Raw genomic sequence first — 227,916 nt, forward strand, 5'->3', positions numbered from 1 at the left:
AGTTGCATCCAGTCATTACTAGCTGCAGTTGGAAAACAGGTGTTTCTAATACAGAGAGATGTCTCCACGGTCTTCTACACCGTTTACTTTCTGATGATGATTCAGATATGATATTTCATGGCTGGAACTGAGCACATGATGGGATGTGATCGGAGAAAGAAGAAAAATAAAGAGGAACAGAGAGAAAGAGAAAATTTTTTACTCACTTCTGAAGACATCCATGTAATGGATGCTGATTGTGCTTTTAAATCAATGAAGTCTGTGCCGGGATAATGAGGACCAAAGCCCAGACATGAGAGAAGTGATCATAAATACTGTAAACGTATTTAAGATCAGACATATTAAAACCAGATATGTAAAAATTACCCACATCCAGCGTCTTAACATATTCCTCTCTTCCCACTCCCTCTTGCCCCAATTCAATCTCTTTAAACAGGTGGCATATTTATATGCATCACCACAGTGAAAAGGATGAATTTGAGCCACATGGTCTTCTCTTTCTTCTTTATATCAAAGAGAACAGCAGGATCAATCCTTTTGTTTTTACACATTTATTTTTTACATGTATTGACTTTCAAATAATTATTTTCAGTTTCTCTTTATCTCAAAGCTCATGATTATAATAAAGGGGAAAATAAAGAGGGCATGAGATAGATTTGCATTTGATTAGTAAAAACTTTTTTTGTAGGACTAGTAATAGTTTTCAGATTGTGAGGATTAGAATCCTCTTGCTTTCTGTATGAAAATACATGTATGGATTAACACATTTTTAATTTATTAAACTATTGAAAATATAGGCTACATAAATATTCACTTTTGTAGGTCCATATTTTGATCTGTGATGATTTCTGATTTCTGATCCATATACTGCATGATATCATTTCAAAACCACAACCAAAAGCAACAAAACATGCTTGATTTTTTTTTTTTTTTTAAGAAACATAAAGAGGACTTATAATGTTTATTTAATGAGCTTTATGTGCTTGGCACTTCTATTTACAGCCTTAAAAGCCTAAAACAACATTTGTTTATTCCTCCCACACTGGTTTTAATTCAACATACACTGGCCATATAATTGCTTAGCATTTAAATATATTCATTTACAAACACTCCAAAGCATATACCTTAATTACCTTGTCTTCCTATGGTTTTTATCCACACAACAATTTAAAACCTATGTGCTTTACGTGCATTCACTATTGTTTATATGTTTATGTTCCACTCAGGATATGGTTAAGCCATTTCCAAACCAATAGGCAAAGGTTCAGCATTTCAGTAACAGATTGTCAGAAACACACAGAGACCCTGTTATTACAGGAGGATTTAACTTTGCCATCCTGAGAGAGTCAGTCAGTTTCCAACATTGTATCGCAACCTCTATGACAAGCATTGTATATTATCAACAACAAAAACGTCATACTGACAACATTTATTCGTCACAGTTTTGAGGATATGTTCAGTTCTGGCTGATGTCTCTGTTAATGTTGAACAGTTATGGGGCCATTATTGCTGTTATTATTGCACCAAATATGAATCCTCACCAGAATCCATCTTCTAAAAATCGGACCTCATTTGACTTAGTTCAGTTTTGCACATCGTTGAGGTCGGCGGGTCAGCAACAACAACAGTCGAGTTTGAGGAGTCATTTTTAGCTTGTATATCCATTTGCTTTTGACGCCATATTATGTAAGAGATGAACACAGGTAACACTTTAACTCCATTTTAGTCTGATGAGTTATATGGCAATGAGATGACAATAAGTCCACATTGAACGGCTGGTGTCTCCAATGTCACAATGGTGAAATGCTCATGCCAATATATCAGACATTTTGAGTAATACAACTCTGAAAACCCTGTAACGCTGAGCAAAAAACTGCAGCAGCTGTTAGTGTTTTTATCTGTTTTTGGTTTATTTGACTTTTTCAAGCACTTCAAACCATGTGCATGGACATCTGTGAAGAGGAGCCATACTGGCGGCCGTCACAGCTGCCGGCCCCCTGTTGGCTGCCCGCGGGGTTGCCGATCATGTGCATACTGTCCATGCCGCTGTTGGACAGGTATTGGCGTTCGGCAAATGCTCCGGCAGAGGAGGAAGAGCACAGTAAGCCACCCTGAGGTTTCTCTGGGCTGGCAGCCAAGCGCGGTGATGCCGGGAAGTTGTATCCGTACAGGTTGTAGGGATTGTGAAGGGAAAAAGCGTTGTATGTGCTCTGCTGCACGTGATGATGGCTCCCAGAGAACATATGCGCGGAGGACGGGGATGAGCTGGATGAAGCTGATGACCCAGAGGCGGAGCTCGCCCCTGCCTGCATGACGTACTGTAGCTGGGATGCGGGAAAAGAGGCCAGCTGACTTCCATACGCATCCATCTTACCCCCGCCGCTGCAACCGCTGCTGTTACCAGCAGCCAATGAGGCGTGAGCCCCTCCCTGCATTCCTGCAGCGATGAGAGAGGAAGTCCTCTGAGGCAAGAAGGAATCGGAGGCCTGGGCGGAGGTTACAGTGCCTCCTGTGGTCTGGAGGCGGCCGTAGGAGCCGTCGGCCAGTCCTCCGTAGCCCTGCAGGGCAGCCATGTTGCTTCTGGCACATGCGGGGTACTCGGACAAGCCCAGGTTACACAGCTGGCTCTCTCTGCAGCCCACATTGAAGGTGTTGGGTGCCAGATGGAAAGTAGGAGGGGAACAGGACGGGGAGAGAAGGTGTGTCGCACCGGAGGGAGATGGAGTGCCAGTGCTGGAGGTAGTGGGAGAGGTGCCAGTGCTCCCTCCTGAAAAACACAGTCAGCAAACATTCAGAAACATTCAGAAACATCCAAACCCCAAAGACACACTGTGGATACACGTTCCTATGCATGAAGAATAAGTGCACACTCAAGAGGAGAACGGTGAGACAGAGCCAGCTCTGAAAACAAACGCACTGTCCAACAATCACACAGAGCGTATCTCTTATTTCATCCCATGGATCACAAGCAGTCACTGTGGCTCCTTAGGGAGAGCATTTCATCTGGTTACAAGAGAGGCCTGTTCAAACCTGGCAACAAGTGCCACAAATTAACCCATAATGGAACGCATCTCCACAGTGCTATTCTACATAACAAAAATCTTCATTCTTTAAAATTTTCTGAGATTTTTTAAAAGGGATACTGTATGACTTTATTCTGTGGAACACAAAAGAAGATATTGTGAAATGTTTTTTGTCCATACAATGAAAGCCAGTGGGGTGTTTTGGACACATTCATTGTATGGACAGAAACAGTTCTTTAAAATATATTTTTTAGAGTTCCACAGAGTGGAAAGTCATACAGGTTTGGAACAACATGAGGGTGAGTAAATAATGACAAAATGAAGAATTTTCATTTTTAGGTGAACAATCTCTTTTCAGATTTGTTATTTATTATTAGCGTATTTTTTATTGTTAAAACTGTAAACCCCAGATCATTCTAAAAACTGAACGAACCCGAACCAACTTTCTTCTTCGCAGACTTACGTTGTCAGAATGATTGATTGGACGAACACAGTATGCAGCCTGTTTAAAAAATGGCTTGCCTCGCTCTTGCACATCAGTTGGGCTCAAATATGCCTGATTGTGCCATTCAGTTTGACCTCAATAAACTTAAGACCATGAGTATAACAATAAAACACTTCTTCACTCCAACAAACACATTTTCTGTCATTGACATTTTGATTTCCCCTTAAACATCGAAACAAAATACAGTGTGTAAAAGTTTATCTGACTATACAATATGACACAATATTTAATGAGGCAAGTGCTGCATTGTACAGCATTGTTTCACACTGTATGCATCTGGCACCAAAATTCACACACTTTGTGAAAAGTTGGGGTTAAAAGCAGGGTTTAAAGAGGCGATAACCAGAGGTTAAGCACAGTATGAAAATCCCATTACATGTCTTGTCAGCTAAAACCATCTTAGGGATACTGTGACAAATGTTGAATTCAAATTTGGCTTGAGTTTGAAAATATGCATGTCTGGTCAACAGAACTCTGGCCTTTTTCTCTCAGTTTGACATGCAGCATTTGGGCATATGTTCATAGAGGGAAAAAAATTCACTGGCACATTTTAACAGTGAATAAGTCAAACACATGGAGCTGAATGATAGCGGTGGGATATCTACCACATATTTCTTTATTAATGAGAAACTGGCCAGCGCTCAGTTTGTTGTTTTGAAAATGTAGTCTGGTCTATGGCTCGGAACGGGAAAGAAACTAAATAATTCAGAACTCTCTTGGCTGAGGCTTGGGCCAGCTCCATATGCGTTCGATAATACAGCTGAGTCGAGTTCTGGTTCACTCAACGTGGTTCTGTTCTGTTGGCTAAGAGAAAGAAGACCTCGTGGTGATGTCATGTTTTTCCCCTGTTGTCAGGCTGGGGTGAGAGAGGCTTCAGCAGTGCTTCGAGAACAACTAATTACTCCAATAGATCTACATATACTTCTTGAGGGCAATCGGTTTGGGCTGCGGGGGTGGGGGTGGAGGAACCGTGCGAGAACTTTAATTAACATTTAATCTGTTTCGAGAAGTTTGTGATGACAAACAGATGTCTACTCAGACAAAATACCATGCTCACATTACTCTGACCTTATGACGAGAGAAAAACATAGTTACATCAGCATTTGATCATCTGGGCAATAACTAGCTATGTGTAAGAGACTGAGCTAAAGAGATGATTTTAGCAATCAGACATCCGTCACAGCAAAATTCGCAGGAGGACTTTTACTTTTGAATAATTAAATCCGTCATCATTAATTCGCTCTCATGACATATCAAGCTTCAAAATAAACACAAAAATACCTTAAAAGTGTTTTAAAAGTGGTCGAAACACCTTGTGTGCTATATGTCAAGTCTTCTGAAGTCATACAATAGCTCTGTGTGAGAAACAGGCTGAAATTGATGATGTTATTCACTGGTAATTTATAAATGGTACTGGATACTACTGAATCAATAGCCACTTTTCCACCGTGCAGGCCAGTATGGATATGGTTTCATTTTCCACTGTGTGAGGCTGATAATAAACCTCTTTGGAATGTAATACAAATGCGTCAGTCATTACATTGGTAACGCAACAGTTTACAGACGATATGAGATGTAAATAGCGACTGCGTTATGGAGGACGATCAGATATTTCTTTTAATTTTATTGTTCATTTGTGTTTACATCGCTCAAATAGTGCGCTTAGCCAGTTTCTTGAGTTGAACTGGAGAACTGGATCAGTTCGATTAGTGAGCAGATTGAAAAAGATCCGACTGAATTATTTTATTTTTAAATCACTACTACTGACTTTTAGTAATGAATGTTACATTTTGAATATTGAAATATATATGATTTTTTTTTTTTTATAATGAATGCATTTTGGCCTCTTTTTCCATATAAAGCTATAATATGGTTTTAGGGTGAACTGTTCTTTTAAGGGACTGAGGAAGTGAAATAACATTTGATCTGTCAAACAGATGTATAGACAACCTCACTTGGACACAAAAACCCAACTTTGTCCAACTCGTCCCACCCAGTGCAGAGCTCCCTACAAACTTAGAGTCATTCATAAATCCTCTGTGGTATGTGATTATTGTGGCCACACAGTAACTTTAAAAATGATTTATGAAGCAATATTTTGAAATGCAAAGCCTCTGTTATTCAAGAAGGCATGTTATAAACATCTCCAGTCACAGGGACCATGCACATACCTTGCTGTTTCTGCATGTTCGTGAAGTCCTCGAACGTCAGCGTCCTCACTGGAGGTCTCCAGAAAGCATACGTCTCCATTATTGCCTCCAACCCAGTCCTGCACAAGAGATAGTGACAGAGAAAGCCGGAAGAAGAGACGTGAAATGGCAGAGAAAACAGGTGAGACGGTCAGATTATGCACATGAGAAAAAAGGGAGAAAAAGAGAAGGGGAGTTTGAGGAAACTGGAGCCCATAAAAAGAGCAGGTTTTTACTGTGCACATAAATCTTGGTTATGTTTCATCTCTGCTCTGTACATGGGTCCCCTTCCTGTGTGATTTACTCCTCTTTGCAGCGCTCCCTGCATCAGCCCTCGCCGTGCAGCTTAACAGGCAGTAATTCTCTACTCCTTTCTGCTTGTTAGTGAGACGCTCTAATGACTCGAGCACTGGCCGAGACTGAATCCAAATACTGCTCACCAAATGACAGATTTTTCCCATTAATATCACAACTAAAATATTGATTTATATCTGGGTTAAGCATAACTGATTCCACCGATCATCAAAAGCTGACATTACAACTTAATCTGCGGTTTGCAAACCAGGATGAGAAGGATTCAGTGCATAAATGAAACTGTGATTACTTTGTGACAGACCAACTGTTTTGTTGTATACCAAATTTTTACCATTTTTATTGAGAGGGCAAGAGCGTTTTCTGTATATATATATTATCTTACTCCTGAATAATCTTTTCATCTCTATTTTTCTGCAATGAAAATCTAACGCTAGTTCATAAATCAGGCGGTCTATTGTTTGAAAAATGAAAAAAGATGTCTCAAATATCTGTGGCGATAATACTCTCCAGATGGAAGTGCGCTTTCATGTGCTGAGGGTCTGTCTCAGACTTTCTCGCAGTATTCTGACTCGCATCTTATATAGACGGAGCAGGGAAGTGCATGGAAATACAGCGAGAGGGAAAGAAAGGCGAGTGAAAGGGTGGGCGAGATTGAGGGAAGGGAGTTGAAAAAGCGAGAAAAGGAAAGAGAGGCATTTTTCTTTCCGTTGCCCTCAATCAGAACGCTTTATCACAGATCGACCAGGTTTTCTTGGCAGCTGAATGAGGGAGTGATTTTAATGTAGCAGGACGTGGAATTAGGAGGGATCTCCTGGGGTTCATATCCATATGAAAGGACACTGCCGAGATATGTGTGTATTTGCACACACAGCATGGACAATACAGAGCAAGGGTAAGATTTCCTGAAAATCTACCTGTTTCTCCCAGAGTCCCGGAATCCTTTGGCAAATGGGTTGCGGTCGATCTTTAGACGGGTAATCTGTTATAAGAGAAGAAGTCCAAAACAGACTCATTTAATAATATTTTGACATCCAGACACTTCAAACACATATTCATCATAGCAATTTAATACTAAACATAACAAAACGTCTTTTTTCAATGTTTTCCTTTTGAAACTTATGCATAATGTGGTTTTATTTTGGGATGCACAAAATATTAGCACTATATTGTTTACTGGTCAAAATAGAGATTGTTATTTATTTATTGGTGTGTGAATATTATTGGAATATTTATATATATTAACACTCACTTAAGGTTAATCTTTTTTAACAAATTAATAATTTAATACTAACATTGCGTCACCTTCCTAAAATAATTGCCAGTCATTTTTTGACAAAAATGATTTTTTTTTGCACAAGTCATCTCATGATGCAATTCTACCCCTGTAGTATAATGGCCTATGTCAAGAGTGTGACTTAGGCCGTTTTATTTTGCCTAAGTCAAAAGACAATGAGACTTTGGCAATTTTACAAGCTTTGCAAGATGGCAGCTGAAGAACGAAAATCTACTCAACCTCAATTATTGGTTCAGTTTTTTGTGTTTTCTGAGAAAGCTGAAAAAATTACTTGGGCAATTATTTTAGGAAGACAACGATTGTTAAATGTAATCTTCAGCAAATCTAAAAATTGATTTCCATTTATCACACTGAAAATCATAATGTTGTGCTGCCTAAATTCACTTGTATAATATAAAACAACTGATTTTAGTGTTTGTTTTAGTGATATTATAATTTTGATATTGAACATATTGTTGGCTATCATTTTTAATTTTAACACATCTCTAGTTGTTAAGTTGTATTATGCCTATTAAGACCTGAACTATGCATTTCATAGTCACAGTGGTGCTGTACACTGACAGTCAGTAATGGACCTGTTGGTTCTGGTAGGCTGTGACCGTAGTGAAGACGGTCTCTGGGAAGCTGAACGTCTTTACTCCTTCCCCTGTAGGAACAGGTTTGGTTGGAGAAAGCTCGCTGCTGAAGTCTTTTCGGATCACGTGGACACGGGGCTGATACTTGTGCATCGAGTGCAGGATAATCTAGAAATAAAGAGAGTTATATCATCAACTACTCTGCCACAACCACAAGAGCGCACTTACACAGCTGTACGGATTAAATGTCAGTGGCATAATGAGGCTGTGAATATCAAAGCTGCTTGGACCAATATGAGAACATGCTGTATCACAATGTGTACACATGTTGATGAGATATGAATCAGGCCAGCTCGAGGGTGAGTATCTCACACCGATGTGTTGGCGTCAGAGCATGGAGGCTGCAGCCTTCCCTCCGGCCCTTAGTCTGTTTCTAATTACTCCCAGTGTCAGCGTGCGTCTCCTGGGTCCACCGCAACCAAGGAGGTCAGGCAAGAGAAGAGAGGCCTTTGCAAAATGGCTTGATGACAGTAAATTTAATATTCCAGCTCCCCCTTCTATCCAATCAAAATGCACAGCACAGGAGAGCCCAATGCTGCCCAAGGCCAGACAACACCAGCTCAATGAAGACCGACTACATAGAGGAAGTGTTCAAAGCCACACTGCTGTAATTTCACAGATCGGAGATATTCAGGATTGAGAACATTGTCTGGGACCAAAAAGGAATTTTTCAAGGTGATATCGGAGCACAAAAATGAAACATTAGGAGTTGATAAAGTTAAACTTTGCTGATCCAAACAACAAATGACAACAAAAGTTTCAAAAGTTGTGTATGTACATACATATATACACCCACACACACACACTTATTTTATACAATGCAATTCTATAATTCTAATATTGTGTATATACTGTGTGTGTGTGTGTGTGTGTGTGTGTGTGCGCGTGTGTGCATGTATATATATATATATATATATATATATATATATACACACATACATACACACACATATTATATAAATATATATATATATAAATGTAAAAAAAGTTGCTGCCTTAAATTTAAGTACAATCAACTTTGATGTTTAAGTCATTTAAACTAAAATTACATTAAACTGACTTTATCTTCAATAACTTATAAAAAAAGTTGAAAATTGCTTAACTTATTTTAATGAGATAAAGCAATGTAAAAACGTCATAACTTATCAATCATATATATATATATATATATATATATATATATATATATATATATATATATACACACACACAACACACACACACACACATATTTATTCTAATATATATATATATATATATATATATATATACACATTTATTCTAATATTGAAGTAGAAGCAGCCCCTTATTCTACACCAATAATTTTAAATCGTCTTTGCGATGAAACTGGAATCGAAATTATTTTTGTTCAGGAGGAGGAACGTGAGGTTCATATATTCCACGGCGGCGAGGTCCCACATAGGACGTTCCAGGGTTAACTTCAGTTCCGGCCCTCGCTCGCCCTCCAGGCGAACAAAAAATAAAGTCTCTCTTTACGAGGTTGTGGTATAAGAAAAGTCCCCTCTCCTCTTCCTGAAAAAACACCAGCCTGCTGCAGTTGTAACACCCATATGTTATTACATTTGTCAGAATCCTCGAGTGATAGCATCAGTGACTCGAGTCAAAACAGCCCCATATGCAGAGGAGATGCCAGTAGAGCAGCGAACTTTGCAGACGTGGACTAAAGCAACTATTTTACCCCAACCCTGCATCTAAAATACAGATACACTGTATGTTTTGGTAAGGAATACGCAGCATGTCACGTGCAATTATTCTATACTTCCTCTCTCTGCTGACTTTACAGCACCATTCTACTGGTCATGGGCAGATGCATTAAAAGTGGATGATCACATTAGTCAAAACAACATTATCTTGTTCAAGAAAATTAATAATAGATATAAATAGATAAAATATTGACAAAATCATTGCTTTATGTTGAGAAAATTTGCTATTGATTATACAGACAAGTATGAATGCGACATTCACATTTTAATTGTTTGCATGCAATGAAATTAAGTTTACTTAATTAAAAATCAAGAATTGTTACATAAGCTTACAGACCCCAAGCAAAACATAATCACATTTGAGTGAATGTCGACCGTATGGTAAAACAGGGATTCAGCATGAATAATATCTGCCAGCTGGGTTTTGATTAAGAGAGTTAAAATAATCCAACTGGACAATAATAGCTCTTTTCAAAATTACTAATATTGTTTTTATATTTATACACAGGGTTATGGGACCCCAAACACTGAGAACAAAAAGGGGAATCTCAAAACATGAGGAAACATTAAAACAAAACATGAGGGCTAAGCCTTTTTTAAACCATTCTGAGCAAATTAAGCACATTTATCTTGTGGGTCTCATTTATCTGGATAGAGTCGGATGTATCACCTCATTTCTCAAAGTCACTATCACTACGATGATACATATCCAAAACGTGCTCGGGATGAGAGTGTCATCTGATGGTCTGATAATAAAACCATCCCTGTGCACTCACTCCTTCAGCACAATGCCGCAAACCAGAGCCAGGCACAACAGTCACACTCGAACAGCGAGAAAAGATGCACTGGACACAAAAACCAAAGATCCGGAGGACATACTTGAAAACAATTCATATATGTTGAGGAAAAAAAAATAAAAAAAATTCCAAACAATAACATGCACTTACATTGCGCTGTATTCAGCTGTTGTTCAGCACAGACGCATAGGGGAATATCAGTCAAGTACATTCAAATTATTATTTTTCCATTTTTGCCAGTGCTTCAGAGAATACACTGAATAATGGTTTTCTTGCTGGAGAGAATATACAGATGTCTTTGGGGGAAATGGGGGTTGTTATTCATCAACTAGTGTATGTTATGAATACAGACATGTGGATAAGCAGGTGTATGCAAAGTCTTCTAACTCAAACGCAGACATTTAATGTGCAGATATTGCATTTGTTGATGTGTTGGTGGCTTTATCTTTTTTATTAGTCATCATATGCATGGGTCAGTAAGATTTAAGTATATATCAAGGCTACATTCATTTGATCAAATGTTGTGAATTACAGTTTTCTTTTTGAATGTATTTTAAAATATAATTTATTCCTGTGATGCAAAGCTGATTTCAGCATCATTACCTCCAGTCTTTAGTGTCACATGATCCTTCAGAAATCATTTTAATATGCTGATTTGCTGCTCAAAAAAACATTTCTTGTTATTATCAATGTTGAAAACTGCTTAATATTTTTGTGGAACCCATTTTTTTCAAGATTCTTTGATAAATAGAAAGTTCAAAAGAACAGCATTTTTTAAAAATAGATGTCTAAATAAATGTCTTTACTGTCACATTTGATCAATTTAATTCCACCTTGTTGATGAGAAGAATTAATTTCTTTAAAATATATATCTGACTGACCCCAAACTTTTAAACGGTAGCATGTATGTAATATATAAATACTGACATCATCCATTGTAATCAAATGTGCACTCACATGGCCTTGATCATCCAGCTCATTGTTGGTGAGTTTGAGTTTGTCAAAGCTGACCACTTGTCTCATCCAGGTGTCTCCTGAAGCCAGTGAATCCGGGTGGATATAGACCCTGGGCGGCACTGGGGAATCTGCGTTTCCAGCCACCATCCACTTTGAGCTGTGATACACATACCTGCAAATATATGGGCATGACTTTCATGATACTCTGTTAAAGTGGCCCATGAGTGTTATTATTTCCATAAAATTACTCATGTGCTCTCACATCCAAATTTTGGATGTCTGTCACATCCAAACAGACCGTACAAATTCAAGTTGTGCATAATTGTTTTGGACTGCAAATAATAATAAATGGTATGTAAAAGTATGTTAACATTAACATAATTAATGTTAAGCATTAAGAACATTCTGATACATGGGTTTTTAGGCATTCCTAAAGTGTTGTTTGCAGGGCATTCCCTCAGCTGGCTGAGACACAGCTGGATGCCTTTAGTTCAGGCCATGCACACACTTGAAAGTGCTTAACTGCGTCGCCTCTGCCAAATTCATCGCCCAGCTCTCAAATATGGACAAAACTCTCATTTGGCCCCTTTTTGTTATTGCTTGGCAGCATTAAATATCCTCTGTGTCTGTCTTATTCTCTCCCAGAGCACCCCACTACCGCGGACATGAAAACATGTGCACATTCACAGGTATTAATCTGTTGGATCTAAAGTTTATTTATAAAGCCAAGGGCATATCTGTACAAAAACGTGTGCTTTAACACAAACACACGTTGTCTGTCCCTTGCACACATACACATATAGTGCCAGGCGTTTTTGTAATTTCCTGTTTGGAGTGCTGTTTAGGGTTATGCTCTATGTAGCAGGGAAAGTGTTAAAGAAAAGGGAAACCTAAGACCAAAAAGGACTGGAAATTTGATTAGCCCTCTTTCATCTTTCATAAATCTGCCATCTGGCACTAGCACAATCAATAAAGATCCAACTTTATGTGACACCTTTTTGGACAGATGGTGGAGCGACTGCCCATTAGAGTCCAGCAATATTTAACACATGCAGAAGTATTTACATACATTTAATTCGGTCAAGTACAGAAGCAAAATAACAAGGTTAAAAACGAATCTGCACATGCCAATTTTCCTAGTAGTTCGTTACAGATATGCTTGTGCTTTCTCATACACGCAACACAGCAGCAAATAGACCAAGTCATTTATCGGGTTACTTTACTGACAGAGTAAGACCAGACCAGAGTCAGCTCAAGTTGAGTCTGCACCATGTGCTTTTATTGTGTGTATTATGTGCATATATGAAATAAGAGAAGTAGACAGCTGGGGGGAAAAGGGGGGAAAAAACAAATAAGAGACAACAGGCCAACACCTAGATAAAGAAACACAAAGGCAGCCAGCGCACGTAGGATATTTGTGAATTTAGCTATAGAGAGAGCTTCCAACAAGGATCCAAAAATCTGGGCCGCACCGCATTTTCCTACTTCTTCTCTCAAATATAAGCCATACCGAATGCCCACATTAAAGAGTACAGTAATTCAAGTAACACGTAAAGAAAGGTTTAACAAGTCTAGTACAAACTCTATGTCCCTTAAAAAGGGCAGTGCGCCTAAGTAAAGTGAGTAAATTCCAATAAAGCCTGCGTTTCCAGACCCGAGCCCTCGAGACACATGAGGCATTCCAGTGACAGCTCTTTGCTCCGCTAGCAAAGCCTTGTGGTAAATTCCCCAGCCAGGAAGAAAATCCTATTTAATTTTACAAGATCTTTTGGCTTCTAAAATCGTCCATGATATTTGGGGGCTCTAAATGGCTGTCTTCAGGGCCAGTCCTCGAATGGCTGTGGTTTTATTTTCAGTAAATGATTACATTAATCTAAGTTTAAATGAAATGGAAGATTAACGTGTTGTCCCCTTAAGTGTCACAAGGTAATTAACATAGTAACATCCACAGTGTTTTGTATTTTTTTTTTTTTTATCATTACCTTTCTAAAGTATAAAATATAGAAATATGAGAAAATATTGGGTTTTGCTGTATTGTAGCAGAAAATTATTGAAAAACAGAAACACATTTTATCTAACTTATCTATCCTCTTTTGCCTCTAATCCACTTATTCAGTCCATTTATCCATTATCCATTTCAGTCGTTTCCAGTTCTGTTTTCAATGGGACTAAAGCATAAACACAACTCAAATAGTTTCACTGAATATAAACAGAAATCAGATGCGTTTATTGATGCCATTTTAGGAAGAAACAAGGAGAGCTAGCCTATTGTATGTTGAATAAAAATCAACTTAATTTGGGAAGACTTAACAAACTTGTAATGACACATGGCACATGTAATTATGGAAAGGACAAGTGCACGACAGCAAGCCGTACATGCATGCAGGCTTTAGTTGTATTCAAGTAAAGCTTTTCTGTAAGCATGTGTGATGGAAAGTTGTCATGGTGAGAGCATAATCACAGGGATACATTACACCACCTTCAAGGCTGATACGGCAACTCTGTCAGGATTGCCGTCAGTGTTGAGTATTCATGCAAATCTCCCACCCCATTTCAAGAGGGTTCAGTTTTCCAGTTTATAGACAAATGTCCAGTCAAATTAGTTATTTTCCTCTTTACTCACTGCATGCCAACAGAGCTTCACTCTCTGTGCTTACCTGTATCTCTTGTTGTCCACTGGTACAATGTCCATAGCAATGTAATACTGCTGATGTGGATCCAGTCCGACGATTTTAACTCTCATAGCAGGGAACATTCTCCTGAAACAGAAAATAATTTAAATTATTGCATGTGTTCATTGAACAAGTCCAATTGCATAAACAGTGATGCCATTGACAATTAAATTTTTTTTAAAGAGAATAAAAATATTGATACAAAAAGCAAAGTTAATGTAAATAAGACAGCAAATTAATTAAATGTGTAAAAAAGATAGCATGTGTTACAGTGATGTCTATTATATTGAAATATACCAGTCTGACACCAACAAAAGCATAAACATTATAAAACAGAATAAAATAATTATTGTAATTATTATTTTTTGAAAGTATCACTACTTGCTGACCATTAGCAAGTAATAGCAGGATTTAGATACATTTTGGTAAATTAAAAAGGATGTATAAAAGAAAGAATAGCAGACAAATCAAAGAACTCAGAAATGTCTATAAAAAGTTCAAACAGGCTAAACTGAACAAAGGGGCCATGTCTAAAAAAAGACATTTTGGGCTAATTCCTCATTTTACACTTCAAAAGCAACTTCTTTGTCTTTTCATTTTAACGTCATAAATCTCTTTGTTCATAATGAGAGAAAAGTGTCTGGTCGCTCACTTCCACCCCCCTACACCTCTAAATTTATAGGGTTATTATTAGCAGGGCATAAAATACACGGGGCTATTCATGAAGTTGTGTTACACGCGTTCAAATCAGAGGAATTATTATTTCAGGCTCCATTTTTGATTAAACATATACATAGGAGGAGCCTATAGTAGGCTATAAAATGTTAAATAGTTTGGACACAAGTAACTTTGTTTGATAAAGGGCTCTGGTGCAAAAAAAATAAAAATAAAAAATTGTTTACTGCTCCAAAGAAAAATTGCTATACTTACAGCAGTGCGAAAAATCAGAAGAAAGGATCTATTGATGATGAAAACAGGCCCAAGCAATATATCAAATGTTATTGAGTGAGAAATATCTATAGGCTAATGCTAGTTTTAGAATTTAGATCCACATTTTTTCCTAGAAATATTTTTTTACTGTTTTTCTTTTTATGTCTACTAAAGCACATTTTAAATGCTTTATTCTCCGTAAATTGGGGAAATAATTAACGAAATGTTTGCATAATAATGTAAAAAATCTATTTAAATAAGATGTCTAAGAATTTGTCAATGGCATCATGGGCTCCTTTAACGAGGTCCATTTTTTTTATTTTTTTTTATTTTTTTAGCTATAAGCCAAAACAGAGTTCTATTAATAAGCTCTACTTTACAGCCTCCCAGGCCAGTGCAGTCAGGAAGTATAAGTACACGTTTACCCTGTGTTTTAAAACAAGGAATTACGCCAATAAATGGGGACATATTATCATGTTGGTTTGATCGTAAAGTGTAAAAATGGCACGGAAATACCTGGCAATCCCCCTGAGAAGAAAAAAAGGGGGCGAAAGGTCTTACTGTGAACTGTGCAGGTTAAGTTATATGCTCGGTTTGGGCTGTAATTGACGCCCAAAAGAGCAAGAAAACGAAAAATATATTTCAAATATATTAATTAGAAACAGTTGTTGTTGTTATGCCGTTTCGCCCACCGTTATAAGGTTGAGTAATGTAGTGGAAGAGCCATATCGTAGTTTAGCCTACTATATAGGTTGTGGTTTGTGATTTGTGACCGCTGCCCCCATGTGTAACACATTAGCGCCCCAAAACAGTGTGTTTTCAGTCCCCGCGCGTAGTCACATCCCTTTGCCAAACAATGTTATGTTACCTCGAGTTTATTTGCGCGTGCGTGTGTCAAAAAGAAGAGGGGGAAAAAGCGAGTGGTGCTTGTAGGCCTATTGGTCAATGACAAAAGTTCGAATTTTAATACCGGTAAATAAAATGACTAGAATTGAAATGTAATAGCTGTTTTAATACATTTTTAATTAAAAATGTCAAGTTGATGTTTATGTTTAAATGAAAATAATAAATAATAAATGTCAAGTTGTGTAGGCCTAACCATCAAGTAAAAATATTTAAATACGTTCCTTGTACGTTGAAACCACGCGAGTATACAACCTACTATTTTCACAACCTAAGTCTTCAATCTTATCAAGATGTAAAAACCTTTGCTTTTGAAGTGTAAAATGAGGAATTAGCCAAAAATATCATTAATTTTGAAAAACACAATGAAATCTCTAACTCATAAAATAGAAAAACCATATAGCCTAATTAAATATAACTAATAATAATAATGACCTTTTTGTTTAATGGTTTTCTTTTGGCTCGTGGCAAAAAAGAAAAATGGCTTGATGCATGTTGGTTACACAACACTGATTTATTCATTAGGTCTATTTTTTAAGTGATTAAAACATTTTTTAAGTGATTTTCTATTTTTAAGTGATTAACTGCTTATTTTTAAAACAAATACTAATAAAATATTATGCAAAACTATTTTGCCAATTATGCCAAGATGTAAAAAAGGGGTTATCTTTGTTTAAATTTGGTTACATATGAATAAAATAAATGCTGCTAGCCTACTGTCTGACTTTACATATCATAAAAGGTTTACCTTCCTGCCTTTGTGATGATCATTTCTGTGCCAATGTCGTGGAATCGTTTCCACAAGTCAGCGCACTGCAGCTCCACCTGGATATCCTCCATAGAGGCTGAGGGTGAAGGGTCGCAGGCGGCAGGGGTCAGGTCCGCCGGGGAGCCGAACGAGCAGGACGTCCTCTCCGCCAGACCCTCGCCGTCAGAGCCCGGGCTGGCCTCCGAATCTACACCGGGCAAATCAAATCATTATAAACGCCAGCAGCAGGAAGGAGCCCTCGGGAGGCCCGTTGACAATATTGAGCGGCAGAACCAGATCACCTGCAGCCGTAAAGGATAACGTCCTGGATTCACTCATACCATCATAGGCCTTTGAATGTTAAATGAAAAAAAAAAATATATATATATATATATAGCAAAATAAAATAATGTGGAAACTCTGATTCAGCACATTGGCTGCCGAATATTTATTTTGGTTTTCTGAAAATTCATCTTATGATGTTTTTGGACACGCGTGTAGCAGCAGACTAATTATTTTTTCCCAACGACAAACCTAGGCCTATTGTAATTATAATAATCACAGAACGAATAGAAGATTGTTGGTTAAAAATTAGATTTATGAAAATGAAAAAAAAAAAGTTATATCGTTGCGTTTTTTGATCGCAAGATATTATGCCCTTTTTGTTTGCTGTTGCGCAGGATCTAAATTTGCTATTTGTAGTCTGACTTAAGCATTTAGAGCGGTTTACAACGAAATTGTTTCTATTAGAACTACCATAACAAAAAGCATGCACTTAAAAAAAAAAAAAAAAAAAAAAAAAATCCCTTTTAAATTGCCAAGTGTGTGCGCACGTTAGCCTACGATAGGGATCAGACAATCGTAAAAGTAGAGATATTTCAGGCCTTGCCAATGATGCAAAACATGGTGAGTGTGAATAAGTTAAACAGAAAACTCACAAGAAATCGATTTAGGCTATTATTTACAGATTTTATTATTCAGGTGATCACGCATCCTTCACGGGCTCATTGAAATGATGTGGAATGTTTTGGCTGTACATGTCATGCAAATGAGGCTGTGCAAGCGTATAAGCTGCAGAGAGATTGAACAGCAGCCCAGGACAAACCGCCATCACCCCGTGCACAGAACCCTCTGAGGCCACGGGGCCCCAGAGCCCGAGTCAGAGAGAGTCAGACTTTTCATCAACCTCATGAGAGATTCAATCAGCCAAATTACAGTAATGAGCCCCATCGTCTCTTTCATGCGATCTCTCAGGCATGTCCTCAACTCCTTCCAAACCCGTCAGTGTGCTGTCGTTCCTGAGCTGCTGTCAATGAGACATTCCACAAGACTAATGCCCTCTGCCAGAATTACAACACAACAAGAATACCAGCTACCAGCGTCAGCTGCACACACAACAAGTTTCAAAATAAGACAGATAACAAAACTTCACCTTTACCCTGGACATTATGACACTGCTGACAAATAAGTCAACTTTCCCGGAGGAATAACTTATGACTATAGTCAATGCATATAAAAATGGAATGGAAACGGCACAAGTTAACGCAATGAAGCAAATAGGCTACAAAAACATAATTTAGTGTTGTAGCATACTAATAATAGCAGATTAATATTTTCGTCTGCCCGTTAATACCGCAGCACAACACTTTAACATAAACAAATTCATTTTTGTCTTCTGTTGATAAATTACCTTTTTTTTTTCTTTTTTCTTTTTTTATGGGACGGAGGCGAACTAAGCATGAAATTGCAGAGTAACCCAATCCAGCAGGAACAGAACCACCTGTTTCTGCTGGACTTCATTCAGTCGCATGTAAGAGGGAGGTAATAAAAATAAAGATTAAAGATTAAGACTCCCTTTAAACGTACACATCTGTCGTCTTTCATTTTGACTTTGTCTCTCTGGGAATTATGCAAGCGAAGGGTAAAAATTTGGTTTGATTGACATCGAACGTCATTTAGAAAAAACTACAAAAATCTAACAAGGACAGACTTTAGCAATATTCAGTATACTATTTATTGAAGCATTTCAATATTTATTTTAAAGTATTGAATAAAAACAGAATGCAAATAATCCGAGATTTTGACATCAAAACCATATGGTCCAATTTGAAAATATTCATTCAATTTTATATAGGCTACTTCTTACTATAGTTGATGTCACACAGAAAATCCTGTCTTTGTTTTACCTAAAGTATGATTCATGAAAGGAAACATCGCATTATTTTATTTGTTAATTTATTTATTTATTGCAAACGTTGTCTTAGGTTGTGAAAAGCACAATAAGCAATAAAATCCCAATTTTTCAAGGTGACCAAGATGGAAACAGCACGTAGGGTGATGTAAGGTGCCAGAATTGATTGGTTAATTATTTATTACAAATGATTTAATTTAAAACGAATTATTAAAAACATAAAAGCGTCTTGTTGATTCGCGCCTTGGCAACCTGCTCCACTAATGAGACTTCACTCCAATATCTAAAAAGATTTTGAAATGCGTTAAAAAAAATAGTCCCTTTTCCCTCTGTAATTTAATCAAGATGGGATCTTCTTGGAACTATAAATGTAGTTTCTCAAAGACGTAGAAATGTTTCCATTAGTGTTCACTGAGTCGGAAGAACAATCTGACTCAAATCCAGAATCATGTCATCCGTGTCTGTTTAGGACATCAGCCTCGAACAGATGAGCAATTCATCTGTATGCGCTTGGCGTAGGCAAGATAATATCATGATCATTGTATTTAGATGAACTGAAATTATTGATTAACTTAATAATAATATTTTTTTTTTAGTTATTATTATAATCCGCTTTGTATCACCAAATAGGCCTCCATTATATCGACAAAGATGTTCTGTTCTATTATATTCATGAACCCTCGTTTGGTTAAATAAGAACATGAAGCCGTTAAGTTAGAGAGAAAACGCTTTAAATATGTTAATTGAAATCTTTTGAATCTGAATCAAAGCATGCAACCTGTACATAACATAATATGGGTCCACGTTTAAAGGTAGGCTATAAGAAAAAAAAATTTGGGGGGATTTCTGTGTAATTTACATCAATGGTTTACAATTCGACATGAAATAAATGATGTTTAATTCTTTTTGCTTTAATTGACAACATTTTCTTTGAATACAGCCTGCAATCCGTTATGGACACAATCAGGCCTTCTGTGACCTGTTAACCTGTAACACCAACGCATTCTCAATTCAGATTTTGTTAATTTGCCAATAAAAGCAGCCTACTAAAAAGCTGTCTGACAGTTTAATAAAATGAAAATTACTCACCTGTTGCAATTGTTTTCCAACTCTCCAAATAAAGCTGCTCTTTTGTTTCAGTATAGCCTGACTAACTTTTGTCTGTGCTCACCATTATTTTTAAAAAGTGGTGAACAATCATATTTATCCGGCGTCAATATCAGAATGATCAGTCAGCAGCCTGATGTTGTGTGGAACTTAATGGTCTGCCTAATGGCAAATGTTCCTGAAGCGAGACTAATGAAGTGATGACTAACGTTGCAACAGTTGAACTACAGCTATGAAACCGAGAATACATACACACACACACACACACACACACAGTAACAGTAGGCTATGTGCTTGAGCGCCTGTTCGCGTGAACTCACAAGAGCGCTTATCTTTTGTCTTTTATCTGGAGAGGAATTAGCATGTATAAACTGACATCTGTTTTAAACTCTATGTTTCCAATTAATTCGTATAATATATACTCTTTTGTTGACCTAATAAAACATAAGACCACGATTTAACAATTGTTAGGCCTTCACATCGAGGCTGTTAGTCGATAGGCTATTTATGCATCACCAAATTTTCATTCACTTGCATCTTAGTCTGAATTAAACAAAAACCTTTCTAAGTTAGAAAAATTCTATACGGTTGTTGTATTCATTTGTCTAGTATGAATTTCTAGTATTTTTATTATTTTTATTATTTCCCTGACATAAAAAAAGTCATATTTAACTAGTTTGTGCAAAGTAATTTAAAAATAAAAAACACAGTTTGCTGTTTCATAGGCTATTAAAAAAATATTGCTTTATAGAATCAAAGTGATGTTTGGCCCAACTGCATAAACCAGCAATTGTCTATGAAACATTTTAGTCCAGTGCAAAACGTTAGTTTGTAAATGCGGTCAAAAGTTATAGTTATGGGATGTTTACTGAGTGCATGGTAATTCAGTTTGCCATGTCATCATTCACTAACCCGGATCGATATCCAGACAATTAGCTGGATCCTCGCCGTCTCCCAACTGTTCGTTGCTCGCGAGGCTCTCCATAGACAGCTCCAGTTCTTTTTCTTCCCACCCCCGGAGCTTCCGCTTCTTGTTTGTCCCGATCAGGGCTTCTACCGAAAAGGCGTGCGCTCGTGAACTCAGCGCGGCAGCGGATCGTCTCCTGTCACTCATCTCTCCCACTGCAAATCCAACGGAGGACAAATAGAAACTCCGTCCGGGCGGCAGGCGCAGGAATGCCGCACGCGCAAAATGTTTATATCGGGTGGATTTAGGTCTCCGGTGACGACGGTAATCCAAACCCAAATCTAATGTATGCCCTTTAAAGGCTTAAAAATAAAAGAACCCATTCCCAACGATGAGACTTTAGCTGAATACCTTTTTCCGAGAAGTTAGTTTGTTAATCTCGATGTTTTGCGTCTCCGTCCAACTTCTCTACGTCTCTTTTTCTGTCGTTGAGTTCTCTCTGATTGATATTCACTTCTGGAAAACTTTTTTCGAAGCGTTAAGGGCAACCCTCTTACTGTTTGTCAAACCCAGAGCGACCAATGGGAAACGCAGGAAGGGAAAGAACCAAAATATGTTGTCCAATGGAACAGGAGGGAAATAATGGTGGAGAAACTGTGAGCTGGAATTTGGAGATGGCCATTTTACAGTGAATTAACCTCATTCGATTTAACAAGCAGATAAATGGCTATCTGTTCTGAAATCATTTGTTTTGTTCCATTAGCGGGGGAAAAAAATCATTACTTTTTTGTAGTAACTAATTAGGTTAAGTCCGCGATAAATAAAGTTTTTGTCTAAAGTTTTTATCATTCGTCCGGGTGGGTCAGCGTAAAATGTGTGGTTGATTAAGTAACATATTTTACCTTTAAAATGTTTGGTTGCGTATTATTAAAATTTAGTAAGCATGCAATTTATTAAGCTTGATTGCATGTTGATGCACTTTATTATCAGTTCGATTATTCACTGAGATTAATATTAAACTTGATGGAAGACTGGTCTAAGAATTATAAGTGTCCCATAGATTCCCTTTGAAGTTTAGGCCTTAGACTCCGCAAAACATTCATTTTTTATAAATACAGATTTCCTCTCCTACTCTATCACCATGCGTGCGTATAGCCTATGTTATAGCCTTTGTGTTCACAAAGCACAAACACCTTCAACATGAGGTTTTACCTTCGTCAAATACAAAAGGCGATCATTAGGCTATAGCCTATGACACGTTAAAGTGATTTATTATTATTATTATTATTATTAGAAAAAACATTGTTGGCTACAATGCTGATTGTTTTATGCTTTTCATTGTTCTTATGTTTCATGTTTTCATCAAGATTGTTTAAAACAATTAATAACAGAAGGCTACTATATTAATATGAAATATTACTTTTACTGTTGTGTTCAAAGAATAACAATAGATACGTGCATTAACGTGTAGCTTATTTATGTTTTGCTTACTAAGTAGACAAAAAACCCAAATAATTATTTTAAGCTTTACAGCCGGCAAGTAGCCAAATACTAAAATATAATAGGCTAAACTAGAAATTAGTAATTACCTATAAAGTAGTTGGATTAATAAACTAGAACAAATCTGATGAACAGCTTAATTAAATTACATTTCAAATTAAATTAAAACGGGTTTAGGGGAAATATATTTAGAAATGCTAAATAAACTTACAAAAAAAACTTTCAAAGTTTCCTTACCGCTAGTAAATGATGCAGATAACTTTCTACTACATAATATATATTTAACTGCGAATTAGTTGAAGCACACAGACCGCGCTGCACCCAATTATCTCATTTACACCGCATCTTACTTACTGAGTTTAACCCGAGTTTAAAGATCAACATCTAGCCTGTGCGATTTTATTTCGAAACATTCTAAATCGTTTCAACTGTTTCATTTTCAACAATAGCAATTAGGCTGATGAACTTTGATAGGGTTCTAATTGCATGGCGTTGATAAATGGTTATCTCCGTGCGTTATTCTGAATAGCCTACTAAACCAATACCCTTTTTCATATCTGCTCAAATTAATTGTTCACTGATTTATTAGTGCATGATGCGATGATCTTCATTAAATAAAGTGTGGATTAAATATGGCTAGTTTAATTGCACGCAGTTTTGAATATCACACCAAAAATTATCATTATTAGGTTAGCTGTTTATTATTTACTAGTAGGCCTATTTAAATAGGAATTAAATATTAATTATTATTAGGCTGTACTGTTATAAAGAAATGGAAAGACGATTTGTTTTGGAGAAAGAGAGAGAGGAAGCGCTAAGTCTCACTATGGGACTCTGCTTTATTCTCGCTGGATGAAACGTTTCCAAAATACACGGACTACTTTTTTTTTTTTTTTTTGAAAATACTAATAATCAGGTTTGACAGCAGAATTACATTGTTTCGTCAATGAATGCAGTAGGCCTATATTTTAATGATTGTTAACGCTTAATTAGAGAAAAAGGCTGACCCCTGACTTTCATAAACAGAGCTCAAGGGCTCTCGGCATGCACATCACATAAGCCATTAACTAACTCAACACACACTTGACCGCGCATCGCTTGGTATCATGAGCGCTGCATTCGATTAGCACACTGTCCATGGATTATGATAAAACACCTACTAAATGTTGGACACGTTTTGTTGTCATTTTATTTGTCACGATTTGTTGTCAATCCAATATTGGCAAGTGAGCATGCTTGCATGTTGCGTATTATTTCTATTTAGCTGCTCATAAGGAGTCTATACCAACGTTACAACGCTGGCAGCCTGGCACATAACTCACCAGCTAAAAATAGCGTATTTGAACAAGGCGAAAATGAATGACACTTTCAAAGCAAAGAGAAAAAACTGTCAAATAACAAGCGTCTTTTCTTCGCCATTCCGTCAGCGGCTATAGAGAACGAAAAAAAAACATCTCTAAACAAAGAATCATTTTTGCTGGACTGATCATTAATTGCCCTGTGGAACGAATAAACTCCCCATCTAATCCTCCCATATATCCTTGAATTCAGAACGCAGCTTGGAGAATAATGCATGTCTGTGCAGTGTGACGATGAAAACGTTTCCAATCGCAATTTAAAAGAATCATAGAAAATGAGTGTACAGTTAATAATGTTTTCATGATTTATGATGACTTCTTTTAGGATTATTTCATCGAAAAGTAGGCAGAATCGGCTGAAGTCATTATAAACCGGAATTTAAGTAGCCTATATGAAAAAGACCTCGGATTTAAAATCGTCCCCAATTTAAAATGACAAGCATAACTCATTTGAAAGAACACTCATTTATAACAACAAATCCATTCTTGGGTTATGAATTTGAATATCAGCCTGTGCATCTTTCAAATTTTAGTTACATATAAAGTTTACACAGTAGGCTATGTATGTATATATATATATTTATTTATTTTTTGGAGATTTTTTCCTAATACACTTCTGGCAACATTACACTCCTGGCTATTAAATTCATGTATTTGTAACAAACTTTTCAGGGATAAATGGGTATAAAATCTTGTATGATAAAGGTTCATCTTAGACTAAGTTTATCAAGACATTAAAACATGAACCATTTCTAATTTGATCAATTGCCTTGCCTTAAAACATATAATTTTGCTTTGGACAGACAATCTTGAAACCTCTTCACAGGTACATTCCTATAGAAGAAAAAAAAAATCAGTGCAAAAGGCTATTAAATTATTATTCTTACACATGTGTGAGGTCAACTGAGCAGACTTTGCCAAGAGTTTTCCACAACTCCAGATCTGGCAGGTTCTCCTGCTCAACAGTTGTGTGTTGAGGCACGGGTGAGATTGAAAAGGATTTTGAACGCAAGTTAATCATCTACCAATTAATTCATAAAAAGAAGATTGTTTATTGTTGTTTAAATAAATAGAAAAAGGTCAAAAGTAGGCAACAGGATGTAATTAAACAAAACTGAGCATTTGAACGGATGTGGGCAATATATGGTGACAGTGGTGTAACTTTACTTACCAAGTTTTTTTCACCAGTAAGCTAAAAGAATCAAGACAGACAAAGAAGAGTTTGTTGCATCTCAGAGTTTATCAATTGCCATAATAAAAGCCCACTAGTTTCCTGACTTCCGTCATCACAGGAACCGCCAGGCTGCGAGCCTTCTCTGCTCCTTTGGCTAACAGACTCTCAAGATGGCCTCTGTCGGCCCTCAGTCTTTGGATCTCCAGACGAATGGGTTGCAGCTTCTCTACAACAGCCTCAGCGACCACATTCTTGTATTGTCCAGTGTCCATACCTTTAGCCAGCCGAACCACCTCCTCCACGCTCTGTCCAGACACAGCCGCGTGCATGGAGACTAGGTTTGATACACCTGGCCGGCTCTCAGGCTCATAGGTCACTTCAGAAGTCAAGTCAGTCACAGCTCTGCGAATCTTAAGGGCAATGTCATCAGGTGTATCGTTCAGGAAGACTGTAGATAACTTTTGGGGGTCTGACTTGGACATCTTAGAAGATGGATCCCTGAGAGATTTCACCTTTCGAGTGACACCTGAGAGTTAAAAGGCAGGAAAAGTTAAACATTTCATCTGCATTCTCAGAAAAAAAAGGCACAAAAGCGGTCACTGGCAGTACCCTTTCAAAAGGTACACCTTTGTACCAAAAGTGTACATATTATTAGTAACTAAACCCTTTAAAGTGTACCGTACCAGTTCTCAGAGTGTAGTCTTTCCTAATCACTATTGTTCATAAGTTTGGGGTCTATTTTTTATATTTGAGCATTTTAAATCATTCTTTTATTAAACAAGGACACATTAAGGGTCAATGATTTTCATTGATCAGAATGTGACAGTAAAGACATTTATAATGTTACTGAAGATTTCTATTTCATATAAACCCTGTTCTTGGCAACCTGGAGAAAAAAAAAAACGCGGTTCCCACAAAAATATTAAGCAGCACAAATGTTTTCATCATTGATAATAATAAGAATAATAGAATAATAAATAATAACAGAATGATTTCTGAAGGATCATGTGATACTTAAGACTGCCGAAAATTCAGCTTTCCCATCACAAGAATAAATGTGACCCTGGACCACAAAATCAGTCACATGGGTCAATTTTTTTAAATTGAGATGTATACATCATATGAAAGCTGAATAAATAAGCTTTCCATTGGTGTATGGTTTGTTAGGATATGATAATATTTGGCCGAGATACAACTATTCGAAGATCTGGAATCTGAGGGTGCAAAAAAATATAAACATTGAGAAAATCGCCTTTAAAGTTGTCCATTTATGTTCGCGATTGTGCTGCATTCACTTACAAAAATAAACGTTTTATATATTTATGGTAAGAAATGTACAAAATATCTTCATGGAACATGATCTTTACTTAATATCCTAATGATTTTTGGCATAAAAGAAAATTCGATAATTTTGACCCATACAATGTATTGTTGGCTATTGCCACAAATATACCCGCGCGACATGTGACTGGTTTTGTGATCCAGGGTCACAAATTATATTTAAAATATATTAAAATAGAAAACAGTTGATTTAAATTGCAATATTACTACTTTTTACTGTATTTCTGATCAAATAAATGCAGACTTGGTGAGCACAAAAGACTCCTTTCAAAAACTATTTAATATAGCATTTCACTTAATAAAAGAAAGTCACTGACAAAATGTGTGTCAGATGTTGAATTCAGAAACCGCTAAGATAGATTTAGTTCAGTAAGGGATTCGCCTTATTGAAACTTTTAACTACTTTATTTAACTATTCATTAAATGAACTGGCTCATTGGTTCATGTAATAGGTGATTGAATCATGGTGCAGGAAACATGCTAGTTAATACAGATTTCTCTGAAATGCTCCTTTTACAATACTGCCTAATCATTTCAATACAAAGGTAATCACAGAATGCAATTTTCCACTTTTTATAAAATCAATTTCAGTAAATTAGCATTAAACAGTGACCACACTCAAACACTCCTCAGATTGAAATTAATATCTCAGGAAAGCAACGCGGTTGTGTAAATATTATTTCTTTGTGAGATCACAACACAGATGGGCTCTAATGGTCGGATCTTTGATTTGGTTTCAGTGCAACAGATATTGTTTGGCTTCTTCTTCTTCTGGAGCTTTGGCTCCAAAATGCAGGCACAGTCTTCCTACACATGTAAGAAGAGCGAAGCGAACCAGTCCTTTGTGAAGTCACTATAGGGAAACCCCCCAAATCCATTATCACCCCATCACTCAGATAGAGGAGGAAGAGAACATTCCTTTAATCACAGCTCCATTGCACACATGACTGGCTTCATATTGTGTTTTTATGATGGCGATAATTATAGAGAATGAAAGACTGTAGCTCAAACCGATGGTCCAACATGCCTGCCATGTGTGCGCACGACTTATTACGAGAGTGTATGCAGTTGTGCGAACGTGTAACACACAGAGAGGAAAGCAGGGAGCTCGAGCAGACACTTGAGAGCACTGACTCATTTGTGTGTTCGCTGAACGACACTGAGTAATTGGTCGTACTTTTCCACTTAATAGAGTTTGTGTGCAGGTGAACCTTTATGAGAAAAACAGACTGATTAAAATGGGATGTTAATGTCATGAGATAAACACAAGAACTTCCAAACGTACTGAGCAGGGCACGAGGCTCGGGGAAGAACTCTCCATACTGGTTGTTAAAGATGCGGGCCAAGTCCTGGGCGAGCTCCAAGTGCTGGATCTGGTCCTCCCCTACTGGCACATGTGTGGATCTGCACAACAATAACATCAGTCTCTCTCAAACAAAAAGCTGGGAATATAACCGCACTAAGAACAAAACACATCAAGAGCAGAGCCGGGCATACTTGTAGAGCAGAATATCCGCTGCTTGTAACACTGGGTACGTATAAAGCCCCACACTGCCTTCATTCTTCTCCATGCTCTTCATCTGCAAGGACAAGAAATGGAGGATTTACCACTGGAAGGACAGAGAGGAAAGTTTGAAATAAATCTAAAGCACCTTTCATTACATTTGGCTGCAACTGTCTGTTTTCTTATTACAATGAGGTCTAACATCAAGCGCGGTCTCAGTGTCCCACATCGGGCTGAATGAAGGAGTTTTGCCACATTAACGCACACAGGCAGCATCCAAAGGCCACTTTCCACCACGTTTCACATGCACTCAGCTGTTGAGTAAACAGCTAGGTGTTTTCCCTGCAGCGGCGGGAGGCTTCTGGCCGAGAGCTCCGTCAGCAGCAATATAAAAGGGTTGTCCTCTCTGGGTGAATCACAGTCATTATCAAGCCCTGTCTCTCCCTGCCAGGTCCGCCAACCCTCACGACCGGCACAGGAAAACCCGGTCGCCGTGCCACATAGACAACAAACAGAGGGAGGCTTGAACATTTAAATTGGCAAGCTACCATCTTCGAGAGGGCTCTAATAAATCATGCGTCTTTTTATTTAACACGATCACGAGCAGATGAAAATAAAACGTTTTTCAACTGAAAAATGCAGCAAAAAGTGCTGTAATTACCTTCCATTGAGGCAGGTGCCGTAAACGTGGCATGCTGGTAAGGCAACCTAGGATCCATGCGAGCTCAGCATGTTCAGCGACCTGCATAGATCAATTGTATAATAATTAGATTTTCACAACAAAAATTACATGACATGCATTTCTTTGTACGATCAATTTATTTATTAAGAAATAAAGTGCAATTCATTCATGCAATGCTTTGAACACACGTTTTCTATGATAATAGAAAGTAAGTAAGTTTTTACATTTCTGTACATTTCATTTTATTCATTTTAGTGAACAGTCCTGATATTAGAGCAATTCTGAATGAACTGAGAATCACGATTTTCTTGTTTCAAACAGAGAACATGATTCTCCCACGATTCTGAACTGACACAAAATAACATTACATTTACTAGAGGTTCTGACAAAATGTTAAGTGCTGCAGTCTATTCAATTTGAATGAATTGTTTTTGTTTTTTAACGGTTTGAATGAATGATTCAATGACTCGCTCATAAATACTTCACTTGTTTCATTACTGGAAGAATCATTTTTTGAACAAATCTCTTGAATAACTGATTCAATGACAAATGCACCTGCAGCTCTACCTGATATCACGATGAAGAAAAAGCCTCATTAAAAGAATGAATTTCTTCATTTCGGAGTTAGAAAACCAAACAGGAAAGGCTATCATATAGAGAGTGTGTCGAGGACAATAAGTCTTTTAAAATATCAGATAATTTGATGTTCTCAGGACATGGCAAGGTTAGTTAAGGTTGCAAAATTTAGTGCAACTCCACAAAAACTTAATGATATTTATTAATTAATAATTCATGATATTATATATAATAAATTACTATAATTATATATAATTATTATATATTATAATATATATATATATATATTACTCTTGATATGTACAGTAACAGTACATTACGCATAAACTAGGCATCTTCGTAGCGCCCCTGTGTGGTAGTGAAGAGAACAAGATGTACCCACCTCCCAACAGGTGCACAGTAGCACAGTAAGGATGCCTCTCTGCATCCAAACTCAAACTAGCCTTTCTCTCATTACAAAATCACGAAAGAGCTTATTTGACTGCTATTGTGAAAATCTGCACAGTTCCCAGAAGAGTTCCCAAAAGAGTTCCCAGAAGCATGCACACACACACAGATTCGAAAGAAAAACACTACTCAACATCATTCTGCTTCAGAGAATTGAACTTTATGGGTGCTGGCGACACGGCCGCCATCTCTCAAATACTCTCACAAAAGGATTCTCGAGGCATCTGATGTAAACCCAGAGAGGAATGAACATAAAATGTGACATTTATTACAGTTAGCTAATCTATGTGTGAGGGTGAGACAGCAGATACAAATATGACTGAGGGATCATGGCAGAAAATTTGATATAGAGGTGGTGGATATCTCAGATGACTTCATTTGTCAGATTTGTGCAATCAAATGAGACACAGAAAGTGTAAGTGAAACAATACAGCCCTAAATATAAACTGTTTATTCCTCAGACACATCAGTGAAAACAAATTTAGAGTGAAAAAAGGATCTAATTTACACACAGACTTCAATTACGCAAGTCTTCCAGAAACGTACACATAAATCTCTCTGTTGTGTACACATATAGCTATAGCACAAAGCCCTGTACTTAAGATCCGATTGATTTTAGCTTGTCACCATTTTTTCAATGAAGCCAAGTGTTTTCCTTGGGCCAGGGTATTATTTTCACATGTGGAACAGTCTTGTGCTCGTATGTTCGATGGGAGGTCTTCAGTCCTGCCAAGATATGTGGCATGAAGTTAAAACGGAATAAAATCAGGGGGAGTGCGAGTGTGTGTGTGTGTGTGTGTGTGTGTTTTCACATGCTTGCTGCAAAGTTCCAGTGAGAAAACACACAAAACCCTGACACACTTTTACTCTGCTGCACAACACACACAAACACACACAGTTGAAAGCATATCAGGTGGCTGAGAGGAAGAACGTGTCCACACTTATTATAGTTACCCTTCAAAAGTTGCTCAATTCGAGAGAAAAAGTGCTGGACAGCTAGCGAGTTGCTGTGTACAGTAAAATCTATTATTATCCTCCTCTTTCTGCTTCATGTGGTCACTTTGAAGTGAACCGTGAAAACAAATCTGTGTGTTTTCCCCATCCCGAGAATTTGTAGAGATAGGAATCGGTTTGGTAGAATAAGCATTTAAACCTAGACTCCATTATATAAATATTTGGCGATGGAAAATATGTTTTAGCTGACTGCCAGTAAGCTCAGCCCAATAAAACGACTGGACGCCTTTTTAGAATGAGACTTCTGAAGTTATTTGAAAGGTGCCTTTGACGTTATTTTACATTGTTTAGGCAGCAGGGATGAACAAAGATCTGCACAGTTGAAAAATATTATACTAGTAGCAGTTATGCATGGTTTAAAGGGATAGTTGAAAATTCTGTCATCAATTACCCTCATGTCATCCCAAACCTACATTACGTTCTGTCTTCTGTGGAATGCTTTGGACTCCATTGACTTTCATTGAGTGGATAAAAACAGTTCATCAAAATATCTTTATTTTGTGTTCATCAGAATAAAGTAAGTCATACAGGTTCGGAACAACATGAAAGTGAGTAAATGACGACAGAATATTCATGTCTGGATGAATGATCCCTTTAATGTGATTAAATACATGGAAGCAAGTCTTCAGAGCAGGACTCACTTGAGACTGCTGAAAGAGGATGGAGCGAGTCGGGTCAATGCCACAGGCCAACAGACTAGCGGCCATGTCCAGGATGTTGTCTCGCAGTATCTGAGGGTCCTGAGGCTGGGTGATGGAATGAAGGTCTACGATGCTGTACATGACTGTGCTGTACTCGTCCTGCAGGGCCACCCAGTTCTCTAGAGCTCCCAGATAGTTCCCCAAGTGAGGAACACCTGTGGGCTGGATTCCTGAAAAAACCTGCCCTTTAGGGAGGCTCTGTAGGTAAAAAGAAAAGAATGAGACAAAATCGGTTTAAAAGGAAGACAAATAGTTGTAGGAGAAACAAAAGAAGGCATAAAAGTGAATGTAACGAAAGTTGGTGGTACACCTACATGAAGAAAGGGGACGCCTTACACAGTTTTATGAATGTTATCAAAGCGATAAATCCAAAGTATGTCTCACACTAACAGAGCACCCTACCGGGTGAGAAAGTGCTAGAGCGGAACAGCTCCACAGCCAATGAAAACACTCCACAGTTCACAGCCAGCCAATAGCAGCTCTTAAGAGTGACATAGTTGTGGAATAACAATCACAGTAGTGGTCCTACCCGAAACAGCAATAGAAGAAAGCAGTGTGATGTTGTAAACCCATAAAGTTTATTAAAGATTGGGAAGAATAAAACAAAGAGCTGATTTTAAAATGCTTGGCAGAGAAGGAAGCCCCTACACTTTAGTCTTTATGGAGGGAAAAAAGAGAGAGATTCTTGCCTACAGACCTCTGGACAAATATTGTGTTACTAGAAGGCCTAGATGAGACATGTTTCTGACAGTGGTTGGTGGCAGTCAGCTCAGGCGTTGTTGATGCTCTGAAAAAAACTAAATCCAAACTCTAACTTTTAAAACTTCAACTTTCAAAAAATAATCTAGTCTTTAAGAAAAGATTACCGCTACAACATAAGAATATTTAAACACGGAAAGCACACTTGCATGAAAATAGTCGTTAACACCTGCATCACATGAGGTAACTTCTTTCGGGGCCCATTTACAATCTAAGATCTATGGCTGATCTAAAATCAGTTTGGCTTGAGGGAAGCCTATAGCCAAGGGAATACAATCACTGATCCAGTGTCATTAGCTAGTTAGCCTATATATAAGGAAAGAGTAGGATATTTATGTCATTACTGGGTGAGTAATTGCAGTGCAGTGGCCTGAATGCACAGGGCCTCTCTGAGGTGTCAGAAGTGATTTGGGGCAGAACGGAGCCTGGTTCATGTGTTCTCTCACCTTGCGCTGCTCCCCTCTTCCCCTCCGGCCGATCATTAACCATCCAGACATGGTAATGGTGTCATTTGAGACAATCACACATAAGCTGAAACAACACTAGTCCCAAATACCGAAGGAATAATCAGCATATCGTACCTCCCATCTACCGATAAGAAGGAATGTCTTAAAAATCAAAATTTTTTGGCAGCTGGTGTGATGATGGGGGAATTTTATTCAACAGGTACATTACATAGTAACCCGAAAAATGCCTGTTTTCAATGTCATTCTTCATTATTTATTAAGGAAGGTTGTAACAATGATAGGGACATCAGTTAAACAACACAGAAATTCCTAATTATGCAATCTTTATTTATATGTGTTGATGCCATAAATAAATAAATTAAAAAAATACTACAGCATTTTTAAAATTTCCTTGTTTAGTCTAAAGTCAATTGAAAAAGCTTATTTATTTTATATATTGTACATCAAACTATGTATTAATGCAATTTGACTTCATAGTGAAACGAAGTCTTGAGGCTCTAAATTGTAATTTGTAAATGCGTCAGGAATAAATAATGCTTAAGTCAAACACAGATGTTAGACAGCATCCCTGTTAATTTAAAGTCTAATGTGAAATAAAATACTTTTAATTTTACAAATAAATCATGACACGCAATACTATTCCCATTCTCACCTACAGTAATTTCACCCATTTACTCAAATTTACTGGACTTGCTCTCTCTCCTCAGCTGTCCCACCAGCACAAACCCATTCTTGATGACACCTGGCAGGAGCAGTAACTTCTCTCCTAATGTTTTACACTGACAAACGCAACACTGTTGTACCACAGTGCAGCAAAGTAGCAAAAACATTCCTACAGGTCTACCATATGGAGTACACATTAAACCGTACGAGTGTGTGCACAAGCTGATAGGGTTACATGGTACACCTACGATCCCTGCTCTTACACTCATGTAGGCACTTTGTAGAAGTATTTAATTGTAAGAGTGTCTGTGTGTGTTCCAGTAGATGCAGGATAGAGAGAGCTAGTTTAGAAAAAACTAGATAGAGTATATGAATAATACTGGCTATTCACTCAACTGCCAGTGAGTGGAGGTCCAGAGTATTTTGGGTGATTCCATCTCAAGTGGCTCAAAAATGTTAAAGTTCTGCATAAAAAAATAAATAAAAAAATGGTGGTTTTGCAATACCAACAGACACACACACGCACACAAAAAAAGGTCAAGAACCTCCATTTGACCACTTGACATGGACTGACCCTTTTCTATAAACATAGTGAATGTATTGCAGGACAGTTAGAGCGATGGAATAACTGTAAAATTAGGCTCCAAAGTCACCATTAGAATAAACAGAATAACAACTACTAACACTTAAATCTTCATTGCAAACAGATAAGGTTAGCTGTAAAAACAATCTAATATTTTGCAATTATACTAAAGGTTTTCATGCTCAGAAAGGACTTATGTTATAACCCAGTGGTTTTCAAATAGAGGGGAAAAAAACACTTTTCATTTCATTTGTTGACGTCAAAGGCCAATCAAAATCTAAAACCCTATAAAATAACAAATACATAAAAATTATAGAATCATTTCATTGTTTGATTTATAGAGACCTTTTATTTACTGTTTTATTTAGGCAAAGCACTGGGTCTCCACTATAGATGTCCAAGTTAAAATTGGACATGGACTGACACAATGAGCTTGTAATTAACAACTGGCCACTGCTATGCACACACTGCGAAAAAAATCCACCTAATAAAAAAAAACTCCCTCTGAATAAAAAAATTAAGTTCAGCTGCTGCCTTAAATTAAGTACAATAAAGGGCAACAGTCATTTCAACTAATTAAAAAAAAAAATCTTGTCTAGTTGTATCTCTTACAACTTAAAAATAAAGTTGAAATTAGTTCAATTATTTTGATTAATTTAAAGTCATGGAAAAACATTTATTGCCATGACTTACGGATCATAATTTTTACAGTGAGGAGACATTCACCAAGAAACGATAAGAACCCTAAAGAGCCATCAAGACCTTGACGAAACAGACAGCCTAAGCTGGGCTCTGACATCTCGGCAGAGACGGCCATCTTTGCATGCCAATTCCAACACTACCTTTCACCACCCTTTATGGTTCTGCAGGAAAGCATCAGCAGCTCAGTAAATGTGGAGAAGCTCTCCACAGGAGCTGATATCAGAGAGGGAGCGTGAGGCCGGTTCTGAACGGCACCTCTGACCCTCCCGCCCCAGTCCATTTGTCCCCCACTAAGCTTCAGACACACAGAACCTACTGTTACAGTGTCTATCAGCATCGCCTCACTCACCCTATTAAAACAGACATCACGCTGAACAGCAGAAACACATGCCTTAATCCTGCCACTCTCCGCTGGGCTACCCAACAAAGCCCCGCTTTGGTGAAGTAAAGAGCAGAAAATCATTTTTATGCACCTTCCCGTGCCCGAAACGGTGGGGAATGTGTGTTTTTGCCGTACTGAAACACACTCAGCTTGAAGCGAAGTGCGAATGACTGAAAATAAAACAGGAACGATACCCGTTTTGAGGGGAAAACACATTAGAGAATATGAGTGACAAAGCCAAAAAAGCAGAGAAAGAATGAGCAGGAGACAGAGGTATTTTGTGGGGAGGAGGGTGGTGTACAAGAGGTGGCAGGGGGGCAGGAGACGGAGCGTTTGATTAAATCTGCGGTTGACGTTTCGGACAGGTGAGATTGATGAGGTTCCTCTACGCTTCACACTGTGCGGAGAGCGCAGGGAGAGGAACAGAAACTCGCAGTGTGGAGAGCCAGGGCTGGGGGCCCTCTCACACCGTGGGGTCCCCGGGCTGATTAATGGGGCTGGAGTCCCTTCAAAAACAGCGCTCCCAGCAGAAAGGGCCGCACCGCGCTCCAAAAATAACCAGGACGGGACAGACGCTCCACTACGGACCGCGGCTCGGAGGCCAAACCCTGAACCGTTTAGGACCAATCGCTTTTGTTTCAATACAATCCTCCCTATGCTGATCGCATTACATATAAAAAGACAGGTTACGCTTAGTCTGACATGAAATATAATTATTTGCAAGCTACACAGAAACGGTTGCCGAAATCTTAAACCAAAACCCAACGCCTGGCATGGAGTAGGATAAATGTCTTGCATGGATTATATTGTGATATTTGGACACCCTTTATAAACTACACTAAGCAAATAAAGGACTGTGGAAGAAATTGTATCTTTAAGATGTGTGTGACCATCATATGACAGTAAAAGAGCACACGCAAACCTTATTCTAATATGGAATTGTATTGGAATGGTAAAGAGTGTGGGTACGTGACAGGAGGGCCTCCACTCAAGGATAAAATATGATGAACCAGTCTAAGAATGTTCCACGTATGCTTGAAAATACCATCACTGGCCTAGAAAGATAACATTCTGAGAGTCAAAATTATAAAAGAGGAAAGATGCCCTGCCACTCTGTGTGACTGCATGACTGCTGGCCTTCTCTTGCAAGTAAATAAACCTCATCAAAGACTATTGGAAATGTTTGTCTCTTATTCAGTGATAGAATTTTGTTTGCCACCCCAATTTGGCGTTGTCGGCAGGATTCCTTGGATGTGCCTCTTGGACCCGAGAGCGGACGTTGTTTGGCCACCTGGACTGAGCAGTTCCAGCCCTACCTCGTAAACTTGAGAGACGAGGGGCTGACCGGCAGGGTCCAGGAGAGACACCACTGGAATCACAAAAACAACTGAAGTGATGTAAGCTGAGACTGGTAAGAGACAAAGTCTAAATTATAAAAGGTACCAGAGGGGGATTGACTCATGATGGTCAAAGGAACACTGTGGTGACTAGTACGGGGATACTAGTCTAGATTAGCACGGAGATACTAGTCTGGTGGTTTAGTTAATCCACGGTACTGTAGTGGGGGAAACCCAGAGGGTCTGGCTGATCAAAACTGTGAGCAAGTGCTCTCCTTTTTCAATTGAGGTGAAAATTGATCTCTCTAGAGACGTCTACAGTTATATTGGTGCGCCAGGGAAAAAACAAACACAGAAAATACTGACCATCTTGGGGAAATCTTTTGTTTGCCACCACAGGACAAATCCACTTCGACCTTTTTTCCCTTTTGAGCCTCGACAGGAAAATGCAGCGGCGCTAGCCTACTAATGACAAATTAAACGCATAAAAGTCACAACGAAGCAGAAATAACCTGCACACACCTCATAAATTTATCAATGTGTAATTATGGTAACACTCAGGAACTCATGAGCCAGAGCCTAATTTCCTGCAGAGCTGACTGTTGGTTTGAGCACAACCCAGAAGCTTGATACCAGATAGTGGGGGTGCAATTCAATTAACTACGTCAGATTTTCTGTTACCATAAGTCTAAAGGCCAGAGTATGGCACAAAACTGCAGGTTTACTCGACAGGAATTTAGAGCCAAAATACACTAAATTATCAAAAATATTATGAGCGCTAGAGGGGTCTGGAGGGGTTATTCAGCATATATTGCGGTCATCCTTCAGAATGATGAACTGAATTACACAGCGGAGTGTGAAATAAAGTGCTTAGCTGACATGTAAAAACAAATCGTGTAATTAATAAATATAATCAGGCCCAGCTCATGTGCGCCTCCTTTCCTACGGTTTCCTCTCCGGGCGGCTCTGGGAGTAGGTTTAATGGTTTTAGCTGACATGAGAGTTAGAGCATTTAGACCTGAAGAAGAATTAAGAGCCGTTTCCTTTTTGTGCAACACAAGGCTGAGATGACTGATATCAGCCATTAAGACCACAGGCGATTAAGGGCCGGATAGGGAGCGTCATGTTTTATAACACAGCTTGGAGCGAAGGCCCACTGCATCCTGCTGCCTCATGCTGCAACGTATGGAAGGATAATCAGGGAAGTTTCAGGATGTGATTGGAACAAAAGCTTAAAACTGACATGAGTTTTATTGTCTAAATAACTGCATAAAACACTTACACAACAGGGGTATTTCAGCAGCTCCAGAAACAAAACAAGAGTTTTCAACACAGAGTGAAAGGTTAATGCTGAATTTAATTAGCATTTGTTAGTCGAAACTTGCTGATTTTGGTGGTAAGAAAATTCAAGTGACTAATCCCCTTATTGAAGTGCTGCTTTTATTTGCTTGCCAAGTGGACTGATTTGAGACCCTTTTTGACATTTTATATACAAGATTTATTTATAAGCATATATTTCATTAGGTTAAATTCCCCTCTCACTTATTCTTGGTGAGAAATCTATTTGAACTATTCAAATCTGTACTCATCTCTGGGTTTTCACACCATGATTAAATTACTTTCCATAACCCTTCCTTTGCCAGGAATACACTCCATGTTTTGACGCACATCACACCTAGCAGCATTGTGAACATCCGCACTAGCACGCAGTCCCCCCGACATTTGGAGAGAATTAAAACAAATGAAAACCAACACCTCATTTCAAATGTTGTTGCTGGTAATAAAGGACTGTTGGGATGGTTTTGACGTCTTTCTGTAACCTCACTCCCACAGTCGCAGCACTCTGCACTTTAGCGTCCCAAACGACACACTGCCTGTAGTTAACAAAACAGAGACTGGCTGCCAGCGGTGGACGCACATTCCTACACGGCAAGTGTGCTGAAGCCATCAAATAAAACTGGTTGTCAATCAAGTCAAGGCAGTGGGGGCTTCACATGCTCAGTAAAAGGCACACCAGTTATAATTTACTGTGCTTAGGTCCAGTTAGAATTACATACACTTAGGGAATTGCATTGTTAATTAACAGTTCCTTAAAGGAGCATTTCACCCGTGGGAACATTAATCTTTATTGAAAGTGGGTCATATATGTAGTCAAAATGTAACATAAATTTCGAATTTGGTGCCTTCTTGACCGAGGAAAGACAGAAAGTAACTTTAGGGCGCATTTGTATGGAAGACAACAACTCCCACAATGCACCACATTGCACAGCTATTAGTGCATGGTTAATAGCTGTTATTGCACAGCTATATTGCGGCACGTAAAGGGAGCCACGGACATCTGATTCGAGCATCAGACTTTCGAAATCCTCTTCTTCCATATCATATTGAGTACCTTCCGCCATTGTCGTAACTTCACATCTGGCTCCACAGCGCCTGTTTAGCTTAGCTTCCAAACAAGATGGCGGATATTGCTTTTAGTTTCTGCAAGTGAAGTCCAACCCACTGATCTGTAATAGGTCTGTAGCGCGAGTTGAAAATGAGGAACGAGTGTTTGTAGTCTCAACCCCTCTACAAAGATATGGGACTTCCTGCTTAGAATGACGCAAAATTACAATTTTTACATCATAAGCAGGAACTGCAACACTGAATGTTACGGTTACGGAAAAAACTGATGTTTTTTTTAATGGAATATTGCAGTTTTATTATAAATGAATTATCCATGCACATCATTATTTTTAAATTAATGTGCCTTTGTAATCTTTAATCAAAATAACTTCCCCTCCATCTTGCAGCGACATCTCTTCTCTACTGGCACGAGGGCGGGACAACCTGTCACTCATATGACATCACAGCAATAGCAAACCACAACCATCCAAACAATTCCTATTGGACAAAATCAAGTCCCGCCCAAAGTTGTTTCTTGTTCAAGAAGTCTTCACTCTTTTTCTTCAATTGGATACACATCACAATAGACCTTAGTCTGGTTAGACACCATATTGAATTTAACACAGAAGAAAACAAGGCTGTGAGGGATAGACTTACAGTCTTTACAATGGCAAGCACTGTTTAAAGGTCTAGATCAGGCGTGTACAAAGTCAAACTCGGTCCTGGAGGGCCACTGTCTTGCAGAGTTTAGCTGCAGCTTGCCTCAACACAAATGCCTGGAAGTTTCTAGAATGCATAGTAGGACCTTGATTAGCTAGCTAGCTAAGGTGTTTGGGGTTGAAGCTAAACTTTGCAGGACAGTGGCCCTCCAGGAGCAGGATTGGACACCCCTGGTCTAGATCAAGTCATTTTCAGAACTCACAACTTTCAAAACTGTTTTAAGGAGTTGTTCTCAACAAGTTTGTTTGTTTTTCCGGAAAGACTTATCATGTAGCCTATGTTGTTAATAAACTGTATAATCCATTGAGTGCACTGTACTTCAATCCCTCACAGCCTCATTTTCATTCCTGTCAAAATTTACATATGGCACTAGCCGCACTACCATAATTAAGGTCTACAAGGAATTCTATAGCTATCACAACTTTCATTTCATGCCGATTTGAAAATATTCCAAGAAAGTTTCTGTGCTTTGGCGTAAATCTATACAATAAAATTCAAATACCTAAATGCTTAAACAGTATTGTAATAAAAAATGAGAGAATTTGTTGTGCACTAATCATACAAGGTAAAAATATATTTCATGATTTCACAGAAATCATGAAAGACATTCAACAGAGAAAAACATAAGATTCGCCACAACTAATTTGCCAAGCCACAGTACTCTACGATTTTTTGGGGGGAAAAAAAAACTTTTTAAAACTCTTTTCTTTCACTATTTTCATGATTTAAAAACAACTAAATTCAGCACAAGGGAATAGACAAAGTCTTTGGAATAAGGGATGTCATGAACAACACAACAAAACATTTCCCAATCTATGTTTGAAATAAAATGGAATTCACAATATGATGCTGTTTTTCCAAACTCTGCTGCAAAAAGTGTAATATTTTATAGAATCATGAGATAATTTTTATGTTGTTATTGTGATCACACAAAAAGTGAAAGTTTCTTGGACATGATAGGGAAAAAGTGTTTTTTGAAGGCTCTTATGTTCACCAAGGCTGCATTTATTTGATTCAAAATACAGTATAAACAGTTATATTATGATATATCCATTAGTCCAGTCTTCAGTGTCACATGATCCTAAAGAAATCCTTGTAATATTCTAATAAAAAAAAAAATCTTAATAATGTCTGATAGTGTAAATGGGTGCTTTGTGTTTGTGCATAGCTACATTTCTGCAGCACCACAGACCCTAATTTACTCACTGCAGTTAACAATCATGTCAAGATGCCAACTGCATGTTACATGTAATCCTGGCTAAATAAATGTTACTGCCACTAATATCAAACTATTCTAGACATTTAAAAGCTTTAGCAACAAGGCACCTACAACTAACAATAGCAAACAAAATAAATAAAAACTAACAATAGCAAAGCGATTTTTAAACAATGCAGTTTTCACACATTAGTCTATATTTGAAAAGACTATATAGGCTACTGCTATGTGTTTAGATTGACAATTACACTTGTCGGATACTTTCAATGCATTACAGAACAGAGGTTTCCAGTGAAGGTGAACATATAACAGATCCTCCGTCAAGCTGTCAAACTGGCAAATAAAACAATAGTAAAAAGAAAAGACCTTCTTACCATTGTTCCCGTCGCTTTCCCAGCTTTAAATAATCTTCGATGGGAATTACTTGTGTGAATAAAACGAAACAGAGATTTCATGTTACACTTCACGGAGAGCGCCATCTTGAATTAATCATAAACACACAAGTACGGTGTCCAATAAGGGACATTGGGCAAAACAGATCGGCAACTCACTCATATTTCAGAAGGAACTGCTCATGAAAATCCCACCTCGGCGACAATATTGGGCGACGGCGAATTCCAATCAATGTGAACATCTATATAGGAATTCGTCTAATATGTTAATGCCTATATATTTTTTATGCCATACTCACTCCGAAGGGCAGAGAACTTGAAGGAAGCTGGGCACTTGTGTCTCACTCACAATGAAGACATTTACTTCAGTGTTCCTGTGAGGATCAATTTGAACTTGAAACGGACAAAACTAACAAGTAAGCCTGTATATATTAATTTACACCATGTTTGTTTCCCTTGTAAAAGAGATTAATTTTGTAGCTTTAATATCGGGTCATCCCAGAGTGTATAACTAGCATCTATCCAATAACTTAAATTAGGAAATCAGTCTGTTTTCAGTTGATGTGTGAACAAAACTTCACAAAACAAAACATTATAACGTTGACATCCAAAAACCACAATAAGCTTTGCTACTTTTAATGTGAAAGAATAGCCGCTTTAAAATTCTGTTTAAAATTCAAACAATGTGTTTTGGCGCTCAGTTCAAGCGACACGTGTCACACCTATCATATCTTCTTTACTAGTTATAGCACGAAATAAACATGAATAAACATCAGAAGGTAGGCTATATGTTGAAAGATACAGTACAAATACTGAAATGTATCATCTCATGTAATTGCTCAATCAGTGGTCCAAGCTGAAAAACGTCAATAAAACAGCTAGTAATTTAACAATATCACTTAATGTCACATTTCTACCTCAGGAACGCTATTCAATGACCATAACCCATTGGTTAACTAGAAAAAAAATAACTTAAGAGAGGAGCATTTTGATAAATATATACACGAGATTACAAATTCATTATAAGGCTATACGGCCGTTGTTTAAATGTTGATATTTCACCAATAAAAATAGAGTAAAAATATAATTCTATTATTAAAAAGTTGATATAAAAACTGCCATAGGTGTCGTTTAAATGTTTGTACAACTCAGTATTATTTGAGAGTTAATTATTGAATAAATGTAATTAATGAATTGATTATTAGCCTACATATTTATTTTTAAATAAACTATTTTCATTTCCGGTTTCGGTTTTTGCCGAGTGCATCCTGAATTTTTATTTCGGTGCATCAGTAGTATAAATGTATTTGCACAGGTATTACAATCCCATGAAAAAACTGAGTTTTTTCTAAGGTTCATTCCTTAATGTGCTATATGTAAGAACATCTAAATCAACAGGTTTAATGCAAGTCAAAAATGCAATTTAATCTGCATATCAGCCTGACAAATTGCTTCAAAGAATTTAATTTAATTTTGTGGGTTAGATAAAGTAGATATGAATTTTCCAGTGATACATTTTAGTGTGCCACCCTATGATTTTTACTGTCCCCCACTGGCCACCCGTTTAAATTTTTTCCTGTGACATAAAAAACATTAAAAAAATAATAATGAATAGGCCTATCTATATGTATACACACATGACCATAAAATTACTTCCTTGCACTAGTCAGTGGCAATTAGTAGGCCTATACTTCGCTATAGAGAGATTCAGGTGTTCACTTTTGTTTGGAACATGCCTACAAATGGCGTCCCCTTCTTGAAGGTCACAAAAACGCTTTACCACAACAAAATCTCATAAATGATTGTTGTATACACCCAAAAAATTTAAATTCTGTCATTATTTACTCACATTCATGTTGTTCCAAACCTGTATGACTTTATTTCTTCTGCTGAACACGAAAGAAGATATTTTGAAGAATGACAGTAACCAAACAGTTGATGGGCCCCATTGATTTCCATAGTATTTTCTCTATTATTTGAGACTGTCATATTCTACAACAAAAGAAAGTGAAGATAAATGATGATATCATTTTAACTTCCGAGTTAACTATTCCATTAAAACCACCCTTCAAGTTAATCCTTCCTTCACATTGTAAATGTTTATTATAGGCACACTCTATATGTCACTTACAGTAACAATTTTAAAATACAGCAAGTATTAAAGTCCAACTCCAGCATTTCATTTGATGTAATTATCGACCCGCTGGTTTCTGTGATGGGACAAACTGTTCTGTGTTTTGCAGTATTTCTGCATTCCCTTCAACCACATCTGCTGCTGATTCTCTCACCTTTGCATCTGGTTGTATTCACACACACATTCTATATTCAAGACCGTCTCCTGCGGCACTGTGCGCTGTAACACATAGGCCGTGATCAAGCAGCGTGTCTATACCGAAACCTCACTTTGTGTTTGCATCATGCTCTGTGATTCCCGCTCTCTCTGTTGGCTGTTAGTGCCTATGGCATCTATTTCCTGGCCACCCAGTTGCATTGCCTTGTTCAGCGCATTTCTGAAGTGGAATTTCTCATATGATAGCCTAATGATGATGATATTTCTCTTTCTGTTCCCCGAAAAGGTGGTTTTACTACAATATCTTGTTATAGCCCCCCACTTCATTTCTTTTTTTTTTTTTTTTTTTGATGAGCTGCAGCAAAATAAAATGTTTGTGGTGCTTTGAAAAACCACTTATGCTTACGGTTGATATTTTGTGTGTGTTTGAGCATGTGTGACAGAAAGAAAGGGGCGGAGAGACAGAAAGAAAGAGGGTGGATGCAGAGACAGAACTGGCAGCACCCTACTGTGATAGACTTTAGGAAAATAATATGTGGCTAATCTCTGTGTTTGAGTGTGTGTGTGGTCCATGAATAACATCTCCAACTTTACTGAGGTTCCTTTGTTTTACAGAAAGAATATTAGTTTATTTATATGTTTAAGCAAATGAAAATCCAAATAAATGTAACTTCAATAGAGTGTGGTTAAAAATAGAAACTAATGTGCTCAATATGGATGTATTTTTGGTTAATTCAAAAATGATCTTTTGATGCATTTATTTAAATAATGGTACAAAACTGATTTTTTGTGTGACAGTTTAGCTTTCAACCAGAGTTCAGAACTTGCCTTTTTTTTTAAATTGGTAAATAATTTGGATGTATTGGCTATGCCAAACAAGAAGTTGAACTGGAATCACAGGAAGAGATTTAACTTGCAATTCAACACAGCTATATAATACATTCTTGGAAATTAAGTTCTCCACCTTGGTCCAAAAAGTTACTGTATTAAAGGAGAACTCCGGTCAATTTTAACATTGAGCTAATAGTCGATTGTCGAGTTCACGCGCGTGATCATAGGTAACTAAACCTATGCGCGTGAACTCGACAATCGATTACTATGGACTTCGACCGAAAACAGGATGTAAATACAGGTATGTGCACTGGCTGAAATAACATCATTTTTATTCATATCTTTCACATCTACTGCAGTCAGATTGACCCGTGTTCACGCTGAAGGAATCACTCACATTGGCTGTGCACTTGTAATGACACATCAAGGATGTTAAGAGGCTAAAAGCAGGTTTAAAACTTGCCCCATTGAAGTCAACAGGGTGCAAATTTTAAAAAGAGGATAACATGGTGTAGGCAACACCGATTTTTGTCGTTGTTCTCTGTACTGACAGCACTCCAAATTTACAAAAAAAATTAGCTCAATGTTAAAATTGACCGGAGTTCTCCTTTAATGTTGTGATGTAATGGAAGAAGCTTCAGATCTTTTGGTGAGACATCCAAGTGAAGCTGATTATCAAAAGAAAAACTTGACTTGGACTTGATTTTATCCATCGGTTTTTGATGGAGGCATATCTTAATGCAAGCCTGCAGACGATTGTTAGTAAGAGATTTAGAAGAAGAGGGTCATGTGGACTAAATGATTGGGTAAGACCGACATGCATCAACAGAGGGAAGTCTGTGGTTTTACCAGAGGATTGAGTTATGACATTTTAATGAAAAATGACGAGCTCAGAAACAAAATCATGTATGAAACGCATACATGGATTTGTTCACAATAAGATCAATAACATGCATTTAGAAAATAGATAGGGGGAATTTTCATTTAATGCCAACTTAAAAAAAAAAAAAAGAAATATTTATTGCCATAAGGCCCATAAACCTTTCAAATCTTCAAAATACTTTTTTACAATTCAAATCAAGGATTTCTCATGCCAACGTTCAAAGTTGGCTTTTGCTTTTCTTGTCAATTTCGTAGAATTTCAACCTATTGTAATTGTGCTTTCTTATGTCCAAATTCAAATTGCAATTCTGCCTCATGTTGGCTTCCTCAATTCAAATTCAGGAATTTAAAATCGAATTCTATTCTGAATGACGCATTAACCCTTCTATCAGCTGCTTGCTGAAAGGCTGCCCGTCTGCTGCGTGAATGTCGACCTCTTTCATCGCCCTCCCCGATCACTAATTGTTCATCTCCTCACCGCAGACCTATCTGCCCAACCACCCTCATGGATCTGTTCTAAAAATCCTGGCCAAGTTTCAAGTAATAGAACCAGGGCCTATTGACCGCCCCTGATGTGCTGTGGAGAGAATGGGCAGGGTGGCTGTAACCAACAGCCCACCTGTGATAATATATAGAGGCAGGGGGCCATGGCCCACCACGGGGCAGGGCTAGGAGGGCACAGGCCTGGGGAGCGCAGGGACCTCAGCCTGCATCAACAGCTCCCTGACTCTCCAGCATCCTGACACTGACAGACAGGCCTTCCCCTCTGACACTGCAGCCCACGGGGCGCCTGCCACCCAAGTCGATAGATGGATTGATGAGAAGATGGATAGCTAGATGGATGACTTGGCTACTTGAATGAACAGTTCCATTTAATTTAAAAGTTCTAAAGAGCGCCTTTGGAAATTTCCACATATTTTAATTATTTTTTCCCCTCCTACTTCGGTCCGTTAAGGAAAATAAACAGCTGGTGAAAAGTATTTTGTGTAAAGCAATGTTTGCTCCTGAGAGGAGAGTCTGGTTTCCATTACAGCTGGGTCTGACTAGCCTGCAGCACCGAAAGACACAGTAGTCCAAGCAGACGGGGCCGGGCTTTGTGTGGGCTATAGCGGAGTTATCTCTTTCAGTGTTCTTGCTTCAGAACGGCACACTTCTGCTCCGTTCGCTGAGACCCGAGGCTTCGCGGCGAGCTCAGGCCACCAGACGTCCCTCTCGGCTGTGGGGAACATGTGCTGTGGTCCTCCTGCCTGTCAGAGGCGAATGCGTGACTGTTTTCAAGCAGCCAGCCGTGTGTGTCTGTGTGGTGCTGAGGTGGGAGGGGGTCGTCCCTCAGGAGGGATGTGTTTCAGCACCTTGTCTCCTTCTCTGTTTTGGCGCTGACAGAACAGGAGGGAAGGAGTGACAGGGGTGGAGAAAGGGTCTCTGCTCTCTCACTCCCATCTGCTGTCTTCACTCTCCCGCTATCATACAGTAGAGCACGAGTGGGGTTAAAGATCATGTTTAAGGTCATGTGCTCGGAGAAGCGAAACTACATATAATTCAGGAGCGTTTTGATCTCGCACACACAACTGAACATCTTACACTATACTGTTCAAAGATTTGGGGTCTGTAAGATTTTTATTGTTTTTGAATGAAGTCTCTTATGCTCACCAAGGCTGCAAATATTTGATCAAAAATACAGTACAAATAGTAATATTGTGAAATATTATTAAAATAGTTTTATATTTTAATATATTTGAAAAATGTAATGTAATTTATTATTATTTTCAGTGTCAAGTGGTCCTTTAGAAATAATTCTAATTTGCTGATTTGGTGCTCAAGAAATATTTCTTATTATTATCAATGTTAAAAACAGTCATGCTGCTTAATATTTTTTCAAAAACTGATACACTTTTTGCAGGATTCTGATTATAAATGTCTTTAATGTCTTATTGATAAATTTAATGCATCCTTTCATTAAGTATTAATTTCTTTAAAAAAATCTTTCTGACCCCAAACATTTGAATGTTAGTGTACATTTGACATTTTTATTTATACTTCTAAGTGTATTAAGGTAATGAAAAAGACTTTTAAACTTCAGAAGATATCAGGTGGCTGCCGTGACGGAGATCGCAAAGAAAGAAAATTGCACGCTTTTGATTAGATGTCACAGTCAATAAATTGACAAGCTGCATTTTTCATTTTCTTTTATTCTTTTTACTTTCATACTTCTTTTACATTATTTTTTAGGTTTGATGATTGCATGTTAATTATTGGAATAATGATTTCCAGGTCTCTGAATCCATAATGATGTGTAGAGCGCTGATACCGGAAAAATTAGACTTTTCCTAATTTGACCACAGAAAACACTGGTTATAAGTGGATGGACATTATTATCATGGTCTCCTTTTGATGTGAAAAAAAAAAAAATAATAATAATTTAAATGGAAATTTCACTCTAGCATATCCAAAATTACCCTCTTATTTCAAAACCATGTTTTTTCAGATTTTTTCCTTCTCCATGATAGATTCAGGATGTAGGAAAACAATTGCTTTAGACAGTGATTCTTTCTTTCTTTCTTTCTTTCTTTCTTTCATTCTTTCTTTCATTCTTTCTTTCTTTCTTTCTTTCTTTCTTTCTTTCTTTCTTTCACATAATCTGATGGGATAACTAGTTATTGCTCTTCCTGACTCAGCAGCATGAACTGGTGGCAGATTCTGGAAAGACCAGCGAGATTTGGTTTATTTTGGCCGTGCATGCAGCTCTTTGATGATTAAATCATTTATTGGTTCAGGCATCATTACATTAGGCATTGCTAATAGCCCCATCACACTTCACGCATACCAAACCGATGACTGATAGACTACCACTGCTCAGTTACACATCAAAATCCAGCAAAAGTTGGGTTTCCTTCTTTTGTGAGGAATCCAATTATAGCTATATGTACAGTCATGAAGTCAAATACAATATCATACAATCATGCCGTTGTCTGAACTTCAGAATATTCAGTATCACCAACACTATCTCACGACCAATTCGTATGAATTCGTACGAATGATAAAAAGATGGCTAATTCGTACGAATTCGTACGACCTCAACGATTTGTCTAAACCCACGTGATGGGTAGGTTTAGGGGCGGGGTCAGGGGTAGGTCATTCGTATGAATTCATACGAATTGGGCAATTCGTAAAATATGTAAGATTTTGCAAAAATCGTACTAATTTGTACGAGTGAGGTTGTATGAATTCGTACGAATTAGCCACCTCGTAGAATTTGTACGTTTTCCCGTGAGATCGGGTTGGTATCACAGCACTTGTTTCATGCATGTTGTATTGTTTTTGTTCATTACATATCACATACTTTCTCATGTATGTTGCATAGCTGCACAATTCACTGTGGATATAAAAGATGATATTCTATTCTAAAAGTAAGGAAAACGAGGAAAAAATGCAAATGCGCTATTTCATATGATGATAAAATGTATGTTTAAAGTCACTATGAAATGAAAATGGCTATTTCTTGTTTTCTATGGAATATTGCAGTATTTATTGTGATTTATCCATGCACATCACTGTTTTTTATTATTATTATTATTATTATTATTATTAATGTGCCCTTATAACCTTAAATCAAAATAACTTCCCCTCCTTTTTGCAATGACTGGCGTGAGGGCGAGACAACTTGTCACTCGCATGACATCAAATCAATAACAACTACAACTATCCATTGATCCAATCAATTCCCAATGGACAAAATCAAGTCCCGTCCTACATTATTTCTTGTTCGAGAAGCTGTTCCACTCAGATATACTTCACAATAGGGAAGAAAAGGCTTGCAGATTCCATTTCATGCCGACTTTAAAAGGAAAGGAGCAACAGCTGTCATTATAGGTGTTATTGCTGTGGAATAAGAGAAAGAAGGGAGGAGAAAGACAGACAGAGGAAAGGAGGCACTGTAACATTGGAACAGGACTCTGATTATATCCAGATAGCCTGGTTTCACCACAGTGCATCATTACAAATGTGCCCCCTCTTCTGAATCTACTTTCTCTCTCTCACACACACACACACACACACACACACACACACTGCTCTAGCAGTACATTATAAAGCATGCATCCATGTGTGTGTGTGTGTGTGTGCCCTTTTTAGGCCCTGCTGCTGTCAGCAGGCTACTCTTCAGAGTATGTAAAGGGTATCACTTTACAGTGAAGTCACAGGCCTGGAACCACCTCTATGCAGCAAACCCTGTAATTTCTATTTGCATCTTATTTCAGCGTAATCTCTTTACATTCTTCACGGGAAACACAAAGCTGCTGTTGTTGTTAAGTGGGGGGAGACCTTGGCATCTTATAGAAGAAGGTACAGAGATAGTTAAATGGTACAGTATGTCTCAGTTTAAGGAGGATTTACATTGTACAGCCCATGTGTGAACAAAATCAAGGAAACAGATACACAGTAGCTGCCATCCACCTTGTGGTGACAACTGTACATTGGCTACTGAAATTCAGTGAAGACATTGTCCACATTATAATTTGCTGCTGTACTGTCATAATTCCAAATGTACAGGAAATGCCATGACTGTAGGCGACACAAAATCACTAAGCCCAAAATAGAAGCAGTCTAATTAGGTTCATGACTCTTGACTCTCAAGAAAATTAGCTGGTTCAATGACACACAAGGCGACGACAAAAACCTCTTTTAGCGTTTGCATGTAATTAGAAACATAATTAAAATGCACAATAAGTGGCTCTGAGAAAAAGCAGGATCTGCTGGCTGGTTTACTGCTGTTTTCCTGAACAATTAAGTGGGGAGAAAGCCAGCCGTACCTACCACAGCTGGAATCTTTTTTCATATCCTAAAGACGGCTGTCCAAAGATTAACACTAATTTAATAGAACCCATAAACATCTCAGATGGATAAGTAAATAGTCATTTGACAAGCAGTGACAAATATAACAGCACCAATCATTTTCTAGTATAGCTTCTATACGTGTTCATTTTTACATAAAGTTTCCATAAACAAGATTAATAATAATATTTTTGAAAAACAAATATAGAAGAGAGACATTATCCCATTCATACCTGAGAAAGACTTGCAGTGTGCTAGTCAACAAGCTTTCTATGCTGCAATTATTACTGCAAAATGTAAATCTTAAAGCATAAAAACTGAATTTACATTTCCAAACAATTTTGTATGACCTGCACATTTTTACAGCTGGTTTTTAATTTTGTTTAAAGATCATGTGAGCTTGTGCCCAGAACCTGCTGGTTACGATAGCTCAGACCATTAACTGAAAATATGAGGCCAACATTTCCGTGCCAATCTGAATATGTATATTTTTCCCCATTAATGAAATCACTATGTGTATTCAACTTTTAAACATTTCTAGCTGCTTGTCCAAGTCCTGCATTTTACATGAAGGTTAAATAGGTGTGAGTGTTAAAAAATAAAGGCGTGAGCTACTGTGGTCTTAAGAACAAACTTTCAAAGTGTCAAAATATCTGACACATTTGTAGTTTCTTTCTTGGACACTAATTCTTCCCAGCATTAGGAAGCATGCTGAGTAGTAATAGGCAAGGTAATATAAATAAAAAATGCCTTGGAACATTCAGATCGGTTGAGAGAACATAAGCGGTAACAGCACCAGCATACATGATCACCATCCTGAGGAAAAATATAAAGGATTTACAGGACAAAATATTTTTTAAATAAAAAAACTTAGATTGTACACGTGGTTTATAATGTGATTTGTATCAAATTATAGACCATATCATGTAAATGACCAGATGGGGACTGTTCTAACACTATATTGTGTAAAAAATGGCACAGTGTACAGATTTACTCTTGACACAAATGTGAAACTAAGGTAATGTGATTTTAAATTAAATAGAGATTAAAACCGAAACATTATTTTTTAATAATGAAAAATAGTGTAATTAATCAAAACAAACAAACAAAAACAAAAAAAATGCACAATTATAATCCACTAAGTATCTTTGAACATTCATGTATGAAGTTAAGCTCCACAGGTCTGTTGTCTGTTCTTCAAGAAGATATAGACTTACAAAGCAAAAGCAACACAAATATAGCCAATGGGTTTTGTAAATGTTTTTGAGCAGAGATAGCACTGTGTAAAGCCTAATAGCCTACATTATGAACTTTAATTCACAGCCCATACCAGTGTTTTTTTTTTTTTATTCTTAACCACCTTACAACCAATAGTAAGCAAACACTTCCTCACAGCTCAGAGGTCGTGGGTCAGTTGCGTGATCATAGGTCACCATCTAGTGGAGAGAGACTGCAATCAGTCATTCAATACAGAACAAACACAGAGGATCTTGCTCCAAGTTAATTAGCCGTAAGAGCACTGGTATAATGAAGCTCATCTAGACCGCATTGCACGGGTGAATGAGCCGACAGCGCACTGCGCTAATGGAAATGATAGACATGATTAGCCTGTAATGTGCGCTGAATGAGGGTATCAGATATCATAGGAAATGCAAAGACAGCACGGAGAAGGTGCATTTATGGGCCACTACATCTGTGCATCAGCATCCTAATGAAAACGATCTTCATTCCTGAGCAATCAGGACCCGCAAGGCAGAAAACAGGCCGCGCATTGCGGAGGCGCGCGCGAGAGTGGCCAGCGTTGCCTTGGAAACCGAATACTCAGCATGTAAATAATGTGATCTATCGATGCCATCTGGAAAAGATTGGGCCTTGGTGCCGTAACTGCCTCTCTACCGATATGTGAGGGGATCCATTACCATATTTATTTGTGCTGCTAAACTTAGTCCGTGAATGGGATTATGTAGTGGCGGATTGAGAGTATATCCTAAACAAACAAGTATATTAAATCAGGATTTGGAGTATAGCCTGAACAATAATGGATTTACAAGACAAGAGTGTTTCGCCCCCTTTTTCACAAGCTCTCCATTTTTCAAAAATTGAATCCAGACTTTTTGGGGGTGAGTCTTTTTGCAATGAGAGCGCAGTGAGGGGGTGGGATCTGGCCACGGTATTTATCATATTTGAAAAATCTAGTTTGATGGGGGAGGGGGACGAAGAGCAAAGAGACGCTACTCCATCAAACTCGCAGTCTTGGACAGAGAATCGTTCACTAGTTGCTTGAGGCACAAACATGAGGTCCCGCTCCAGCTCTGTGAAAATGGTAACTGGTGTCATCGAGCTTATTTTTCGACGAATGCAATACTCTTCCTTTGCACTTCCAGTCATATCCTGATGAAGCAGCAGTCCATGTGTTCAAAGTAAGGACTGGTGAAGTGGTCTGGCCCACAGACTGACAGCAGCCATGAAAGTGAGTTTACAGTGAGCTCACTTTATCTACTGTTCAAACTGCTTTTCCCATTTAGATTCCCTCCGGAAATCCTCGTCTCCTTTCAGTGTCACAAAATAACAGATTCTCCATCCCTTGACCTCTGTTCCTCTCTGTGCAGATAAACGTACTCATTATGAAGTCAAGAGTGATGAGTGGTCACACAACAGAGACGGAGGCGAACAAATGTCCTCTCTGAAACACTTCTCAAATTATAACGTTCAAATTTGGCTCGAGCCTACACATGGAACACAATACTTTGTATTTGGGATCAATCCTTTTTTCTCTTTATGAGGTTAAAGCTACAATATGTAAGATCTTTGTAATAAAATAGCCAAAAATCACTTGCACAGTGTGATATATTTCCTGCAGTTGTGTATTTACAATATCCCAAAAGTTCCCAAAGATTTTTAAATTCAGAGAAATTCCTATTTTAAATAATGGCTCGTCCCTGTCGCCCTGTCTCACTTGTCGCCTGTCAATGACGTAATATCCGCGTAATACCTGGTTTCCGCTTGTACTGCCATAGTAACCATGGCAACAGACGTGGACAACTGCGTTACATCTAGCGGCACGCTCACGATGTTGTTGTTTCGTTCAAACGTTATGGACCATGGCAAGCAGACAAGCAGACAAAAGGAGAACTAAAACAAGGATCAATTTCAGCATGGCGTTTTCGAGATGCCGAGAGCTCCACGTCCGTGACAAACTTCGACTTGACAGAGACGCGCAAATGTACATAAAACTAATCAATGTTATATAGCTCAAAATGATGAAATGTTAGAATATGATCAGTATGTTATTCTAATGTTGATCTAGCTTACTGCTAGTCTCATACAGCCAACAAACTAACACATAGAATAACATTATAACTTTCAACACACTCAAATGCAGTTTAGTGTGATAGTGTAGACCAAGTGAAACAGCGCTGCGTTACCTCACAAGTTTCATTCGTCTAATAAACTGACCTGTGTGAGTATTATTCAGTGCACTTGCGGGTAAGTTAGTTCGGTAGAATGAAATATCCTTATTCCTTTATATCTGCGGGACTCGCGTGTGGCGCTGATATCTCTCTCATTAGCAATCGTGCCCTGCTTCATTCCACAGTCATGTTAAAAACATCAATGTATTCACTCATCCATAAACATTATTTGATCCTTGGGCAAGTTAGCACATTAGAGTGATCTGAAGGATCATGTGACACTGAGACTGGAGTAATGATGCTGAAAATTCAGCTTTGCCATCACAAGAATGATTACATTTTAAAATAGGTGATAATAGAAAAAGCCACCGCTCATCCGTCAAAAAAGTCTTGTAGTGAGGTGCTGCTAAACTAAATCATCATTGAACATTGTAAAAATACAGCAGCCGCACACTCAAACACTGTGCAAAATCAATAATGCAAAAAAATAGGTGATAATAAAATAGAAAACGCTTATTTTATATGGTACTGATATTTCACAATTTTACAGTTTTACTGTATTTTAAATCAAGTAAATAGTCTTGGTGACCATAAGAGACGCCTTTCAAAAACAAAAAATTGCTCACCCCTAACTTTTGAACAGTAGGCTATATATAGTTTTTTTTTTTATCAGAATACACATCATTTTGAATTTGTCTCAATAGAAAAGGATGCCTATAGTGATGACCTTTAGCTGCTTAGGAGTGTCTGTGACATTAGTCACTTTCTGTTGAGTAAAATTTATTCATCTGCTGTGCATTTTCAGTGCTTTGGCTAGTAATTAAGGCAGTACTTCCTTATCTTGGCATGCTTGTTATTCACAGACATCTGTCTAGTAAGTCCCTACATATTGTATATCTAAGCCAATTAGGACCAGGTGATGGGAAAACCAGAGAGGATCCAGAGATCCTGCAGACATGCATGCTGACACAAAACAGAGATTGCTGAGGAGAGATAAGAAAATGATGGATGGTAGTAGACAAACACCTGCTCCTGTCATCATTAAAACAAACATCTTCCTTTGAGGGGGAGGGGGAGGGGTATTTCATAGTCTGTCATATCCTCTTTCACATAATTTCTTCTCTCTTGTTCTTTGTATTTCCCTCCCTCTTTCTCATCATCTGGTATTGATATTTCTTTCTCTGTCCTCAACTTACCTATCAGATGTGAGTAGTGAGGATTGTAGAGCAGATTTTTAAACCCATTTATCTATAAATGGAGTATTTGAGTATTTAATTATCAAATTAAATATTTGAGAGGATGGAGCATATAAAACAGCAAAAAAAGTAGTTTTTAAATGGAGAAGTAGTGATAATGGAGAAGAGCAGTATGTTCTGAATGGGAAAAGTGGCGCTAGGGCCTCTTGTGGGCCAAGAGGAAGTGGGGCTGCCAGGTCTCCTTTCCCCTGCGATCCTTCACCCTGAAATGGCTGGTCGGGACCGCCCCAGGCCACCTCCCCTGGAGCTCGATGCCAAGTCCAATCTCTGACCTGTCCTAGGGGACACTAGAGAAGATAGGGGTGTCATGCTGCTGTTTCTTCTGTCTTAAATTACATGCAAACCTGTTCATTTGGCATCCTTTTGAGCCATAAGGTAGGATGGGGAAATTATTTTGTTATTGTCAAATGACATATAAAAGATATGTAAAGGCATCTGGGGGTTGCAACCATATATGGTAACCGCAAAGGTAAAAAATACGTACAACACACATTGTACTTAATCCTGAACCTAATAATATTAAACTTAATCTCTTAATTCTCCTGGCCCAGTTGAATATGCAACTGTGAGAAAGCCAGGTATTTGTAGACATAGATGAATTCTAGCCATACAAAAAAATCAGGATTACCCTCGATTTCCAGTTTTACTTCCGTAGAAACCATGGAAAAACCAAAAACGCTTTAATAAATTATACGTTTTATTAGGTAAGCAACTGTTTGGATACTTTTATCGATAGAAAATGAATAATTGTTATATAGCTCAACATGGTTAGTCTTATTGTTTGAATCTCTTGTTTTCTTGATTTACCGTGAGTAACGTGTGTACCATGCCTCAGAGACAACACTAGCCTAATCATAACAAGCTTTATTTGTGGTAACAGTAATACAGCATTTTCTCCACCATACAATGGCCTGGTTTCACAGACAGGGCTTAGATTAAGCCAGGATTAGGCCTTAGTTCAATTAGGACATTTTAGTAGATTTTATAAACGTGCCTTAGAAAAGAAAAACATTACTGGTGTGCACTGAAATATTTGAAGATATGTCAGTGCAAGTTGCTTTCAGTTAAAACAGCTCAAACGTGCATTTTAGTCTGGGACTAGACTTAAGCCTTGTCTGTGAAACAGGCGTTGATTGTTTTGACCAAGTAAACCACATACCCCACAATTTTAATTAATCAAATAAAGTGACCTGTGAGTAGTAATTTGCAGCATTTACGGCTGTTTTATTAGAATGAAATAAAATAATGTGAATGTAAGTGATCAAACGCAACTGTAACAAAGTTCAAGTTCAGGGAAGGAGGCAAACGGTAAGCGTAACTTTAATCGTATATGCATAAACTACAAAACGAAAGGAGCAGCAGCGGCCGACTGCGGCAGAAGCATAATAAAACCAGCAACGTAAAATGTCCTAGGCTCTCAGCCCTTTCTGGCTCCATACCACAGTAATAATACCTATCAGATTGCTTTCCATCGGCTATCATGGTGTCATCAAGCTATGCCTTGGTTATTGTGCAACCTCTAGCGGCGAAACTTACATACTGTGCCTTTAAACCACACTTGAGGAAAAATTACAGACTCCAAGTAGCCTCAGACAAAAGCTATTTGTTAAGCCAATTTATGTATAACTGTGACTGTGGGTGTTAGTGGATGGTCACTCAAGGTTTCTCTTTACTGGACCCCAAAAGATGCGTTCATGCCATGTCGTAATTATTGCAATTACGTGATTTCAACTTGTAAAAAGCGTTCACGTCCTCGTAGAGCTCGTAATTACAGCTAGTAAAATGGAAATTAGGTGCGTTCGACTTTGGCTGTGTATTTTATTTTGATAAACATGACACAATATAACATCGTGACTACATGAAAATTGCTTTTACTCACAAATAAAGATTTGTGAGCATTAGTGGAACTGAAGGTGTCAGAATAAACACGAAACACACGTGATCGTTGTCATGCGGTAATTACGTGACGTGAATGCAGCAAACCAAAGACAGGTTAGCGCACAGTACATTGATGATGTTCAGAGCTATGAGCTCAGAAATTACACTTGACATCAGTCTTTCTGCTAGACATAAAATCATATATGGAAAGGAAAATTGAGTTCAATATGCCTTTTATTGTTGGGCAAAGCAATTGTAATTTGATCACAAAGCCTGCAGTGCACACATGCTGGACAGACTGCTGTCCATCTACTTCACAGCACCTTTTTGCTCTGCCCAATCTGCCACACAGATGTGGAGCTGAGCCACAGTTGCTGCTCATTTCTTTATTTAGAGAGCTTAAAACAGATAAAAGGAGCAGTATGATTTTACTGTCCAGGCAGGGTGATGGGTTTGCGAGGTTTACCATAAAGCGATCAGTTGGCCACGGATGATGAGACACATGGAGCGATGCAGTTATCACCTCTGAGGCCTGCTGGTCTTTCTAAACTTAAGCTGTCTGTCTAGTGAGAATAAACTTCGTGGGAAAGCAGAGCTGACTGTAAACAGGCTATGATTATTGCGTATTTGTCTTCATCCATCATATATTATTTTGTAAGGGAGAATTCTGTTAAAAAGGTAGCTCCATTATGCTGTACTCATCCTTAAGAGATCAGGGTATTACTGTCTCATATGTAGCTGTTTGGAGAACCCTACAAAGCCATGCCGTACGTAACTGCTGATATATTTTGAATCAGAATATTATTTATGCCGATAACAGCAGCAAAATGTATATAGCTAAAATATTGTCCTATAGTCTTCTGTCTCTCCTTAGGACAAAAATGAAAATATGCATATTTAGAACTTTTTCTTTGAAACCATAATTATTTTGGTTGCATGAAAGCAACCTAGCATTTTAAAATGACAGCTAAGGTCATAAATAACTATATGCCAGCCAAATCCTGCAGTGCCCTTCATGTGCATAAAAATGGCATTTGGAATTTGAGCTCAGTGTACAAATTTATCTCTTATCTCTGCTCCTCTTTCGCTATTTCTGTTTGAATCTCTCATGCTCAAAGTATCAAATAAATAGTGTGCATTGATTATGAGCCCTTGAGTTTCTCCTGTTTCTGTTCTAACAGGAAAGCCAGAAGAATAGCAGCAGTCCTGAGCTACAACACCAGACTCTCATCAGCATTGGTACCAGACTCAACAATTCTGGCACGTGCACAGATCAGTAAGTCAGTTGATCTTTTTCCTAAATACATGCACACCTATTATTACCCAATCTCTCTATCACATTTCACACAATATGGAGTGAATGGGAAAAGGCTGGACACTAGAGATATGCAGATACTGGCTGGGAGCAAAGGAGAGTGTAGGTGTAATGAAGCACCGGATCCATTTGCAGCTTTTATTAGAACAGTCGGACAGGCAGGGTAATCAACAGCAGACAGGGCAATGGAGGAAACGCAGAGAAGATCAGAGTCACAGGCAGAGTCCAAGGTCAGAAATACAAAGCAAACACGGCAAATAACGCTCAGAAATGATGGCCAGGGCAAATCAAAACTTCACAGAGAAGTGGTGTGTGGAAGTGGCTTTTATGTGTGTGTGTAAATGAGGTGCAGGTGTGTTGCACAATCAGTCCCAGGTGAGAGGCATGATGGGAATTTGAGTTCGGTAGGAAATGGTTAATATTCTGGAGACGGATCCCTCCGGTGGTGCGGAGGAGGCGGTACGGGAGCCTCCTCTGTAACAGTAGGGTTCCAGGAACACGAGTATATGTGGTAGAGCGGAGCAGAGAAGAGTTTCTCTATCAAAGACCTTTTCCTTCCTCTCATAAATACCACATCGATGAATAATAGCCCTCCCTCTGCACCATGGGCACTGACTCCAGCTCACAGATCTGGACAGCATATGAAATCAGTAGTACGCACCGGGCTGCAGCTGAAATCTCCTCGCCTTTCACTCATCAAGCAGTTCATCTGATGTGTAGCAGTCACACTGAGAGGTAGTGCGTACCAGCATATGCATGAGGCGTAACCATCTGTGGGTGATCTCACACGCACAACACACACAAACAGGAACTGCTATATCATTCTTGCCATTGAACATGTGCGGGTCAAGAAATTATTGAATGATTCACACAGCTTTGGAATCATTAAAAGTTGTGCTATTCTTAAAGAGATTGTTCATTTCAAACTAAAAATTCTGTCATTATTTACTCAACCACATATGGAAGCCCATTTCTGCCCATTTCTCAGAGTTAAAAGTGTAACTGTGAGATAAAGTTTAAAAAAAGAAATAAACTCACAAGTACAGGGGAAATAGAGATATAAAGAAATATGATGAGATATAGTCAAAATAATGAGAAACAAAAGTTGTTATTATGAGAGAGTCGCAATTATGAAAAATAAGGTTGCAGTTGTCAGAAATTAAGTTGCACATATGAGAAATTGTGAGATATACAGTCAAAATTATGAGAAATACATTTATAATTGTGACAAGAAATCGTCATTGAAATTTAAAAAAAATTGAAAATTTGAGCGCTACAAAAAAGTAATTTTCAGTGATTTGTGGTAAAGGCCCCAATATACTCACAGCGAAGTTCTTTTTTGTTTTTCGCTTAGGGGTAAAACGAAGTTTGAAATATACATGACAAGCGATATACTGTTGGCGAACATCTGACACCGCTTACACTGCTGAGAGCGGCGTTTAGATGAATATGTAAATGTGCTGCATGCTTTCTTCTCAATATTAAAATAAACACACAACAAAATTGAGAAAACAGCAAGCATTTTTTTTTATATAAAGCATAAGAAAAGCATCTGATCATATGTTTGCATGCGCTCTGCAATCTAGTAAACACTTTTATTTACATAGCACTTTATACTATAGATAATTTCAAACAATACTATTGCTTAAAATCAACTTTACCGTATTAAACATGAAAAACAGTATCAGTGTCTCATTTCATCAGAAGTACAACTTCATTTTCTACTGTAAAGCAGCTCTCCAGTGTTTCCATGTTTTCACTCACAGACGTCTGACCTCTACAGACTGAACAGGAGAAATGAACCTGAAAAGATTTCCATGTAAAAGAAGGCGAAGCCTCCGCGCACACCTACCTATTACGTAATCGCCACGGACCAATGGTAGTACGAAGGTGTTTACCAGCCGTAGCAAACTTTTCCGGAAAGTTCGCTTTGGCAAGCTGTTTCAAACTCCCAAACCGAGCTCCTGATTTTTTTCGAAATGACGTCTCATCAGTTTGTTCTTCATTTTGCTTGAAGTATATTGGGGCCTTAATGAGGGTGAGCAACCCTGGTGAAAAAAAAAAACATGCTAAGTATACTTGCAGCCAGACTAATTATCAGTATACTTCAATTGTGTTAATGATTAGTTAACTTGAAGTGTAATTTTGTACTAAGTATATTTTAGTTGTAATTAAATTGTAGTAAAGGATAACTTTTAAGTGTATTTAGTGTACTAAATTGGACCAACTTCAAGTATACTTAGTATATTTTAAGATGCCTGTGTAGGGACTAATTACATGCTTGATTAGTGATATTAAAGTGTATTTTATTTGTGTCTTCAATACCAAATTTACATTATTAGACAAATAAAACTTAGCTATACTTTGTACAAAATACTATTGTTTACTATAGTGTATTTTGAAAGTATACTTTCAATGCATTGTTACAATTATCATTTCCAGCACAGTTAAAATATACCTAAAATATATTTGTGCAAATAAATACACTTTTAAAAAAATAAACAGAATTTTCACTTCAAGTATATTTTTCTAAAATATATTTTTAAGTACAATTATTTTAAAGTGTGTTAAAAGTTGTATTGTGAAAATAGGTAAAAGCATGATGCTAATATACATTTAATATATTTAAAGATTCAAAAAATGTTGTTAGTATATTTGCAATGTATATACTATTGAAAAAGGGAATATATTTCAAATACAATAAAGTATACTTTTTTTCACTAGGGAAATAATCACGGAATGTTCATATTTGGGTGAAATATCTATTTAATGCTACAGTGAAACAGTAAATGTTTCTTATGTGAAGAGTGCAGGTTTCCATGCTGATTGCATAACTTCAGAGTTTAGCCAGACAGAAGCTGAGGTCTGTCTGTCTCATTATCCAGGAGGACCCAATGTATCTCAGTGCCGCCTAAGAAGAATTCTTAAAAAATCTTTTCATCCAGACATCCCTGACCATAAACAGCTCATCAGAGGATAAAGAGCTTTGTAGACAAGTGTGGTATGCGTGTGCGTGTCTTTGTGCTGTAGTTTTTATGTCTCTATCAGCTCCCCCTAAGAAGCAGAACTGTAGGAGTGAGACGGAACGAGGGAGAGAAGTTGTGGGAAGTTGGAGAATGAGCTGAGCTTTGAAAGTGAAACATAAGAGTGGCAGATCATAAGAGCCAGGAAAACTGATATTCTCCTCGTTAAGGATCTTGCTAGCTTCAATCTCTGTAGTGGAGACTTCAACTTTTAACAGGAAACAGGTCTGAAGGAACCTGTTTGTAACAGACGAGCAACAACTGTGCATTTACATAGACGCAACCGTGATGTGTGTTATATCCTGCTTCACTTTCATTCTTAAATAATCAGATCGTCCGATACTGCCGGCGTATTCTGCCACATTATGGTGTGAGTTGTGAGGATAAGATCCCTTTAAGGCTGTCACTTTGCAAATTTGGACATATGAAAGTATGGTGGCGATTTTTTTTATCTGCTCTGGTTACAGTAATAACTGCCACGTTACTGCTGAATCTTCATTGGCTAAGCAGAGCGCTAGTAAGCTCAAAGCATATTTGCTATCTTTTGCTCTTATAGGATGCCTCAGGAGGTCCGTATAAAGACGTCATTTCCCCCCTTCTACGTGGCATATTCTTCTTCCTCTCCTCCTTTCTTTCTACCGCTTTCTTGTTTTTCTTTGTCATCCAAGTTCCTGCCTTCTTTAAAAATCCTCATAAATCATGAATAACATTAAGCTTTTATTTTGCATCATTAAAATCAGTGTTAGAGAGTAAACATAATATCTAGCTCCATTTTTAGTAGCTATTTTTTAAAACTCGGATAGCTTTAAGCAAAAAACAAAGGGTTTTTGAGTAAATGAAATCCTTTACTTTAAAAATTGATCAACACGTAGCTTGGAAAGCAAAAGTTTCAAAGTAACTTCCCCAACGCTGGTGTGTGTGCTTGACTAAAGATCTTCTGCAGTGGCTTGCAATGTAAAAAAAAATAAAAAATACATTCACTCACACAGATGCAAAACTGGTGTCTTCAAGCAGGTTTGCTCCTTTGAGCCCTGCCAAGGCGTTTGTTTTTCATTTGTCATATGATAGTGCTGATTTTTGGATGATTTCATGCTTTGTTTAATAAAACAAAACTTGTGTAAAGCTAATGTGGCGCCACTTTTCATTCGCGCAAATATGCTTTTGTCTCTGTCACCCTGAGACTGTTTTTCTAATGTCAGTGCAGTGTGTGCAGAGACATCTGTCTTGGCGAGCAAGTCTGGTGTGTGGAGCTGAACGGACAAAATTTTTTTAGCATTGAAGCTAATCGGGTGATTGACATTCTGGGTGGCATGAGCTAATGAGCAATGGTTTGGACATGCACAGCCATAGAGATGCTCAAACACACCTTGATCTTTAATCGTATTTAACATTCCACTGAATCCTCAGAGCCAATAAAAAGCATGCTTTACTCGTCTGTTACTGCAATGTATTTGCCAATAATTTGGCCAACGTTCCAGTGCACTGCAGTGGTCACTCTCTGATGGACAGCTTTACATCTCTCTGTGAAGTTTTTTTTCTTTTTCTTCCTCTCTAAAATGAACACACTCACATGCAAACATCTGCTCTGTATCATTAAAAATAAAACCCAGTGAAAACATTCACATGCCTCTGCTCTGTAGTGCATTTATATAGACTTCTAGAGACTCTAGAGTGATTGGTGTCCTGAAAAATGGTCTTTCTCTCTCTTTTTGTACAGCTGTAACAAATTGAATGTCTGACTCTCATCATCAGCTTTTCCCGCAGTCCTGTGATGAATTAATGTCACGCAGCATCCCCGTACGAGCATGGTGAATGCAAGGGATGTGGCCTTCGTGACTTGCCTTTACTGTTCTCTATACAGAGAAAAAAACAAAAGACAAACATCAAAACAAACAGCACAAACTTGACATCATGTGGGAGCGTATGATATATGATATCTTTATTGTGTTTAATTGTGGAGACTAGGCATCTAATGCAACAGTTTACAGAAAAATTATTTCTAAGCTTATGAGTTTGCGTTATAATGATTTAGATTAGATTGTTGATTAGATGTGGACAGAAGAGGAGAGTCCCAACAAGAGAAGTCAATCTGACATCATTCTCATTTTTACTGCTCTGTAACTGGAAACCAACAATAGTTTAAGGATCCTTTCCAAATTACTCGGGATAGCAGCTGAATCTAAATGAGCACTCAATTCTTTTCTTAGTGTATTACTTAGTAGGGAAAATGAGCGCATCAGTTAGAACAAATATCCATGATTTAGTTTAACGTAATCAAGGTGCTTGAACTCATTTAGCTTTTTGGGTGATTGGTACTTACCTGGGCCATAACAATTCTGCCAGTGAGGAGAAACATCTATATGAAATTGATCCAAAGTTATGAGGGAGATTTGGATTGGTCAAATGGTGCTCTCATATGAATTAGCTTTAGATGCAGTTTGTTAGAATGTTGGTGTGGTATTTATACAACTTCACAAAGTACAACTAGACAGCTCATTTAAGAGTTCAGATGCAAATATTTCCACTTGTAAAATTAAAGTACGGAGACCCTGCAGACCGCAGCTTCAGATACCATTTTACAGAACTGCTAAAGACATTATTAAAAATAAAGTGATACATTTTCTTCGTTTAAATTATTATTAATTTGATGAAAGCGCTACATTGGTTAGTGAGGAGGTTCGAGGGAGTGTTAAATCCAGATTAAGTTCTGAGCTATCCAGCTATCCTGAGCTATCCAGAGTGCTGAACCACCACAATTAACATTAATACTTTCTAAACAGCAGAGACTTAGGCTCAATCCCAATTCACCCCTTGCCCCTACCCCTTGGCCCTACCCCTCCATTTTGCGCGTTCCCTTGAAGGGGTAGGGTTGTCTCGATTCTCTTTTGGTTGGAGGGGTAGGGGTAGGGGTAGGGGTAGGGGGAAGGGCCAGATAGCCCTTGAAACAAAGATTTTTCGGGACCACACTTCAAACGAAGGGGTATGAGAAATGTACCTGCATACACCAGCTACAGAGGCAACATGACTGCCAATAATAATTTTCTTTGTGTCACATTCAATCTTGTGTTCATATTTACGGTCATGTTCTTCAAAGAAACCTTTGCAAAAAAATCGCTGAAGTTCGTTAACGATAGTCCCACAACATATTTTCATGTCTGATAACTGGTGAATGTAATTGCGGCAGGGAATTGGCTTATCTTTTACCGTACGTCTGCTATGAACGCATTGTTTTCTTGTGGTTATATGTGAACACGATATAAACGAACAGTGCTTACACAGTTTCGTCAACCAGTCTTGGATGTTCTTTATCAAACAGGGACACCTGAGGAAACCCGGAGGCTCATTCGTTTTCGCGCTTACAATGAGCAACGTTTCCTGAAGTCCAAAAATACTTAGGTGTCGAATATATCGTCATCTCCTTTGTTTTCTGCGAACTTCAGAAGAAAAATGCAAAAAAATAGCTGTAACCCACACAATTGAGATGACTACAGCTGACGACGGCATCTTGGAAGTTTGTGATAAACATTGGCGCATCTCCTGTGACGTAGGCGCTAGCGACGATGTATAATGACGTGTAACGGTGTAGTAGTGGTGTCCCATTTCTTAGAGGAATATTTTCACCCCTACGCCTTGCCACTCTGTTTCAAGGGGCATGGGTAAGGGGTAGTCGAAGGGGTATAAAATAGAATTAGGATTGGGCCTTACAGTACAGTAATTAAACATGTCAATGTCTTGTACACGTTTTAAACATTTTAAAGTAAGTTGAGACTGTAGGTTATTTAGCACGTGTTTATGAATGTGTCATATATTTATGACCAAGCAGAATACAGTATAACAGAGTCTGAAATAATTTTTTTACAATTTTGAATGGGTATTTTCTAAGCATATAAACCATAATACTCTTCTGTGTGTGTCAAATACTTCATATGAAAAAAAATATTAGGGTTAGAATAAATTCTTAGTCTGAACAAATTTATGGCTGCTAATTGTAAAATCAAATGACCATCAGTAATAAAAGTGGTTTTGCACAATATATATAAGGCATAAACACTGCTAGAATACATGAACTGTCACTATTTTAGATGTTATACCTTTCTACTGTCTACTGCAACTGTATATTCTGTTGTTTGGAGTAGCAGGGAGTGTTTTCTTCACATGCAAGTGTCTTGATGTTAGCTATTAGTTCAACAACACTCCCCATTCAGACAGTGAATTCACAAAATGTAACTAGGCCCGTAGGATATAGACAGGGCTTGAATTAAGCCAGGATTAGTCCTAAGTTTAGCTTTTATAAACGTGCCTTAAACATTACTGGTGTGCATCTTGAGACAAAACAATGACACTGTCATATTTAGAGATATCAGAGCAAGTTGCTTTCAGTTAAAATGGCTCAGACATGCATTTTAGTCTGGGACTAGGCTTAAGCCTTGTCTGTGAAAACGGGCGCAAATGTTATACTGCAAGCAGGATCGTCACAACTGAAGCCATCAAAGTATCATTTTTGGTGGTGGTTTCCCTTGATTTCCATGCCTGTAATCCATTTATCTTCCAAATAAAATGGAATAAGTAATGCCTCGGGGTAAATCATCAATGTAAAATGTGCTGAGTGTGCACTTTCCCTTGCGTTTCTGTATCCTCTCACATGCAAAAACACCAGACAATTATATATCCATCAATCAATCTGAACTCCAGATTTATGAGCTGTCTCAGGCCTACAAAGAAAGAGAAAGAAAGATCCAGAGAAATAACGACATTAGGGTGACGGAGATTGACATTGACAAATTAAGAAGAATAGGAGGGGTTTTATTAGTGAGTTTGGTCCCACATCCTCTGAATTCTCAGACAGTGAAGTGACAGAGGCAAGAGACCCCAGACGCCACAGTTAGCACATCGTATTATTAAGTGTTATCCAATGTAGCGTGTTAATATGAAGGATTTTTTGTATTGATTTTCCACGTGTTTTACCTGTATTTTGAATTACGCATTGCATTGTGTTGAAGGAAATGCCCATAAACTTAACTGAAAAGATACTTTTCTGCCATTACATTATCCGTTTTTCTACAGATTTAAGTTCTGAAAAAGAGCGTCTGACCATTTGACCTCGGTCTCTCTTTCATACATGCATAAACACAGTCATACATTCAATAATGTGTGGTGAAGATCCATGTGTGATGAACTCAAACTGTGTTTGACAGACAGAGGAGGGTGGTTTTGATCTGGAGGCTGTATTGTGACGAGCAGTAGGCGCTGTTTTGATTCACAAAGATGTGAAACGAAAGGAAAGAGAAGAAAAAACCATTAACTCTTCAAACTGAACTCAACCACTAGACCTAGAGAGAGATGGAAGGAGAGATTGAGAAAGCGAGCGTTGAGGTAAAGACAAAAGTTTGTGACCAGGGCAGGAGAACTCTCTGCTCAATCTAACACATATGTTGTGGGCTAACGGTGTAGTAGCCCAGGGGCGCAGACAGCAGCAGCAGCATGTGAAAAAGGTTTTCCACCCAGACCTCACTTCAAATTTAAGAGAGAGGGAGGAAGAAAGAAAGAGAGAAGGGTTGAACTGAGATGACTGAGAGGTTGGGTGTTTGAAGCAGAGTAGAGAAACCAAGAAGAAAGAGATGGAAAGATATGATTAACATCAGAGCCATCTGTGGATTAACACAATTAACACCTCAGTAAAACCCTTCTGCTTTCAAAGAGCCTGGCCCTCAAAACTCTCTCTGCTAAGCCAAAATAAAAAGGCACACTCACAGAAATACTGTGTGTCAATATTGTAATTTGATCTAAATTCAGTAAGTGGAATATAGAGGTAATGAAATAGAGGGAGAATCTGATTTTAGTTTTAGCACATGCATGGCATGAATGGCGTTAAGTGGAGTTTTGTTTCGTTCATGGTGAGTTCAGACACTGATACTTTCCTCTAACATGGGGACTTTCAACCTTTATAGTCTCTATATAAAGCTTTCTTTGTAACACTTTATAATACATTGTATTCAAACATTTACAGAAAATAATACTTTTATTCACCACGGATGCATTCAATTAATCAAAAGTGACAGTAAAGATTTCTATTTCAAATAAATGCTGTTCCTTTAAACTTTATATTCATCGAAGAATCCTTACTATCACTGAAATAAAAAGCAACACAACTGTTTTTAACATTGATAATTATAAGAAATTATTCTTGAGCAGCAAATCAGCACATTAGAATGATTTCTGAAGGATCATGTGACACTGAAGACTGGAGTAATGATGCTGAAAATTCAATCACAGGAATACATTGCATTATATACATGTACAGACCCCAAACATTTTAACCCTAGTGTATCTTCTCCATTATTATTTAATTATTAAATAAATGTATCTATTATTTGTCTCTTTCTTTTTTCTCTCTCTCTTTAAAGTTACTGAATCAAGTGGTGGCATAAAATCCTCATTGTTGTCAAACTGTACTCACAATAACTAAAATAGTATATTGTCCAAAATATTTACATCCAAAGTTACTTACAAATGAGGAACATGGAAAGCAATTCGTCACAGAGCCAACAATATAGTATTTATTCGTAGGCTAGATTCAGAAAAATATTCAGAAAGAAAGTCAGAACACACAAAAGCACATTGATGAAATGCCAGTGACCCTCACTCCAAGCATTCAATTGAAACAAAAAGTTGTTTCTGGTCTTTTTCACCCCTGTACAATACGAGGACTGGGCTAATGCTGACTGTAGGGCTTAGTGACTCTTAGTCTGTGTGTGTGTGTGTGTGTGTCTCTGTGTGTGTGTGTCTCTGTGTGTGTGTGTCTCTGTGTGTGTGTGTCTCTGTGTGTGTGTGTCTCTGTGTGTGTGTGTGTGTGTGTGTGTCTCTGTGTGTGTGTGTCTCTGTGTGTGTGTGTCTCTGTGTGTGTGTGTCTCTGTTTGTGTGTGTGTGTGTGTGTGTGTGTGTGTGTGTGTGTGTGTGTGTCTCTGTTTGTGTGTGTGTGTGTGTCTCTGTGTGTGTGTGTGTGTGTGTGTGTCTCTGTTTGTGTGTGTGTGTGTGTCTCTGTGTGTGTGTGTGTGTGTGTGTGTGTGTGTGTGTGTGTCTCTGTTTGTGTGTGTGTGTGTGTGTGTGTGTGTGTGTGTGTGTGTGTGTGTGTGTGTGTGTGTGTGTGTGTGTGTGTGTGTGTGTGTGTGTGTGCGTGCGTGGGCAGCAGCCCGGAGGCAGAGCGTTGAGCCACTGTTGTACAATCCTACCTGAACACATGAGCCAGGGAAACACAGTACACATCTCAGGAGCAAATCAAGAGCTTCAGTGACAAGGTAAGACATACAGCAACTACACACCCACACAGGAAGGGTACAAATGACTTCACACAAGTTAAAAAAAGGTTCCAAAAGGGGATTTTCACAGCAATGCCACAGAAGAACCATTTTCGATTCCCCAAAGGACCTTTCAGTGATCATTTCTTAAAAGAACATTTTACCACTATAAAGAACCTCTGGTGAAATGAAGATTACATGAATGTTAAAGGTTCATCATGGAATCTAGATGGCAATTTTTAAAAGTGTAGCTAAAAGTAATTAACTTGGATATAATTATTTTTTTTTTAAGTCATATAAAACAAGCTTTTAAAATAATATAGGCTTTGATATGGATTCCTCCAGTGAGATACATTTGGTAAATAATATAAGATCTCAAAAACAGCCCCACTTTTACGATTGGTCCTCGAAATGCTTTAAAACATGAGTGACAGCAGCTAAATTGTGTGAGATGAGAGCTGTCACATGAATAAAAGCACATCACTACAGCCGATCTTAGGCTTTTTACTGCAAAACTAATACTTTTAGTTTATCTCATGTAAATTTTTTCCTGAACATTGCTTTTATGAGGTTATCATCATAGAGGAAAAATTGTTATTAAGATTTTACCAGACTTTGGTTGGAGCTTGTAGTCCCTGAAGAAACGTTGATAAGTAGGGTTGTGTGCATCAACATTTTGAGTATGTGCTCAAAATCTTTCTAAAAATGTCTTTATTTGCTTACTATCGCCACCTAGTGTTCATCTGTTCTGTTTCAGAGGCCTGTGTTGTCTGACATATGACAACATATGGACCAAAAGATGAAGGCTCATAAAAGAAAAAGAATTAGACAAAAAAAAAATGAATCTTGTGTTGTTAAATGCTTTTTCCTAGACTGTGAACGTCATACACATGCAGAACTGGAGTGCCATAACAATATGAACATTTTGGGCGTTAATAGGTAAGTGACTAGCAGTTTGCTAACACACAACATGAGAGACATTATTATACATTATGCCGAAAACAAAGGCTTTATGTAGAACAAACCAATTATAGGAAGATGGTTATTTAAGAGAGAAAGGAACAATAGGCCATGTGTCAGTAAACCATGTGGTATGTGAGTAAACCATGTGGTATAGTTTGATTTGAACAGGATCAGTGAGACAAGTTAATTGCTGCTGTATTAGTTGATGCTGTACAATAGCATAATTCTTTCTAATGACAGACTCTGCCAACAAAAGACTAATAAATAAAGCATTTCATTTGAAAAAACAATGTCCAAAAGTTAAATCTTTCTGGATGGACACAAAAAAGTTGCATTAGCAGGTTGTTGCAAATGGAATCTGATGTTTGTTTGAATAGCATGTTTGTTAGTCATTACTCAGTATAGTGGCTACTGTCAGTCTGCCTCAAGAACATATATACGTGTGACAATTTCTGACATAAGTATTTATAATCTGAGCAATAATAGGAATGGAGTTTAAGCTCTTGCTTAAATGACTATCAGAATGCTTGTGATGTGAAATAAAACACTGTAAGCGGTGACATGAGGTAAATTTATAAATAACTGAGTAACTTGGCAGTCTTGAGTGTCAAAGGGCAAAATGGGCAGAATTAGTTAATTTTTTATATGATTAAAATGGCACAGTATGTACTTTTTAGCAGAATAGTAAAGTTTTCATACTTCTTTTTTCATAAATATCTAATCTAACCTTTTTAGATATTTTATGTGTGTGTCTGTGTGTGTAAACTAAGGGATTAACACACTGCTGTTCAAAAGATTTGTTTGTTTTTCAAAGAATTCTAATGCTATAATTCTCACCAAGGCTGCATTTATTTGATCAGAAATAGAATAAAAACACTGATATTGTGAAATGTTATTACAATTCAAAATAACTGGTTTCTATTTTACTATATTTTAAAATCCCATTTATTCCTGTGATGCTGAAAATTCAGCATCATTACTCCAGTCTTCAGTGTCGCATGATCTTTCCGAAATCATTCCAATGTGTTGATTTGCTGCTCAAGAAACATTTCTTATTATTGTCAATGTTAAAAACAGTTGTGCTGCTCAATCATATTTTTTCAGGATTCTTATAAAGTTAAAAAAAAAACTGCATTTGTTTGAAATAGAAATCTTTTGTAAAATTCTAAAAATATATAAGTATTTAAAAAATCTTACTGACCCCTTACTTTTGTATGTTAGCATTACAAGTTAATCATTTTGAATGTGTAGCTATATTTACTATTATTAGTCTCGCTTTTTTTTTAACATGTCTAAAAAAAGTTTGAAAAAAAGAATGAGATGCCTTGTGTATTCTGAAGAAATAATGTAACATGGTATAAATGTATATACAAATATATCAGTTTTGGCCATCTCTCAGAATTTTATTTGACTATTTGACATGTTGTCACTCAGACTTTGCTATCTCACTGGTCAGTTGGACAGAGCAGGTTGCATCACATGTAGAGAAGTGTGAGGGAGGCTACACTTGCGTGCACATGCGTTTATTCTATGGTCAGCACATTTCCAGCCACTGCAAACACAATAAACATCAGGGGTTTGTCCCAGGCCCCATTTGCTAGCAAAACTACATTGCACACAGGCTGGTTGCATATAAGTCCATTATAGCCAGAGATTTGGGTTGGAGTTAGAATGCTGATAATTTATTCCAGTATTTGTAGCATATGGTTGTTTTGGGCTCTTTCAGAGTTACGTGAACTGATAGATGAGTACTGATAGTACACCGGGTTGCTTCAGTCCTTTAAAAGCAGTACTTGATTAAGTCCATAGGTCAAGAGTTTCTGAGGACTACAAGATCTGGTGTCCTGCTTTAATTATTAACTTTCAGTGGCAGTGCATAAAAATGAAGTTTATTGACTAATTGAAACACTGATTTTCTAACAAATATTAGTGTGAAAATACCTTCCAGTTCACTATGTAATCATAAAGTCTGAGTACGGGAATGCAGGGTTTTGTAAAAGCCAAGTTCTGGCTCATAGCTAGAGTTCCAAAGTTAATCCCAACCCACTTGTGTTTCCACCCTGGTTCAGTCTTTAATGTTAATCAGTGTTTTGACTGCCAAAGGTAGTTGGCTAAAAGCACCGGATCAGTCCACTGTGCTGTGACCTAAATTTGTCTAAACCAACATAAAAAGGTAAAACAGGCCTCTTGTTTGTGTTTTCAAGGTAGAGTTGTTGCATATGATACCATTTAACTGTAATATTCAACCTGAAGTTGAAAAATAAGATGCATACACCTTTAGATATTCTGATTCTTTGTCCGAATGCAGGTCGAACAGAATCTGTTCAGTGGTTTTGAGTAGTACTAATCTGTTATGTGTTCAAATGTTTATGTAGCACATTTGAAATGTGTTTAAATCATTTACTAGTGTAAAATTGTTCTTGGAAAAGTATCACATGAAAAATATGAAACTCATTTTGTTGATATATCTTTTCATTGACCTTGGAAAAGTAAATAATCTAAATGGTAATCTAATATTGATGTTCATACTTCTCTTTATATATTGATTCTAGAATGTAAACCCTGCATCAGTGATAATGTGATATTAATACTGAAATTATGTTGTGTACAGCTGTGTACATACTGATGATGTCACGACTGTTTTGTTTTTTGTTTTTTTTTAAGCGAGGAAGGCGCTTGTGCAGAAATGACTATGGTCTGTTTGACTGATTTTGAGGAATATGCGAAGCAGCACCTCTCGAAGGCAACATGGGACTACTATGAAGCCGGATCTGATGAATGTACAACCAGAGATGACAACCTGCTGGCTTATAAGCGGTACCATTCTGCTTTTAAATGCACATATACTCTATTAGGCAACTCTATGCTCCAAACTTGTAACTAATCTCACACAATATGAAAATATCTCTTTCAGGATCCGCCTCAGGCCACGGATCTTACGGGATGTGTCGATCAATGACACTCAGACCACTGTGCTGGGAACGGAAATAAGCTTCCCTGTGGGAATTGCGCCCACAGCCTTCCACTGCCTTGCATGGCATGAGGGAGAACTGGCCACTGCTAGAGGTGAGAGGAGGACGACTGAGTGCGATGAAGGGATTTAGTTGCACTAATTCCTGTGTTATGCAACACTTTAGCCACTAGATGGACACTGAAGCTGAATCTGAAGCTATAGCTTTACTCTTTTCCATCTTATCTCTCCGTTCTGCTCTTCTTTCAATTCCCAGCCACTGAGGCGGTGAACACCTGTTACATAACCAGCACATACTCCACATGTTCAGTGGAGGAGATCGCAGAAGCAGCACCTAACGGGTACCGTTGGTTCCAGCTGTACTTGTACCGGGACCGTAAGCTCTCGGAACAGATTATACGCAGAGTGGAGGCACTTGGCTACAAAGCTCTGGTGTTTACAGTGGACGTGCCCTACACTGGCAAACGCCGCAATGACATACGCAACAAGTTTAAGCTCCCACCTCACCTGAAGGTCAAGAACTTTGATGGGATGTTTCAGGTAGGGGAACAAATTATTTATGTTAGTGCTGTCAAACAATAAAAAAATCAAAAAAAATTTTTAAATATATTTTATCATTTAATAATTTCACAGCTAAGGCCCTTGCACACTGAGTCCGAAATTCGCATCCAAAATTTTCGCACATTAAAAAATAAATACGACCTCATGTTTTGTCAATCACGCTTGCACACTGCCTCCGAAACTTTCGTCCGTCATAAAAACATTCGGATCAGTTTAGATTTTCTGCATTTTCGCATCCGTAGCAAGCATTTTGAATAGTGTTTTGACAATTGAGAGCCACCGAATCATGAATACGAAAAAACGCATGCGAAAATTTCGGACTCAGTGTGCAAGGACCTTTAATCTCCAAATTAATGTAAAAACAACATAAAGACCGTATATTTTAAATATTTGTTTAATGGCATCTTTTTTTGAAGGAAGGCCAGTATCACAAATACTAATACAGCTAATGATGTCTCGATGAATTATTATTATTTTTTAAACATTAATTATAGCCATTCAACATTACAGTGTAATTGAAAGCTATCTTTTTTTCTTTCTTTTTTTTTCATTTATTAGGCTTAAAAAAATAACAACTTTTAATTTAAGTGAACTTAAAACAATACTCACATAAACCCATAATAAATGTAATATTTACCTGTGCCCTTCCTACCTGTCTAACAGTTAGGAAATATTTAAACAGTCTGCACTGAATAAATGATGAATTAAATCTAGATTTTAGCATATGCGGATTGTACGCACAACACTTTTTCTCACAACTCTTTACGTTCATTTAAGACTTTATTTAACTCATATAAAACTGCTCTTAAGAGGACACTCGACAAAATGGGCATTTTGGCATAATTGTGTATGTTATTATTCGTTCAAGTGAGAAAGAGAACTCTATTCTAGCGCGCTGTCTTTGCGCACGATACTGGCCTGCGTCTTTCTGTGTGTCGTGTGTGTGTTACATAGGACATTCACAGACAGTGTGCTCTCTTTGTCTTTTCGCGCTTGAATGGTTTAAAAGCATTTGCATGAATAAAAGATCATATAATGTAACGCTAGCCAAAGGATGACAGAAAAACGGATGCTGCGTTAATTGCGTTAAATATCTTTAACGCGTTAAATTGGAAGGAATTTATCGCATGTGTTAACGTGGACAGCACTAATTTGTTTGTTTATTTATTGTTTAATTTTTTTACTTTTCTCATTTATAATACTGTAGTAGAGCAGTGAAATAATGGGGAGAAGTAATGGGAAATATTGCGAGCTGGATTCAAATTTGCGCTCCCTGTATGAGCACTGTGTGTTTGAGCATGCCTTGTTATGCACTGTATGTTTGTATGAATCCCTCTGGATCTCTGTACAGGACCAGGCAGAATCCCAGGAGAAGTACGGGACCCCAGCTAATACCCTGGACCCGTCGATCAGCTGGAAGGATGTGGGCTGGCTCCAGTCTATAACACAGCTGCCTATAATCATCAAGGGCATTCTTACTAAAGAGGATGCAGAGCTGGCTGTACAGCATGGCGTCCAGGGAATAATTGTGTCTAATCATGGGGGCCGACAACTGGATGGAGGTCCCGCAACAGTAAGGAACTCTATCAATGTGTCTGTAGTTAAAATATGATTCCCATCATACAGATGCTTACATCTTGACCTTACATGTCACATAGATAGATTGCCTGCCTGAGATTGTGGATACAGTGCAGGGCCGTGTCGAGGTCTACATGGACGGAGGGATCCGCACTGGCAATGACGTGCTGAAGGCCATAGCCTTGGGAGCCAAATGTGTGTTTATTGGCAGACCAGCAATCTGGGGTCTCGCTTACAAGGTAACTGTGTGGAAATCAGTGTTTTTTTGTGTGTTTTTGATGCTTGAAAATTTGCACCAGTCGGCTTAAGCCTGTTCTAAAGTTAGCTTTAACAAATTTTGGGATACTTGCATGTAATTGGTGCAGATAAGATGTTCATATAAGGTATGTTTTGAACAGGGGGCGGACGGAGTGAGAGAGATCTTGCAGATACTACAGGATGAGCTTCGCTTATCCATGGCGCTGTCAGGTCAGTCTACTGTGTAACATGCAATGTGCCGCGTGTCTCATAACAAAAAATGGGTCACGTTTTGCTGTCTGACATTTGTCTTCACCTCAAATCGCCTCTTATTCTTCTAGGTTGCAGAAATGTTGCTGAGATCAACAGGAACCTCATTCAGTTCTCCAGACTTTGAACAGCAAAAAGGACTCTAGTCATTTCTACTTTAGCACAGAGAGCAGAGCACTGCAAAGGTCCACTTTATCCACTATTAATACTAAATGTATTCAGGAAACTACTGTTGCTTTAAGTCACAAGAATGACATTAAAGCAAATGTTCACTTTGTCTGCATTGTTTTAATACAGTTTTTGTTTATTATGAACTGCACTACATAAATTCCACACTATTTTGACTGATAGTGAATTATTTTAGTACCTGATGAATCTCCACTCAGTAATAAAGTAAAGGTCTCATTTATTTATGTAGCATTTTTTAAAATACAAAAGACAAAACATCATCTGTTTCAGGATATAATCTTTTCGGTTATAATTACAACTTTTATTTCAACTATAAAGCAGCTCTACAGAAGATAATAGTCTGGTAAATGAGCTCCACTGTATGTATTTCACTAAGGAAGAGAGCGATTTGCTTGACTAAGTCAGTAATGCACAAAGATAACAAAGGTGTCTTCATGATTGTGGTTTTCAAGATGTCCTCTGTAGCTGGCAACAAACTAATGTGCAATGTTTCTGATTTTGTAACAAATTGAGACTATGATTAGTATTGAATGGATGATATTGAACATTAAGTTACTATTTGGTTAAAATATACAGTGTGGTAAAACTAAACGATATGAGATTCTTGAAAGTAATAATGGTGTGAGTTTTTGTATGAGGTAAACTAGATTTTTCACTCTGAAAAAAAAAAACTAATTCAATGGCTGTACAGCTTTTAAAGGGCCACCATGCATTTTTCTGTAGTTTAATTGGTAATTGGTTCTTTCCTTGGATCTTTAACATGAAGCTTTTTTGTTTGCCATTTTTACAGTCACTATACAGTAAATAAACTGCTAAAGCAGCACATAAAAGAAATGCAAATCAGTCTTCCTCTTTTACAGCAGCTATGGGTTCAACTCATGAGTATCAAACACAACATCACAGTGCAGATGCAGCAGAAGAAAGAGCTAAAGCATGAACTGAAGCCTATAATAAGTAACATGTCAAAATGAGGAAGAGAGAACGTTTTGAAATAACATGCAAGGGTGTGTGTGTTTAAAAGAGAAAGAGAGAGAAGTGACACAGGAAGTCAATGAGGTTGTGGTAAACAGACTCTACATACCCAGTTGTGTCGACTGAATGTGATCACAGCATGATGCTTTGTGTTATAATGAGAAGACACATTTGAAACCCCCAGAGAAAGCACCACGTCTCGGTAAGCTCCTTTCATTTCATGTAGTCCATCTTTCCTGAATTTCCCCCCTCTTATAAACTTTACTTTTGTGTGTCAGTGCATTGAAGAGGATGGGTAAGAGTAGTACTGTTACTTAGAAGTATGTATTTAGCTTAAGTTTATCTGCCAATTATCTTTGTGATCTTAACTAAAGAAACTCCCTCATTCCACACACGCATATAGAGATGAGGCCGTGTCTGTGTAATCGGCATCTTTTTTGTGCTCGTTGCACATAGATGGCAGCGCTAACTTCCCCTTTCTGAACTTGCTGTTGAAACTTAGACACTTTGATCCAAATATTTTTCCTGCAGATCTGGTGAAACACTGAACCATTTGTTCTAATTTTTCTTCCAGAAATCCTTTGTGGACAGCAAATAAGCAGACACAAAAAACATGGGGTAAGTTCTGATTGCTTTAAGATATTGCATCATGGGCCTTTCATTAAAGGACAGGTGGATTCATGTTGTATATATTAACTTTGCACTTTCATACATCATTTCTTCATTGTTGTATTGTATCCCTTAAAATAGATTTTAAGTTTAGTTTAGTTTTTTGTTTGTTTTTTTGTTTTTTAAAAAACACGTTTTCTTGTTGAGGCCGCGTCTCAGGATACAGAAATCAGAAAAGGGTGAAAATAAAGTACATAAAATTATGCAGTTGGTTAGTGAACTGTATGAATTGAATAAAAATGGTCAACTAAATATTTATATTATTATAAAATAATATACAATAAGAGGAAATGAGGAATGTGGGTCTTTCATGTGAACAATCGCATGTAGGACCTCTCACACCTTTGCGAGCCCTCTGACTGTAGAAGTTTTAAAAATGATTTTCTTTCAGAAACAGTGGGGAGGAAGGAAAACTGCATCGCAGACTTTCACGAATAGGAAGCAGATCGCAGAGGGAGCCGCCACGACCCCCTCCTCAAACAGACAAACCCCCAACGGTGGTTCCTCCAAGACCACCTGAGACCACTCCAAAACCTCCAGAACCTGCACCAAAACCAGTTGTAATCCCCTCAAAACCGCCAGTGTCTCAAAAGCCCAGTGCCCCTCCGAGGCCACAAATACAAGTGTTCAACAGCACGGAGCATGGCACTGCCATACTCAAGGTAAGACAAAGGACATATAAGAAAACAGGCTGTTACTGGTGTAGTTGACTGCCTAAAACAGAGAAATACAGTGTACTTACACCAAAGACTGGTGTATTTCACTGCAAATAGTATATATTAATGGCAGATTTTGCCCTGTCGCAGGGGTTGGATAATTTTCGTGGTGATGAGACACTTTGCGATGTGACTCTGGTACCTGGTGACAGCAGTGAAACTTTCCCAGTTCACAGGGTCATCATGGCTTCAGCCAGTGACTACTTCAAAGCCATGTTCACGGGTGAGTCTCGCCAAACAAGAGGAGAATATTCTCTTATCAAAGCTTATTACAGTTGTTGTTTTGTTTTTATATGTTGTTTAATATAACTGCTGTTTATCAGTTTGTGTGATTCTGGCTAAATCTGGCTCTATTTATCCCTCCCCAAAAAATTGGTACCATATTGATTATCAGTCAATAATAGAGATGTTTTATTTAATTTATCGATACTGATTGATGTTGGATAGTTCCTTGGTCATGCTCATTTCCCCTATGTTTAGATTTGCATTACCTTTGCCGTCATCTAACACTCACTTACAAATAATCTTTAAAAACACTTATAATTTTGAACACTGTTAAATTACATTTTTAGTAAATATATGTATACTCCCTCCTAATGCTGTACATTATAACATTGTGATGCCTAAATTTTTATTTATTTACAATGTAAATAAAAGTTGCTGCCTTTAATTTTGCAAGTACAATCAACTTGGATGTTTAAGTCATTTCGACTTAAAGGAGTAGTTCACTTTAAAATTAAAATTAGCCCATGATTTACTCACCCTCAAGCCATAGGTGTGTATGACTTTCTTCTTTCAGATGAATACAGTCTGAGTTATATTAATAAACACCCTGAAGCTTCCGAGCTTTATAATGGCAGTGGATTCCAACCATTGCAACCATCAGATAGAAGCTCAAAAAAGTGCATCCATCCATTATAAAAGAACTCCACACAGCTCTGGGGGGTTAATAAAGGCCTTCTGAAGCAAAGCGATGAGTTTGTGTAAGAAAAAAATATTAAAGGTCCCGTTCTTCGTGATCCCATGTTTCAAACTTTAGTTAGTGTGTAATGTTGCTGTTATAGCATAAATAATATCTGTAAAATTATAAAGCTCAAAGTTCAATGCCAAGCGAGATATTTTATTTAACAGAAGTCGCCTACAGCGAACGGCCCGTTTGGACTACATCCCTCTACTTCCTTCTTTAATGACGTCACTAGAACCGTTTTTTGACTAACCTCCGCCCACAGGAATGCTCCCTCAACTCTACCGAAATTCATACTTGCGCACTTCTTATAACTTACTGTGTTTACTCAGCTCTTACGGTGATTTTCTGAAGTAAAACTGACGCTTCATCTTTTGTGTGATGTACAATAAACTTTATTAAACTCATCAGTATATGTTTGATCATCATTCAGACAGCAGACTTGTAGGCTATTAATAAATAATGGATACATACAAGCAGATGACAAATACGTTATAATAACCGTAATTAAACTACTAAACTATACCTGTTTCATCTCTATACAGCACTCTGACTCTGTAGGCATTATTGTCCGACTTGAAATGAACACCCTTACTGAGAGTGTCTGATATTATCATCATTCCGTGAGATGAAATTTTCCTTAGACTGAGCGCAAGCTCATGAAGCTCCGCCCCCTGGGTCGTCCAGCAGCAGCTTATTTGCATTTAAAGGGCACACACTAAGACAGCGCGTTTTTCTGAGTCCCAAAAAATGACAATTTAAACATGCTGTAAAAATGATCTGTTGGGTATTTTGAGCTGAAACTTCACATACACACTCTGGGGACATCAGAGACTTATTTTACATCTTGTGAAAAGTGGCATAATACGGGACCTTTAATACTTAACACGCCACAAAGTAAAATTCTAGCTTCCGGCCAAACGGCCATACACAGTCTACTTGCATATAAAGCGCAACTTACGCAACTTGTGCATCATGGCGTAGCGTAAATATCAGTAGTATGTTGCATTACTCGCATAAGTTGCGCTTTACACTTAAGTCGAATCCGTATGTTCGTTTGGCCGGAAGCTAGTTATTTACTTTATAAAGTTTTAAATATGGATTTTTGTCTTACACAAACTCATCACTTTGCTTCAGAAGGCCTTTATTAACCCCCCGGAGCCGTTTGGGGTTTGTTTATGATGGATGGATGCACTTTTTTGAGCTTCAATCTGATGGTTGCAATGGTTGCAATCCACTGCCATTATAAAGCTCGGAAGCTTCAGGGTGTTTATTAATATAACTCCAATTGTATTCGTCTGAAAGTCATATACACCTAGGATGGCTTGACGGTGAGTAAATCATGGGCTAATTTTCATTTGAAATAATGAACTAGACCTTTAAATTACATTAAACTTATGTAAAAATAAGTTGAAAATTGCTTAACTTATTTTGATGAGTTAAAGCAATGTAAAATTTATGTTGTCATAACTTATTGCTCATATAATTTTTTACAGTGTATAGACAAAAATATTATATTGGTGATCAGCCATAACATCAAAATAATTATTACACTGTAAAAAAAAAAAAAAAAAGAACTAATCATCTTCTGATTTACAGTGAAAAGCCATTAACTGACATTCACAGAATTCACTGTTTATGTGTAACTTATCAAGTATCCACCAAAATGTTAATATTTGTAGTATTTTGTCCAAACGTGTCTATTTATTTTTTCTACATTGTAGTTTATAATTAGGCTACCAAGGAAAAGCATTTTCTCTTTGCGCTCCACTTCACACTGATCCACACTGATCAAATCAATTCCCTCTCTCTTTTGGTTTGTCAGGAGGCATGAGAGAGCAGGAGCTGAAGGAGATTAAGCTCCATGGCGTGAGCACGACCGGCCTGAAGAACATCATCGAGTTCATCTACACATCTCGTCTGAGCCTGAGTCTCGGCACCCTTCAGGACACACTAGAGGCGGCGAGCTTCCTCCAGGTGCTTCCCGTTCTCAGCTTCTGCAACCAGCTTCTTAGCAGTGAGGTACAAACACTTAAGATGTGGTGTTCATGTTTCCTTTGCATTAATTATTCATCTGCGCATGACGCCAGTTTTCAAATAAGCCACGTTTTTTACATGACAGATCACTATCGAAAACTGTGTGGAAGTGGAGCGCATTGCCAGAGATCTTCTTCTGGAAGACGTCCAAAGGCACGTCCACATGTTTGTGTGCGAGAACTTCTCCGCGCTGATGCAGAGCGGCCGCCTCCTGCAGTTGTCCGAGGCGAGCATGACGTACGCCCTCTCCAGCGACTCTCTGAGGGGTTTCACTGAGATGGAGCTGTACCGCATCGCCCGTGCCTGGCTGTCCCATAAACAAAGCGAGCGTCGTTCTGCTTCCTACTCCCTGATGCGCCACATCCGCTTCCCTCTGATGTCCCCAGCTGAGCTCCTCCAGATCTCTCAGGAGGACCAGATGGAAGAAGGAGCGGCAAGCGTGGCAAAGGAGGAAGTGGTGCCGTTCATGCGATCGGACACGGCCTGTGTCAACCTCCTCCTGGAGGCCAGCAACTATCAGATGCTTCCCTTCCTCCAGCCAGCGCTGCAGACGGAACGGACCCGGATTCGATCCGATTGCACTCACCTGGTGGTTCTGGGTGGTGTGATGAGGCAGCAACTCGTGGTCAGCAAAGAGCTCAAGCTGTACGATGAGGAAGACGGAGGCACCTGGAGGGCCCTCCAACCTATGGAGGTCCCTCGTTACCAGCACGGAGTGGCTCTTCTAGGGGGTTTTCTTTACATTGTAGGAGGTCAGAGCACTTATGACACCAAGGGTAAGACAGCTGTTGACAGCGCGTACAGGTACGATCCTCGCTTTGACCGCTGGTTGCAGGTGGCCTCTCTGAATGAGAAGAGGACGTTCTTCCATCTGAGCGCTCTGAAGGGGAAGCTCTATGCTGTTGGAGGGAGAAATGCCACAGGGGAGATTGGTAAGGACATGTTTTAGCAGTTACACTGTACAGAATGTTCTGTTCCGCCTTCAAATACTGTGGAAAAACAGAAAACTGTCTGTCATTTAGATTCGGTGGAGTGCTACAACTTGAACAAGAACGAGTGGACTTTTGTTGCACCGATGCATGAACCTCATTATGGACACGCTGGCACGGTACATGGAGGTCTGATGTATGTGTCAGGTGAGTATCCACACTGGGAGCTCAAAAATGTGAGATGAATGCGAAAAGGACAACTATATTGTGCATTAATGTGGTAACATCTGCCCTGCATAATGAGGGGAGATTTTGTAAAGTAATTAAATCTGGCTCACAAAGCATGTGGCCTTAATTCACCACAGTCCTCAGCATGAGTCTAATGAATGCACTGCACAAGAATTCTTTTATTACTCTTTTTTTTTTTTAGTACTGTTTAGAGGTCTCTTAGCAACTTTGCAATCTTCACCTAATGGCGAAGTTCCCGGAACAAGACTCAAAAGCAACATGAAACAGATAACCAGGAAACAGAGCTGCTTCAAGCTGAACTGGGTCACTCATATGAGGTTATAGACCGCAGTCAAAAAAGGGGATGGCAGGCCTGTTGTGAAACCATGAGAATGTTCCTGCTTGAAAAATTGCAAAGCATTCAAACATAATAAAAAATAATGACATTTGAAGAAAAAATAGTAATTGAGTTATGGAACAATAACCCAAATAAGGTAACACTTTAGAGTATTAGTAGACTGTCTACCTAATATCTGCTAACTCTTTATTTTGATGTTCCCCAACAGACATTCTACTGACTACAAGTAACTTTGCAACTACATGTCAACTTATTCTAACCCTAACCCTACCAGTCTATTCATACTCTACTAACACTATAATGAGAGTTAATAGACATGTAGTTGCAACGTTACTTAAAGTCAACAGAATGTGTTAAAGGGACCATCAAAATAAAGTGAAACCAAAAAGAATAATACAGAGGCACTTTTGTGTCATTTCCACCACCACACAAAGTTTTTCATAAGTTTGTGTACTTATTTACCAAAGTAAAAATCCAGGTTGAGCTGAAATCATATTTGTGAATATATAATTATATTAATTTAAAATAGTAAATAAAATAAATTAAAAGTCTATTTAATTTAATTATGAATTTAAATGTATTATTTTTACATTAAATGCTAACTATAAAATTAGACCTATCAAGACTGCTGAGAGTCAGTCATTTAAACTCCAAAAAGGTTAAAAAAAATCTTCAAGTCATTTTCAACACAGAATGCTATATAAAACGCAAAACATCATTTGTGTTGTAGTAGAAACGACACTGGTGTGAAATTTTATGACTTTTTCAATGATGTATATACACTGTTGGACATTGGTGGTGGATTGAGTTTTGTGCAAGTGGTGGTCTGGTCTCAGTAGAAGACTTGAAGTTAACGGTCCTATTCTTCATCCTCTTAACCACATCCTTCCTGCTGATTTGTGTTTCTGCACAGATAAATAAGCTTCCTCTAAAAAGGTAAATGAACATCCATTTGTTAATTAAGTTGCATTCATCTTTTATACCATCAGGTGGGATCACGAGAGATGCTTTCCAGAAAGAGCTGCTGTGTTATGAGCCTGATAGAGACTTGTGGAGCAGACGAGCAGACATGATGGAGCTTCGTGGTCTCCACTGCATGTGCACCGTGGGCGACCGTCTCTACGTCATGGGTGGAAACCACTTCCGGGGGACTAATGACTACGATGATGTGCTAAGCTGTGAGTTCTACAGCCCTGCATCTGACCAGTGGACAGTGGTGGCTCCGATGCCCAGGGGTCAGAGCGATGTTGGGGTGGCCGTCTTTAAGGAGCGCATCTACGTGGTGGGTGGTTACTCCTGGAACAGCAGGTGTATGGTGGATATCGTGCAGTGTTATGACCCTGAGAAGGATGAGTGGGAGAAGGTCTTCAATGTCCTCGAGCCTCTCGGAGGAATACGGGCCTGCACTATGACAGTTCATTGTCCAAAAGGTTCAACGGATGAGGCTGAAATACAAGAGTGTCCTCTTTCAACATCCAAAGGCTGAACAGATGTTCTGATATCACTATTGGCCTTTGCATGTGAGATACTGAAATTAGCTTCACATTGCTAGTGATGTGTTTTGCAAAAACAGATTTAATGGTTTGATTATTGAACATGCCACTTTGGGGCAAGGGAAAATCATTTGCTTGTAAAAAAGCTCTTAGTGTACCGTACTGTACTGTGTTTTTGAATGTGCTTGACTGAATCTCTTTCAGTGACTGATGCCACATATGAGGGCCACAGTGCTTAATGTTGCATCTCTAAATTATTCTGTTTTATTTTTGCTTCAAATACTTTTATATGCTTTGCAAAAAATAAACTTTTTTTCAATCAGTTAATTTGTGTTTGGTACCTTTTTGTATACATTTCTCTTAACAGAACAAAATCCTGCATTATAATGTTTAATTATATGCTATTCAGGTCTTTTTGACCCCAAATGATGTTTGCTGAAATAAAAAAAAGTAAAAAAATCCTCCATCTAAATGGCATGAGACTTTAGCTCTACAAACAAACAAAAATAAATAAATTGGAATGATATCAGGTTGTATGTTAGCGTAAAAAAAAAAAAAAAACATTTAAAAAAAAAAACATTTTAAAAATACCTTAAATCCCCCAAACATGGCACAAATGAAGATAAAACATTAATAAATTGAGTGATATTACCTTTTTTTCTGGGGTTTTTTATTACATTATTATGTTACAAAATCACATTTTACTGTCTGGGGTCTCTGAGCCTGAGTGTACATTCACGAATAGTGCATATGGGTTAATTACTTATTTTTGATTTTTAGTAATGGCTGGAGAATATACACTATAGTATAGTTTAGAAAAAAAAATATATATATATATATATATATATATATATATATATAGTTTGGGGTCAGTAAGGTTTTTCTTTTCTTTTTTTTTTAAATTAATACTTATATTCAGAAAGGATGCATTAAATTGATCAAAAGTGACAGTAAAGATATTTATAATGTTACAAAAGATTTCTGTTTCAAATAAATGCTGTTCTGTTTATATTTTTCGAAGAATCCTTTAAAAAAAGTATCACATTTTCCACAAAAATATTGAGCAACACAACTGTTTTCAACATTATATAACGATTTCATGTTTTGAAAAGGTCATTAGACAGACCGTCTGAAGCCAAAGAACAACTATCCCAAAGTCTGTAGATAACTTGAGTAAATGTGAAAGACTACAGTCAAAACTGAATGAAGAATGTTCCCTCTCTCATATCTGCATAAAGGCAGTCTAAGTATATATATATATATATATATATATATATATATATATATATATATTAGTAAAATAGCCGTTTCCTAAAGAATGCTAAAAATACAAATAAGGCCAAATGAGGAGAAAAAATTTTACTTGTAAAATTGTTATTAAATCCCTAAGATCCCTGTATGTATCTCTCATTTGACAACATGTAAAGCCTTGCATAAAGAAAACCTATTCAGTTGATTCATTGTCATTCAGTTGACTGATTGCCAACAGTGTCTTTGTAAAAACAGGAATCTTAAAAATAAGCAGACTGCTGACTTGCACCTTGACATTGTTTCTCAAATCCTCTCCCCAGCCTGTGGCATTGAGGCTGTCCTTGGCAGATAGTACGGCTTAAAAGCACACCACCCTCCCAGTCTGCTCCATTATCTCCGAGGTCTCAACACGCCACTGTGGTTTCCAGTCCTGCTCTCTAGTACGGTTGTATAGTGGCATATATAGTGGCATTACACAAATGAGTGAAGTGGTACTGGTGGAAGTTTCCATGGCTCTGTCAGGAGAAGTGTGTGTGGTGACAGGAGCCTGCGGGTTTCTGGGAGAAACACTGATCAGACTGTTGCTGGAAGAGAAGCTTGCTGAGATCCGACTGCTGGATAGAAACATCCGGTCTGAGCTAATACAGTCTCTTGATGGTAAGTGGATACTTCCATTACAGTATATTCTCATCCAAAATAGCAAATCCCTATTGTATTTCTCCTTTTTGTGGAATCTGTTGGTCTCTATTTATATTCATTGGTTTTGTGGTGTCTCTTAGTCTCTAGTAGTTGGCATTCTTCTTCCTGTTTTGCACTCTGCTTGAGAATATTAAGAATACAGATAATACATATAATGTAAACCGTTCACATGACATTTCTGTCTTTTTTACTTTCTCATCTCTTTATAAGCAACAAATGATGGCAAATAGAGAAATACATAAAATCAACACTCTGGCTTTGATTTTTTTTCTCTGTCTGTGTCCTCAGATTGCAGGGGAGAGACTAAAGTGAGTGTTTTTGAGGGGGATATCAGGGACCGTGAGCTGCTGAGAAGAGCCTGTAAAGGAGCAGCACTTGTTTTTCACACTGCATCTCTCATCGATGTCATTGGAGCAGTTGAATACAGTGAATTATATGGAGTCAATGTTAAAGGTGAGAGATCTCTACTGGTCTATGGCACATGGTAACAAGTCTGAATGAATTTGAGCTAAGAGGAAAAAACTTTCAGGATAAATATAGAGTTTGGTCATAATTCGTTTTTACAGTAAAATGAGATTGAAACAAAAAGTGAGCATTTGTATCAATGGTTCTTAAACTGGGGGGCCACCGGAAATTTAGAAACAAGCTTTAAAATAAGCTGAACTAAAAACCAACATATTTCTTATTTTAATTCATCTTCTCAACAATTGTACTTTGTCTTTGAAGAACCAGGATTAAATGGTCTTGTAAAGGCTGGATATAATCAAATAATAACAACAGCATAATTTGTTTATAAGGAATTCACATTTTTGTATGCCAAGCTCTAAAATAATTTATCCTTGTAAAATAAAATATCCTTATCCTTAATGTCCTTATCCTTAAACCTTATCAAGTAAATCACAACGACTGGAAAATTCATGTGAATTCATTGTTTAAAAAGAGAGGGACACCTGAAAAATATTCAGTTCTGTCATAAACTGTCTTACCAAAGGAATCCTATTAGCCTACATGGGCCTTCGGTTATTGTTGTGGACAATGGGGGACCATGGAGTCAAAAAGGTTGAGAACTACTGATTTAAAAGATACTTGCTTTAGCAAAACAAATAAAACCATAAAAGATATATGCAAACATATCAAAATATGCTAATATAACACAATATAGTAATGATGAGGTTCAAAGGCAATAAAAAGGTTTTTTTTTTTTTTCATGGCAGGAACACAGCTGCTGCTGGAGACCTGCATCCAAGAAAACGTGGCCTCCTTCATTTATACTAGCAGCATTGAGGTGGCTGGTCCCAATCCCCGCGGTGATCCAATCATTAATGGCGATGAGGACACCCCCTACTCCACCTCTCTTAAGTTTAACTACAGCAAAACCAAGCAGGAGGCTGAACAGGTTTGCCTTCAGGCCAATGGAGAGCTGCTCCGCAATGGAGGTCAGCTGGCTACTTGTGCATTGCGGCCCATGTACATCTATGGACCAGGCTGTCGATTTACTTTAGGCCACATGAGGGATGGAATCCGCAATGGAAACGTGCTGCTGAGATCATCAAGACGTGAGGCAAAAGTGAATCCTGTTTACGTGGGAAACGTAGCCCTGGCACATCTACAAGCTGGTCGGGCCCTCAGAGATTCTGAGAAAAGGGCAGTGATGGGTGGAAACTTCTATTACATATCAGACAACACGCCACCTGTCAGCTACTCGGACTTCAACTATGCTGTTCTTTCACCATTAGGCTTTGGGATACAAGAAAGGCCCATTTTGCCCTTTCCACTTCTATATCTTCTGTCATTCCTCATGGAATTACTGCATGTTGTGCTCCGACCCTTCCTGAGGTTCACTCCACCCCTAAATAGGCAGTTACTGACCATGTTAAACACACCATTTAGTTTCTCATATCAAAAAGCTCACAGGGATTTCGGATATTGCCCTCGTTATGACTGGGAAGAGGCACGCAAGCGCACTACCGATTGGCTAGCGTCTGTCTTACCCATAGAGAGACAACAAATTAACTTGAAATAAACTAACATATGTTTATGAATACTGTGCTACCTGTTTTTTTCAGCAGCCATGTTCTCCCTGTTGATTTATAGTACTATAATATTTTCTACTAATTAGATCCACAGTAGAAGAAAACATAAGATGTCTAGTGTCTTGGATAATGCATGTTTTACATATTAAAAAATGACTGTATATACACTTGTCTCAAAAAAAATGTAAATAAATATCCATATAAAGAAAAAATGATAAGCTATACTCATTCCAACAAAGGATTGCTTCATTTCAGAAATAAAGAGAAAAAATGTCAATGCTAGTTAGGAACTACATAATATGTGAATTTTGAATGCAAATAATGACTTATAAGCAAATGACTGTATATTGTGGTAATTTATAGTCCTACCCAGGGCCTAAAACTAACTTTGTTCCAAACCTGCCAATGGCCGGTGAATTAAGAAAAATTACCGGCTTTAAATAATTTACCAGCCATGAAACATCTAGATTAATCCTTATTAAAGTTACAAAAGTTATCCAGTCAAGAGCATTGATTTTTCTTTGTCTTTTGTGGTTTGATTAAAATTAAAAACACAGACAGCAGCAGGAATATTAGGCTGCTGTCACTTTAAGAGCTAATGCACGGATCCAGTTTACACATGCATTTTCTTTCTTAAATGTTGGCATTCATTTAAGACAAAACTGACTGTTTACGAGGATACTTGCCAAGATGGGAATTTTGACAATTTTGTTTAAATATGTCTGTTCAAGTGCAACAAGACGTGAAAGAGAGCTGAATTCAGTATTCGGAAATTGTGCGCTGTTTGAGACGCGGATTTATGTGCGCGTGGTTCGGATGTGTGCGCACACAACACTTCCCATACACACAGCGTGTGAGAAACGAATTGAGTTCCCTTGCAGCACCGTTCCCTCATCTGTCTCGAGTGTCGTTTACATTCATGTTCTCAAAACATTGCATTGTTAGAATTCATAAAAATGTTACAGACCAACTGGCGATTGACACAGTTTCATATACTCGCCAACACAGATTTTACTCCCATTTGGCGCTTGGCGAGTGTGACAAGCAGTGCGAGACCAAGAGCCGTGAGAACGGAGCGAGTTACACCGGCACGCCACACTGGCCATGAGGTAGCCTACTCACGGAGGAGCTCCGGATGGATTAAAGGGGTGACGACAGTGAAGGAAGAGAGAGGACCAGGCCTGTGGTATTTACGTTGTGTTTTGTTTGTGTGTGTGTGTGGCAGTCGTCCATGAGGGGCTGCCGCTTTACTTTCATTTTGTGTTATTTTATCATTATTATTTTTATTTTATAAATTATTTTATAATTTAATTGTGTTAAATTCGCTGGGTTCCCGCCTCCTTTTTCCCTTATCAACTAACCTCATTACAGCGAGTGTTCATTTTAGACCGTGTCTACCTATTTGAGTCTGTGTCTCTTGTTGTAATTGTTACGCCTGTAGGTGGCGACACGTGACCTACTCTTACTCAACCGATTCATTCAAAAACACTTATGTATTGTCCAGGAACTATTTTCGTTGACAAAGTAAATGGCAATATTGTGTAAGAAACTTAAGGGGCACATATTGTTTGTGCGTTTAAAAACGTGAGATGCAGTGTTGAGGAATGGAAACAATCGCAAAAGTTGACTATTTTGAAATTGAACAAAATGTGAACTTTGAACTTGACATGGCTTCCTAAAATCTTAGGCGCAAAACTCTGACAGAAGTAGATGCAGCACAACAGTCAAAGACGTGCGTCCAGGCCATGTTTACAATATTTTTACCTCGTTTTACAGTCTGGAGGACTTGATGGCTCGAATATGTTTTAGAATTTAAAAGTTCCTGCCTTTAAAGCAATCGCAGTTGTGATATTCTGAGGAACAACATTTTTGCAGAAGACAGCTGTATGGGGGAGTCTGAACAAACAAATAGCTGTTGATAATAATGTCTTTCAAGTGATGCCAACTGATTGTGTTAATTTCACTTCAATTAATCTAAAACCCTTCTGAGAGTTTTGGCTCGACATTGTGCTAAAGAGGCCAGAGGCCAGAGTCCAGCCTCGGGATAAACAATCAAACATTTCATCTGTGAGGTCATGGGTTCTCAACCAGCTGCAGACCAGTGGACTGATCACTTGTTTTTCATTGTTGTAGTCCAATACAAAGTCACCACTAGCTACATAAGCTATCACAGGATGGATGCAGGGAGTTAATTTCTCTCAGGTTTACATGCTGACATGGTTTATAACAGCACACCAGGAACGAAAGGAAAAGCCCTTCATCTCACTTAATCGGATATTGTAGCATTTTTCTCAGAAACAGTCATTGTGTAACAGATTGTGGCTGGCTATTAAGTGGATTCCAGGCTTCTTAAGGCAACTAGTTGAAGAACAGGAACAACATACGTTGAAAGGATGCAGAAAGACAAAGAACGATTTTGCTCTTGAACAGGAATCTAACCAGCAGAAACTTCTCACTCAGCTGATCTAGCACTGTTGATCAATAAAGCCATGGCTTGGAAATGGATCAAAGCTTTTGTTTGTTTGTCAGTGTGTGTCACCTCTGCTGTGGGTAAGATCGTATTTGCTACATTTTTAATTATGCCAGTTATATTAGGTGTATGTGAACGCAACACACACAAATGTATTTAAATGATTGAGTACAGCTGTTTTATTTGGAGTTGCTTGAAGTTATGGTGTGTCAATAAGTGGTTCACAGATCAACAATTGTGAATGTAAGTGCGTACAGAATTTGATCAATGATTTTAAATGTTTACCAATCCATTGTTTCATTGAAAGAGACCATTTTACCTCTTTAAAATATCGAAAGATGCAGACTGAGAATTACAAAATGAAAGTACAAAATCATTGGAATAAAAAAACATGTTGAATTGCACTAATCAGAATGAAAAAATATTTTCTTTAATAGTGCTTGCATTTTTGGTGGCTGCAATTTAATGTTTGTATTTAAATAAAAATTATTACCCATTCGAAGTTTATTTCCAAAATATCTTCTGCTTTTCTTCCTTATTTTTCTATACACAATATATAATATTTCACTTTACAAATCTATATGTCAAACTTACACATCTGGGAATTGCAGGGAAAGCAGTGTCAGGTGAATCCGGTAAAACTACCAATTATAGGTTATTAAAATCTCAAAAACTCATGAGCTCCCACATGCGTACAACTTTACAGGTGATGAGGAACCATCCCAAACCAAGTGTGCTGACTTCAACAACACCACCTGGCAGGAATACAGACAGGCCACCAAGCTCCAGGTTCAGTACCTTCTCCTTACCCGAAAGAATGCAGACTGTGCCAGCCTATTCACGCAGGATTGCCTCAACCATACCCAGAAACACACGGCTTACTTCAACTCATCACTCCCCACTAAAGTCATCGTTCATGGATACAGGTGAAGCATTTAATCAGCAACATTTTGTAACAGGAAAGAAGTCCATGTGAATGATCTCTTACACAGACGATTCCTTGATTTACTGCGTTTCAGAGCCATGGGCAGTAAACCTTCCTGGGTGAGTGGCTTAGCCCAGGCTCTACTGCAGGAAGAGGACGTGAACGTTCTGGTGGTGGACTGGGTCTATGGAGCCTCCTTTGCTTATAACCTGGTAGTAGAGAACTACAAGGAGGTGTCAGTGCAGATATCGGTGCTTATCAATCAGCTTACGGTAATTTTTTCGATTATGTCAAAGTATTATAGAATCCATTGTCATTATAGAACACTTGACCACTACATACAAATGGCTGCACAGCTGTAGAGTCCTCTGTAAGCAGTGTTCATCTGGCAGAAGTAATAACATAATAAACTTGTTCACAATGATCAATAGTAACAGTCAACGCACAGAAAGTACATTGCAAAGAGTAATATGACATTTAAAAGTACACTGATGTTCTTTTGTAGAAGTATGGAAGCACACTGGAATCTTTCCATTTCATCGGTGTGAGTCTTGGAGCACATGTGTGTGGATTTGTGGGGACCCTATTTGAAGGCAAGCTGGGTCGAATCACAGGTAATATTTTAATTCAATGCCTAAATAAAAGTAAATTGATATATAAATTGATAAAATAAGAGACCATCATAATCTTCAAAATGTCATTAAAGCAAATGTTATTAATAGATATGTTCACAATTTATCAAATAAAATACTATAAAATTTAATTGCACAACAAAATAATGAAAATAATGCATAAATCAATTCTAATATTCATGTTAAATTTTCAATTCATCTTGTCCCTCAAATTCTTATGCTGACGATATCATTTGTCAAGAAAAAAAGATATATAAAATGATTAAAAACAGGTTTTCATTTGTGCGCTTATCTGCGTAGTCTCTTCTGATTTGCATAATGCAATTGCATAATGACTCTATGTAATGATAAAGCCTGCCATAGATAGGACCATGTAGGATGTTAATTTTGCCCTGATACGAAGATGCTAGACTTATGAGTGGAACAATGACCAACACTGCACCACACTGAAAGAGTCTTTCAGACAAAAGCAGAGGCCACGAGTGCACTCCAAATAAACAATGACATATTGTTACACCACACAACCTTGGTGAGAAAACAAGATGTTGTTTGATACTTTAAACTAAAGTGTGTAATGTGTTTATGCAGAATCCTAAAAGTGCCTAAATGTGAATCATTTTGTATCATACAGAACATATACTGAATGTGAGTTTTGTGTGCACAGGTCTGGACCCAGCAGGACCCATGTTTAAGAGTGCTGATCCATTTGACCGTCTGGATTCATCTGATGCCTTGTTTGTTGAGGCCATCCACACTGACTCTGACTGTAAATCTATTTTCATTTATTTTGGAATGCCCGTCTAATATTGAACAGGACATTTTCCTGATTTATTATTAAACTACAAGAGTTCATATAGGCCTAAGTATGCCACTGGTGCTATTTTTAATACAGAAGTAGCCTGTAACACAACTGAACTGAAAATTTGTACATCTGCTAGACTTTGGAATATCCATTCCTGTCGGACATGTGGACTTCTTCTTAAATGGTGGAATGGACCAAGCCGGTTGCGCACGCTCAAGGTTTGCTTCAAGTAAGTAGACAGCCAAAGCTGACCAAACCCTAACAGAGGCATTAAGCTTAAAAATGTGCTGTAGCTTCATGCTACCTGAGAATCTGTCTATGTTGTCAGTTTTAATCTACTTTCCAGTGTATGGCTATGTCATTTGTGACCACATGAGGGCACTGCATGTCTACATGAGCGCCCTGAACGGCTCCTGTCTGCTTGTTGGTTTCCCCTGCTCCAGTTATGAGGAATTCCTGGCAGGAAAATGCATCACCTGTGAGGGACCCTTCAATGGCACATGCCCACAAATAGGTAATGATGAGTTAGCAGGATGATTTAAAGAAAAATATTTTAAATATTTAATTCTGATTGTGAACACAAATATATATATTTAAATATGTTTTTACTCATGTAGTTCTTAAAACTGAAAAGAATCTGTAGCTTTTGAATTTAATTAAATCAACATTTTATATTTGAATGAATGAATGAATGAATGAATAAATTTATTCTTTTTTTTCTTCTTAAGAACATGATCATTAGTAACAAAACATATTTTAACAGAAAATAATAAAATTAAAAGTCTCAGCATGTTCAAAAGAAAGGGAAAAAAAAAAGGAGAAGGAAGAAGCTAACTTATGTTTGCCTTCCCCTTTTACACATCTAGCTTTGAAACGGCTACTGTTCACTCTTGCAAGATGTCATAATTTATCCTTATTGAGAAAAAAACTTAATCCTTTGAAGTACATTTATCTGAAAATAAAAAACACAATATAGCATAAAAAAAAAAAATAATAATAATAATAATAATTTATACAGAATGGCAAGAAACAGACTGTATGGTACTTCAAATCAACCTCTTGAAGAAGAAATGAGACATTTGTCCCATGTCCACCTTAATTTATATACTTTTCTAATATAGACATTTTAAACCTTCTTTTGAGTTGCACAATATGTTTGCTTTCTTTAATTGTTACAGGTAAATTATTCCACAGCCTCACCCCATTGACAGATATGCACATGCTTTTGAGTATGGTGCGTGCCATTGATTGAGAGAGATTTCCTCTCCTTCTTAAATTATATCTACTATCTCTTTCCTTAAACCATTTTTGGATATTATTAGGGAGTACTTTGTTTTTAGCTTTGTACATAATTTGTGTGGTCTTAAGATCCACTATGTCTTTAAATTTTAATGTTTGTAATTTTAAAAATAAATCATTTGTATGTGCATGATAGCCAACATTGCAAACTATTCTCATTGCCTTTTTCTGCATAGTGCATATCGTCTTTAGGGTGGTTTTATAGGTATTGCCCCACACCTCTGTACAATAGGACAAATAAGGAAGAAAAAGCGCGCAGTATAAAATATACATTGTTTCCTGGTTCAGTATATAAAGAAGTCTCACTTTACAAAGAATACCAGTGATCTTTGCCAATTTAGAACTAATGCAATTGACTTGTGGTTTCCAGCTGAGCTTATGATCAATTATTACTCCCAGAAAGGAGTTTTCATAAACTCTTTCTAATCTGGTGTTATCACACAGTACTTCAATAGTTAAATCTTCAGGAATTCTACGTTTCCCAAAAATCATAAATTTAGTTTTCTTTATATTAAGATATAATTTGTTTAAATCAAACCACAATTTAAGCTTAACCAACTCTTCAGAGACAATCTTCAACAAATGTTGGAGATTCTCTCCTTCACAAAATATATTTGTGTCATCTGCAAAGATTACAAATTTCAACAAATCAGAAGTTTTGACAATATCATTTATGTATAATATAAATAATTTTGGTCCTAATATTGAACCTTGTGGTACACCATATATTGTATTTTGGAGCTTTGACTTTTCCTCTCCCATCTGCACAAGTTGTTGTCTATGTTCTAAATAGCTTTTTATCCAGTTTAGCCCTAATCCCCTAATTCCAAACGTTTCCAATTTTTGAAGCAAAATGTGATGATTGTATCAAAGGCCTTTTTAAGGTCAATGAATACACCTATAGCAAACTTCTTGTCATCAATACTACGGTAGTTGTTAATCCTTCCACCAAGTCAATTAGAGCCAGAGATGTAGAACGATTAGATCTAAAACCATATTGACTATCAGTTAAGATCCCATATTTATCAATAAAACTATCCAATCTGGTGGAAAATATCTTCTCCAGAATTTTAGAAAATTGGGGAAGCAATGAAATTGGTCTATAGTTAGTGTAAAGATTCTGTTCACCAGCTTTAAAGATTTTCTTACTAAAATAACCTTGATGGACAAACTTTAGTTATATAGTTCAAAGACTCTGTGCTGAATGATGAGATGTGTCTTCATAAGGAGGATGGCCATGGTTCACACGCATGTCCTCAATTAGTGAAAATGTGAATAATAATTCTGAGGGGGGTTGCATGCTAATCTAATTTTGGATGGTAATGACCTTGATGTCCTAGTTCATTTAGGTGTTTAATCAGGCTTGACTTTTTCTTTGTGTGCATGAGTGACTCAAACTGCTGAAAATATTTCACTTGAGGCTGATTATGTAACAAAAGGATTAAAAAAATGTGCGTAATGTACGACACAAGCCTTTGCACCATTGCTCTCTGTCAGTGTCTGTTTCTATATGTGTGTATTTTAGGCTTGTTAAAGAACAGTGGGATAACAGCTACTCCACTGCCAAATCAAGAGAAAGTCTATCTCCTGACCACCGCTACGGCTCCATATTGTGGTATATGACTTTGTACATTTTGTAATTTATTAGAAGTCCACTCTCACAGATACTGCATGTATTAACACCTTGATTTATGTCTTAATTATACTTAAGCAGTCTTTCATATTAACTCATCCTGTTGTCTACTTTTTAAACACCTACACTACACCAAAGTTTGGGGTCAGTAATTTCAGTATGGATACACTAAATACAAAAAAAGTGACAGTAAAAACTTTCTATTCATCAAATAATCCTGAAAAAATATATCATGGTTTCCACAAAAATATGAAGCAGCAAAACTATTTGCAACATTAATAATAAGAAGATTTCGTGAGCAGAAAATCAGCATATTAGAATGATTTCTGAAGGATCATGTGACACTGAAGACTGGAGTAATGATGCTGAAAATTCAGCTTTGCCATCTAAGGAATAAAATACATTAAAATATATTTAAATTTATTTTTGATCAAATAAAACAAGCCTTTGGTTAGCATTTCTTTCAAAAACATTACAAAATCATACTGAACCCATACTTTTGAATGGTAGAATATAGTCACCCAAAAATAAAAAGTAAAAGTCACTACAGGCTTAGTGAAATCAATAGAAACTTTACTGCCATATGTAACAGTAAATAAATGAAGTGTTATGTCAATGACACATTATAAATACAGCCTAATAATGCCACTCATGCCCATACTCTTTTTTTAGCGCATCACATCCTTGTGGATTTGAAGGTTTCCAGATTAGACAAGACTGCTGAGGTTCAGCTCACCCTGATCTCTACAGGACTCCCTGAGACAGAGCTAAAACTCAAACTGTGTGTATTCCATTTCGAGTTTTACCAGCAAGTCATGATCAATGAGCCATAGCCTGTGTTCATTTATTACAGGTTCAGCCCTTTAACTGTTTAAAACATGTGTGTGAATATGTTTGTACATTATTTTTCAGAAATACAGATGAAACTGCGTCTAAAAAGGTGGCTGCACACCCGGAGCGACTGTGTAAAATTGACTCAGTGCAGCTGAAAAACACAGGAGCTCGATTCTACAGACAAGGAGACATTCATTTTGAGTATATATGCATCTCTGAAGTCCCTCACACCAGGTAAACACAGCCTTAATATTTGCCTTTAAACTTACTTTACTCTTTCTGCACTCATTTCTGGAATTACACAATATTTTGATTTAGATATCAAATGTGCACATCCAATGTAATACTGTATTTAATAATATTTTATTTGTGCTCTGTGTGCAGAGGGTTGGATCCATTATGTGTGAAGAACATTAATATTAGACGGGGAGCACCATGGTCACATGACTTTGTACAAGTGTGCTAAATTAATAAAACAACACGAAATCTATAAGAGAGCTTATACATTAACCAGCTTTCAAGCGAAGTTCACACACTAAAACTTTTTTAGCATATTTAGGTTAGGAGACATTAAAGCTTGGTGACAAAGACATAAATAGGATACAACGGGACACAAATGCTTTGTTAGATTTATTGTGTTTTCACCAAAAAAAAAAAAATGTTTATATGATTTCACAAATAATGTAAAATACGATTTCAGATACTTTTGTTTTTATGTGCACTGTTCCAGAGAGTGTTATAATGATATTTCAGTCGAGAGGAATTTAACGTACCTGAATTTCTGTTTAGTTTTGTTAGACAACAATCAACAACAAAAATATTGTGAATTATGAAAGTCGGTCATTCAACATACAGCAGTTATTTTATGTGTTAATATATGTGATGAACATACTGGTTCATTTTCAATGATTAAAAATGTATATTCAAGGTACAAAAATTCTATATTTTGGCACTCTGATTAGTGTTTATAACTGCACACTGCATACTTGATATTACAAATTATTATCTGTCCATTCACAATTAGTAATAAGGCTAATCTCTGCTTTGAAATGGCATCTTAAGAGGAATATCAAGTCACGTTTTTAACCCAGCACTTAACAGTTGGCCCCATGAAAATACATTTTCATAACATGGTCAGTATACAGTCTCAGTACATGATGAGCATTTATTAACTTCCTATTATGATAAAGCACACACTTTTGTAATAAATCTCAGTATCTACCTACTATCAATAAACTCTGAGGTGTTCAAATTAAATAAAAATGTATTTGTTTGTGTTGAAAAGTGTAATTTGTTGCTTTTAACTTACAAATCCTGTACAGTAATCCAAACAGATTTAACCAACAAGCACATGCCATTTCAAATAAATGTAAAACAGCCATGTTGAAATCACAGCGATGTGGAATCATATATAGCACAGTATCAGAAAAAAAAGGTTTGTGAATCTGTTTTGTCCTAAATAAAAGTACATTTGATGGATCTTTTACTGTTCTGTGCTAATGTTGTCTTCAATCATATAAAAGTAAACTGCTATGATGGTTATTTAATGGAGAAATCGTTCAGATGTGATGGTCTTTATGCTGCTGAAACCATTCCTACAGCTTTGGGGTGTCAGTAGGGGCCAGTGGGGCACGTCCTCTTTGGAAACGAAGTGGAAGACTTCCTGGAGTATCATCCTCTGATGGCACATCAAAATGTCATTGAATTATTTCAACACTGAAATAAATTCCATACCGCAGTTCAGCACAACATAATCATATTTAAAGACATGTTTTTATCCATTGGTGTAGTTCTCACATTGTTTTCGGTAGGACAGGCTGTATTTCTGGACATGATCCATATACCTCATTCCTTTGGAAACTAGCGTGTAAAGGTCATGTCTCAAATGACAGCGGAACCCTCCTCCTCCCACACCTGTCCCACTATCCAGTACCCTACAAAGTGCAATCTGCCCCTTGCTGGCAAAGCCAAGTATTTGGAGAGGGAGGAGTGCTGGATTGCTGGATGAACAGACTTGGCATGTTTGGATCCCTGGATATCCCAAACCCCTTCCAGTCTTTCATCCAGCCTCTGGCACAAGTGTATAGTCAAATAAAGCCAGTCTCATTCTAAGCATAGAAACATCTAACACAAAATATTCTTAGAAGGAAACACTGAATATAACTCCACTACCATGTACTAAATAAAACTCATCTCTCACTCAAGGGAGCCTTTCCTCTGCCAGAAAGGACACATGTTAAATTAGGACATACCATAGACTTTCTTTGTGGTAAAACAATTAAAAGTTAAACATACTGTAATTATTAAAGAGTAACCCAAAGCCTGCACTGCTAAATTAATGTAAAAATAATTAAATATGGTTCATTTGAATTAAATCATAAATTAATAGTTTTAATATAATAATCAGAGGTGGACAGTAACAAAGCACATTTACTTGAGTACTGCACTTTAGGACACTTTTTGAGTATTATAAAAACTTTTTACTTTAACTTCACTACATTTGAAAGACCAATATTGTACTTTTTAGTCAACTACATCTGTCAAGGTCCTTGAATAGAAAGTAGAAACGTCAGTTTGGTTGCAGGGGTTGCATTTTGGTTGGAAATGAAAGTCGGGTTGACGGCAGAACCTGACTGATGTTGATTTCTGATGTCAACCTGATTTTCATTTTCAACCACAATACAACGTCTGTCCAACGTTGGAGATTGACGTCAATTTGACGTTGGATTCTGACATCAACCTGATTTTCATTTTCAATGTTAGCTTTGGTCTTCTAAATGCGAATTTTGTCATTGTTTTGGAGCACACTAGCTTATAAATAACAGTTAGGCTAACATATTCACTAAAAGCCAAAAAACTTTAAATAGGGCACTATTTGAGGGAACAGCCATTTGGGTGTCCGAAACCATTGTGGACATAATTGAGTGCACTAATTAAATCTCACAGTCAATCCCACTACTGGAGCTGTGTTCTAGAAATAAATCTGATATTGATATGAGGGTATAGGGGCGATTTTGGACATGACCAATATCTGATTAACATGAATATTATTACTAGTCTTTTACTAAGACTAGATGTCATCCATTTTTTTTTACCTTGTAGGATGTTACAACAGGGGTCCCTGTCAATAATAAGCCTACAATGTAAAGTATTTTATTATAATTCAATTTTAAATTAATATCAATATAATAATAAGACAAATTATTTTTAAAGGAAAAAACATTTACTTTTTAACCTTTGAAGACATCTGGGCAACTTTTTATTCAAAACAGTATTCTTGTAGAATATTAGTTTTAAATGTAATATAATAATCACTATGTATGAATGAACTATTGGCCTTCCTTCCTTCCCTCCACGTGAATTCAGCAGATGACACTAAAGACATAAATATAATCCAGGTCTAAAAATAGCACAAAATATAACAATTCATCACGCACATTCATCACTCTGCATTCTCTTAATCACTCAGTGTTTGTGCAGCTCAAATGTCCAGTTAGTGCAGTTGTGCCTCTTCATGCAAACCAGCCCCGTCTATACCGACCCACCCGTCAATCCTTACTTGTGTACTTACATTGTGATTTAAGAAGTGTTCCAGTGTGTTAAGCTTCAAAACCCCAATCTTTACTTCAAATATTCCCTCTCACTCCCGTAGTCCATTAGAGAGCCTGTCATATCAGCAAAGTCCTCCAGAACCAAGCTGGTTGAGTCCTCACCAGAGGGCATCTCTGTGTCTGAGGGCCAGAGCTGGTGTGGAGGTTTGGGCACAGGGGTCTTTCCCTGGTCCGGATGGAAGGTTCTTCCATCCGAGCGCTGGTTAGACGGTGCTGGATCAACCTTCAAGACTGTAGGATCTCCTTGGCTTCCCCTGGGCGGTGAGCTAGTGCTGCCACCCTCACTGCCCTGTGGCGAGGGGGCGAGGACGTGGTAGAGACTGGGCAGACGAATATCAAGGCGCACACCGCTCTTGGCAAACAGCTTGTCATTGAGAGAATACAGTTTGTCAGCAATGTCACTTCCGAGCATGACAGAGAAAAGTCGAGCAATGTAACGATCCTTAGACAGCAGAAGGTAAAGCCGACGTCTGCGCCAAGAGATGTAACGGCAGTCAGTCTCTGCGGTTAGTGTCACCTGAGGTCAAAGGGGTCATGGGATGTTTAAGGCCATGCAGTATTTCATGGTTGCATGAACTGAATAATTTTGCAAAATGGCACAGACTAAAAGATGTTGCCATGATGTACCCAATCACATAAAACCAGTGTATTATCATACCTGGAAGTTGCCCTCCTCTGTTGGTCTTAGAGACTCCCATTCAGGAGAGTCAAGAAATTGGTGAGGAAAGATGTAATGGAGAAACTGACCTTCTAAGGACACTCTAATCCTGTAAAAGCAGAAACACATATGTCAAGTTCTTAGTAGTGTCCTTTTTGTATTAATGTTGGTTTAATATGGTTTTGAATAAGCTTAAAGTCAGCATGAAATGAAAACTCGCCTATTTTCTAAATGCATGTTATTGATCTCATTGTGAAGGATTCATCCATGCGTATGTTTAATTATTTTTTTTTTATGTTTTGACATATGCCGGATTTTCATAGGTTGGTGCAGGGATGACATTTTTTGTAGGCTAAAACCCAGAAACAAGTTAGTATTTTACCACTTCCGGTTCCATCATACTGAAGTCAATAGGTTTTTTTTAATAGGTTTCTGGTTAAATGCTTGAAATAATGTCTGTGGTGAACACAAGCTCAACATATTTTCACATTTTAAAATACAACATAAAATACATTGGTAGCCTAATACCCTCTTGTGATTTTTTTTTAAAGCCTGCTCATAAAAGTTCATAAAGTGTTCATTTGCGAAGATTTTCACGATGAACAAAACGTGTAAGAATCATAAGCTTTTGTTAGTCACACACCATATTTTCTGCAATAATCCAAAAGCCAATGAAAAAATACTCGAGTTTTTGTTGAGGGAACCGGTGTCCAATCAACAACTGATGGATAAAACTAAGTCCTCCTATATATATATTACATTACATTGTGATATACATTACAATATGTATTTAAAGATCTGTCACTTATTCTGTTTCATTGTGACTTTAAACTGAATGACTCTAAAAATGTCATGTGGTTTCACCATGAGGTAAAAAGTAAAAACATTTATTTTAACCTTAAATACACGTGAGCATAAACATCGTTATTTTCGAAAAAGGTTTACAACATAATTTTCGAGATAAATATCACACATATGAATTAATAATTCATAAATATTACATTTTGGGGGAGCATTTTCACCATGACATTTCACAACCTGAACTAATCTTGCTTTGTCATAAAATGTCAAATTATCTGAGATTTTAAGAGACTAAAGGCCTGTTCACACCAATAACTAACTGTAACGATAAAGATATGGTTATAAAAATCATTCTACATTAAAAAGAAAAGCAGAGTCCACACCACAACTATAATGATAATGGCACAGAGGAAAGTAACCGGTGAATGACTTTCAAGATGTTTTTTTTTCCCCAGCTGATTGACAGCCAAGAATCCATCCTGCTTTTCAGAACTAGAGCATTTATGCAGATGACATAACTGCAGCACTCACTTATAACAAACAGAATGCTAATATTGTTGATTATAGTTATCTCTATAGTTATAGTTATTGTTCTTGGTGTGAACAGGCCTTTATTGACCTTGACACAGTCATGAGGGTCTGCAGGGGTCCTCTCTATGATGATATTTCCTGTTTGTTTTTTTCACCACATGATTTGGCAGACAAAAGTGTTTTGTAAGCAGTTTAAATATTTAATAAAATATTTTAGATTATAAAAGTTTACGCCGAATACTACCAATGACGCTTTTTCTTCATGAAGGCAAGTCACCTTTATACAATACAGATTGTTTCAAAGCTGCTTCACATTGATAAACAGAAAAATAACTATTAATGATGCAAACTCAAATATGAGACCAATTCAAAGTCTGCTCTTTGTATTAATTGCATTTTTAACAATTTTTTATTAGGTAGGACAAAAAACATTATGTCAGACCCCAAAAAATATTTTGTGTGCTATTTATTATGACTCAGAATGAACAGCTTGCATTTTGCGAGCTAAAACAAACATTGACGTTGGTACACTTTTTGGTAAAAAAGCAGATATTTACAGTGTTTAGACCAGTTCAAGATCAACCACTAATAGATAGAGAACCTATGTATGTTTACAACTCTTTGATATGTTCTGTTTCTCACCTTCCAGAAATGAGAAAAGACAGCTGATCAATGGGCGTCTTCCCCTCCACGGCATACGTCTCCTCAGTCGCTAGAGAAAGCACTTTGTTCTCGCTGGCAGCCGTGATCTCCTTGAACACCTGCACAGGTACATCCAGCGGCAGATAGACCGCCGTGTAAAGCGCAGAAAGCTCCTCGTTGGCTAAACCTTCCTGCATCAGCCGAAAAATCAGATGACACACCTGGGCCAAACACTGCAGCATCAGCAGCAGGTTCCAGATGAAGACATCAAGGCCGCACACCGTCAGCCAGCCCCACATAGCCAAACAGAGGAAAGCGGGAGCCAAAAAACTGAAGATGTACAGAGCCCCATATGCTGTACTACCACCCATATAGCCCAAAAAAAGAATGGTGTTACCCAGATGGTAGATGGCACCTTCAGTGCTGTTGGTCCATCCATTGCAGAGAGTGTGATTGTAAATTATGGTGTCAATAAAGTCGCCACTATCCATGTTTGTGCCTCTGCTGTCTCTCAATGGAATACTGAATTTAAAAAAGTGTCATCAAATACCTTGATGGAAAAAGTAGTGGTTCATAAGCCCGAGGTATTAAAAAAGTTGTTAGATATTAGATTCAAAAAGATTGTTCCCCGCAGACTCTAACAGTCAATGCACCACTTGCTGCCAAAAACAGTTGGAATGAAGGAAGCTTCATAATTCCGTTCCATTCAGTTCCACTGACACCCGCTTTTCCTTTAAAAATTCAGCCCTATAATGTCTCTGCTTCTGTTCCCTGATCCACACTGGACTGAAGACTGTTGGAAACATGGAGCAGGAGAGGTGGGGGTAGAGACCATGAGAAGGATAACCATGTTTGGAATTGAAACCCAAGGAGGAAAGAGCCAGGGACAGAAAGCAGACTCGCTACTTAACATAACACAGTGATGGCCGGGCAGAGTGGTTACGATAACAAGTGACATGGAGAGAAGCTTTCACTGACATTTGGGAAAATCTTTGAAAGCTCTGCCAGATGTCACCAACACTCATTTTCTCTCAATCAAACAGTAAACTTGTATTCCAGTTCTTCTGGTGTTTGAGGGAAGGAGGGTCCTAGGCTATGGGGGACAGCATACTTAAAGAATCTGAGACAGATCAAATAACAGGGGAGATCATGTAACACTGTTTACCTCCCCCTCCCTGGCCATTCCTGTGTGTAGTTTCACATAACTTGGCCCAGCAATTGTTGGTAGATAATGTAATACACTATTCTGCTGCTTAGCAATGGGGTGCAGGAGTGCAGGTTTTTTTATTTATTATTTAAATAAGATACGTCAAGCTGTGCTATATTGTCAAGAGTGACATGCAATATAATTCACATGTAAACAAGCACTGTGTGTTTATAGCAAAAAAGAAATCTGAATTTCAAACTGCAAACTAACTTTACCATGGTAATTGCTGTTGTTAGGCATGACAGAACTTACAATACAAGCATGGGCTATTTGCTTATTGAATTGTAATTAATAATGCTTTTATAAAACTATGGAATCTTGTTTCTGCCATGGAATAAAAAAATAATAATTGCGATTATCTAACAGTTGCGAATTTCTATCCCTAAAATTTTTTGATTGATTTTATACATAACTCGGGATTGTGAGAAATAGATATAATCTTAGAATTGTGAAATAAACTCAAAAATAAACAAAAAAATGAGATATAAACTTAAGAATTGCCAGAAAAAGTCAGAATTGTGAGATATAAACTCAGAATTACAAAAAAAAAATAATTTGTGAAGAATTGTGATATAAACTCAGAATTGCAAGATAAAAAAAAGCTTCCATGTTTCTGCAATGGAATAAAAAAAAATAAAAAAAATACACAATGAAAGTTAATATATATTGGTTGTCTTGTGCAGCTTAACTACCTGATACAGTTGATAAGAGAGTGTCAAAGCTACTATTCAGAGCTGTCAATTTGACATGTACCCTGCAAGAGAGGCATGCAGATACAGTCAAGCACCATTGAAAGCTATTTGAATGATTGAAATAAACCAGAACGAGCCAACTTACACATTTCACATCTGAAAAATATAAATGATGAACTTTGCAAAATCTTTAGGAGAAAATGCAAATCATGAATTGCATTTGCTGGCTTCACACCAGGTGTGCACGCAGAATAAAAGCACTGCTGCGGGTAGACCTCAGATTAGAGTGTGCTGGGAGCAGCAGCTCTATTTTAGGCCTGCGTGCATAGTTAAGTGCAGCTGTCACCAGCCAAACGCTGCTACAGGGAATTCAAAGGCCAACCGAGTAGGAAGCCTGAAGGAAGAGTGTTTGTGTGGAACTGCTTGGCCTGAATGGTGTCGAGCAACAGACAATACTTCATCATCAATAATTTAATATGATAAAATAAGCAAATCAAGCATCTGACACATATTAATTAGACTGAATCATTTAAAATGGGCTTGAAAAGGAAAAAGTCAGCACTGTTATAAGAATATGCATATTTCATACAAATAAAAGGACAAAGTAAAGATAAAAGAGAATGGCTTAACGTCTTGCATAGGATCTTTATTGACCATAAACGTATGTAAAGCACATATGAAAGAAAGAGAAAGAAAAGACAGACAACATTTTCATCAGAGGAACAAATTCACCCCGCATAATCTTCACTCCAGTGTAAAAATATAAATAAAAGTGCACACCAGGTCCCATTTCACACAGGCTGACACACACTACAAAGGGAAAGAAAAGACAATTAGGAAACATATTGTAACTCATTCTTCAAATAAACAATTGTCCCCAAGAACATGAGATACAGCAATGAAGATTGTTTTGAATATTTAAGGGATATTTAAAAGCACTAAAATGGAAATTCTGTCATTATTTACTCCCTTCCACGGAAGACCAAAGGAGAAGTTTAGCAGAATATCAGAGCTGCTGTTTCAAACAAAGACATGAGGACCAGGCTGTCGAGTTCCAAAAAAGCTATATATATATATACAGTGAGGAAAATAAGTATTTGAACACCCTGCTATTTTGCAAGTTCTCCCACTTAGAAATCATGGAGGGGTCTGAAATTGTCATCGTAGGTGCATGTCCACTGTGAGAGACATAATCTAAAAAAAAAAAATCCAGAAATCACAATGTATGATTTTTTAACTATTTATTTGTATGATACAGCTGCAAATAAGTATTTGAATACCTGAGAAAATCGATGTTAATATTTGGTACAGTAGCCTTTGTTTGCAATTACAGAGGTCAAACGTTTCCTGTAGTTTTTCACCAGGTTTGCACACACTGCAGGAGGGATTTTGGCCCACTCCTCCACACAGATCTTCTCTAGATCAGTCAGGTTTCTGGGCTGTCGCTGAGAAACACTGAGTTTGAGCTCCCTCCAAAGATTCTCTATTGGGTTTAGGTCTGGAGACTGGCTAGGCCACGCCAGAACCTTGATATGCTTCTTACAGAGCCACTCCTTGGTTATCCTGGCTGTGTGCTTCGGGTCATTGTCATGTTGGAAGACCCAGCCTCGACCCATCTTCAATGCTCTAACTGAGGGAAGGAGGTTGTTCCCCAAAATCTCGCAATACATGGCCCCGGTCATCCTCTCCTTAATACAGTGCAGTCACCCTGTCCCATGTGCAGAAAAACACCCCCAAAGCATGATGCTACCACCCCCATGCTTCACAGTAGGGATGGTGTTCTTGGGATGGTACTCATCATTCTTCTTCCTCCAAACACATTTAGTGGAATTATGACCAAAAAGTTCTATTTTGGTCTCATCTGACCACATGACTTTCTCCCATGACTCCTCTGGATCATCCAAATGGTCATTGGCAAACTTAAGACGGGCCTTGACATGTGCTGGTTTAAGCAGGGGAACCTTCCGTGCCATGCATGATTTCAAACCATGACGTCTTAGTGTATTACCAACAGTAACCTTGGAAACGGTGGTCCCAGCTCTTTTCAGGTCATTGACCAGCTCCTCCCGTGTAGTTCTGGGCTGATTTCTCACCTTTCTTAGGATCATTGAGACCCCACGAGGTGAGATCTTGCATGGAGCCCCAGTCCGAGGGAGACTGACAGTCATGTTTAGCTTCTTCCATTTTCTAATGATTGCTCCAACAGTGGACCTTTTTTCACCAAGCTGCTTGGCAATTTCCCCGTAGCCCTTTCCAGCCTTGTGGAGGTGTACAATTTTGTCTCTAGTGTCTTTGGACAGCTCTTTGGTCTTGGCCATGTTAGTAGTTGGATTCTTACTGATTGTATGGGGTGGACAGGTGTCTTTATGCAGCTAACGACCTCAAACAGGTGCATCTAATTTAGGATAATAAATGGAGTGGAGGTGGACATTTTAAAGGCAGACTAACAGGTCTTTGAGGGTCAGAATTCTAGCTGATAGATATAAGTGTTCAAATACTTATTTGCAGCTGTATCATACAAATAAATAGTTAAAAAATCATATATTGTGATTTCTGGATTTTTTTTTTTTGATTATGTCTCTCACAGTGGACATGCACCTACGATGACAATTTCAGACCCCTCCATGATTTCCAAGTGGGAGAACTTGCAAAATAGCAGGGTGTTCAAATACTTATTTTACTCACTGTATAAATAATAGTATGCAAGTTTTACACTATATTCAGAGTCTTCTGTAGCCATATAATAGTTGTGTGCATTTCCTTAGTCTATCTTGACAGCTGTGGTCACCATTCACTGTTATTGAATGGAAGAGAGTAGCTTTGACAATGTGCTATAAATAATTCCACTGAGAAAGTCATGTAGAAGACATGAGGGAGTGAAAAAGATAATTTGGGGGTGAACCAACCCTTTTCAATTTGCAGAGCACAGATATATCTGAAAATTGCATTAAGAAGATTTAAGGTTGTGGTGGCCAAAATGTGAGAGAAAAAAAAAGATTGTAAGAAATATCACTTCTTCGTAAGAGACTGGCTGGACATATAAATAAACTTACCATTCACTCAATTTGAACATGATGGTGGCATTATATCTTAAAACCAAGCGCCCTCATGCACTCCTTGTGTGCTTCGATGAGAACTGCGCAGCTTTCTTCTCCCTTTTCAATTATGCTGCAGTGAAGACAATAAAATGTCATAGCTGCACAGTATCTTGCCAAAATGTACAGGATTAGTTAACCTAAAATATAAATTCAGTCATTATTTACCAACCCTCATGTTGCAACAAACCGGTTTGATGTTCACACACACAAAGAGAAAATTTTAAGAATTGCATCTGCCACAATACAAGTCAAGAACTAGTTCAGCAGTACTTGAAGTATTGTACAAGTATTACTGACTTCTTTTATGGTGATTTGCATTCTTTTCTAAATTTGAAAACCTCGATTTTCCGTCATTTATTTACTGAGCAGCACAATCCTGTTTCTCTGAGTTTGTGCTTCACAGAGAGTCATGCAGGTTTGGGACAACATGAGAAAAATGATGAAAACAGCATTTAATTTGTATTGTGTAACATCCCTTTAAAGTGTGAACTAATAGACAAAAGTTTCCTCACCAGGCATCGCGTGCTTTCTTGGTCTCAGGACACGCACAGCATGGTTTCAGGGGTTTCTTCTGCTCTGTGCCCTCTATTGCTGGTGAAGCCTCCACACTGGCTGCTGACAGGCTAGACATTTCCACTTGTCTGAGAAAAACAAAAGAGCAGGGGACAATGATTTAGTCGAGCTCTAAACTTCAGTTTCAACACTACGTATTGTGAACAACCAGCAGCGGCCAGCAAACTAGCCACCATATTACATCATGTCCTCTGCTGTTTAACGACTAGTTTCGTTGAAATACAGCTGTTATAACTACCTCGCTGTCAAAGATGCTGTGTCTAATCGGAGGTAACAGATATTCAAATCGTGCTGTCAGGTAAGATCAAATAAAAACCATTTAACTGGAAAACGTTGACTTACTTAATGTAAATGATGAAGAGACCGATGAGCTCACGTGCGTCCTTTCTTACACAACCTGCTGTTGCTGTCAAATTAATAACAGCACAACCCCGTGAACGCGGAAGTATCCCGTAGCTTCCGGGTTACGGTCTTTCATTAAAACAAACAATAAAAATAATTTAACAACTAAGCCATAGCCATTTATTACTTAAATATGATTTACCGTTACACATATTAATGACTAGAGCTAAAATGAAACGCGGTTTTAAAAAACAGGGAATAACAACATGCCAATTGCCGAACAATAAACCAAAATAAAGGTCTTGTGCAGAATAAAAGCCATTTAAAGCTAGCCTATTACTTTATTATTTCTTTTATCATAATATTATGTCATAATTTGCTAACATTTCAGTATTATAATTTTTTATATAAAGGAATAAAATATGTAATGGTTTAATTACATTACATTTAATTACAGCTCTCATATAATTTATGTCAGATGGGTATTATAAAAATACTTATATAAAAAAACGACCCAACTTTGCTTGACCTTAGTTACAATGCATATGTTGCTTCTGATATTGATGGAATGTATTTTTCTGAGAATTCTTTCAGGTTTGGTGTAAGGGTTAAGGCGCTTTATTTACATAGCAAAAATAAGCAAAAATACAAGAAAACACTCAACCCATGTGCTCAACAAAAGACAAAACCTGTAGTATGAATGTCCATTCCCTGACACTGAAACGAAACACAATGCATTTAGCAGATGAGAGAGTAGGCCTAAGTGAAGCTGCACTCTCACACAAGGACAGGAAAATACAGTGACAGAACCCTGACAAACTCTGTGACAAAACTGTGACGAATTTATTCTTAACTTCATGTTTATTCAGCACAAACGCACTATATTGGCCTGTGCTGTTTTCAAGAACTGCTCAAAAATGATTTGACTCTAGACCTGTTTCACACTTTACACATTCAGCAAACGAGCGGAACTACAAAAGAAATGCAACGGGAGCACATAGAGATTGTTTCTAAAGTGTAAAAGAGATACATCTCTATACAGATAGCAGGTTTTTAGTACATTATAGTATTTCCTTTGATTTTCACCTTAAATTTAAAAAATGGTTATATGGAGTGAGCTTTTGATGACAGACTTATTGTCTAAATGTATTTTACATGAGGTGGATACTGGATAATAAAAATACCTGATTACAGAACCCAATTCTGCCTAATTCTGAAACAGAACTCCAAAGTGTAGCAAAACCAGTGATGTTTTGGATGTGTCACTAAGTTTGCAACTTGCGTCAAGTAGATATGCACTGTAACAGCTTATCTAGCAAAATATTGTGTTTATAACACAAAATAAAATGTCTGTATTGCATTTTCTCTACATTTTCTGCTAAGTTCAGCATGATATGAGCAGCAGAAATAGAACTTTTCAATCATGACGTGAATTTGTAGGCCAACAGAGAACGCTAACGCAGCATGGGTTCCCTCAGGAATTTCTGCTGAGTGTTTAGTATATTTTTGTTTGTATGTCGTACTTAATTTATGAGTAAAAAATGTGCCTTTTTTCTTTTTTTGCAAAGCTATACTTCAAACGTGACATTTGTGTGTCCGATTAATTACACATAATTTGTCAAGCTTATAATCAGATGTGTAATTAATCAGACAGCATTGTGCTTTTGTAGCAACTTACATTTTTAAACAACATAACAGTTTTAAAACCGTTGAGGTATGACCATGTATAATTTATAGTTGTAATGTACAGTGTAGTTCCTTTTCAGACATGTTTCCATTATAGGCCTACATATATCAGCTACCTACATTATATATAATTTTATATGTTTTAAAGTCATTTGGCAAATTGGTAATTAATGATAATAATAATAATTATATTAGATATAAAGATAAAATTGTTGAATGGATGCATCGTTTAGTATTTTAAATAGACAGAAGCTTCACAGATTAACTTGTTAATAGAACCAGTTACTGATTTGATGAATTTATTGACCCACTTGATAACTGAATGCAATGTGATAGAGTACAACAAATGAATGTAGTTTAGGTGTTTGTTGCCTTCTGAGAATGTAAGATCAGTTACCTGTTACATTACTTGAATACCACTTTGAAATTCAACACTGTATTGTGACTCTCATAAATATAGCCTGCCTGTGCAATACAATACTGTATTCAGTTTAACAGAGATCTAGTGAGCTCCACCATTGCTATGTTGAAAGCTGAAGGTGTCTGTTTTTGATGTAAGCACATCCTCAACAAAAACACAGACCAGTTTTCCCAGATGTACCTATGTTAACCCTTAAACGCATACCTAGTTCTTAAAAACAAAAGAATAGGAAGTATCATCAGCAAAACTTGAAATGCAGCGATTTACTGCAGAGCAAGTATAGGCCTACTGAACGTAATCAAATATTAGTGTCACTGTCAAGCTGTCAGCGATCAAAATATTGATTTTGAAGATGTTGAAAATGATAGTTTTTAGAATATGTTTGTTTGAGGTCGCGAATAGGAGCCAGATGGGAAATGAGCTCTGACGAGGACAGTGATGGTATGAAACATATACTCAAACGGAACCCTGCCATGCTCCAAGAGGTAACAAAATATGTTTTCTTCTGTAGGCTAATTGTTACTCTAATATCAGGAGAGTTGGTAGTCTGGTAGAGATCCATCCGTGTTAGATATAGATCCGGGTCGCTAAAGACCCGAATATGTAATAATGATTGGCAAAAAATTCATGAATTTAAGGGTTAATCTCTGATTTCTTATAAAGCATAAATGTCTGCAAAAAAAAGGAGAGAGAGAGATAAACCTGTATTCTGTCTCTTTTTGGAATAGCAAAATTCTCTGTGCACTTTTGTGTGCTCATTAGAAAGAATCTCTTTGTGATATCAGTACAGTCATTTACACACAATAAGAGTGTAAGTAATTCTATCTCCTCCCATTGTCCGGTTCAGTCGGAACCATCTGTCTGGTTCAGATGACAATAGCCTACTTGTGATATTCAAAACCACCTCGTGTCAAAGAACCGCCCCACAGTCCAGATGAGCTGAGCTGATGTGAGCGCGAGGCAGAGATACTGAATAGTTGATGAGACAATAGTTAGTTTGACAGGGGGGGAAGAATGGAAAGTCTGGAACTTATCTCCTTCAACATTCTGGATCGAGCCAGAAAAACTGTGATGGAAAATTACTCTGTGACTGTGCATGTGCGTGCGTGAGAGAGAGACAGAAAGAAAGAAAGAAAGGGAGCGAGCTTGAAGGTGAATAAGAAAAGTGGATATTATGGTCAGCATAAAAGAAAGTCCAGAAATAAAGTTGTCACAGAGGCTCGGTGAGAGATGTTAGAGGAGCTTCGGTGATTACGGTGCTTAGTCAGGGTCTGAAAATGCAGCGTTTCGCACCTGAGAATCACAGGCGCTTCAGATGGAACGGGTGGAAAAACCTCCTGCTGCCTCAGCTCAACAGACGCTCGCTGTACGTCTACGGCAGTGAGGTGGCCGTGGAGAAGGAGCGCAATAGACAGAAAGAGGGAGACGTGATCGTCATCCATCCCTTCAGTCGTATAAGGTAATGTGCACGTACCATTTTTGGTTCCCCAGAGAACCTTTCAGTGAACACTTCGCAAAGGAACCTTTTTTTTTCTTAGTGTGAAGAACATTATAGTGATTTAAATAACCTTTATAAAGAACATTTTGTGGCATGAAAAGATTACATGTATGTTTAAGGTTCTTCATTTAACCACCGATGCCAAAAAAAAAAAAAAAAAAAAAACGTTAATACTCCGAAGAGTGTATGTGTTTAATGGGCTAATAAATGTTTAATAAAATAAAATATACTGAGTTTTGAAAAAGTAAAACCACATAAAATGCCATGCAAAAAAAAAAAAAAAAAAAGCCATGCAGCTCTTTAAAAAAAAAAAATGTATCTCTTTTTTTTCTTATTTATACAGGAGTTACTACATCATGTGTATGGTGGCCATAACATTTCTGAATCTAATTGGGATCCCAATGGAGATTGCCTTTCTAGATGGGAACAGTGGAGTAGGTTGGGAGGGTTTTAATGTGTTCTCAGACACTCTATTCCTGATTGACGTTGGGCTTAACTTTCGCATGGGGATCATTAATGAGGACAGCGATGTAAGGATTGGCCCTAGACTTTACATATATCACATTGCTTAAACGTATCCAATGAATCATTCTGTATGTTACACAGGGAGCCATTCTGGACTTGAAAAGCATTCGACAACGGTATCTAAAGAGCTGGTTTATACCTGATATGGTGGCAGCATTTCCAGTTGGTTACATCCTACTTATTGCGGTAATGTGTCTTTTTCTACAGTCCTTTGACTGTATTGAAATTACATCGTTTCATTTGGAAAACTTGTGTCTTGTGCCCTTTTCATGACAGGATCTACAATACCATGGTGACTCTCCCTCATCCAGAGCCAGCAAAATGATGCGCATCTTGATGTTTGTGAGAATCCTCAGTCTTGTCCGCCTGCTGCGTGTGTCAAGGCTAGTTAGGTTTTTCAATGAGGTGGAGAGAGTAAGTAATGAATAGCTTGACCATGTGAAACCGATCTCATCTGAACAAAACTGAATTGTTTATAGTGTACATGCAAATAGAAGTCATCATTCAGAAAGTGTTGTTATTTCTTTAAATAATGCCTTTGATTTTTATATTGAATCTCTGCCTCATAGGTTTCAAATGCCAACTTGGAGGTGATGAGGGTATTCCTAAGAATCTTGTCATTATTTATGATGATATTCCTGCTGTGCCACTGGAATGGCTGTATTCAGTATTTTGTACCTATGCTTGAGGAATTTCCCTCAGACTGCTGGGTTAGAAGAGAGAATCTAATGGTATGTATCTATGTGGTATGATACAGCATATTCACATAAACAGCGCTCCCACAGTTATGAGAATATAATTGAATTTGAAAATTGAACTTACATTACTAACACTAACATTTTATAGTCATGAAAAGTTTAATTGTGAAATATATAAATACAATTCTAGATATGTTCTAGAAAGTATTTCAACGTTTCCAGATATGCTTTAGAGAAATCTCTTTTTTAAAACATCATTGGTAATGTTGCTGCAATTAGTTATAACAACTCAAAATTTGTTGAGATAACTTAAATATCCAACTTAACTAAACTAAACTAAAGTTATTTAAACTTAACATTTTAAGTCAAGCACGAACACATACTTTTTTAAGTTGAAACAACACAATATTTCTTTTTCTTATGTTGAATTTTAAGTTGTGATAAATAATCACAGCAATAAGTTTTTACAGTGTACATTATCCTGCGTTTTATATGGCTATTGCATACCAAATGCATAAATGTGTCAATATGAAGTATTGATTTGTCTTGAAATTATATTATAATCTTACCTCTTTAAAGCTGAATGCTGCAATAATATTACAGTAATATTAATACTGAGGTCATCGATAATGGAGTTCGTGCTTTGATACACTAAAAAATAAAAGTTTAAAAGGGGGGGTTTCACAGCGGTACCATAGAAGAACCATTTTTGGTTCCCCAACAAACCTTTTAGTGAACAGTTCTTAAAATAACTTTTTTTTCATATAATGTGAAGAACATTTTAAAAATCTAAAGAACCCTTTACTATTATATAGAACCATTTGTGGAATGGAAGGGTTCCATGAGCCTTTAAAATGGCTCTCCTGGAACCAAAAGCATATACTGTGATTGACTGACAAGAACAAGATTACAGAGAGCCATACAGTGTATGTGATATTATTTTAGAGCTGTTTTGTGATTTTAGTGGATAGAATGAATGCATTAATGTCAACTTTTTGTTTTGTGTCATTTGTCAGAACGCCACAGTGGGAGAGAAGTACTCCTTTGGAGTCTTTCGGGCACTGTCTCATATGACTGCAATATCATATGGTTCCTCTGATACACCCACAAGCAAGGAGTATACTTTTATCAGCCGATTTAGCAATATGCTAATTTTATAATTCAACAATCACAATGAACAATTGATACTTCTTTTAATGCCTGAAGTTTTGTTTTGTTTTTTAGATGAGGTTGAGCTGTGGATTGTCATGACTAGCATTGTGTCTGGAGCCATCATGTACACAGTGATGGTTGCCAACACTGCTGCTATGATGTCTGATGTGGACATAACAGCAAGAGCGTACAAGAACAAGGTGCAAGAAAAACAAACACCTTGTTAAAGCAACATATTAGATGGTTATCGTGTATGCCATTTTCTTATTTGCTTGTTTTTACATAGATAAACCATCTGGAAGATTATATGACTTTCATGAAGCTTCCCAAAGCCCTTCGTATGCGCATCAACAACTACTATCAGGCTCGCTATGGAGGGAAATGGTATGATGAGAAGGATGTCCTGAAGTGGGTGTCCTCATCTCTCAGAGAGGTGCTGCTTGGAATTCATACTCATAGAAGTGATTACTTATAACAAGCTTGCTTATGTTATTAATAGTAAAACTGTGTCTTTATAATTTAATGATGATTTGGATGGTTTTATTAGGAAATTCTGCTGACCATGTGCTCGGACCACGTGAGAAAAGTTCCCATTTTCCGGAACCGTGACATAAACTTCATCAATGCCATTCTTCTGGAGCTGCTTTATGAGGTCTTCCAGGCGGGTGACATCATCATCCAGCAGAACGCTCCCGGTGACCGCATGTTCTTCATCGAGCACGGGCAGGTCCTTGTGGAGAATGAGTTTTTCCAGAGGGAACTGTGTGATGGAGACTACTTTGGAGGTTTGACTCGATATATACATAAATCTTTGCTTTGTCAATGCAATATCTGTTTAGATTATGTACTGTATTCTGTGTTGTAATATAGTCAATGACTTGACACAGACTCATTGGTAAGATGTTAATTTTAATGTTAAATAATTTCTGTCCTTGCCTTTTCCAGACTCATGTCTCCTAACAAGAGGAAGGCGTTTGGACACAGTACAAGCTCTGACTATCTGTCAGCTCTTTTCCTTGTCAGTGGACACCTTTCATTGTGTTCTGGAGGACTATCCAGACATCAAGAGAGACCTGGAGACATCTCAACAGGATAAAGACATTTTGTTATGTTGAGAAAGCAAGTTAGTGCTGTTAAATAATGACACATGTTAGAGCACAAGTAACTTGTAGCTGATTTAACAGATGCTGGTAACATGGGATAAGATGACCCCCCCCACACACACACCTAAATGTTTCCTCCTGACCATAGATGACACAAAATCTCATCTCAGGACTTTTGATGAATGGATATGCTATTCATAATTTTGTCATTTCATCTACATATCAACATTTGTGAGATTTAGTCAGCCGAAACAGTTTTGAGGTTCATAGATCTAATTTTGTGTCTCTGGAAAATAATGATGTATGACATTTTATTATGTTGAATATCAAAGTTTTTTTGTGTCTATTTGTTAATGAGGGGTTTATGGACACATCAATTTCTTTGGATTTGTGGGGTAAAAGTTAAAGATTTTTATTTTGAAGTTAAAAGATAAAATTAGAGGTATGATGAAACATACTTGAGGTATGATGAAATAATAGATGATTCAATTAAAATATGGGCAATTAAAAATGTAAATATTTATATGCATGTACATAAGTCATAGAATAATTTTACCTTTCCGATAAATCTATTTTACTGGGATTCTGCTTGGTCTGTCATTGGTTATTCAATTATTATCCATATAATATTTAATATAATATATTATATATTAACTAATTTGTCCAAAAAAAATCTATATAGAATAGTTGATTTAGAATTTTACAATAATGATACTTTAGAAGTGTAAATATATCAGCTCTATACAAATAAATATGAATTAAATTGAATTAAAACATAATTTATTTATTTTTTAAAAGTAAGTAATGGTTCTTACTCCAGTAACATTTCATCTATCAATTTTGACCATCTTACCCCTCTTTTAATATTTTACATTTTGTGCTATAACAACTAAATTAAGAAATGTTTCTATTTATTTCCTATAATACTGTTTAAAAGGAAATCCACATTGTTCTTAAGGGGGCATCTTCCCACATATATACATGCTGTATACTAAGTTTGGGGTTGGGAAGCTTTGTTAGTGTTTATGTATTGTTCCAGTCTTCAATGTTACATGATACTTGATACATGATACATGCAGCTTCCTCAGCAAATTTGCCAGATTAAGCTTTGCTTTACTTATTGGATCCTCTCTCTGTATCGGCATAGATTTCTGTGTGTGGTTTGTGAATATTCTATTCCAGCTGGTGGACAAGCGTTTGGAAAATAGGCTTTGTCCAGTGAATAAGGTGTAACTCAGCATCACACAACCACACTGGAATGCAGTTTCTCTGAGAATACTGATAGGAGGATATTCGACTGTTTGTAGGTCTCCTTCTCCAGCTCAGCTCCTCCCTCCTGGCTTCTGCTGCCATAGACTATCACTTTCCAAGTGCCCACAGCAGGATGCACCGTCTCTGCCTCTTTAAGTCTTCCTCAGCCTGTTCTCCAGAACAGCGCCCACCGGTGACCTTCATTTCAGTCAGATTAGCTTTCAGCCTACACTCAGCTCATTTTTACATGTTTAAATGTCCCACAAAAGTCAGCAGATTTTCCCCAAAAATCAGCACAGATAATGCACAAATTTGGTCTGGGCCTAGAAATAATCCTCCATATTTTACATTTAATATATATAAATTCGCTAAAAATGTCATTAAATTATCAAAAAAAGGAGAAAATAGCTGAATCTTTTTTAAAAACCTTTTTTTTTTAAAAAAGGTCAGATGTTTATAAAAGTTTTATTTTAAAAAGATGTAGGCTAAACAGGGAACTCTGTCATTACATGTTTTTCTCTTATTTATTTTTTTCTGAATTTTTTGTTGTTGTGAAGATCACATTATATTTTTACTTCTCTCAATACAAAAAAAAATATATATATTCTACCATATTTAAATCAGGTCCATAAATCAACAAAGGCAGCAGTTTGATAACAGTTAGTCCCCCCTGGCTGTCCATGAGTTATGCATTCAGAAATCTCTGTGGGCATTCAAAGAGAAAGTTCCATTAGTCGCATATGTATTAAAGTTACTCACACAGATTTAGAGGAACAAGTATTAAAGTTTAGAAGTTTCTCTTCTGTCAAGGAAATATAAAACATGAATTAATAAAGAACATAAAGACTTTTTAAAACATGAATTAGCTGTCCCTGAGTTTTTTCCACATCAACATGATTTAGAATGCAATCAATACATTTTTCATGGTGTGTAGATGTTCAATTATTTAATTTGACCTCTATTTATTACAAGTGCTTTTTAAATAAATGGAAAGACTCAGTTCATTTAGTAATTATAATCCAGATGAACAGTAAATGTAATTTAAAAGAATGAGGTGTCCAGAAATTAAACAAAGCATACAGAACACTGAGGAGATATCCTGTCATGACTATTGTGTTAATGTAGGGGGGAATAAAGGCGCTGAAGCTCCTGTATTTGAAGTCTGGGGCACATTAAAAGGATGAATGAAACTAAACGGTTTGTGCGTCCAATGTTAACTGAGGATTAGGTCATTGGTTACACTATAATATATCAAAAATCATAAGTAGACAAAAAGCGGTTATTGCGGTTACGCAATTATTAGCCTAAATGAAAACTATGAATTTGTTTGTTTTTTGGGAACTATATTTTCAATTAAGTTTATAGAAAGATAAAGGCATGTGGATCAATATTGATCTGATAACCACACACTGGCAGTTGAAGGCACCCATTGACTTCCATAGTAGGAAAAAAAAGTAGTAGGCCTAGTGAATGGGTGCCTTCAATTATCTGATTACCCGCATTCTTCTAAATATCTTCTTTTGTTTTCAACAGAACAAAGAAACTCATGTAGAACATGAGGGTGAGAGTGAGACAAAGTAATGACAAAATTTTCACTTTTGGGTGAACTATCTTTTTAATTATTCGCGTAGCATGACTCTGCAAAGCATCACTGGGTGGCAGTAATGAGTGTCATTGTGTTTGGATGTGCGTCAAGTCTAACGAGTCAGTCAAAACGAACCCGGATGTGCCGCGAAATTTGAAACAACAGTTCAGAGGTGTTTTTATATGTTGCTTTCTGGATCTAACTTAGTTCATAAAACCACAGTACTTCTGTTAAGGTATTATTCGTTGTCGGTTACCGTGTGTTTCTTAAATGAATGTGTCCAAGACAGTAGCTTCCTTGTGTTTAGTTATTAACTTTATTTGTTATTGTGCCGTATAGCCGTACAATCCAAAACAGTTACAGTTTATTGTTTATGCAGAAAATAACTACCGGTATTTTTATGTTAACATTTTAAATATAATACTATTATTTGATTATTATTATTATTTTTTAAATATTAAATTTTCTTATTATTACTAACGTTAGTTATTAATTGTCATCTCAGTTTGACATTAAGCATGAATCCTTCCGAGCGTTTCTTTGCAAAGCTTCGGAAACTGACTGTTTATCTGGAGACCGAAAGCAACAATCTCCTGCAAACAAGTCAGAACCTCAAAGACGACGATGGTAAATTGGCAGTACATGTTTTATAGTTAGTAATAAAATGATCATGAATAATTTTGCATCCACTGACCGTTGTCTGTGGTTGTTCAGAGGATGAAGAGAATGGGGCTCAAGCACTGTATCAGCTGCACTCTGAAGTCAGGACACTGAAGGTATGTGTATGCTCACTTATAGTCCATGACTTTAGTGTATTTTTAAATATGGGCTACATTTGTCACAAAATCATATGCAGCGGCAAGTTCAAGATCAGGTTGCTACACATGATACAACGAGTACTGAGCTGAGGAGCTTCATCAGAAGATGCTTGGTGCTGAAGCAGAGGACCACAGAAGACATAGACAGGCTGAAGAAACACTATGAGAAGTATGGCTACAGACCACGAATAGCAAGACAGGGGTGTATAGGTAAATGTTTATCACATCTGAGAATGTTAACATCCCAGTGCTGCCTCTGCTTGGATTTTATAGCAATTATCTCTATTTAATGATTAAAATAGTTATTTTGTTTTGTTTTCAGTTTAGGCTTTGTTACAATTCATGTATATGTCAATGGAAATGTTGCTCACTTTTCTAGAGATTAACGGTACAAAAGAGACAAAGGAGCAAGCAGAGAAAGATGCAGCACAGGAAGATGAAGGAATGAGAGAAGGGGTTTGTGAAGATGCTCAGCAGTCAGAGACGCCTGAGAAGATGCCACCACCCGTTGACCAGCTGCGGACACCAAAGCTCTCCGATTTTGGTCTTTCTGCACTTCAATTCCAAAGAGTGCTTGGTGAAGCAGAGCAGTCTCTCAGCGCCGCTCCTGTCCCGGCTGTGGCTCTGTCACCGCCACCATTTGTCATGAACATACATCCACCGCAGCCAAAGACACCCAAGTGCTCTCTGAGTATGGAGGAAGATGCTCCGACCCCAAGACTCGAGGACTTCGGCATCTCTGAGTATACCATGTGCTGGAACAATGATTTTACCATGGATTTGTTTAACAAGAAACCACCAAAGACCTGCAGGTATGCTGCTTACTGTGTCTGGTTGTGAATGCAAAATCACAAGCATGTTTGTCTTCTGAAAAGATGTGCTTCAAATTTTAAAGTCACTAAATTCAGCTTCATGGGTGGATTTAATGCTAAGTTGAATTTACATCTTTAGGAGTAAGAAAGTTGCTAGGATCTTAAAACCTTACAACATTTTGCACAAAATTTTGAAAGTAAAAAATGATAAAGATTCAAGTGAAATAATCATTGCAGTGATTGTGTGGGACATAATCGAACAGATTTCTGCGTATTTCTGTGCCAGCTGTTATACATACATTGTAAATACATACAATATACACTATTTTTTATGATTTTATACGTCTCGGTAATTATTTTAAGGTGTCCCTGTTACTGTAATTATACATTTAAGTAGTGAGTAATATTAAGTAACTACATGTCCTTACTATAAGGTTAGGATTAGGGTTTGGTTTAGGGTTAGTTATGTAATTATGTATAATTTATAGTTATATTACTGTAGTAGTAACTACATGTAACATGTTTAACAAAGACACTGTAAAATAAAGTGTTACTGAATGCTAACCGAGGCTGCATTTTATTAAATATACAGTAAAAATATAGATATATATATATTATATTGTTTAAAATAACTGTTTTCTATTTCAATATATTATAAAATGTAATTTATTCCTGTGATCAAACTGAATTTTCAGCATCATTACTCCAGTCTTTAGTGTCACATGATCATCATTCTAATATGCTGATTTTGTGCTCAAGAAACATTTATTATTCTTAATATTTTTGTGGATTTTTTCAGGATTCTTTGATGAATAGAAGGTTTTATATATATAAATATTTTGTAGCATAATAAATGTGTTTATTGTAACTTTTGGTCAATTTAATTTGCCTTTGTTGAAAAAGTTTTTTTATCTTACTGCTGCCAAATTTTGAATGGTAGTGCAGTAATATGTGTGTGTTTTGTGTCTTTCACAGTGAAATAACTCTGTCTTCTGTGCCTAACAAAGGTGTTGCCAATGGTAAATCATTTAGACTTTTTGCAAGAATATAATTTTTTTGAATATTAAGATTAGTAGTTAACCTATATGGTTGTTTGAATAATTGATTCTTTAACTATTACATTCAGCCCGGTTTTACAGACAGGGTTTAAATTGAGCCTTAGTTCAATTAGGACATTTAAGTAGCTTTTATAAACATGCCTTAGAAAAGAAAAACATAATTGGTGTGCATCTTGAGACAAAACAATGGCACTGACATATTTTAAGATATGTTAGTTCATTTCATTTAAGACGGCTCAAACATGCAGACTAGGCTTAAGCCTTGTCTGTGAAACCGGGCATTAGTCTCTGAAATCCTGAATATGTGTTTACTTTTACTAATTGTTTACAAAAGAAGTTGGCTCTTTATATTGGCTCTGTTTCTTATTGATTTGCATGTTTATGTTTAAATATTTCAGAGAGTCTGGAATCCCCAGAGCCTCCTGTGTTTTGCACCCCAGGATTTAAGATTGAGAAGCACCGCATCCCGTCCTCTCCACCACTGAAAGAAAGGAATGATCTCGATTCTCCTCCTCGCCCTAATATCTGTCCTTCCACCCCAGAACTCCCTGCATTTGAGACACCTTTTGTCAGCAAGCTAATAAAAAAGGTGTGATGTGCCCCTTTACTCAATACCTTTGTTACTGATGTGTAAATCTGCCTCAAGAGACTTTTATTACATTAAACCCTGATCACATACAATACCTGTCAAAATGTGTAATGGTTTCACTTATTCACTGCAATTACTGTTTCACAGGACGAAAAGCAGGAAGAAAGCGAGAGGCACAGGGGATCGCAGGACAGCTTTCACCTACCAGATCTCTCAAACACTAACAGAGCTCCTTCGTTTGACGCTCCAGAGATGCCAAAAGTGCTACGTTACGAGGATGAGGCGATGCCAGAGATCCCGTCCCTGCAGTCACTTTTTGGGAGTTCTCTTGCTTTTGTAAGCAATCATGTTTAAAATATATTTGAATCATTATACCCTAGATTTCATGCTTAACCTTATAAATGTATTGGTTTATAGTTTAATTTATTGAGATGCAGATAATGCTTTCCCTTCCATCAACTCTGAACAGAAAAATGCATCTGGTGAAAGTCTCTCTGGGATGAAGATGGGGGCAGGTAATGTATTAGAGCTGAAGCAAACCCCTGTCCCAAGGCCTGAAGATGGCTTCAGTCAGGATTGGTGCCTTGCAACTCCAAAAGTCAGAGTGAAGTTTCCCACAGAGCCATGCACACCAGAGATGCCAGATATAAGTTCAGTCACTCAGGATATCTTAAAAGTGAGTCACTACAACCTTGTAATGCTGAAATGGCTATTGCAAATTGCACTATTGTCAAAGAAAAAAATTCAAATATGGTTCATGTTTTATTTTCCTCCCCCTCTTTTAGCTTGTGGCTCAGTGCAAATCTTAAGCGCTCAATACTGGATCTGTGCTGCAGACCTTTAAGTCTAGCTTTCAAAAAGTGGCACGAAGAGGAGAACAGCAGATTGCTTTCATAACACCATGACTCTATTGACTTATTTTTTGATAAGTGCAAAACACTTTTAAGGAGGTTTTTAAATAATACTTAATAAAGAGAATTTAAAATGATGACATTGGTGGTTATTCAAAAGGAACTAACTACACTGGAATGAGTTAACACTTATCAGAGAACTATATAAATACAGTTATCCAGGTCCTTATGTACATTTCTGGTAAATGTGCAGAGTAATGTAGTAAGTAACCCTTTCAGTAATGTGGGGAAACAGCTGTAGCACAAATGCCACATATTATTATCGGTTTATTACACTATTTCCAGACTAGTTTGCAAATGAGGCAAGATGGACAAAATGCAGAAAAGCCAAACATTTGGCTCCATAATTAAAAAATATTATGTAGGTCATTTTGTTGAAGTTTAGCTTTGTGTTTATGAAAACCTAAAACTAACAGGTTAATTCTGAATGTGAAACCAAAGTATTTTGTTCACACATTAGTTTCTTTTAATTAAAGTCAGTTTATAAATGTTTAGACCAGAGACAAGATACTGGAAAAAAAAATTTATTCAACATTTTATGGGAATCATGGTAACAGGGCTAAAACTTAAAGGTAGACCTTGTATAAAACCCCATGAAAAACTTAAAATATGAAAAAAAAAAAAACAATCTATTTAACTTCCAACCCCCAATATCTACCCAATCCTGCTGCCGAAGATGGACCTTCCTGCAGAGTTTAGTTCTGACTTCACAAACAGATGATCAGAGTCTTGAGGTTCACCTGAAAAGCACAGGTAGGGATTGAACTAAACTCTGTAGGAAGGCAGATTTCTGGAAATTCTCCCTCTGTTTAAATGCAAGCAAGTCTTGTTTCAGGAGGGTCAGTAGGGTCTCATGCGTCCTTGGAGAGGTGGTGCACGGTTCGGCGGAGTGATCGCGATGTCAAGGTAATCTCCAATCTGAAAGCGCTGAGACTGAAGCGTCATGGAGTCATCTGCACCTTTGCGTCCCGAAACCGTATTGCCAATCTCTTTAACCCTACAACAAAAGCCAGCCAGGTTACTCAAAATTCACAATTACAATTCTAAACTGACCAAGCTACATATAATGCCCCCGTATACATTACCTGTAGATTTGTCGTTTAGGGTCTGGGTAAACAATGGCAAACCCAAAATGTGTGCCTTTCTTTCTAGCTTCTGGATAGACTTCCTTCACCAGGCTCGTCAGTTCTTTCAAAGTAGCATCCATCCTGTAACCCATGCAGATACAATTCTGAATCATACGGTTTATTTATTTAATTTAAAAAAAAAAATAAAAAAATCAAGTTTTATAATAAGACCTACCAGGTGTAAATCTGAAGCTCACTAGATGGTACATTCCCCCGGGCAAACTCGTCCATGCGATGGTGCCTTCCATTGTTGGTGGTGAACACTCTCAGGAGAAGTGGGCATGTCTGTGGGACAACAGACACATGCAGAAATAAATAACAGACTCCACCGAAACACGATCAACAGACGAGTATGTGCATTTATTCAATATTGACAACAATATTTGTGTCTTAAATTTCCGTGATTGTAGTACAGATGGAGTAAAATGCGTTTGTGTCACATCTTTAGTTAATGTTATATAAGTTACTTAATATTTTAATGTTATTTATATTTTTATTAAATGCTATACACATATTATTAAGGTACGATTTGTAGTATACTATGGTGCAACTAGACATTTCAGTATCATATAATATGCTATATACGTCAATTTTTACTAGTTAAATTTACAAATTAGCTTAGCATGCAAGACGCGTCGTTTGTACACGAATTTTTGCGCAACTGACGAACAGAAGCAACGAAAAACTAACCTTTTCTCTGTCCACTGGCTTTTCTGGCTCTTTTTTTATTTCTTCTTGTGTAACCCTCGATTCTACTGCCATTTTAATCCAATTTCTTTGGAAAATCACCGATGAATCGCTGTTCACAACGCCTGTTAGTAATGAGCGATCGCGGCGCAGTGGGATGATATCACCACAGCAGTGACTGGGAACACCAATCACAGCCAACCGATGACAACCAGCGAAATGACGACACACTCGCGTCGTCTACGCAACCCCCACCGCCATTTTGGGAGTCAGATTGTAAATATTACTAGTGACGAAAAGCAAATACGTCCACAAATTCGGTGGCCTTAATATGGTTCACACGTGCGTAGTGGCCGGGTGTCGAAACAGGAGGACTCCTGGGACCACATTATCCTTCTACAGGTTTCCACGGGACCCGGAGCGGAAGCAGCGCTGGATCGCTGCTGTGAATCGTGAAGGGTGGGTGCCAAACGAAGGCAGTAGACTCTGCAGCACTCACTTCATTTCAGGTATGTTAAATAGGATGTGATGGTTATTGTATTGGGTTTTTTTTTTTTTTTGCAGGGTTAATGCACATCGCTGGGGTGAATGTAGATATTTCTGGTAGTGGGGGAATATGTTCTTATATTTGCAACGCCCATGTATGATAGAGGGGCATCATGTTAACTTTACCATTTTGATACACTTTGGGGTTAGGGTTAAATGAAAAATGTGCACTATGTTTCTTTGGCTTTAACCCTCTGGCATACCCCACTTAGGAATCAGAACAGAAATGCTTTGTTCTAGGTATAATGCACTAGTCTAGGTTTGCAATATGATTAAAAAAATGATTATAGAAAATAAATGTATTTGTTGTTCCATTTACAGGAAAACAAGTGAAAAATCCTCGATCCCCAGACTATGTTCCTTCGGTTTTCACTTCAGCGCCACTGTCGCCAAATACAAAAGAAGCAAGTGCCTGTGAAATGTATGATAAACAAGAGGCACAAGTGGAGGCAGCCAATGCTTTGCTCTTCCTGCAAGGACAAGGGCGTTTCTTGGAGGATCATGGCCAGATGAGAAGTCAAGAAGAGCCAGAGAGTATTTCCTCTTCACTAAGTAGTTGTGATGAAGAGGATGATAAGACTGAAGATGATGGCATAGAAGAAGAAATCTCACTGACAAGTGTAAACCAAAGAGGAAGTCCAGTGCAAAGCATTCCCTCTGAATATGAGTCCAGTCTTGAGGCTCTTAAGAAAGAGAATATGGAGCTGAGGGAATCGATAGAAAAGATGTCTCTCACTGAGGCGTCCTTCAAAAATGATCCAGAAAAGGTTCGGTTTTATACAGGATTGCCAAACTACTTTGTGTTCGAGACGGTGATGTTGCTTCTCGTGCCACACATGAAAGGGGACAAAAATGCGAAACTCTCAAAATTCCAACAACTGCTCTTGACTCTCATGCGACTCAGGCTTGATCTTAGAAACCAAGACTTGGCCTATCGTTTTGGGGTCAAGGTTGCCACAGTGACCAAGACTGTCCATCGGATTATTAATATAATGTTCACCACCCTCGTGCCCACTGCTGTTTTTTGGCCATCTAGAGTAGAGCTCAGAAAAAACCTACCTGCAGCTTTGCGTTGCACATACCCAGACTGTGCAGTGATCATTGACTGCTTTAGGGTGTCTCTGGAAAAAGCTATCTGTGTGGATGTAAACCAAGAGGTTGCGTCTACAGCATTGACTGTCCCAGCTCAGTCCACGGTGAATGAGCTTAAATATGTGATAGGTGTTGCTCCTCAGGGTGTGGTCACGTTCGTCTCGAGGGGATCGCCGGGTCACGTCAGCGACAAGCATTTAGTCGAGGGTTCTGGCCTTCTCTGTAAGCTCCTGCCCGGTGATGTTGTTCTGGCTGAGCATGACTTTGACATTGGGGGCTTGGTAGGGGCTTGCAAAGCCAAACTCAAAATCACTAGTTGCAGTTACAATGAAAATAGTCAGAGTGGAGAAGATTTTTCACTGGTGGGTGCTCTTTCAGATAAAATGAATGTTCATAGGCATGTTGGGAATGTAATAGACATGGTCAAAAGAAGATATTGTATGTTGACCGGACCTGTGGAGAGTCCCTTTACAGTCATAGAACGCACTTCCAATGTGAGCACTTTTGATAAGATAGTGCAGGTTGCTTGTGCCTTGAATAATCTGTGTATTTCTGCTGCACCCCTGGAATGATTGCTCATGTTCGCCACACTTTTTGCAAGAGCGACTTTTACCTGTACAATGGCTGAATGCACCTTTATTGTTTCCCCATTTTTACAGAAGAGAATAGATTTTCTGCTGTTAAAAGAGGGATGAGAACATTTATGCAAACTAAGGACCAGTTAATACCAAACATATTTATCAGGCAGTGTTCACTGGACAATTTTCTCTCTAGCTAACTTTTGTTCATGCTTTGGTTTGATAAAGACATTCCATACATAGCTTAACTTTAAGTTGCTATTGTTGTGAGTGGAGCTTGTATGCTGAGAATGTAAAATATTCAAGGCACCGAAGAAGGCGTCTCAGTCGGAGACAGTTATAGTCATGTGTATTGTGACATCAGCTGCCCTTAGTTCCAGTGCCTTTGTCCATGTGAGGCCTATACCATTATTTTTGCTTCTGTACAGATATACACTATATTTTTGCATTAATCCAGCAGTACTTTGTTCTTTCCTTCTGATGATGCCTTGTCATTCTACCATGTAATGTGATTATGTAAGTACCACAAAATTACAGTTTAGTTGTGAGCATTGCTATATGATCATTGTTGTTTTAAATCAACTCTAATAACATTTAGAATTATATATTCACTCTGAATATATACAGTTGCACATGTTTCAGTACTGTACCCTGGCTATCTCTTAACTGTGTCTCTCTCTGTGTGTGTGTATGTGTGTGTGTGTTCCATTTATCTATGTTATGGATTGTGAAGACAATACTTGTTGAAAGTTCCATTTTACTTATACATTCTATGTGTAAAGTTCACCAACACAACTGTAATCATCAAAATGAAGCATCCTGTTGTATAACGTATGAAAATGTCTCCATAAAATTTTGAGTATTTGTAATTGGAACTGGTATTTTGTTACTCTTCAAGGCACAGTTCACCCAAAAATGAAAATTCTGTCATCATTTACTCAAATAATTTATTTCCTCTGATGAACACAAAACAATATATTTTGATAAATGTTGGTAACCAAACAGTTGATGGGCCCCATAGTATTTTTTTTCTCCATACTATTTTTGGGTGAACTATCCTTTTCCGTTTCTTTATTCTCATGAATTTCTAATTTATTACACAAAAACAAATTTTTTTTTCTTCTTCTAATTTTGCAGTATTTTTTAGGTAATTGACATGAAATTGTCGTGCGTTGTGACATTCTGTACTCCATCTAAAAAAAAAAAAAAAGATATGATATGATATATATATATATATATATATATACAGTACTGTGCAAAAGTCTTAGGCATGTTAATACCCCCCCCCCCAAAAAAAATGGTTTTAAGTCAGTTATTATATCTTTTGCTGTAGTGTGTCAGTAGGAAATATCAGTTTACATTTCCAAACATTCTTTTTGCCATTAATTGTAATAATCCAGTGAGATTTCTGTATGCACAAGGAATCTGACAACAGCCAGGATGATCTGATCTCACCATCATCGAGTCTTAGGCATTAACATGCCTAAGCACTATGTCCATGCCTATGCACAGTACTGTGTGTGTGTGTGTGTGTGTGTATATAATTTGTTCCAACAGAGTATGATTTAAAATAAAAAAAGGTGTAAAAGAAAAGCGGTTTACCAGTAATGTCATCATATATATGTGTTTTCTTATATATTCATTTACATTTTAGCTGAAAATCTGGATGTTGAAGATATGAATGCCACAGTGTGTCAACTATACAGTTCCTGTTTCACAATCATTCATCAGAACATGTCAGATTCATGGTCCAAAATTATAAGCAGAGTGTTTTGTGTCTTTTTGTTTGTTGTGCTTGGTTTAATTATGTGTGATATTTGTGTGATTTCCTTTAGGATTTGAGATTAGACTAATTAAAGGACAATTCAGGAGCCAGTAAAGAACATGAGAACAAGAATATTTCATAAAAACATCATTAATAATTACCAGCATGAGTTAATGTCTATGCGAACAACGCATGTCTAGCACATATATCGGCCAATATTTTCCCATTCCAATGATTTTATCTGCTTCTAGTGTACATCAGATTAGAATCTCAACGTTGTAAATGTAGGAAGCCCCGCCCAGGGTATGTGCAGTGCTGACGTGCATGGCCGCCTCACGTGACTCCTCTGGAATGTTAACAATGCAGTAAGTGTCCAACTTTGTACTGCATTCTAATTCTGCCGTGAGTGGCGAGAAAATGGAGGACAATCCCATGATTTTTCCTGTGTGCTTTTTGTGAGAGAACATCGAAAAACGATCGTTTGGCAACAAAACACCAGACCTATAATCTACAACTTTACTGAAGTTTAAATCAGTTCCTTGGATTAAGGTACCACTTATCACATGGTGAGTCGCTCAAAACTTTATTATTTTTTCAAAACGTTGGGCATTAGTAGTTTTCCGGAATTTCAATATTCGATATGCGGCCGCAAATCCTTTGTAAGTTTAGGAAGGGAGTTGTATTGCTCATTTAAAGTGAGATAGGAGTGAACAGCACATTCTCCCTGTGTTGGAATGCGGACTTGCTCCAGCGGATCTGCGTTCCTCTCTCTCGCTCCAGTCCCTCAAAGCGCTGGAACCTCTAGGCCCCATAACTCTATTCTATAAGTTACTTTGTGTCTATGAAAGCATTTTGAATAGTCGCTGTTTGTTAATCCAATGAGAAAAATGTGAGATTATGTAGTTTACGTAAAAACATTTTTACAGCAGGCATGGCAGACAAATGATAAAACTGAAATTTAACGTAAATATACATTTGCTTTCACTTATAATATAGCTCAATACATTATAGTTATGTTAAAATCTCATGAAATTTACCGTTGCCTGCAGTTAATATTGTATTTTTACTCGTGCGTAACAAACCATTCCTGCTTTCCGTTTTTTTTTTTTTTTTTTTTTTTTTTGTTTATGTGTCGCGCGCAGTCAGATGTTTAACTGTTACCCAAAGTCAGATGTTTTAGCTAACTTATAAGATAGGTGTACTACAACGGTCGCATAAGTTGTGCGATGATGACATGTGCTGGGATCTGTCTTCATATTTACGCTTGTTGTTTTGTCTGCTTTGTGTTAAAATAGCTAAATTTAAGCAATAACTGGCAAATATAAGGCTTTTTTTAGCGGGGGCCAAAATGTACAGAGAGGAGCCAAATTAATATAATGTCAGTATGATTCTTCATGAGACTTTATACTTTCTAATTTGTTGGGAAGACAGTTTGACAAATCTCAAGTATACAGTAAAAAGTTTTTTTTTTTATTGAATTCTATCACAAATAAATAAAAGGCCCATTATCATAAAATGCTATGTTTGAAACAGTTTTGTATTGGACAGTTACCGTGGATATGTATAGGCCTAGGCTATGCTCTCAGAATTTGTTTACATTGCTTAAAAATGTGTGGATTGATTGCTTGTTACTTAAATATAGGCAATATAGCACATGATACAGCATTGTGTGGTTAACATGATCTTTTTACAAATACTTTAGTTAATATGCATAAGCTAAGTAAGAACATTAACCTCCATGATTTATGGATCAAGCTATAAAAACGGAATGGCCTCCAGTTCCCATTATTATTATTATTATTATTTTTTTAATTATTATTATTTATTTTTTATTTATTTTTTCAGAACAGGGGCATTGAAAAGGCCAAACAGATTTTATCTGGGACCCTGAGGCCCCATCACTAGCTATAATAATCAAGCAAAAGTATGAAGTTGTAATGATTTGAAGAATATAATGCTAGACAGACAATGGTAAAGAATCAATATAAATTGTTGGGCATCGTGTATGTCAGTGTATGTCAATATGTCATAAATATTATTTAACTCTTGCTGAGGAACATTGCTGAAGAACTATGCATGCATGTTTGTAATAGTTGTACATGGATTGTGGATTATTGCTGCAGTGCATTTATGGACAATTGCCAGCTATGGACATTGTATCCCATTAATGAGCTGCATCAATCCAAAGATGTAGTAGTAGCATAATAATGGCTTGTGTAATAAATATGAGTCTGTAAATGTTTTTGTTTTTTCATTGATTATCGCTGAAGTGTACTTGGATTAGTTTTTGAATGTAGTGGTACACATTTTGCTGTTACTTGTGGAATGGAAGGCATAGAAAATATTGTGTTGGACGCCTTGACAATAATGGGAATTAGACTATTGTTCTAGACTGGGCAATGCATTTTCAGTATTGAGCACCAGCATTCCCGAAATATGTTTGTCCTAAAAGTCCTTTCTTTTTTATGGTCATATCCTCCTTTCACCAGAAGACAAAAAAAATCAGATTTAATGATGTAAAACGTTTGGAATTTGAACACCCCATAAAATATCTTGACAAGATCCATTTTCTCTCCTGTTGTGAATATGAGTTTTGAGCGGGATATAGAAGGCATTGCTTACGAAAAGTCACAGTTACGAACCATGATTAGTAGTTCAAAAGAACAACATTTATTTGAAATATATATATTTTTGTAACATAATCAATGTCTGTACTGTCATGCATCCTGAATAAAAGTATGAATTTCTTACAAAAAATTTCTTACTAAAAATCTTACAAAAAAAAAGACTTTTCTGACCCAAGCTTTTCAACGGTAGTGTATGTTTCACAAAATATGTTGTAGATGTTGTTAGTGTTTGTGTTGTGTAGGCTAGTTGTTATTTGATTTTATATCTAAAATAAGCATTTGCCCTTTGACTTTACACATAATTCCAGCAATGGATTGCTTTTCATGTGAGCAAAGGAACATGCTGCTCTTTCTCTGACTGCATGTTCTGCTTCAAGAGAGTAACAGTACAATTATATCAAGTTGATCTACATTTAAACCTATGACAGAGGTGCTAATGTCCGATCAGACAGGTATTTGTCATAGAGTAGTGATACAGGGCCTTGGACGTGCCTGGACCGCACCCTGACCCTTCTGTCTAACACTGTCTCCACAGGCAAAGATGCATTCCAGACTGGGATGGAACAAGCACTCAGATGGAATAACCCCTCACATGTCTTGGGAGGAGGGGGAGTGTGAGCCCTGAAAGGGGTGCTGGGATGTGAGTAGGCCAGCATCCAGCACGAGCCAGAGCCAAAGAGGCAGCATCAACAAAGACGAGCGACAACAGGAATCCTAATCTTCACTTGCATCTTTCCCACTGCAGCCTGTTATCTATTCAGGTCAGGCTGAGCCTGGGTGTGTACAGTTGTGTGTCTTATTGTATGATTGTACTACTGTTGTTGTGAGTGAATAACTGAATGAATCTTTCTGCCTTCTCCAAGTGTGAAGAGTTTGTGTGAGAGTGCAGGCCACGTTCACTCATGAGGCCTAAGACCTTCCCTGCCGCCCCATATGTGGGCAACACGCGCCAGCGGCTGCAGGAGATCAAGGAGGGACTGAAACAACCAGCAAAGCTGGTGAGCCAAGCGCTTCATGGAGGGAGCGCTCGAGGGGAGGGGGGCAGAGGTGGCGACTCTAAGGGCAAAGACCAAGCTGGTAGGCAACAACAGCTCCGGCAGCCCCAGAAGTTCAACAACTATCAAAACGCCCTGCGAGAGATCCGCAAGTCTCTGATGCCCTTTGCCAATGAGTCGGGTCCAGGATCCAGCTCAGGCCACCCTGGTGAAGTCAACAGACAGATGCTACAGGATCTCGTCAACGCTGGTTGTGATCAGGTAAGGAATGTCTTGGACATACGTGTGTGTGTGTGTGGTTCATTAATTTAAATAACAATAATAATAATAAAATATAAATATTTGTTTTATATTAATAGTCATTATTTGTATAGTCTGTATACAAAAAAAAAAGAAAGTAATATATATATTCTGTTGTTTGGTGTTGCAAATTGTTTTTTTTGTTTTGTTTTTTATACATATATAAAAATGTGTATATATATATATATATACATATAAATAAAAATAGATTTATATTTATGTATATATTGTATCGTGGTCAGCAAATCTTGTTTTACTTGTAATGTTGGTGATGGTGACCAGGGGATTAAAAAATATGAATATTTTACTGAGCATAAATGGATTCATGGATTCCGAAATGTTTCTGAAAATCCTTTTAGCTTGAGCAATTATCATTGTTGAAGCAAATATAGGGCTTTAAGTTTGAACATTGTACAGTGGAGATTCAGTGCAGTCTATCCAGTCTTTGCTAGTTTGTTACATAATATTAAAGTGTTATGTTGAAATGGCAGTTTTCATAACTTATTTGGTATTTTAGCTTTTCTTTTTCTTAAAGAGCTCAGTGGAACATCTCTGCCCCAATGAAAGTGACAGAACCCAAGTCAGCTATTCCTCACCTTTAACACTCAAAAATACAAACATTTATACATGCATTGTGTTTTATTTACATATTAGCCAATATCATTGTTAGTTGATCATAGTCCAGTTAATGCATAACTACTATACTAGAATATACGACTGTAGTATTGTTTTAGCATGTTGTTTAAGTGTATTTGTGTTAATGTGCAATAGTGGTTGTTGTGCAATCAGTACTTAGTTAAATGTGTTACATGTGTTCTGGTCCTTGTACTGAAATCTAGTGGCTGAATATTAAAGGGACATATTTTATTTATGAAAATAAAAACCAATTAAAAATATGAAAAAAATATATGATAATAGTACCGGTATATATATTATTCAAATAATTGAGGAAATAAAGTCATAGGTTTAGAACGACATGAGGGGGAGTAAATTATGATTTTTGGATAGTTATTTGGGCTGTCCAAAATAAATTGTGACCCCTTATAGGTATTCTGTTACTAAATCTGATTTCTTATGCAACATTAGGCCTTTTTTGATAGTAGCATGTTCATTTGTGTCAGGCTTGTAGAAGACCAACGGTCCTGTAGTGTAAAACTAAATATGTTTAGTGTGCTTTTGATTTAGGCTCTCTAATACAAACCCCTTGTCAGATCATTAATGAATATGTTTTGGGGCTTTGCAACTAATGTTCAAACACAGGTCTGAGAGCGGCCCTGTGATTGCATTAGGCATTTGAGGAATGCTGTGCTCAAGCCCATGCACAACACCACGGAGAAATCCACCACGGCCCAGTGGAATTACGAGGCCTAGCTGAAGGGAGCCGAGCTGCCTTTATGACATGGCTAAATAGAGACTGGAATGGGGCTTTTTTAGGTCTCTGGAAGCTGAAACATGCTATCAGATGAAGTATAGTATGGAGTCAGACTCTATTTGGATCACGTTATCTGGATACATTCGTAACGGTTTTATCTTTTGCTGTCCTGATGATTTAATATTTTAATATTTAATATGATTTAATATTTTTGCATATTCAAACACACACACACACACACACACACACATATATATACGTGTATATATACATATATACATATGTATTTGTATGTATGTATATATGTATATATGTATTTTTATGTATGTATATATATGACTCCATATGGATGGATCTCATCAGAATATGCTCATCAGAAATGCATTTTTGGGTTACAGCACTCCCGTTGAAGACCACTGCTTTAAACAAATTTGTTCTCACAAGATAGAGAGGCTAATATTTCACAGGCATTTGTGAATTTCACAATCAGTAGGTTGATTGTCTTTGCCCTGCATTTATGGGACAGTATGCACAACATTAGTACACTCAGAGGAAGTGCTCAGTTCAGTTGTAGATGGGTGGTACAGTTTCCCCAGCAGAAATGACAGGGATGGACAGACACTCTGACTACGTCCTTTGCATGTTTTTGTCTTGACGTGTGGGTTAAAGTTTTCTTTTTTAGTTGATACAAAAACATGAAATTTGTGTTTTGTGGCTCAGTCTGTCTGACTTCGTCTCCCCCCGTATTCAGATTTAGCATAGCCAAAAGTCCATTGGAGTCTTGTTCCTGAGTCGTACACCACATGCACCTAGACCTCCCATAAGACCTGGGCATACATTTCATTTTTTAGTAATAGTCATTATTGTGAAATGACTCAGCTGCGGTGTGTGACATGGTATTTTTAGTTCTCCTTCATCCTCTGACTGGGGCCTGTGTTTCTCTTCTGACCAGCCGTACATTCCAGGAAGGTAAATGGCCGCCGCTGGCCCTTCCTTGGGCTTCTTTAGTTTGATCATTATCATTGGTTTTTCACCTCACAAATTACACAGGCTGACGGTTACATAACCAACCCTGAAGGAGGAAATGTTTTGGTTGGGGAATGAAAGGAGGTGGGAGGGTATAGGAAGAAGATGAGTATGACATGTGTTGTGGATTTGTGGTTTCGAGCTTAGGATATGAAATGCTGCCTGCATACATCATGCATGTGATGTTTGTGTACTTGTGGAATATACACAATATGTTAAATGTGTAGTGCTGTGTTGGCATATCATGTTTGCACATGATCTAAATGTTTATATTAGCCTTCCCTCACAACCCAGTATTTCCAGGGTCTCAAACCACAACTGGTCAGCATTTTTGCATTAAAGTCAAACACCATTCGACTTGCGTCATGTGAAATTTCTGAGTGGAACAGGATATTTAACAAGGGAAGAGCTATGTTTTACTCTTCAACACTTGATTGGATCATTAAAGTGGGTGTTATCAAAAATGACCCAAGTGTTTGGTAGGATGGCAATGAAAAGTAAGAGGGATTGGGGATTTTTTTTCTTTTTTTTTTTCCATTATTTCTCATTATTTATTATTTTTTAAATATTATGCATCAATGAATTGTTCTCAGTAAGAACAATGTTTATTAAGAATGTTTATTTTTTCATGTTGATCTTTTAAGTTTACTCACTTTTAAGTATAGTTTAAAGCAGTTTCCTTTTGTATACAAGGTGTACTACCATTCAAAATATTAGTCAGTAAGATTTTTAAAAGAAATCATTTTATCGAGGATGCATTAAATTGATCACAATTGAAAGTAAAAACTTACATTCTTACAAAAGATTTCTATTTTAAATAAATGCTTTTTAAATCATTTGATCAAAGAATTATGGAAAAACTGATCAAATATTGAGCAGCACAACTGTTTTCAACATTAATAAATATAAGAAATGTTCCTTTATTTCTTTCAAAAACATAAAAATAAAAAAAAACTTTCCAACCCCAAATTTTTGAGCATTACTGTATATATTTTATCAGTTCATGCATACACTAGAATGGTCTTGCCGCTGCTAGTGCCATGCTCTTCTGTTTTAGCTGCTGTTTGAGCTATTTTATTACAGTATGGATAATGTTCCACCTCTCCATCTGCTGATGATGATATCCATCCGGTCCTATATCTCATCCGGAGTCCTCCATATGGCTTTCATTTTCATGTTCATTGGTGGAATGTGTTTTAGAATTTGGGTCAAAGTGGAAGCTCTTAAAAATGAAGAGTGAACAGCATTGGAATATAGTTATGTCACTTTAGTCATGAAGAATACTTGGTACTTACCAACACCGCAGTCAGAAATTGAATGTCTAGTATAGCAGAGGCTTGTGGTCATGACAGGGGTGTAAATATATTTTGGATCCAATGCTAAATGCACATTGGAACAGAATGATCTCAAAAATAAAGAGGAGAAGAGAAGGGACAATTTAAAGAAAGACTGAAGCATAGATTTCCACATAGCTGGAATTCTTGCTTCCTGGCTCATGGAATGTCCTGAACATCTGTCGCCATGACAGTGGAGGTCAGGCCTGACCTAAGGCCAAACCAGACCCAGCCCTTCCTGAAACCAGACTGAAGTTCATGTTAGATTGTTGTGTTTGCGTGTGTCTTTTAAAAAGAGAGAGTGGCGCCTTTAAATCACTAAGGGGGGACGAGAAGGCACACCCTTAGAGCGGACAGAGATGGAATGCAACCGAAAGCCCTGCCACTTCTGAGAGCAGCGATCACAGACAGACAGCGTGTGTTTGGAGAATTTCTTGTGTTTTGTACAGTACTGATAGTGCAGGACATTTGTGAAAAAGCATTTAGACAAACTGATTGCAATACACAATCTCTAAATTACTCTGAGAATGTGTGTGGATGTGTCACTGCATAATGAGTTTGCCCACGGTTTGTATGGCTTTATGCCCATTCCATTTTTTTTTATTACTCTTTCTTCTGTCAGTGCCATCTAACCGAAACCCCACAGAATGGACAAAATGGCTCTAACTTTGTCATAGTTACATTTATATACTAACTGTTTTTTGAATGCATAGTGGATAAAAAGCACAAGTATGTGCTGAATTAGGCACTTATTCCTTCTTTTTCTTTTTTCCATGGCATGCTTTGTGTAGTATCACGTTTGAACACCAGAGGCAGTATAACATGGCTTGCTGTGCTGCTGTAGAATTTGGTTTGGGCAGAATGTCTTCTGAATGAGGTCATATGCCATTCAAGGGGATTTCCTCATATAGGTGTGGGTCTCTGCTCACAGAAGACTGTACATGTCTGAGTTGTTTTATTTTGGTTCGCTGCGGCTTCGCACAATGTGACGAGGAAAACTTAAGATTATTATGAAGGTCTCTACAGATTAATAGTTGTTGTATAGTGGGTTATCATGATTAGAGATTGAGAAGAACTATTTTTCCTTTAAAAAAAATGTTTGTCTCTATATTAATAATAATAATAAAAATGTATATAACACTTTTTTTCTTTGAAATTAGTATAACTATAAACAATACAAATTAAGAATAAAAAAAAAATATTTTTTTTAATGTCATATGTAGGGCTGTATCGATACCCCCATGTCACGATTCGATACTTATCACGATACTAAACTCTCAATACGATATTATCGTGATACTCCAAGACATTTGGTAAAAAGGTTGACAAAAATGTACTGTTGATTAAAAGGATAAATTTAGTATTACATTGGGGGTATAGGCTTGGACTTGGTGCTGGTAACCCAATGCACAGGACAATAGTGACACCAGATTAAATATATTCATGATTCTGAAGCTGAAAATACAGATTTATTTTAAATAAATATGCTTGCACTCTTTCACTGACTAGATATATTTAAAATAATGTAGGACACTTTTTACTGGTAACATCAGACATTTGGCATTATCAGGAGCCACATATATTCCCCCATTGCATTATCATACATTATATTCAACATTATATATAGTAGTTTAATGTAGTACTGACACTAAAACTGTCACGATACACACACACAGGGAAAAGGTAAGATCCAAAAGCAGTGTTTTATTAAAGGGTAATCCGTACTCACAACCAGTCCAGGCAAAGGTCATAATCCAAAAGGCAATCCAAAAACATAAAAGATAAACACAAGAAACAGGCTCGAACTAACAACGGAAGTGTGGGGACAATATACAAGGACTCCGTGACAAACACTGAAACAGACAGGGTATATATACACAAGTGCTAACAAGGTGACGAGAAACAGCTGTAAGGCAATGAACAATCAGTGACAGACAGGATCATGGGAATTGTAGTGAGAATGCATAGACACCGTGAAAACTGAGGACCTCTAGTGTTTAACCCAGGGAACCACCAGACACTGTGACATAACCCCTCCTCTACGGAGCGGCTACCAGACGCTCCACGACAGAAAACAAAACTCGACAAAAGTCCAGGAGGGAGGTGGAACTGTGGGGGATTAGGGGGAGGGACGGAGGGCCAGGACCATGGGAGGGAATGGACACAGGGGATGACAGTTCATCGGGCGGCGACGACCCTTCAGGCGACCAGGGCGGAACAGATAGTCCATCGGGCGGTCTGGGCGGAGACGACCCTTCAGGCGACCAGGGCGGAACGGATAGTCCATCGGGCGGTCTGGGCGGAGACGACCCTTCAGGTGGCCAGGGTGGAGCAGGTAGTCCATCGGGCGGCCAGGGCGGAGACTTCCCCTCGAGCGGCCACGGCGAAGACGACCCATCATGCGGCCACGGCGGAGACTCTCCCTCGGGCGGCCAGGGCGGAGTGCAATGAAGAGACAAGGATCGTGGGGAATGTAGTTCAAATGTGACATACACCGTGGGGAAGGAGGACATCTAGTGGTGACCCAGGGAACACAACCCAGACACTGTGACAAAAACTCTGTAAACTTGATTTTAATTTTGGGTGAACTATACGCAATACAGATTGTTACTATCCACGATACATATTGTTGCATTTTTGTATTGCGATTATATTGAGATATATAACATGATATAATATATTATAATATTATATAAATATTATTGTTACAGCCCTAGTAATTTGTATTACCATGAAATCCATGAATCATTGCAATTTGCTCAGTATGATGTGTGGTCAAATGTTCCAATCTCCAGTCATGGTGTACTTGTGGCCTTGCACAGGAAGGAGCTTGTGCATAATTTGCAGAGGAAGCAGCTGCAGGGAATGTTATTTTAACCATTATTTGCAGTGTTGATGCATGGGTTGGTTTATATTTACATATATGTTCATGTGTACATATGCACACAAATATGTGTTTATCTAAATAACTGAGGTGCATGGAGGTCATTTTCCATAACCAGTACAAATTCTAAAACTGTACGAGCGACCAGAATTTACACTACTCAACAGAAAGGATGCTAATGTGACTGTAAGCTAAATTAAACATTACCTTTACATAACGAAAGTCTGACTTAGACTAAAAAATAGTTTTTTTAAATTATATTATTTTGCCTCTGATACAAAAGTCACAAATTTCTCTAGTTCACACTGGTGCAGCAAACAATTATTTTTAAGTAGCGGATGTTAAAGAAGGAAATCAGGCCCTTCTGCTTGCTCTACATCTGACCTGGAAATATTTGGCTCAACAAATAGGTCAGAATTTAGTGGCAGTCATGGCCTTAGCAGCTTTTCACTTCTCTTGAAGATATTTTATTTTGCTGATATAGGCTGTAATTCACAGAATTAATCCAAATTAAGATATTTGTTTACAACAGAGAGTGCTATGTTTTCCAAGTAGTATTGGATCATCTCAAAAGTATCTATTTAAAAACCTTACATAAATGTAGAAGTTGTCACTGGTGCATAATCAGAGGAAATGCATTGTGAAAAAAATGCATGCGTTGCCTATGTTCTGATAGTTCTTTGCTTGAATTTCTGAAACAGGATATGGCTGTACGTGCCCTAAAACAGACTGGCAGTCGTAATATTGAGGCAGCGTTGGAATACATTAGCAAAATGGGTTACCTGGACCCTCATAATGAACAGATTGTACGTGTCATCAAACAAACTTCCCCAGGTATGTGCACACTTTTAAAAACTATATATATTTATATATTTATATTTATATTTTATGAATGATTCACTGTCTTTAAGTGCAAAGTGAACCTTTTGTAATTCCCTTCAGGAAAAAGTGGCATGCCAAATATGATGGATCACAGGACGGCAATGGAAGGCACTGGGGATGGTGTAATGCCCCCTTATCACCAAATGGGAGCACCACTGTATGAGGGAGCTAGTTATGGGGCTGAGGGTGAGATAGCTCGTGCATACATGGGTGGACCACCTGTTATGAACTACATGGCACCGCCTGCCAACACTTCACAGGGTCCTACCATGGGAAACCCAATGGGTCGTCCCGCAAGCATGGGTGCCTACTCTACAAGCTTGGCTCCTCAAACTAACACTGGGAACCCTATGTACACCCCTGGTCCAGCCCAGCAAAAAGGATACCCTGGTGGAATAGACCAGGCCATGATGGGCTACAGTGTGCCTGGACCACCCATGCAAATTCAGCCTCAGCCCTCGGGAGGCCCTGGCCCTCATTATGACTACAGGCCTCATATGATGGAGGCCTCCAGCTATGGGGTCAAACGAAGTGCTTCCTTCCAGAATAAGATGCCCCCACTTACACCTGAAAACTATGTTAATATGCCAAGCAAAGGAGCAATGGGCCAAAACTCTGGTGGCTACGCCCCCAACTTATATCTGCCATCACATTCACACCCACGCCAAGCCAGCCCCACCTCACATCAGGTTCACTTGATGCAACGCCCCCCTGGTGTTGCCCCTGGAGGTATGGGTGGCGAGTTCTCTGATGTTCCTCAAGGCCTCCTCACCCCTTCTAGGGCCAGTCTGAACCTTGACCTGTATGAGCATCACTGGCCAGGAGCCCAAGGTCCTGAGGGGACTCCTCCAGCCAGACAGCCACAGGGGCCTTTTAGAGGGGAGGTACGTGTCCCCAGTAGGACCAATTCTTTCAACAACCACCAAAAGGTGACTGTGAGGCAGGCATTGCCTCCTACAGCTAGTGTTGCCGGCAAGCCGGAGGCATCATTGGGACCACCTAACACAATAACGGCAGTGACCTCTCCACCAATCCAGCCACCTGTTAAGAGTATACGGGTCATGAGGCCTGAGCCGAAGACAGCTGTGGGACCATGCCACCCGGGCTGGCTGAGTGCACAAGCCCAGGATGCTCAAGAGTCTCATGGATACATGCCAGATGAGACTTTTACCCTGGAGCCCAATCAAGAACATCGCTGCCCGCCTCCACCTTACCCCAAAACACTGCTCCTGCCTGGATCTGGACCTGGAGCTGAGCCTGCATCCCTGGAGACTGGAGCCATGGGTGGACTTCAAGATGTCAGTGCTACAAGTAGGACTGTCCAAAGTGCCTCAGTTGGAAAGCAGGAGGAACCTGTCTCCAAAGACAAAGTGAAGACTAGCAAAGGAGAGAAGGCTGTGAAGGATAAGAAGCAGATCCAAACCTCACCTGTGCCTGTGCGAAAGAATGCCCGTGATGAAGAGAAGAGAGAGTCGCGCATTAAGAGTTATTCTCCCTTTGCCTTCAAGTTCTATATGGAGCAGCATGTGGAGAACGTGATGAAGACCTACCAGCAGAAACTCAACCGCAGAATGCAGCTGGAGCAAGAGATGTCCAAGGTGAGCAGTGCTGGAACTTCATTAACCACAAAGCATTTCAATGAGCATTTTATTCATTCAATGATTTGCACTTCAAACAATTATTATTAATTCTTTGAGTGTTCACTATTGAGTGTAAATGTTATTGTTGTCAAATCAAATCATCCTCTTCTATATCTTCCTCTTCTCCAGGCTGGCCTTTCAGAGGCAGAGCAGGAACAGATGAGAAAGATGCTTTACCAGAAGGAATCCAATTACAACCGACTACGACGTGCCAAGATGGACAAATCGATGTTTGTCAAAATCAAGACACTTGGCATTGGGGCCTTTGGTGAGGTGTGTCTTACACGTAAAGTGGACACTGGGGCACTGTATGCCATGAAGACTCTAAGAAAGAAAGATGTTCTGAACCGAAACCAAGTAGCCCATGTGAAAGCAGAAAGGGATATCTTGGCAGAGGCAGACAATGAGTGGGTAGTCAGGTTGTACTACTCATTTCAGGACAGAGACAGCCTGTACTTTGTCATGGATTACATTCCTGGAGGAGATATGATGAGCTTGCTGATTCGTATGGGGGTTTTTCCAGAGCCCTTGGCCAGGTTTTATGTTGCAGAATTGACATTGGCCATCGAAAGTGTGCATAAGATGGGCTTCATCCACAGAGATATCAAGCCGGACAACATCCTCATTGACCTGGATGGACACATTAAATTGACTGATTTTGGTCTGTGTACTGGGTTCCGTTGGACACACAACTCAAAGTATTACCAAAAAGGTAAGGGACATGAAGACAAGGTGATGCTCATAGGTTTACAAACGTGGCCTAAATACTTTTGCAGTGTTTTATCAAATCTTATTAATTGGTTGTTTTCTCTCTGCACTGCTTGAATAGGGAACCATATCCGGCAGGATAGTATGGAGCCAAGTGACTTTTGGGATGATGTGTCTAACTGCCGTTGTGGTGACCGGCTGATGACTTTGGAACAGCGGGCAACTCGACAACACCAGCGTTGTCTAGCACATTCTCTGGTCGGCACTCCTAACTACATTGCCCCTGAGGTACTTCTGCGCAAAGGTAAGATCTTGCACATGATCAACCGGAAGTACAAGCAAGTTAACAGTAAGTGCTTGTGTTTATAGGTCTCTTCTCCTGTTGTGATACTTTTTTTCGTGTGCAGGATACACACAGCTATGTGACTGGTGGAGTGTGGGAGTAATCCTGTTTGAGATGCTGGTTGGCCAGCCACCCTTCCTTGCTCCAACCCCAACGGAGACACAACTTAAGGTGAGAGCTCTATATGCATCTTCTTAGGTTCCTTAGGGTTGATGTAAACCATGGATGTCCAATCCTGCTCCTAGAAGGGCTCTGAGCTGATGAGTTGAATCAGGTGTGTTTGATTAGGGAGACAAAGAAAATGTGCAGTGTTGGGGGTACTCCAGGACAGGTTTGGGAACCACTGTTCTACAGGGTTTAGTCCTGCCCCAACTCACTTGCCTGGAAATTTCTAGTAATCCTGAAAACCTTAATTAGCTGGTTCAGATGTGTTTAATTGAAGTTGGAGCTGAACTCTGCAAGATAGTGGCCCTGGAGAAGGATTGGTCACCCCCAGACAAGACATGTTGGCTGCGTCTGAAATTGCATACTCTCTTGAGTAGGTACTTATTTTGAATAAGTAATTACTTCATGACCGCTAAAAAAGTATGTTCTATATAGAATGAATGTGTGTAGTATGAATGTAACCTGGACGTACTACATTCTCCATGTTGTCAATATCATGTAACCTACCAGCGTCAGTTACGTCGCTTCACTGCCATTCACAAATCCTCTCCAGTGGCCTCATGGGATAGTAAAGTGTCCATCGTATGCACACTTTAGAATCTTGCCGGAAGAAGTAGGTCACCGTGTACTTTTCTCCTACTCCTTTATGAGTGCTGTGAATTCTGACATACTTCTTTTGACACACTGTTTTTCGCTTACTATATAGTAGGGAAGTATGCGGTTTCAGATGCAGCCAAGGTCTTTGGTGAAGTTATAAATGTTTGAGATTTATGGAATGGTGACATTTGGGAAGAAGTGTTGCTAATGTTTATGTCATCACTTCCACAGGTGATAAACTGGGAGAACACTTTGCAGGTGCCCCCACAAGTAAAGCTGAGCCCCGAGGCAGTTGACATCATTGGTCAGCTCTGCTGCTCAGCTGAAGAGCGTCTAGGAGGTAATGGAGCTGGAGAGATAAAGGCTCACCCATTCTTTTCCGAGATGGATTTCTCCAGCAATCTTCGCACACAACCTGCTCCATATCGACCGAAGATTGCCCACCCCATGGATACATCCAATTTTGATCCTGTAGAAGAGGAGGGGGGTCCAGGGGCCTGGAGTGACAGTGGAGATAGCACCCGCACATGGGACACCCTCTGTTCTCCTCACGGCAAACACCCTGAGCATGCCTTCTACGAGTTTACTTTTCGCAGGTTTTTTGACGATAATGGTTGTCCATTCCGTTATCCCAAGCCCCCAGAAGCTACACAAGACCTGTCCAGCAGTAGTGTGCCTTGTAGCCTGAAGCCTGAGTTGGAGGAGGAAGAAATTCATGAAGAGGAAGAGCAAGGGGAAGGATGTGAGCCAGTTTATGTGTGAGAATGTCAGATCAGGTGTTCATGCTGCTCTGCCTTTACCCATAGAGGACCTTGTCAGTTAACACGCTGCATCTTCCACACTTCCTTTCAACCCTAATTTTTCTTCAGGGTGTTTTTGTACATGTTAAGTGCATGGAAGAACATCAGAAATGGAGTGCAGAAAGTTCCATGTGAAATGCGTTTATTCCTCTCAAACCATTATGCAGTATCCTTTGCCTGTTACAAATGACTGAAGCTCTGACCAGGGACCAAGGAAATACACAAGCTATGCAGCTTAATTCATGGGGACGTTGGTTGGACTGATAAATTTGGCTACTCTCCTATGAGAGCACAAAAACAGAGATGTGTAGCTGCTGCTTTGTGGTTTTTACTCTCATGGTTAGTGTGGTCTGTCTCAACTGTGCCCCATTCCTTAATTCCACTGGGGGAAAATGTCCCAGTCTTACATCATATGTTAACACTTCCTCTCTCAGCCTGGTGAGATGCTAACATAGCCATTCCGAACACCAGAGAGGTCATGGTGAGGGATCAGGAGAGAGCTGGGCTTGGGATGGTGGCTTTGTGCTCAGGCTGCGATAAGGAGATGTGCCGAGAGCAGACAGAAATATTACAATTCCCCTCCATAGCGCAATCCCACAAAAATATAAATGCAACATGAAAATGCTCTGTCACAACTATTGGTTTTTACTCATAACACCAAACTGACTTCATATTCAGAAATATTTTCTGAAGTACGGAAGACAGATTTTCATATGTGGGATCTTGTAATCTCAGTCATTTTCACATAATTTGTCTAAAACAAAAATAATTAAGTTTTAGAAGATTTTGTGGCGCCACCAAGTGGTTCAAAGTGACACTGTAAACAATCATGCATATTCCTCTGAAGATCTAAGTCCTAGATTATAGTCTGACAGTATTAGGTCACTTCATGCAAAGTCTGTCCAAAAGATCATGCAGTATTTTGCAGTTAATACACTTATCACAGCTTTTTTGTAAATAGTATACAGTTATCTTTTTTTATGTTTCATGCCTTATCAGGAGAATCTGTGCTCTCAGACGTGATGCAATATTGAGACAAAATGTTATGTAAAGCCGTACAGCCAGCACTTCAAGGACATGCAATCTTAACACTGCCATTATGTTTAAACAACCTATTACTTTAGAGCTGAATCCTGATGTCATACATAATGTGTGGTAATAACACAAAATATGCCATAAAAGTTGCAATATGTAAAATTAAGAGTTAAATTCACAATTGACTCTAAATTGACTCTTAAACTAAGAAAAAAAAAATTAAAACCCTGCTTTTTACGTGCTTGCCAGTAATATGCATAGTAACATTTATTCATTCAAAATAAATGCTGCACAGAACGTTGCGGTATTCACAAATTTTAATTTTGCTTAAGTGTGTTAGTTTAGTTGCCAAAGTATTGTTTTATTTAATTGATATTTAAATTCAACAAACATTTATCTTGCCCGGCTTGATTTAATTTGCTTAAAAGCTTACTTATCCTGTTCCCAGTAGTTGCTTTACATTCATTTGTATCTAACACATTGTTTTTAGAGGTGTGTTTTCTCAGCAGCTGGCTATCCAGAACAAATTCTTAGCATTATTGTTTTTACCTAAAACTTAAAAGAACAAAAGTACAAGTACTGGGATTCCAGCTGTTTCCTTTTCTTGTTATGCTTTTCATCATATAACTCTGTCTGCTTTATCCTCTTCCTGTTTCCCAGAACATCTTAATTGCATTTAGTTTCATAAGAAGATCTTAAAAGTCAGACGGGTGGTTTTTGTTGTGTTTGTTCATGCTCATCCAGATCCACTGGAAATGATCTTGTCTGTCACCATCAGTGAACTTTTTAACAGATTTAATGGAACAAGTGCAAAAATGTTTTGTCATCGAGGCTGCTGCACCATTTCAACGTGATCACACAGCACAGTATTATAACAAGACAGTCTCTGACTGAAATGTAAAGAATACTTTGAGGCAGAAACTTTTAAGAAAATGGGGAAGAAGTGGCAAAAGAAAAATGTATCTGATGGTATGACTATGTGCAATACAGAAAATACAATATAGTTTTCTAAATACAACAAATAGCCTTTATTACTTTAAAACTGAATTATGCTATCTAAAAGTATATATTATATTGATTTATATAGTTTCAGTATAGTTTCATGACCCAATGCTGCTTATTATTATTATTAATATTACACTATAAAGTACATTATCATCATACTTTCATTTATAATAATTTCTCTCTCTTTGTGTAAAAAGTGTGGTTTTGATTGTCAGTGTGATTGATCTGGTGTAAGACGAACTATGTGCCTTCTAATGAATGTGTGGGTGTGTGTGTACCATGTGCTGATCAGTATTTCAGGAGAAGATGGAAACGCCGTCACTTCTTGCTCTCAGGCAGGTCCTGACTGTAAGAGAGGCGGTGGGGGTTTTTTTGTGGGATAGCTTGAGGAAGACAAAAAAGAAAGCAAGAATGAATGATTGTCTTTTTTGAAAGACGAAAAAGAAGCAAGAATGATTGTCATTGAGACTCTGAAGGAGATGTATATGGATGTCATGGCAGGGTGGATATGGAAACGCATTGTATGCATTTGGTCAGTGATAAGGATTGTTTTGAATTTCTGTGATAAGTCCATTTAATTGTGATCTAATTTGTAGTGATGATTGCTCACTGCATGAATTATCTCTCAAGATGGCTGACAATCGTGTTTGCAGTCAATATTGTCAAACTACCCCGTATGACCGCTGACTGGAAGAGCTTTAAAATAAGTCGACGATGATCCATTCACATTTGCTTTATATATCGTGTCAGTACGATCACTCCTAAAAGTTAAGCGAAACCTTAACAAATATATTTCCGAGACAATGTATATGCCAACTCAAATTGGTATCATGCCTTTGGTCCAGTCATACCAGTTGATTGAGCTCAATGGGAGTGTGACAGCAAGTGTTGCAGATGTTTTGCTACCCCGTATTCGTCAGAATGGACCACTCAGTGAAAAAGCATGAGCTTTCTACAAATCTCTCACAGAGTCAGGTTTAGGGTTTGAATGTAATTAGTGTGTTGTGCTTATGATGGATTTTGTTTTACTTTTGAAAATGTTGACTGACAATCTTTGACTGTATTTAGAACTGTGTGATGACGGGACTTTTTCCTCTAATGTATGTTTTTGTATTTTAATGGATGAATGGGTTGGGACTTTTTGACGTTTGTAATCTTTTACCTGTGTTATACAATTCTGTTACTATTGAACATATATTTATACAGATATACATATTTTTTGTATCCTTTTATTCTTTATTTTTCTCTTTTCTGAGCTAACTTTTGAACCCCCATGTCTACAGTATTACAGACAGTATGCATTTGGATTTATATCTCTTTTTTTTATACATGTATGTATGAATTGAGAATGTTTAAGAAATGCTTTCGCTGTCCTCATGTGTAAATGTATGTCTAAATTAAATTAAACAAATCGTCCTCTTGTTTCGAGTATTGTTGAATGAATGGTGGTGGGTGCGTGTGTGCATGGAGATGTCTGGGCCAAGATACGTTTAGCTAATGTAAAACAGAGCGTGAATGTCTTTAATAACCCATTTATTCCCACCAACACCTTTGTCATCAAAATTTACTTTAAAGTTGAAGAGGTGTATTTTACACAGTTTATATCAAGTGCAGACTTGATTATGTATGAACATTTTGACTTGGCTATAATGTAAACAGCCACATGGCCAGAGCACCTTAATTCCAGTTTGCTCATCTCAAAAACCTGTCATCATACAAATACAACTTGGTGCATACATTTAAATTATCTATTATTAAGGTATCATGATTTATATGAGAGAGAGAGAGAGAGAGAGAGAGCAATAATTACAAAAATTTGTGATTAGTATGAAAAATCTCCTTTTCATAAATTGTATATTTCAAGATATTGTTAAATTAAATAAAAGTACAAATGCTTGAATTATTGCCTCATAGTGTGTGTGTGTGTACATATACATATATATACACACGTTATGTAGGCCTATATATTATACATTATATATACTTAAAATCCCCTTTTCATAAATTGTATATTTAAAGTTATTGCTACATTAAATTAAAGTACAAATGCATGAATTATCATCACCTCATAGTGTATATACACTACATATATATATAATGTATTCTGTGTATGTATATATATATATATTCTGTGTGTGTGTATATATACGTGTATGTATATATATATATATTTTTTTTATTTATTTTTATATATATATATATATATATATATATATATATATATATATATATACAGAGAGAGAGAGAGAGAGAATTTTCCACCAGTTACAGTTCTGACCAGTAATAAAACTGAACTTTTTAAAACCTCTTCTAGAAGCCATGTAGTGGTTTCATTGAGCCATCCAAATAATAAAATACACCTGCACACTTAATTGGGATTTTTTTTAGGAAATAAATATGTTAAATCAGTTTTATACATACATGGCCTATTAAGATTAACACAAAAAAAGCAATTACTATTGATAGTGAAATTGATAGTGCTTTCCAAAAGTTCAAGTGTGTACAGATCAAATAATTCCATAAAATGAAAAAAAAAAAAGAAAATCGTGAATTAATAAAAAAATAAGTCAAATAATACCTTAGTTACAACAGAATGAGCAAAAGGTATAACATCTAGTGAGTGCCATATCATGTATTACATAACCTGTAAGGGGGCATCAGAGCTGTCTGCCAAAAAGTGCCCGTAAACTCACTGGCCCGAAGTGCTGCTTAATCCCACAATGCAGTGCATGGCGCGTCACTGAAGAACGACCATGATGGCGGCGGTCGGTGCACCAGAAGTGATTTCACAGCTGGAAAGCGCTGCCAAAGTTTTAATGGTGAGCATTTCGCCGCTGTTTTCACGTCTCTGTCAGTGTGCTGTTAGCTCTGTGTGGGGGTTCACTCTGAGGGGCTCTTGCTGGTCGTCAGTTAGCGGGGAAAGTCTCGATAAACGCGGAGCGGTGCGTGGCGCAGTGCTCGACTCACTCCATCCCGCAGAAGCCCAGCGCAGCCACCATCACCTTCATCATCACCATCTTCTTCTTCTTCTTCATCATCATAATAGCACCACTCTGGTGACACAGTCAGTGTATATAATGATCGCTGTGAGCTCAGGTGATGTGTCTCAGAGGCCTAGTTTGATCCTCCAGCCTTGTAAAAGCGCGCTGGATGAGTTGAAGTGTGTCTGCTGGAGTTTCTCCATCAGCTGCTGTAGTTTCACACGCTGTTGATTCAGCCGCATGTTTGCTCAAGCACATGTTTAGCAAAGCTTCAGGGGACCAGAGGAACTTTTAGCTTATTATTGATATCATAGTAACACCATATCCTTCATTTTCTGCCGTTAAAAGAGTTGTTTAGTTACACTGCTGGAAGTTGAGAGCAGGACATGTGTAGTTAGATGATGGCCTGTGCAGTTCACTAGCAGTGTCTCTCAACCTGGTGGTTACCCGACTAGCATCATACAGACAGAATAACACGAGCATTGAGAAGTGTGTGCGTGGTTGTGTTTCTGCATTGTTAAAAACTCATGGCAGTCTCATTCATAAGTACTTATGAATTAAGACTGAAAATTCGTTTTTGATTTTCAATGCAGTGTTTTAGTTTGGCTGTAATACTCTGTGAAGCTTTTAGTCCAGTGTTTTGATTTTAATTTCACATATAAAACATTTTAGTGGTATTGCAGACTTCTGTTATTAGTTTTTAATAGCTGATATCGGTATTTAGAGAGTAGAGATCTTGCATGGCATCAAATCGTTTATATTAAATGAGCTGTTTACTTTACACTATAAACTTGCTTCATTAAACGTGTGAATAAATGCAATTATTATAAAGCGAGTGCATTATAAATTGACAAGGCTGTGGGTGAATTTAGGTAAAAACACCAGGAACAGCTTTCACTTCTGTTGAACGAGTAGGGATAGTTAGCGACCTATGGCGATCATCTCAAACTGCTGTCTTCTTGAAAATAGTTTTCCTACTGTTTTAGTAACAATGTAAATCCTCTGAGGTCTCTGTAGAAAATAATGTATTTAAACTAGTGTTCAAAACCTTTTTGGCAAGGTTGGCAAGATTTTTTTTATTTGATCAAAAATACAGTAAAAGCGGTAATAAATAACTGTTGTTTTCTATGTTGTAAAATGTAATTTATTCCTGTGATCAAAGCAGAATTTTCAGTATCATTACTCCAGTGTCACATGATCCTTCAGAAATCATTCTAATATGCTGATTTGATGCTCATTTCATATTATCATCAATGTTTAAAACGGTTTCTGTTTAATATTTTTGTGGAAAACGTGATGCATATTTTCATAATTCATTGATGAACAAAGTTTTATGTGAAATAGAAACTTTACTGTCACATTTGATCAATTTAATGCATCATTTTTGTTTACAAATATTTTTTTAAATGGTACTGACCCCAAACTTTTGAACTGTATTGTGCTTAAATATGTATAATTATTTATTGTAACTGGAAGGATCACCTGTTTTAAATCGATTGAATGCCCTCTGTATTTCATCATTTTATATATATATATATATATATATATATATATATATATATATATATATATAATTTTATTTTATTTATTTATTTATTTATTTATTTATTTATTTATTTATTTATTTATTTATTTATTTATTTATTTATTTATTTATTTATTTATTTATTTATTTTTTTTTTTACATTGGGATTATGAGTAGCCAGCTTGTTGTCTTTCACTTTTTTTGGTTTACTGCCTTCCTTTTTCCTGATTTTTTCATAAAATTACTAAAATACTTTAAACATATTTTGGCTGCCATCAGGTTTAATCTTAAGGCTGCAATTCGACCTTTGAAGTAGGAGTGATCCTGACAATGTATCTTAATTATCCATAGTTTTTTAATCTCTTGATAATTCTCTCCATTCATCTTGCCTGAAGCCTGACCAGTCCACCGTTGAACTGAGTAGATTAGTGGTTATGAAGTCAGGAGACTAGATTTTGTCATGGTTATTTTTTAGATAGCTGAAAGGTCATTCATTAAAAGTGGATATCAGGTATTAATTTGTTGTTATAGAGCCCTGATCATCAGTCAGACTCACTGATATCACTGCAGTCATGCTTATGCATACTAATAATCACTAAAGGGTGCTAGATAGTAGGTGTATCATTAAAGTGTGGTATCACTACACTTTCATCACAGTATTAAACCAATGCATTGATGAATTCATTTCAGTTATCCTGCTAATGTGTGTGAGAATTTATAATTGAGACCGTCAAGATGGCTAGAACACATTTTTAGGCATGTATGGGTAAAAAACATTCATATAAACATGCTATGCTATGCTAATGCTATACTAATTTTTAATTTAGCAATTGCTGACATGTCATATGTTCATATCAGCCTTCCCAAAGAACAAATGTCCCGCTGTGTTGAATAATTCTCCATATTCTTGACATATCCATATTCCAGATCCTTTTGCTGCTTGTTTTCTTTAAGTGTTCCATCAATCGCTCTTCGTGATCATACTGAACATCACTGTGTGATTAAATGACATTGTGTTGATGACATTAAATAAGAGGCTTTAGAATGAGCCGCACATTTGCCTGTCAGTGTGACTGTGCTGTTAGTTTTTGTCTACTAGGGGTCAAACCACCTTTAAAGAAGTTCCTTCAGTATCTGTATGAAGTTGAATGTGTTAAAACCCTAAATTAAATGCAGAAGAGAATTTTATTTTAAACAAACACCCATTGACCCATCGTCACCGCATCTGACTGTGATTACAGTCTACAGTTACTATTGACACGCATGGATTCAGCCTGGTTCTGATGCTGCTGAAGCCATCATCAAGAGCTAAGCAATCAATACACACAGTAGGCAGATAGGCTGGTGACCAGAAACATTTAAATAGAGCACAAATAGGACAAAAATTCCTAACTGGAAATAACTAAAACTAAGTAATATTTATAATTTAAAAAAAAGTGACAAAATTGCTAAAAATTAAAATAACTGAAAATACAAATTAAGGCTAATATTAAGAATATTCTCTCTCTATATATATATAATAAATATTATATAAATATTCTTTGAATTTCTACATTTGAATTTTTTCCACACAAATTTGTTTGTGATCAAACGATCGCAAGTGGGACCTGCAGTACAGCTGTAGAACACCTGTTGTGGACCACTGGATTATATTCTTGTTAATGTTGATGTTTCCATGGCATCAGACCAGATTGAAACCGTGGAGCTAATGAAGCAGAAGTTTGCGGGATTCACAAGAGTTGATTGGGTGTAAACACTGTTGTTCTTGTAGCCTAGGCTAATAGGCTTCAACTGGCAGATGGGATTTTATATTTGTGTTAGAGAAGTGGCAGATTTTTCCAATGCCTCCTGGTGGTACTCAAGAATAGAGTTCTGCAGTTGTTGTACAGTCTGACATCATGTCCTGTGGCTCTCTCATGCTGCGAAGGGTTTGATCTGTGGAAAATGTTTCTGTTCTGATGCTTGTGTTCGTTTTATGTGCCTGGTGACGAGCGTCAGGTGATCTCTCTCTCTCTCTCTCTCTCTCTCTCTCTCTCTCTCTCTCTCTCTCTCTCTCTCTCTCTCCTCTCTCTCTCTCTCTCTCTCTCTCTCTCTCTCTCTCTCTCTCTCTCTCTCTCTCTCTCTCTCTCTCTCTCTCTCTCTCTCTCTCTCTCTCTCTCTCTCTCTCTCTCTCTCTCTCTCTCTCCTCTCTCTCTCTCTCTCTCTCTCTGTATGAAATTATGCCCTCTTCTCTCTAGTCTGGTTACTATGAGGTGGATGACTGCTGTGCTGTAATTAGGAATGGAATGTGATGTTTAATGCTATGACTCAAGTGTGTGATGCGTTCACAGGGCAGACCGGACTGAGTGTGTTCATATGTGTATTGTGTGTTGCTTCAATGGTCATCACTGGGAATAGAAAAGCTTATTTTTGTCATCACTGTTGGAGGCTCTTTTACCATTTTGTCAGTGACCTGTTATGATTATGAAATGCTTGTCATTTAACCTGGTGTAGTATTTCTCATTTGGTTGAGACTAAAAGACACTAAAAAACTATTGAAAACCTAAATAAATACAATATAGACTAGCGTTCAAATGTTTGGGCTCAGATTTTTTTTTATTTAATACTTTATTTAGCAAAGATGCATTAAATTGATCAAAAATGACAGTAAAGACATTTAAGATGTTACAAAAGATTTCTATTTCAAATAATTGCTGTTCTTTTGAAAAAAATAAAATTAAGCAGCATAACTGTTTGGAACATTGATAGTAAGAAATGTGAATTAGCATATTAGAATGATTTCGGAAGGATCATGTGACACTGAAGACTGGAGTATTACTTCAATGTCACAGTATTACTGTTTTTACTGTATTTTTGATCAAGTAAATGCAGTCTTGGTGAGCAGAAGTGACTATAATAATTGAAATAAAGATCAATTGTAATAAAAAATAATACTTTATTTAAATACTTAGATGGATATGACCAAAATCTAAAATGACTTTAGCTCATTGTTTGTTTTGGTGTACATGTGTGATATTCGATATTGACCTGTGTAACATGTTCAAGCACACAAACGTTTAACTCCTCCTATGAATGTGTTCACAGGCACCGCCGTCCATGGTCAGCACAGAACAGAGGCAGCATGCAGAGCACATATTCCTGTCCTTCAGGAAGTCAAAATCCCCCTTTGCTGTCTGCAAACACATCCTCGGTGAGTCTCAGCTCTCAGACCTGACAGACACTGCAACTAGTACTGACTCTACGGTGTTGTTGGTGGCGGATGAATACAGTCATATGCGCGCACAGTACAAAGTACCCATGTGAACTGCGAGGTCAGTGCTGACAATAAATCCAGAATAAATGCAAAGAAACGGTTTGTAATAATAACTTGAATTCATGAATTCTATTCATGAAATAAATAAATAAGATAACCACTGTCAAGACAAATCATAAAAAAGTGCTTAAAAACATTTTACATTTTAAAATCTGTACATTTATATGTAAAACCTCACTGAGTGACATTTGAAAAGTTAGTAATAAAATTAACAAAGTGACACATTACATAGAAAAGGTGGCAGGTCTATTATATTGCATTTACACTTCAAGACTTTATGCATAGATAACTTGACGTAACAGTATTCCATTGCTATGGTTTTCACTGTCAATCTGAGTCAATCGTGCACTTAAATATGGTTGTCATTCCAGAAACTTTGCAATGTTTAGTTAGCAGCATGAAAAATATATATTATTTATACAAAGCGAGTGAAAATCATTATAATCACTGAAGCTGACATATAATTCAGGTAATTACTCGAGGTAAGCAAAGCTGCACTCTTGCGAAAATCTCTTGTTGACATTGTGTTTATACTTTGTTGGTTATAATGAAAGGATTCGCAATCATGCAGAACTCGCACTGAAAAAAAAACTGGCGTTTTTAGTGGTGTTGAGCGGATTCTAACTTAAACGCATCTGATAGGCCATTGCATTCATGCGCTCAACAAATATGTCTGTGATTGGCTACAAAATTCAATGCTGCATAAACATGTTGTAAATAGAAACCTTTGACGCTCTTCGCTCACACAAACACTCACAGGAGTGTTTTAAAGCAGCCGGCTATCAGCGGGTACTGGTCCTGCAGACCACGTCACATTAAATGATCAAATAATTCTTTGGCGGGACAAAGATTCATTTTGGTGACTGCCAAAACATTTTCAATGCAGGAAAAACCCTGTTTTGGGTCATACATCTTAGAGGTCACCAGTGACTTGCCAGTCTCCTCATAAAAACACAGACTATACATTTTAAATTTGTATGACTTTTAGACGTATGCCAGAATATGAATGTTGTCGAAGCTAAAACAAATTGATTAAAAGCTACAAAACCAGTTTTGTAAGTACATTCTCTTAAACTAAATTATCTGTAAAGCTGCTTTTAAACAGTTGGGATTTTGAAAAGCTACACAAATAAAACTAGTACACAATCTACTACATACCATTTTTAGCATGTAAAAGGCCCTTTAGTATAATTTTAAAAACGTCCTTTAGATCATTGTACACGTTATTTTGTTGTGAAATTTTATTAAAAAAATTTATTAAGTAAATGTAAAAATTACTTTTATAATGTTAGTAATATTTAGTCAGATGAACATTTACTGGACTGAAGCAATGTTTATTTGTACATCTCTCAATCTCTCTTACAAGCTATCAGAATTTCATCTTATGTTTAGGCCATACAAACATCAGCAACTGCCTTTTTTTTTTTCCTTCCTCGAGAATATGAGTGTAATTTTCCCATATATCATACTATATGAGCCACAAAAGCATGATGTATCAAATATGATACTCAACAAAAATCACGTGCTAACTTAAAAAAAAAAAAAATCAGTTTAATGACCCATTTATAAATAAAAAAAAGATTATGACTTTCTGTGATTTTCTAAGAATTTGATGATATTATTTCATATGTCAGGCTTTATAGTGTTAAGCATTTTAAACTTTGCTTGGAGTGTAAAATTATGTTGTAAGAGCACAAAATGAATGAATAAAGAATAATAATAATAAATGAATGTTGTCTTTCTCTCCTCAGAGACTAGTAAAGTGGACTATGTGTTGTTCCAGGCAGCCACAGCCATCATGGAGGCTGTGGTTAGAGAATGGATCCTTCTGGAGAAGAACAGCATTGAGTCCCTCAGAACATTCCTCCTCACCTACGTCTTACAGAGACCAAAGTAAGTGTGTGAATGAACATGAACGATTGTACCTCTGGATAACTTCTGAAACCCGTCTCTGGTATAGCCTATATTCAGCTTGGCTCAGTAAAAGCGTATTGTGTTAACTGTATTGTAGTGTAACTGAAGTGTGTAAATCTCTTTCTGCTTCACTGCAGTCTGCAGAAGTACGTTCGAGAGCAGATCCTGTTAGCAGTAGCGGTAATAGTGAAGAGAGGCTCTCTCGACAAATCCATCAACTGTAAGAGCATCTTCCATGAGGTCAGCCAGCTCATCAGCAGCGGCAACCCTACAGTGGTAAGACTTGCGTATCACATGGATGAAAGCTGTGAGAGTTTACTGCGATATCAAACTATAATTCAGCAAAGGCTCATTAAATGTATCCAAATTATACCTTCAGTTAATAACATTAATGGTAGTCTTCTACTTGAAAATACTTGAATGCTTAGCCAGGTCTAGGCAAACATTGCATAACATCAATTATATTTATGACCACATCTTTCACTCTAGTAGGTCTTGTATATACAGTGAGGAAAATTAGTATTTGAACACCCTGCTATTTTGCAAGTTCTCCCACTTGGAAATCATGGAGGGGTCTGAAATTGTCATCGTAGGTGCATGTCCACTGTGAGAGACATAATCTAAAAAAAAAAAATCCAGAAATCACAATATATATTTTTGAACTATTTATTTGTATGATACAGCTGCAAATAAGTATTTGAACACCTGTCTATCAGCTAGAATTCTGAGCCTCAAAGACCTGTTAGTCTGCCTTTAAAATGTCCACCTCCACTCCATTTATTATCCTAAATTAGATGCACCTGTTTGAGGTCGTTAGCTGCATAAAGACACCTGTCCACCCCATACAATCAGTAAGAATCCAACTACTAACATGGCCAAGACCAAAGAGCTGTCCAAAGACACTAGAGACAAAATTGTACACCTCCACAAGGCTGGAAAGGGCTACAGGGAAATTGCCAAGCAGCTTGGTGAAAAAAGGTCCACTGTTGGAGCAATCATTAGAAAATGGAAGAAGCTAAACATGACTGTCAATCTCCCTCGGACTGGGGCTCCATGCAAGATCTCACCTCGTGGGGTCTCAATGATCCTAAGAAAGGTGAGAAATCAGCCCAGAACTACACGGGAGGAGCTGGTCAATGACCTGAAAAGAGCTGGGACCACCGTTTCCAAGGTTACTGTTGGTAATACACTAAGACGTCATGGTTTGAAATCATGCATGGCACGGAAGGTTCCCCTGCTTAAACCAGCACATGTCAAGGCCCGTCTTAAGTTTGCCAATGACCATTTGGATGATCCAGAGGAGTCATGGGAGAAAGTCATGTGGTCAGATGAGACCAAAATAGAACTTTTTGGTCATAATTCCACTAAACGTGTTTGGAGGAAGAAGAATGATGAGTACCATCCCAAGAACACCATCCCTACTGTGAAGCATGGGGGTGGTAGCATCATGCTTTGGGGGTGTTTTTCTGCACATGGGACAGGGCGACTGCACTGTATTAAGGAGAGGATGACCGGGGCCATGTATTGCGAGATTTTGGGGAACAACCTCCTTCCCTCAGTTAGAGCATTGAAGATGGGTCGAGGCTGGGTCTTCCAACATGACAATGACCCGAAGCACACAGCCAGGATAACCAAGGAGTGGCTCCGTAAGAAGCATATCAAGGTTCTGGTGTGGCCTAGCCAGTCTCCAGACCTAAACCCAATAGAGAATCTTTGGAGGGAGCTCAAACTCCGTGTTTCTCAGCGACAGCCCAGAAACCTGACTGATCTAGAGAAGATCTGTGTGGAGGAGTGGGCCAAAATCCCTCCTGCAGTGTGTGCAAACCTGGTGAAAAACTACAGGAAACGTTTGACCTCTGTAATTGCAAACAAAGGCTACTGTACCAAATATTAACATTGATTTTCTCAGGTGTTCAAATACTTATTTGCAGCTGTATCATACAAATAAATAGTTAAAAAATCATATATTGTGATTTCTGGATTTTTTTTTTAGATTATGTCTCTCACAGTGGACATGCACCTACGATGACAATTTCAGACCCCTCCATGATTTCTAAGTGGGAGAACTTGCAAAATAGCAGGGTGTTCAAATACTTATTTTCCTCACTGTATGAGGCTAAAATCTTTTGTATTTTTTATTAACCGCTTTATAGCAATTTGAATTAATAACATTAACAAACATGAATAATGATCAACAAATTCGAATAGTTTTATTAATAGAATTTTATATGTACATTCATATTCGAAAGTTCATAAACATATTTCATAACAAATACACATTTACTTAATATCTAGTCAGGTTTTGGAATACATTTTATATATATATATATATATATATATAAAATGTATTCCAAAATGTTTTCGATTTATAAATTATTAAGACAGAATATGCTAATCAGTGACTAGAAGATAACTACACATCAGCTACATAAATTCATCAACTAAACATTCAGAAATGCTGTCTACATGTTGTCACTTCTTCTTGAGTCTCTCCATCTTTGTCTGACCCCGGTTTGAACATAAAAGGCTAAAAAAGTAAAGGTTTTTGAAATTTTCAGGACAAGCTGTTGTAGCTGATGTGTGCTGGGGGCAGCAGCTCATTTGCATTTAAAGGGACAGACACAAAAAACGGTTCGTTTTTGCTCACCCTCAAAAAGTGAAAATTTTAACATGCTATATAAAAATATCTGTGGGGTATTTTGAGCTAAAACTTTCACACTCTGGGGACATCAGAGATTTATTTTACATCTTGTGAAAAGGGCATTGTACCACCCATGGGCGTCGGAACCATTGTATATGGGTGGGACAAGACCCACCCACTTTTTAAGACCAATGATATTGGACCCACTCACTTTTACATTCAGCGCATATGTCTGTTCGCTTTTCAGAGCTGCGTCAGTCAAATCCATTCCACTTGAGGAATGCCCTAATGAATTAAACTCCATTTACGCTGAAATAGCTACATTATATTTCTCAACGAGCTACAACTGATGAAAAAAACGCCCGTTGTACCCTTCCAGTCAAATATTGCAAACATCGCTTTAAGTTGTCAATGCTGGCAAATGACCGTGGTATCAGCAGGTTAATCCACGGATAGCTGTGCATTTAATGCACGACGTGGAGGCGAGTTTAGTTTACTTGTTTAATTAAAAGGCATCAGAATATATGAAATGGCATTAGTAAAATTTTTCTGAGGGAGGACCCACCCACTTTTTTTTTGCTTCCGACGCCCATGGTACCACCCCTTTAAAAAATCAATATGGCAATAAAAAAAAATCAGTCATCGTCAATCTAATCCATATTTAGTTAGTTGTTGGGAAAAATTATGAACCTTCATTGGTCAGAACATGTGGAGGACCTAATGTGTTGTATGTGTATGACCAGTGTGCCCCTAAAAATGTATTTGTTTGAGTGCTCCTAAACAAAAATGTTTTAAACAAAATAGAGTACACACTGTTTCCTGCAGAGGGCGCTCTAGTTTCATGTTTTAAATTTGTCCAATTTCAGGTAATATATTCAATATGTGGTGAATCAAATGCCTAGTCATGACTCATGATTGTACTTTATACAGCAAAAATGAAGCCATTGGAAAACTTTTGGCCTTGTTTAATATATTTAGTGCCAATATTGATTTGAAATAAATATTTTAAGTTTCTGAAAGGATATGTTGGATAGGTTTCCTAAGATATTTAATCCGTTTTGGCTTGATGGGAAATAAAGTTGTCACTGTGCATGTCTGTATCTGTCCTGCTAGCAAACACTGGCCTGCTCCATCCTGACGGCTCTGTTGAGCGAGTTCTCCAGCTCCAGTAAGACCAGTAACATCGGCCTCAGTATGGAGTTCCACGGGAGCTGCAAACGCATCTTTCAGGTCTGTCCTTCCTTCCCAATTATTCTCCTTGTGTCTTTTTGATATCAGTTGTATTGACCCAGGGCTAGCTGTTACATTTGTATGTTAACCTGTAATACTAGGCAAAAATGTAATGTGAAAAAGTGAAGCAGTGTTATATTAGTATCATTGATATACTATTATAGCTTTTTGTAAATATTTTGAATTGGATTTTTTTTCTTTCATTATAAAGTTTGTAATATTGTGTATATTTGGTGTTTTCATTATTTTTAAATGTATATAGTTTTAATTTTAATTTATTAGTTGTAGTTTATTTATCTTTAGTTATTTTTTGTATTTCAAGTATACATATACACACAAAATGTTGGAAATATTACTATTTAAATTTCTTTGAAAATATTCTCTTATGCTCGTCAAGCCTGCATTTATTTGATCAAAAATATAGAGATAACAGTAATATTGTGAAGTATTATTACAATTTAAAATGATGATTTTCTATTTTAATATACTTTAAAATATAAGGAGGACGACCTCATGCAGATCTTCATGCTCACTATGGAGGTCCTGCAGGAGTTTAGTCGGAGGGAGAACCTCAACGCTCAGATGTCCTGTGTGTTCCAACGCTACCTTGCACTGGCCAATCAAGTGCTCAGCTGGAACTTTCTTCCGCCCAATCATATCCTTTCATAAGTGACTTTTTTTATATTTGTGTGCTTATGTTTGTAGCCATGACTTTTTCACTTTTAATTTAGAGGAAAATTGAGAGAGGTGATGCAGGCTAGATTTGTGTCCCTGGGAGCATAAGGGAACGCTAGACCTGGGATAAAGCTGCAAATGTTTTAGAGGCACAAGGGTTAAGAAAGAAAATTAACTGTGACTTATTTTTGGATTAATAATAGACAAGCTATAATGTGATAATCATTCTCAACCTTCTTAGCAGTTCTCGCAAAATAATCGAGCACACCGAACCGGATCCAAGCACAGTTATTTTTGCTCTTTAAAAACCGAACTTTTTCCGATCATGAAAAAAGTTCACCTGCTTGAAGCCACAAATTTAGAGGAATTAGAAAGTATTTCCCAGAGTTTCATTCTTTTAATATTTTCACATCAATTTTAAAGGTCTGGTTTTCTTGCCTTACCGTAGTTTTACTTTTGCCTTCGTGTGTTATTTTCTTTTGCTGTTAGCATGTGCTAGTGTTAGTCCTAAATCATGAGCTGTGATTGATGGTGCGCGTGCGTCTGTGTGTGTTTTAGCTCTGTGAGGTGTTAATCCCACTCAGGCTGACTTTGTGTCTCTGTGTCTCTTTAAAGAGATCTGAGCTGGCGTCTATGCCAACCAGGGTCACGTATCACTTACAAAGGAGGCCTGTGCCAAGCCCTTATCGTGCTCAATAAGTGTGCCTTTAAACACACAGCTCATTGAGTGCTGGGGTGGAATGTCGGGCGGCCATTTGTGCATTGATGTGTTTGCATAGTTTCAAGTCATATTAATTGCCCACTGGGTGCTGGAGGGGGAGATAGTTCTTTGATACCAAGAGCACATTTGTTAAGGACACAGAGAGGACAGAATGTGTAAGTTTATTAGTGGATATTTATAAAATTGACTAGCCTGAGTTGTGTGAATGACTAGTCAACTAATGTTCTATAATGTTTAATGTCTTTTTATTGCATTCACAGCAGTCTAATTAAAGCACCATTTTAAATGTAAAAGATTAAAGAATTGGGGGTATATATTGTTCTAGAATGATAATTTTTATCAAGCTCGTATAATTAAGTTCAGTGGTTTCACTTAAATGACAATTGATAGGTCATTTTCATTGCTATTTAAGCGAAATTACTGAACTTAAATATACGAGCTTGATAAAAATGATCATTCTAGAAGAATATTTCAGATGGCACTTAGAGGCTTTTGCATCTGAACTCTTTATATATATATATATATATATATATATATATATATATATATATTAGGGGTGTAACGGTACGTGTATTCGTACCGGACCGTTTCGGTACAGGGCTTTCGGTTCGGTGCACGTGTGTACCGAATGACTGAATGCAATATTTTGTGTGCGGAACATAGGTACATTTTCGTGTTTCCACACGAACATATTAAGTGGTGGAAGTCTCGCGTTCAGCGCAAATCCCGCCCTGCAGCGGATTCTAAAGTTTTACCAGAGCCCGTCTGGTTTTAGTTTTACCCGTCGTCACTGTAACCTAAACCAATGAAATCGACAGCAAAAGCTTTTCCGCTCCGCCTCCGTGTGCGCCGCCGCACTCTCCGTTCCGTGTGTGTGTGTGTGTGTGTGTGTGTGTGTGTGTGTGCGCTCTCTGCTCAATGTTCGACTCCGTGTTTGCGCTGCGCGTTCTGCTCTGTCGTTAACGGCCCAAACACTCCAATCATGTACCGATCACGCACTGGAAAAGCAAAGTCCCTTCAAATAAGGTGAAATTTCTCAGTAGTAGACTTCTGTTTGCTGAGCTGGTATAGTCACGCTAGCAACAATGGTAAAATGACCTGCTCTGATCACATGCTCTGGTAATAATAGCTTTGTAGGAATATATTTTATTTTGATAATTAGTAAAAAAATGGGGAAAAAAATCTTAAATTGATTGTTGATTGATTATTGAAAAAGAATAATACATTGATATATATGTTTAATATTATTTTAATATAGGGCTATTTTCTGTTCCTTTTTTTCCCCGGTGTTTCATTTAATTAGGTGATTCTAAGTTTAATTATTGATGATTACAAGCTTGGAGGAATTGCAATTAATTACAGCAAATTGTGCAATTAAAGTTAATTTTTTTCCCAGTCTTAATTTTTAAATATGAGCAGGCCTACAAGCTGGGATTGGTAATGCTGCACTGTAATCATAGTTATTCATTTATATTTTTCATTAAATTTATTATGTGATATTGGTTTGAGACTGAGAGTATTTTATTAAGTGGAGAACTTTGCAGCAGTATTTTATTTCTTATTCTTTTTTTTATTTTATATATATTTTATTAAAAAGTGTTTAAAAAAAGTGTAAACAAATTGTTAAAAAAAGTTTATAGTAATAAACAACCTGCAGTTTAATGTTTGCATTTCTTTCCCTTACTGTACCGAAAATAAACCGAACCGTGACTTTAAAACCGAGGTACGTACCGAACCGTGATTTTTGTGTACCGTTACACCCCTAATATATATATAATAAAAGATGTTTGTTTAACTAATTACATTAGTTTTCAGTGTCACATGATCCTTCAAAAATCATTCTAATATGCTGAATCAATTTTTTTTATTATCATGATATTATAATATTGTTGAAATCAGTTGTGCTGCTTGTGATTTTTGTGGAAATAGTGGTACTTTTTTTCCCTTCAGGATTCTTTTCTGATTAGAAAGTTCAAAATAACAACATTTATTTTAAACTGAACACTTGTAACATTATAAATGTCTTTACTGTCTCTTTTGATTAATTGAATGCATTCTTGCAAAAAAAAATTCAAAAGCCAAACATTTGAACCTAATTGTATTGTATATAAAATATTTTATATTAAATTATCTAATTATATATTTTATATTTATATATTTTATATACTGCAACTGTACATGTAATATATATTTATATTTTGCATGTTCAGGACCATCTTGACCCATCCCTAGTGTGTGTGTGTGTGTGTGTGTGTTCTAGTGTGTGTTCCTGACAGCCGCTTAGACTCTGCTTTCCTCAAAGTGCCGCCATCTCTCAGTAGTCAAGGCCATGGCATGCGTGTCATTTGTCCACGACACACTCCCACTTGACGCATGTACATTTTTCATGTACACGTTTGCGTGATTCTTAAACATGAATCCCCTCAGTGTCTGAAGTACTGCGTGTCTGTCCATGGCCCTAGTGACCCTGGGCCGGGTTGGGGCCAGGCTTCGAGTCGGTCAGGTGCTTTGAATGGAAGAGAGAGATGACAGATGGCTGTGTGCCAGCCCTCATCTCTGACACACATGCAGCACGAGTGAGGAGAGCTTTGTAAGGCCAGTGTCCCGTGCCCGATGACGGGGAGAAGGGCGTTCATGGGGCTGTGAGGGGAATCTTAAGAGGGAGGATGTGATACTCGGGCTTCCTAATATCCTTGGATCCCACCTCTGCTCTCTGGCACTGGACCCAGCACTCTCATAATAATTACGTTCGCTGAATACCTCCTGACTAATGCAGTCCTGAGCTAAACGCACAACATTTTCAGCTCCCATTCAGCTGCAACTTCACAACACTATCACACTTCAGTGTCCACTTTTGTTTAATGGACCTGGCCAATAAATCAGCCAGGCTATCATTAAAAATATACATGCAGCAAATATACATGTATTCAGTGATTTTGTGATGAAGTAGGAGTATCCTGCCGACACAGACCAGTTCCTACTAAATTATGCTTATGGTACTTGCCACAATTGCCAGCTCATTGCAGTGGCCACCACTGAAAAAGTATTTTCATTTGTGTGGAAACTTCACACTTGATATTTCTTTTCTGTCGTCTTTATTTCCATATGTTCTTGAGGTAATCGAAAAATCAAAACAAAACAAAAAGTTCATTACAAAACCTTTATGTAGTGACTGTTTCCCACAGGATTTTGCGACATGTCACACTGTTGTTTTTAGGAAGCCACAATTTGAATATAAAAATAATAATAATTTCTTCTCATCATCAAATCTAAGGCAGAAATGTATTATTATTGTAACACAGCTGCACTGTAAAATAGTAAATTTTTCAAACTTTGCTTTTTTTTAACCGTAGTAAAATTACAATTTTGTCACTTGCAACAGTTTTATTTAATCGCCCTCAAGCTTTTATTATGGCGGAAAATAACAGGTTTACAAACGCTTCTCATTCCAAATCTAGTGATATGCTGTACTCAGTTAAATTTACTGCAACAGTTACTGTGAACTAAGCCACTTTGAGATGCTGAAAACTAGATATGAGCTGCACACTTGTATATGAACACAGTGCCGGACTTCACTCTGAAACACTTTGCGCAGTAGATTATAATCATTACATATTTAATTAAATTGCAGTCTTTTTGATATTTGATCATCACAATACCAATCGCAAAATACATCTTTTGTTATTATAAGAAGTGTACAAATATTTTTGGTTTGTAATGAAACTTTGGTGGGATAGCTTAGACTGGTGGGCCACCACAGTCTAGGTAATTAATGAGAAACACTGAGTGTCGATTGGATTACTTTTAAAATGTACTAAATCAAAACTGATCAGTGTATCAAAACAAATGGAATCTTTATGAATGTACAGAAATCGCTTTTAAATCTGATTTAAATCAATAATTGTTTAATGGAAGTGATTTGCTGTCAACTCAAACATTCACACCCCTGCTTGTTATCCTATTCAATTCTTTCAAACTCTGTCTCTTAAAGCCAACATGTCAGATTTTGTTTTCATCATGTCTTGTTCTGCTTTCTCTCATATGTGACACACCATAAGTACAGAACAGATAAATGTTACAACTTTCCATCTGAAAGGCCATGTATAGCTCTATGTGAATATAGTCTGTGCGTATGAAAGCAAAAAAAGATCATTTTTTTCAATAAAAAGACAATTGTTATTTAAAATTATAACAATATTTCACAGTATTACTATTTTACAGGTTTTTTTTATCAAATAAATGCAGCATTTGTTAGAATAAGAGACTTCTTACTGACTTCAAACTTGAACAGTAGAGGATATTCAACAGATATGTAGGATAAACATTTACCATATTGAAAGGGCTTTGCACTCTGTGATATATATATATATAGTTTAAGTTTCTGAATATACACATGCAAGAATGCGTCTTTGGCTGTTGCATCACATCTCATGCTGTTTTCTCAGCATCTTACACCATGAGTGTTTTTCATTCATTGTGTCAAGTTTGCAATAGTTAAACTTTTAAAAACACTTTTGAGACTGCTGCCTTTTGTGTTTTTTTCTTCAGCTAAGTCTAGCTGTGTTTGAACACTATAACATGTCCTTTGTGAATGCCCTCTGAGAGACTCATCCTTGTGGTCATGACCTCTGGCTAGTTGATTCCTGACATGTAGTTTTGCACATCTCTGGTTGAGGTCGTCATGTGTTGCGTGTCTTCAGCAGCTGGGACGAGGACTGGTGGAAACGAGTCATGTGCGTTTATGAGTAAGCCAGGCTTGGGTTTCAGGAGGTCATATCTTTAGTCACCCTCCCTGTTTTTCATACGCTCGCACACTTTTCCAGCAATAGCTCCAAGTGACATTAAATGACCGGCTGGTTTATCCCCCGTCAGTGCTCGTTGGCGTCCCTCCGCCAGTAAGTCTCTCCCTCCTGCGCTCATGTGGCAGGCTGCTATCAGCCCGCTGGTGGTCAGCACACAAGCTCCAGCCGCTCTCTCTTGAGGCCCATTCTCTCCTCAGCACGGGTCACACAGAGTTCTCCTTTTTCTATTTTTAAGAGGCCATAAAGTCAGGTCTGCTCAGGACGGACTCAGGCAGAAGGGATGTAACGTACTCCAGCACACTAGTCAAACACCTGGCACTTCCTTGTGTTTGCATAGTGAATTCATAGGTGAGTCGCCATGTATTTGTGTGGTGTAAGATAATTTGCTTTGATATTTGCAGCGATATATTCAATTCACATTTATTTGAATAGCGCTTTTCAAAATGCTTATAGTTTCAAAGCAGGTTTACAGAAAATGCATGTCTACATTACAATTTAGAATGATCTGTTGGCAGAGGTGACTGTGTCTGAGTTATGGATTTCAGAAATGTACATATACAAATCACGCAGTTAGCTAACAATGCATTAATTTAAGGCAGAAACAATGAGCTCATTGAAGTAATGAATACATGTTGTTAACATGATTAGGATCTAGCAGGAGAATTTAGCATAGGTGCATGTTGATTTAGAGTTAGCTATGTATATGGCGGGCATGAGCAGAAACTGTAGTGTGTGTGTGTGTGTGCGTGTGAGCGAGAGAGCACTTGCATTTGTCTGCTGGGAGTGACTGTGGGTCCGGCCCAGAGGAATGCGTGGCCTTTGCCGGTAACTGGCTTTGATCAGACATTCCTGTGGGAGCCTTTTCTCTTTCTCCTCCTCTCATTTTGTCGTTTCTCCCCCCCCCCCCCCCCCTCCCCCCCATCACTTTTCCCAGTGGGCTACATATGGAAAGGGGGAGATTTTGAGGTAAACATTCAGTGGGAGGGGACAGCACGATTGAACAGTAGGAACGGTGCCGCTGTAGAAGAGCGATAGAGAAAGAGCTGTAGAAAACAGCCGCTGGGAAATTCTCTGCATCAGTTTTCCATACTCCTCTTAGTGTAGACCAGGAGGAACAGCCAGAAAGAAGTGACAGAAATACAAGGGTCTTTGAAAGGTCTGTTCTGTCCTTAACTGAGGTGTCACTGGGGAGGCACTACATTGCCATGTTTGAAGCGACTCAGAATGTCATGCTCAAGCCAACCGATTCCTGGAGGGAAACTCTTCTAGACCACAGAGTAATGGACCTTTTCTTCACTGTGAGTACCACCTGCTTTTCTTTTCTTTTTTTACACCCTTTTTTTTCCTCTTTTCTTATCATGTCATTGCTCATTCATTACCTGCGTTCTCTCATCGTTTATTGCTCATGTTCTCTCTTCCTGCTTTTATTTTCTTTCAAATAATTCTTTAACCGCTGATGTTGTGACCATATGACACGGCAGCAGACAGTATTAAATGATCGATATTTAGCAGATGTAAAGGCACATTTATATTTAAATGAGCTGCAGTTTTTTTGCGGTGAGTAAACGCTCATTATCATGTTGCCTTAGAAACGGGTCAAAGACACAGTCCAGTCTGGTCTTTGTGAAGATTTGAGGGGAAAAAAATGTAAAGTAAAAATATGCACACAAAAAACCCCACATGTATTTATTTTAGTATATAGGTGTGTGTATCTGTTAAAATAAAATCTATCTGTCTATCACAATAAAAGTTTTGGCTCAGTAAGATCTTTTAATGTTTTTGAAGTCTGTTATGCTCACCAAAAAAAAAAAAATAATAATAATAATATTGGGAATGGGATATAATATTCAAATTGAAAACTATATGTGTGGAAACCATGATAAAATGTTTTTTGTTTCTTTGATTAGAAAGAAGAAGAACAGCATTTATTTGAAATATAATAATAATATATTTACTGTTACTTTTGATCAATTTAATGCATCCTTGCTAAATAAAATTATTCATTTCTTTAAAATAAAAACCTTTATTGACCCCAAACTTTTCAATGGTAGGGTGTATGGTACAGTATATATATGATGACTTTCAGCACTTGTGTATACATGTGCATTTGCAATCTTCATCTGAAACCGAATCTGTTGGTGACACAACTGTCCCAGGGAAAACCATTTTCCAACTATTATGTTTGTGTGAGTTGCTCACGGCAATAATGACACCATTACAAGGAAAAATGTGACGTAATAAGGTAATAAATAATTGTATTTCTCCACTGAAATGTTATTTAGATATGCATGAATACTGATCCAGTGCTGTTAGAATTGTACTAAGTAGCAAATCTGTTATGACCAATATTTAACTTCATTATCCATAGTTTCTTTTTGATGTTACTGTTCAGTTTTAGATGGCTGATTAACGTTAACAGTCAAGAGCAGTGAATGTTTTGTTTTTTTGTCAATATTGTTTAGTATTCCCCAATTACCCATTTCATTTGCATATTTGATCTGCTGAATGAAATAATTCCTTTCTTTGTGCTCTGTATTAAAGCAGCATAAATTTTAGACTATTATCTCCAGAAGATCATGTGTTATGCATGCATTCTGCACGGTACACCTTCAAGTCATTATACATTCAGTCTAATGGGTCATTACATCTCACAGAACTAATGCCTGTGAGACTCCGGTCGTGATGTGTGGAACAATTCCGTCAGGTTACCCTCGGCATCAGTGATGCACATGCCAAATAGCGTTCCGCTCTTACTCCATTACCATTGCACGGTTTCCCTGAGGCATCTGCTGCCAAATAATGCTCTACTTTCCACCATCAGTCTTGGGTGGTTTCTACAGCCTGATTAGATGTTACTTTCCTTCACTCTGCTGCTCAGGAATGAGTCTACAAGGTGCCAATATGCTGGTCCATCATTCATGCCTTTTCTGAGAGGAGGCTGCAATCTGTAAACTGGCGACAAACTGTGCACCCGTCTTAACAAGGGTCAGTCTTTTGACCTGGAGGTCAAGGGCTGTTCAAACATAAGTGTCTCATTTGTCTCTTATGGGATTTGCTGTTATGGCTTTGAAGCGTACTGAAATACCAGATATATATGCTTGATTTTTCACGTGCATGTTAGATTCTAAAATGGATGTAATTTATTTGCGCATTACATTTATTTTTATTTCCTTTAGTATACTTGATTGTCATCTAAAATATAAAGAATAAAAAAATTAAATCCAACATTTTTTATTTGATTAAGAATTTAACTGTTTTAATATAACAAACATAAAACCACATGTGGTTTAAAGCAACACTAAGGAACATTTTTTACCTTAAAATAATGTTTCCAAAATCGTATCAGTGGTTCATCAAGTCGTAACAGGGTGAAAGGCTCTTCTGGATTCGCTTTGCAGCCATATATCTGCTATAACCACACTATGCAAGTTTGCCAAACCGGGTCGCGTTTCTGTAGTTCGAATGAGCCATAAGAAAACTACAAATTTGACTTGCTTTACGTCAAGCGTTATAATAGTCATTATTTAGTTTTCCTTCGTTTCTGATGTCGCAATACATCATACTTTCATGAAATCATGCAACATACTCTACCTTGTCAGTGGACATCGTTCATTCCAAAGCCGGTGCTAGATCAACAGCGAGTGTGCGTGTGACAGTAGGCTGCGGGCGGAGAAATTATTTACGACAGCGGTAATGGACAATTCCGCTTCCAACCTGTAGGGCGACCGAAGAGGAAAAGTTCCTTAGTGTCGCTTTAATTTGATGTGTAAATATACTGTTATCAAGAACTAAGGAAATATATATTTAACTTTGACATTAAAGTATGTTATTGTTGTCAAAAAGCGTGTTGTAAAATATGAAAACATCCAGTATGGTAAATACTTATATGCACTGCTAAAAACATTAAATTAATGATGCATTAAATTGATCAGAAGTAAAAGTAAAGAAAGACATTTATAATGGTACAAAATATTTCTGTCAAAAAGAATACTGTTCTTTTGAACTTTCAATGAATCCTGAAAAAATGTATTAAGGTTTTGCAGTAACACTTTATTTTACAGTGTCCTTGTTACATGTACTTACCATAGTAATAACAGTAAATAATGCATAATTACATGCAGCTAACCCTCAACCAAATCCTAATCCTAACCTAACCGTATAGTAAGTACATGTAGTAACTGGTTTTGCTCAATAATATTAAGCAGCACAACATTGATCATAAGATAAGTTTCTTGAACAACAAATCTTCTTATACTGATTTCTGAAGGATCATGTGACACTGAAGACTGGAGTAATAATGCTGAAAATTCAGCTTTGCCATCACAGGAATAAATTACATTTCAAAATATTAAAAATAGAAAATAGGTGTTTTAAATTGTAATAATATTTTACAATATTACTGTTTGTACTGTATTTTTGATCAAATAAATGCAGCCTTGGTGAGCATAAGAGACTGAACAGAGGTGAACAAGACCTGGAAAAATTGCGAGCCAGATTCGAACATTCACAGCACCACAGCCACAAACATTTTCAGAACACATGCGTTGATGTTTAGACCATGACTCTTATAGAATGCAAAATAAATTTGGTATTGAGTGAGAGTTCAGTGAAGTCTCTTTGGTGCTGAGCATGATATGTTCAGTGGTTTTGTGCTGGTCTCTCGAGTGTTGTTTGGGCCATGCGATATTTAGTGGTATTTACAGTGAGTGGGGGGAATGTTTTTGTTAAAGGATGAAGAGTGGTCAGCTGTCACACCCTCTGTGTGTCTTTACGAGTCTCCTCGTAGCTGTGTGTGGTGCGCTTGTTGTTTTTCTAAGCCCATGCAGGGGGATCTATGTGCGTAAGGGTGAATTATTGAAGGGGAGGGTGAGTGTGCGTGTGTCGGCCTGTCAGCGGTGTCTGTGTGTGTATGCTGGCCCGTCAGCTGTTGGTCCTCGCTTCTCAGCTGTGCCCTGAACAGACGAGGGGGCGTCCAGACACGCGCTGCTGGGGTCAGAGGTGACAAGAGATGAGCTGCAGGATTAGACTCTGAACCCTGGATTCAAAGCCCCTGTTAACAGCCTCAAATCCTCCCTCAGGTGGTCCGAGGAGAGGTCTCCATCTCTGCCTATTTGATTGCGTCTCAGAAGTTTGGAAATTTGCAGAGGAGAGAAAATGAAGCATAACTTAAAATAAATCTCATTTTCTCTTTGCACCTAATAAAGCCATAGCTGCGCTAACATTTTCCTACCAGCCAAACCGACTGAAGGGTGTTTTTGTTTGTGGTTTTAGTTTAGGTTTGTTCTTACACCCTCCGTCTTCACATGCACTCACTCATTTAGTAACAGTCACATTTTTATGCATCCATAAAATGGGTGAAACTCAGAAAAACATGTCTGTCACAAGAAAAAAAAAAATTGTATTACCAAAAAATGAAGCATAATTTAGGACCCTTAAGATTTTTGTGTTGTGACATTCATTTCCATGACAGTTAGGCACATTTGCACAAAATTCTCATTACAGTGCAGACATTTGACTTTTTTGTACTTTTTTAAAGAATAATTCCCATTATTCTCAGTAGTGATTCTCATTACAGTATTTAACAATTGTACATTTAAACAATTATTTATATATTATATAATCTTTGTTTTATAAAATCTTTTTTTGAGATGCAAAATGATAGTAATCTTTTTATTGTAAATACTGTATTTCAAAAATGATTTCATATAAAGATTTTTGTTTTTAATGTTTAATTAATTTGCATTTCAGCAGTGAGAATGAAACTATTTATTCATTTGAGAGTGTCACAATTGAAACAAATAAATATCAGTTTCTTTCTATTTATTGTATTTCGATTTATATTTATTTATTTATTTAGTACACATTCTTTTATAGTTTATTTTGGGCTGCACTTTTTTTTTTTCTTGACAAGTTTCATGAGATTCACCCACATGTGTTTAGCGCTAGGCAAAGAGTTTTAGAAGCTGAGATCAGATTCTGACTCAGAGCATGTGCGTGGTTTGTTTATGGTATAAACACAATCAGGGCTTGTTATGGCACTTTGAGTATAACGCTGTCGTAAGGTGATTGATTGTAGCCTCTGATTTTGTAACAGGATCTGAACACGCTGAATGCGGCTGGAGAAATGAGCGGTGAGAATAGAAACCAGGAGAGGGTCTAATCCTCCCCGTGGACAGACACAAGGCTTTGTCTTTTCTCTATTAATAGGTCTCCCTGCCTCTTTTCTCTCTCGCATTCATTTCGGAGAGCTACCTTGTCTTGTTTTGATTTAGACGCCCCCTCCCAGACTCTAACTATAGTCTGACTCAAGGCGATTGGCATAGTTTACATGGCGTGGATGTTCTTTAGCGCAGCTGTTTTTACAGAGCATGCTGCTCGCAAAGCGTTGGCCTTGTACTCTTTTCTTTCTTCTCTCATTCCCTCTTTCCCTATCCAGTTCTCTCTGTCATCCGCACCCCACACCCCTCCTCCCTCCCCCCCCCCCCCCCCTCTCTCTCTCTCTCTCTCTCTCTCTCTCTCTCTCTCCTTCTCTTCTTCAGCTCAGAGGATGATTTCACACCGCTCTAGCAGACAGGGCTGTGCTATGGTGTGTTAGCGTTAGCACTTTGCCCAGTGGCTGATGTTCATCTGTGTATCTGTAGGAGGTGGTATGTGTTGAGGAAATGCCACTTTTGGTTCATCCACATTCTACCAGATCATTCAGAGGGCTCCATCCGACTCTGTGCACCTCTTCGCGCAGCATCTCCACCAGAACGTCTGGCGAACAGACGAGCGAGAGTAAGATTCCAGGGATTTAGGAAAGAAAAAGAGCAAAGGAGTGTGCCAAACAACCATATGTGCTGGAGACTTGAGTCAGTCCGCTCAGAAACGTTAGCCGTCTCTTTGACCATGTAGCTCTCGCTTTATGCCGCTCGTCCTAGTGAACCCCTCGGACTGGATTGGTGTTTGAGAAGCCGATCTGATTGATTGGCTTGGGTTGAGGCGGCCAGGTGTTTTTGTCCGTGGCAAGAAGCTATAGTTTTGTCGTTGGCGAAGGTGAGGGCTATTCCACAATTTTCCTCCGTTCATTATTCCACTGAGCAGAATGTTTCAGAGACTTGCGTGAGATGAGAAATCGAAGACAGACCTGCGTATCTGTGCGTAAGAGAGAGCAGAAGAAAAAGAGGAGAGAGAGAGAGAAAGTATGTTTTTATATGTCAATGAGAGCGGCTTTTCTCTGTGATTCAGAGAGACTGTGTGAGCACCCCAGCCCGTGTGTTTTGTCAGCTGCCCATGGGCCGGTCTGCAGTTCCTCCTGGACTCTTTGAGGGGGCCTGTCTGGTTTTAACACTGTAGAATATACCTACGGTCACTTATACATTCTCTCCGACCTCCACTGCTTCTATTCTCTCTTTTATACGCTCATTATGATATGATATATATCATGTCTCCTGAGGAGAAGGATTTCAGTCTGTTGGTGAGCTGCATTGATGTCGGTTTTTAGAGTGTATCGTTTGGTCCGTTGTAGGATGTCTTGATCTTTGTGTGGTCTGTATCAGTTAGTCAATGAAGACATTGCAATCTACTCTGAGTTCATAGGAAAATCAGTTTTAAAAAGGTGAAGAGATGATCTGATACCAGACATGCTCCTTTTATGGGGTTTTTGAAAATAGGATTGGTTTACGTCAGCGTAATGAGTCAGGAAATGGCACGTGTTTCAGCCCGTCTCTCTCTTGTTTTCTGTCTTATAGGTGCACAGGAAGATCAGAGAGGACTCGGACATGGCGCAGGATTCCCTTCAGTGCCTGGCCCAGCTGGCCTCCATGCATGGCCCCATCTTCCCCGATGAGAACGCTCAGGTGACCTACCTGGCCCACCTGGTGGAGGGATTGCTCAACATGATCAATGGGTGCGTTTCTCTGAGACCTTCAGTCACGTGCTGCACTGTTTGCTTGATGTGCTTGCTATTCACATATGTATTCTTTTGAATTGTAAGATCACTGCATAGTAGTTGTCTAATGTATATATGAAAACATGCCTAGGACACATTTAATCCCACAATCATTTTAATCCATAAAATAAATTATATTGTGTGTTATTATTTTAGGACCATTGATAATTTTTTTACAGCAATGCAAAACATCTTAATGATCTTAAAAATATGGGATTCATTATTTTTAAGTAAAATGTAATTAATTTCATTCTTTTGATTTTTGAGGTAAATATGACCCAGGCATGTTCTTGACACGGAGATTCTACCAAATACCAGGTTTAGAAAATTACCAGGGCAAGTTACAAAACTACTAACCCATATATTTAAAGTGTGGGGGCAAAGATGCCCCTGAAGTACATGGTTAAATAAAAAAAAATACTACTACTACTTATTTATTTATTTACTCCATTTGTGTTCATAGAGTGAAATTAATACTTTATTTATTTATTTATTTATTTATTTATTTATTTATTTGTTATTCAAGAAACATAAATGGAGAATTTCTCCTAAGTCCTTTCTGGGGCTCAAAATGATAAATTAGTTAAGTTTTGACACTGTTGGCATAGTTCTGTGTTAGTACTCACATTGTAAATTCTCTGCTATGTCTATAAAGATGGATTGATGTCTCTGCAGCTTTAAATAACACACACATTCTCTCATACACTGCTGTTTGGAATTTGAGAACAAGTAGGCGTAGTGAGTCGGGGTCTCTCTCTCCCCACTCCTCCCTCTCTCTGTCTCTGCCATTCTGTAATCACCTATTCCTGGAGCATTTTTCCAGTTGCATCATCGGAAAACCATGCGGCAGGTCCGCCAATCTGCCGTGATTGAACTCTTCTGCTTACAATTTAAATCCATCTGATATGGGTTAGAGCCGCAGTTGGGAGCGTAAAGAAAGGCAGACCTCGACTGCTCTTTCTGAGGGAAAAAACCCTTGTGTTCCCAGAATCCATGTAGTGTGCCAGCACAACGGCAGGTCAATGTTGTGGTTGAAATCACAAGTCTCCCTTTATAGCAGCTGAGGTATTTGTGCTCATAGACAAAGATTTTCAGTGAAACTGAAAATCTGCACAGTTTACACTGGACCAATGCAGGCTCATGCTGTATCTCACACTTCCAGATAAGAGAACATTGATTGAGGTTGGTTGTGGGATGACCCTTTAAGGGACAGGCTTGCCACTGTAAGTAAGTACATGATTGTTCTGTCTTTTTCACCCTCTGACAGGATTGAGATCGAAGATTCAGAGGCTGTGGGTATCTCCAGCATCATCAGTAACCTCATCAGCACATTTCCCCGAAGCGTTCTGACAGCGCTCCCGAACGAACTCTTCGCTTCTTTCATTAACTGTCTCACTCTGCTCACATGTTCCTTTGGTCGCAGCGCCGCCTTGGAGGAGGTGGTGAGTACTGCATTTGTGCCACAACAGACTGCAACCACACTTTAGAGTAGTGGTTCTCAACGGGGGTGTTCAGAGAACAACGGGGGGCGTTGGAAGCAAGATTTTTGAAAGGGGGGCGTTCAGGTGTTAATGGGGAGCGTTCACAAGTTTCCACCAAAGATCCAGGCGAGACAAGATTAAACATGTTATTACTTGCAAAATAATTGCCTACAACATTCTAAAATCTGCCAGTTTAATGCGACATGTAAGCTATGTATCGTTTCTTTTGCAACGACTCAACGAATCAGTATTCACGTGCTCAAAAATGTGTTTCGCGCTGACAACAATCCGGTGGTGGCTAGAATCAGCGCTGACTAGAATCACGCAGCGGAGGAATGGAAAGTTGACAAGCCATTAAAAAAGTATTGACTGAAGAACCACTTATATACTTTCAAATATTTTCAATAAATCATGTTCCCATTCTCTATGGCGACGAATTTTAAAATTAATTAAACTAAGGTAATTTATTAATTTATAAGGTAAAACTTTTACATTTTTAGGCATTAACTAATGCCAATGCCTAATGCCAAAATGTTTTCTTTGTTCACAAAGTAATTTACTGGTCAGGCATTATTGTTAACTCGCAAGACTGTAAGGAGAAAATGACAATTTGATGGATAATTTAAATATATTCTTTAATCACATTTTGGTAATGTATTTATTCCGCTGTCACATCTGAGCGCGAAACGCTGCTTGGATCGTTTCAAGATAGTTAAAAATAATTAATACAATGTATGGGACCTGGAAATTGGATAGGGGGCGCTGGCCCAAAAAAGGTAGAGAACCACTGCTTTAGAGAGTAGCCGAGGTCTGTGAATGTCAAACTCATTATTCTTTTTTATATAGAGAACTGCTCTGTCGCAGCAGACTTTTTATTGTATTAAAAGGAAAAATAAAACCATTAAACCAGAGTGTACTTTTTCACACCCATATTTTAGGGCTGGACACTTTAGTTTCACATGTTTTTATTAGTTTGGGGTTGGTTTGGTTCTTTGTAAGATTTATTAAGTTTGGGTTGGAATAATTTTTTTTATTATTATTTTTAAATCTCTTATGCTCCTCAAGGCTGCATTTGTTTGATTTACAAATACAGCAAAACATTAATATTGTGAAATATCATTACAATTTAAAATAACTGTTTTAGTATATTCTAAAATGTAATTCATTCCTGGAATGGCAAAGTTGAATTTTCGGCAGTCATCACCCCTGTCACATGATCCTTCAGAAATCAAGAAGCCAAGAAACATTTCTTATTATTATCAGTTGAAAACAGTTGTGCCGCTTAATATTTTTGTTGAAACTGTGATACATTTCTAAACTCTAAAAAAAACAGCATTTATTTGATATAGAAATCTTTTGAAACATAAATGTCTTAACTGTTACTTTTGATCAATTTAATGCATCCTCTCTGAATAATAGAGTTAAAGGGTTAGTTCACCCAAATATGAAAATTCTGTCAGTAGTTACTCACCCTCATGTTGTTCCAACCCCGTAAGACTTTCGTTCAGCTTCGGAACAATAGTGAGACATTCATTCATTCATTCATTCATTCATTCATTCATTCATTCATTCATTCATTCATTCAGTACTATTAAAAATAATATTATTTAACATATTCAAGCTTTTTAACATCAGGGTAACAATAATATATACACTTTAAAATTTGGATTCAATATTTTAAATTTTTCTATGAGAGGGGCGTACGGCCTTGGAATATAGAAAAGGGATGTGTCATGTGACATGATTGAAATCACATCCGTTTCTTTGTCTCTAGCTGGATAAGGATGACATGGTGTACATGGAGGCATATGATAAGCTGTTGGAGTCCTGGCTGACGTTAGTGCAGGAGGACGAGCACTTCCCCCGGGGCTGCTTCGTCCAGCCCGCTGTGCAAGTCTTCAACTCCTACATCCAGTGTCACCTCGCAGCTCCCGACGGCACGAGAAACCTGGTCAGAACAACTGTGTTTATTCACTTTCACACCCAAACACAGCTTTCTCACCATGTTAAATCTCATCTGTTAACATTGCCAAAATGTCTTTGGCTGTTCAATTTGTTGGTGATTTGTTGCTTTTCTTAGAATTTTTTGTTGTTGTTGACTTTGTGGCTTGCTTTTCATCTTAATTAAAATGGAAAAGCATGAAGCACAACAAATGTCTAAAACTGTTTTCCTTCAAAGAATCCTCTGCAAAAGTAACACAGCCGCTCCAGCACATGGTTTTAGTCATACGCTTTGTCTTTTTAGACTGCAAATGGTGTCGCTTCTCATGAAGAGGAAGAAATAAACGAGCTACAGGAGGACGACAGAGAGCTGTTCTCAGATCAGCTGGCCAGTATCGGCATGTTGGGCCGCATTGCTGCAGACCACTGTATACCTCTTCTCACAGGGTACAGAAACACACACTCCTCTTCAGAGAAACTGTTGTAATAAACAACCACTGTGAGCCTTACATTTCCCATCTGTCTTCAGTTTGTTAGAGGACAGAGTCACACGGCTTCACGGGCAGCTCCAGAGACACCAACAGCACCTCATGGCAACTGCAGACCCAGGCACAGTGGACCGGAAAGTTCTAGATGACCTTTATGAAGACATTCATTGGCTCATATTAGTGTCAGGTCCGTGTCATCCTCAAAGGGAATAAGTTCACCCAAAAAATAACATTCTGTCATCATTTATTCGTTTTCACTCACAAATGTGAGTAGCATGTTTAACCTTATATGTCTTTGAAGGTTTCCATTCATTCAGGTAATTTTATTGTGTCAGGTTGAACCTCAGTGTTCATTCATAAGCAACTGGACATTATTTTTGCTTTTTGTCGTTGTTCTGAAGTCTTATGGTGTTTTAACAGGCTACCTCTTGGCTGATGACCCTCAGGGTGAGACACCATTGATACCTTCAGAAGTGATGGAGTACTCTATCAAACACTCGACTGAGGTGGATATCAACACTACACTGCAGCTCCTCGGCTCTCCTGGAGAGAAGGCCACCTCCATCCCAGGATGCAACAGGACAGACTCCGTTATCAGGTAAAGAGTCCTCACAGTAAACGTGCCAGTGTGTCATTACTCTGTAAAGAAGATTCAGGTTTGTTGGTAATCATGCTATGAATTCCTTTCATTCCAATTTTTCAGGCAATATTATTCAGAAGTTTTCCTTTTTGTTCTTATTTTTAACATTTTCAAGCTGATTCTTGCACTGCATTGTACTAAGATACACCCTCACTTCTTGTAAGGCATCCTCATGTCAAATGAAAATTATATGCGAGTGGTTTGATTTATCAAAAAGCTTTTAATTGACTTTTTACAACCATGAAGATGATATTTGCCAAATTTAGGGTAAATCCAATGAAGGCTGTAGGAGTTTTTTGACAGTATTTTTTCGAAAATCTATTTGGGAGGAAATCACTAATCACTGCTTGTTAAACTTGAATCAACTTTCTAGATTAAGTTCAAAGGTTATTAGTGAAAATGGATGTGAAATTTGATAGTGGTTCTAGAGGGACTGACCCCATATTTGATCAAATGACTTTTCATAATGTACCCTATAAGTGTGCCAAATTTCATATTTTTTAGGAAGATGCCATGGAAAAAAATAACATACAGTAGGTGTGTAGAGTGATTTTCCTATAAATATAGATGCTTGTCATAATTTCATCATTTAGTAGATGAGATATAATAATACTACATTTCCTCCTCTTTGCTACACTTATAGACCCATCTATTTTGCTCTTTTTTTAAACATTTGCCACAGGGATTCATAATAGACTAGGGGCCAGATTTAATAACAGCTTGTGCCAGCTTAATGCTCTTTTGGCATTAAAAACCTACTGTCAGGACTTACTAAACACACGCAGTAACAAATTTGCGCTCAAAAGGCATGGACAAGGTTATTTTTGCGGCTGACATTATTGCATATGTACAGTGCTATGCATAAGTTTAGACACCCATGCTAAAGTTGACTAAAAAGAGGAATAAAAAATCATCTTTTGGAAATTGAACTTAATGCCTTAATTAAAAAAATTAGGAAAAATCCAACCGTTAAGGACACCAATTTTCTTTGTGAGTGAATAATGTATCGTAAATAAATAAATGTTCTTCCTTAAAATACAGGGTGCATAAGTTTGGACACCCCTATGTTAAATTCCCATAGAGGCAGGCAGATTTTTATTTTTAAAGGCCAGTTATTTCATGGATCCAGGATACTATGCATCCTGATAAAGTTCCCTTGGCCTTTGGAATTAAAATAGCACCACATCATCACATAGCCTTCACCATACCTAGAGATTGGCATGGTTTTATTTCAGTTAGCCTAATAGCTGGTTTGATTTGCATTGAGAGATGATCTTATGGAAAGTACTCCATGCCAATCTCTAGGTATGGTGAAGGCTATGTGATGATGTGGTGCTATTTTAATTCCAAAGGCCAAGGGAACTTTATCAGGATGCATAGTATCCTGGATCCATGAAGTAACTGGCCTTTAAAAATAAAAATCTGCCTGCCTCTATGGGAATTTAACACAGGGGTGTCCAGACTTATGCACCCTGTATTTTAAGGAAGAACATTTATTTATTTACGATACATTATTCATTCACAAAGAAAATTGGTGTCCTTAAAGGTTGGATTTTTCCTATTTTTTTTAAATTAAGGCATTAAGTTCAATTTCAAAAATATGATTTTTTATTCCTCTTTTTAGTCAACTTTAGCATGGGTGTCTAAACTTATGCATAGCACTGTATTTGTAGGAGTTTTCCATTCGGACGCAAAATTTATGGGAGGAGAGTATTTGAATGAAAAGGCAAGCATTTACTAAGGTTTGCGCTCATTTATTTACTGTTATTTGCACCATTATTTACCGCCCATTACTTATTTTTGATTAAATAAATACAGCCTTGCTGAGAATAAGAAACAAGCATAAAACAAGCGAGCATAATAACCAGCCAGCTGTTGGCTGATTTTGCTGTCTACAGGAACAATGACTTGGTGATTTAAGCCTCCTCATGTTTAAAGTTTATTACTCAGAAATGCTGCTGGAGGGAGCAGGCGTGGTGTAGCACAGGCCGTTTGATCTGCAGTTCGTTTGCCCAGCGGGGAATGCCCTGGCACGTGCCCAGCGAGGCCTGCCACGCTCACAGCAGCCCTTTAGTGGCCCCTGCGCCGGCGCCAGCCAATCCTGCAACACCACTCCCCACACATTATTCAATTAGAGCCAGGCCAGGTGCCAATCAGAGCTCAGGGTCAGAGGGGAGCGCTAGGGGCCGAGAGTCGTGCGTGTGTTCAGAAGCTATTTCCTAGTTGATTGATTTTTTTTTTTTTTTTTTAGGTCTATGTGCACCTTTTGTTGTATTAAAGGCTGGATTTATGTAAAAATGTGTATTATTATTGTTGTTATTTAATAATAATAACTATATTAAAAACAATAATAAAACAATCAAAAATATAATTGTATAATATTTTACGTATAGAAAATGTAAATAATAAAACGAATTAAATTATAATATATTTATAATTATGCATTTATAATTTTATATATATATATATAAATATATATAATTTTAACTTTATATGTAAATGCATATTACTTAATAATAATTAACAAGTATTTTTTATTTTATTAAAAATATTTTGAAGGGGGAAGGATCAAGAGGCATGTTATGCTTAAACACACACAGGGTTTTTTCCCCTGGCATTTCCAAGTAGATATTTGATCTGATTCTAATCTGATTGGAATGGGATACAACCTGTGAATTTAATGAATAGTGTAATTTTAATGATGTAGAAGCTGTTTATGTGGTTACTGGTTAGGTCTCATAGAGACCTAGTGGTATTGTCAGTAAAAATCTGCCTGTAATCTGATTTGGTCTTAATGGATGGAGTTATTCCAAAATTGTGGAATGGGATAGAGGTGAGGATTGAAAGATTGGAAGGACGCAGAGTTGATGGGTAGGGGAGGGATGGAGAATTTGAATGGGGGGCGATGTGGAGGTCAAAGGATTTGGAGAGACAGTAGGCTGGTGATGGGTGGGTGAAAGCGAGCAGACTGTAGAGGATTTGGAAAGACAGTGGGCCAAGGGATTGTGTTTCCCAATAACAGGCACCAACCCCGCAGCTCTGAAATGTCAGTGGGGTTTTATCTTCACAAACAATGTGAAACATTTAATGGTGCTGCACTTCACGGGGAGCATGGGATATCGGTCTTCCAGGATAGTAAGCTGCTATAATCCCTTTCTTGTGTCCTCTTTCTTTACCAGTGGAGGTGTGAAGGAATGATACCGTTTGTTATTGTGGGCCTTTGTTGAGTCTCGAAGCATCTTGACAGAACCGCCATGAACTCCATTCCAACCCCTCTGCCATTTCTCACACTTGTTTTTCTTCTCCCTTCATTTTCCTGTAAAGAACAGATTGTCATTCTATTTCAGGTTGTTCTGCTGGCAGAAAATTGCCTTGTATATTTAGCTACATTTACACTTCCATTTCTCCGTCTCTCTGTCACAGGTTGTTATCGGCGGTGCTAAGAACGTCAGAGGTGGAATCTCGGGCTACGCGAGCGAGTCTTACTGGGCTCCTGAGTCCTCAGATGGGCAAAGACATTGTCTGGTTTCTTCGGCGCTGGGCCAAGACATACCTGCTGGTGGACGAGAAACTCTACGGCCAAGTGAGTTGCCAAAATGAGGTCGATCGTTGTGTGGAAACAGCAGGCACGATGTCTGGATAAAGCCTTCTGGGATCTCTGTTTAGAAATCACACACAGATTCCTGGAACACAACCTAGACATTTTTATGTGACATTTTTTATGTCTTCTGACTCTTCTTCTGTGTGTTTGTCTTTTGTCTTCTCTTCTTTAGATCAGTATGCCCCTCAGCACAGCGTTTGGAGCAGACACTGAGGGGGCGCAGTGGATTGTGGGATATCTGTTGGAGAAAGTGATCAATAATCTGTCAGTGTGGAGCTCTGAGCCTGAGCTGGCTAATGACACTGTGGAGCTGCTAGTGACTCTGGTGGAGAAGAGAGAGAGGTTTGTGTCTGCCTGCTGGAGTAATGTGTATGAGGGCTAAATATGTGTCTAATTAGCTAAACGCTCTGCAGGACAGCTGCTCACTGACAGGCTCAAGGGAGCCCGTGGTTTGTGCTGATGTCTTCATATACCTTCAGTTGAGACAAGACCAAATGTTTTTAATGAGCCCCACCTGCTGGTGGAATTATGGCATTGCATCTTAAAGTCAATTCTAAACTTAAGATTGCATAAATAATACATGAATAAATGTTAATTAAATTAACTATAAATTGCACTGCGTATCAATGCAAATTTGTTTTAAGTAATTGCATTGAAGGAATAGTTTTACACTCAAGTCATTCTAAACCCAGTAACAAAAGAGACTGTAAAGGGTTAGTTCACCCAAAAATTCTGTCAGTAATTACTCACCCTCATGTCGTTCCAAACCCGTAGTTCCTTGGTTCAACTTCAGAACACAAATTAAAATATTTTTGATGAAATCAGAGCTTTCTGATCCATTTTTTTAATATATTTTTTTAGCACAAAAGATGTTGTTTCTTCATAAAATTAAGGTTGAAGCACTTTAGTCACATGGACTGTTTTAACAATGTCTTTACTACCTTTCTGGGCCTTGAAAGTGGTAACAACGTTGCAGTCTATGGGGGTCAGAAAGCTCTCGGATTTCATCAAAAATATCTTAATTTGTGTTCTGAAGATGAACGAAGGTCTTATGGATTTGGAACAATATGAGGGTGAGTAATTAATGACAGAATTTTCATTTTTGGTTGAACTATCCCTTTAAGAATACAGCTTTTTTCCATTAAATGAAAGCATATAGTAACTAAGTATTGTCAAGCACAAAAAAACACCATGAGTGTAGTACATATGACTCGTTTACTATATTCTAATTCTTCCATAAGAAAGTCCATTGTCTCTCTTTAATCTCATTCAAATGCACTACCGTTCAAAGGTTTGGGTTTGCAAGATTTTATGTTTTTGAAAAGTTTTGCTAAGGCTGCATTTATTTGATCAAAAATACAGTAAAACCGTAATATTGTTAAATACTATTACAAATTAAATGACTGTTTTCTATTTTAATACGTTTACTCCAATATTCCAGTCTTCAGTGTCACATGATCCTTCATAAATCATTCTAATATGCTGATTTGCTGCTCAAGAAACATTTCCTATTATAAATGTTGAAATATTTTTTGTGGAAACTGATACATTTATTACAGGATTTTTTGATAGATAGAAAGTTTAACTGTACAGCATTTATTTGAAATAAAATTCTTGTAAAGTTATACGTTTACTCTCAATTTTGATCAATTTAATGCATCTCTGCTGCATAAAAGTATTTTACTGAGCCCAAACTTTTGAACGCTAGTGTATGAGCATATTCAAACTTGGCATGTCTAACATATCTCATCTCATCAATAATATCGATGCAACACATTTGAATGTCATACAGGTCTGTAATTCATGATTTCTGGGTGAACTATTCCTTAAGCTGTTCAGTAAAATCTGCTCACACAACATATAAGTTTGTCTTATATATCTGTGTTTTTATCTTAACTTTCCTCTCTCACGTTTCAGGGCGAACATTGTTGTGCAGTGTGAGAACTGGTGGAACTTGGCTAAGCAGTTTGCCAGTCGCAGTCCTCCCTTACATATGTTGTCCAGCACAGTCCAGCGGACTCTGATGAAGGCTCTGGTCCTGGGCGGCTTTGCTCACATGGATTCTGATACCAAACAGCAATACTGGGCTGAGGTCAGAAAAAAATGATTCTAGAGAAATGTTTTGAAGCCCAAGCATTGTTGCTGATGAGAAGTTTATGAAATGTTGCCTCATTACTCTTTCTGTCTCTGCACTGCAGGTACTGCATCCACTCCAGCAGCGCTTCCTAAACCTCATTAACCAGGAGAACTTCGCTCAGATCTGTCAAGAGGAGGCCGTGAAGCAGGAGATCGTGGCCACTCTGGAAGCTCTGTGCGGCATAGCTGAAGCGACGCAGATCGACAACGTCGCGTCTCTCTTCAGCTTCCTCATGGACTTCCTGTCCAGCTGCATCGGCCTCATGGAGGTCTACAGAAACTCACCAGAAACGGTCAACCTCATCATAGAGGTGTTTGTGGAAGTGGCTCACAAACAAATCTGCTACTTGGGGGAGGTGAGACATTCACGCTTGCATTGGTTCTGATGTGACCATACATTTCACATTTTAGATGTATTTTTCCACATGCACTATTTGCCTTACATTATGTACAAATATATACATCCTAATTTTTTTTTTTAATGAATTTGAACACACCCCGTCTCTTTCTCCACAGACTAAGTCTATGAAACTGTACGAGGTGTGCTTGACGCTGCTCCAGGTTTACTCTAAGAACAATCTGGGGCGCAAGAGACTAGATGTGGCTGGAGAGGAGGATCAATACCAAGACCTTCTGCTCATCATGGAGCTCCTCACCAACCTGCTGTCCAAAGAGTTCATTGACTTTAGCGACACCGGTACGAGCGCTCATTCACGATTCACATTACTCACGTTGTAACTCGTGAGCCTCTTTGTGTGAGATGAAGAGTAACTGTGTTATGTGTGCAGATGAGGTGTTTCGCGGGCAGGAGCAGAGTTCCGGTGCTGGACGGGCCGTGTCTGCTGCTGATGTCGTGCTGTATGGGGTGAATATTGTGCTGCCCCTCATGTCTCAGGACTTGCTTAAGGTAAAATTTGACTTTCAACCTGTATTTTGAAAATTATTCAGATGTTCATTGCAAACTCAGATGTTTGAAGTAAAAGGTGCACTGCTGTTCTGAAACACTCTCTCCATCTGTCTCTTGTACCCAGTTCCCCTCTCTGTGTAACCAGTATTATAAGCTCATCACCTTCATCTGTGAGATTTTCCCAGAGAAGATCCCTCAGCTGCCTGAGGAACTCTTCAAAAGTCTCATGTGCTCCCTGGAGCTGGGCATGACCTCGTATCCTTGCTGTTTTTGTGTATGCAGAAAAAAGTCTGTTTACACTTATGTTTTCATGTTATTTAATGACGTATGTGCTTGCTAAGCATATTGTGTTGGATTTCACTGAGAGTTTTTGTTGAATTATGGTGTCTATGGTCTAGTGTTTTTCCTTAACACACACTGCAGGATGAGCTCAGAGATCAGTCAGCTGTGTCTTGAGGCTCTGTCCCCATTGGCTGAGCAGTGTGCCAAGACACAAGAAAAGGACACACCCCTATTTATTGCCACACGACATTTCCTTAAAGTGAGTCAACTGGTTTATAACAGGCTGTCTAAAAAATTTTTTTTTTAAAGTATTAATTTATTTTTCTTTTCTTTTTTATCTTACTTACCCCAAACATTTAAACTGTAGAGTACATAATACAACACCAAAAGAGAACATTTAACTGAAGTGAACACATTTTATGCAATATTTTCTCAGAATGTGCAAAAAAACTTGATGTTAATTGAGAGTTATTATTGGCTGATGTCGACAATCTCAAAATGCTCGAACAAGATCCAATAAGTCACTAACCTTCATTGTAATATGTAATTGTCTGAGATGAATACACATGTATAAAGTATGTGAATTAATAATGTGCGCTCACTCTCTCTTCCCCCCCATAGCTGGTGTTTGACATGCTTGTGCTCCAGAAGCACAACACTGAGATGACAGTAGCAGCTGGAGAAGCGCTTTATACACTAGTGTGCCTTCACCAGGTACACAGCACTGTTTAACTCAATAAAATAACATCAGCTGCAAAACATGAATCTTACCTGGAAGTACATTTTATAAAGTTTTGAGTGAGTTTTAACAAAGAAACGCTTGATCTCGTGACACATTAATGTGATGTGGTTTGATAAGTGATGGTGTTTGTCTTAGGCGGAGTACTCAGAGCTGGTGGAGACGCTGCTCTCCAACCAGAGGGATGCCGTGATCTACCAGCGGCTGGCGGACGCGTTCAACAACCTCACTGCCAGCAGCACGCCTCCAACCATGGACCGCAAACAGAAGGTGGCCTTCCTCAAGAGCCTGGAGGAGTTTGTTGCCAATGTGGGGGGGCTTCTGTGTGTCAAATAAACCACTTCCTCCTGCAACTGTCCACAGCAGCTTCCCCTCTCCACCCCCTCTACCACTCAGAGAAGCCTTTCACCATGCCAAACCATGGAGATGCTCAGCGCAGCACAGGCTGAGACGCCTATGGGCCTTCAGACACACATGCCTCCAGAGAGAGGAGAGAGGCCGGCGAAGGCCGAGAGGGGGCGGCCAGTGGGCCATGATCATCTCAGTCTGATCTGATCGTTGTTTACTTTGCCACTGAGAGGTCCTCAGATGAACATTTATGAAGTGCAGCGGGGTAGTCTTTCTGAAAACTGATCCCTTCATCCCCTTTTACACACACACACACACACACACGCTGTCTTTTGCAGACACTTCTCCTTGAGTGCCTTCGTATTTGGTTTATCACAGCTCAGATCCAGCTGTGTCTACAGCGACAATAGAGCCGTGTGGTACTGCACTCACGGTACCTAGGATTGCGAGCGGTGTTTGCCATGACAACGAAAAAGCCTTTCCCAATGAAATTTTGAATGCAAGAAGGCCCTTTTGGAAAACCAAATCACTTTTGTGTTTAAGGGTGTATATATTTTTTTGAAAAAGACAAAAAATGAAAGTGTTTAAAAGGACTGAAAAGTTTTTATAAGATTATAGTTGACAGAACTTTCTGATTTTTTTATTATTATGACTTCAGCTGATGAAAAGGGGGCTAGTTTGGATTTTTCTTTTTGATTGATTGATTTGATTGATTGTAGTTTTACTCTTTGCCTTTATTTCGCCCTGATCACAGCAGTATCACAGAAAGTGGTTTTCAACAAAACTCGTGTCAATTACGGACATTTTTCACATGGTCACCTGATGTTCCCATCAAGGTTTTGATTTTCGACAATAACTTCAACAGTGTTCCACTTACACTAGCAGATACACATACTCAGAATTGTGGAACAGTCAATGTTGCCGTAGCAATAAAATACCAAAAATTATGATCGAGGGATGTCAGCTGTTTTATTCAGGGCGTTTGATGGTCCTTATTTCCATTGTTCAAAGCACTAATTGTTATTTCGGAATGCCTGAAATTATCTGTAAAGTGTATATAAACTTGCTATAAAAAGTGAGTCTGCTTTCTTTGTTTACATTTTCAATATGTTGTCTGTGAACGTGTAGTCTGTTCTGGGAATATGGGCATGTGTACATGTTTCGCTTTTCTACCGCGATTGTACTCGCTCGGCCACCGTAGCGCAAACACGTGTGAAGCTGTTTTCTGTGCTGTGTGTGTAAGTTACTGGTTCAATACATTGTAACGGCGTCGGTCATTAGAAAGGTAAGTTTAAAGTCTGGTTAAAACCAAAGTTACTTCTATATATTAAATATCGTTTTCGACAGTTAGCATAAACTGTTAGCATCATTATTGATTTAGCATTGTACTGAATGTTTATCCAGTGTTCCCGTGTCATTTTGTTAGAAGAAGGATCTGTTGCAATGAGTGACAGAGAAGATGATGTGCCTCAGCTCTCCGCGGCGACACTTGCAGCGTTGCAGGAGTTTTACTCCGAGAGTGGAAGGACGGGACCCGAACTGGACTCGACCCAGACAGACAAGTTCTGTGTTGGTGCCGTGGAGGAAGACTGGGTACAGTAAATGTAGTAGAAGTGCCTTTACTTACGTAATGATTCGTTGGTTGTTATACGTTATATCGTTCTATATACATCAAGTGCTTACTGAGCTCGTGTGTTTGTGAACAGCGCATGAGTCAGTTCTGGTACAGTGAAGACACGGCCACACGGTTAGCGGAGGAAGTCATGCAGCAGGCTGGAGAACATGGAAGGTGGGTCACAAGCTCCTTTGGTCAAAATTTTACATTTGTGCTATAGGTTTTGCATGTATAAAACTCAAGGACAGTGTGACGGTGATTCTGTTGCACTTACTGCCAGTTACCTCGATACGCCAGTAGACGGCGACAACTGATCATCTTGTATGTTGAGTGAAATCATAGATGTGTGTGTATAGTATATATATGTGTGTGTGTATGTATATATATATATATATTGATATATATATAGACACGCACACACAGTATATATACACACACATATCTATATGATTTCACTCAACACACAAGATGATCAGTTGTTGCTCTTTTTTAATAAATTATTTATTTTGATTGTTTTGTTATTTTTAAATGATTTATTTATAGCTTTCCATTAAACTTACGAACCCCAGTCTGGGAAAACCTGACTAATGTAATATTTAATGCATTTCCATGTTGATGACAAAGAATGGAATACATTTTCTCGCTCTCTGACTGTATTTTATATCAATATGGTACAATATTATCCTATTCAAATCAATGTGATAAACGAGTTGGGTCAAAAGTAGGGGTGTAACAATATATCGCAATACAAAAATATAACTATGTATCGTGGATAGTGACAATATGTATTGTGTATAGTTCACCCAAAATGAAAATTACTGTGCGTGAAAAAAATCAAGTTTACAGAGTTTTAGTGTCAGTACTACATTAAAATACTATATATAATGTTGAATATAATGTATAATAATGCAATGGGAGAATATTTGTGGCTCCTGATAATGCCCAATGTCTGATGTTACCAGTAAAAAGTGTCCTACATTATTTTAAATATATCTAGTCAGTGAAAGAGTGTAAGCATATTCGTCTAAAATAATTCTGTATTTTCAGCTTCAGAATCATGAATATTTTTGTTCTGGTGTCACTATTGTCCTGTGTATTGGGTTACAAGTCCAAACCTATTCATTTACACACACAATGTAATATAAAATTTAGCATTTTAATCAACAGTACATTTTTGGTTAACCTTTTACCATCTTTCTTGGAGTATCGCAATAATATCATATCGTGAGTTCAGTATCGTGATATGTATCGAATCGTGACATGAGGGTATCGTTACACCCCTAGTCAAAAGTCATTTAAAAAGTAGTCAGAATACATTACCTAAAATGAGTAGATTACTAACTGCAAATTTATTTATTTTTTATGTTTTGGAAGAAGCTCTCCAAGGCGGCATTAATTTAGTCAAAAATACAGTAAAAACAGTATCATTATAATTGAAAGAAATAACTGATTGGTTATTTAAGAAACATTTCATATTATTATCAATGTTGAAAAAAGTTGTGCTGCTTAATATATTGTGTTTCTTTCAGGATTCTTTGATGAATAGAAAGTTCAAAAGAACAGCATTTATTTAAAATAGAAATCATGTAACAATATAAATGTTTTTACTGTCACTTTTGACCAATTAAATGCATCCTTGCTGAATTAATTTCTTTAAAAAAAATATTACTGATCCAAAATGTTTAAACTAGTGTGTGTGTAAAAACATTTTAAATTGTAAATCTGTCAAGTAAAAATTTTAATTTATATTACTGACCTTGTATGTGTCCCCTCTCAGCCAAATGTTCTATTCCTGTATTGTAGGATAGCTTGTATAAGTGCACCAAGTGTGTATCAAAAGCTGAAGCGGTTGGAATCCATGAGGTCGGATAGTGTGTCTGCCGTTTTGCTGGAGTTTGATCGACGTTTCGCAGTTTATGGAGATGAATTTGTCTTTTATGATTACAACAACCCTCTGTGCCTCCCTGAGGATCTCCTTCCTCAGAGCTTTGACATTATCATCGCAGACCCTCCATATCTGTCCGAGGAGTGTCTCAGCAAGGTGGCACTCACTGTTAAATACCTCACTAAGGGCAAAATCCTGCTCTGCACAGGCACGTGGAAGTGAATGCATCTCTGTACACACACATATATACTGTTATATATACTTGTTATATTTCTCGCTCATGATCTGTATTCTAATCTTTGCCTTATTCTTACAGGAGCTATTATGGAGGAGCATGCTGGCAAACTTATGGATCTGAAGATATGCAGTTTTTTACCGAAACACAATCACAATCTGGCTAACGAGTTCCGCTGCTACGTTAACTATGAATCAAACCTTCTCTCATGAAAGAGGCTTTCAATCTGACAACGTTTGAACCTTGTTTTTCCCGTCAAACATCAGCAGAGGATTATTCGGAACAATAAATATTCCCACTCTAAGATATTACAGCTGAGAAGTTGGCCCTTGATCAGAGATTCACAATCAGTCTTTGATTATGCTTTGGCTGGCTTGCATCTTTTAAAGTTGCAGTCATGGAATTGAAGCAAACCATTTCAGACAGTTTAACTTTGTTTCTAAGCATAAAATGGGCATAGAAGTGAATGTTTGAAATGCATTAGTATGTAATATATCATACACTAGACTTGTGTGTTACCAGTGTTCTTGTTGTTTTTATTAAAGTAATCGTATGAAGACTGACACAAAGTCAAGTGAATAATTCTTGTAAATGATATCCATTGAATGGTTATGACACTCATGCTTGCCTTTAAAAGAAACGATTCTAGTGATCTTCTGTATACTTGCACACAGCTGGACTGTATTAGTTATTTAACACCACCATAATGCTGACTGGCTTTTCCCAAGTACTTTGGATATGTAAATGTTTGTATTTTGGCACTGAAAGTTTTCCTTTTGCTCGCCCTCACAGCTGAAGATTCTAGTCTGCAGTGCCAAGTTCTGTCTTTATTTTGGTGAGAGCAAAAATTTTTAAAATATGAAGAAAAGTTTACCGATAGAGAATAAAAAAAATCTAAAAATGGATCAGTTCAGTTGATTCTTTCTAAAGGTGCTGGAAACTGCATTTTTAGACGTGACTCTTTTCACACTTGGGTTGCTCTGTGTTTTTCTGTCTCTCTCCAACAATGGCACACACGTACATCCCACGGCGATGGACACGTAGCTCTCCGTGTAGGAATGACGACCCCCGACACACGAGCCGGTACGGCGCAGGATGACGGTGGGCATGTACACTGGGGTGCTTCGGAAGCGGTCACTTTCCTCCCCATCCGGCCCGGTCAGGCATCCCTTGCACAAACAATAAGCCTCAGGGAGGTATCGGGGGTACCTCGCTGGCTCATGGGAGATTCTTGGATCAATAATGAAAAAAAAGAGAATTATTTTTCTTGCAGCTAAACAGGCAAGACATCAAATCTTATATGATTGGTTTGGGGAACACACAACCGAGCTGAATAAAATATATTAAATGAATAAACTCTTAATATCTTTGTATTTTTATTTAATATACAGTTAGGGGGTAATTACTGGATTGCATTCATGAAATGTATTTTCTTATTTCCAACTATTTCTAGTCTACCATAAGCACTGAAAAGTTACCTCATATTGCATATACGGGTCCATTTTGTCCCAGAAGAGGTAGGCTACTTTTTTTTAAAAAATCCATAGTTTTTAGTACAAAGATAAAACTTTGTCAATTGTAAACGTTGTAAATTTCAGACTAATAAAAACTGTAAGGTATAACCATTTAAACTAGCCTACATTGTTACACCTTTTGTGTTCGGGTCCGTTTTGACCACCCGAAAGTGAACTAGCTTTACACATGAAATTATGAATTACTGCAGGTGACCTTACTTCCATACAACTGATCATCTTTTTGTTAAGTGAAATCAATCACTTATTAGAAAGCATGTCAAGCATAAGCATGGAAAGACTCAAATATTTATTAGGCTATGGTTAACATTTACATGTAATTTCTCTGCAGCTATTTTTTATTTATTTGTACATCTATTAGATTTGTCTCAAATTACTTCTGTAAAATACATTATTTTAGCCTCTTTCCTACTCTTACACATTTTCCTCCCCAATGCATTTTGTTTATAAACCTGCACACACAATACTTCTGAAATTAAAATAAAATGACTAAAACAAATGTGTTTATAGAGCAAAAGTTCATAGACCAAATAGACTAAATTTGAAAATTGAAAGAGGTTTTAGAAAAGAAAAAGTCCACATTTCTATTGCTAAACTATTGCAGCATTAAAAATGAGATTCAAACTGTTTATCATCACTTTTTCACAAGTAACATGAATATATTTTGTTTGAAAATATTTCAAAATAATATTGATGTTGTTTTGTAAACAAAAAAAGAAAAGAAAAAAAGAATATGTAGGTTTCATAAATTCATAAATTAATTTTTCAGCAGTCATGTGTTCGTTTCAAATACATTTAATTAAATCCATTGAAGTCAATGGAGTTCATACTGGAATTTATCATATATGCTCTTAAAATTTTCATCTGATGATGTATTCAAATAAAATTCCTCATATATATTGATAAATATATAGCCTATATATTCTTGCATTACACAGTTTTTTGCTGTAATTCTTGAAAAATGTGAAATTTCAAAGAATTTCTCAATTTATTTTATTAACTCTTTCCCCGCCAGCATTTTTTTTAATTATTATTTAGATGCCAGCCACCACCAGCATTTTTGATAATTTTCACAAAACTTTCATGGACCCCTGAATATTTTGTTGTATAAATATCTGAACATGCAATATATCAAAAGAAATAACAGAGCCTCTGCTTTAAAACAAAAACAAAAACAAAAAAACCGTTTTGTTCTAGCTTCATGCATTCTTTTATATTAACAACACTTGAATGTGAGTAAGTTTCATTAAAACAACGACTACAGCGTGCATAAGCAATGCTTCTATCGCTTGTTTCTGCCATAAACAGTATAAACGGTTTCTGCTCCTGTTTTGCCTGTCGGGAATATGTACACTTTCAGAAGATGCGTTATAGCGCCCCCTACCGTCAATGGCGAGGAAGCGTAAATTACAGAAAATGGCGTTTAGAGTTAATAAAAAGGGGAAAACTTAAGTAATAGCATATTAAAAAACACAGTAACATTCAAAACTAGATACAGTATGGTTTTAGTTGAAAAATAATAATTATGACTGTTTTATAAGTTTACGTTCCACCGGGTCTAAAACAGACCCTGGAATGCAAAAAGTGTATCGTTAACGTATTATGAGGGATAAGAAAGCGGAATCGTTAAATTCCATAAGATTTCCACCGCTAGTCTCCATGGTTCTTGAGCCCTACCTGTACGCCCACGGCGAGAGGCTGAGGAAGTTTACTGGGGCACGTGGTCTGTCGCGCGCTAAACGAGACGCTGATTGACAGCTCAAATTCTGGCGCTCTGGAGGCGCGAGCTGCAAGGTGTGATGAAACGCGCTGAGCACCCCGACCGAGAGCCTCCCAAACATCTGCTCCAAAATCTCCTCTGGTAAGTCCAGACAGGAACGTGTCCTCGGTGTTCTCCTGGACACCTTCTGTCCCCGTTCACCCGGCGCGCTCCCGCAACACCACAGCAACACCAGCGCAAGCGTTGAAACAACTTGACCGCGCATTTCAGTTTACACCGAGTCTGAGCTAGATGAACTGTTGGGAAAGATGAATTAATGTAAACCTCCAGAGAGCTCTTAAACCGACCTACACAAACTCCCCACTTGTCGAGTAAAGCTGTGCCTCATCCGTCCGTCCCGTAAATGCGCTCAAGATACTTGACTCCAGATATTGGGCGGACTGTTTGATACTGAACAGATCATGATCTGCTCAAGCCAATGCGAAAACTCTCATTGATTCACCCCCTACCCCCCATGGATCCTCTGTATTCCTTTCAGATATTTAGGTGATTTTATCATTAAAATATATATCTATAAAACTGATTTAATATTTCAGACTTACAAAACATGCACGTCTTTAACTTCATGGTATCCAGGTTTTATGGTGTAGTCATAAATCTTTACATTTTAATGCACAAAATGGATGACATAAGATAACCATTTTTTCCTAAATGCAAATATATATATACAATACATTGCTATTATAAAATATAGTAAAGCATAATGAAGGATTTAATTAAGTAATAATGAAGTATTTTTAAGCTTCAGTGCTATAGTTGAGCTGAAAATGCAGACAAATTTAGTATCTGTATATACATTAGACTTTCTCTGTTGCACACATCACTCAGGCAGTAAGTCATCTCCCAGCTCTTCATCAGCAAACTCATCTTCCTCTGTGCGTTTCCTTGCTGCTGTTCTTGGTCTCTGCATTTGAGGCCCCAATGGATCGACATAAGATGCATCTAAAGTGATGATGGGAGCACTAAGTTGTAATAAGTACAGACCAGACCAGAATCATTTTTCCCTTTACATGAATGAGAAAACTCTTTGCTATAATATAAATCAGCCAGATTATTTGATTAAGGGAATGTAATAATAATTTGTCATCATTTGGCAGATGCATTGGCATTTGCTAGATCCATGCTCTACTGTTTGAGCTAAAGGATAAAAAACGCCAAGCATGGTTTGTTTGGTGAAAAAGTAATTATTCTACCAGAATTTTATCTTTATTTGATTGTGTATTGGAGCCACAACGACAAGAACCTCCTTAAAAATAAACACCAAAGTTGTTTCTCACCTATTTCCTGCTGAGTGCTGGCCTCATACGGCTCATTGGACCCGGGAAGAGTTTTCAGTTTAACGCTAAGCCTCTCACCCTTGGCGCTGGTGCCGTGGTTGCTTTGTCCACTGTCTGAGAAAACACATCCACATGTTGGACTTGGAAAAATGTCTGGAATGAGTGTTATTTTACAGTAGTGTCTGAACAGAAGGGGGAAAAGGGCATTTGCATTTAAGTTGCCACAATCGACAATGCAAGCCTTGCTGTGTTAGAACATTGGTAAACAAAACAACGACAAGAAAAGCAACAGCTCCAGCTTGCACTTCAAGCAAAGCCTATGTGGAACTAGACTCCTAATTAAAGTGAGTTCATATGAATAGCATAATTGAAAGCATTTGTGTTGCACAAAGACAGCGGCACACAGCTGCATTTCACATTTCGGCTGTGATGACAGGAACAGAGCACTGAGGGACAGATGTGGGACCGGAGTCTGGCAGGCAGGTAACTTTGAGATCTTTAAACGTCCCAGCGACAAAACTCAAAGGCATTAAAATGACAAGCCTTTTGCTGACATACAGTAGTTTTCCCTACCCTGTCCACCTAACTGAGGAATCATGCCAGAATCAAGCTCAAAAATGTATCACTAAAACAAAAAGTTAAACAAAAACTGCTTCAGAGTATTTGTATTCATAAAAAACATCTTTAATGTGACATCAGTTCATGCATCCAAAATGGCAAGTAATAGTAAAAACTGTTGATATCAAGCGCACTAATACCGGGATAGTGTTGTTCAGGAGTGTACTTGTGAAATATTTCACTGGTTTATTTGCACTCTGTGCTTTGCAAACAGAAAGGAGGTGCTGGAAACACTCTGTCAGACAGTGAGAGCGGGATATTCCCTGGGATTAGTGGTTTTGGCAAAAAGGACATCCTCAGGCTTTCAGCACATGTTTGTTTTCTGTTGTGCTGTGATTGAAAATATGTCCTTGGATGCTGTATCATGATGGGGAAACTTTAGGCATTAAAACATCATTTTGATATATGGACTAAGCAAGTTTAAGTTTTCCATGAAGCTATGTTTTTTTTCGTTCTTAATCATCCAGAGGACTGATCATCTAAAGTGCACAGTGAAATAGAGTACATACCTCTGCCCTGCTGCAGCACAGGACTATACTTAGCTTCAGAGCGAGAAACTGCAAGGAAAAGAAAGGAAAAAGAAGAAGACAGATCTCTGAAGAGACAGTGGGAAGGCTGTACAGAGAGTCGAGAGCTGAGTGAGGCCTAAAAATTGGGTTGCACCATTCAACAATGAAGATTTTTTTGTGAATAAAGTGGTAAACCTAGCATTATGTGTTGAGTTCAGTTACGACTGCAGGGCTGAATGTGAGGAATGAATGACATCTGTAACAAAGCGTGCAGTAGCAGCAGTTTATTCCTGAGCTGCATCTATCATGCTCGTTGTAATAGTCATACAGGTGGAGTGTGTGATCTCGTCCTCTAATGTAATTCTGTAATGAGTGTAGTCATACCACTGGCTCTCAGAGGAGGGGTATTGATGGGGCTTGAGCTGCTCCCTTTCAGGTGCATAGCCATGAACAGAATAACAGAGATAAACAATAAAAGAGAACAACAGATTACTAACAAAACGAAGATGAAGCTGACAATATAACGTGAAAGAATGCAGGAAAAGAAAACGCTTTCTGTGAAGAAGAAATTAAGTTCTGTCTTATTACTGTCAAAATTAGCGATTTCATGAATGTGATTATATGCTGTGTCTGACTGGCTGTAAATAAATTACACATACACAACCATTCAAATGTTTTGGGTCAGAAATAATTTTTTGAGAGAAATTTGGAAAAAAAATGATCAGCAAGAACGCATCAAATTGATCAGAAGTGACAGCAAAGATATTTATAATGTTACGAAAGATTTCTATTTCAAAGAAAAACGTTACTTTTGAACTTTCTATTTATCAAAGAACCCTTGAAAAAGGTTCCAACAAAAACATTAAGCGGCACACCGGTTTTCAAATTGTAAGAAATGTCTGTAATTTCTGAAGGATCATAATAAATAAAATAGAAATAATTGACTAAATATTAATATTAAAATTAAAATAGAAAACAGTTATTTGAAATTGTAATAATATTTCACAATATTACTGTTAACTGTATGACAGTGTATGTCCTTTATCTGGCTTATTTTCCACAGAAATTGGAATTTTATGAAGAACCCAAATCAAATCCCTTATAAAAACCGACCATAATAATAAAGTAGCTTTATATCATGTCTGAATTATTCTACATAAAGCAGGTAGTTATCATACCACTGGGCTTTTTGGGGTTTGAGCCGCTTCCTAAAGTGATGACGTGAAAATAAAATATTAGAAGAAGAGAGAGCTGAGATGCAGTAAAAGGCTGATGATAACAGTCACTTGTTTGAAAATGAGTGTACTGCATGACCTTTAAACCCAGCACTGCCTGAAGCTGACAACTGAACATCACCTGATATGAGATCCACATCTGATATCCCAAATGAGAAAATAAATAAATAATTATTTCTAGACTATAAACTTAAAATAAACCATAATAAACCAAAATCTATGTGATTTAATCACAGATTAAATCATGTGATTTAGTTTAGTATTAAAGGAAAAGCAGGTGTCTAAGGCACATGCATATTCTTTTTGAAAAATCACATCACAGGACTAGCAGTCTCCACTAAGTCACTATATTAGGGCAGTTACAGTCATACCACTGGGTTTCTTAGGGGGAGTGTGTGTAAGGTTTGATGTATTTCCTGTTTACCAAGAGAGGCGGATGACAGGTTGAGGTTGATGGAAAAATTCAAGTAAGAAGCATGTATTGAGTTAATGAGCAGTATTTTATTTCAAAGTTTAATCGATGAGGTTGAGTTAAAACAGTCCACTCACCACTGCCAGCGCTGCCTTCCCTGCGCCCTCGAGCACTGCTCTCCCTCCCAGATCTCACCCTCTGTGTGTGGGAATAACAGCATGCTGTCAAATACTTGCCATTTCTCCAGCTCTGAATACAGGGAATGTGCTCAAATATTTTATATACAGACCAACACACAGGTCCCTCAGTAATCAACCATAGGTTTACTGGCTAAAGGAACAGGTGAAGAAGAAATCCAGGTAATCTCTCTCTCTCTCTTTTAGTTTTAAACTCTAAAATATGAAACTCCACACTTGATTTAGAGACAGTCGCTTATCCCTCTAGTCTAGACAGTTATGTGTGTTTTTTGTTCACTCCTCACTTTCACTCTTCTATTTTCTTTCCTTTAAGGAAGCTAAAGAGGCCCAAATATAAACAGCACCAAGAGAAATCAGGGTACCTGCTCTCTGATCTCCTTCATTTTTTCAACTTTCTTCAGTTTGGTGGCATAATCCTGCACCTCTTTTAGTCCCATATCAGTGCACAGCCTGACCAGGAAGCGTAGACCTGCCCGATAGATAATGAATGGCATGAGATGCAAAGCTACTAGATAAGCACAAAGAATCAAAGGGGAAAACACTGTTGTGTTGAGCACATTACATTCAACATTATCAGGAAATTTCCGATGAATGTCCTTGTAGGTCTCGAGTGCCTTTTGATAATTCCCTGAAAACAAATGAAAAACATAAATCATGACTCTGAAGGCACTGAGATGACAGCTTATGGCTAAACTTATTAAATGTATTAGTATTGTCAAGTTCATACCACTTCTCCTGTAACAGCTAGCCACCATCAGCTGCCACTTGACCTGTGTTGGTCTGAAATTCATGATACATCATTAATATAAATATCTCCAAATACATGCAGAATATTCATGATAAATACATATGATATTTAGTAACTTACTGAATAAGGGTAGCCCTCTCGAAGTACTGAATAGCTTTCTCACAGAACTGGGTGTCGATGTAATATGCTCCCAACCATTCAATGACACTAATGTTTGAGGGAAAATACCTGTACGACTGAAATAAACAACATAAATTATCTTTTATATAGTAAAATGAAGTTTTGTAATAAACAACAACCATAATAACTGTAATCCATAAATTATATAATATTCTTTTTAAATATCCACTAAAATCTAGACTGCGGTCTATATGATTGCCACCTATGCTTGTCTTGCTTTCTTTAAATACATTTTATTTAATAAAATAAATATTTTTATTTAATGATATTTAACTGTCATCTAAAGAAAGCAAGACATGCATATGTGCTCATATATTTTAAATATAGTTAAATATTTAATAATTTCATTTGAGATTTAATTCATCATTATTATATATTAGTTACATTTAAACAGTTTTAAATACAGCTACTTATTTGAAAAATGAATGTATAAATGTATGATGCCAAACAAAAAAAGTCATCATCATTTATTTTATTCAAACCACATCACTTGAGACGTGACTAATGACATGTCATGTTAAAGGAGAACTCTGGTCAATTTTAACATTGAGCTCATTTTTTTGTAAATTTGGAGTGCTGTCAATACAGAGAACAACGACAAAAATCGGTGTTTCCTACACCGTGTTATCCTCTTTTTAAAATTTGCACCCTGTTGACTTCAATGGGGCAAGTTTTAAACCTGCTTTTAGCCTCTTAACATCCTTGATGTGTCATTACAAGTGCACAGGTCATGTGAGTGATTCCTTCAGAGTGAACACGGGTGAAACTGACTGCAGTAGATGTGAAAGATATGAATAAAAATGATGTTATTTCAGCCAGCGCCAACTTTGTCGAGTTCACGCGCGTGATCATAGGTAACTAAACCTATGCGCGTGAACTCGACAATCGATTACTATGGACTTCGACCGAAAACAGGATGTAAATACAGGTATGTGCACTGGCTGAAATAACATCATTTTTATTCATATCTTTCACATCTACTGCAGTCAGATTCACCCGTGTTCACTCTGAAGGAATCACTCACATTGGCTGTGCACTTGTAATGACACATCAAGGATGTTAAGAGGCTAAAAGCAGGTTTAAAACTTGCCCCATTGAAGTCAACAGGGTGCAAATTTTAAAAAGAGGATAACACGGTGTAGGCAACACCGATTTTTGTCGTTGTTCTCTGTATTGACAGCACTCCAAATTTACAAAAAAATGAGCTCAATGTTAAAATTGACCGGAGTTCTCCTTTAAGTGGTGGTTTTAGGGAAAATGTTTTTTTACCTCATAATAGTACTGGAAGGCCTGAGATTTGTCTCCTTCATTGTCATAGAGGTCTCCCAGTTTGGCCAGCACCTGGGCATCTGTGGGGGTCACACTGGTGAGCTGCATCAGCCACTCAATGGCCTGATGAGGGTCCTCCAACATCTCATATCTAAAGCTGCTTAAGGAATATGACTCTTAAAAAGCACTCATCATACTTATGTCATGATATTTCTTGGCAACTGGGCAATTTTGAATGCTGATGTTTAATGGAAGGATACAAATTAGCCAGCTGGTACATGACCTGAGCACTGTTTCTGAGGATAGCGTGCAGTTTGAGGAAGCAATCCAGGGCTTCCTCCAGCCTACCCAACCTTTTATAGGTCAAACCTGCAATCATACAGAGATTTCTGCTTTAAAAGGACTTACATTATTAATACATAGTCTTGGTCTCAGCTGGCCTCAGGTGTTAAAGCACGTATAATCTCATGCAGTGTAACCCTTAGGATGTCATATTTGTAATGGCAGACCTAAGTTATAGAGAGCTTCAGTACAGGACGAGTCATTGCGAAGAGCCTCCTTATAAAACTCTGCTGCTTTCTCATAGTCCTCTTTCACAAACACTGTGTTGCCTTTGTTAATGAGGGCAGCAGGGTTGTAGCGGTCAGCGCTCATGGCTAGCTCAGCATAGCGGTCAGCCTGGTCATAATCTTTTTCCTGGAGAAGACACATAAGCAGCAAAACAAGAGCATATCTTATTAAGCATATCTGAGAACCGTATTAACACAATGTGATAAATACAGCCATTTCCAGTTCTTTAATGTCAATGCTTTATAGCTCTGTACTCACCAAAAAGTAGAGAAAAGACAGATTAGTGGCAGCAGCACTTTTTACCCGACTGTCCTTCTTCTCAAACATTTTTAGCGTCTCCACTGCCTGAAAACAAAATAAGTGGTTAAGCATATTCATAGTGTTCGCAGTGACTTCAAGGAAATGAGTGACATAAATAGATAATTTCTTTGAATAATACACTTGCTGCTACATGAAATGAGAGAAGCAAGGCAGCACAACACAATATCAGCACACATATACAGGGCCTACTGCAGAAACACACAGGTTCTCCAAAAATAAAAACATACCTCAGCCTCAAGAGTCATGCAGATGGACAGGCAAGAAAACAAAATAAAATGGACCATTGAATGTGAAAAGTGTTAAAAGACAGAAACAAGGGTTCCACACAGACATAGAGCAAAATGGCTCTCTTCTGTGGTAATATGTCAAATGCAACGCAATTTGAGTGTGTCTCCTGTGTGTCAGATCTACCTGTTTGAAGTCCCTCTGTCTTAAGTATGTAATAGCTTTATTGATCTCCAAGTCATTTGCAAGCTCCACGTATTGTGAACCCTTCACCATGTCCACACACCTAAAAAAAGATGGATGAATAATAACTACTTAAAATAAATACTATTGTTAAAGGAATGTCATGGGATTCAACGCCCTCTTGTGGAAAACTTACACTACCATTTAAAAGTTTGGGGTTGGTAAGACGATTTAATGTTTTTGAAAGAAATCTCTTATCTGTTAAAAATACAGTAATTTACAGTAATATTATGAATTATAATTTGAAATAAATGTTTTCAATTTTAATGTTTTAAAATGTAATTTATTCCTATTATGGTAAAGCTGAATTTTCAGCAGCCATTACACCAGTACTTAGTGTCACATGATCCTTCAGAAATCATTCTAAGAAAAAAAATCTTATTATTATCAATTTTCTTCTGCTTAATATTTTTGTGATTATGCATTTTTCATACAACTGTGATATATTTCTTCAGAATTCTTTGAATAAAAAGAACAGCATTCATTTGAAAAATAAAAATCTTTTCTAACATTATAAATGTCTTTATTGTCACGTTCGATCAACTTAATGCATCCTTTCTGAGAAATCTTAATGACTCCAAACTTTTGAATGATAGTATAAACTACTTACCAGTCAAACCCAGCTGCAAATGACGACTCAATGGCTGGAGCAATAAGCTTGGCTGAGGTCATAATGTATTTTTCTGCAAGTGCTTTCCTAGAAGGAAAAACAAAACAAAATGATAGAAGACGATGCAGACACACTGAAATGTAATATGTGGAGATTAATAAATGCCAAGCTGTAGACAGTATAATAGATCCAACAGAATGTGTAATACATTATAATACCTATCCCTTTCCATTTGGTGAAGCTTATCATTCTTTATTGCCTCAATCACCATGTTTGCATGAGTGTCATCCTGAAATGTAAAAAAGAAACACATCAAAATTTGATATAATTCAGTTTAAATGTATGACTAACAAGGATTTTAACGATACACTCACATTTGCAGGGATATACTTGTCTTCATCATCAATACCGAGGGGCACACAAATGAGTTTTTGAAAAGCTTTCTTCATCCTCTCACGGTCTCCGATGGCATAGTAGCACAGGATGAGGTTGAAGCCTGTCTTTATGTTGGGATTATCACTCATGATGTACTCAAAGGATGTGATGGCATCTGAGTACTGGCCCATATGTATGAACACAACTCCAATGTTCTGCATGATCTTGATCCTATACAATAAGGGAAAGTTACATATTGAAAATCCTGCCAAATTGCTTACAACCTGAATAAATTGAAGGGTGCAATTCAAATACACTGACCTCATTGCATTGTGGGCATTTGAGATCTGATCCAAAGCCATGCGGTAAAATTTGATAGCTTTTGTGTAATTCTTTTGCTTGAAATAGATATTTGCCATGTTTACTTTCAATCGACCTATAGTAGGGAAAGTGGTTACAGAAAACCTAAAATTAGAAACACATTTACATCAAAGGGAGTTGAATTTGGATTAAGATATTTTAAATAATATTTGCAATTCGCTCACCGGCATTATTGAACATTTTGTTCTTCACAATGACTTGGTATGTATTCAAAGCCTCAGTGTACATGTCATTACTGGCATATTGGTTTGCTAAATTAAACAATACCTGAACAAAGCATAAATAAAACATGTGAAATTTCAGAGTTTTCAGTCAAGATATGTATTTTATATGGAGCAATGAACTCACAGAGTAGGTCAGATCCAGATTGATGTGGTCTGCAGTGCCTGTTTGTTCTCTCTGTCTCACCAAAGCCCTTTCCTTCCTGCCCGCCTCTTTGGCTTTCTCTAGAGACTGTAGAAAAAAAGATAATTCAGCATCTAAATATTCATCCTTTAAAATCTTTAAAACCACGTATAGCAGTTATACCCAACTATACCCACCAGCTGAAGATCCCCATGAGCATGAGCAAGACAGCTTTCCTCTATCAAATCATTCACCTTCTTTTCCAGGATCTTTATCTTTTCCTCTGGACTGAACAAGAAAACAAACAATTAAACCAAAAATGTGTGTCCGTCTCCAAGTAAAACTATAGATGTCAAGGGGGATCTAGTAAACAAAACTTGTCAATGGCTTGTCAAGCGCTATGAAAACAGACGGACGCATACGTGTCTTCGTTCTGTCTCTCTAATGGAGGGGCTGGTCCTTTTGATTGTCCCAGTGGATCAAACACTGAGCCTGCAAATTCAAACAATTAAAATGAAGGAAGTTAAACTCAGAAGTTAAAATGTATTTATTCAATATCATTATGAGACAGTTAAACATAGAGTGCCTGGACAGCACATGTGCAAGAGGGTTTCTTGTGTGAAAGCACCTCTAGCTATAGATGAAGAATATCCTGCTGCCCGCACTGCAGTCATGGGACGAGCCGCACCGTCCTGTACAGCACACACACAAAAAATAGAAAACAAATAAAATTTCATTGCATATTACATAAAGAGAAAATAAACAAGAAATTGTGTCCCACCTGAACAGCTCCAGTCATAGGCCTTCCCATTGCAGTGCCAACAGGCATCCGTGACTGGAATATTAACATCAGAAATATAGACATAAGAGGAAATAACAAATAGAATCAACTTACTTTACTCACAAACTCAGCCTCGAAATCCCTTATTGAAGCATGAAATACAGTCCATTTATCAGTATAGTCTATTTCTATACCCAAGTTCCATACAAGTTCATTTTCCCAATATTTGATTATCTTGATTCTGACTGTATATTCTCTCACCAATGACCAATCCTGTCTCAATCCTCTCACCAAAGGCCAATGACCTTTCCTGTCCTCACAGCTTTCTTCCTGATTATAAGACATAATACATTCTAACATTCTATCACGCTAACTTAAAAAGCTATTTTATTTTGAGTCAGAAATGTAGTAGTGTAAATCCATAAGCTCTTCTCACCCCATAGGCTGTTCCAATCGGTCGCCCTCCAATAGCAGTGCCAGGATATTTTGCGGTCATCTAAAAATATTCATTAAACAAATGTAGTGTCTATTATTAATGAAATTTGGGTGTGTGCTGATGTGCCTGTGCTTCCATACAGCACCTTTGGCAGCAGATGCTATTCACTTACTGGTGGTCTTCTGCCATGACTCGTCCTGACGGCCTGCTGAAAGCCCACATCGTTGTGAAGATCCTACAGGGACAGGAAAATGATCATTGCATGACATTCAAGTGATGACATTTAATAAATGCAAAGTATTTTTGCACCTCTGAGTCAAAAGTCGGATTGTAATCATTGTAGCCGGTATACAAATCATCATCCTCTTCCTCTGGGACAAGATGCACGTTCTCCATCTGAAAAAAACAAAACAAAACTCATAAAAGTCTCTGATGTAAATGACACATTATCTATCTATAAATTACAGAAACGTCTGTCTGTCTGTCAGTCAGTCTGTGTGTCTGTCTGTTATTCGCATATCTCTCGAACCGTTAGTCCGATGGATTTCAAACTTGACAGGTGTCTCGCTCGCTAAGGGCACGAGTAAGTGCAGTGCCAAGTTTGACGTTGTTTGGATTAGAAATGCAAAAGATATCGTTAAATATATCGGTCAAAGAAGCCCCAAGAAGATTGTGGTTTAAAAATAAACATTCTGACATAAACACTCTGTCAGCTACACTGTTTACTTCTAAATATTATATTTTATTCACGGCCATCATTTGTAGTAACCTATTCACAAATTGTTTGCTCAAGCGTAGCATTTTTTCGGAGTTCACTGTGTAGTCTGCTCCCTGAATCGTCCCGCTTATTCATTTGTGGATGTTAACTGAATCTGTAAGTCACCTACGCTGTTCACTTCTGTATATAATATCTATCTATAAATTACGGGAACGTCTGTCTGTCTGTCTGTCTTTCTGTCTGTCTGTCTGTCTGTCTGTCTGTCTGTCTGTGTGTGTGTGTGTGTGTGAGAGAGTTATTCGCATATCTCTCGAACTGTTAAGGCTGATTTATACTTCTGCGTCGGACCTACGTCGGAGCCTCTACGCTGTAGGCAACGCGTTGGTTTTCATTTATACTTCTGCATCGTTGTCCGCGTTGACGCGCAATTACACTTGCAGAGGGAGCGTGTGAAACCCGAGGGAGCGGTCCTAGCAGACCAATCACAGCTCTTGCGTCCGCGTAGAATTAACGCGTTGTTACATTTTTGGAGAGGTGCACGTCAGGGTACGCCGAAGGGTACGTGCGCTACACACAGCCTACGACGTAGCTACGGCGTGAGTTTGATGCAGAAGTATAAATAGGCCTTTAGTCCGATGGATTTCAAACTTGACAGGTGTCTCGCTACGGGCATGAGTAAGTGTAGTGCCAAGTTTGACGTTGTTTGGATTAGAAATGCAAAATATATCGTTAAATATATAACGTAAAAGAAGCACACACTGGCTTTTGCCACTCTAGCCGCTGGCCACTCCCCCTCTCACACTAACACTGAAGGCTTGTTCGACTTGAACCGGCGCTGCACAGACCGATCGGTTTATGACATCAAAGTACCGCAAGAGCAGATGGCTCCTTATGCTTTTGAATCGCTCTTGCGGTACTTTGATGTCATAAACCGATCGGTCTGTGCAGCGCCGGTTCAAGTCAAACAATCCTTGAGTGAGCACAGCTGGCCCCTCCCCCTCTCACACTGCACACTGAGTGAGCACAGCTGGCCCCTCCCCCTCTCACACTGCACAGTGAGTGAGCACAGCTGGCCCCTCTCCCTCTCACACTGCACACTGAGTGAGCACAGCTGGCCCCTCCCCCTCTCACACTGCACACTGAGTGAGCACAGCTGGCCACTCCCCCTCTCACACTGCACACTGAGTGAGCACAGCTGGCCACTCCCCCTCTCACACTGCACACTGAGTGAGCACAGCTGGCCCCTCCCCCTCTCACACTGCACACTGAGTGAGCACAGCTGGCCTCTCCCCCTCTCACACTGCACACTGAGTGAGCACAGCTGGCCCCTCCCCCTCTCACACTGCACACTGAGTGAGCACAGCTGGCCACTCACACTGCACACTGAGTGAGCACAGCTGGCCCCTCCCCCTCTCACACTGCACACTGAGTGAGCACAGCTGGCCCCTCCCCCTCTCACACTGCACACTGAGTGATCACAGCTGGCCCCTCCCCCTCTCACACTGCACACTGAGTGATCACAGCTGGCCCCTCCCCCTCTCACACTGCACACTGAGTGAGCACAGCTGGCCACTCACACTGCACACTGAGTGAGCACAGCTGGCCCCTCCCCCTCTCACACTGCACACTGAGTGAGCACAGCTGGCCCCTCCCCCTCTCACACTGCACACTGCACACTGAGTAAGCACAGCTGGCCCCTCCCCCTCTCACACTGCACACTGCACACTGAGTAAGCACAGCTGGCCCCTCCCCCTCTCACACTGCACACTGAGTGAGCACAGCTGGCCCCTCCCCCTCTCACACTGCACACTGAGTAAGCACAGCTGGCCCCTCCCCCTCTCACACTGCACACTGAGTGAGCACAGCTGGCCACTCCCCCTCTCACACTGCACACTGAGTGAGCACAGCTGGCCACTCCCCCTCTCACACTGCACACTGAGTGAGCACAGCTGGCCTCTCCCCCTCTCACACTGCACACTGAGTGAGCACAGCTGGCCCCTCCCCCTCTCACACTGCACACTGAGTGAGCACAGCTGGCCACTCACACTGCACACTGAATGAGCACAGCTGGCCCCTCCCCCTCTCACACTGCACACTGAGTGAGCACAGCTGGCCCCTCCCCCTCTCACACTGCACACTGAGTGATCACAGCTGGCCCCTCCCCCTCTCACACTGCACACTGAGTGAGCACAGCTGGCCCCTCCCCCTCTCACACTGCACACTGAGTGAGCACAGTGCAGGACCAGAGACAGAGAGGGTCGAAGAAAGCAGCGGAGCTTAAGTAGCGTTTTCTCTGAGTTCACTGTGTAGCCTGCTCCCTGAATCATGTAGTTACATTTTCCACATTTATTGTATGTCATTATGTCAGTATCAGTATTTGCTTTCTACCATGCACAAATAAAAATGTCACTGAACTTTTGTTGTGTAATTGTAACAATGAGCACTCAAATACACCAAACCAACAATTACTAAAAACACACACAAAAACTGATTTTGCATGGGGACTTTGCACTGCTCCCTGAATCGACGCGCTTATTCATTTGTGGATGTTAACTGAATCTGTAAGTCAGCTACTGTTTACTTCTGAATATTATATTTCATTCTGGTGCGCTTAACGTTATCGCTACTGTGTAGTAGCCTATGCTATTCACCAACTAAACATATCCTATTCAATGCGTTCACAGTCTCTTTCACGGGCATCATTTGTAGTAGCCTATTCACAAACTGTTTGCTCAAGCATAGCCTTTTCTCGGAGTTCCCTGTGTAACGTTAGCCTGCTCCCTCAATCGTGTAGTTCAATTTTCCATATTTATTGTGTCATTATGTCAGTATCAGTATTTGCTTTCTACCATGCACAAATAAAAATGTCACTGGACTTTTGCTGTTTAATTGTAACAATGAGCACTCAAACACACCGAACCAACAATTACTAAAAATACACACAAAAACAGATTTTGCATGGGCACTTTGCACTAGTATTTGGAAAACCAGGAAAGCAGGAGAATTATAAGCATTAAGAATAGAAGGCATTCAGGCAACAATGTAGACACTTTATCCAGACTATACAGTGGGGACATATATAAAACAAGAAACTTTCAGACATTATTTTGAACAAATATGCGAGTTCCTCTGTTAAAACCATTTCTTGACAAAAGTACACGTTCGTTTACACGGCTAGCGAGTGACCATACCGCTTATCACGTATACAAGTAAACTTCCAACATCTGTGGTTGTGAATTATGATAGTTAAACTTACCCGGTAAACAGAACGGTTTGCTTACCGAAGAAAGGAGCAAATTAATGTCCGTATTAAGTTGAACTATTCAGTGTCTGTGGCCCAGCAATAGCTAACTTACAGCTCGCTAACTAAGCTGAGCAACAACACATCGGTTGCTAGGATACAAAGAGGTGTTGCCATAAACTGCACACGAGCGATTTTCGATATTCGTTGTTGCATTGCTTATGTTCGTGTCTTTATATATTTTCTTTTAACATTGTATTTCTAAATAAACGTATAAACTTCTGGGCTGAAATCCAGTGAATTGTCCTTCTGCAAAAATCCTGATGTATTTAGGCACGTGTGAGACGCCGTAGCTCCGCCTTTCCTTCGTGCAGACGGGCACATGATAACCTGAAGTCTGGTGATTTGGGGCTCTTGGGAAGTAGCCGCTTGAGTTAAATTTTTGATTTCTGTAAACGAGACTGCAATGAGTTCATTAAAAGGAAAGATCATTACTGTTGTCGGAAGGTGAGAGTTAACCTGTCAGTTACTTCCAGTCTATCAAATTGAGCAGACATGATAGTAACAGATTACGTTAGCTGAGTGGTCAGTGGTGTTTATAAATATATGTATTTCTCCATATCAGAATAGTGCGTCTGAAAAATGAAGTGCAATATTGAACGATCAAACTATAAATAGCACGTGACTTATATTGCGCTCATTTGACATATTTTGGGTAGATTTGCTTTGTGCAAAAAATGTCAGGGTTATTCTGACAGGATTTGCATGGTCATCAAAGTCTGTGAATTCATGTTTGTCATGCACTAAAGGTGATTGCAAAATTGAAGTTCCTATTGTAGTATTATCAGACACGTTCCTCATTCTGGGTGTATAGATAATGCATTGATTTTCACTAATCTTGACCTATATTTGTATTTGACTTGTTTACAATGCTGTCTCTTCTTCCTCTTTTTTATGTATGTGACATCATAAAGTGGACTGATTGGCCGCTCCTGGGCCATGCTGTTCCTGAGTGGAGGATACAAGGTCAAGATCTATGACAACAAACCAGGACAAGCATCAGGGGCCATCACAGAGATCAGGTCAGTGGAAAACAAGAAAGAAAATTTAACCATTGACCCCTCAGTCAAAATGACCCATTGACCCAAATTCTCTCCCATCATTGCTCAACCTTTGTCAGTGCAAGTTTGTGACCCATTTTGAGGGCACAAACTATAAAATTCAATGCTCAGGGGAGCTAAATAGACTAAATGTCAAAAGTACGTAATGTGTAAAAAAAAAAATCAATTCAATTCAATTAAAGTATGTTCAAATGAAAGTTTTGTTACTATCGGTCCATATCTGTTTAAAGGGTTAGTTAACCCAAAAATGAAAATTTTTGTCATAATTTACTCTCCCCCATGTTGTTCCAAACCTGTATGAGTTTCTTTCTTCTGTTGAACACAAAAGAAGACATTTTAAAGAATGTTGGTAACCAGACAGTTGACGGTAGCCATTAACTTCCATAGTATTTTTTTATTTTCTTCTTCCAACTATGGAAGTCAATTGGCGGTTCTTTTGTTTTCAACTGAAGAAAGAAACTCAGGTTTGGAACAATTTTAGGGTGAGGTGAGGAAGTAATGACAATTTTCATTTTTGCATGAACTATCACTTTAACAAACCCTCTTGCTTGATTCACCTCTTCTGTCACCAGAGGGAGTTGTAGAGCTTTCTGTCTCCTAGATATGAATTTCTAGATGCCCTGACTTGAATGCAGTAATGAAAGATTAGGGCACACAAAAAAATTATCTTCTGTAATGCATGCAGAGTTGCTTCAGTTATTAGGAGCAAATACAAGAGTTTTTTGAAAGGCATAGTTTACAATAGACAACAACATGTCTTTATCTGCAACAGATACATTATCTTATCAATCATAAACAATGACTGAAACACTGTATTTTGACACAATAGGTATTTTGGCAGAATTTGTACACGTTTTGTTGAATTTTTAGCTGAATATTGTGTTTTGTGTGTGAGCAGGAAACAGCTTGAGGAGCTTCAGCAAGCCAGAATGCTAAGAGGAAATCTCAGCGCTGCAGAGCAGTTGAGTTTACTCAGTAGTCATGATGACTTGCAGCAGGCCCTGGAGGGAGCTTTCTTTGTCCAGGTATAGTTTATCCTTTCTAGATTTTCTTTCTGTTAAACCAAAAAATGACACGAGGAAACAGGAGATAAACATCATAAAGCATTTGACATGCTTTGCACTGTGACAAAACAATTAAATGTGGAATTATTGATTTGATCAATGTAATGTGATAACATTCTTCTCTACGCTATTTTTTTTATTTTTTCATTTATCCATCTAGTGTAATATTTAATTTAAAAAGCCGTTCTAGGGACAGGTGTTGCGAATTAGCCTTTTCTATAAACACCATGATACTGACATGGGATTGCTTCGAGAAGATAATCTAGTGTAACTGTCCCTACCAAATAAACTATAAACAAATACACATGAAATACTTGTTCCTTTTGTTTTATACATATCAGGGTGTGTATGAAACAAAGGTAACAAGTATTTCATGTGTAGAGAAGAAAGAGATCATATCATTCCACATTTAATTGATTTGGCACTGTGCAAAGCACGTGAAACCAGAAGAAGTGTGTCTGTGGTTTTACTTCTGAAACTGCTGCATTCCATGATGGCTCTCTCAGTTGAGTTAATGTGATTAACTATTGAAATGCACCCAGGTTTAATTATTAAAATATATTGAACACTTAGGAGCCAAGCCTCTGTTCGCTATAGTCAAATGCTTTATACATGTATATTAAAGGGTTAGTTCACCCAAAAATGAAAATTCTGTCATTAAATTACTCGCCCTCATGTCGTTCCAAACCCGTAAGACTTTCATCCATCTTCGGAACGCAAATGAAGATCTTTTTGATGAAATCTGAGAGCTTTCTGTCCTTCCATTAACACTCAACTACCACATTCAAAGTACAATAGGTAAGAATTTGTTAAAGTAATCCATTATGAAGCGACGTGAGTGCTTTGTTTGCCCAAAAAAACTAAATTTACCACTTTATTTACCAAATAATATTATCCAAAGTGCGTTCACGGAACTACGTCAGCTCTCGAGTCAACCCAACAGGCATGTGTTGTGGTGCTACCACTACTAGGTTGCTGGTCAATTTTTTTGTAAATAAAGTGATAAATTCTGTCTTTTTTGTGCAAACAATGCACCCGCGTCGCTTCATATAATTGAGGTTAAACCACTGGAGTCACATGGATTATTTTTAGTGATGTCTTTCCTAGCTTTATGGGGCTTGAATGTGTTAGTTGTGTAGACTGTCAATAGATGGACAGAAAGCTCTCAGATTTTATCAAAAATACCTTAATTTGTGTTCCAAAGATGAACAAAGGTCTCACTGGTGTGGAACGACATGAGGGTGACTAATTAATAATTTTTTTGGTGAACTAACCCTTTAAAGATGGATGAGGTAGGATTGTCTTTGTACTATATACATTGACAGCAGATTGTTTCTGTTTGTCTCCGTTATGACATCAGCATTTAATGATGCCATATAGTCCTTATATATGCTGATACTGCTGTATTTGCACATTCTTGTATTAGTGATGTTCATATTATTTTGTATTACATTTATTTTAGCAGTTTGGTTTGTATGCTTGTGAATTATGTTTTCTGTAAAAAAGGAGTGTGTATTTGAGGACCTGGAAGCAAAGCAGACCGTCTTCCTTGAGGTGGAGAATCTAGTCCCAGAAAGCGTGATTATCAGCAGCTCCACTTCCTGCCTGATGCCAAGCAATGTGTTCTCTCGTGTCCAGAACCGAACTCGATGTATCATATCTCATCCGGTTAGTTTTTATGTGAGACATACACAAGGTTGATGCCACATTGAAAATGTGAGTCAAATCTTATTTTTAGGCTTTATTATTAAATTTTAAGAAATGATTATGTAAAAAAAAAAGAATAGAAATAGAAATAATAATAAAAAAAAACTCAGATTGACTGTATTTGACAGTCCATTCCTTATGTGTACTTCAGTCCAGATTTTGTTTGTTTTTAGCACACATTCCGGCTTTAGTTTGAACCCCAACATTCTCCATCCAAAATAAAAAAAACATCTAGACAAAAATGTCTTAAGGTCATGTTAATGGCTACAGCTAAAATCCTCCTAAAGATCATCTTACGCAATTGCCCTTAATAACATTATTGTTATTTTCGAATGTTCCCACACCGAAGAAGAACATCCGTAAATGAAAGCATTTAAAGCATTATTTACATGTCATGGACATGGTTTTTCTTGTCAGCCCTGTTTTTTCGCAGCCTGTTGTGAAGAATGGAGTGAAATATATCAGGCCCACAGGGGCATTACTGCACTTTAATTCCTTCCATGCTCATGGAAATTCCACTCTGATCTCATGAGCAGAAAGGCCTTGCTGGTCAGTTGTCCTTCAAAGCGTTGTGAGGCTAATAGTTCACCTTCACCTCCATTTAGTGAATGTTTAATCCTAAATGCCAAGCATTTGTGGTCAGGCATTTTAGTCAGAGAGACCTTCATAGTAGGCCCTTATCTCTAGCTCTGGAAAACACATTGGTACAGTGTCTTGTCTGTGTCCCAGGGGCAGTTATACTGGTGTCATTTCCTTCTTGTTTTTAACCTCTCAGGTAAACCCGCCCTACTATGTGCGTCTGGTGGAACTTGTGCCCCACCCCGAAACGCTGCCTGCTGTAATGGATGTTGCTTACTCACTGATGACGGATGTCGGACAGGCACCTGTGCGCCTCAAGAAGGAGATCGATGGTTTCGCTTTGAACCGTGTTCAGTATGCCATCATAGCCGAGTCCTGGAGGCTGGTTCAGGTTGGTTGAGCCATGGAACAAAATTACTTAGCAGTTATGGCTATTCTGTTTAATTGTTTGACTTTCAACCTATTCTCTGGCAAAATTCATATAGCATGTTAAGTAACTTCTGTTGTTATTCTGACCCCAGTCATGTCCTGAACCCATTCCCCCTGTTTATTTCCATTCAAAGCTCCACTCTCCTATGTAATAAATGCAAAGTATAAAATATATATTACACGCACACACACTTATTTGTAAATCTCGCATTTAATTTAGCAAATTTAAAATTGTCATATAGTTATTGCTGCCATTTTATAAAAGCAAACACTTAAGGCCTGCGTTACGGTGATCTTACCACAGTTAAGGGTAAAATCATGGGGTAAAGACCGATTACCCTTGGTAAAATCATTGTAATGCATTTCTCATTGTTTATTGCTTAAATAAGGCATCCACGTTACAGGAAGAGATTGTTCATATGTGGGGAAAATATATTGCTGTCAAATCTCATTACTCATCTCTGAACAGGAAAGTCCTAAATTAACTGTGTAAATTTTGATGTATGTCTCTGTTACACTCTGTTATTAGAGTGAAAGAGAAGTGAAGTTAGTGGAACAAACAGAGACTATTGTATTTATTAAAACAGAGCATTGCAACATTCATAGTCTTATCACACTCTTGTTTATAAATGATCGATTGAGAGAAGGGAAAAAACATCTCTTTTCTTTGTTTCTCTTGAGAAACTTTTAGAACAGCCAGCTTTTCTTTCCTCACACTGGTAGTTTTGTCCTGCATACACAGTACACCTGTATTACAGTGTATCAAATGAACATGGGGTAGAGTGAGGTGATCCACTTTAAAAACCAAGCCCTTTTGAGCTCTGCCCACAAGCAAAAACAAAAAGCAGATTCAAGAAAGGACTTCAACAAACAATGGACTTTGAACTTTGTCTCTTTCTTCTTTTTTTTTTTAGCAACTGTTAATTATTCAGTCGAGTAATTGACATTTAAAGATAAAAGCACAAAATAGTTTACTCTGTCCAGGGTGTATTATGGAGACATCATCACTCATAATACACGGGTGTGTTGTTGTGTCTGAATTATGTGGTGAACATATCGTGTAAAAGAGGTGTGGTGAAATTGTGTTTTAATATGCATGATGGCAAATTTCAAAGGTCAGTTAGAGACTCAGTCATCTCTTTTGAGAACCATTAATCCTAACCTTTGTTGTAGCTTAGACAGAGTACTTAATGACATTAGTGTTAAGCATTTTGTTGAAATTGTGATTTTGTTGCCAAATGACAATATGTCTGTCTTTGTTGGTTCCTGGAGAGTTTTAAAAAATACACTGGGGTAAAGTTCACTTCTCTTCAGCGTTCACAACACCAGTTAATGCTCTGACAGATATTCAAAAAATATTCCGCATAATATACAACACATGGCCAAAATTATGTGGACACCCAAACACCACACCAATTTGTGCTTGTGAAAATTAATTAAAAAAAATAGGCAGTTGGCCCTCTCTTACAGCTTCTGGGAAGGTTTTCTAGATGCAGGTATCTGCTCTGATGAGGGGTGATGGGGTTTGGCTCGCAGTTGACTTATGAATTAAAACCAGAAGGGTGTTAATTGGTGTACCTAAAATGGGCAAACCCAGGGTTTACAAGGCGGTGGCCACATACTTCTGCAGTACTTATGCAAGTACTTATACTTATACTGCGAGTATGGCCCTGTCTGCTCCTTGATAAAGACCGTTATCCGACATTAGTCATGCTGATTAACCAAAGGATATGCTCAATTATCTCTTAATTAATGTCTTAGAGAATAATTATAAGGATTCATCATCATGATCATAATTTTATATCATAATTTACTCACCCTCATGTTGTTTTGAGCCTGCATGATTTTCTACATGATGTCTTCTAAATAAGATATTTCACAGAATGTTCAGACTGCACTTTATTTAATACAATAACAGAAGAAAGTCAAATGACTAAATGATGACAGGATTTATGTTTTTGAGTCAACTAGATATAACATCTAAAATGACATGGTCTAGATGTTGATTTTACATTTTGAGATGAAAATGTCCATTGATCTTTGGAAATCTGTTCTTCAATCCCAGAGGAATGCTCTCAATGTTTATATAAAGCCAAAACAGAGGTTTCTTACTGAAAAAAAGCCCTTGTGTTTTTCTTACCTGAGAACATACTGTGACTTAATCACAGTGACCAACATTTGAGAGGTTAAAAGTTGAACCACTTGTACTGATTTTGGTTGGTGTCAAATTTGCTATTCTTTTAAGCTGGTCACAGATGCATGTATATGTCGAATAAAGGACGCTATCCATTCTGGTTTTGTGAAAATGGTATGTTATGCTAATAGTATGCTTACTGGGCCTGATTGACTGGCATGACAGCTTTACGGCTTTCAGAGGTTTGTAACCACTGAATGGAGGCAGTGCTGAAGGAAGTCTTGAGGCTGAAGACAAAATGTCATTTGTACTGCATATATACACATTCATTGATCTTATTCATCACACCCCATTTAAGTATTCTTCCTTGTAACCATTTTCCTTCTTTTCTTATTCTTCATGGTGTTATTGTGCAGTCATTGATGATGAGATAATTTAATAAGATTGGTCAACAATATGCTTTAGCTTATATGTTCTGTCTCATTAGTTAATTTTTTCTTTGCAGTGTCCATATTACAGTGTGTGTTAGGAATTTAATTTCTTAACCTACCAATTTTTTTAAATGAGATATCATGACATAATTGTGACATTTTCCAAGTCTTGTGATTTCCTTGCAGTCAGAGGGAAAAGTTAAATTTCTTAAAGGGATGTTTCGGAGTAATTTCAACCTAGGGTCCTTTGCACCATGACCTCGAGCCAAACACCCCCTCCAGAGGCTTTTTTTCCCTTGGTCGAACATTATTAAAGTTAGAGCTTATTTAGAGATATCAGCCGAATGGCTTAGTGCAGACGCTAATGGATCCAAGGATGTATCTCTTAAATTACCCCACTAATAATGCCCGGAATGGTACCAAACTTCTACAGTAGTACAAATAGGTTTTGGCATTGGAAAGTTTGTAAGTACATCAGGAGTTTATTTAAATAACACTTGCTTATGCTACCGCTAACCCGGACGTTGAAGTCACTTCCGTGATTTGGGAAAATCAGAGTCTGCCGTAAAAGTCCTGGCAGAAAGCGATGCATAAGGATGTAGTGTAATGACGCCCAGTTCCAGGAACGCAATAATATTTTGTTGGTAGGACCAGTTTGCAACAATTATTAGTCAACACCTCAAAAAAAAAAAAAAAAATGTGGATATATTTCTATGGAGTGTTAAATTCACTAGCTGTTCCCTTACACTTGTGAGTTTTGCAAAGGACTTTTACGGGCTTTTCACAAATCACGGAAGTGACCTTGACGTCCGGGTTAGCGGTAGCATAAGCCATCAGGCAAGTGTTATTTAAATAAACTACTGATGTACTTACAAACTTTCCAATTGCTCGTTTTATGAGTACAGAACCTATTTGTACTACTGTAGAAGTTTGGTACCATTCTGGGCATTATTAGTGGGGTAATTTACGAGATACAACCTTGGATCCATTAGCGTCTGCACTAAGCCATTCGGCTGATATCTCTAAATAAGCTCTAACTTTAATAATGTTCGACCAAGGGAAAAAAGCCTCTGGGGGGTGTTTGGCTCGAGGTCATGGTGCAAAGGACCCTAGGTTGAAATTACTCCGAACCATCCCTTTAAGAAATTTAACTTTTCCCTCTGACTGCAAGGAAATCACAAGGCTTGGAAAATGTCAAAATTATGCCATGATATCTCATTAAAAAAAATGGTAGGTTAAGAAATGAATGCACCAATGTATCATTTGAAGCACAAATCCATGGGTTCATATCTAGATACAGTAAGAACCGAAATCCTTACAGAGACCCTCCCATTACTGTGTCCTCTTGCAGAGTTTTACTGTCTCTGACAATTGCATGTTTTGGGTTAACTTTTACAAAAGCTTATCTTCCTTTCTTCTTGTTGGCAAATGCTTTTAAGAATTTCAAAAGAATCTGCTTTCTGAACTGTTGAAAGGTTATGACCGTCCAAGCTTTTTAAAAAACATGTTGATGAACCAGTTAAACCAGCATGCATGCCGCTTTATGCATATTTAAATTTTTCCCCAAATATCTAACCATCACGTCAGAGTTTAAAGGCTAATTCTCACAGCGCAATCAGACACTGTCTGGTTTTGTCGGATCAGCCCTGTCAGTGTCTTATGGCTTCTGTCGTAGCTTGTTTTCATTGATTGAACATGTTGAATCGGTGCTTGTCAGGTCGTGGAGTCTCTGAGAAGTGACGTACTGTAATTTGCTGATTGTCCACGTTGGTCGCCGTCTGTGCAGTGTGAATTGGCCTTAAATCTGTGCCTACTACTACTTTACTAGCTAAAAAAAAACAGTTTGATCAACACTATGCTTTCCGCAAGCCTTTCACAGCTTTTAAAGTGATGTTCTGAAGAATTTAGACTTATAAACTTATTTTCATGGATTTGCCTTACATTTTTTTTGTGTGTGTCCATACAGAGGTGAGTTTTTGTTTTTTTATGGTAAGGAACATTTAAAGTTTGGACATTGCACTACACACAAGATTTGCAGCTCAAATCCACTCATGAGTCTCAGAGTTCAGGCGGCCCTTTTGAGAGAGAGCCAGCTCTGGAAAGTAGAGCAGCTGGGAAAGTTAATGGCTGCCCCTGCTGATTACCGTGTACAGGAAAGGCCTCTTTTCACGGTTTCCCCAGCCAGTCCGCCGCCTGGCGACACAGAGATAACGGCCTCGTTGTTGCGCGCAGGAAATGAACAAAGACCACCCTGTCCCCTCCTAAACTTGTCCCCCACTGCCCGTTCTGTATCCAAGCTTTGATTTCAGCACAGTCAGGCAACAGGTATCTGTGGCCACAGGTAATCTGAGTGCAAAGTGGGTCGAAAGCCTGGCACAACTACGCTTACCTCCCTCTGCCATACCATCCCATTGTTCAGAGGACACTGAGTTAAATGATAAGAGAAACCCAATACAGTGGGAGCGGCTTTAGTAATCTTTAGATGGGACAAAAAGGGGGGCAACCTCCGTTTTCCTCTCAGTCAGGTGGACCAAACCTTGTTGGCTGGACAAACTACTAAGCAGGAAGCTGTACTTTTAGGATTAGAAGATCAGAACATCAGTAAACCACTTTTAGAAACATTGTCTTTCATCCAAGTGTGTAATACAGAGCAAGCTGCCAAATTAACTTCTCTTTCTTCTCATCCAGGATGGAGTGATCTCAGTGAAGGACATTGATCTGGTGATGTCTGAGGGCCTGGGCATGCGTTACGCTTTTATAGGTCCCATTGAAACCATGCATCTAAATGCACCAGAAGGCAAGCTACTTATTAACCCATGGATTTTCTTCTTCTTTTTTTTTAAATGTCATAATGAAACTTTTGTAAATAAGCACTGAGAAGTTTTTGTTTTCATCATGCTTGGGGCAGCGAAAAAGCAGTCTGTGAAAACCTACTCGCGTCAATTATCAAACTCGCATGACTTTAATAAGTGTGTGAGAGAGAGAGAATTGGTGAAAGAAACTGAAACAAGTTCAAAAGTGTGTAAATGGGCATGCGTTTAGAAGAGATCTCATGTTGACGGTGAAAATCAGAAGGCAGTGTGAAATCTGTAGGATGACCCTGTTCCCCCCATGAAACGTGCTTTGCCATGTGACACCAGTACTAACATTTGATGATGACGGATGAATTATTATCCTCAGCCCTGCCTGCTTGTACTGTGAGTGAGGTGCTACTCTCACTGTGGTGATAAAGCCCCCTGTATTCAGAGTTTCGCCCTTGTTTCTTCCTTCGCTGTAATGGCACAGGTTCTTGGAAACTGTAAGGGAAGAACTGTGGCTGAACTTTCACTGGTGCACGTCTTATCTGCTGAGAGCCCTTCTAAAAGCACTCATGCCCTTCAAATGAGGAGCTACTTAATTCATGCTTGAAAACTCTGCTAGAAAACATCTATTTGCTGAGTCATTTTGGACTCAATTCCCAATTTGAATGAATTAAAATAGATCTAAACACTTTCTGTAATATGTTGTTTTTAGAGTCTGATCATATTAGATTTTTTTTATGGTCTACTGTGATTCTACTGTATTGTTGAAATGCAAAACCGCATCTTTATTTAATCCTTACCATGTGTTTTGTCTGTCCAGGTATGGAAGACTATCTCCAGCGCTATAGTGAGGGCATGAAGAGGGTTCTTACTACTTTTGGGCCTGTTCCAGACTTTTCTGGAGAGCCAGCAGCTAGAATTATAAAAGTATGCAATATCAATAGTATTTTGTTGTATGGAAAAACTAAAGTCAGTTGTTAACAGACAGATGTTCCAAATAACCACAATTGTGTGTGTGTTTTTAAATTATTTTTTTATTTTGTAATCATTGTAAACTAAAATAAAGATTTGATCACCCCTTTAGGAGATCTGTGAGCTGATCCCTAGTGAGCAGGAGCACCTCACAGCCAGGAGAGAGAGAAGAGATCAACTGCTGATGGGACTGGCTAAGCTAAAGAAATGAGGCTAGTCAATAAGATCATACGTAAATGGGAGTGGTTATAGATCATCTGAGCCATTGTTGTCCTTGGTTGAATATTTCCTTTCTGGGCAACAGAATATGTCTGATTATAGATGAAAATGACTGAACAAAAGCTAACCTCAGAAATGGCATAAGTGTTCATTTAATTATGATTTGAATTTTACCGATATTTAAAAGTCTTAGATTTGTGAAGCTACTTGTTATACAGCTAAAGCACTTTCTTGCTCATGGTGTAAAATTTCACAATTAAAGGGAAAATTAAAGCAATCTCCAGTTGGCAAGTCCTTTACCTGATCCACCCCTGTGTGTGTGTGTGTGTGTGTGTGTGTGTGTGTGTGTGTGTGTGTGTGTGTGTGTGTGTGTGTGTACATTTCTTTGGATTATATAACCTGTCAAACCAAGTGTCAGATACAAATAAATCATGCTAGAACTTTTCTCAGAACTAACAATGACTTTATCCAACTGGTGTTGTCAAAGTGTAAGACGACTATTCACACAGGTTTAAACACAGATGTAGTTCATTGAAATTATGAACATTTTCCACATTATAATATTGTTATAAGTAGGCTATAATATAATTATAATTTTGAATAATATTTGTTTTATCTTTTGGAACCTATATATATGTGAAATGTTTTTCTTAAAGTCCACTTTTTTATTTATTTAATATAGGCCTACTATTTGGTTTGATATTTTGTATTTTATGTAACACAAACACATTTTTTAGGAGTGTTCAATACTTTTTGTAAACCTTTACAGCAATTTCAAGCTGAAGTAGATCAAACTAACCTGAATGCTTTTTTTATATATATTAGCCTATTAAAAAGTAAAAGTAATGAATTAAAAATTTTACCGGCAAAGAAACTCTGTTAGGCCATCATAGTTTTATGGCCACTGAACGTTGCTAAAGTCTGCAGTTAAAAAGCAATTTCTATACATACCTCTGTCAACATTTGGGTACCAAAATACAGGAGACCCATGTCATCTATACATTACACACCCCATCGCCAAATCATTGAAAAATTCAGTTAAGACAGTTGTATTCATCTAAACAATACACAACAAATAAATATACAGAAAAACAGATTTCTAAAATAAGGTATAGGCCACAAATCTGTGAGTAGGCTACAGATTGCAAAACTGAACAGGTGATGTTGTGTAATATTTAGTTACTGTAAGAAACTGTTCCAGCGGGTGGAGTTTACTGGTAGGCCTACTGAATATTCCCATGTGTAGGCCTTTTTTCACTGGAACTGAATATTAGGCTACATCCAAATATTATGTAATCAATCAATCAGCATGTGTAACTTCACCTATTGGAACAGTATTTCACAATTTTTCACAGGAACGGAATATTACTAGCCTACGGCGAAATAACGATTTACAAAACAACGATTGCGAAAGCGTGCACGGATTATGAATTTGTTCACATTACGTGAACAGTAGTTTTTTTTTCTGTATAGTTCTATTTTGTTCATACATTTTGCATTCTATTTTGGCTTTCTCGGGTGTCCCTATTTTTGTTGTGTCTCTTTTGAGCCATGCACGGGGCGAAACGGGTACGGATTGAAAAACCAAAGCAACTGTAGGCTACGGTTTACAAATCTGAGCACAGCTGAGACTTTTTCTCTGGTACTTTTGGCGTAGAATATTTATTTCCGTCAAGGTCAGGCTGCGATCTCAAATGTATTCCCAGGAATGAGTGATGCGCTTTCCGCTTTTAAAGTTTTATAAAATAAGTAAGATATGGCATGAATGGTTTAAAAGCATTAGCAAGAATAAAAGCGCATCATATAATGTAACGCCATACAGCCAAATGATGACAGAAAAAAACGGATGCTGCGTTAATTGCGTTAAATATTTACTTACCACTGAGTCTTTTCCCATTTCTACCAGTAACGCTTATTCAACTTCCCGCGTCTACTACCTGCGCAGATATCGACGGTAGCCTACAACTGGGTTGTAGGTTGCCAGGTTGAGCTCACAAATGGGTTGAAATTTGTATGTGTTGATTGCGCGATTAGGATGGGTTTCATACAAGATCTGGCAACTGGACAACCTTGGAATAATATATTGATGTGATTATTCATATTACGACGTTTGGGCCATACAAATAACGGGAGTTTCACGGGAGAAATAACAAAACGGGAGGGGGGCGGGAGATGGGTGTGAAATACGGGAGACTTCCGGGAAAAACGGGAGTGTTGACAGGTATGTTTCTATACGATTATAGGTTGTTTACACATGGCCTGAAAAATGTATAAACATTTACCGTGTGAAAGTTTCTAAACTGGCCGCAGAAGATAATCGCACATCTGCACGCTCTGGTTGAGCTGTGCAAGCGCGCGACGCATTCCGTAGAGATGGAGGATTCTAGTTTTGTCTCTTGCGAGCTCAAGAAGCATCCAATGAATGCGGTGGCTCCGCCCGACGTCAGGTGTACTAGAGAGAGAGAGAGAGAGAGAGAGAGAGAGAGAGAGAGAGAGAGCGCACTAAATATGCGCTCACTGTCCTCAGTCAATCACTTCATCTCACTCTCAAGACTACAAAGACACTCCGCAAGTGAATTGACTCATTTTTACTCACCTGGACGGATATATATCATGGATTTGGTCTGAATCATCTTGTATGCTAACAGGTAAACTTTTGAGAAACTGCCATAATCCTCACTGATATATTTAGGTGATCATTTTATGTGATAATTTTGACGTGTCAAAGGGATAGTTCACCCAAAAATGAAAATCCTGTCATCATTTACTCACCCTCAAGTTGTTCCAAATATGTATGAGGTTTTTTTTTCTTTTCTTTTTTTTCTTCTTCTACTGAACACAAAAGAAGATATTTTGAAGAAAATAGGTAACTCAACAGTTGATGGGCCCCACTGACTTCCGACATATGGAGGGGAAAATGCTATGGAAGTCAATGGTGCCCTACAAGTTGCACAACTGTTTGGTTACCAATATTCTTCAAATATCTTCTGTTGTGACCAGCAGAACAAAGGCATTTATATGGGTTTGGAACAACTTGAGGGTGAGTAAATGATGATAGAATTTTCATTTTTGTGTGAACTATCCCTTTAAGCTCGACCAAATATAACCAAAGTTATATGCCAAATGTGTGAAAACTTTGATTTTGAACGGAATGTAGTATGTGTTAGGCTAATTAATAAAGTATTGTATTAATGTTATTAAATAAATAAGCATATGTTAATAAAAATAGGCGAGTCTGAGTCTTTTTGAAGACGTGGAATTATAGTTAATATACAGCAGGCCTACATAAAAAAATAAAAAAGTGGTTAACAAATTATTACAAAACAGTGTGTCCTAGATTCTCAGTGTTTTTTATTTGTCTGTGAGTATTATCATCCAAAATGTAATTTTGAACTCAAAAGTTAACAGAAAAGTTGTCAATAAAACTGTGTAAACAATATGTAAAGTTAATACACCTCCAAATATTTAAGTGTGTTTTTTATTATTTATTTTAAAGCTATTAAAAACAGCTCCAGTTTGCGTGCCTAACAAATGGTGAAAGGATTTAAAGTTGGCCTTTTATAGTTGTTAATTCAAATTCCTCTTTCTTTTTATTTAGGATCTGAAAGCAACAGTAGACAGGATGAGTTGGGGAGCACTTTATGCCCAGCTGGGAGGGGTGAATAAACACTCCACCAGCTTGGGAAAGATCTGGCTGTCTGTCCTCTTCATCTTCCGCATTAGCATCCTTGTAATAGCCGCCGAGACGGTCTGGGGAGATGAGCAGTCCGACTTCACCTGTAACACACAGCAGCCCGGCTGCAAAAACGTCTGCTACGACCACTTCTTTCCAGTCTCACATATCCGTTTCTGGTGCCTGCAGCTCATCTTTGTGTCTACACCGGCTTTGCTGGTGGCTATGCATGTGGCGTACCGCAAACGCAACGTAAAGAAAGGCCTTTTGGCCAACCGTGCTGGCAGTGCCAAAGGGGATGACCTGGAGAGCCTGAAGAAGAGGCGCCTTCCCATCACTGGGCCGCTGTGGTGGACCTACACCTCCAGCCTGTTCTTCCGGCTCGTTTTCGAGGCCGGATTCATGTACGCATTGTATTATGTCTACGATGGGTTTCAGATGGCACGTCTTGTGAAGTGCGAGCAGTGGCCCTGTCCCAATAAAGTTGACTGCTTTATCTCACGGCCAACAGAGAAGACAGTCTTCACCATTTTCATGGTGGGATCTTCTGCCATCTGCATTGTGCTCAATGTGGCTGAACTGAGCTACTTGATCGTCAAGGCATTGCTGAGGTGCTCGGCCAGAACCAAGAGGCGGCGCGCCTTTGTACACCAAGATAAAATGTCCACAGAAAAGGCGCTCTTACAGAACGAAAAGAACACAAGGTTGCCGTCATCCGCTTCGGACTCCTCGACCAATAAGACTCTTTAAGATTATCCCTACATCCAGTGACTCAATTCTACCATCATGGATGATAATAGGCACGTAGATTACAGTGTTTTATCAGTATGTGATTTGTAGCTGGTTTTTGACAAGTTGCCCTGAGAACAGAACAAAGCTGCAAACCTGAGAGAGGTTTTCAAGCATGCTTCATTTAAAATCCGACATTCCTCCCCAAAAGACGCTTAGGGAGTATTACACTGCATTGAATTTTATTTTCCACGTTGCTCGGTAGCCTCAGTACTCTCTAATGGCATTAGAAAAGCCCAAGAGGGACTCCTAGTGGTCAAACAACATAAATGAAGTTCAGAGACCTTTGCACAAAATTGAGTGTCCTTTTTTTTGAGGGATCATTTACTTTGTATTGCACATGCTTCTCTTTATTTGGACTTTTACATGATTGAATTTTGCTTTGTTTACTTATTTTTAATTTTTTTTTAAATAAAACCTAGGGGAGACCGGGGACAGTTGCAACACTTTTTGTATTTCTCTCAATTACTCAGAGACTATTTGGACTAGACCAACCAAATTTGTATATACTAAACTTGCATCTGTCTGCTAATTACCCATACCATTTAAAGATGATTATATATGACATATCGTTCACAGTATTTATTTGAATGGAAGAAGTCAGATGTTGCAACTGACCCCGACCCAGGGGACAGTTGCAACACAACCCAGGGACAGCTGCAACATTTTAAAAAAACCTTAAATTTCATTAATTAACTTAAGCTTTTTGTCTCAATGAGCAAAGGTCTAACTGCATGTGCAGTATGAGTGTCATCACTCTAGCTTGTTTCTGATTGGAGAAAAATGACATGTTGCAACCATCCCCTGTTGCAACTGTCCCCGGTCTCCCCTACCCATCAGCAGTTTTAGACTAGCGCTATAATGTAGAGAGCTGAGGGGGGCTTATGGTTTTATTTGTGATTGTTTTGGTAGGCTTGATTTAAATGTCTTCACAACAATGACACGTCTGTTTAGTTTTAAGGCGTTTCACAATATCGTTGCATTTAAATCTCCGGTAGGAGTCATAACAGCTTACAGCAGTGACTTATTATTTAAGTTGAGACCAAATAAACTGTAGTCGCATGCATGAGAATGTTTACTGGTGGCGCGCCGCGTAGCCTACTCTATGACACCATGTCAGTCAGTCTACCCGTTGACAGGTGACAGCGCGCACGTGGATTCGCGCTTCGTCAACTGTCATGTTATCTTCCATTTAGTTTTTCTCCTCTGAGTAGGACTGAGTAAGTCAGCGGTGAACAGTTTTGTTTTTAATGCTGTAATTTAACCGCTGGAATAGTTTCCACATGGTAGCTAGGCCTATTGATGGAATCTTCTGCTGTTTACGCAAGCTGAGACGATCATTTTTTATCGTAAACTGGTTGTCAAATAAATACGTTTCTTTGTCATTTTGGCTAACAACTTAACTTTTATATGAATATCTTAATAAAACACTTCTTTTTAAATGTTTGATGTGTTTGTCAGTTTTGTGATTTTCACTGGTGGATTCTCTCAGGAAAACCAATGGAGGGCGGTGCATTTCCATTCTATTTTAGGCTAAGCCTGCTGCATGACTGGATACTTTCCCATAGCCTACAAGAATTCCGGAATGTTTGACTGGAGACTAATTTTTATTATCTTTTTATGAATTTTTACTTCCACAAACCAGCTTTTAGTGATTGCTTTCATTACTAATGTAATAAGCTAAAGTTTCAAAATTCCACACTCTACTATCACCCGGCGGCTATCACATCTTCAGTGGAGAATAATCAAGCACTAGCCTAGGCTATTACACGAGCAATACAGTTGTAGGCTACTGAGCATTAGCACCAAAGAGTATAGAAGCCCAAGAGGCTAAACTCAATAGAACGCTCCATAGCAACAGTTGCCCCCATGACGTGACGGCGCGGCCGCCATTATGGACTGAAAACTGAAGGAAAACGCCGAGAAATAATGGGAAAATAATGGGAGTCAATGGCACTGAAAAACTTAACAAAACAAAAACTTAACATAACTTAATTTTTTCTGGCCGTCATATCTAAATATGAAAACAATTTAAAATACATTAATGAGGATGACCGACGTTAAATGACGTTAAATGACAGAAAATATACGTCTATGTGTTGGTTATGAATGGCCTAATTACCCTTAGGAAAATAGTAGAAGTAGCCTACTATAAGACTACTGTCCCCCACCGAATCGGCTTCATTAGCCTACCACTTACGGTTTGCAAAGATACAATTATAAAATTATTGCAAAACTTTAATCTATCAATATTTATGTTCTATTATGCATTTTCCTTGTTATATGAATAACAGAAATTCATGAAATAATATAGGCTATAGGCAGACACACAGTAATTAGATATAAGTGATAAGATATTTATTCAAATGTTGATTTTGAAATTAGTGAACATCACCATATATATGATTTGGAAAAATAAATAAATAAATAAATACAATTATAAATGAATATTTCTAAAGACAGTTAATATTTTACATAGAATATCACAAAAATATGAACAACTTGTTTTTTCAACATCTTCAGTGAAAGTGCACACAGTGAACGTTTCAATGGCAAGAACAAAAACAATCTGTGAATGTCCTATTACAGGCGGAAAGGTACAAAAAAGATGTGCAATCTAGCAAGTGCACACATGAACTATAAACACCCACTAAAATGGATTTTGCCATTGACTGGCGCTAACGATTTCAGCAGCTTTCAGTCCATAATGGCGGACGCGCCTCCGCAGCGCCATCTACAGACTGTTACCCATAACACAACAGAGTTTCGCCTCTTGGGCTTCTATACTCTTTGTTAGCACTGCTTTGATTCGGCCGCAGGTGATTTTATTGGATATTATTTTTTTCTTAAGTGGGCTAATTGTACATTTAAGATAATTGATAATTTTACTCCGCCAACGAAAATAGTTCCACAGAATCAACGTTCGAATATTACCAATCAACGCATTGAACGCGGAGTGATACAAAAATTAAAACGTCCCATTTTTGTTCTCAACACTCTTGCTCAATGATATTATTATTATTAAGTGTAGGCTATTAATAATCTTTTTATAATAATTAGTATTATATTTCGATTCATCATTTTTATTATCATTATTTTATACTGAACGTTTATAGGCTACTGAACGGCCACTGAACGTTGCTAAAGTCTGCAGTTAAAAAGCAATTTCTATACATAGCCTACCTCTGTCAACATTTGGGTACCAAAATACAGGAGACCCATGTCATCTATACATTACACATCGCCAAATCATCGAAAAATTCAGTTAAGACAGTTGTATTCATCTAAACAATACACAACAAATAAATATACAGAAAAACAGATTTCTAAAATAAGGTATAGGCCACAAATCTGTGAGTAGGGGAGACCGGGGACAGTTGCAACACTTTTTGCATTTCTCTCAATTACTCAGAGACTATTTGGACTAGACCAACCAAATTTGTATATATTAAACTTGCATCTGTCTGCTAATTACCCATACCATTTAAAGATGATTATATATGACATATCGTTCACAGTATTTATTTGAATGGAAGAAGTCAGATGTTGCAACTGACCCCGACCCCGGGGATAGTTGCAACACAACCCAGGGACGGTTGCAACACGTTAAAAATACCTTAAATTTCATTAATTAACTTAAGCTTTTTGTCTCAATGAGCAAAGAATTCTGAAAATATTAACTGTTTTAGGCCTACTATAATATTATAGTATTATTTATTTCAATAATATTATTGTAGCCTATTATTTATTTATTTAGTCATATTTATCAAATAACAGTTATTGAGTTTTGTTTGTTCATGTGTAGAACATAGGCCTACACAGATTCAGTGTGCAGGTGTTACAGATGCTATTCAATCTCTGCATATTTCAGTGTCAGACAGGAAGAATTGAACAATTTACAATGAAACAAACTTTTATTAAACATGCAATTTATAACTTGTTGCAACCGTCCCCGACCTTATCAGCCATGACAGAAAATCATATTCCTGCTAGACACACTGACTTTGACACATGCTAACCATGTCACTTAGAAGTCAACAAAACAATAATTCAAACTAAGTAAGTTTTGATTAATTCATACAAAATTTCAGGACAGTATGACAAAAATATATCTCATGAAAAAATGTACTTTCATACCTCAAAAACAAGTTTTGTTCAATAAACGCATTTGTTGAATATGTCTACTGTCTTCTTGGTGTGGGGAGGGTCTAACTGTGCATGTGCAGTATGAGTGTCATTACTCTAGCTTGTTTCTGATTGGAGAAAAATGACATGTTGCAACCATCCCCTGTTGCAACTGTCCCCGGTCTCCCCTAGGCTACAGTTTGCAAAACTGAACAGGTGATGTTGTGTAATATTTAGTTACTGTAAGAAACTGTTCCAGCGGGTGGAGTTTACTGGTAGGCTACTGAATATTACACATCACCATGTGTAGGCCTACTCCATTAACTGGAACAGATTTTCACTGGAACTGAACATTACATCCAAATATTATGTAATCAATCAATTTTCACAGGAACGGAATATTATTAGCCTACGGCGAAAAGACGATTTACAACGATTGCGAAAGCGTGCACGGATTATGAATTTGTTCACATTACGTGAACAGTAGTTTTTTTTCTGTATAGTTCTATTTTGTTCATACATTTTGCATTCTATTTTGGCTTTCTC

General features: G+C 37.9%; 19 protein-coding genes across 39 annotated transcripts; 12 read left to right on the forward strand and 7 right to left on the reverse strand.

The window, feature by feature from the left end:
* Nucleotides 1–545: 545 nt before the first annotated feature.
* On the reverse strand, nucleotides 546–21,415 carry tbx15 (T-box transcription factor 15). The gene is made up of 8 exons (XM_084121395.1): nucleotides 20,903–21,415; nucleotides 16,693–16,900; nucleotides 14,097–14,198; nucleotides 11,440–11,611; nucleotides 7,902–8,069; nucleotides 6,947–7,011; nucleotides 5,700–5,797; nucleotides 546–2,767 (listed from the first exon to the last, which is right to left on the reverse strand). The coding sequence occupies exons 1-8, from the start codon at nucleotides 21,102–21,104 to the stop codon at nucleotides 1,932–1,934; spliced, it is 1,851 nt and encodes a 616-aa protein (XP_083977521.1). The 5' UTR covers nucleotides 21,105–21,415; the 3' UTR covers nucleotides 546–1,931.
* Nucleotides 21,416–24,318: 2,903 nt separating this feature from the next.
* On the reverse strand, nucleotides 24,319–40,907 carry wars2 (tryptophanyl tRNA synthetase 2, mitochondrial). The gene is made up of 6 exons (XM_084122139.1): nucleotides 40,783–40,907; nucleotides 31,135–31,392; nucleotides 28,436–28,516; nucleotides 27,768–27,850; nucleotides 27,556–27,674; nucleotides 24,319–25,455 (listed from the first exon to the last, which is right to left on the reverse strand). Exons 1-6 carry the CDS (start codon nucleotides 40,885–40,887, stop codon nucleotides 24,998–25,000), a joined length of 1,104 nt encoding a protein of 367 aa, XP_083978265.1. The 5' UTR covers nucleotides 40,888–40,907; the 3' UTR covers nucleotides 24,319–24,997.
* Nucleotides 40,908–57,285: 16,378 nt separating this feature from the next.
* Nucleotides 57,286–75,481, forward strand: hao2 (hydroxyacid oxidase 2 (long chain)). 4 transcript variants are annotated; one of them, XM_084121216.1, is made up of 10 exons: nucleotides 57,286–57,453; nucleotides 67,702–67,810; nucleotides 68,683–68,749; nucleotides 71,438–71,590; nucleotides 71,688–71,839; nucleotides 72,001–72,284; nucleotides 73,657–73,878; nucleotides 73,964–74,122; nucleotides 74,282–74,351; nucleotides 74,462–75,416. In XM_084121216.1, the coding sequence occupies exons 3-10, from the start codon at nucleotides 68,727–68,729 to the stop codon at nucleotides 74,515–74,517; spliced, it is 1,119 nt and encodes a 372-aa protein (XP_083977342.1). In that variant the 5' UTR covers nucleotides 57,286–57,453; nucleotides 67,702–67,810; nucleotides 68,683–68,726; the 3' UTR covers nucleotides 74,518–75,416. The 4 variants fall into 4 exon arrangements, with proteins under 4 accessions (XP_083977342.1, XP_083977343.1, XP_083977344.1 ...); XM_084121217.1 differs by having other exon boundaries at nucleotides 57,332–57,453; nucleotides 67,705–67,810; XM_084121218.1 differs by lacking the exon at nucleotides 67,702–67,810 and having other exon boundaries at nucleotides 57,336–57,453.
* On the forward strand, nucleotides 75,473–83,272 carry LOC311087780 (kelch-like protein 9). Of its 2 annotated transcripts, none has more exons than XM_084121207.1 (8): nucleotides 75,473–75,753; nucleotides 76,126–76,169; nucleotides 76,612–76,882; nucleotides 77,027–77,159; nucleotides 79,726–79,922; nucleotides 80,023–80,869; nucleotides 80,960–81,073; nucleotides 82,442–83,272. In XM_084121207.1, exons 2-8 carry the CDS (start codon nucleotides 76,165–76,167, stop codon nucleotides 82,936–82,938), a joined length of 2,064 nt encoding a protein of 687 aa, XP_083977333.1. In that variant the 5' UTR covers nucleotides 75,473–75,753; nucleotides 76,126–76,164; the 3' UTR covers nucleotides 82,939–83,272. The 2 variants fall into 2 exon arrangements, with proteins under 2 accessions (XP_083977333.1, XP_083977334.1); XM_084121208.1 differs by having other exon boundaries at nucleotides 75,613–75,753; nucleotides 76,618–76,882.
* Nucleotides 83,273–84,580: 1,308 nt separating this feature from the next.
* hsd3b1 (hydroxy-delta-5-steroid dehydrogenase, 3 beta- and steroid delta-isomerase 1) lies at nucleotides 84,581–87,166 on the forward strand. The gene is made up of 3 exons (XM_084121215.1): nucleotides 84,581–84,853; nucleotides 85,184–85,348; nucleotides 86,110–87,166. Exons 1-3 carry the CDS (start codon nucleotides 84,676–84,678, stop codon nucleotides 86,916–86,918), a joined length of 1,152 nt encoding a protein of 383 aa, XP_083977341.1. The 5' UTR covers nucleotides 84,581–84,675; the 3' UTR covers nucleotides 86,919–87,166.
* A 1,448-nt stretch (nucleotides 87,167–88,614) lies between these two features.
* Nucleotides 88,615–96,044, forward strand: pla1a (phospholipase A1 member A). Of its 2 annotated transcripts, none has more exons than XM_084121214.1 (11): nucleotides 88,615–89,478; nucleotides 90,105–90,324; nucleotides 90,418–90,595; nucleotides 90,829–90,937; nucleotides 91,620–91,721; nucleotides 91,894–91,986; nucleotides 92,104–92,271; nucleotides 94,582–94,671; nucleotides 95,362–95,470; nucleotides 95,602–95,757; nucleotides 95,908–96,044. In XM_084121214.1, exons 1-11 carry the CDS (start codon nucleotides 89,418–89,420, stop codon nucleotides 95,987–95,989), a joined length of 1,368 nt encoding a protein of 455 aa, XP_083977340.1. In that variant the 5' UTR covers nucleotides 88,615–89,417; the 3' UTR covers nucleotides 95,990–96,044. The 2 variants fall into 2 exon arrangements, with proteins under 2 accessions (XP_083977340.1, XP_083977339.1); XM_084121213.1 differs by having other exon boundaries at nucleotides 89,014–89,478; nucleotides 92,086–92,271.
* Nucleotides 95,510–102,627, reverse strand: popdc2 (popeye domain cAMP effector 2). 2 transcript variants are annotated; one of them, XM_084121220.1, is made up of 4 exons: nucleotides 101,767–102,627; nucleotides 99,793–99,901; nucleotides 99,237–99,651; nucleotides 95,510–97,201 (listed from the first exon to the last, which is right to left on the reverse strand). In XM_084121220.1, the coding sequence occupies exons 1-4, from the start codon at nucleotides 102,255–102,257 to the stop codon at nucleotides 97,119–97,121; spliced, it is 1,098 nt and encodes a 365-aa protein (XP_083977346.1). In that variant the 5' UTR covers nucleotides 102,258–102,627; the 3' UTR covers nucleotides 95,510–97,118. The 2 variants fall into 2 exon arrangements, 1 of the variants encoding a protein (XP_083977346.1); XR_014607370.1 differs by having other exon boundaries at nucleotides 96,136–97,201; nucleotides 99,095–99,651; nucleotides 101,767–102,560.
* Nucleotides 102,628–104,290: 1,663 nt separating this feature from the next.
* Nucleotides 104,291–107,819, reverse strand: cox17 (cytochrome c oxidase copper chaperone COX17). 2 transcript variants are annotated; one of them, XR_014607371.1, is made up of 4 exons: nucleotides 107,679–107,819; nucleotides 107,276–107,404; nucleotides 106,311–106,833; nucleotides 104,291–104,814 (listed from the first exon to the last, which is right to left on the reverse strand). XR_014607371.1 is itself a non-coding variant. In XM_084121230.1 (4 exons), the coding sequence occupies exons 2-3, from the start codon at nucleotides 107,392–107,394 to the stop codon at nucleotides 106,749–106,751; spliced, it is 204 nt and encodes a 67-aa protein (XP_083977356.1). In that variant the 5' UTR covers nucleotides 107,395–107,404; nucleotides 107,679–107,819; the 3' UTR covers nucleotides 104,291–104,475; nucleotides 106,719–106,748. The 2 variants fall into 2 exon arrangements, 1 of the variants encoding a protein (XP_083977356.1); XM_084121230.1 differs by having other exon boundaries at nucleotides 104,291–104,475; nucleotides 106,719–106,833.
* Nucleotides 107,820–110,747: 2,928 nt separating this feature from the next.
* On the forward strand, nucleotides 110,748–115,344 carry LOC311087781 (potassium/sodium hyperpolarization-activated cyclic nucleotide-gated channel 1-like). Its single transcript, XM_084121209.1, has 10 exons — nucleotides 110,748–111,244; nucleotides 111,627–111,813; nucleotides 111,890–111,994; nucleotides 112,085–112,222; nucleotides 112,378–112,539; nucleotides 113,523–113,616; nucleotides 113,731–113,858; nucleotides 113,945–114,091; nucleotides 114,206–114,443; nucleotides 114,604–115,344. Exons 1-10 carry the CDS (start codon nucleotides 111,063–111,065, stop codon nucleotides 114,771–114,773), a joined length of 1,551 nt encoding a protein of 516 aa, XP_083977335.1. The 5' UTR covers nucleotides 110,748–111,062; the 3' UTR covers nucleotides 114,774–115,344.
* A 2,344-nt stretch (nucleotides 115,345–117,688) lies between these two features.
* ska3 (spindle and kinetochore associated complex subunit 3) lies at nucleotides 117,689–121,862 on the forward strand. Of its 2 annotated transcripts, none has more exons than XM_084121212.1 (10): nucleotides 117,689–117,769; nucleotides 118,103–118,224; nucleotides 118,312–118,373; nucleotides 118,454–118,625; nucleotides 118,795–119,227; nucleotides 120,203–120,246; nucleotides 120,684–120,874; nucleotides 121,022–121,210; nucleotides 121,344–121,550; nucleotides 121,660–121,862. In XM_084121212.1, the coding sequence occupies exons 2-10, from the start codon at nucleotides 118,116–118,118 to the stop codon at nucleotides 121,681–121,683; spliced, it is 1,431 nt and encodes a 476-aa protein (XP_083977338.1). In that variant the 5' UTR covers nucleotides 117,689–117,769; nucleotides 118,103–118,115; the 3' UTR covers nucleotides 121,684–121,862. The 2 variants fall into 2 exon arrangements, with proteins under 2 accessions (XP_083977338.1, XP_083977337.1); XM_084121211.1 differs by having other exon boundaries at nucleotides 117,726–117,832.
* A 431-nt stretch (nucleotides 121,863–122,293) lies between these two features.
* Nucleotides 122,294–123,739, reverse strand: sap18 (Sin3A-associated protein). Its single transcript, XM_084121226.1, has 4 exons — nucleotides 123,603–123,739; nucleotides 123,088–123,197; nucleotides 122,871–122,993; nucleotides 122,294–122,782 (listed from the first exon to the last, which is right to left on the reverse strand). Exons 1-4 carry the CDS (start codon nucleotides 123,672–123,674, stop codon nucleotides 122,626–122,628), a joined length of 462 nt encoding a protein of 153 aa, XP_083977352.1. The 5' UTR covers nucleotides 123,675–123,739; the 3' UTR covers nucleotides 122,294–122,625.
* Nucleotides 123,740–123,838: 99 nt separating this feature from the next.
* On the forward strand, nucleotides 123,839–127,010 carry LOC311087782 (uncharacterized protein). The gene is made up of 2 exons (XM_084121210.1): nucleotides 123,839–124,108; nucleotides 124,467–127,010. The coding sequence occupies exons 1-2, from the start codon at nucleotides 123,931–123,933 to the stop codon at nucleotides 125,807–125,809; spliced, it is 1,521 nt and encodes a 506-aa protein (XP_083977336.1). The 5' UTR covers nucleotides 123,839–123,930; the 3' UTR covers nucleotides 125,810–127,010.
* A 909-nt stretch (nucleotides 127,011–127,919) lies between these two features.
* Nucleotides 127,920–144,480, forward strand: lats2 (large tumor suppressor kinase 2). 2 transcript variants are annotated; one of them, XM_084121192.1, is made up of 9 exons: nucleotides 127,920–128,146; nucleotides 130,743–130,984; nucleotides 131,071–131,463; nucleotides 138,820–138,952; nucleotides 139,061–140,598; nucleotides 140,770–141,352; nucleotides 141,470–141,652; nucleotides 141,756–141,862; nucleotides 142,685–144,480. In XM_084121192.1, exons 3-9 carry the CDS (start codon nucleotides 131,110–131,112, stop codon nucleotides 143,213–143,215), a joined length of 3,429 nt encoding a protein of 1,142 aa, XP_083977318.1. In that variant the 5' UTR covers nucleotides 127,920–128,146; nucleotides 130,743–130,984; nucleotides 131,071–131,109; the 3' UTR covers nucleotides 143,216–144,480. The 2 variants fall into 2 exon arrangements, with proteins under 2 accessions (XP_083977318.1, XP_083977319.1); XM_084121193.1 differs by having other exon boundaries at nucleotides 130,743–130,968.
* Nucleotides 144,481–148,010: 3,530 nt separating this feature from the next.
* xpo4 (exportin 4) lies at nucleotides 148,011–186,673 on the forward strand. Its single transcript, XM_084121191.1, has 23 exons — nucleotides 148,011–148,112; nucleotides 152,884–152,989; nucleotides 154,864–155,005; nucleotides 155,164–155,302; nucleotides 158,781–158,897; nucleotides 159,399–159,552; nucleotides 166,281–166,393; nucleotides 172,826–172,983; nucleotides 174,293–174,467; nucleotides 176,281–176,457; nucleotides 176,752–176,894; nucleotides 176,977–177,122; nucleotides 177,356–177,533; nucleotides 180,999–181,158; nucleotides 181,349–181,518; nucleotides 183,094–183,268; nucleotides 183,375–183,668; nucleotides 183,829–184,009; nucleotides 184,101–184,219; nucleotides 184,344–184,474; nucleotides 184,643–184,760; nucleotides 185,123–185,215; nucleotides 185,379–186,673. The coding sequence occupies exons 1-23, from the start codon at nucleotides 148,047–148,049 to the stop codon at nucleotides 185,574–185,576; spliced, it is 3,453 nt and encodes a 1,150-aa protein (XP_083977317.1). The 5' UTR covers nucleotides 148,011–148,046; the 3' UTR covers nucleotides 185,577–186,673.
* A 106-nt stretch (nucleotides 186,674–186,779) lies between these two features.
* Nucleotides 186,780–190,226, forward strand: eef1akmt1 (EEF1A lysine methyltransferase 1). Of its 3 annotated transcripts, none has more exons than XM_084121222.1 (5): nucleotides 186,780–186,873; nucleotides 186,993–187,181; nucleotides 187,295–187,377; nucleotides 189,007–189,296; nucleotides 189,405–190,226. In XM_084121222.1, the coding sequence occupies exons 2-5, from the start codon at nucleotides 187,032–187,034 to the stop codon at nucleotides 189,533–189,535; spliced, it is 654 nt and encodes a 217-aa protein (XP_083977348.1). In that variant the 5' UTR covers nucleotides 186,780–186,873; nucleotides 186,993–187,031; the 3' UTR covers nucleotides 189,536–190,226. The 3 variants fall into 3 exon arrangements, with proteins under 3 accessions (XP_083977348.1, XP_083977349.1, XP_083977350.1); XM_084121223.1 differs by having other exon boundaries at nucleotides 186,781–186,873; nucleotides 187,015–187,181; XM_084121224.1 differs by having other exon boundaries at nucleotides 186,785–186,873; nucleotides 187,021–187,181.
* Nucleotides 190,099–192,970, reverse strand: il17d (interleukin 17d). The gene is made up of 2 exons (XM_084121225.1): nucleotides 192,533–192,970; nucleotides 190,099–190,553 (listed from the first exon to the last, which is right to left on the reverse strand). The coding sequence occupies exons 1-2, from the start codon at nucleotides 192,838–192,840 to the stop codon at nucleotides 190,229–190,231; spliced, it is 633 nt and encodes a 210-aa protein (XP_083977351.1). The 5' UTR covers nucleotides 192,841–192,970; the 3' UTR covers nucleotides 190,099–190,228.
* A 221-nt stretch (nucleotides 192,971–193,191) lies between these two features.
* On the reverse strand, nucleotides 193,192–207,685 carry ift88 (intraflagellar transport 88 homolog). 10 transcript variants are annotated; one of them, XM_084121194.1, is made up of 32 exons: nucleotides 207,342–207,482; nucleotides 203,677–203,763; nucleotides 203,540–203,602; nucleotides 203,368–203,427; nucleotides 203,193–203,261; nucleotides 202,932–202,985; nucleotides 202,779–202,842; nucleotides 202,573–202,642; nucleotides 202,348–202,438; nucleotides 202,154–202,258; nucleotides 201,970–202,072; nucleotides 201,746–201,860; nucleotides 201,424–201,655; nucleotides 201,268–201,338; nucleotides 201,050–201,136; nucleotides 200,383–200,482; nucleotides 199,909–199,995; nucleotides 199,590–199,776; nucleotides 199,341–199,449; nucleotides 199,081–199,231; nucleotides 197,752–197,867; nucleotides 197,611–197,663; nucleotides 197,446–197,511; nucleotides 197,246–197,352; nucleotides 196,824–196,884; nucleotides 196,646–196,690; nucleotides 196,354–196,413; nucleotides 196,218–196,247; nucleotides 195,424–195,468; nucleotides 195,040–195,087; nucleotides 193,913–194,026; nucleotides 193,192–193,577 (listed from the first exon to the last, which is right to left on the reverse strand). In XM_084121194.1, exons 2-32 carry the CDS (start codon nucleotides 203,761–203,763, stop codon nucleotides 193,456–193,458), a joined length of 2,772 nt encoding a protein of 923 aa, XP_083977320.1. In that variant the 5' UTR covers nucleotides 207,342–207,482; the 3' UTR covers nucleotides 193,192–193,455. The 10 variants fall into 10 exon arrangements, with proteins under 10 accessions (XP_083977320.1, XP_083977322.1, XP_083977323.1 ...); XM_084121196.1 differs by lacking the exons at nucleotides 196,218–196,247; nucleotides 196,354–196,413; nucleotides 203,193–203,261 and having other exon boundaries at nucleotides 207,342–207,685; XM_084121197.1 differs by lacking the exons at nucleotides 196,218–196,247; nucleotides 196,354–196,413; nucleotides 203,193–203,261 and having other exon boundaries at nucleotides 207,367–207,683.
* cryl1 (crystallin, lambda 1) lies at nucleotides 207,675–219,060 on the forward strand. The gene is made up of 8 exons (XM_084121221.1): nucleotides 207,675–207,833; nucleotides 208,301–208,408; nucleotides 209,346–209,472; nucleotides 211,018–211,179; nucleotides 211,994–212,188; nucleotides 217,480–217,588; nucleotides 218,413–218,519; nucleotides 218,677–219,060. Exons 1-8 carry the CDS (start codon nucleotides 207,793–207,795, stop codon nucleotides 218,773–218,775), a joined length of 948 nt encoding a protein of 315 aa, XP_083977347.1. The 5' UTR covers nucleotides 207,675–207,792; the 3' UTR covers nucleotides 218,776–219,060.
* A 2,086-nt stretch (nucleotides 219,061–221,146) lies between these two features.
* LOC311088124 (gap junction beta-2 protein-like) lies at nucleotides 221,147–224,670 on the forward strand. Its single transcript, XM_084121783.1, has 2 exons — nucleotides 221,147–221,431; nucleotides 222,382–224,670. The coding sequence occupies exon 2, from the start codon at nucleotides 222,406–222,408 to the stop codon at nucleotides 223,204–223,206; it is 801 nt and encodes a 266-aa protein (XP_083977909.1). The 5' UTR covers nucleotides 221,147–221,431; nucleotides 222,382–222,405; the 3' UTR covers nucleotides 223,207–224,670.
* Nucleotides 224,671–227,916: the final 3,246 nt, after the last annotated feature.

This window comes from Abramis brama, assembly GCF_963993115.1.
Source record: "Abramis brama genome assembly, chromosome: 8".
Classification (NCBI taxonomy): domain Eukaryota; kingdom Metazoa; phylum Chordata; class Actinopteri; order Cypriniformes; family Leuciscidae; genus Abramis; species Abramis brama.

What these genes read in the sequence shown, in the direction of transcription:
- tbx15 (XM_084121395.1), bottom strand. Translation starts at nt 21,104, where the DNA reads ATGAGTGACAGGAGACGATCCGCTGCCGCGCTGAGTTCACGAGCGCAC. An exon ending in GTGGACAACAAGAGATACAG is followed by an intron (nt 11,612 to 14,096) that starts GTAAGCACAGAG and finishes ATATATTTGCAG; the next exon opens with GTATGTGTATCACAGCTCAA. An exon ending in AGCTGGATGATCAAGGCCAT is followed by an intron (nt 8,070 to 11,439) that starts GTGAGTGCACAT and finishes CTTTATTTCTAG; the next exon opens with ATTATCCTGCACTCGATGCA.
- wars2 (XM_084122139.1), bottom strand. Translation starts at nt 40,887, where the DNA reads ATGGCGCTCTCCGTGAAGTGTAACATGAAATCTCTGTTTCGTTTTATT. An exon ending in TCCTCTTTCAGCAGTCTCAA is followed by an intron (nt 28,517 to 31,134) that starts GTGAGTCCTGCT and finishes TGATCTATGCAG; the next exon opens with GTCGCTGAACATGCTGAGCT. An exon ending in CGAGCCTCGTGCCCTGCTCA is followed by an intron (nt 25,456 to 27,555) that starts GTACGTTTGGAA and finishes TTTAACTCTCAG; the next exon opens with GTGTCACTCGAAAGGTGAAA.
- hao2 (XM_084121216.1), top strand. Translation starts at nt 68,727, where the DNA reads ATGAACATTTTGGGCGTTAATAG. An exon ending in AACATTTTGGGCGTTAATAG is followed by an intron (nt 68,750 to 71,437) that starts GTAAGTGACTAG and finishes TTTTTTTTTAAG; the next exon opens with CGAGGAAGGCGCTTGTGCAG. An exon ending in TGGATGGAGGTCCCGCAACA is followed by an intron (nt 73,879 to 73,963) that starts GTAAGGAACTCT and finishes CATGTCACATAG; the next exon opens with ATAGATTGCCTGCCTGAGAT.
- LOC311087780 (XM_084121207.1), top strand. An exon ending in CTTCAAAGCCATGTTCACGG is followed by an intron (nt 77,160 to 79,725) that starts GTGAGTCTCGCC and finishes TTGGTTTGTCAG; the next exon opens with GAGGCATGAGAGAGCAGGAG. An exon ending in ACCAGCTTCTTAGCAGTGAG is followed by an intron (nt 79,923 to 80,022) that starts GTACAAACACTT and finishes TTTACATGACAG; the next exon opens with ATCACTATCGAAAACTGTGT.
- hsd3b1 (XM_084121215.1), top strand. Translation starts at nt 84,676, where the DNA reads ATGAGTGAAGTGGTACTGGTGGAAGTTTCCATGGCTCTGTCAGGAGAA. An exon ending in GCTAATACAGTCTCTTGATG is followed by an intron (nt 84,854 to 85,183) that starts GTAAGTGGATAC and finishes CTGTGTCCTCAG; the next exon opens with ATTGCAGGGGAGAGACTAAA. An exon ending in ATATGGAGTCAATGTTAAAG is followed by an intron (nt 85,349 to 86,109) that starts GTGAGAGATCTC and finishes TTTTCATGGCAG; the next exon opens with GAACACAGCTGCTGCTGGAG.
- pla1a (XM_084121213.1), top strand. Translation starts at nt 89,418, where the DNA reads ATGGCTTGGAAATGGATCAAAGCTTTTGTTTGTTTGTCAGTGTGTGTC. An exon ending in GTCATCGTTCATGGATACAG is followed by an intron (nt 90,325 to 90,417) that starts GTGAAGCATTTA and finishes ACTGCGTTTCAG; the next exon opens with AGCCATGGGCAGTAAACCTT. An exon ending in ACAGAGCTAAAACTCAAACT is followed by an intron (nt 95,471 to 95,601) that starts GTGTGTATTCCA and finishes ATTATTTTTCAG; the next exon opens with AAATACAGATGAAACTGCGT.
- popdc2 (XM_084121220.1), bottom strand. Translation starts at nt 102,257, where the DNA reads ATGGATAGTGGCGACTTTATTGACACCATAATTTACAATCACACTCTC. An exon ending in CAGAGGAGGGCAACTTCCAG is followed by an intron (nt 99,652 to 99,792) that starts GTATGATAATAC and finishes CTTTGACCTCAG; the next exon opens with GTGACACTAACCGCAGAGAC. An exon ending in AGACACAGAGATGCCCTCTG is followed by an intron (nt 97,202 to 99,236) that starts GTGAGGACTCAA and finishes ATGTGCCATCAG; the next exon opens with AGGATGATACTCCAGGAAGT.
- cox17 (XM_084121230.1), bottom strand. Translation starts at nt 107,394, where the DNA reads ATGTCTAGCCTGTCAGCAGCCAGTGTGGAGGCTTCACCAGCAATAGAG. An exon ending in AAGAAAGCACGCGATGCCTG is followed by an intron (nt 106,834 to 107,275) that starts GTGAGGAAACTT and finishes TCTTCACTGCAG; the next exon opens with CATAATTGAAAAGGGAGAAG.
- LOC311087781 (XM_084121209.1), top strand. Translation starts at nt 111,063, where the DNA reads ATGCAGCGTTTCGCACCTGAGAATCACAGGCGCTTCAGATGGAACGGG. An exon ending in TTCCTCTGATACACCCACAA is followed by an intron (nt 113,617 to 113,730) that starts GCAAGGAGTATA and finishes TTTGTTTTTTAG; the next exon opens with ATGAGGTTGAGCTGTGGATT. An exon ending in CAAGAGCGTACAAGAACAAG is followed by an intron (nt 113,859 to 113,944) that starts GTGCAAGAAAAA and finishes GTTTTTACATAG; the next exon opens with ATAAACCATCTGGAAGATTA.
- ska3 (XM_084121211.1), top strand. Translation starts at nt 117,780, where the DNA reads ATGTTGCTTTCTGGATCTAACTTAGTTCATAAAACCACAGTACTTCTG. An exon ending in AAACCACCAAAGACCTGCAG is followed by an intron (nt 119,228 to 120,202) that starts GTATGCTGCTTA and finishes TGTCTTTCACAG; the next exon opens with TGAAATAACTCTGTCTTCTG. An exon ending in TTGGGAGTTCTCTTGCTTTT is followed by an intron (nt 121,211 to 121,343) that starts GTAAGCAATCAT and finishes AACTCTGAACAG; the next exon opens with AAAAATGCATCTGGTGAAAG.
- sap18 (XM_084121226.1), bottom strand. Translation starts at nt 123,674, where the DNA reads ATGGCAGTAGAATCGAGGGTTACACAAGAAGAAATAAAAAAAGAGCCA. An exon ending in GAGCTTCAGATTTACACCTG is followed by an intron (nt 122,994 to 123,087) that starts GTAGGTCTTATT and finishes CATGGGTTACAG; the next exon opens with GATGGATGCTACTTTGAAAG. An exon ending in CCTAAACGACAAATCTACAG is followed by an intron (nt 122,783 to 122,870) that starts GTAATGTATACG and finishes CTTTTGTTGTAG; the next exon opens with GGTTAAAGAGATTGGCAATA.
- LOC311087782 (XM_084121210.1), top strand. Translation starts at nt 123,931, where the DNA reads ATGGTTCACACGTGCGTAGTGGCCGGGTGTCGAAACAGGAGGACTCCT. An exon ending in CAGCACTCACTTCATTTCAG is followed by an intron (nt 124,109 to 124,466) that starts GTATGTTAAATA and finishes TTCCATTTACAG; the next exon opens with GAAAACAAGTGAAAAATCCT.
- lats2 (XM_084121192.1), top strand. Translation starts at nt 131,110, where the DNA reads ATGAGGCCTAAGACCTTCCCTGCCGCCCCATATGTGGGCAACACGCGC. An exon ending in TCAACGCTGGTTGTGATCAG is followed by an intron (nt 131,464 to 138,819) that starts GTAAGGAATGTC and finishes TTTCTGAAACAG; the next exon opens with GATATGGCTGTACGTGCCCT. An exon ending in CATCAAACAAACTTCCCCAG is followed by an intron (nt 138,953 to 139,060) that starts GTATGTGCACAC and finishes AATTCCCTTCAG; the next exon opens with GAAAAAGTGGCATGCCAAAT.
- xpo4 (XM_084121191.1), top strand. Translation starts at nt 148,047, where the DNA reads ATGATGGCGGCGGTCGGTGCACCAGAAGTGATTTCACAGCTGGAAAGC. An exon ending in TGTCTGCAAACACATCCTCG is followed by an intron (nt 152,990 to 154,863) that starts GTGAGTCTCAGC and finishes TTCTCTCCTCAG; the next exon opens with AGACTAGTAAAGTGGACTAT. An exon ending in TGTCTCAGGACTTGCTTAAG is followed by an intron (nt 184,220 to 184,343) that starts GTAAAATTTGAC and finishes TCTTGTACCCAG; the next exon opens with TTCCCCTCTCTGTGTAACCA.
- eef1akmt1 (XM_084121222.1), top strand. Translation starts at nt 187,032, where the DNA reads ATGAGTGACAGAGAAGATGATGTGCCTCAGCTCTCCGCGGCGACACTT. An exon ending in GTGCCGTGGAGGAAGACTGG is followed by an intron (nt 187,182 to 187,294) that starts GTACAGTAAATG and finishes GTTTGTGAACAG; the next exon opens with CGCATGAGTCAGTTCTGGTA. An exon ending in CAGGCTGGAGAACATGGAAG is followed by an intron (nt 187,378 to 189,006) that starts GTGGGTCACAAG and finishes CCTGTATTGTAG; the next exon opens with GATAGCTTGTATAAGTGCAC.
- il17d (XM_084121225.1), bottom strand. Translation starts at nt 192,840, where the DNA reads ATGCGCGGTCAAGTTGTTTCAACGCTTGCGCTGGTGTTGCTGTGGTGT. An exon ending in CTCTCGCCGTGGGCGTACAG is followed by an intron (nt 190,554 to 192,532) that starts GTAGGGCTCAAG and finishes TATTGATCCAAG; the next exon opens with AATCTCCCATGAGCCAGCGA.
- ift88 (XM_084121194.1), bottom strand. Translation starts at nt 203,763, where the DNA reads ATGGAGAACGTGCATCTTGTCCCAGAGGAAGAGGATGATGATTTGTAT. An exon ending in CTATGACTGGAGCTGTTCAG is followed by an intron (nt 202,843 to 202,931) that starts GTGGGACACAAT and finishes TGTGCTGTACAG; the next exon opens with GACGGTGCGGCTCGTCCCAT. An exon ending in GACAGAGGGACTTCAAACAG is followed by an intron (nt 199,996 to 200,382) that starts GTAGATCTGACA and finishes TTTTGTTTTCAG; the next exon opens with GCAGTGGAGACGCTAAAAAT.
- cryl1 (XM_084121221.1), top strand. Translation starts at nt 207,793, where the DNA reads ATGAGTTCATTAAAAGGAAAGATCATTACTGTTGTCGGAAG. An exon ending in GATGTATCATATCTCATCCG is followed by an intron (nt 211,180 to 211,993) that starts GTTAGTTTTTAT and finishes TTAACCTCTCAG; the next exon opens with GTAAACCCGCCCTACTATGT. An exon ending in GCATCTAAATGCACCAGAAG is followed by an intron (nt 217,589 to 218,412) that starts GCAAGCTACTTA and finishes TTGTCTGTCCAG; the next exon opens with GTATGGAAGACTATCTCCAG.
- LOC311088124 (XM_084121783.1), top strand. Translation starts at nt 222,406, where the DNA reads ATGAGTTGGGGAGCACTTTATGCCCAGCTGGGAGGGGTGAATAAACAC.